We start from the raw sequence: 253,571 nt of genomic DNA, 5'->3' as shown, positions 1-253,571 counted from the left end.
AGTCTGGCCAAGCTGAGTGCTTTCCCCCACAGCAACCCACATTACAGTTCCAGGACAGGGGGCTAACTACTGCTGCCCCATGACATCTGACATCTGCTGAGGTGAACAAGAAAACCGCAGGTTTGGACTAGGACCACATTTCGGAATGTATAAATAGGTTATGTCTTAATAATCAGTCATTTCTAGAGCAGCTGAAGTGGTATAAGAACTTTCCATTATAAAAGTTGACACCATACCCAGATCCATTCACGTTATCTGCATGTGCCAAATACAGTAAATACCGCAAACATTTGAAAAGATAGCAGCGACGCCCCCAGTGCTGTGTAGTCATTTTGATACTGCAGCACACAAAAACAGTACCAGGAAGTGCAGACCTTTCTTCTCTGCTGGCTTCTGGGGAAAGATATTCTACCATTGTGAGATTCAGAAAAATCACTTCTCGGAGTTTCTACCGGGTGTGTCAAGAATGTCTGGACATGAGCAATTTGAGATCAGCATTGACACGCTCAGTGGGAAACTGTTCAGATGCCCACACATGCGTGACGTCACAGCAGACAGTGAGCCCCAGGCAACCACCACCTGCTCCAAAGTAGGGGTGACAGGAGCTCCCACTCCAAAGGTGCCTGCTCCTTCTGAGGTGACAGTGGATGTGGCAATGAACTCTACAGTCTGTAGCAGACAGTGGAGGTGCTGCTCCCAGGCCCCTCATCCCATTTTCCCATGAGGTACCAGGAAGCCTCTGGAGAAAACAATGGAGCTGCTCGGCAAGTGAGACATTTCAGTTATACGAGATGAATGAACTCTAGAATCTACCGTATATTATCCTCTAGTTAATACTGTATTATGCACTTGCCTTCTGACGAGAGCCCGTGTTAACTTTTCTGACCACAATAAAAAAAGTCAGTGGAGGAAACCTACAGATCTTGACTTAATATTGGTTAAAACTTCATAAAATGGGGCAACTGCATTTATACCAAAACAATATTGTACCTGTCTTTGCTAACGCAGGACGTAACCCTTGTGAAAGAAAGGCTCACGTGGCTATACTTTGGGAAAGGAGTGTCAAAACAAGGAAAGCCAAGAAATGACTCTTGATTCTTTGAACAATACGGGCCCAAGCCTTAACTTCTTTCTCCTGGTATTAGAACCCAGATGGCAAGATATAAACAACAAGGCAGTGGGCCAGGAAGAGCTCGTTTCAGTAGCATACACTTTGCAGTTTGCCTTCAAGCTGGACATGGCACAGACAACATCACACCCTCGCTGTCTAAGTCCGTTGTTATCTGACTGTCCTACTCCATCGCAGTGGAGTCCACAAGGATCTTGTTTGCTTTGCTATCCACAGGCCACCACATTGCTCCAAAAGATCAATGGCATTATTTGATTGGACCTGACGAACAGCAAGAAGCAAGCTCCCTAGATGACTTAGCAATACGTACAAATGCCAGAAGCTGGAGGTAACCACTTCCCAGTTCAGCTCTGCCACATCAGTGGACTCAGCAAATCAGAATGCTCCCTCTAAAGAGAGGGACAAGTTGCTGTACGTTGCACTCACCCACCAGAAAGCAGGTAGCCCAATTTGCGGTGCATCTTTTTACTTTGGAGACAGCACAGACCATGTATGGGTCATGCCTGAACTCACTTACCAGGTACTCCACAAGCTGCTCAGCTGAAGGGGAACGCAGAACGAGTCAACGCTACAGCAGGTGCAAGCTGCCCGGCCACTTGGGCATTATGACCCAGCCGACTCAAAGATGTGGGAAATGCCTACGGTGAGCAGATGCTATGTAGCGCCTCATACAATCCCAGTAAGAGACACTCACACTGCAGATACCTAGCGTACTGGGACAGGCCACACTCTATCCACCTGAATGACCTTCTGGATCACTGCTGGGCTCTGCAAGAGGCTGAAGCCTGACCATAGGACACTGCATGACCACAAGACTTGATGGATCAGATAAAACCCAGCTCATGGAGGACATCTCGGGTCACAAGCTTAGGCCAGCACCACAACGCTGCCCCCTAAGACAGAAATGATCATGAAAACCAACCACAGGTAACTCCAGAAGGTCCAGTGTGTGTTCACCCCAGAGTACCGTCTCCTATTGATTCGCCAGCTCTCTCAACCCACCTACTGTTTCTCAGGGTGTTTACAATTGATTGAAGAAATGTACAAACCGGGGTTACAGATGGGTCCACAGAGTGTGCCGGTGACATAGAGAAGTGACAGTCCCTGAATCATAGCCCCATTCAGTGGCGGGTCTGGAAGGGAGTGGGAGAAGGGAAGCTCCCCAGTGGGCTGACTTTCAGGCAGTTTATCCCACTTTGCATGAAGGGACAAGGAGGCTGACCATCCATCTATATTTCCGTGGGCAGTAACCAACAAGTTGGCTGGTAGGCAGAGCCATTAAACAAACAAGACTGAGGACACCAGCCAGGCTCTCCCTCCAGCATCCCCCATGCTTGCTCACGGAGGGGCCATGGAGACAGGTATGAAAGCTGTCACAGGATGGATTCCCTGGGATGCAGACTGAGACATATTCACACACAGGACAGTTACTAGGAAATGCTCTTGGGATTACCGCCTGTGGGAGGGAAGAAGCAGGATCGGACAAAGAGAGACACTGAGCTGTGATACAGTCTCATGGAGACCCAGCCAACCCCACAGGGCGTGCTACAGCTAGGATGGCCTGTCAAGGTCGACTCGAGTTAGGATAAGAAGGCCAGGCTGTAATACACATCCTTCCACACTGATCACGGACTGGATGTGGGTCAGGCGCAGTGCCTGAGGGGAGGCGAGGGGAGGGGACGGCATTCAAGGCAAGCACACTGGAGGGTTAATATCTGCCGCCTGTCTGCCAAGAGCCTTTCCAAAAAACGGAGGCAGCAAGTCCCCCACTGCTGCAGTGGGATCTGGGCAAAAACACACACACCACAGTGCCCCCCTCAAAGGCCCTGCGTGGGCCTCAGCGGCACGGGCTCCCCTCCATGCCCAGCTCTAAGGACCCCAGTTTCTTAATGTCACCTCGGGTCAGACCACATTAGCCAGCAAGAGGAAAGCTTTGTGCCTGGAGGGTGGCAAGCACCGGTAGAGAATTCCAGAGCTGCTTATGTAGACACCAAGGCTTCCTGTTATTGATGAATGGAAGACAAACACAGCAGCTTTGTGTTCTACTCGGGTCTCTAGCCGAGGTCTGTCCTGCCGGCCTCCTGCAGCAAATGCTCCTGAGCCTACCGCCTGTGGCTCCACGAAGCAATTTCATTTAAAAAAAAAAAAGGAATGTTCTTCCAATAAGAATGTTACTGGGGTAGTCATACTTATTACTGTGTGGCCTTTTGTATTCTTTCTAAAACATGTACTTCAACATCTGAGAAAACGGATTTTAATCCTACAGATCTATCTGCTCATGTGTGAGTGAGTCAATGGGGTAGGACCCCCAACCTAGAACCACAAGGCCCTAATCCCAACTGTACCCCCACTTAGTGAATAACTTGGCAGGGGGTCTGTAGTATTGCCCAGCTAAGGATAGGGGTAGCCTCTCACTCCAGGGAGGAGGCTCTGGAACGTTGGGGTGATGCCCCGTGTTACCTGAGAACAGCATTCTCAGACAGGGTCACTCACTGACCCCCTGCAGGACTGGTGACCAGGGCAGTATTGTGGTCCCACCTCCTGAAGCCTGAGGCTGTCCCAGAAGTCACAGCGGCTGGTACCTGAACTCAACATTCCCAATTACTAAAGTGTGGGTGCTGGAGTCAAAATTCAAAGGTTTGCCAAGGTCTTAGCACCACTTGTCCCATCTTTCCATGCAAAGAGGCCCTGATCTCACACTCGAAGACCTAGATTTGGGGTATGTATCAATCATCCACTGACCTCAAAGAATCCCAGGGTCTCCTCCATAATTATACACCATATATCTTTGATCTTGAAACTTATATATCCTGTAGGTCTATTCTAACATCTGATCTACGTTGACATAGAAGACAGACCTTCCTGGAAAATGGATCTCCAGATCTGTCATCTCATAGTACCATTTTCTTGGAAGCTACAGACTTTATTTCTTAAATGTCTTATGTTTGGAGTGAAAAGCCTGGTCTGTGGACCAGATCTGCACTGAGAGAGCAATGAGTCAGCATGCAAGCCTCGGACCTGGGCAAGCAGAATTACATAAATGATTAGTGAGAATGGAGGCCTTCACTGGTTCTTTGAAAGACGGGTCACACATATTTTCCCTCTTGATCATAGGCGCCATAAATACCCCTGTGCAGCTAAGAGCAAAACAAGTGCCCCGGGTAGCTTCTAGCCTTCCCAATGAAATGAAAATGGTAGGTATGCTTTATTTCTTCCATTATAGCCTTCTAAAATGCTTATTAAACAATAGATTAAAACCCATTGTATCTTGTGAATGTGGCCATCACGCCAAACCCATGGTCACTGCTGGCAGCACGATAGGGGCAGCACCATAGTGGAATAAGGACAAGCAGCCGGGAAAGGCATGGACCAACTGGCCCAGAAGACGCGAGCTCTAAGGTGCACGATGTTGTTCCTCCATCAAAGCCCAGATGGGATGTGGAGCCAATGACTCCATTAACCGGCTCTAAAGGATGTCATCCCTCATCCCAACATTTGCCATCATCCCTCTCTCCTCAGAAGTCCTTTCACATTAGTAGTCACGAATGAAAAAAAATGTGATCAAGTCGTAGCTTTTGCGCACTACATCTTTAACACTCAGGTGTAATTCACATCCTGTGACAGGACATCTAATGGTCTCTGACCACAGCCCCTTAGGGCTGCTCTGCTGCTTGTCTTCTCTTTACTCGAGTCTCTGTAGAACTGTCACTTCATTTCAACTAAGATCTTGACATTTTTTACTATTTCCGTTACAGATCTAATACAGAGATACAGCATTTGGCCCAACTGAAATGAAGACCAACAAGAAAAAAAACAAGAAATATAGTTATCCATGTAAGTGTTTATAAGGGTCTTATTTTTTTAAGACCTCAAGAAGAAGCCAACCTAAACATGTACCCAGGAGGCTCTGCTGAGCAAGGCCTGGTGTCTCTATCTGGAATTTACTGACCAGTGTAGACTCAAAGGGATGGCCAAGTAACTTTATCTAGGTAGCACTGGAAGTCAGAGTTACCTGCAGATACCTTTCTAGAAACTTTAGAATCAGACATGTAAAAGGTGTACAGTTATCCTAAACACTTCTGAAACTTGGTTAGAGCGGACAGATACTTGACAAAAATAATTAGATATATGTGGTCTTCTTCACATCACCCTCTTTTTACCATGACTTTTCCAGAAAGCAAAATGAAGTGCCAGTCCCCAGGAAAGGTGAGAGCTGAAGTTCCTTGGCAGGTTCGCCGATGCTCACAGAACCTCTTCCTGGTGAGAAAAGGAGCAAGCAGGCCCGTTAAAGGCCTTGCCCTCCCAGCAAGCCCTCATATAATGCACATCCAGTATAGGACAGCAGGGGTCTCAGAGTTCCTGAAGGTAGAGAAGGCAGGCCATTGACAACTAGAAGCTTCTCTTATGCAGATTTCATCCTGAGCCATCGAGAGTGCCTACAGGTAGAGAAACTCACCTGCATCCGCAGCCTCTCGCTTTGGGGGAACCTTGCAGGACTACATACCCATTTCATAATGACACCCTCTCCTTCTTAGAAGTTGCCTATAATTAATGCTCCCAAGTTAATTTGGTCAAGAAGGCCAGTGTCTCACAGCACTTTCTAGGAAGCCTTTCTGATCATGAGCATTTTCTTCAAAGACATGGCACAAAGTTCTAAGTAACTATCCCAGATCCTGAGGAATATAGACTTCCCATCAAAGGCTATCTCTCATAGAATACAATCTGCCCCTGATCATCTAATGATGGTCTTAGAACTTTCCCCTCTTCCAACATTGCAGGTAATGAAGATAATCCTTCTTTAGCTGTTCAAAAGCTCAGGAGCTTCTACTAGGTGAAATGGAAATAAAAATCCTCCTTGCCTTCTGTGCTCTTAGAGCAGACTGAACAGTGCTGGAATTTCAACAAGACAATGCTCGGAAGCTCACCAAGAAGTACCCAGCGTAAACAACAGGGTTATCCGCACAGATCCCATGGATTGGCCAGAAAGGGGAAATGGGAAAGCTGTTCTCATACTGTGTTTCCCTGAAAATAAGACCAACCAGGAAACGAGCCCTAGCAGATTTTTCAGGATGACATCCTCTAAACATAAGCCCTAATGTGTCTTTTGGAGCACAACTTAATATAAGACCCGGTCATATTTTTGGGGAAACACAGTAGCTGTGGACTCTACCATGGTTGAAAGCTCACCTAGAATGTCTTGGATACAAAAGAAACCCTTACAAGAAAGTGATAGGACGTAAACTAAAAGCTCCAACTTTCCCCATCTTTTGCCAAAGTGATCTAGTTCAAAACCAGTGAACCTTGATTATTCAAGACTGATTTTTTAAATATATAATTTAGATTCACTTTGGGAAGACTGGTTTCTCCCTTGGGGAGTCTGGATCTCAAGGACACCTCAGGATCATTGGATATTTAAGAGTCAAAGAGGTCTAGAAAACCAGGAGTGACTTCCTGAACTACAGAGTGAAATCACCACTAGTTGTGCTTAATTTGAATTCTGAAGCATCTAAATGGAGCTGATGTTGTCACCTTAGTAATGGGGTCTTTATTCCAGGGAGACCTCAGGGGGAAGTCTTTCAGATGAAACCACCTCAAAGAGGAGCCTATCTGCTCGGTCGGGAAAGAAGCAAATGAAGATAGGAAATTGCTTCCAGGAAAGTAGGCGGTGTGACTGAAATACCTGCTGATCTGGTGACTAAAGAACAGGACTTTTGCCCAACAGTGCTGCTCTCTCATTGTGCCCCAAAAGGAGTAAATTTTCCTGACAAGGACCTCCTTGGGCAAGACCTCAGCTGGTGATGGCTCAATCTGAGACAGAAGAGCCATCCACAGAGACAGACGTCCCTGACACCTGAGCTCTCAGCTTTCAGGCTCTTCTTCCTGCTCTATCCCATCTTCTCCTTTTGTCTGCGGTTAAGATGACAGGTGGCATGGGGAGAGAGCACAGGTGCCCATTGCTCATAACCAAAGGCCCCGTTGTTTTGTGAGGGAGAAGGGACTCTTGTGAGAGACGGAACTCTTATGCACCATATGGAAAAAGTGAACATGAGTTAATGTCAGCATCAGGCCAAACCTCAATAGATCTAGTCTTGGTGGCCATTTCACTTCTTTGGGAGCCCCATCATGTGTTGTCACCTGGTGGTGGCCTTAAGGCACACAAGTCTAGAGGCCGGAAGGCCTTGTAAACTGAGGAGAATCTGAAGTGTCATGTCCCAAACATGGTGGACTCTGTACCCTACGGCAATCGAGAGACCTCAATACACACTCTGGCAAATCCTAAGACGTCTTCAGAAGAATCTACCACTTAATTAAAAGTAGAATGAATGTTGGGTTTTGAGATGTTGAGAAAGTCACTCCTCTAGAAGAAGTGTGGCTATAGAGAAGCTATGTTTTAAGACAGTCTAGTACCGTAACAAGAAGCCCTTGACTGGTCACTCATGCTTACAGGAAATGCAACCGCGACAGACCCTTGGCTCTCAGGAAGATAGAAGTAGAGCTGTCTGGATTAAGTCCTCAGGGGCTCATGAAGCCTGGGAAGTGGCCTCACTTTACAGTGGAGGAAGATGTCGCAGAAATTGCCAACAGAAGTCATCGAAGCCTAGTAAGGCGGGTCAGATGGCTTTTGTCTAGTGTTTCTGACCTGAGAACATTATTTCTTCATACTCTATGATTAAAACAGTTGTGTTTTCCACAGTTTTAGAAAACTTAGCTTTTAAAGGAGCTAAGAGGAAGAGTAGCTGAAGACAATGGCAGCTACCTAAGTAGCTCTCTCACTATTTCCTTCAAAAGCAATACAGGAAAGAACAAAGGAGACCACACAAAAATCACGCCCTGGAAATAACTTCAGGTAAGAGTGCCCAAACTTAAGTTATTTAAAAAACACCAAATGTCAGAAAACTACCTGTATAGCCAGCCTGTACAGTAAGCAACAGCAGGCCCAGAGAAACAATGGAGGAGGAAGAGGACGTGGCAAAAGGGCCAAGGTTCATATAAAACCACCACCAGAAAGTAGAGGTCCACCCCCAGTGTGACCGTATTTAAGTGGCCTGGAAGATCAGAGCCGTCTACAGTACACAATTTGAAGAGTCAGTCTTCAAAGGTCTAGCTTATGGAGGAGAAGATGGGCAAAAGAAGAAAGGGGCAAATATCTTCTCCCATTCAGTAGAATCCCTTTTTGTTTTATTGATGGTTTCCTTTGCTATGAAAAAAACTTTTTAGTTTGATGTAATCCCACATGTTTATTTTTTCTCTTACTTCCCTTGCCCGAGGGGACTTCCTATCTTCTGGTGTGCATAGAGGATGTCCCCAAGGCAGGCATCTCCAAGAAAGTGAACCAAATTAGAAACTTCTGAAATGGAAACTTTCCAAAGATGGTGAGAGTCACAATAAAAACCATCATGCCCTTTGTAGTAAACTTTTGGAGCATGCTACTTTCTGTTGAAGTTTATGATCAAAGGAAAATGATACTGTTATTATAATATACGGTTCTCTGAAATGAAATGACCATGACAGACAGGACTTTAGAAATCACCCAGTCTTTCCGTGGTGCACAGAGAAAGTGAAGACCAGAGAGGAGAAGCAACGCAACATCCATCCTGGGAGGCCAGGCTCCACGCCTCCTCCCTCAGGGAGGTGGTGAGCCATCACTGTGGTTGTTTCTCACTCGTGTTCAGTCTCACATTTTACATGAGCTTTCTTTTGCTCAGAGAAAGAAACTCACGTTTATAAAAGAAACTCACTATTTGTTTTGACTATATCTAACTTTTCCTAAGTAAATGAGGCACGTAACGTTATCTTAAGGTGTGTACCTGTGTGAGTTTTGTTAAGAATTATTATGAAATTTTATTTCAAAATATAAATTCTAACCTAAAATTTAAAGAAGAGGAGGAAGAGGAGGAGGAAGAAGAAGAAGAGGAAGGAGAAGGAGAAGGAGAAGAGGAAAGGGGCACCATTTGGCCATTGATTAACTGTCTTCAATATCACTGAAAAACACACAGTTAAAAAGAGCCTCCAAATCTCCCATAGTCATGGCTATAATCCTCTGGCAACTGTAGAAGTTTGTTTTCTGGGCTATTTCTTGTCTCCTGCTCTCCTGAGGGGAGATCCAGCCCCAGGAAGGACTCCATCCTTCATTCATCAGGTTGCCCATGTTCCAAGGAGTCATCACACGCTCTGGACTTGGGGTCCTGATATCAATGCACATACAAAATATCAAGATTAACATAAGGTTTAGCCATCATGGCGTGTTCAACCCAAAAAGAGAGAAAGTTTCTAGAAAGCAACCTTTACCCAAACACTCCACAATAGTCCCCAATTGAGAGGTCCTTCCTCCAGAACAATTTGGCCGGAAGGAAGTGGGCGAACATTCACAGAGAAGCATCTGTCTTTGGCTGCATCACTGCTGGGAGGAGCTGTGTCAGCAGATTCAGTTATAAAAGCCAATTGTCGGCAGAGAAATTGGACTGGAATGAGATCAATAAGGGGTTCCCACAGAGAATGTAGTGTACAGAGGACAGCAATGGAGCAAATTTAGATGATGAGTGAGGTATCAGAGAAGCATCACTTCCATCCTCCCCTTTAAGGAAGAATGAGAGGTCCCCAGCTGCTGGCAGTGACAGCTGTCATCCCATTGAGGTATTACCTTTGCTGCAGAGCCATCTTGGCCAGTGTCAGTGCCTCTGGGGATGTCCCATGTCCAGTGACCTATCAATGGGTCTATGCGAGCCAGGCCACTTCAGCCTGATGTGGGACATTTACTCAGGCAACTTCAGCTCGTGAGCTCCTGTGGGATCATCTGAAGCTTGAGCCGTAGAAGCCAGGAGACCAGGGTATTAGGGTCATAGGTGGTTGTAGAAAAAAAAAATGCCAGGTAGGCACTAAAAATGCTCCAATGTGAAAACACACGTTCCTGAAACATGGCCAGGCCATCTGCAGCAGAGGATTCTTTTGTGGAACTCCTAGCCTGTGACTGGGTCCTGAGAAAGAGGAAATGCCCAATCATGGAGCATCCCGTGACCAGGAAGCCACAACTGCCCATCATTAGCTGGGTTCTGCCAGACCCACTAAGGCACAAGGTGGGATGAGTCCAGCAAAAATCCATCGTGCTTTGGAAGTAGTGCATATGGGACTGAGCATGAGAAGGACCACGGGACAAAAGCAATCTCATACCAGAGCAGGGAGAGCAGACCCCCACAGCTCTGCTATTGCACCAGCACCCCTCCCTCAGTTCACTCTTATGCCCAAATGTGAGCTCCATCATAAATAGCCAGAAAAGAAAAAGAAGCTGGATTTACAAACGAGTCAGCTCAGCAGGGGGGTACAAGCCATAAAGGGGGCCTGCTATTCCAGAGCCTCACTCATGGGTGGCCATGAAGGACCATGACAAGGAAAGTCATCCCAGTGGGCAGCACTTGCAGCAATGTACCTGGTCATCTCCCTTGTGTGGAAAGAGACGTGGCCCAAGGTTGTAATATACATGGACTCGTGGGCAGTGGCAAATGGTCTGGCCGGCTGGGCAAGGACGTGAAAGAATAATATGGGAAGAGTGGAGGCAATGAGGTCTGGGGTAGAGGAGGGGTAGATGGACACATGGGAGTGGGCACCGAGTGGGAAGATCTTCACATCACGCGTCAAGGCCCATCAAAGAACAACAACGGAAAAGACATTAAACGACCAACTAGACAAACTGACTCTGCTGATTGGTGTTGTCTAGCCTTGTTTGTGTGTCCATCATGCATCCACACTGTGGCCAAGGACACAATGGCCATAGCTGCAGAGAAAGTTGCTGTCTGTGGGAACAGCAGGGGGTTCCATTGGCCAGGTTGATCCAGCTACAACCTACCGCCTCTGAATAGCTAACTTGCCAGCAACCGTGATCAGTGCTGAGCCCCCAGATCAGCACATTCTTCATGACAGCAAACCAACTGCCTACTTGATGGCAAGTTGACTACAGTGGGCTCCTGTTATCTTAGAATGGCCACTGTTTGGTTCCAAAGGAAAAATAGACATGCCTGGTATGTGAATTTCCTGCCCACAGGCACTTAGCTAGCACCACTATCCATTCCACCTTGTGGTATCCCACGTATCACAGCAGACTAAGGCATCCATCTCACAGAGAAGATTCAGGTGTGAGCCATGACTATGGAATTCACCGATGGCATCACATACTACCCCACTAGTCAGCTGCTGGCTCAGAGAATTTGAATGATGCTTCAAATGTGCCTTTGGCAGGCATCTCAGAAGCAATGCTCTAAGGATGGGATGCCATCCTCCAGGATGAAGCTTCCATTTTAATTCAAGTATTTTTATATGGCGGTGTCACTAGTCAGAAGAATACCTGGAACCGAAGGGCAAAGGCAGGTGTAGCTTTTTGCTCTCACTCCCAACAACCCACTTGAGGAATGTGTGCTTTCCATTTGTGCAACTTCAGGGACCAGGAGCTCTATCCCTGCAAAGCCCAGAAGGTGAGTTATTTCTTTCAGGAGACATTTTGGGTTCCTCGTATCCCGGAACCAGTAAGCAAGAAGAGTCACCATCTTGTCACAGGTATTTGATTGAAAAGCAAGAAAATGTAAGGCTATTGACCCACAATTGGAGCAAGGGGGAATATGATTGGCACACAGGTGACCCACCTGGACACTTCTTGGAACTCTTTCCCAATTGTGAGAAGTGGACAAGAGCAGCATCTTACCCTAAGATGGACATGGTGACCAGGGACATGGAACATTCAGGAATGAGTAAATTATGCCACCAAGTGACTCACTCAGGTCAAGCTAATTGCAGGGGATGCAAATTGAGATAGGACGGTGGAGGAGGTAAATGATGAAGATGAGTTATCAGGAGATGGTGAATACTGGTGACAACCCTGAGACCAGCTAGGACAACAAAGAAGTTAACTCCACCAACCCTGCTTTTTTGAAGTTGCTCAGGAAGAGAGGCCCATCTGAGTCTTTGAGAAACTGTTTCTCAAATCATAGAAAGTAGATCTGATTTGGCAAAAGGATGGACTCTGTTAGCTACACAAAGCAGATTCCCTTTCAAGGAATGGCTTGGCCTGGTTTCTGGGAGTGTTGTCAGTCAGCAGGGACAGTCTCAGCTGCCGAGAGCCACCTCACCCCAGGTCATGCCCTGCCAGGAACCACCCAGACCCAACAACCAATTGAGATGGGATTATAAAGGTCCTGTTTGGCCTCCGTGACAACACTGACTACCTATTTCTCCTCCAGAGTGCCCCCCACAGGGTCAGCTGAGGCCTCAGATCCACTTAACTCACAGCTCCAGCCCTTGCATTCCTGCTTCCACCATGTCCCTTATGTAGGTGTGGGTCTCAAGGGCACTCCCTAGTGAACAATGAACACCCTGTGTGTTACACTGTTGTGTTGTTTCCTGGAGAACCTCAACAACAAAGCGCTGAGAACCGTATTGCATCCTTTGAAGACCAGGTAGTTCCAGACAACAGGTCTACCACATGGAATGGCTCTCCTAGAGAACTTTATCTTTGCCAAGTTATTGAATTTCTTTCTCTCCTTTATAGAGATTTCCCGGGAGATACTTAATATATAAGAGGACAGGTACATCAATATAATCAGAACAATGACAATCCTTGGGTAAACCCAAAACTATCCCAGAAAGAGACCTGCTTGTCTCAATTTACATTTACTTGATGTATCATTGTACTTGGCAGCCACTTTAGTGAAGAATGTATCTAAAATATCTGTGCAGAGGAAAACATAGGACATCCTTCATTAACCACCTAACTTGCAGATATTCCATGTTTAGTTTAATAGTAGTAATCCCATTATCCCTTAAAAATTACTTAAGGGACCAGATTGTTCCATTGAGAAAGAGCCACGTCACTCAGCACTGTCTGCCTCTTAACCATAGAAACTCAATCCCCCTTAGATCCTAGAATGTCTATGGTCAGGGAATAATCTGCTCACCATCCATCTCCATCGAGTCCACCTTGGCCAGACCCATCCCAAGTTTGAGGTATATTTCTGGTGTTAGCCATGACCTGTCCAGCCTACTGGGGAAATCTCTCCTTGGCCCCAGTTGCAATGAGTCTCTACCAGTTGCACCTAGAACCCCTTATGATCATCTCAATGTCCGATTGCTACAGAGCTGCCCTGGGCTTTACCTGCCCAGGACGAGACCTGGGTACTGACCAGCCTTCTGGGGCTTCTCAGATGAGACATAAGCATTGGCCCTCAATAGAACAAAGGGACTCAGACCTGAATGTGCTTTGAAACTCTTTGGAAGTGCTGGAGAAAGCATTCACAAGGTAGCACAGCCTGGTGGCGAGGGACAGTCCCCCTGATGGACAACTTGATATCCTGGGAACATTCAGTGAGATGTTGCCAGCTGTGACCCTACATAGGCCCCATGCTCCATTTTGGAGTGTCCCCCATGGGACACAGGCGGCAACTTCCTCATTCTTACTCCTGCTGTGCCACCATTATCGGTGGCACTCAAATTTGTTGACTGAAAAGGGAGATTAGAAGTTACATAGGGATACAGTTAACTTGCAGCTGGGCTGTGGTAGCTCAGCTTATTCCAGGAGGACCTAGAACTGTAACCCTGGCCTTGGCCAACAGAAGGACGCAGCTAGTGATTTAGAGTGTTTAAGGTCTGAAACCCTCCCTGGAAACACTCTTGACCAGCTTGCCTACAGCCTTTGTTGAGAATGGTGTATCTCATTACACGAGCTGATTTTGGCCACATGACCAGTGGGGTATAAGACACTGCTCTGTAAACTTGTAAGCTCTTGGTATCAGGGAAGCTGAGGCACATTACCTTAATGATTTGTTGCTTGTGCTTTGTTAGAAAAAAAGCACATCCTATGTGAGAGAGGGCCTAGGAGGCTATAACTGGATGGTGCTTTCCCAGCCTCTTTGCAGTCTGACCGTGAGGTCTCCTTATGACAGAAGCCATTCAACCATGAGCTGACAGGCTGAGTCCACTTTCCTCCCCACCTCTGGCCCACGCAGCATAGTTGGGCAGCTGGACCATTAGATGCAGCCACCCTTAAAGGGGTTATACCCTCTTGGCGGCTTATTGGGCAGCAAGAGGATGCAAGGGGCACGGCACTATGTGGACCAATGGGGCTATGGGAGCTTGCTTGAAGAATTAAAATGCCTGCCCCGACCATGCCTGGGAATAACACATTTTTTCACCTCGAGCTGGCAGATCAGCCAAAAGTGGGTTGGCGATGCTGACTTAATGCTGGTGAAGGTTTAGGAAAATGCTTCTGTTGCTCTTACACCCGGCCCTTCTGGAAAAAAAGGTGTGGATGGAGCAGGAGGGTGACTGGGATAGAATGCGAAGTTGTAGCTGCTGAAATGGGACACACCGATTCTGTGACAGTGGAAGAAAGACAAAAACCCGGGAACCTGGGAGAGAATCCCTTCAGACTCTGGGAGGGGCAGGGGAGGGGCAGCCATGTTCTTCCTCTTTCAGGGCAGCTTCTGGAACCTTTCTCCCCAAGGAATACACCCAGGGCAGCTATCCCAGACTGTGAGTACTATGAATGTAACTGACCACTGCCCTGTGAATGTGGGCAGAGAAAGTTCTGCCCACAAGACAGCAGGGGAGGTCCCGGCTGTTCAACCTCCTCTTAGAGAGATGCCACCCCCATCTCCAATCCCAGTCATTCCACGGAGTGGATGAATAAAGACTGAGTCAGTTGCCCAGACTGGGACCTTGGAGCTGAAGAGCTGGTGGGGGACCTCGTGGGGACAGGGCCATGCTGTGCTTTCTGACTAATGTATTTCCCTCCTGGGGGCAGGGAGCACACAACTAAACAATGATTATCTCCAGGAGCACCATGCATGTGCTCAGGGTTCTATTTCTTGTGTGAAAAGCAGATATTAGCCTGCTTCCCTCATCAAAACACTGGGTTACCCTAAGAAAGAAAAAAAGACATCGGCCCTTTCCGGAGGCCAGTGTCTCGATATCCTTTGAAGGAGAAGTATAGGGCTGTGTTTCAAATGCTGCCTGGCCTTAGCTCTGCAGTAGCTATCTATACCGTAACCACCTCCGAGGTAATGGCATTACACCTTCTGTGGGCTCTTCCTTGGTTAGCACCTGCTCTGAGTCCCACCTATGGGCACAGGAATGAGAATTCCTGAGGAAGACCAGGATGGGTGATTAGAAGTAACTGACTAGAGAAAATGTGGTGTTTGGGGGACAGTTGAAAAAAGCTGCTTGGCCCACGGGACCATCCCTGGAATGATGCATGTTCTTCCAGCTGGTTTAAGTGGTATATCGATCAAAGAGGAGAATGACCTTCCGTTACTCCTTTCTCCTTCCTGGCTGGAGCCTCAGCAGTCATCTTGGATCATGAAGTGAACTTGGGAATAGAATCCAGGGTGAAGCAACCAAAAAGAGGATGTTTGGGTCTTTTACTGTGAAATGCTGTACCAGCCTGATATCCAGATTTCTTGAATTAAAAAAAGATAAAATTCTATTTGCTTAAGAAGAAAAAACAGATGCCACTGTACAATCTCCGTTAGGATTGACAAAGTCTTTCCCATTCACCCTGAAGTTAGTTAGTAAGAAACGGGAAGATTTGTAGCCAGCACTGGGAGAAGGGTTTCATACTTCTAAAGGCAGAACAGATGATAACTTGAGTGGGTACAGTTTGATGCACAGGGGGAAGGGTAGGAGAGATGCCTTCCTCCTCTGCAAATATGAACCACCCAGGGCCCTGAATATGGACACTTTTGGGGAGAAATCTTATTTCTTGTGGCCAAATACTGGAACTAATCAAACTGGAAGCCACCACAATGGAGAGCTTGGTGCCTCAAGCTCAAGTGCATGCTACAAAGTGTCACCTCTGTGGTCTCTCCCAACATGGGTACAGAGCTTGGCATCTGCCATCTTCCTCACATCTCCGTATCTATAAGGCAAACAGATCGTGTCTTACAAATGCAAGACTTATTTCAAGGACATATTGAAATATAGCTGACATTCTCTGGCTACAGAATGGTCCCAGATCTAAGTCACAACCACCCAACAAAGGGCTCTTCCTGGACTTCCAGCAGGGACATGAATTTAACCCGTGGGACTTACGCTGGCTACCCACACTAAGATTTGGTTAGCTACCCACAAATCCTGCTGGGAGGTACAGAAATATACATTTGCTCTTGAAGTATTGTGGGCAAGCATCTGCTCGTGCACAGAGGAGGCTCAGGGCCTGGGCACTCAGGGCCTGGGTAGTTCCCAGAGCCCGGGGTCCTCATGGGGACTGGCAGAGACAAGGGACACGGTGGCTTTCAGGTTCATTCATCATCCCCTGGGGCCCAGGTTCGGTGTGTTTATGATGGGAGGCCATCTTGGAGCCTCTGACCTGGCACCCAGGACTTCAGTCCATGTCCCATAAAGACCAGATGGAAATAAAGCAGCTTCCTCCAAAACCGGTGGCTCAACCACCCAGATTGCCCCAAGAAGAACAGGGCCACATAGCAGCAGCAAATGACTCAGAATTTCATAGGGATCGGGGGGAAGGGAAGGAGCAAAGGGAGTCATTTTACAATGAGAATTCATTTTTGTCACTCCTTTGAAGGGCTTTGGGCAATATCAACATTCTCTATTGATGCTAGCTGTAAATGTATTTAGAAACTTGTCAAATGGAATTTCTCACAGGCGATTCCTACCAGCGCCCCCTTGTGGAGAAGAATTAGCAGGCATAGGAGTAGGAGCTAGCACCACAGGCTAGGATGGCACACTGCGCTTCCTTGAGATTCGCCAGGGACACCCAAGGAAAGAACCAGTGAGGTCTTCACCCACACAGAGAAAAAGGCATCAAACCAGCCTCTTAAGCTGGCCAGACCTCATCTTCCTCCCTTTCTGCAGAGCGGTACCCTCACATTTGGGACAAAAGTACATGCTGTGTTAGAAACAAGGCAACCCTTATTTCCTGAGCTGGAAGACATCATCTGTGAATGGATTGCTGACAGGAGAGCAAAGGCTTCAGTTGTGCGCAGGGCTGATATTCAAGCATTTGCCCTTGCAATGGCACCACAGTTCGAAATATCCCCAGAAGAATTCAAAGCATCACAGCACTGGCTGGATGGCTTCCTTCAGTGACATGAACTGTCTCTAAGAAGATAAACAACACTGTTCAAGCTGGAAGATACTGAAGTTATTAAACGTGCACTTGCATTCAAGTCCTTTGCTGATGGCATCAACTTTTCTAAATACCAGCTCTCCAACATGATTGCTATGGATGAAACTGCAGTGTTTATGGGCCAAGGATCTCAAATGACAATTGATCAGAGGGGGGCCTCGTCAATCTATATGCCCTCCACTGGTTATGAAAGTGCAGAAAGTGCACGTGTTACCTGTATTTTGGCAATTCGTCTAGGTGGAAAGAAAGCCCCACCTCTAATCATCACTAAGGGCAAGAAAGATAAGGTTGAACGTGTTTCAGGCATTTACATTCTTGAAACTGAAAAAGCCTGGTGCACACAAGCAGTTATAAGGCAATGGGTCAATTTAATGCTGCTACTTGATTTGCAAGGTAGCCAAAGAGGTCTGCTAGTCTGGGATTCAGCCAGCACTCACCGCACTAAAGACATGAAGAACTTCCTTGCAGAGAGAAGAACAGATCAAATAATGATTCCCGCAGGAATGACTGCCTATCTCCAGACTCTTGATATTGCAATAAACAAGCCATTCAAGGACCATTTGCACATGGAAATCAATGACTACATTGGAAATAGAATGGAGAGAAATCAGTGTGGAAACTTTGTGAAGCCTTACACCTGCAAGAGGTAGTGACTTGGGTGAAGAATTCATGGGATAAAATCACTGACAGCTATGTTACCAATGCACTGCGAACAGGCTACATGGACAAGAAGTGCTCATTTAAGGAAAGCTCTGTTGCTGGACATGAGAGATTGTGGCCAATGGTTCTACAGGAAATGGAGTCGCAAGAAATTCAAGCAGGAATTCGGGGTTTGGAAAATTATGATGAAGTTCCAGAAGAAGATGACATGACTGTCTGTATTTGAATAAAGGTAGATTTTTGTACATGAATAAATGAATAAATGTAGATTGCTGTACATGAATAAATGTAGATTGTTGTACATGAAAAAATAAGACATCCCTGAAAATAAGCTCTAATACATCTTTTGGAGCAAAAATTAATGTAAGACCCGGTTTTATTTTCGGGGAAATACGGTATCAGCTAATACCTGTTTCTACTTAAGACTCAAGCTGTACTATTAAAAAAAAAAATCCTTGTGCCCTTGTGCATACTATTTGTATGCACAAACCTGTGTTACACTTCCTAATATTCTGGAAGGGTTGTAACAAAAGGACAACGTGACCTTGGACATTCCTTTGAGTAGAGGAGCTAACGTCTACTTCCTACAGGCTCAGGATTTAGCAAAGGCAGCCAGACCCTAAGTGTTCAGTTCACAAAAACTTCCAGTCCCCCAAATTCAGCAGGCATGTGTGAAATTAAAGGATCAAGCAAGATATGCTGAGAATGCTTCAGGAAAATGTGGGAGAGACACCAGAGAAAACAGAAGAGACCACTTAAAGGTGCTGGGGAAGCAATGGCTGAGTCAGAAGCTTAATGACAGATTTACATAAAGAAGGCAGAGCCACCCTCTCTTCATCCCCTTTTATATTGAACTTGGAAATCTGGATGTGCCTGGGGGTTTAAGCCACACCTGGCCAGGCACAGCACCCTCCCAAATCTCTCAGCTCCACCATTCCCAGATCAGAAGACTGGGAAGACTTCCTTCTGGCCCTATGTTCTTTAGGGAAGAAGGGAATGAATTATGAGGTTCATTTTGTAGGTACTTCCATCAGATTCCTGAATCTTTCGGGAAAGGGTTCTATCGAGTCTCTGCTGCCTAGAACTACTCAGAGACTGATACCAAGTGACATGAACCAGGGTTGAACAACATTAAGTCCCGCAGTGACAGTCTGAGTGCAGCTGAGAAGACACAAAACGAAGTCTGGTATTGCAAGAGAAACTGCAAATTCAGAATCCAGTAGAGCCTAGATGCCCGTTTCCCACAACGCCCACACAGAAACAGGAAAAGCAGTGATGCCATCTCATAAACATCAGAATCCCAGTGGTAACAGAAGGCACAGTCATTATAGAGATGTCTCTACCTTCAAGATTTGGCAACTGCCCCAGCAGCAAAGATGTGATTCTCACAGGAAGCCAGACATAAGTTGTCAGACTCCAGACGTTTAGGTGACAGATGCCCCCCCAACAAAAGACAGTGCAGTGCAACATGCATGGTGGTCATAACAATATGACAAGAGTACAAGCAACTCCGATAAAGCCCCTGTTATCAAAGCCATACTGGTTACCTGACAAGACCATACAGAACGCAGGTGAGGTATATGCACAAAAGCTGTACAACATTAAGATAACCCACTTTCTAATGACCCTGGATGTATATTTAGTTCTCAGTATTCCGCCTACTTCTATGAAAAATTGATGACCATTCTAGGGTCTCACTCATCCTCTAACTAGTGGTCATATTCATCCTCCGGTCTCAGCTCCAAGCTCACTCACTGCTTGCCTTCAGAACAAGATGTCCTCTCAGGCATGTGGGCCCCGAAAATCCTCAGATGTCAATGAGCTACAACGCAGTAGGTGGCAATCCACTCCTCGGCTCAGATCGTCCTTGAGGTTTGAGTAACTGTCACCCACAAGCCTGGCTTCGGGGCCTAGCACATGAATCCTGGGAGAAAACCCTGTGCAGTCAGCCAATGGCATTTACCTGGTCCATGAACAGAACCTGACCTACCGTGTTTCTCGGAAAATAAGACTTACCATGAAAATAAGCCCCAGTTTAGATCGTCAGCCAGATGGACACATTTAGTATATTATGACAATGTTCCAGAAGATTATATGACTGTATTTGAATAAATGTAGATTGTTGTACATGAAAAAATAAGACATCCCCTGAAAATATGCCCTAATGCGTCTTTTGGAGCAAAAATTAACATAAGACCCTGTCTTATTTGGGGGCAAACATGGTAGGAAGAGGCCAGGAGAATCCAGACCTTCAGCAAAAAGCACAGCAAGGACTAACTAGTATTTAGGACAAATTCAACAGGACGTCCTCAGGCTGCCAGATGGGGCAAAGAAAACCAAGGAAAGGCCGATGGGAGGCAGGATGACCCAGGCCAGCAGATTTAATCCAGGAGAACTAGGAAAGGGAAGTGTTACTCTTTGATGCCTTCGGACTAACATGTCATGAGATCATTTTAGCACAAGTGCAAAAATCTCGCACAAGAAAAAATAGAGGTCATTAAGGGCTTAGAACTCATGTCTGAGATGAGTTCACAGGTTGTGTGTGGTCCTCAACAACTTGCCCTGCCTCCTGCCCCCAACTTGGGGGTTGTCCATGTAAGATGCATAAAGTGAAATTAAGCCACTCCTGGACCAACCCAATCACTTAGCTCCCGGCTTGTAGCACCAAGATTGCCCCAGGCAAGTTGAAAGACAAAATGTATGCTCCACTCTGGCCGTGCATACCTCCTGCATTACTACAAGGACGCTTCAGTCTAACAGGGATGCTCAGGGAATGTGCACCAAGTCCCAAACCTATCAAGGTGAACTGAAGCTTTGGAGAAATTCATCTACAACCAGAAGTTCAATATTGCAAAAGGAGGGTAACCGAGTAACTCAACCCAAACCCCCAAAGACTCTGGCTTTGAGGAATTCATGTTGAAGCCTGCAACCATCGCACCAGAGTGGCTCCGGCTGTCATCCGTTTATAGGTTTCTACAGGAAATTGTCCAAATGACTTAATTTCTATCACAGAGGGAGGAATGGGTGGGAGACATAGAGCATCATAATATTGATGACTATCCTGAGAAGTGTGGGTGAGTGAAGGTTCCCAGATAATAGGGTAATGAGTTCCCAGAGGCTCCTGCAGCATCCCTGACTCTGAAGCACTATTTGGGATGACATCAGGGCCCTGGTCACCTGGCAGGCACCTGGCAGGCACCAGTGGCAAAGCCACTTCAGAGAGGAAGACCCATTGTAGGCAAAACAGCACGAGTTCTCTCTCAGGACCCATTCTGAAACCCGGGTGGGTGAGCATCTCTGTCATCTCTGAGGTACCACTCCTACAGTCACACTGTGACAGAACTGCTACTGGGGACAGTTCAGATCTGCCCAGCGAGCTTCGTCCTGAGCTTCTGCAGATGCTGGGGGGGCTTGCGTGTGAGGGTCCTCCACCAGACCTCTATGCAGGCCTTTCTGTTCTCCCCTTTCTTCTGGCCCTGAACCCCTCCCTCACCCGGCACTCAGTACCCTGTCACACCTTCTTCTCAGGGTATGTCCCTCTCCCTCCCCTCAGAGGCACTGGGGATTTCAGGGACACACCCCCCACTCATGTAACTTCACGTTCACAGCTACTGACCTGACCCCATGCCTGGACCTCCATAAGGTGCTTTTCCCAAGGAGCTGAACGCCTAGGGTAGGTAGACATTGAGAGTAGGGAGGGCTAACTTGCCAGGAGAAGGGGGGACAGGCTCCGTGTCCTGGTCTTCAGCCCCTGTTGGATGGAATGATTCTCCCAGACTCCTCTTTGCCTGCACAGGGATCAAGGTCAAGGAAGTTTCTGCAAAGCTCTCAGTCAAGGAAACATTCGAGGCGAGACTCAGATGTTTATGGCTGCTCTGCTGTTTGCCCAGGCAGGCAAGTCTGGGAAACCCAGCGACTTCATTCAGGAAACACGTTTATTATTGGCAGGGGCTGACCAAGGACAAGGCCTAGTTAGGGAGGCAGGAGCGACGGGGTCGGCCCCGCTCACCCGCTGGGAGCTTCTAAACTCTGTCTCCAGGTCGGACACTGAGCACGTGTCAAACATAAGGACTTTATACCACAATGGAGGTCCTGTGGAGGACAATTCTCCACTAACGTGCAGTGACTCGAGCATCCTTCTCTTGTGCCAAGGAGCATAAGAAAAAATAAAAATCAAAGGGATGTTAATTTCCTGTAGGGGCTGCACACGTGGGGAAAAATCCCACAAGCTTGGCAAGGCTCTGATCTGCTACACAATCATCACAAGCGTAACAGGCGTCGTTCGCCATCATCCCTCACAGGAAGGGGCATCACAGTCAGTACCTCCCAAAGCTGGGCACACAGGTAGGCCTCTTACCTGCAGAGAGCAGGAACACAGCTCAGAGAGGCATTCCCGAAACCCCAGGAAACATGAGAACGTGGGTACCTCCTGCAGGGAGGAGACTAACATGCGAGTTATTCCTTAGGTTTAAAGCCACACTATTCAAGAGGCGACAGCCTCAAAGACGATTGAAGCTTGAAGACATTTAGAGAAAAGTTGCACCAACTTCCTTGGAAACTTGCTGAACTCCTCCCATCCCACTTTGCCCCTCTCCCAAGTCGCACTGGCTGAGTTTAGTGCCAAACGAAACCTCGCTGCGACACTGGACCATGAAGTTGCTACCTCGTTTTGGCCATGGGACACGTAGCCAATGATTCACCTGTCACATATGACCTACTCCGTCACCGACAAACTGGAGGCCACACCAAGGGTTGTCCCCTCCCCTCTGGTTCTGCAAACTGCCTGTGAAGCTCCAACTCCCATGAGTGGGCCCCTTGCCCAGTTTCCAACACCCCAGGTCTGCAGCACCCTTCACCCAGACACCCCCACTTCATTCTGTCCCCTGCGCGTGGTCTGGGACATTGTAGGAACTTGATCAGGCCACACCTAACAGCGTGTCTTTGAGGGCAGGAATCGCCCATGTGCAGCTGTCCCAAACCCTGTGGGTCCCCTTTTCCACCTGGTCCTTCCAGCAGGGGCAGGGGTTCCAGGGATCAGTATGAGTGCTTAGGGATTTCTAACTTCTGCCCTGAGAAAAACATCTGGTGGGTGGACGGTACCTGGATGTCTGAGGAGAATGGCTGGTTGCACAAACAGTGGCCAATGTTGGAAATCAGGAAAAAGTTTCTGTACCCCTAACTGCTTTTCTAAGACACCAACCAGGGACGGGGAAGTTAAGTCTCCACAGATTTCCTGAGGGTGTTCTATCAGCAATGAGGTGGCTTTCGTTAGGGACAGTCATTCGTGCCACCTCCAGGGTTACACGTCAGCGCCATCCAGGCCAGAGGTGTTCCTCATTTAGCATCTGCCCAGCCCAGCTAAGTGTGACTGGACAGCGTCTCATCTAAGTCTGAATCTGGCCTTGGTTTCCTTCCGGACTAACAGCTCACACTGGTCTATGCTACAGCCTGCAGCCTCAAGGGGGAAAAGTGATGTCCCAAAGTGAGAGAATAAACTGAGAATCATCAGAAGCCTTATGAACTAAGTTTAGGGAAACTGTGCAAAGAGGTAGAGAGCCCATTCTCTTGGGGACAAGACCACCCAAGCTCTCCCCACTTTCCGGAATCAATGGAACCTTCATTTCATCAGCATCCAACACTCCGCCCATTGTCTGACGGGTGGGGGAGCTGCTGCAGGACCCCCTCTTACTGTTCCTAGGAAAGACTTAGCTCAGTGATCCTCAGCTGGGGGCGATTGTGCTATCACTTTATTTTTCAATTACCCCACTGTAATGCAATGATACCAAAGACAAAAGAGGCAAAAAATAAGAGAGGTTCATGTTCCTTGAACAATACAGCCATTTACCGAGTCAGCCAGTCGTGTGTACAGCATATACATGCACGAGGAAACAAGACCACAGAGCACACTTACAGAAGCCAAAAAGTTCATTGTGTACATCCAAGGACAGAGTTAAATAAAAATAACACAGGGCTTTGAAATGTAAAATGACCCAGGGTGCGTGGAGATGCCTTCTCCCATGGAGTCCAAAGTACCGAGGAGGGTGTCCAGCAGAGGAATTTCCCTGCAAATATCCAGACGACTGACTTACCAGGTCTACGGATAAGCACTTTAGGAGGAAAGATGACCCTATACCCGACCCCATTGCCCAAGCAAGGTTCCAAAGGCTCCCGTGGACCATCAGATTGTACCCAGAGAGCAAAGTTCCAAATTTGCTTCAGCAACAGAACCAAAGGTCAAACTGGCTTCTCTGTCAACTGGCAAATGACTGAAATGTGACCCTGAGGTCAGCAGGCACTTGAGGCCCCCAGTGGAGCTTAAGCTCCCACTGCTGGGAGTTGCAACTCTCTGCTGGCTTCTTCCGCGGCCGTCAACTCCCCAGACAGAGTAGCAGAAGGAAAGAAGGCAGGGAGACGGAGGTACATGGAAGACAGACATTTCCGCTCTGTTTTGGCAGTTAGTTCCCTTGGTGGGAACACAAGCTTCTGGCTTCAGCATCAAGTCCCTCTAGGTGGCAGGCAGGCTGCCCGTGCCACAGTAGGCTCTGCCTGTCCACGTGAGAGGTCGGGCTGGCTGGCCAGCCTTGAGCAGCTCAACAAGTTGCCTTGCAGGAAAGCCTTGCCTCCAGCAAGACCAGAAGGGTTGACAAGTGACAGAGGGCCTTTAGCAGTATAAGGTCACCAGGCGAGAGTTCTCTTGCTGAGGGAGAACCTATATCGGGGACACTGCCACATACGGAGATGTTATTAGTTGACGTCATTTGCAGAAAGGTGCTGTGTCTACAAGAGGCCAAGGATATTGCTCAAAATTCCACAATGAGCAGCACAGCTCCCCCCCCCCCCACAAAGGATCATCCAGCCTAAAATGTCAATCGTGCCGAGGTTGAGAAATGCAGAACAAAGTGGGACTACTGCAAGAGACAATCCGAACTATTGGCCGCCTTTGGCGTCTGTTCAGCACAGGGAAAACCTTTAGGGATTTCGAAATACTCCTGACCTGAAGCAGCATACAAAGATATAAGCCCAACCCCCACGGTTGGAGCTTGTTGCCCAGAGCAGAGAGATAAGGCATCTCCCACCTACCTCCTCAAAGTTCCCCCAAAGATGCCTTCTGTGCCACACATCGCTGCTTTCGAAAGTGTGTGCAGAGACATTGCAGGGAACTTGGCTTAACCCCGTTTCCCTCTGGGGACACTGACAATACAGAGACCATTTGGTGACACCTAGGAAGTCATGACTAGGAGACATTACTCTTTCTGCTGGAAGCCACATCTGTTATGTTGGGTGCAGGACACAGAGCCCAGGACAGCAAGCTCTGTGGTCCTGCCCAGGTCCCTTTTCTGTGCTAAGCTCTGTGGTCACTCTGCATTCCTTCCTCAAACTAGGCAGCGTGGACAAGTGCCTCCCAGGTATGAATTCAGACTCTACCTCAAGGAGGTAGAGACAAGCTTCCATAGACCGGGGCACCCATGGAATATGCCTAAGTCTCCATGGCAACTGACAAACGAATTTTCCTCCTCTGTGCAGGGTAACTCCAGAAAGAGCAGAGTGGGAGCCATCCCGGTTGTGTCTGCACAGCTGCTGTCCTGAGAATCACAGAGGCAGGCTGCGTTCCGCAATCGGAAGTGCCCTGCGTGGAGCTCCACGGCTCAATGTGGGTGGAGGTTACAAGACCATTGCCTGAGGCAAATAACCACAAACTCAGGCTGAAAAGGTCCCCTCTGTGCCTGATAAGGTTCAAAGATTTTGCACCCCAATGAGCTGGCTGGACCTCCTTCAGGAGCTGTGTCTTACTTCTGCCCATCCAGCTGACTGCACCCCAGCTCATGTGCCAGCTGCCACCAGCGGAGGCCATGGAACTGTGTTGCAGCAGACACTGTACCTACTAGGAGACGGCCCCCAGCAGCCTCAAGTCCCGTCAAGCCCTTGACCCACAGTGGACAAGCGCAGGCCCCTGGAGCACGTCCCTCCAGGGAGAGCTTTGGGAACAAGATCCCTATTCTACTGGCTATGGACAGTCTGAAGGACAGACATGTGAACAGAGCTGGAGTCAATGGTTGTGAGGGCAATCACATCCTTTATTGTCAAAAAGACAGAAGTTCAAGCAAGGAATCAAGACCTCGAGTCCGGCACAGCTCCTTAGCTTGGGAAAGTAGGTGATTATAACCTTGTAACCTCAGTGAGAGGCTCACTGAGCCCAGGCCTTAGCTCCACAGATGGATTAGTTCATGTTACAAACTGTAAATGCACTTCTGCAATACTGAGTCCCTTAGAGGGGACCCTAAAATCCTCCCAAAGCGAAGTTCAATCAGTACGCTTAGCCATCTCTTCTACATGAAAGGAGAAGGGGTCGAAAATGGATATTCAGAATCATAGGCATTAGCCACTTGGGCTGGCTAGCCAGGGTCCTGGAAGCAACAAGCTGAGAAGAGTAGAGACAAGGAGGTCTGGGCAAGAGGCACAAAGCCTAAGGCTTTTGGTATCAGAAGCCAGTACCGACCGAAGCACCCATCACAGAATGCACTCAGGCAAGTGGCCAGGAGGACAGGGAGCCAGCGTCTGTGCTCAGACACCCAAGCACTTACAAAAAGGGCCTCCCCACTCCATGGGTCTGACAGCAGGGGCTGCCTCTCACCAAGACTGGCCTAGCCATGGCCACTGCTTTAAAGCAGACCTGTCAGTAGCAGAAACCAACGTTAAGCCCTCCATAGGGCACCGTCCCTGAAAGGGACCAGTCAGCGTCTCACTGGCAAGGTGACTGCAGCAGCCCTGTCTGCCCTAGAGAAGGAAGCACCCATCCCACTGTGGTTGTAACTATTCTGGATGCGGGTGTCTTTCATGGCCTAGCACCTGTGCTAGCACCACTAAGGGCTTTCACGGCATCTACTGCACAGCATCAACGCCCGTAGAAGTCGCCTAGAACCAGTGACCCATTTTACACTGAAAGAGTAAACAAGGGACACAATCACAGGGGACTTTTTTTTTTTTAATTTATTGGGGTGACAATTGTTAGTAAAATTACATAGATTTCAGGTGTATAATTCTGTATTACATCATCTATAAATCCCATTGTGTGTTCATCACCCAGAGTCAGTTCTCCGACAGGGGACGTTTTATTAGATATTATCTAGAATCTGTCAACCTGACATGATACTGGAGTGACCTCTTACATGCTCAGCTAAAGCACCAAGCTGAGGATAAACTGCAGAGATGGGGTGCTCTGGTAGACAGAGAAGCACCATCCCTCCCTCTTCTAGGAAGGACATGCCTCTTGGTAGGGAGAATCGTCAGCAGGTAGCCTCCAGAGGCAGCGTCCCTCGGGGCCTGACTGAGCCCGAAGAGTCATATCAGTGTGGTGTGGGACGTCTCTAACAGAAGATGTCTGCTGTGAGAGCCCCACCTGAGTCACCAGGGCTTTGCCAGTCTCCCATCCAGTCTGACGTCTGCCCAGTCTTCCTTCCTCACTTCCTCTGATAGGAATGCAGAAGAGAAGGTCTGGGTGTGAAATGTCTAAGTCAGCTCCCCAGAATCTGTCCCAGGAAACTCAATGGCACAACCACCCTGAAGCATCAGCAGCAGTGGTCCAAGGGATAGAAGGAATCATGTTTGTGACGCCCTCTTTCAGAGTCCACCCAAGTTCTCGAGCAGTTTCAAGACAGTTCAAGGTAGGAACGGCAACTTAACTGCTCTGTTGTTGCAGGTTGGGGTTCTCTGCTAGCCAACTATGAGCCATTTTATGACGCTGTGTCCCAGTAGTTACAATAGAGTTCTGGGAACAAAGGGATGGGATCAACTTTCTCCCTTATAACTCCCAATGAGCCAACCAGTCAAGTTGGTGGGGATGGAAAGCATAAGGTCAGAGGTCTAGAGGCCCCAAGTGCAGGTGCTTCCCTCAGGGGACTCAAGCAGTGCCTCCAGGTCACTTTGGGCTCCTTTTGCCAGTAGACCATCAGCATTTTCTGCTACATGAAAGAGAGGGAAGAATATGGAAGTTGTGGTTCCTTGTCCTGAGTACGTGTGTGTGCGCCTGTCCCCAAGCCCTTCTGTTCCTGAGTCTGAATCAGTAGGCTCCCCTTTCAGAGTTCAAACCTCAGACACAGTGAATCACGTCTCCCTAGTTGTACATGAAGGAACGAGAGAAAGAACGTTCAAGAGAAAAAACTCACCAGGTCAGAGAGGCAGCTACGATGAGTGTGGAAAGGGAGGAAGGTCCCAGGCTCAGAGATGAGGATGAATTAGCCACAAATGAACAGTTTTCAAACATCCTGTAAAGATGCTACTTGAACCTTTTTCTGCTTGTTTTTGTGTGACCTTTCCTTGTTCAGGACAATTCACCCTGTCTTCACTTCTGCTAATGCGCCATCTAGGATGCCCTCAGGCTGTCAGGAAACAGGAGCTTCAGGTTGTTGCTAAACTCTTAATGCTCTGCCGCTCAGATTTAGTGAGGCCTGGCCTATGGCATCTTGAGCTGGACACGTGGCTCTCGCTCCTGGTTCTAAGGTCAACAGAAACCCTCTTCCTAGCAGAAGCCAGCGACTGGCAAATTGGACCACGTGCTGAGCTTTAGCCCAGCAGTAGGGGAACTCTGGATAGAGAAACTGACAGATCGTCCTGTGAACCTAGCAACTGAAATGGAATCGTGGGCCATTGAGCACCACACCAGTGTTTTATGTATGTAAACGCTTTAGACTGTTAGGATCACTACAGGTCACTGTGGGTTATCCAAGCATTAGTCTTAAAGTCAGAATTTTATAGTTTTTCCCTATACCTTGACTGTTCAAAGGCTTCGAATCAAACTAAAAGTTGGTGACTGCAGCCTCAGGAATGCCTGAGATTTGTCATGTTAGGCTTTTCGCATTTGCCCAGAAGCCTACCTATTGGCATTCTCTCCATTATCGTGTGAGAGAATTTCACTTCTGCCTTGATCGGGGTAGATTTTAAAGTTGGGGTTCCCAAGGGAAGTTTCTGGTTTTATGTCAAATAAAAATTTCTTATTCAAGGCAAAAACGTGTACTGACGCCACGTGAGTCACATTGCATGATATTCACGAGCAACAGAAGTTTGTGAAGAAACAAGTTTACCAGCTTTAGTGCACAACCCCCAGCTTGGGGGGAGGAGGGGAGGAAGGCCTTGGAGGGAGGTGTTGGCCCTTAGAGGGAGGTGTCTGCTTATCATGAGGTCTCCCCCAGGCATGGAATCCCCTGATGTTTCAAGAGGTAGGTGAGCTTGGCATAGGAGATGGGGTGAGATGGTTCACACAGAATCAAGACTGCTCTGAGGGAAACAGCGCATGAGCAAAGATGGGCAGACACAGAATCGATTCCACCAAAGTCCTCAAAACCCATTCTCCAGCATCCCCAGAGAGCCCAGGACTTTCCCGTTTCTGGCCCAGCCGCTGGCTGAGGAGTCCTCTGGCACCACCTGGTGGCCTTGGGCTGCCACAACAGCCGGCTGTGCAACCTTAACATTCTGGTCTCACCCAGCCTGGGAGGTCCTGTGCATCCTGTGACCCTCAGACCTTAATCTTCACAAGTGACCTGATCTTCTAGGAAAGGGGGACACGGACATCACCCCATTAGAGGGAGAAAAGGGAAATGGAGTAGCGAGAATGAGACAGTACAGCCACACAGAAGTGGCAGAGGACGCAGGCTCTGCCTGGGCTTCGTGATGTCAAGGGTCACACTCCACACACCTGTCACATCTGAGGCTCCTCCGTCATGGACCAGAGACGAGGGCCCCTGACCAGTAAAGCGGATACAGAACTCAGAGTAGCTGTGCTGAACTAAAAGCCCTACATCAGCGAATGTCATCTGGGGAAAAGCGGGGCAAAGGAACGTCCGTGATGCTGGGCGTGAGAGGCCGAGCTGCCCTTCTCTGCAGCCCTCACAGTGGAGGCTTTTGTTGTTTGTACAGGGGGACTGTTCTTGTTACAGTTCTTGGAGTTTAATTAGACTCTTATATTTCATTTCATTCGGTTGAGGATTTCACTTGGGACCATGACAACCTGAGAGGAGCCAGGAGCCCACAGGCAACGCATTCGTTGTTTCTCACTGTCTCTCCCCCCCCTCCTTATTTATTGCACTTGCAATTCAATAGGCCCGACATCAAATCATATTTAGAGGGGGGACAGCGATAGACAGGCAAACAGACCTCGAGTAAAATGTTGAACCACCACCACACGGCCGAGCACTCCTGCTCTCATCCCACGCCCTCTTCTATCTTGACAAGCCTGAGTTTTCCCACGGACAGTGACCCCAGCAAGAGAAGGCTCAGCAAACACGTCATGGTCCTGGGGTCGGTACGTGAGAGCCAGCCGGGCACTTCTCTGGGCCACAAGGTCTGGTGCTAAGTCCTAACTCCCCTGGCTCCTCTCGAGTCTCTTCAGACTCCAGTAAAGAAACTGCTCAAATCCCGAGGTCTGCTTAGACAGAGGGTACAAACAAGTGTGCCTTAATGCATTAAGATAAACCCCTTTTTTGAAGCCCAGCTAGAGCCTTATGCCTGAGGACTCCAGCCAAAGCCATGCCGGACACTCCAGCTGTTACAAGAGCACACACAACATGCAGATGAAAGCCAGCTGTAGCCACCATAGGTGCTAACCTCAGCCAGCATGGGCACAGAGCCGCCTTCCTGCTTACGCAGCCCACCCCGGCCCAGAACGAGCATAGAACACCAGCAGCTCTGTGGCCTCACCAGGGAGGCATACTGGCCTCCAGCTTCAACTGCGTCTTTGAAGTAAGGGACTGGGTGAGGAGGTAGACGTCCCATATACGACTGGAGTCTGAGCTGAGTTCTGTCCATTGAGCTTCACGTTATAAAACGGATCCAACCATCTCCATTCATTAGGGGTTCCTTGAATGCACAGCCCTTCTAGAGACCTCAAGGGCACAGGGATACAAGATTGGACTTGAACATCAACACTCCACCCCAAAACAAGTGCAGGGAACTCTGACTAGGTGAGCTTACGTGAGAGGAAGAAAGGGCTTTTTCCCGTAACTCCCAATGCAAAATAGAGCCCCAAAGCCATTTCCACCAAAAAGTATTCTGAAATCAAGTGGTAGGCAGCAGCTGTCACTCATATGAACTCACTCAGATTTCTATTATAGATTACCCTCCTTCAGCCCCCCTCCCCAAATAACCCACCCACGTCCGCATGACAAAATCCTTGTCGGGGCAGTACCACTCCAACACCACACCTGAGCTGTCCCTAACACGGCCTAACAGCAGTCATGAGCGAGGATGTGGCAGAACCCTGCTTCATTTCAGAGTAATTTTGGTCATGTCAGGGATTTGATGGCCCATGGGAATAAAAATAAGTCTTTTTACAGCCAAGATACCCCCTTAAGCCTGGAGTTAATTTCTCGACACTCAAGTTTCTTATGTGCTATCCCAGCACTATTAGCTCAGCCAACCCCCCTGACACTAAGCACAACTGAGTTCATTATCGTCATTAAGGAGCCAGGCACAGAGGGAACTACTTGATTCGCTACCCAGATATAGTTTTAGGAGAAGTAACTTTGGGACTCCGAGTCATCTTCAATATTAAGTAAGTGTGGGGACAGAGCCAGGAGTGCAGTTTCTAGGCTCTCAGCCTCACATGGAAAGGTGCTCACTCAGGTAGTAAATGGCCATCAACTGTGGCTAGTTGGCCGTCAGCTGTAACCAGTGAGCCATTGGCCACTAATATAACTGCTGTGGCTACGCTAGCAAAAAAATGGGGGGCTACCAAGAAGATGGTGGCTGAGCTAGCAAGAGCGGATTGCAGAAAGGCGGATGCCGCCAGCGAGAATATTGTGGTATGACTCCCCCATCTATGGCTCCGTGGGTGTTCTTTTTTGGCCTCACCATATCCTGCGTTCTTATGTGGGGAGCAGGACCAGAGACTCTGTGTGACTCCCTGCCTGACAGTAGGTGTTGGGACGGAGTCCCAGAGAGCAGTTTCCAGGCTCTCGACCTCACATGGAAAGGTGCTAGCTCGGGTAGTAGATGGCCATCAGCTGTAACCAATTGGCCATTAGCCACTATTGTTTTGTATATAACTGCTGTGGCTATGCTAGCAAGCGCAGATTGCAAATTGTGGATTGTGTTGGTCCTACTTTCTGTGTCTCTCACAGCTGCCAGCGAGACTGGGGTGCAGGAAGACCCCTCATTGGGGTACTAGCGGATGTTTGCTTTTGTGTCTCGAACAGCCCCCATAGAGAATATAGTGGTATGGCTATCCATGGCTCCGTTGGTGTTCCTTTTCAGCCTCACCACATTCTGTGTCTACCCACCGAGAGCGGGACCAGAAACCCTGCATTACACTTGTCATAGTGAGCAGGGTTTCAACCAGCACAGGGAACAGGAAATGTGATCTGCCTGGGAAAAATATGACCCCTCGGTAAATTGGTGGTTCTCTGAAGCCTGCGGATGGCATAGCATCCTCTTGCCCATAGCAAGCGTCGCCTGCCTTTTGGTGGTCTGCTGCCATGGCTGCTCGAGTTGTGGACATCTTACACCAGGGCCACCAACCACTTGGACACCTGGTGCAGCAAGCAAGATTCCGGCCAGGTAAGAGTGATGTCTGACTCTGGGCAGGAGGACAGGTGGCCCACACACAGTGTGTGGTACCTGGTAGCCACTGGTCTCAGGAGTGGGAGCCCTGTGGAGAGGTGGGAGGACATGGATGGCTCTCTGGCCAGCATAGAAAGGGCCCTGCAGGTTTTAACTGAGCAGTTGCGAGAAGGAGAAAAGTGCAGCCAGCCGTGTGGGCTGGATGTTCCTCACTGCGTTGCATCGTAACACACAGGAAGCGCTTACTGAAGCAGCTCAGGTGCGGGGGACCTGCAGCCCCCGGGGGTGGTGCTGGAAGCTCGGGTCTGCCAGTTAGAGGAGCTCCATGGAGGAGACTGAGGCAGAGGCGGCCGACACAGTGGAAGCAATGTAGCTCCCCACCCCTACGCCCCAGCCCGTCGTGCAGCAGAAGGTGAAGCATGAGCAGCCTTCGGGCCCCTGGGGCATGGCTGCCCGGTAACCCAGCTGTGACTGAGTTCACAACCTACACCCCCTTACACTCCCACTGAGTTGCAGGAGCTGGGGAGGCGGTGCTGACAGTGCCCTGGAGAGCCCCTCCCAGCTTGGCTACTACCTTTATGGGGTGTGGGGGCAGACAGTATTCTCTGATCCCCAGGCGAGATGGAAAAGCTAGCCTTCGTGACAGTGCATCCGTCCCTGCGACAAAGGTTGCAGAATTGCCATAGGTTGGCCCATGACCAGGGCAACCATTCTCTAATGGCGTGGCTCACGGCTGCGGTATGCACAGTATGGGGACAGGCTGGCAAGCTGCCAGACACTGTGAGTCAATGGCAGTCATACACGGAACTTACGCGAATCATCCATGAAATGGGTATGAGACATGCTCTGTTCAACCCTAATATGCGGGGGCCGGATGACGAGCTTTTTACTGCCAGCATGAGAGATCTGGTTTTGGATACTGCACCTGCGAGTGCTTTTGGATCCCTGGTTGCCATTCTTACTCCCTATGTGGGGCAGCGGATCCGTGAAGTTACCACCGCCGTGGCCACCATGGGATATGGGGAAAGCCGGTGGCAAGGGAAGTTAAGACAGGAGGTCCAAGAAGACCTGGAAGCCCAAGTCAAAAGTAAAGGGGTGAGGTCACGGTCCTCAGAGTAACACACACGCAGGTGTGACATGATCTCGTGGCAGTGGGGTCTGATCAGGAAAAAATAGACCAACAACCCAATGCACTCTTGTTGGAACTTTGGAAACAGTTGCGTCCGGAACAACAATTCCGGAGAAACATAAAGGAGGAGTCTGGCAAAGCGCGACCCGTGTCCCTCCAGGACTTCATGCAGCCGCTTGAGGCCAACTCCTTGCAGCTTGATTAAGGGTGGGGCCAAGGTACCTGGTCAGAGGGGACGAGCAGGGACCGGAGGCCCCACGTGGGACCGTCCATACATTGGTCCCCTTCTAATGTGCAGAGGGTTTTGGCCCTAGTTGACACTGGTGCCGACTGCAGTCTTGTTTATGGGAACCCAGAACTGTTCCCCGGACCAGCAGTCTGCATTGATGGCTACGGGGGAAAAACTGTGACTGTGAAAGCCGTTTCCTTACCACTGGGTATAGGAAGGCTCCCTCCTCGTACCTACAAGGTTTATGTCTCCCCCGTTCCAGAGTATATTCTAGGGGTGGACGTGATACATGGCCTCAGCTTACAGACATCAGTAGGAGAGTTCCGTCTCCGGATCCGGGTGGTGAAAGCGGTGACACGCGGGCATGCTCACCACCCTCCTCGAGTGTTGCCACAGCCCTGGTGCGTGGCTACAGTGTGACAGTACCGCCTGCCAGAAGGACAGGAGGAGATTGGTTGTACAGTATTGGAATTGGAGAAGGCACATATTGTGAGGCCAATGCACAGTTTTTTGTTTTGGTTTGGTTTTTTTTTCCAGTTTAAGCACAAAAGGAATTTATTAGAGAACATTAGATTCATAGAATCTTCAGGGAGGCCAGAGAACCTGGATTGGAGTCTGTCAACAGAAGCAATGCCCATAGCAGATATTAGAATTGCTTCTGTGAAGACACCATTGCAAAGACCACTTTTGTAAGGCAATTCTTCAAGGCTTTGGCCTATCTTTTTCTATTGTATTATCTTTCTCTAAAGAAATTTTTGTAGAAGTTCTTTAAATAATATGGTAATTCTTTATTAATTTATGTGTAGTAAATATTTCCTCCCATATTATAGCTCTAGCTCTTTTCTATTTAAAAAATACAGACTATTTAAGCATACGTTACATTAAATCAAGTTAGGCAATTGTGTTTTCCAAATCTACATCCTTATTGACTTTTTTTTTTTGCCCATTTTACCAATTACTGAGGGAAGTATGTTAAATTATACCATTTACTATGATTGTGGATTTGTCCATTTCTCTTTGAACTTCTGTCAATTTTTTTCTCTAAATACTTTTGGGCCACATTAAGTATATACATATTTATAATTGTTCTGTCTTTCTGATGAATTGAACATTTTTATTATTCAGTGAATATCTTTACCTATAGTAATGCTTATTGCTTTTTGATATATTTTATCTGTGACCAACATACCAATCACTGCACTAATATTCTTTTGCTCAAAATTTGTCTGGCATATATTTTTCTGTGCTTTTATTTTCATGCTTCTTATTTCTTAAATTTTAACTGTGTCTCTCATAACAGCATTTGGTTGGATTTTTAAATTCCATTCAATCTTTGTCTTTTTTTTTAACTTTTTAATATTAGTTTCATGTGTACAAAACAATGTAATAGTTAGACATTTATCATTTATATCCCTCACACAGTGACAATCCCCCTCCACCATCCACTACCCCTCTGACATCACACACAGCCATTACATTTCCACTGTCTCTATTCCTAATGCTGTACTCCACTTTTTTTGTGTGTATGTACATACACACACACACACACACACACACACACACATTCTCTCTCTCTCTCTCTATATATATATATATATATGGCGAGAGAGAGAGAAAGTTGTAGTTGACATTATTGTTAAGCTTCAGGTGTACAGTGCAGTGATCAGGCATCTACATCATCCCTGAGGTGGTCTCCCTAATGAGACATGTGTCCATCAGATACCCTACAAAATCTTTACAACATTATTGATTACATTCCCCAAATTGACTTTTGTACCCTGTGGCAATCTTGTGGTTACTGATTGTGCTTCTAATCCCCTCACCTTCTCCCTTATCCCCGACCCCCATCTAGCAACCCTCAGTTTTTCCTCTGTGTCTGTGAGACTGTTTCTGATTGGTTCATTCATTTATTCTTTTCTTTCCATTCTACTACAGGCCCTTTAACTCCCCAGTATGGCCGGTCAAGAAGCGAGATGGGACCTGGCGAATGACTATGGACTGTGGGGAGTTAAATAAGGTGACGCCACCCTTGCACACTGCAGTGCCTTCAATTCACGATTTGATGGATCGTCTGACTGTCCGCCTGGGGACATATCACTATGTAGTGGGCTTGGCCAATGCTTTTTTCTCCATTGACATTGCACCCGAGTGTCAAGAGCAGTTTGATTTCACCTGGGACGGGCGGCAGTGGACTTTTCAAGTCCTTCCGCAAGGATACTTGCACAGCCCCACTATCTGCCACGGGCTTGTGGCCCAGGACTTGGCACAATGGGATCGCCCGTCCTCTGTGGTCCTGTTTCACTAGTTGATGTTTTACTAACATTTGATTCTCTTTCTGATTTAGAGCAAGCAGCTCCCTCTCTTCTCCACCACCTGAAGTCACATGGCTGGGCGGTGAATGAGGAAAAGGTCCAAGGCCCTGGCTTATCTGTCAAGTTTTGGGGTGTTGTGTGATCAAGTAAGACAAAGGTCATACCTGAGGTGGTTACTGATAAAATACAAGCCTTTCCCTGGCCGACCAAGGTGTCCCAACTGCAGACGTATTTGGATCTGCTGGGTATTGGCGGGCGTTTGCACCCCATTTAGCACAAATAGCAAGGCCCTTGTATTCCATGGTGAAGAAGGGGGCCTCATGGGATTGGACAGAGGCTATAGAGCAAGTTTTGTTGCCACAAAATGGGCAGTGCAGCAGCCACAGGCTCTGCAAGTAGTAGATCCTGGCTGCCGTTTGAACTTGATGTTCACGTAACCCAAGAGGGGTACGGTTGGGGCCTCTGGCAACGACAGGAGCATCTCCGGTTGCCAGTGGGATTTTGGTCCCAATTATGGAACGGAGCAGAGGTCTGCTACTCTCTAATAGAGAAAGAGTTGGCTGCTGTGTATGCAGCCCTAGTGGCCACAGAAGCCATCACAGGAAGGGCACGGGTGTTGGTTCGAACAACCTATCCTGTCCAGGGGTGGGTCCGTACGTGAACCCAGGGACCCGAAACGGGGGTGGCACAGACCACCACCCTCGCCAAGTGGGGTGTCTACTTGGAGCAACGTAGCACCCTTAGTTCAAGCCCTTTGAGCACAGAGCTACAACAGGTCCTGGGGCCTGTGGAGCTTGTAGGCCAGGCTGAGCCAAGCAATCTGCCTAGAGGGGAGGACTTGGAGCCCTTGCCCTACAGAGGACAGCCCCCAGTACCTGAGGATGCCTGGTTTACCGATGGTTCTAGCTGAGGGGCTGCAGCCGTTTGGACGGCTATTGGTGTGCGCCCAAAACAGACACCATTTGGTTTGACAATGGGACGGGCCAGAGTAGCCAGTGGGCTGAGCTATGGGCTGTGTGGATGATAATCAGCCACGAGCCAGGGCCCCTAGTTATTTGTACCGACAGCTGGGCGGTGTTCCGGGGCCTAACATTGTGGCTCCCTAAGTGGAAACACCAAAACTGGTTGGTAGGACACTGTCCACTGAGGGGTCAAGCCATGTGGCAGGACCTCTGGGACCTAGGGCAGAGAAAGGTAGTGACCCTAATGCATGTCACAGGTCACTCTCTCTTAGTGTCCCCAGGTAATGATAAAGTAGATGCCCTAGCAGGGGTCTGACGGTTAGAACAGGCTCCTCCCACTAATGTGGCCCATTGGCTGCATAGGAAATTGCAGCACGCTGGAAGCCGAACCATGTGGCAGGTGAGCAGACGCTGGGGTCTGCCTTTGAAATGGCAGGAGATAGTAGATGCCTGCTATAACTGTGCCGTCTGTGCCCAGGACAGCCCCCAACGGCAGAAGCTCCCCTGGGAGACACAGATTTTGCGAGGGAGGGAGCCCCTCACTCACTGGAAGGGGATTACGTTGGACCCCTGCCTAAGGCCCGCAATGCGATGTATGCGTTCACAGCAGTGGACACTGCCTCGGGGTTGATGTTTGCTTGGCCGTGTCTGGCTGCAGATCAGCGGCATACAGTGGTCGCTCTTACACGGCTGTGCGCCCTCTATGGGCACCCCCAAATCATTGAAAGTGACAGGGGTACCCATTTTACGGGGCAAGAAGTGCAGTGCTGGTCTGCCAGGATGGACGTGCAATGGTTGTTTCATACTCCGTACAATGCACAAGCAGCTGGCATGATTGAACGCTAAAATGGCCTTTTGAAGCAAGGCCTCCGGGTGTCAAAACACCCTCCCACGATGCATGACTGGGCCTCTCATCTGTGGGACGTCCTGAGAGTCCTGAGTGACAGACCATGAAAGGGAGGGCCTGCACCAGTAGAAGCTCCGCTACATCGAATGGCCACTGCCGTTCAGTTATATGTTACCACAAATGAGACTGTTAAAGCCAAGCTATGACAGAAATGGAAATATTTTGTTGCCAGCACCCACATTCTTGAAAGCAGGGGAACGGCAGCAATGGACTTGGCCCTGGCAGGTCAAAAGCCCCCACTGTCGGTGGTTGGGTCTGATAGCCCCATGGGGGGCTGGTTTGAGTCATGATTTGCAAGTGACGCCAGGGGTTGTGGCCGAGTGGCCACCGCAAATGACTGTGGTATACAGAGGTCGTGACGCAGGGACGATTTTGCGGGGAACCTATGTGCTCTCATTATGGCCTATTATGGGGTCCCCTGTTCTTTCTGTCCAGGTTGAGGGGGTTGCTACATGTTGAAACTACACAAGGGACCCCAAGCACTGCCATAAAATCTGCTACCACAAACCGGGAAAGGTGCTGGTAACAGCGACTCTCCTTTCCCAGGACAAAAAGCTAGCATGTAACCTCTCAAATGGAAGGGATTTGCCACTGTTGGTTCCTATGACTCCTGTTTCTTTCCATCCGTACATGCCTATGGAGCAATACGATAGTGGATTGGGCCCACACTTTTACTGATGTGGTGAATCAGTCATCTTGTCAGATCGGCATGCAACTGCCCGTTAGTTCAGCCCCAGGTTGCCGCGGAAAATTCACCACTCCAGGTGGCAACAGCTATGTAAGTAGACATCGGGGGACACCCCCCTGGGACATTATTTAAGCTGAACTAAAACTTTTTTCTCGTGGGCTGGGTTCCTTGCACAAGGCCCCTCACGAAGGACACTGGTTGCATGGAATGTGAGGTGAGACCCTGGAGCAGTGGAGTGTGGGGACGGAGTCCCAGACAGCACGTTCCAGGCTCTTGACCTCTAGTGTAAAGTTGCTGGCTCAGGTGTAGATGGCCGTCAGCTGTAACCAGGTAGCCATTAGCCACTATTGTTTTGTATATAACTGCCATGGCTACGCTAGCAAGTGCCGTTAGCAAGCGGATTACATTGTGGATCGTATGGATCCTACTCCCTGTATCTTGCCGGGCCACCAGGGAGGCTGGGGTGCAGGAAAACCCCTCGTTGGGTACTGGTAGATGTTTGCTTTCGTGTCTCAAACAGCCACCAGCGAGAATATAGTGGTACGACTCCCCTATCTGTGGCTGCATTGGAGTTCCTTTTTGGCCTCACCATGTCCTGCATTCTTGTGCAGGGACCAAGAGCTGAGTCCCTGCCTGACAGTAGGGTTCAAGACAGTTCTTTCTGTCCAGCTTGAGGGGGCTAGAGAGTCTGCTGTGCATTCTAAACCCCAGTGTTTGTATCAAGTAAGGACAATGCAAGACAGGACGGACTTGTAGAGAAGAGGCTGTTCCATAACGTGAGTGCAGCGGACACGGGCTAGAATGGAGATTGCTTACTACATCTGCCCGCTTAGCGTCTGATCGGAATCAGTGTTCACTCTGACAAATCAGCACCCCCTCCCCGGCCTCCCACTAAGTGCTGGTTCCTGGAACAGGCTGTTCTCCTGACCTGGCCAGCATGCCATTTCCTGTGCCTCGTACCACTCACGTACTGGTACCGATGATGAGTCCCTTTTACTCTATGTACTTCTTTGATGCCTGCCAAGCGGTGCTGGGCTTCATGTCACCTTGCAGCCACCCACGATGTAGCTCGTATGTAAGTTTCCCTTAAACTCTGTTAATTACCAGACTGGACTGGCCTGTCTCATTCTCGTCTTTCTCCGCCTTCTCCCTACAGAGGCAGATTTTCGGTCCCGGGACCTTTCCCTGGGTCTGTGTGTATGAACATTTGGCAAGCCAGAGAGAAGACTAAATGGGCCTTGGGATAGGCCTCTGCAGGGGACATCCCGGTTTGGCCATCCAATCTATGTGAGGAGGGGTGGTGTGTGTTGGAGACATGTGGGCTGCCACATGAGCACGGGGCAGGCACCCCTAGAGTGCCAACTGGCCTTAGCATTTGAGGAATTATGCATTGCACGCTGCAGCAAGAAAGGGAAGCACATGGCCACAGCTGCGGACTGGCCCCTCTTCTGGGCAGTTCAGCTGGCCACCAACGGCCTATTCAAGGCAGAAGCCGGGGTCAGAAAATCAGAAAAACTGAAATGAGAAAAAGATGTTGGAATGTCTACAGCTCTGCTGGCATCAGGATTTGATGGTTGAGCTGGGGAGCAAGACAGGCTGGAAATCATAAGTTTGTCACTTTGCCAAACTAGGAGGACACAAGCTGCCACAACCTAAGATCTGGGCACTTGTGACTAAGCCAGGCTGGAGTGTAAAGCAATGGAACCCACGGGAGAGTGAAGAGTGAGGAAGAAGAGATTAAAGCTATAGACAGTGAGTGGGATGACAACGCCCCACGCCCACCAACTTTTGATTCAGAAAAAAGCAAAAGTACGTCAGCAACAACCTCCCCAGGAAGGGAAGTGCGGCCTCTGACAGGAGACCTACATGGCCCAGGAGTGCTCGCCCGCTGAGCTAGCTGACATAGCTGCCACGTCTCAGCCCAAAGTTTATTTCTGTGTTGTCACACAGCACCCTAACCGTCTGTCCCTACCATCCTTTCCTCAAGGAAAGAGGGTTGCGGGGTTGTCCCTCTTAGGGGTTGAGTCTTATAGGTTTCCTCTCTTGGTCCCAGTATGCTGGGTCTGCGGTCAAAGACGAGTAAGTTTCCTCAAGGGAGGGACGACTTAAGCCAGACGGGACCCCAGGGACCCCCATGAGCTAATGTGAAACTAGGAGGGATGCCCCTCCTCCAATGCTTTCTGGAAGCTGCTGACGCATGCTTCTGATGTCCGCACCCTATTGTGCTAAGGAACGTTAACTGAGCGAACTTATCTCGCTTCCCGCTTAGCTCATGAGGTAATTGCTCTGAGAAACCTACTCCCCCAGGGGTTGTACACACCGCACCTTGATCATGTGGGGACTGCATGCACAGGCTGCTTTGGGACAATATGATTGGATATTGGGAACATGCTAATTGTATCAGTGGTGTGAGAGTCTTGCAGACCCTGCCCAGAATCATGTGATGCCTATTGTGAAAAAACAATAAATACCCACGACGACCCGACTCGGGGCTCCAGTCCCTTGAGGCTGTGAGTCCCTTGGTCCTCTGTGGTTTCTCTGCATTCAGTGTCTCTGGTCTCTTTATTTCTATAATAGAATTTAGCCCTTGCCGCCTCCCTCGCTTTCCCCACTGCTTGTGTTGTGCAGGACGCAACATTTCTGGACACAAATACTTCTATGCCATCACACACACCACACTTCCTTCAAGTTTCAATTTGAGTTGCAGGACATAACCCGACCTTCTTACAAAGTGAGGCAAACATGTCCCCCATCTCCATGGCAGCTCCAGCTCCTTGGCGTGGCACCTGGCCCGTGAGCTACTGCTCAGTCTTCACGGAAATTTGCTTCCCATACAACTGTCTTGGTAAGATTATGCTTCTTTCCTACCATGCACTCAATTTTAGAACAATAGAAGCCAGGCTGGATTTCCAGAATGCTTCAACACTCCGAGATCCTGAGTCACTTGGGAAAGGGGTTGGATCCACGATATTTTCCATGTGTCTATCCCGTCAATGTACAGGTCATGCCCGTACAAGTCATGCCCGCAATGGGTATGCACATAATCTTTTTTGTTTTTGTTTTTTGGATTTCAAACTTTATTTATTTTTTTAATTTTTTAATTTTTTTTATTGGGGAAGGGGAACAGGACTTTATTGGGGAACAGTGTGTACTTCCAAGATTTTTTCTAAGTCAAGTTGTTGTCCCCTCAATCTTAGTTGTGGAGGGCGCAGCTCAGCTCCAGGTGCAGTTTCTGTTGCTAGTTGCAGGGGGCGCAGCCCACCATCCCTTGAGGGAGTCAAAGAGGCAACCGTGTGGTTGAGAGCTTGCGCTCCAACCAACTGAGCCATCCGGGAGCTCAGTGGCAGCTCAGCTCAAGGTGCCGTGTTCAATCTTAGTTGCAGAGGGCAGAGCCCACTATCCTTTGTGGGATTCGAGGAGTTGAACCGGCAACCTTGTGGTTGAGAGCCCACTGGCCCATGTGGGAATCGAACCAGCAGCTTTCCATGTTAGGAGCACAGAGCTCCAACCGCCTGAGCCCCCAGGCCGGCCTGTGTACATAATCTTTTGTCATCTAATAGTTATCCTACCTAATATAATCCTATGAGGTGACAATCCACATAACTGAATATCCTGATATGTTGGCTTAATTTCTTCATGGTCAAGGATGATACTCAAAGTATTTGGTAGTAGACGGTGGGGTAGTTCAAGGAGACAGCCCAGAGGGTGGAAATAAGCTTTTTGTGAACCAATACTGAAGTACTGTAATACACAAACTAACATCCAACATCAGCTCTGGGTACAATCAAGCACGTGCCATTTCCAAACTTTGGATGTTACAAAGAACACCATTGAACATTGCTCATCTTGATTCCACCTCTTGGAATTAACCTTTTCCCGTGGGTTTCCAGTGCTGCCGTGATGGCAGCATCCCCCAGTTTTCAGGATCCCTTAATAGGACACAAATGTGCCAACTTCCTGCGAACAGCCACAGCTCAAAGACCTTTAGGGCTTCAGTGGGACAGACATGCCCAGATAAGACTGCGAACCTTGTTTCCAATTAAAACCAGATGCCAACTCTCCTCAAATGTATGTTAATGGTGCTGCCTGATCCATTACTTTTGACATGCGAGTTTGAGCTCATTCATCTCCAGCCCCCAGCTGCCATCTCCTGTGCACTATCAACTTGAAAGTAATCACATGCAACTCAAGCTGTCTGCATATAGAAGCCCTTACTATCCAGTCCCAACAGTGCCATTGGCAGGACACTAGAGCCCACCCAGCCAGGAGCAGGAGCCTGGGGCTTCTCCAGGCCCAGACTGAAGCTGGGGCATCAAGGCAGAGCCGCCCCTGGCAGTCTGCAGCCTCTGCCACCCTCCAGCTGAACTTGGACCAGCAGTATTTCATGCCAGTCGGGCTGAGAAATTGAGCTCCCATGGGCAGCACCAGAGCCAAGTAGACCCAAATATAACCAAAATGTTTCAGTGGTTTTTTTAATGACATTTATTGTTTTCCTTCCAATTTTATAAGCAATACATGTTCACTGCAGACAACTGGAAAATACATGAAAACAAAATAACAATCACCCATAATCCTCACACCCGCCCCACCCAGAGGTAACCATCAATTAGCATTGATGTATTTTCTCCCAGAATCTACATATTTTTATATACAATTGGCAGCAAGCAGTACTGCCAGTTTTTCACCCTACTTTATTTAGTTCGAACTATTTTGTGAGTATTTGCCATTCCCAGTTAATTTTTTTTTTTTTTTAAACTTGACCTATGACAAACAGCTGCATACATCCATTCTTAGGCTTTTTTTTTTCTTCATATTTATTTTTTTTTTTAACTTTTGTTAGTTTCAGGTGTACAAAACAATGTAATAGTTAGACGTTTATCATTTATATCCCTCACACAGTGATAACCCCCCATCTACTACCCCTCTGACATCATCCAGTGGCTATTTTAAAGGCTATTTATTCTAAGCTGCTGTATTTGAACATTTTAGAACAGAAGCCAAATCTTGGGGTACAACAGGGAGTAACTGTTATAGTCACTTCTTTGGTGACCCTTTGGTAGGACACCTTCTCATTTGGTACCCTGGTTGGGTGTTTTCCCAAGGGCAGTTACCCCAGAATGGGTGGCAAACCTACAGTCTGCAAACGGAAATGTTTTGTGCTGTTTCTCTCCAAGGGGCTCAGAGGCCATGGGTTGGGGCTCTGGCTGGGTGCATAACAGGGAGGTATGACAGGCAAGCCCTTTCTTACCTACTATTATGGGTTGAATTGTGTCCCCCACAATTATACATTCAAGTTCCAATGAACACTATCTCAGAATGGGACCTTATTAGAAACAGGGCCATTGCAGATGTAATTAGCTAAGATGAGGTTATCCTGGAGTAGGGCGGGCTCTAATCCAATATGGCTGGTGTCTTTCCAAAAAGGGGAATTTGGTTCACAGACACCCAGGGAGAACATCCTGTGAACTTGGGCCGAGATGGGGTGATGCTTCCCTCAGCCAGAGTGCCAACAAGCCCCCAGGAGCTGGGAGACGTGGAGCTAACGCCTCACAACCTGCAGGAACACACCAACCCTGCTGACACCTTGAGCTCAGACTTCCAACCTCCAGAGTGAGACCAAGTCTGTTGTTTAATCCACTCAGCTGTGGTCCTTAGTTACAGCAGCCCTAGCAAATACATCTTTCCAGCTGTCGCGTCATGCACGACAAAAGTTGTGGGGAGCAAGGAGGGCGGCGCAGGGTTAAGAAAGACAATAGCCAAGAATAGAGAGCTAGCAGGGCCAAGGGACTCCAGACTCAAGGGCTGAGCCCCAAATCTGGCCAACACAAAGCTTTTATTAGTTAGGTGAGGAGGTTAATGAGATACAGCTTGTCAATCTCAAGATCTGTGAATCCCATACATTATAATAGGAAACTGATTCAAGCCAATCACCCTTGCCTGCAGGCAGCAGAACCCTAAGTCTCAGGGTGTGTGTATTTCCCCAAGGGACAAAACCTTTATGCATATGAATAGATGGAGAGCACACCATTGAATCTCTTCCCCTGCAGGTTGTGGGAAGGAATGCAGCCGCAGAGGCAGAGGCTCTCCTTAGCCAGGGGAAGGTGGGGGCTGTGCTCACACCTACGAACCCCGAGAGTTCCCCAGAGGGTCCCCACATGGTTGTGTCTGGCTTGGGTTTTCCCTCCCCCGTGGGGAATCTTACTCGTCATTGGCTGACCAGCCATCTTTTGGGGCCAAACAGGGAGACATGAGGTGCAAGCACAAAGGTGAAGCACAGTCCCTGAAAGGATCAGTCTCACAGACTCTCCTTTCTTTAGGGGCAGGTACGAGGGGACAGACGGGTAGGCTGCAGCATGGCGACAGCCAGCCACGTGCAGGCCTGGGCACTTTGGGGTGGGGGTGTCTACATGGAAACATGCGACCAGTTGGAGGGAGCAGGGCACCTGTACTTGGCACGCAGGCAGACCCTGAGGGCCCAGCTATGCCCGGCCAGTTCCCTGGTCACGCCTCCCCCACGGAGAGGATGGGGAAACAGGGGTTCAGATCATCGTTGCCCCGCTCTCTCCATGGAAGCAAACAGGCCAGAGCCCTCAGCCAAATACACCTGCCTCATGTTTTCTGTGCTTGAGGCAGAGGAGCTGGGCCTCTGTTCCCATCTTAGGTAAGTGGGCTAGAGGAGCCCATTAGTCAGAAGAGGGCTTGGAAACAGGCAGCAGTGACTGAGGCGGAGGCAGTGGTCTGAGGTAGGTAGTGGTGGCAGAAGCCAGGCTGGATTTCCAGAATGCTTCCACACTCCCCGAGATCCTGAGTTACTCGGGAAAGGGATTGGAGCCAATTCCACAGAACTGGGACTTGAACACACCGTGGACTCAGGTGTGTGGAAATCCAGGTTTCTCCATGCCTGCAACAGCTGGGGCGAAGGACCCAATTGCGAACCAGACCAGAGAGCAAGGCAGGCCTGGGGTTGTCCTAGGAAGCTTTCTGCAGAAAACAGAGCACTCTTGACCCAAGGCTCCAGGTCATCAGCAAGGGCACCAGGTGACCCTCAGACCTGACCCCACTGGAGGGTGCCAGGGGATCACGTAACCGAGCAGGTGCTTCACGGTTGCGACCAGCCCAGGTCAGGGCTGAGCCCAGCAGAGACGCAGTGAGCCCGAGATGCCAGATCGTGTCCTGGGATGGAGTCAGGAGAAGGGCACGCGGGAGCACGATGATCCTGAATGTCCAAGGGACAGAGCTTTTCAACTGGAGTGACGAACAGCCCTGAGCTTGCCTGAAGAGCTACTGAATTCTACCACCATGTTTCCCCGAAAGGAAGACCTACCCCGACAATAAGCCCCACTTAAGATCGTCAGCCAGATGGACGCATTTAGGATGTCATGACAGTGTCCCAGGGAGATGACATGACTGTATTTGAATAAATGTAGGTTGTTGTACATGAAAAAATGAGACATCCCCTGAACAGACGCCCTAATGTCTTTTGAAGCAAAAATTAATATAAGACCTGGTCTTATTTTCGGGGAAACAGCATTTACTAGAACGAGAGTGTTCTCAGAAAGGCAGCTTACTCTACGACTTGCAAAGGTTCGGCCCTTCCTCACGTGTTCAGGACAGCAGCTCGGGCTCGGAAGGCAGATCCGAGCCTGAAGCCTGGCCGCACCCCGACTTGTGAACTTGAGCAAGTCATCATCTGACCCAAGGGAGAGCACGGAAGCCAATGCCTCTCACCAAGTTCTCCCAAGTGCAACAGCTGAAAGGTCTGCTGTTCTAGAGAGAACCTCTCTTCTCGGGGAGGCTGAGATGAAGGCCCCTTCCCGTCCTCAGGCTGCCACTTCACCAGCAGCTAGGAAAAGCAGGAGAAGCACTGCGTTCGTTTTATAGCTCACGGGAGGTTTTGAGACTTGAAAAATGTACTGAGGTAACACTGGTTAATAAAGTGTAAAATTATATAAAGTCTAGTTTCCTTCTGTTACCATGTATTTGACCCCTTTAACCCAACTAACTCTCCCTCCGCCTCCCTTTCCCTCTGCTAACCACTGTTGTCATCTATATATACAGGAGATAGTTTTCTTCTTCATTTGTTATTTGTAACAACATGGTTGGATCCTGAGGGTATTATGCTAAGTGGAGTAAGTCACATGGAAAAGGACAAAACCGTATGGTTTCCCTCACTGAAGTTTTGTGCAAAATGAAAAGGGCAGGAGACCGTTCTGTGGGGGGAGGAGTATCGCAGCCCCGCACACAGGCTTAGGGCCGGGTCTCAAAGCAGGTTTGCTGGCTCCAGCCAATTAACCGTCACCCGGACCTTCCAAGGCTCAGATAGTGCAGGTCTAGCTGCCTGTGATGCCACGGTTTAAACAAATAGGCCAGTAATTTGAGTAGATGTGTTCCCTGATCCAGATTACAACTGGCCTGAAGCTATGCAGAGCTACATAGTTTTCCTCTGGGCGGTTGTGGGGACAGAGCCCCAGAAAGCAGTTTCCAGGCTCTCGGCCTCACATAGAAAGGTATTGGCTCAGGTAGTAAATGGCCATCAACTGTGATTGGATGGCCATGAGCTGTGGCTAGTTGGCTGTCAGCTGTAACCAGTGAGCCATTGGCCACTAATATAACTGCTGTGGCTACGCTAGCAGAGAATGGGGGCTAGCAAGAAGATGGTGGCTGAGCCTGCAAGCGGCACAATGAGGGTTGAGAATTGTGTGGTTCCTGTTTCCTGTTTCTCCAACCCAGCCGCCAGCGAGAATATAATGGTATGACTCCCCTACTTATGGCTCCGTGGGTGTTCCTTTTTGGCCTCACCATGTCCTGCGTTCTTATGTGGGGAGCAGGACCAGAGACCCCGCATGACTCCCCATGACTCCCCGCATGACAGAGGTACATCTGCTGGAGAGAACCTCAAATGGGAAAGTAACTTATGCACACTGTCCCACAGCTTGCAAGGGTCTGAAAACGTCAAGCACTGGGTACAGGTGTTAGATATTCCCGTTTGCAAAGTGCAGGGCCCCATTGGCCCATTAAATACACCTGTTCTCAATTAAGCAGCCCATGGAGGGGCCCAGCAACAGCGTGCACTCGGAGGTGATTCACTTGCACTTGCCTTGGAAGAATTTACACAGCAGAGGTGAATACTTTGTATAGGGTAACAAAGGCAGGTCAGGGTTTTGCATTATCAATCCTCTTTGACAAAGGCACAAAGGACAAAAGCAGTAGAGAGCTTTGGGGGGATGGCCCAGACCTCAGTTCTCCCTTTAGTAGGAAAGCCCCCAGCCCCAGCCCAGATTTCCAGGGTCACCAGGCGGGTACCTGGTAGCTAAGTCTGCCCCATGCAACCTCCTCCCCACCCCCACTTCATAGGTGAACGGTGGATGACCCAACTGGGATAGATTCTCTGGGAATTTGGAAGTGGGAGGCTGCTCCTGGTGCAGATTGGAGGTGATGGTAGGAAGGCTGGCTCAAGGTAGTAGCGATGGAGGTGATCTATTCCAGGAACACTTTAAAGATGGTTCTTAATGTGGCTTAGCTGAACGTGTTTACAAGCTACAGGGAAGGGCCCAGAAAACAGACTAAGATTCCCAGAGGGGGCAGGGCCAGTGACAGGAAAGGTTCCCCACGGCAGACATCCAATCCAGGACATCGACTAATCCAACCGGGAGCTCCTAGAGACAGTGCCCACCTTGCTCCTGGCACAGAGCCCCTGGCAGGTGCCTGACACACTTGAACAAACAGGAAGGAGATCCCTTTCCTCTGAGCTTGGACATGAGGGTTACAAGTGAGCAAGTAGGTTTGTGGGCCTTGGGGAGAAGTTCACACCTCCTTGTCTTATCTTTCTCTGCTCAGCTGCTTCTCTGCTCCTCCCAGAAGCTCCTGAGAGCAGGAGCCTCACATACATTCCCGTTTATGGAAGATGAAACAAGGGCTGAGACTAAGCACACTCAGGGTGAGGTGGATTCCTATAGAGCCAGGTATCCTTAGCCCTCATCTCACTAGAAACCTTTTGGCAGAACTGACCTGAACCCCGGTCCCTCCTTCAAGGGGAAACCAGAAGGCCTGGTACACAGACCTAAAGCCAATCTAAGGGTTTGGCCCAAGTCACCCAACCCAAGTAACTGCAACCAGTTGACCCAAAGCCAGCCTAGGACTTTTCCTCAAGGAAGTTTTCTTTACGGCGTTGCGCTGAGCAGTATGTTTTTGAGAGACTGGTTTACGCTTGGGATTTCAATACCAATTCAGGTGATGCTGTCGTTACTCATTGCCTCTAGGACGCAGATCAGCAGCTTGATTTGTCTCACTTGGCGGGCATTTCGCTAAGTGTTGGGAAACCCCATTCCCATGATGCTTAGTTACCAAGGGGCGGGGGGAGGGGTGCAGACCTATTAATCCAGCAGGCTTAGGAGTGAATACGTAACAAACACTACTTCAGTATAGTTTGAGGATTCAGTTGAAGGGACTGGCCTTCAACATTCCCACAGAGGTGCCCAGGAGGCAGTTGGTTACAGAAGTGAGGTGCTAAGTGGCTGGGCTAGAGCAATGAGCCACTGGGGTAGAGAACTTACAGGGTCCCCACCAGAGACAGAAGGCACACTTAGATGAGGTTGTATTAAGGAAGGTATAGCTGGGGAATAGGAAAACCCAAGGAAAAGTTCTGGAACCACGCTAGGTACAGCTGGCCCCACTCAGGTGTTACTGAGCGCTTACAGCTGAGACAACCAAACACCGCTCACCCCACAAACAAATAGGAATAACGCCCTGGTACCCCTCTTCTTCCTTTCAACCCCAGCAACTGCCTGCCAAGTCATGTTGTCTGTAGACATACTTATGATTTTTATCACAAACAACATCCCCATCCCAAGCTTAAGGCCCCAGACCAACATATAACTTCCTCTTAAGCCAAGAGTAAGCTGCAGAGCCTGGCAGCCTGCCAGGAGTTTGGGGACGGTTTACCTAAGTTTGCATTGAATCCCACAAGACTATGCACATGCATACGCGTTACCAGCTTGCAAGAGCTTGAGGTTGGTGCCTTAGTTTTGCTTTCACATCAGTTTTTCCATCACATAAGTGCCCGAAGGGTGAACTTAAGTTGGCACAGCTGCTCTTAGCCCGTCCATTAAGGCCTGATCATTAAATCCTAGCTTCTCAGAATAGTTACAGTGCCCACTTGTAGACCACTGGTGTTTTGCATTTCTGCTTTAGGAATCGCCCCATTTTGCACAAAAACATTTCTAGGGTCCCCCAGTTCACAAAACTACTTTCATATCTATTGAATCTTGATTGAGACTGCATTTGGGGTGCTGGGGCAGCCATTTGAGCATCATCATGTGCCAGGGACACACTCTTATTAGATAGGTCAGGGAAGGGAGTATCAGAAGTATTTGCAAGGGCTGGAAAGTTGCAATTTAAAATAAGATAGTCAGGATAGGTGTCGCTCATCAAGAAATTGACACTTGGAACATTTTGGTACTTTTGGATATGACTAATTTCAGGTAGAAGACAGATGTCAGAGGCCTCCAGGTAGGAGCAACGAGGGTGCTTCCTGGAGCTTCAAGGTCAAAGTAAGGGAGGGGACAGTTGAGGGCAGAATAGTGTAGATGGAGTCTTGTGGAACCCATTTCAGGGACTTTAGCATTTACTTTGAGAGGCTTGGAGTTCCTATAGGTTTTAAGCTGAGGAACAGTGAGATTTGATTTTCAATCTACAAGAAACACAGGCTGCAGTATGGAAAATAGAGACGAAGGTGGGGCAGGTGAGGAGCACAAACCAAGAAGCCAGATAGGAAACACTTGCAATAACCCAAGTGAACCTTCTCGGCTCGGTTCTGCAAGAGGAATAGCCAAGGAGGCAAATTATTAACCTGGATACGTTTCGAGAAACAGAGCCAACAGAATTTCCTATTAGCTTAGAAAGTCAAGAAACACTCAAACGTTTGAAGGCCAAGCTAGAAAACCCTGACGTGCCCATAGGTGCTTTACGCATTCTCCCATTCACCGTTCCCCTGCCAAGTTAGAGAGAAAGATAGCGAGACCCCCACGGAAAGGTGAAACGCAAACTAACACTTTGGAGCCCGTTTTTCCCCTCTCTCTGAGCCCCTACCTCGGTATTACAAAAGTTCCCTTTTTCCTTCTGCTTTCTTGAGCAGGAAGTCAGCCCTGGTCTCAGGACCCACAGCTGCTGCCCTGGCTCTTCTTGGCCCCTTACTTTCTAACAGTTTTGAGAGCTCGAGCCCAGCAAGACACACCCGCAAAGTTCCCGCTGCCAGCAGTTGTGTCAGCGGAAAAGCGACTCCCACTTAGCGCTTTTCCAAAAGGCTTTTTCATGCTTTTACAAAAAGAAAGAGAAAGAGAAAGAAAAAGCACTTGTGTTTGCAAATCCCGAGCGGCCGCCTCGCAGCTCCTGCACACCCGGCGCCCACAAGGCCAGAAGCTATGGGCAGGGGACGCCCGCTACGCAAACACAGGCACGAAAAAGGCCTCCCCGCCACCCCCAGCACAGCGCGCTGGTGCTCGCTGCGCACCCGAAACTTCAGGAAGAGGCCGCTGGCGAGCCCACGCCGCTGCCACCCCGCCACGCTTATATGCCCCTCGCCCACCCGCCCCTGGGGCCACTCGCAGGCCAGGCACCGCCCACGCCGTCCTTTCACAGGGCCGCGTGGAGACGCCACTTCCGGAGGCGGGGCGCGCGGGCGGGACCCGCGTGGGGGAGGGGCGCGGCCAGGTCCGCGCAGGCTCGCCAGGGCCGCAGCGCCGAGCTGAGCGCTTGACTATATATGGTCAAAGCTGGGGGCGAGCCGCGCGCGGGGCCGCGCTTCCGGGTTCGGTGCGTCCGCAGCGGCAACGCGCAGGGCAGGGCGCGAGCGGACCTCGGAGCCCCAGCCTCGGACCGCCCCCTCCGCGCCCGGCACGCCCGGCGCCGCCTTTCGGTCCCTGTCCCCGGCTCGGTCTCGGCCCGTGTGGTTTGCGGCGCGGGCGGCCCCGGAGGGTCTCGGAGAGCGCGGCGCGGTAACAAGTGGGCGAGGATGCCGTACGAGATCAGTAAGTGCCGCGCCCCGGTGCCCCCGGGGTGGGCGCCCGCGCTGCTGGACCTTCGGCCATCGTCGGGGCGTGGGCGGCTCGCCGGAGTCTCGGGGCGCGGGGGCTGGGGGGCTACGGGCGCAGGTCGGTGAGCGCCCCGCCGCCCTCGGGGGCTACCGGCGGCGATCCAGCCCCGTGGAGGGAAGCAAAGTTGGCGTTTCGGGCCGGGCCCGGTGCAGCTTCTGCGTCCCCGAAGGGCCCGGCCGGGATCGTGGACCAGGAAGTCGTGCGGTCCCCTGCGCTCCTTCAGAGTGGCGGCCACCCTCCGGGTGGAGGCAACAGGTGACCGGCTGAGACCGGTCCTGGGCCTCTGCTCGCCTCCCTCCCCTCCTTCCTCAGCCCAGCCGGGGACCGAGGTGGGGGCCACCCTAACATGCCTCGTCGCGTTTGTGTCTCCGCAGAGAAGGTGTTCGCCAGCCTCCCCCAGGTGGAGAGGGGCGTCTCCAAAATCATCGGCGGCGACCCCAAGGGCAATAATTTTCTTTACACCAATGGAAAGTGCGTCATCCTAAGGAACATCGACGTGAGTATCCCCTTACCACCACGAGGCGCCGGTTCGGCCCCTGCGCATCTTAGGTTCATTCCCCTTCCCCCGGTTCATTTCTGACCCTGTGGCTTGGGGAGGGCGAGGACGCCACGCCCCCTCAGCCTGGGGAATCACACCTCAAAGCCCAGAAAGACTGTTTCAAGTTTATCTGAGCCCGACTCTTTTTCTTCATGGGGAAACTGAGGCTCAGATTGATTCAGTTCATAAGCGTAAAGGCTCTGGATTTGGGAGATCAGACAGGGGGTCAGCTGCAGCTTGACCTTGGGGCGGTGGGTGACTTGGGCCTCTGAGCCCTAGTTTCCTCATCTCTAAAATGGAGATGATGAGATGAGAGGCTCCCCCCACTTCCCCTGGCAGCCCTGCCCACTGAGTGAGATGATGCATCCCTCCAGCCTAGCGTGCCTGGCACACACCCAGCGCTTGGTAAATGGTGTTTATGTTTAATCATTAACCCAGGGTCTCCTAGTGTGGCTGAGCCCCGACTCAGACCCAGACCTCTACACTCCAGACTCACTTCCTCCTGCAGAGCTGCGCCCCATGCAAAACCAGGAACCAGTTAATTCCCATGAATCAGTGGCACAGGCCTCCTGTACCCAGGCTGAGAATGCTTCTAGAGCCAATTCCTTAGGAAATCCTTGCAAATTCCTGTTACTCTTTTGTGATTATTGAAGTGACACGGTCTGCTTGTCAGTCTCCCCCCTGCCAGGATCGCGTGCTGAAATCTTTCTTTTCCTTTCTCGACCTGAGTGATGGAATGGGGCATGGAAACTGGAGGTGCCAGTAGGACCATTGGGGTAGGGGGTTGCCTTGAACGGGGCTTGGGGTTTCACCTTATGCACAGTGTGTAGGTGGATGATTTTGCTTGGTGATGCTCCCCAAGGAAGTCCCCTTAAATTCACATCTGTTGTGACTAGCTTGGTGGTTGGGATTGTCATTGATCAGACGTGCTTGCCCTCAGGACCTTGCAACTCGCTGAGGGAATAAAGGGGCTGTGTGGGCCTCGGCTCCCGTGTCTGTAACAAGAGAGGCCTGTGCAGGGTCTGAGGTGCTGCTGGCTCTGCCTCCATCTCTCTGGTGCAGCCAGCCAGTGCTGTTGTTCCTGTGCTGGAAGATGGAGCTCGGGCAGTTTCTGCCCCGCCGAGGCTTGCGGGGCACCTCAGCTGAGGAAGTGGGTGGGTGTGAATGTGCTTTGAAGGTGCTAACAGCTGCTCTGCTAGTCTCACGGATCCCTAGAAAGCTGATTCGGCCTCACTAGGAGTGAGGGAAGCACCACCAAGGACTGAGACCGTAAAGATCCAGGGGTGTTGAGGGGGGGGCTTGAAAGTGGGAGAACAGTTGGGATGGCCCTAAGTAGGTACTCACTTGTAGTTGGGCACATAAAATGCACAGCGGCGTCTCAGGGATGCAGACTGGACCACTCGAAGGCAGGCACGTGTGGTGGCCGTTTACCTTCACTTCCAGATACAGCCCTCGTGAAGTACCTACTGTGTCTGGTTCTATGAAACACTACAGCCCATCCCTCTGAAGGGGCGTGAGGCTCAGTGAGGTGAAGGCAGCTAATAATGAGCTGGTTCCAGTGGAAAAGCTATTTGTGGCCGCTGACAAGCACCCCTCTGCAGGAGGCGGTCCCTGACTTGTGAAACCCATACTGCTCGTTCTTCTGAGGGCTTTATTCTTACCAGAACCCCAGAGTCTCCCATTCTCTTTTGAGAGCATGTCTGCTTCCCCTTCCCACCTATTTGTAAGTGTCTGCAGGGCCGGACAGCCTGCGGTGCTGCTGGAGCAACCCTCCCTGTTCTGATGCAAATCGGGCAGTGGGCTCCTGTTGGATTGCGGGGTTGTTGGGACTCCAGTAAAGGTGGTAGGGTTGATTTTAGGGCCGAGTACTCCAGTGACACAGACAAGGGTCCTCAACAGTCAGGGGCTAGGAAAGAAGATGGTGGGTTCGAGTACAGGCCCAGGGAGAGAGAAGCGGACAGGAAAGGGAGGTGGGACCCGGCCGTGGAATGTCCAGCAGATGTCTCGTTGGCATCTCACTTCACATGCCCAGTGCACATCGGGGTTTCCATGTGTCCCCCAACAACAGCAATGCAATATCTCCAGCTGTTCAGGCCCCAGACCTTGGACTTGTCTCCCTGCTTCTCTTCCATGCCATGTTTAATTCTTCACGGAATCTTGTTGACTCTACATTCAAAGTAACTTGAAAGTCTGACAAGTTTTCACTACTTCTCTGCTTCCACGCTCATTCAAGCTACCATCCTGGATTGTAAAAAACAAAAACAAAAAACCCAAGCAGACAGCCCACAGTGGTCTCCCTGCTTGCACCCTGGCTGCTCCAGTCTGTTCTTGGCACCACACTGGCCTGGTCACATGAAAACAGGAGCCCATTGCTCCTTTTCCTGTCCCTCACTGTGGCGGGTGGGCCTCGCCATCTGGCTCACACCTCACACTCAGCTCCAGGCAAAGTTTGTAAGAGCCTGTCCTGATGGTGCTTGCAGTCTAGCGGACAAAACCGCTCAGGAACCTGTCAGGACTGGCACAGAGGAAGCAGAGGTGCTGTGGGCACTCACCACAGGAGGCTCTGCGTGCCTGCAGGCTCGGGGAAGGGCCCTGGAGGGTCATTGGTGCCAGTCAGGTGAAGTGCGGGTGGCAAGAGGGTGCCGCAGAGTTTCAGGGGCTGGAGAGATGGTCGGGGCTGGAACACAGTGTGAGGGGGCCAGGCAGCACAGGTGTGCAGGGCTCGTAGGTGGTCAGGCAGCCCTACTGCAGATCCCAGGCCTGGTGCAGTGGGCACCAGCACCATTCAGAGGTGAGGCAGCCAATGATACCGTGTTTCCCCAAAAACAAGACCTAACCAGCCAATCAGCTCTAATGCATCTTTCGGAGCAAAAATTAATGGAAGACCCAGTCTTATATCTTACTATATAAGGCCCGGTCTTCTATTAATTTTTGCTCCAAAAGACGCATGAGAGCTGATTGTCCGGCTAGGTCTTGTTTTTGGGAAAAAGGTACGATCAAATCTATGGTAGACAGACAATTGTGCATCTTAGATTTGAGGCAGGATGACCAATTAGGAAGCTGCTCAGGGATCAGCGCATCATTCGGCAAGTGCTCGTGGGCAGGTACAACCCGTCCTGGCTTCTGGATGTTCTGCACACACATTCAGCCCCCGTCCTGCTGAGCTCTGCCTGTAGCCACAGTGACCAAGGTTGAAATCAGTGGTTCTCAGGGACAGGCAGTTTTGCCACCACTCTTGAGGCATACTTGGCAATGTCTGAGGACACTTTTGTGCTACTGCTGCCTAGTGTGCTGGTGCCAAACATCCTACAATGCACAGGACTGTCCTACAGCAGCAATCCACCCCAGAACGTCAGTAGCGATTGAAGAACCCTGATACGTAACATTCTAATGCACTTGGTTAAGCACTTGAATAGAAGAGTGTCCTGACTGAATTGGGAACAAGAGGGAAGAACCATCCCTGCCACCGAGTATCAGGGAAGGCTTCTGGCGCTAGGGCACATTTGCGTTGGGTTTTGGAGGATGAGTAAGAGTTCCCCCGGAAGAGGACTGAGACAGACAGCAGAGATGGGGAGAATCTAGACAGAACCGCGTGCACTGAGGTTGGAAGAAGTTTGACTTGTGTCCTCTGAGCACTGTTAATGGACTCCTGCAAGGTGGTTTTGGTACATTTCATACCTTGTTGATGGAGGTGTGGAGAGCTATCAAAGCCTTTGAGGTGAAAAAAAGGTTGCATCCTCATGCTTGAGGCCAGCAGAGAAGTGGTCATATTTCTGGATGGTTCGTGGAAGTTGGAATGGTTGGCGATGCCCACTGAGATCCCCGTCAGTCCTGAGCTTTGGAATGTGGGCTTATTACGGATGACTTGTAGACCTTGCAGTGGAAAGGGCCTCTTTACTTCTGCAGTCTCAGTGGTGGAATCTCCCAGCTTTGTGGTGATGTGGCCTTAGAATCACCTGGATCCCAAGCTTTGCTCGGCTGGCTTCTAGGTCTGCACAGGCCCTCCCTCTGCTTCCCGGGCGCTTAGCCAGAAAAGGCGAGTCCCCTACCATGGACTCGATCTGAACAGCCCATCGTGTGCACTCCAGGCCCGCCCCTGATCTTTGGGACCATTGGCTGGTTCCCGTCCTGCATGTGACTCTGAGCTGCTCCTCGCATCCCAGCTGGTCTCTGATGGGCACATTTTGGGCCAGCAGTGGCCGGGCTCTTGTCTTATTCAACTCAGTTCCCACATCTGTAAGAATAATGTTATCGTGGGGTCAGGGTGAGATTTAACTGAGTTAATTCACAAGTATCCCTATAGGGTTGCCTGGACTGTGACAAGTGCATGATCTGCCTTCGTCGTCACACCCTCCCTGTTGGGTGATACTACACTGTCTATTTAGAGACGAGAACACCGAAGTCCTGGGAGGTGCTGGGACGTGAACCGGGGAGCAGCAACACCCCCCCCCCCACCCCCGTCTTCTCTCTTGACTCGTCAGACGGCCCTGGGCAGGCAGAGGGAAAGTGGAAGACAGGAAGGGAGGTGGCAGCATCCAGTGGGCTACTGGTCTGCCCAGGGCCATGCAGGCAGCCCTCGAGGCGCCTGTGCCAAGGTGTGCTTTGCTTTATTGGGAAGGCACTGAGCTGACAGGAAAGAAAAGGCTTTCAGGGCTGGGAGAGATGATTGCCTGCTTGGAGCATCAGGGAGAGGGCTTCTTGGAGGAGGTGGCCTTTGCCTGGGTGTTAAGAGCTAATTCAATGTCACTGGGAATTGGGTAGGAGGGAAGACATTCCAGACCAAGTCAGATAAAGGGAAGAGTGTCACAACGTAGTGATTTGATGGAGGAGAGATGAGGACTTGGGATCCTAAGTTAGGGCTCCGTTCCTCTGGGTGGTGGTGGGGCGGGGTGGTTGGTGCTCACTGGTTCCTTCGTAGGCTGGGCACCATTTATGTAAAGTCCTTCATTTACTACTGGACCCAGGGCCAGCCCAGAGATGTGGGAGGTCTTTGGGGGAGTGAAGGGACCATACTGGGTGCAGTCTTGCTGTCTTTTGAGGCAGTGTGGCCCGGGGCTCAGACCCGCCAGTCTGAAAGCACAGGTTTGTGGAGCCGCTTCGGAGCTGGGTAGCTGGCCTTTCGTCGCCAATGGACAGAGGGCCCTGCAGATTTACAAATCGTTACTACACAGGTCCAGTTAGCAGTGAGTGCTTGCAGAACCAGGGATATTTAGAAAGCCAGGAAACAGTCCTGCAAGGTCATGCTCACTCTCCTTGGTCAGAGGACTCCCCAGGCGGTCTTAGGGCCCCAGCAGCTACCGAAGCGCAGAGGTCCCTGCAGTGCTGTCGCACAGCTTCCACGCTGGTTGGCTCTGGAGGCCTTCCCGCCTCCTCACGTGCCCATCGGGTCACGGTGGGCCAGGAACCGAGGAAAAAGCTGCCCTACCCTGTGACCTGGGCCATCACTGAACCTTCCCTATCAAATGGTGAGGTGGCGTCTGACCCCTCAGCACGGAGACTGAGGACAAAAGGAGTGTGAAAACCTTGGGGAGCGTAGGCGTGGCTCAGTTAGACCTGCCAGGGACACAGTGTTTAAGGAATTCCCCCTTCTGTGCTGCGGGCAGGTGCTGGGGAGTGTGGTTTGCTGGTCCTGAGGAGGGGCCTCAGCACGGGGGTGGGAGGCAGGCGTGGCCACGGCTCCTGCACTGCTGGGCCTTGAACCCACCCCCAACAGTGAGGCTGAAGCACGCTCACGTCTTCCCTGTCTGGGTGGCTCTCGGGCCTCCCAGGTGTGAGGGCAGCATTTTGGAGCTACTCCCAGAGTCTCAGAGCCCTGAGCTCTGCCCCTCCCTCAACTAAGTCACCCAGCGCCCCGCCAGGCCCTGTGCTGGGCCCTGAGCTCAGCAGGGAGCACCTTGTGGGACGTGGTATGGGGGCAGGTCCTGTTCTCACCATGAGGTGGGCCCTGGGAAGGAAGGGGCCTTGGCTGGGTCAACGGCCATGGGGGGTCTGGGAAGCAGGGAGGCAGAGGGGTCAGGTCCTGCATCTCCTGAGGGAAGGATTTCAAGGAAGTGATGGGTGATCAGAGCTGGGACCTAAGGACTGGTGGATTGATGGAAGGTAGAGAGCAATTGGGAAGAGATCATAACATCACGGCCCCAGGAGGCATAGGAAGAGCTGGATGGAATCTGGCCGAGGTGGGTTTGGGAGCTGTTGGGAAGGCAGGGCAGGGCAGGGCAGGGCAGGGCAGCCTGTGGTGGAGGGGGGGGGCAGGGCAGGGCAGCAGGCAAGGCCGCAGGAGGTTTCGTGGGCTCTGTTAGCCTCTGCCCACATGTGCCTGGTGCCCACAGGGCCGCCATTGCCAGGGCTGCTCCTGCCTGCAGTGTCTTGTCCTCTGTCTGCAAGAGCTAGTGTCGCCTGTGGCGTCACAGGAAGGACGTCCCAGAAGAGGGGCTCCCCAGACTGGGCGCCCCGTGGGACATCTGGAGCCCTGTTCTGAAGGTCCCCTGGGGCCCAAGGGAGGGGAGCCCCTGCCACAGCAGTAATGCTCCCAGAATTGGCTTCCTTCCCTCCCTGACTAGTTTCCCTGGTTCACAGCCCTTCCCCAAATCAGCTGCTACCCCCAAATCCTGCTTTCCTTCCCTGAGACAGGAGGCGGGGTGGGGAGATGTGCTGGCCCCCGCGAGACTTGGGAGTGGGCATCAGGTCAAGGCGTGGTGCCACCCAGGCCTGGCTGACGTGGAGTGCGCCGGCCCTGGGACAGGGAGGTGTCCTCTCTACCTCTAGTAGCAGCCTGGGGAGGGGCAGCCGCTGACTCAGGCACTGCTGTGCAGCCTCCTTGCCCCGCGGGCCCAGCTGTGTTTGGAAGACAGTCGAGAGGGATGATGTCTCCTCCAGCCCAGGACTCTGGTGCTGAGCCTGCTAGGGACAACCTTGGGGTTTCATATGGCCTGCCCTTGCAGATGCCCTGCCCATTTAGGGGAAGGAATTTTTAGGGCAGAATTTCCTCCCAGGGCCATTGCCTACTGTCTTCCATGCCTCCTCCAGGGCACCCGTGGAGCCCACCCTTTTCATGGCAGTGCAGGGTGGGGACAAGGTCACCTAGCTGTGAGTGCCAGTGTGGGTGGGTAATTGCCCTCTGGATGGCTTTCTCCTCTGTAAGTGGGTTGATGGGGCCCGCGGTGTGGGGGGTAAGACCCCTAGGTCAAGGGCCTTGATATGGTGGCTTGTGCACAGCCCGCTTTAGCCAGCTTTTTTGTGAGGGGACTTGTCACAGTCACAGCGTGAGACTCTGAAGGGCTAACCTGGGCAGGAGCGGTTTGGATTCGGCAGACATTTCGTGGATACCAGGCATCTGAGTTTATGGAGGTGGAATTAAGGTGTAAGAAAATCCCTTCCTTTGAAGTACATACAATTTTGAGATATATATAGTCCTGGAACCACCACCATAACCATAATCTAGAACATTCCAGACATTCCACTAAGCCCCCTCAGCCCCTTGCGATCAGTCGGCTCCACTCCCAGCCCCTAGTAATGACCCTTCTGCTTCCTGTCACTTGAGGGTTGCCTTTTCTAGAATTTCATACAAAAGGAGTCGTACATTGTGTTGGCTTTTTTACTTGGCGTAGTGCTTTTGGGAATCGCTGCTGCTGCTGTTGGGAGTAGCTGGGCCTCTTCATTGCTGACCCGGATCCCACTGGATGGACGCAGCAGTTTTCCATCTCCAGTCGGGACACCTCTGGGTGGTTTCCAGGTGGGGCTGTTACGGATAAAGCATCTCTGACCATGCACGTGACTTTCTGTGGACTTGTGCATTTACTTCTCTTGGGTAATTACCGAGGAGTTGAATTGCTAGGTTTTTGTATGGTATCTTTAATCAGAAATAACCAGCCTGACTGTCTAATGCCTGTTTTGGATTCCCACCAGCAATACCTGAACATTTCTGTGTGTGTGTGTGTGTGTGTGTCTGCCAACATTTGGTGGCATCAGTGTTTTAAGTTTAAGTTTACTGGTTCCAGTGGGTGTGAAGTGGTGTCTTGTTGCAGTTTTAATTTGCATTTCCCAAAGACTAATGACATTGAGCTCCTTTTCATTTGCTTATCTGACAGTCATAATATCTTTTTTCTCTTTTTTGGATACTTGCTATCTTTTTTATTTCATTAGCAAATGTTTATTCCGACATGGAGTTAATTTATGAACCACATATATTAATGTCACATAATAAATGTCAAGTCTTGGGGTGAAAGGTCTATGAAACTTTCTTTTCCCCAAAACAATTACTTATTGAGCACCTGTTATTTGCTAACTGCTGTGATGCCTGAAGAGATAAACATGCACATGAAGCAGGTCACAGAGAAGTTGGGGGAGGACTCGAGCTGAGGGACCCCAGTGCCTGACTGCTTCCGGGTGTGTGGAACGCTTGGAGCGCAGGGCAGGGGAAGACCGCCTGACACAGCCCTTCAGTTAGGCCTGATGCACAGAGGAGTGGGTGTTAGCAGGCAGGGAGCGGTGTTGCTGGCCGAGGGAACAGCATTTACGGACTAACAGGATTGGCAGAAGGTGGCTGGTATCTAGGGTGAGCTTGGTGGTGGCAGTCTGGTGGGACGGGGTGTGGCGCTCCTGTGGCGGGAGGCTGAGAAGAGCATAGGCTTTGACCTCTAAGGAGATGGGGGAGAGGCAACTACCAGGTGGCCGGAAGAGGTGGGGGTGCAGTTGGGGGTCAGTTTAGATGCACCTGCAGTGGCTGCTTCTGGAAAGCTGGGCGGCCTCGCTGGAACTTCGTTTGTGGGAAGCTGCCTCTTTTCAGAGAGCACGTGGTTCGCAGAAAGCGGACAGCGAGCGTCAGGGATTCCATGGCCGGTTCTCTCCCTCCTGAAAGCAGGCTCAGCTTGCAAATCCCGACAAACCAAGAGCAGCTCAGTGTGTTACAGGTGTGCCGAGGCCTGGTTTTGTGTGGGGGCCGGGCGGGAGGTGCCAGGATCTACTTTCAGGAAACCGAGTTAAAGTAAACCTTACTTCTGAGTAGTAAGGATGCTTCTAGTCCCACACGTGGGCCTCATTCTTACTGCGGAGTCCAGCCAACCTGGGATTGTGCGAGGAAAGGGAGTGGGGAATCCACATTTCCTAAACGAAGCTTTTGACAAGGACAGGCTCCCACCACACTGTTCTAGGGCCTCAAAGCCAGGGGCTCTGTTTGGGTCATCCCCCACGTGGCAGCCGGGACAGGGCTGTTTCTGAGCAGGGGAGACCAGCTCTGGAGGAGTTGGAAGACAGCTGATTTGAAGAAGTCTACAGCTGCAGCTGGCGAGTTCCACAAGCAGAAGAAAATTAGAGCCATAGATTTTCTTCTTTTAAGGAAATGTCTGTGTCATGTGCATATTTCACCAATACATGGGAAAGAACATCACCTCGGATTCGGCCCTCACAGACTAAAGAGAAAGAGTTGAAATATCCTAGCATTCTATCATCCAACGATAGGCAGGGAGTAGGTATATAGGCCGGTGGGTACACTTCCGGGGTTTTCTTTATGAAGGTTTTGCGTTAGTGTGTGTGTTGTTCCCCCCACATCCACCAGCTGGGAGGGCGGAAAGCAGTCTGACTGCGCCTGCGTCCCTTGTGCTTACTCGGGTCTCTTCCTGCAGAACCCAGCGCTCGCCGACATCTACACAGAGCATGCCCATCAGGTGGTGGTGGCCAAGTACGCGCCCAGCGGATTCTACGTCGCCTCTGGAGGTACCTGGGGGTGGAGGGCTGGGGGGTGGCAGGTGGATGCGGTGTCATTCGTTTCAGTTGGGGCTGACAAGGAAAGGATAAGCCACCCGATAGCCCCATCCCAGAAGTTGGTGGTTTGCAGCCTTCCAGCTGGTTCCAGCCTCAGGTCAGCAGAAGTGCTCTTGGGAGACTGGCCAGACAGACACCTTTGTGGGTGGCTGCCTCAGGATGCATCGGAGTGGGCACTTGCTGGTTTTCATGTTTAGACCTCTGACTCCATCTGTAAAACTTGCTCTTATTTATATCCTGTGATTTATTTTAGCCCTGTGAATTTTTTTTCATGGCCCTGCTTGCCAGCAAAATGCCTCTTCATTTAAAGCCCCACGATTTGGCCCTGGTGCCTTTTAAAACTATCTTCTCAGGAGAGAAATGTGTGGTGAGGGCCCCCACTGCCTGCTTGGCACAGCACACCTGCGCTGGTGCCACGAGCCGGGAGCCCGGCTGCTGAATCACGGGCAGGTCCAGGCCTGCCCTGTCCCATGTCCCCAGGCCAGGGTGATCACCCAGACAGAAATCAGTGCCTTTGGGTGCTCGTGCAGAATCGGTGAGGAAAGCTGGCGCAGACTTTTGCAAAGCACAGTGCACACAAGTAAAGGATTAATTTGACATTTTCTTAATTCGGTGGGGGAACCAAGGGCGTCTTGGGCTGCGCGAGTCCCAGTATTCTTGGGTAGAAGTCACAGTTTACATTTCTAGTGCTCTGATCCTTTGTACAGCGAAGACAGCAAAACAGTCACTGCAGAGGTGAGAGCCCTGCGCTAGACAGTGTGGTGGGGCGGGGATGTGCTCTCTGCCTCATGGGTACCTGGTACCTGGTGGGGCTGCGGTGGGGCTGGGGTCCCAGGACCTCGGGAAGCTCGCTTTTCGCTCCCCGGTGGGGTTCCAGCCCTCTGCTGGGTATTGAGGTCCCTGTAAGTCTGACTAGTCCACGTCTGCTGAACGACTGAACCTTCTAGAAGGCTTGTTGCGTGAGAAAGCCCATGCTGGGCCCTCGGCCCTGAACAGGAAAGTGCGGCTCTCCTTGGGGACCCACAGTGCCGTGTGGTGGTTCTCGGGGTGGGGTCCATTCCCCTTTTTCTGGTGGCAGCTTCCTCAGGTCATTGTGATGCTGGTGTCTGTGCCCCATGCTCAGTGCCCTGAGTGCCCAAGCAGGGTGACGTCCGGGTGCAGCGCCCCCGGCTGTGCAGAGGCAGGCTTTCCGGAGTTGGGGCCCCGCGCCCCGAGAGGGATGTGCGGGTTGCTCAGGTGAGGAGCGTGGAAGGGAGACCCGGCCACACTGCCGGTGTGAGCAGCAGCCTCTCCAGTCACTCTGTCCCCTTGCACTGTGGTGCTGTTCTTCCTGTGTCAACCGATGGGTGAGTGGATGTCTGTGTTTCTTGTCTGTCCCGTTGGAGACCTCAGGTAGGTGCCGTGCCCCCAGCTCCTAGCACGGGGCTTGGCACTTGTGGCACTCAGCATCTGGTCTGCCCTCTGCTCTGGCCTGGGCACCTCATCCAGCCCCGTGGTTTTTCGGGCCCCAGCTGCTTCTGCAAAGAACTTAGTGAGCAAGCGGGGCTCAGTGGAGGAGCCTGACGGTCTGTGGGCGGAGGCAGTGGGGAAACTGCTGTGCTGCCTGGCCGGGAACGGCGCCTGAGCTGACCGGAACGACAGGCGAGCCGCTTGCGGAGCCCCGGGAGGTGGGCAAGCTGGGCTCATCCTGTGAGAGGCTGGGGCGCCCTCGGTCATGTTTTCCATGACTCGGTGCAGCCCCCAGGGCTGGCCTGAGCACAGAGGACCCCGGCCTGGTGTTTGCTGGGTGTGCGCGCCCTTCCCCACACACGGCGCTCCTGTTCTGCCACTGCCGGCGTCTGTGCGTCCCTTCCTTTCCCCACTGGCCGGTTCAGCAAAGGCACTTAACGAGGTCCAGGTCGTCTTTGGACCTCCCCTCGGGTGACACGCCAGGCAGCTTTCCTGGACCTCGCCTGCAGAGGACCAGGGGCTCCCTGGGAGCCCCCAGTGCTGTTCACGTGGATGTTAGCATCTCGTCTTGTCTGTCCCACAGCTGAGCTGTGGGTGCCAGGTGTCTGCTCACTGACTAGTTAGGACCAACTCCTACGGGGTACTGAGGGCTGGGCTAAGACAGGCACCTACCTGTCAAGGCCTGACTGCATGACTCTGGCGGTTCAGCTGTAGGTGTTTGAGCCCCCGGAGCCCCCGGGCAGCATGTTTCTGGAGCCGGTGCAGCCTCTACCTCTCCCCTCGCTTGGCTCCACGTGAGCAGGACAAGAGCTGTTCTCAGAACCGCTGTAGAGTTTGTGTTGAGTGCTGACGTGGGCCGGGGGTCCTGGAAACACCGCACCAGCTAAGCTGCTGGGAGCAGCCTGCTCTGGGCCAGGGGTTTTAGCCTCAAGAGTTTATGTGAAGTGCTCCATTTTTCCTGCTAATGGGGAAATTCAGTGCTCGTGTGGGAAGGGGGGTGGGTGGGAGTTGGTGCTTGGAACTTGGTGACAGGGTGGTGGCAGGGAGGGAAAGGGGGTGTTACTTTATCACGAATCCGAGGCAGATGCTACAGGCCTGGCATCAAGTTCTGTCTGTAGTACAGTTCCTCCCAGTGCCCACCCACCTGTCTCCCAAAAGGCTCTTACTCACACCTCAGTCATGAGATGTGGGGTGTGCTGTGCTGTAATGAGGGGCTGCTGGTTGCCTGGGGCGCAGGCAGAGGACTGCAAGGCAGCGGGGTCTGCAGACCCCAGGTGGGGGCCACCACGCGCACACCTGCATGTACCTGCATGTACCGGGCTGCACAGCTTCACCTGGTTTCTGTTGGGACTACAGCACGCCCAGGGGCGATGGGAGTCACTAGTTACTGTCACTGTACAAATGAAGAGCTTCAGTTCCTGTGTGATAAGGAAGTGCCCAAGGCCCCTGTGCCATTTAGATCCCCTACAGGGAGAGAAACACTGTCATCAAGTGAGTCTGCAGCCTGATGTCTTGGGTTTGCAGGCCTTGTAATGTGGTGCTCACCTGTGAGGGCGCTGACCCAGCAGCGGTCCTCGTGGAGGCGGCGGGCTCTGATTAACAAGAGGCTAGATGCTTCCTGCCTGAATCAGGCCCCCCTCCCGGCTGCGGCCTCGGCCAACAGCAGCAGGCCTGTGGGCCCCACGTGGCCCGGGCCCAGGGGTGACCGTGGCTCTCACCACCCCCCTCCCATTGTGTCTGCAGATGTGTCTGGGAAGCTGAGGATCTGGGATACCACGCAGAAGGAACACCTCCTGAAGTACGAGTATCAGCCTTTCGCTGGGAAGATCAAGGACATTGCTTGGACAGAAGACAGTAAGAGGATCGCAGTGGTCGGGGAAGGAAGGGAGAAGTGAGTCTCTGGCCTCGGCCCCTCCCTGCCCATGTCCCCTGCTTTGCTTTCTTTCCGGGGTGCCCCTGGTGGGTTGGGGTGTGCAGTGACATCAGTGCTAGCTGGGACTAGTGTACGATGAGTCCCCAGAGGTGCAGAGCCCTCCAGCCTCCTTCACAAAGGTGTGACCAGCGGGAGCCACTGAGTGGGCTTTGGCATAACAACGGGTGAGCCCCTCAGGGGTGGTCTCGGGGCCCAGGCCCTCTTTCTCCGTCTCTAGAGTCCTAGAACTCCAGCCGTCGTGCCACATCCCGGGAGCAGTAAGCAGGAAAGGGAGACTGCAGGAGGTCCTTCCCAGCAGCTGCCACAGGGCCACGCCTAGCTGGGCACGTCACCCCAGCACCCTTACTCAGGAAGAAGGGGCAGCTGGACACTGGGTAGGCGGCCCTCGGTGGCTGTGGCACCCACGGGTCTAATGACCAGCGGGTCAGTGGTGCAAGCCAGGTTTTCTTATTCCAAATGCAGTGAGGTTTCCTCCATGCTGTCGTCCCGCCCTGGGCCGTGGCAGGCGCAGGTCTTTACCTCCCTTACCGGGAGGCTCCTTTTAACGCAGGTTCTGGTAGGTATCACTTCACATCATTCCCGTAGGTCTTAATTCCTTTTTCATTTGGTTGCAAATAGTAACCAAAACAATACGTTTGCACTGAACGCCAGTCTAGAGCAAGGCATCGTCTCCTTTCTAGGAGAGGATGGTAACTGGTGTGTTTCCTGGTCCCGCCCAGTAAAGACTATTAGCCCACTGATGATGCCCTATGGCCGGTCCTCTGTCAGGTGCTTTCTAAGGCGCCTTCCACGTGGGAGGCTGGTTGGCGCTCGGCCGTACAAACATGGACGCCCAGTCCTTCCCAAAGGCTCGTGCTCTCTGTGCTTTCGGCAAATGCTGTGTAGAGCCGAGAGCCCAAACAGACTTCAGTGTCAGTTCTCTGAACGAGCGTGTGTGGAGCTCGGTCACGAGCGGGGCTGCAGCGCCAGCGCCCAGTCCCTTCCTTTGAGCACTGGCCGCTCAGCTGCCCGAGTCCCGTCAGCCTCCCAGGACTGATGTCTCTCTCCTGTGACTCCTCTCGTTGGTAAAGGTTTGGCGCCGTCTTCCTGTGGGACAGTGGTTCTTCCGTGGGTGAGATCACGGGACACAACAAAGTCATCAACAGCGTGGACATCAAGCAGAGCCGGCCGTACCGGCTGGCGACCGGCAGCGACGACAACTGCGCCGCGTTCTTTGAGGGGCCACCTTTCAAGTTCAAGTTTACAATTGGCGTAAGTGGACTCTGTCTGTCAGATGGTTTGAGGGTTAACTTTGAGGTTTGCACGTGAAGCCGGAGGGTGTAGACCCGTTAGATGTTGGTGGCAGAGAGGTCGCGGGCACACACCATTAATGTGTAAGCAGAAAGCAGGGCTCGCGGGGGGGGGGACCCCCACACACAAGTGGAGGAGCACACCAGCCCTGGGGCCTCCAGTTAGGGTGGTGTGGGTGTCCCAGCAGGAGGGGCCTGCGCAGGCTTCCCTCTGGGAGCTGTGTACTCCGGTGTGGGGCAGGCAGCCTCTCCGAGCCCTGTGACCGGCAAGCATCCTCCTTAGAAGGTGCCTTGTTAGCAAAGGGGAGCCCAGGGCTGGCGTCAGCCTGCTCTCTGGGTGTGCCACCTTGAGACCTGCTGAGCCACCAAAGTCACAGAGGAGGTGAGCTTCCAGGGACATCCACATCTGTTCCCAGTGCCTTCCTGGGAGAGATGCCGGGGCAGGGGCACCTCTGTGAAGTGACAAGTGATGGAAAGAATTAGATGATTCGCCCGGAGATGCCTGGTCTCAGTGCCTGGTGGAAGGTCAGGGTTTTGTGGTCTCAGTTCCAGTTCTGCACATGCTCCTGACTGGCACAGGGCCTAACCCCTGACCCTCTCTAGGCCTCACTTTTCCCCTCTGCAATGTGGGTGTGAGGGACGTCGGCATCAGAGCGTTTTCACCGTGAATTTGACCAGCGCACAGGTCTAGAGCGGTTCCGTGTCCCACCTCATCGAGGACTAAATGAGAGAATGTCCTTGAAGAGGCTCACTGGGGACGCCTGTTAACTTTGTGACAGTGCAGTAGATCATCAGTAGCAGGCAGGGTGTTGCTGCAAAGGACGATGGCACTGCCTCCGCGGGTCCCCAGAGGGCAGGCCTTGCACGGTGGGCAGAATTTTCAGACACAGATCTTGGCTCAGGTCCAGTTAGTAATGAGACGGGCTTCATTTCGTCCTGGGGCCACTGAGCAGGGCCTGGCTGGTGCCCAAGTGGCATGTGCCACGTGGGACGTGCCCTCCTCCTCCGGGGCCTTGTCGATGGCTTTGCTGAAGCCTGTGGTTCGTGGTCGGTGTTCTCTGAGTCAGGACAGGGACCCAGCAATGCAGTGACTCAGGCTGAGTCAGACAGCTGCACCCAGCGGGGAGGGAGGAAGATGAGAGGTCCCAGGGCCACAGGAGGCCGTCCTGGTGAGCCATGCCCATTCCCCGAGCCCTCACACGTCTGTTTGGTTCCACTGTTCTGGGGGTGGGCGGGCTCCTCTCCCTGCCTGGAGGGATGAGTTCCTCTTTGCAGTTGTGGGTAAAAGCCCCAGGAGCCAGGATTGGAGCCCAAAGTCAGCTCCAGCCTGTGCCCTCAACGTCCTGCCAACCTGCTCCATGTGCTCACGTGGCTGCAATACTCTTTCTGTCTCTGTTCTCCTTTCTAACCTAAGAGCCACCCCCACCAGGCCCAGCCCAGGAGTGTTGGGTAGAAAAGCTTGCCCAGCCCGCACCTGTCTCCACGGTGGGCGCACAGTTTACCTCCAGGTCTTCCTGTGCAGCCCATTGTGCGTGCATCCTGTATAGAGATCAGAAGGGGCTGGGAACCAAGGGACATGAATGGCAGCCAGTGCTGCAGCCGGCCGGCTCTGTGGCCTTCAGGCTGGTCGTGCCTCTGGGTGTCCCCAGGAAACAGGGTGATGGCGGCCGCCCTCCGCTGGCCCCACAGACCCATGGGAAGGACGTGAGATGCTGGTGGGCAGCTGAGTGTCCGTGAGGAGTTCCTGGGTCTTCCACTGGCAAAGACTGACGGGCTCAGCTGGCCTAGTGTAGAAGGGACGGGACTGCACTCGGGTCCCCACAGCCTCCTGAAATGACTTCTTATGGTGTTGATGACTTTTGTGTGCGTGTGTGCCCGGGGCCCTCACAACCCCAGAGTCAAGCTGTGGCATGCAGGACCAGGCAGTGGGCTGCCTGCCCATCCAGGGTCCAGCTCCTGCCACCTTCCTCTTGACCATGTTCATTAAGGCCACAGGATAAAGACGTGTGAGGAGCACAGAGGGGTCGAGCTCAGGTTGCCGCTTTGAAAAGAGGCGGTGTTCTGCATTTCAGTCCACGCGAACCCAGCTGATGTTGTGCGACCCTGTGAGGAAGTGAAGGCAGTTTTTCCAGTGAAGCAGAGTGACCATAGTTACTCAAGTGGGGCCGCCTGCTGGCCTGAGTGGGGGCCGCGGCACGTTTCCTTTCTGTTCGGCGTCCCCTGGTTTGCACCAGCTGCTCCTGTGCGCAGACCGAGAGTGTAGACTCCTGGTTCCTCTGGAGCTGAGTCATGGCTCGACTTGAGCCAGACTGCTGGCTTCCGCTCGGGCCCTCGGGCCAGCCTCAGTCCTTGCTGGCCTAAACCTGAAAGGGGCTTTAAAGAGGCTTCAGGAACCTGGGGTGCACGAACCTTCCACCTGGAGTGGGCCCCAGCACCAGCCTGTCCCCAAACCTACCCACATTTCACATGTGGTGGGCGACTCGGGAGGGGACTTCCAGGATCATGGGAGACCAGCGTGGGACGGAGTTCTTTGGGCAGCACTGGCACTTGGGGGGGCGAAGGTTCCCCTTTCAGCACAAAAGGGAGGCACGTGGGACCTTGCCTACTCCTGCCTCTGCCTTGAGGATTTCTTCCCGCCGAGCATGTCCCTGTGACAGACGGTGTGTGCAATTGCAGCCCCACAGAGCGTCTTTGCCTGCCTGGTCTGCGCACCTGGCCCACTGTGGCCTTGGCCAACTGTCTGTGCCTCCCTAGCCCCCTGCTTCCTCCTGCCAGGGGAGCGAGCTGGCTGCCTTGTGGCATCTGTGAGAGCTGTGTCCCCAGCTCAGGCCCCAGGTCAGTGAGATAGTTTGTGGCAAGTGAAATAAAGGCTTAGTCCAGTGTCAGGGGCCTCGTTTGCCCCCCAGGCCTGCTTGTCCGGGCTGAGGCTGTGTGACCTGGGAGTGGGAATGTCCCGCCACATCTGCCTAAGTGTCCTTGAGCAGGTGGAGCACACCGGTGGTGGAGGTGGCCCTGCTGGTCTCTCCACTGAGGTGTGTGGCACCGGTGGCCAGCTGCTCCACGACAAGCTTTCACCTGCCACCTGTGTATGGCGTTTACACATCACAGCTGGCTCTAAATGGGGTGTCCCACTTCCAAACAGTTTGGGGTGAGTTACCCCAGAAACTTCAGTCTTGGCTGTTACTAGAAGTGTTGCTTTCTTAGACAGTCAGTAAATTTTGATCTCTAATACACAAGCTTTTCTGGTGGTGGTTTTTTCCATTTCCTTCTGCCCCGTGCACAGGGCAGAAAAAGCAGAAGTTTCAGTTTTTCGTGTTTATCACGTGCCCGTTTTGGACCTGGCACTGGGCTGGGCACACAGAATGCCCTGGCCTCATCGTTAACCATCCACCCTCCCTTTTGTGTTGCTGGTCTTGCTTTTCAAAGTCTTGCTTTATTGTGTGCAGTAGTGATGGTCACGCGGGCAGCAGGGTGGGGCCCTGCCTCCTGGTCTTGTCGCCTTCCCTGTCTCCTGAGCGAACTGAGGCTGAGGGCAGGTGAGTGACCTGGCCACGCTCCCATGGACAGCGAGTACAGTGAGTGGCCCAACGAGGATTAGAACAAGCCTTTTGTCCCTTCACCTGGCCCTCTTTCTCCAGGGGAAAGTGTGACGGGGCAGGTATGTCCAGGCTGCAGAAGAGGCCGGCGGAGAGCGTCTCTGTGCTTCTCGGCCATGCTGCCCCTCGAGGCACGTTCGTGGAAACTGCAGTGTGAGGAGGAAGCCAGGTGTGGGAGGCGGCACATTCCAGGTCAGGGTGCCAGCCCATTGCAGAGCCCGATGCCAGGGCCACGTGCTGTGCTCGGGGAGGAGGTGATGGTAGCACAGCCATCTCAGCCTGTTTCTCCCTCCACCGGCGCCTGACAAGGTAACGAGGAGCTGGGCACAGAGCGTTTCAGCACGAGGCTTAGAAGTGGCCCAGCTTAAGGGGCCAGTGGGACCAGGGAGGGCTCGGGACGCCTGAGCTGAGTGGCTGGTCCCCGTGAACCCTGGAGTCAGGCCCTGGAGCCTAGTGGTCTGTACCTGTCAGTGGTACGGACTCAGGCGTCACTTACTGCCTAATTGCTGCACGCCTCGGCTTTCTCAGTGGTGGGAGGGAGGTGATGGTAGAGGGGGAGGTAGTGGTGAGCGCGTCGTGACAGTGGGGCTTCTCGGGAGCTTCAGTGAGTGTTGGCTGTGACGGGAGGGCAGGCAGGAGTAGACCAGCCACCCAGGACCTTCCCCGTCGGGACAGCCTGAGAGCAGAGGGAGGATGTGCAGGACGGTGTGGCCCCGCTGGGATGGTTGGGGGGCTGGGAGCCCAGCCCAGTAGGCAGCAGCAGGGCTGGGGGTCCGAGGAAGCCCCGGAGTCTGAACCCCCGTGATGCTTCCCCAGACCCATTCCTTCTCTGTCCTCTGGCATCACCTCCCTGTGGAATGGGCTATTTTTAGCCCTCCGTCTTTTGGTTAATGGGCTGTTCATACTCCCTCCCTTTAACTGGGCTATTTCAGGAGCAGACATCAGTCTCCTGCTCATTTGAAGACTTGGCTCAGATTGCAGGAAAAGCTGACAGGCAGGAGTTTCCAAAGTCACTCAGTGCCCTGTACTTGGGGGCGTCTCTCTGTCTGTCCAGCCTCCACTAACCCCTGGCCAGCAGGGCCCCTCCCAGGAGCCTGCATTGTTCCAGGGCTGGCGGTGGCACCCTGGTGGGGAGACAGACCAGACACCTCAGCACATGCCACATGCCCTGTCCGTGTAACATCGGGGGTTGCTGAGGGCTGTGCTTGAGGAAACGGTCCCAGAGAGACAGGGCAGGCGCTGATAGGAGAGGTGGCGGCCATGGCAGGATGGGCGGGCGTGGGCCTGGGTGTGTGAGGCTGGCCTTTCAGGGGGGCGTCCTGCCTTCTGGGAGCCGGGCTTGTTTAGGAGGACGCTCCCCTTCTCTCAGGGAACCAGTGAAATTGCCGTTTATGCTGCGTTCAGTGTTTCTGTAGCTCACAGCGGGTTCCTGATGCCGTGCAGAGGGGTAGCAGCCCTGTCAGCCCCGCGATCTGCCTCACTGTGCTGAGCCCTTTCGGCACCCCATTTCTCAGGGAGCCCTTCCTCCCTGGGCTGCCTGGCACTTGGTCAGCCACAGGGTCCCCGGGGGAGCCGTAGCTCTGGGGCCGCATCTCTTCTGGCCGAGAGAACTGGCCACGTGGGGGTGGGGGGGACACTGTGCCTGCCCATGCTCCCCACAGGGTGGTTCTGAGGCTTGAGAGAGAAGTGTGGAGGGTGGCTGGCTCCTTCACAGCCCGAGTGGACAGCAGAGTGGTAGCAGGAGACCTGAGGAGTTAAGGATCTGACCTCTGGGTGACTCCCCGCCAGAAGTCCCCGGCCTGCCAGCCTCCTGCCTGGAGCCCAGAGCTGGCGCAGTCGAGAGCTCTGGACGAGAAACTAGAGGCCAGCTTCTCACGGCCCAGCCTCTCCGGGCCTGGTTGTCTCCTGCCACAGCCCCTCGGTGGTAGGACGGGGGGCATGTGGCCGTGGTAGAAGCTGAGCAGTTAGGGGCCCGAGAGCCCAGATGGAAAGCTGGCTCGTTTTCAGCTTGGTTCAGGTGGGTGGATCGCACCTGCTGGGAAGCTGTGTTCTCCAACTGTGCGTGCCTAGAACTGCTGGAAATGGCATGTCCACTGTACAACAGAAGGATGTCGGCCTTACCAACGGGGTGCAGACACAGGAAGCCAGAAGGCGCAACCCACTGCTGAGCGGGGACACAAGGGGCCGCAGGGGCGCCTCGTCAAGCCTCCATGCTGGGAGGCGGGGGGTGGCAAAGGGCTGGCCCCTGTCATGGGTGCCGGTGATGCCCGCATGGAAAACAAGCCAAGTCAGCAGTGGTCAGTCACGGTGGTCCTGTCCTTGGGGTTCTGAAGCTTTCGTCTTCTTCAGTGGGCTGGGGGGGGTCTCTGTGCCCCAGCTCCTGCTGTAGGGCCAGGTATTGGCCTGACCCCCCGTGGGTGGATGTGATCCCTTAGGAGGGGGCCTAGAGCAAGATGGAGCTGCAGCTGCCTCTGACCGTGTCAGTTGAGGGAAGTGGTTTAATTGGTGACAAGTGGGAAGCGCAGGCTTGCTTTGTACCTGAGCTCTGGGGTCGCATCTCTTCTGGCCAGAGAGGATTCAGTGTGAGGGTGCTGGGAGCACCTGGTCTGGGGTCTCCACAGGTCGGCGGCCTTGAGCCACCACCTAAACCATGTGCTTCTGTGGGGCGAGCACTGCCTACACCAAGGAACCCCGTTCCTGCTCACGGCATGTGTTTTGCTGACCCTCCCTTCCCGTTGGACTTTGCAGGGACATGGTTCCTCTGGTCCCTGCTCTGGGGCGCCCTGCAGAGGACCTCACACCCGACTTCTCTCCCGGCCTGGGCTTCCTCGTCAGTGTCACAGGCACCGTTCCCTTGTGCATCACAGACAGTGTCTGTTCCGTGTGCTGGTTCCCTAGGGCTGCCGGGGCAGCACTGCCAGCTGGGCAGTTTGCACAGCAGGAATCCATGCAGCGGAGGAGGCCGGGAGGCCGTGCTCTCTGAGCTTCCTGTCTGTCCATGTCCACATCTCTCTTCTTATAAGGTCGCCATTCATTGGAGTAGGGCCCACCCTAGTGACCTCATCTTAGCTTGATGACATCTGCAAAGACCCTGTTTGCAAATAAGGTCACATTTGTAGGTTTCAGGACTTCAGTCTTTTCGGGTCCCAGTTCAACCCATAACATTAAACAGACACGTGCAGGTCCTACCACACGAGCATCTCCCGTTTAACATTAAGTCAGTGCTTCCCACTGGAGGGGACTGTGGAGGCGGGGTGTGCACTGCGTCTGTTTGTCCTGAAGGTTAGTGCCCATACCCGTGGGGGCAGCTAACCCTCCACACTCCCATGTGTGCTTGCAGCTGGGGCGGGAGCCAGGCGTGCTGGCAGCTGTGCATGTGGGGTTTCTAGAGGACTGTTCTCTGGCACGAACCCTTCTTGATTGAGGGAACAGTGAGTTCGTTTATTTATTCAGGTGAGGGAATCACCTTTGGAGGTCATTTCTCACCTACTCAGATTCTTATTCCTCATGAAATTCATTTCCATTGCTTAATGTCTTTAAAACCTCAGTAGTTTGCCCACCTGCTGTGTGCTGGGCCTGGGCCTGGTCTGGGAACTCAGGGAGGGGGCCTCAGGGTCCTGGCAGGCAGGAAGCTTCAGGGTTCGGGGCTTGAGGCCCACTTAGCGGCCCAGAGGGAAGAGGGAGGTTCTGCCTGCACAGCTCGGGGAACACGTCACAGCAGAGGGAGGCTTAGCTGGAGGCCACAGGGCCTTCCAGGCAGAGAGATGGGCCTGGGCTGAGGCAGGCCGGCCACACCGGGCCTCCCCGCTGAGGCAGGAGCTACTGGGGACTTGGTTAAGCTCTGAGGTCTTCCTGTGGACGGCAGTTCACAGTCGTAGTAGTAGCTGTTCGCGACAGGTTGTATATCTCAGAGCACTTGCCTGAACCTCCTGTCGTCAGGTGGGTGACTGTCCACTTTCCCACAGGACCACAGCCGCTTCGTCAACTGTGTGCGATTCTCTCCCGATGGAAACAGATTTGCCACGGCCAGCGCTGACGGCCAGGTGAGGGCTGGGGCTGGGCTGGGGGTCCCTGAGGTGGGGGCTCCTCCGATTGTCCCCTGTGACTGCTCAGAACAGACAGACTAGCTGTGCCAGTCTCAGTGTGTGGAACTTAGGAAACTCCCTCCTTCCCACCTCCTGGAACGAGGCCCGGTCATGGGGCTGTCACCAAAGCACAGGACACACGGCTCTCTGTCTCCTCTTAAATGGAGCTTGGAACTCAGTCTGGCAGCACCTTTTTAGATTCATCCCCTTTTTTGAGTCACAGTGGGAACTCTGACAGCAGTGACCGATAAGAAAGGGCTCATTTAGCGTGCTAGCTGCTGAGAGCATTCACACATGCGCAGGTAATCCACGTGCATTTTTATCTTCTGAAAGATATACGTCTATGATGGGAAGACGGGCGAGAAAGTGTGTGCACTGGGAGGAAGCAAGGCCCACGACGGAGGCATTTATGCTGTGAGTATGGCTTTGTGCTTCATAACTTGTCTCTGGCTGTGGTCGGGCCATATCTGCGTTTGCAGTCATCTGAACACATTTTGCAATTAGAAGCTTTAAAGCAGGGGAGGTGGTACAGAGCCGCAGGGTCACGTAGAAAAGGTGACGTGGCCTGGACATTGGTCCCACTCTTGCCCTGGCGTGCTCCAACGCCTCCTGGTTTCCCCCGGCTCAGACATGGGGCTGTGGACAGGCTGCTTTCTGAGGCCCCTTCCCACTGAAGTTCTCTGACATGGGTCACACTGTTTCTTTTGAGTAGATTAGTTGGAGTCCTGATAGCACCCATTTGCTTTCTGCTTCCGGAGACAAAACCTCTAAAATTTGGGACGTCAACGTGAACTCGGTCGTCAGCACGTTTACCATGGGCTCCAACGTCCTGGACCAGCAGCTGGGCTGCCTGTGGCAGAAGGACCACCTTCTCAGCGTCTCCCTGTCTGGGTACATCAATTACCTGGACAAAAACAACCCCAGCAAACCCCTGCGGGTGATCAAGGTAAGGCCGCACCAGGGATGGACGGCCCTACCTTCAGGGGCGGCTGGGAGAAGGGAGGGCTGACGGCTGGGCCTGCAGGGTGTGGCACAGCGGCAGGACGCTCGTTGCTTTTTGGGGGTGAGTTTAGCAGAGACTTGAGATCAGCGGTGGTTCCATCCTGAGGGGATTGGCCTCCCTCAGTTACCAGCTCACAGGCTATGACACACTGAGCTCCAAGACGGTCAATAGAGCGTCACGGCAGATGGGGGGTGGGGGGGCAGCGAAAGCCCGAGGAGGAAGACCGGCGGCCTTGGAGCTGGACCTGGACCTCGTGTGGGATTTGAACATGGGAGTGAGTGTGAGGAGACATTCGGGGTCTGTGTGGTTAGAGCAGGGAAGGCATGAAGGATAGGGCGTGGAGGGAAAGGAACTTAGAGAAGTGATGGCGCCTGAGGTATGGGGGCCTCCAGTGCTGGGCCAGGAGTCTGGGCAGGGAGCGCTGGGGGCATGGGAAGACCCGCCACCGGAGTGCTTCCTCGGGCCATCTGGTCACCGGGGTCTGACCCAGTGTTCCCTCTGGCTGGGCGTCATGCCTGTCCCTCTGTCAGCCCTGGTGATTTTGTCATCACAGGAAACGTGGCCACACCAGGAGCTCCTGCGTCCTGGGGCCGCCCACTGCAGACCCTGCCTCTGCCGGGGGGTCGGGGGTGTCATCATCTAATGTGGGAGCGCAGGGTGGGCCTGTTCTTGGATGACCCTCTCTAGGACCCAGAACCACAATTTCCGGGGGGGGGGGGTCAAAACCGGGCTCCATGTGTCCCCCCTCCTGGCAGCTAAGCCCCCAGGGTCATTTTTAGCCACTGCAGGTGGCAGGCCATAGTGTTTCTTGCCCAGCTGCTCTCAGCTGTGTGACTGGCTCCCGAGGTCCAGCTAGGTGGATGCTCACTGCATCCCCTCCAGGTGGGGGCGTTGGTGACAGGAAGGGCTGACCCAGTGCAACAGCCCCATGGGGCCTTCCTGCCACCCTGTGCCATCTGCTCACGAGGGGTGCTTAACTAGGCCCTGAGGGCATTAGGACCTCAACAGGTTCTCAGCCCAGTGTGATGAGGATGAAATGGAGGATAAAATGAAAGTGTGACAGCCTGACACAGCTGGGGGGAGGGGGCAATCACATCGCTGGGCCTCCAGGTGTGACAGCAATTGCTTGAGAGATGCAGGCATTGCTGTCAGTCCATTTCCTCTGCCCAGAAGAGCAGCTTCTCATGAGCTGTTCACCCCCACAGTGGGCCCCAGGTGGCTGTCCCACGTGTTGTCTTGTGTCTGTTGGCACCCTGGGCCTGACTGCTCCTGCTGCTGTCACTGCCACGGATGGCACAGGCACTGAGGGCAGGGTTCCTGTTCCTTCCCCAAGTCTGCTGGGGGAAGCTCGTGGGCTTTTGTAGTTGTCAGGAAAGAAACTCCCGCGCCACACACGTGGCTCCCCAGGCTGTTTGTGCCAAGTATGAGCTGCGTGTGAGCCAGGAGGGGGAGTCAGAAAGCGGCTCTCAGCCCGTGCTCGGGAGTCACCTGGGAGCTTCCACTCGGGCGATGCCTGGCTGGCCGCGAGCGCTTCGGTCAGATGGCTTTGAGCTGTCGTCACTCTCAGGACGGTCCCAGGTGGTCCTGCTCATTGAGCTGGAAGGTGCACCAGAATCTCCTGGTGGCCGGCTTGTTAGACACGGTATCTGGGCTGCATCCCCCGCACTCAGAAGGGGCATCTCGCATGTCTCACAAGGTCCCAGGGGAGGCCGCAGCCGTGGCGTCGCGTTGAGCGCAGGATCTAAGTCCCGGGCTGCGCAGAGTGAGACCCAGAGAGGCCAGCGCTCTAAGGAACAGGGCTGGCACATCACTGTCCCGGAAGGAGACGTGCGGTGGCCATGACCCACTATGCACATTCACTGCCTCTTCAGTCCTGAGAACTGGGTGACCCTTTCTCTGAAGATACAGACCACATCATGGCAACAAATGGAACTCCACGGAACACTGCAGTTCCTGGAAGGAAGCCCTGTGTGGGAATCATGCCCGCGGGCCGTGGAGCACTGCTGATAAAGAACAGGGCGTGCCACCTGCCTTGGGGGGGGGGGGGCGCTGGTTAGACCAGCCCAGGAGCAGTAACAAGAGAAGCTCTGTGCCCACCAGCCCCTCCCCACCCACCATACCACTGTCAGTTGGGGAGGCTTTGGGTGTCTGTGGGGGCCAGAGCCCTCGGACAGCTCGGGTAGGGAGCAAGGTTGGGAGAGGAGAAGCCTCAGCCTGGGGCTGAAGCTGGAGTGGTGAGGAGTGATTCTGGGTGAGAAGCATGTGGGTCTGTGTGGGTCCCCAGGTGGCCTGGAGGTCCCCTGGCACGTTTGTGAGACTGATGCTGTTTCTGCTGCTTCCTCTCCTTTGAGGCTCAGCCCCAGGAGGGGGCTGGTCCTCGTTCATGTTGAGTGTGAGCAGTGATTGGGGTGGGGGGGGGGTGCCTGGGTCAGGCTGCACAGATGGGGTGCTCAGCTGCTGGGGTTCCAATTAGACCCATGTCCTTGGCCTGGTGGGCGTCAGGTGCCTTGACGGGAGTTGCTGTATGAGGAGGGATTGCCCAGATGGTCAGTGGGAAAAGCTGACGAGGGCTGGTGAAGGAGATTCAGACCCACCAGGCTGCAGGGTCTCCGCACACATCAGCTGTGCCTCTTCCTCACGCCCGGCATAGTTAGCAGAGCAGTTGGCAAGTCACAGAGGCGGGCTGGCTTGTCCTCAGCTCACCCTGCCCTGTCTGTCTCCTCCACAGGGTCACAGCAAATCAATCCAGTGCCTGACAGTGCATAGAAACGGCGGCAAGTCCTACATCTACTCTGGGAGCCACGATGGACACATTAATATCCTTTGACTCAGAGCTGGCTCTGGAGCCACGGGCAGGAGAGGTGGGAGTTTCCTGTTCCCACAAGAGGAGGCCAGCCAGCTGGCAGTAGCCAGTCCGAGCAGCCGCGGCCACTGACATGTGCCTGGGTCCATGCTCTGGCCACGCTCTTGACCTGATGGGTCACTTCTTGCTATGCAGCCTTGAGTGGCTGCTGGCCTTCTCTGCCCCAGAGCTGCTGCTTCTCCCTGTAGTGACACTGCTGGCCTTGTCCCTTCACAAGCAGTACAATTATTGAGTCTTAGATTCAGAAAGACTTGGAACCTTTTAGTAGAACCCCCTCTTGTTTGAAAAATGGGGAACCAGCTCAGATGGCTCAAGTGCCTTCCCCAGGGTCACAGGGACCGGACCCCAAATCTCCTTTCTCCTGGTTGGGTCCTTTGCAGCCCCTCTGAGACAGTCCCTGGAGGCGTGTGTGGCAGCCCTTAACCCCGCGCCCCACCCCACACCCCCGTGTGTGTCCCGGGGCTAGTAACCCCACCTCCCAGGGCATCTTAAACATTGGGGCAGGCATCTAGGATGCCCGGGCACCAGGCCTGGCTCCCAGCGGGAGCATCATCGAGCTGCCTTTGTGTGAATCGTTTCCTGGTCTCCGTGCTGCTGAACCTTCTGGAAGGATGTATCCAAGAACTCCCTGTTTCTCACGCCCCTCCCAACCTGCCTCGTCTCTACAGGGCTTCTCAGTTTTCACGAGGTCCAGTGTGGGAGGTCTCCCCACAGTCCTGGGAGGGGAGGGCAGTACGTCACCCTCTGCCCTGTGAAGTGTAAGGAGATGGAGGATATAGTCAGAGAGAAGGCGCTGGAATCTACTTCTGTCTTGGAGTCGTGGTCAGGCCTGCTCTGCTGCACCGTCTCACACCAGCTGGCCCCACGCCGCTCTCCTCCCTGCTCGTCCCCGCCCCGTGTCAGTGCACCTGGACACTGGCCTCCGACATGTCATTTCCTTCCGTGGCCGCCTGGGGTTGCCATCATAGAAGTCGTCAGTGGAATGCACAGTGGTTTCCTCAAGGGCACAGTAACCTTCACTGGAAATGAGATTCTTATTTGTTGATGTAAATGGAAAATCTCATACCTTAAAACACACCTCACACCCAAGCACCTGGAGCTCACAGTTCACAAAACGGCCCTGCAGAGGTGGGTCAGCTGGGCGTTGCCTTGTGGCACCTGGGCAGCCCCGGGCTTGGCAGTGGGGCAGAGCCAGCGTCCTGCTGAGGGTCATGGACTCAACAGCAGGTTCCAGAAAGCAGATGGCGCGTTGGCTCAGTTACACAGCGACTTCCTCCTGAAGCCTCTGGGAGGCCCGGGTGCATCACAACCACAACTGGCTCTCCACGTTGGGTTGTGATGTGTGCACACCCTCCGTGCTGCGATCTGCTCAGCTGGGCGGTGTGACTGGGCAGGTTGGGGTATACACGACCCGCTAACCCGGGTGGGCACAGGGAGTTCTCCTCAGGCCCGGTGCTCGCTGGCCTGTCCCTCGTGCTGCCTGGGACAAGGGACTGGCCCTGGCTCCCCGGGGGACACACACCACATCCTGGAGGGTCCGGCTCTTCCTTAACTGGGCCCCACATTATTGGGATTCCGAGACGGGGGAGAACGACTCCTTCGCTGGGAAGGGCCACACGAACCAGGTGTCCAGGATGACCGTGGACGAGGCCGGGCAGCTGGTGAGCTGCAGCATGGACGACACGGTGCGGTACACGGACCTCACGCTGCGGGACTACAGGTGCGTGCGTGGGGGACGGGGCCAGGGGCGCCTCAGCCGCTACCACTTGCGACAGGTTTTCTCTGCTCTGGTCACTTCCATCCCTGAGCCCTCACTGTCCTCACCGAGCCCTCAGCCAGGAGCTGAACTAGTGCAGAGACATCAGGTTTAGACTGGGAAGCTGGGCGGCACCCCCACCTCGGCTGGCCTCATCAGTAAGGGAAGGTGACCGAGGAACCAGTGGCCCTGAGAGGCAGCTGGCACATGGCAGCTGCTCCACAAGGACAGATAGGCACCCAGGAGATGGGAGCGAAAGGCGGTATCAAATTTGTTTTGCTCTGCTGCCACTGACTGACAGTCACTGGAGCCGGGGTGGTTGCTTTAACAATTAATCTGCAGCTTTCAGGTGAGGGGAAGGAGAGGGCAGGTCCACGTACCTGCCTATGAAAGGACAGGCTCGGCCTCCAGTGCCCACACCCCCAGGGGGCCCTCCCCGGCCTCACTCTCTGTACTTACGTAGACCCACTGTCCTGCGGAGATGGCAGCCTGGTGGTGACCCTCACACCAGGCATGACCCCTAACCGCAGGGAACACGTGCTGTGTGGGCCTCACCGGCCGGCCTGCCTGGGCGTGTGAGGTAGCTCAGCCTCAGGGTAAGTGCAGCAGCCGCCCCAGAACTCAGTGTGCAGGCCCCGGCCCTCTTTCTGCTGCCCCGTGGTGGCTCCGGCATTGTCTTCCCGCTGGGGGCCTGCTGCCTCCCTGAGCCTGAGCCGAAGGGCAGAGCCATGGCCTGGTCACCTTGTCGCAGGTGCCTGTCTGTCCACTGAGCCTTTGGGACTCCACCCTGGGCCCACTTAAGTGGAATTTTCCTCAGTTTGCTATTTTCAACAAGTTTTTGTGTGCAAATATTTCTAGGGTGTGTTTCGTAGTATTAGCCAAAAGTAAACATAACATGATTTTCACCTATTAACAGTAACAGATTAGTTATGACTGGGCGTGGGGGGGGAGCAGAGCTCAGTGCTGCCGGCACCCAGGCAATGCCAGGGTCTTCGGCTAACAGAAGTGGGGACAGCAGTGGTGACGGGATGCCATCTAGGGTGGCGGGTACTTACCAGAAATAAGTAGCAACAGCATCGACTCCCTTTGCTTCTTCTTGCCACCCCCTTCTGACGCCCCAGCACCCATCGCGATTTCCAATCTTCTCCCAGAGTCTCTGAGTCGTCTTTCACCCCCTCCCATGTTCAGCAAACTGCTCCTTCTATGTAGGTGGCAGTAGAATTTCCTTCTAAACCACCTGAGTGGTTGGGGGTTTGCACTCTGTGTGTAATACCTACACTGAACCCCTGAGAGAGAGAAGTAACGTGTTTTCCCTTTTCGCTGACAGTGGACAGGGAGTCGTGAAACTGGACGTGCAACCCAAGTGTGTGGCTGTGGGCCCTGGAGGATACGCGGTGGTGGTGTGCATCGGCCAGGTACGGGCCCTGCCGCAGTTCGCGGGCTGCGGGTAGCTGTGCGCTGTGCCGCCTTGTTCCACTCCGGTGCTGACAGACATTTTTATCAAGCACTGTTTGTGCTATGCTGAGGACGTCACACGTGCTCACTCACTTCCTAGCAGTCCTGTCAGTTACGTGCGGCGTCATCCCCTTCTCACAGGCGAGGAAACAGGCACAGAGGGGCAAGTTGTTGGCAAAGGGCAGAGCTGGGATTTGAACCCGGGCAGCCAGGTCAGAGCCTGCACTCGCGCGTCAGGCCACCCTGTGTATCCATCGGCCCTGAGTCCGGCGGGAGGCACAGCAGGGGTGGCTCTGTCTTCACTAGTGTTCGTGTCCTAGCCCTGCAGCGTTGGAGCTGTGTGACTTCTCACCCTCTCTGAGCTTCTGTTTTCTCATCCCTAGCAGCTCACAAGGGAGGATTATAAGAAAGGACGGTCAGGCTCCTTTCACCTTAGGAAATTGCTTTCATTAACACGGAGGCTAAAGCGTAGAGTGATCTGGTGACTTCCCCAAGGCCACACGATGGCAGGGGCACCCGGCCACAGTGGCCTTGGCTGTTCCAACTCCATAGCCTTGTTCTCATTCAAGACAGTGAGGTCTCTACATGCCTTCTCTTCAGGAATTTCTGGAACGAAGCGCCCTTGACTGAGACCCAAGCCTGACCCACTTTATACAGACGGCTCTGTAGCAGACGCCGTCTGTCAGCAGACCTGGGCATCCCAATGCGTGAATCAGAGAAGGCAGGTGTGACCGAGCCCCTGTTGGCACGAGTGACAAATTCTGCAGAAAGCTGCCGTTCAGGACCCATAGCCCCTCCTCCATTCTGTGAACTTAATTGCTTCAGGGAGAATGGATTCCCTGTGTCCTAGATAACACGAACTGTCTGCCAGGCAACTACTGCAGACAGCCTGGGTGGTCAGTGGGGGTCCAGAGGAATAAGTGTCTTGGAGGCCTGAGTGAAGCTGGGGGAGAGACCGGAAGCGTCCTCTAGGAGGACCAGCTGGCGGTGCTTCTCCGAGGAGGGGGCTCTTCCCGGCCTGTGTCAGAACACCTGGCCTTTGCAGGTGAGAATGGGAGCAGGCTTGGGGCCCAGGTGTGAGCTCTGGCTCTGCTCCGAGCTGCGGGGCTCTGGGCATGTGGCAGGCGCTGTCTGTACCCCGTTACCTCCTCTGCACAATGAGGAGGTGATCTGCCGTCTCCTAGGGATGTAGCTCATCAACATTCTCAGCAAAGGGTGTGGCTCGCGCTCCGTGGACATCAGGGCTGGTTCAGAGCCTTGTCACTTGTGTCCTCTTGAACCCCACGAGAACTCTGTTCAACACAGTGCAGTTATGGTGCCCGATGTGCAGCTGGAGGAGCTGAAGTTCAGGCATCAAGTGGCTTCCCAAGGAGTCAGTACTAGTAGTGGTGAGAGCAGTGAGCACACACAGTGATGACGTGATGAGAGTAAGAGCAGTGTGGACTGCCATCCTGTGACGGGACTGTCACTGTCCCCACTGACTGACAGGGAGGAACACAACCCGGGGTCCTGGGGCTGAGGCGGGGGCACCGGCCCACCCGCCCCCGACAAGGTCAGGATGGAGCCCAGAGCTGGGCTAAGTGACGTGCCCAGGTCTCCCGTCTAACGCTGCCTGTGTGTGTGTCCCCAGATTGTCTTGCTGAAGGGTCAGAAGAAGTGCTGCAGCATCGACAACCCCGGCTATGAGCCCGAAGTGGTGGCAGTGCACCCCGGTGGCGACATGGTGGCTGTGGGGGGCTCGGTAAGGCCCGCCCCCAACGCCCTTGCCCGGGGATGTCGAGGCAGTTTGGGGGTGACACGTGCTGTGTGAGGGCAGGGCTGCCGGGCAGGCTGGTCCTGGGTTTGTCTCCTGTGGTGGCCACAGGCAGGTGCAGGGGCACCACCTGCCCCGGGTGACTCCCTTCCCTTCTCGGTCCATCCCATTGCTCCCCGTCACCACCCTCACCGATCCACCCCAGCAAGTGTGACAGTTCTCAGGGTCAGGCCCAAGCTGCTCCCTGCCCTTCCAGCGAGGTGCCTGACGTGCATCCACCCAGTCAGGCCGCCGGAGCACAGGAGGAACCACCCACATAGATGCCCGGCTGAGGAGAGCTGGGCAGACGTTGGCCATGGGCCTCCCTGACTCTAGGAACTGGGGCTTGGGGACAGCCTATGGCTGAGTTGCATGAGCCTGCAGAAAGAGCAGGTGTGCCTTCCCTGAGAAGGGGCTCCTGGGCCAGCTCACAGATGGGGAGTTCACCAGACGGAGGTTTCACCAGAGGGAGCCAGGTGTCTGAAGGAGCCTGCTGGGTCCTGGGGACGGGGGACAGTTCAGGGGGCAGGTGCCAGGGAGGTGTTTCCCAGAGATTGGGCCTGTCAGTACCTGCACTGGAACTTTCTGGAGTATTTGTAACATATGCAGACTCCTGAGCACCCAGACACACAAGTCAGAGTGGGGGACGCCCGGGACCCCGCACTGCCCCCCGAGAGAGAGAGGGTGGCTCACTGCCCGGTCCCTGCAGGACGGGAATGTCCGCTTGTACTCCATCCTGGGCACCACGCTGAAGGACGAGGACAAGCTCCTGGAGGCCAAGGGCCCGGTGACGGACTTGGCGTATTCCCATGACGGTGCTTTCCTCGCGGTGTGCGACGCCAGCAAGGTGGTCACGGTCTTCAGCGTGGCCGACGGCTACTCGGTGAGTGGGCAGTCTGTCGGTCTCCGTCCCCAGACTGGGCAGGGCAGGGCAGGTGGCAAGTGGGGGCCGGGGCTTTTCTCTCCTGTCATCGCTGACCAGGTGGGTGCACAAGACCAGGCGGCATCATTGCTTTTAGAGTGTGAGTGACGTGGGACAAGGCACTGCCACCCAGGAGCCTGTGGTCTTGTTGGGGAGATAGATCACAGTGGCCAGAAAGTCGGACCTGGGCAGGTGGCATCGGGGCCGGCTGTGGAGATGGGCTGGCTGGTTCAGCTGGAGGCCTGCTTACATGCATTACTGGCCTCCAGCGCTCTTTCCTGTGTGTGGAGGGGCTGATGTGGGGTTTTTCTTCTCTCGTTGCCATTTGAGGTCAAGTGCAGACCATCCCGACACTGCCTTGCACTCGGGCAATGGGAGGGGCTGGTGAGGGGCTCGTTCTGCTCCATGCAGATGGGACGGAGGGCGAGAGTTCACGTTCCGTCACCAGAGCTGAGCCCTAGACAGCTCCCGGCGGTTCACAAACGAGACTGCTTTGCGGGGTTCAGGCCCTTGCTTGGTGTGACCGCTGGTGTGACCGCAGCAGGCAGCACAGGTCCTGGAGTCCTGTCCTTGGGCCCACCCCCACCCCCAACACCTGCGGCAGGTTTCAGATCTACAGGGAGTTGAAATAATTTGCCAGCTACACTCCCATTAACATTTTACTATGTCACATTATCACCCATTCAGTAAACTAGTTTTTGGTGCATTTAATGTACATTATGGGCCATCTGCACATTTTCCCCTAAATACTTCGGCTTATTATTAACTAGAGTTCATCTATTGCTGTAAAATGTACATATGACGGAAGGCAGAGGTGAATGAAAGTACAAATTCGCATGCATTCACCTGTAACCCCAACCTCCATCAACACAAAGTGCCCCCCCAGGTGCCGTTCTGCTGGCACCACATTGATCCCACTTCAAGTGATTTCAATCGCATGTAACAGGCCTCCTTTAAGATACTGAGTAATCCGTAAGAGTGGAATCAGCCACAAAGGCTGGAGTGGGCAAACTTGAGAAAGAAAATCATGGTTAAGTTGACTGTTTTTAGGACTAAGAACTAGGTGGGACGCTTTGAAGAAAACGCATTCCCAAAGTGTTAGAAACCCCTAGTGACACAGGGCTTCAAGGCTGAGACTCACTGTAGAAGTAGCCCGCTCAAAGCCTGTGGCCGCCCAGGCCACCCTTGGCCCCGGGGCAGAGGGCGGAGTGGCCACCTCCATCTCCACATTCCTCATGGGCATTTCTGTCTCCTCCCTGGGCTGGGAGCTCCAGGGTGAGTGGGAGACGCGCTGTGATTGACGGCTTGCAGGGGCCTCGGGGCGGGACAGTGGCTGCCTCGATGCTGGGCTTCACTTCTGAGTAGCAGGCACCTCGTGTTCTTACGAGGAGGCCGTCACTTAGGACGCGTCGTCACTGTCACCATGAGGGTTAGGTGAGATGATGCCCTCGCCTGGCCCCTGACCTACCACCTCTATTTTCAACTTGCAACTAGGAGAACAACGTTTTCTATGGACACCATGCGAAGATCGTCTGCCTCGCCTGGTCACCAGACAACGAGCATTTTGCCTCTGGTGGCATGGACATGATGGTCTACGTCTGGACCCTGAGTGACCCCGAGACCAGGGTCAAGATCCAAGGTGACTCCCGCACCCGCCTGAGCTCCCCCAGTGCCATTCCCAGCCGCTGGTCCCAGGGCTCCAGTGTCCTCCTGGGCTTCTGGGGAGGCCACCCAGAAGGGCAGGTAGAGCCGTGCCTGTCACTCTTCTCCGTCAGAGCCCGGGGACAGCAGGTGGTCTCCGTATGCCGGACACGTGCAGTTGCAGGGCCACTCTTGCCATCTCTTTCTGTCTCAGTCTGTCGAGGCTGCTTTAACGGAATCCCAAGGCTGGTGGCTCAAAAGCAGCAGATTTGACTTGCTTCCAGTTCTGGAGGCTGGAACCCGAGGTCGGGTTACGGGGAGGGCCCTATCAGGAGGCCGGCTTCTCGCGGGGTCCCCACATGGTGGGAGGGCTGAGGAGCGCTAGTCTCTGAGCGCTGCTCCCAGTCATGACCTAAGCTTCCCGTCGCATCCCCTGGGACTAACAGGTTTTCACCTCAGTGCCCAGGAGAAGCATAATGGAGCCTCAATGCACTGTATGTTTTTCTAGCAGCCACGTTTAAAAAAGAAACATAATCTAACATACTACGTCCACGTGTGACAGTAGCTCACGTCACAGGCTCTACCATCCCTTGTGGCTCGTGGCCCCAGGTGTGACCGCCGGCGAGGGCAGTGCCCCAGTGTTGTGTGGCGTTGAGGGCGCCTGCTCCGACCTCTGTCACTCCAGACTGTGGTCCTGAGAGAGTGCGGGTCCTCGGGGGCCCTGTTGGATTTTGACACGGGTGGTCATGTCTTCCTTGTGTGAGGTGTATGGAGGCACAGAGACGCGGCCTTGGCCTTCAAAGTGTTCTTTTTTCTTAGATGCTCACCGGCTCCACCATGTCAGCAGCCTGGCTTGGCTGGACGAGCACACGCTGGTCACGACCTCCCACGACGCCTCTGTCAAAGAGTGGACAATCACCTACTGAGGACCCCCCCCTTCGGATGGACCGAATCAGGGACTAGCGTCTAACCGCCGCAGAACGTCATTTCTCTAAATAGCTCTGTAATGCCCCCGCGCCCCCGCCCCACTCAGGAGGGAGGCGCCCCAACTCCCAAGCCCGCATCTCTGCAGGGTATTCGTATCTGTACACGTCCTTCTGAAAGCTTTAGACAGTGACAGTTTGCACATAAAAACAAGGTGAGCACTTAAACTGTGGAGCATAACTCACACCCCCGCCCAGTGCAGCCTGCGCGCGGAACATTCCAGAGGCAGAGCCTCGAAAGCACACAGACCCGCTCCCGTGCCTCCTGCCGTCCATCAGGAGACTGTCCCACCCCCACCTGCAGACCGAGGCTGCGCTGGGAGGAGGGCGCGCCGTGCGTTCAGCGGAGTTCTGTGTGCACAGGTGTCACCTGGTCCCGGAGTGTGTGCCACGCCGCGTGGTCACCTCCAGAAAGCCCTTCGGCAGACAGGCACACACGTGACCTTGTATTTCACTGTCAGTTTTTGTGCTTCATTTTAAGAATGGACTCGTGAGGCTTTGTTTTTTTTTGTTTCTTTTTTTAAAACGTGTCCTAACTGTTGCCTGTCATTGTTTACAAGCGCGTGGTTCGAGGGCGCCGTCTCCAGGATTCCAGAGCCCTCGACTGAGGTGTGTCTTGGCACCATTTCACTGTCAGGCTTTGATGTTTTCCCGTCTTTCTTTTCCCCCTCCTGCCCCCAAAAGCAAAGATTAATTTAAAGGTAAAGATGAAGTCACTGTAACCTGTCATCCTTTTCACCTGCCGTTTCTTTTTCAGTGCAGAAATTAAAAGTAAGTATAAAGCACGGTGATTTGGAGTTTCTTTGCGTGTGTCGGAATCACTGGTAAATGTTGGCTGAGAGCAATCCCTCCCTCCCTGCACTTGTGAAAACACTTTGAGCGCTTTACGAGAGTAGACCGAGAGATAATTAAATATCTTTTCTCTTCATTGTGGATCGCTGACTCTGTGTGGTGGGGGCACGTGGGGTGGGGGCACACGGCCCCTCGTGGCTCTGGGTGTCTCACCTGCAGTGTCAGGGAGACGGCTGGGGAACCGAGAGTGTTGGGTCACCTGTTGGTGAGAGAGAGGCTCTTGGATGCATTCCCATCCCCACCACCAAATCCCTGCGACCTGGATCACCTCACCTGCCTTCTCTGGGCCTAAATTTCTTTGTAAATGAAAGCGTTGGACCCTTATTCCATCAGTCCACTAAGGTTTCATTATCAACACAGCAGAGCTTGTCTGTCCTAAGCTGACTTACAGAAAGAAAGGATGGGATACATATTGGGGCTGTGAGCAGTGTCTCCCCGAGTGCATCAGTTTCCACGTGTAAAACGGGGGTGATGAGGTGCACCTCGGGTGTGTGCATGCGAGGCTCCAGGTAAACTCTAAGCCCGTGCTTGGCCCACAGCAGACGCAGTGTCAGATGGACCATCGATATGATGAAAGAAGGCAGTTAGCGAGCAGTGGGGGATGGACACATAGTCAGCCGGACAGCCACCCAGCTAATGATAACAGACAACAGACAGTGCCCTGTGCCCCGGTAGGAGGCCAGATGCACAGGAGGAAAATTGGGGCAGGTGGTTGGTCCCTCAAGGTTGGGGAGGGCGTGCTCAGAGCCAAACAGGACTCAGGATGTGATGTGGAAAAGCCCCGAGGCAGGATTTGGTGTCATTGTGCTTGCCTCGACTCCTTCCTTCTGGGGAAAGGGTAAACTCACATTCTGTAATGGAAAAACCCTATTAAAGCCCGTAGTTCTGAGTTGGCCCCTCCCGGCCTCAGCACTGGTGAGCAGTGTGGACAGGACAGTTCTTCGTTGTGGCAGGTTCTGCAGGACGTTTGTCAGTGCTCGTGGCCTCCACGCATTACATGCCAGTAACACCCGCTGCCCCAGTTGTAGCAACGAAAAGTATCTCAGGCATCGCCAATTCAGACAAGAGAGTCCGTTTTCATTTTGAAAGAGCTAGACTTCTGTTAGGTAGAAGAGCTTTGCAACTCCATGATCCTACAGCATAATTCTCTTAAAAAGAACATAAATATAAATGGTCGTTTGGCTTCCTCACTTTACTCATTTCGACTCAACGCAGTCATTTTACACACACGTTCATGTGTGAAATACTGATGATCTGCTATGAACCAGACGCCACAGTCAGCTTTGGGGACACTCAGCTCTAAGATGAGACGCACTTTCACGGTGTTTGTCGAGTACTAAGGATTAAAACGAGTGATTCCAGCATAGCGTTAGGGCAGAGGACACTCAGAGCTGTGGGGCCTGAAGGGGACGTGAGACCAGCCTGGGGGGTGGGGGTCGGGGGGTTAGAGCCCCCCTTCCAGGGTTCATGAGATCCTGGGTGTGATACCCGCCTCCCACTCCTGCCTGCCCCCGTGGAAGCCCTTCTCCTGTGAAGTGGTTGCTGAAGGCTCTGGTTGTAGTGCTCAGCTGAGAACAGCAGAGAGCAGCTTGTGATCACAGCTGAGCCAAGGCCGAGCCCGCCTGCCAGAAGCACTTGCATCGGGAAGGATCAGTGGCTCCTGGCAGAGGGGCCACAGGAGCCCAGTGTGGCCAGCACACCAGGCAGGCCTCCTTCCCAGCCTCCATCTGGCGGATGACACCGTTTCCTGGCCTGGCCTCAGAGAAGCTGGCTGCTGAAGACGACAGTTTCCTCAGTAACTGGCCTTTGTTGTCAACCTTGCTGGGCCCAGCAGGGGAATGGTCCCTTCTGTCTCCTGCAAGCCACCCTCTATTAAGAGCGTGGGCAAACTGCTTTGCAATTAGCTGGTTTAAGATGAGTGGAAGGGACAGTCACTCTCCATGGGGATATCAGGCATATCCCTTTATACCAGCATGTGGCAAATATCACTTGACATTATTCTACCTGGACATTATTCTGGCCTGAGGCTTGGTTGGTGGCAACTCTGACCTGGTTTCTCACTTTCCCGCCCCCATCCAAGCTTCCCTGTTCTCAGCTTCTTTGGGGCAGAGGAAGTAAATTGCAAGGATTTGTCCCAAAGATGTGCTAATGGATAGTATTGGTTGGATGTGTCATCTCGTCTCCCACAAATCACCTCTCTGGTATCAATGTAAGCAAGTCTCTCTTTGTAGCCCAAGCAAGGACCAACTAAAGGGAATGGGTTTCCTCACCTAATGGGGCTTTTAGCTCAGTAGTGTTTCTGAAAGTGTGTTCTGAGGCCCCCCGCAGCGGAAACTCCTCGTAAAAATACGGATTTCCACTGTGTTTCTGTCTCGTAGAATTAAGCACACGTCTGCCCTGCAGCCCGTCAACCCCTCTCCTACATACAAACAAGAGAACGAGGTGTGTACGAGGTCTTACAATTAAGTTTACGAACTTGTTGCAACGATGTTGCTCATCTTTTTTGATATCAGAGGGATTATTCATCATGAATTTGTACCAACTGGACAAACAGTTAACCAAGTTTACTATGTGGAACTGCTGAAAACGCTGCGTGAAAAAGTTAGACGACCTGAACTTTTCACCAACAATTCATGGCTCTTGCATCACGACAATGCACCAGCTCACACAGCACTGTCTGTGAGGGAATTTTTAGCCAGTAAACAAATAACTGTATTGGAGCACCGTCCCTACTCACGATCTGGCCCCCAGTGACTTTTCTTTACTGAAGATAAAGGAAATATTGAAAGGAAGACATTTTGGTGACATTCAGGATATTAAGGGTAATAACTACGCCAGTTCTGATGGCCATTCCAGAAAAAGAGTTCCAAAATTGCTTTGAAGGGCGGACGAGGCGCTGGCATTGGTGCATAGGTTCCCAAGGGGAGTCCTTGGAAGGTGACCACAGTGACATTCAGCTATGAGGTAGGGAGCACTTTTTCTAGGGTGAGTTCATGAACATAATCATCTGACCTCGTACTGAAAAGGTCAGGGAGCTTCAGTGACGTTCTTAAGAGACCAGGAGTTAGGACCAGGAGTCCAACTGGTGGAAACTTAGCGGGTGTGACGTGTGGCTTGAATTACGCTCCTCACAAGGGCAGTTCTGGCACCAAGTCAGCGAGACCAGAGATCGTGAGTCGCTGTCTTGTGTTTTGTGTCTGAAGCTGTGTTTTAACTACGGGGAGCAGCGTGATAAACTCTCCGGGGTCTCGGTGGGGAGAACTAGCATGAGCCAGAGTTCTGGTTCTCTCTCTGGCAAGGATGATCTTTTATACTATTGGTGGGGATGTGGGTGTGGGGCCTGACCCCATCGGAGGTGGGATGTGGCTGGGGGAACATTCTGGTGCGAACTTTCTCAAATTATGGACACTTGTTATCTAAGACCCACTAATTCTGCTCCTGGGCACATGAACACGCTCTCACACAGGCCCAGGACAGGACACAGAGGACCTTCCTGCTGTGATGGCGGATTGCTGAAAACTGTCTGGGTCTCCATCCTTGCCTAATGCTCTATATAGGTTGTCAGACTTAATTTCCTATCAGTCCAGTGCAGCTGGCACTAGTTTCCCCATTTTACAGATGAATAAACTGAGGCTCATGAGCGTAAATAAGTTGGTGAAGGTCATACTGCTTATAAATGGCAAGGCTGATAGTCAAATACCAGTTCTGCCAGACCTCTCCCTCAGTATATTTATCCACTAAACCACCCGCTTCATAATGAGAAATGAGAGGGGACTGGAGAAAATCCCCTCACCATTGATGTTCCTTCCATCTTATATTCTTCCCTTCTTATTTTCTAGATGAAAGCAAGAGAAGAGATAGGCATTACAGAAAAAAAGAGGTCTGGTGCGAGTGGGGGTAAAGGTGTCAGTTTGACCTCTTAGAATTCTGACTTCGTGATGCTTCGTGTAACAAAAATTCTTTAAAAAAGATAAGAAAAGTAACAACTGACCCATGTTAAGCCCATGTGCCAGGCATTGTTCTAAGGACTTGACATGTCGGTGTCAATTAATGCTCATGGCAACCCTGTGGAGCAGGTCGGATGCAAGATGAACAAATAGACAACCAGAGAGGTTAAGTAACTTGCCCAAGGTCACACAGCTGAATTATAAACCCAGGCTAAATCTGGCTCCACAGTTCTAGTTCTCAGCCCGTGCAGTGAGGTAGAGCTGCTAGCTTGTTCCACTCCTGCCCTGCTCAGCACATTTTGGATGGACCATTGACCTGCTCTTGGCCTCAGTTTTCTCCTCGTAAAGTGTGGATAAAAATAGTGTTCCCCACCTGGGGCTGTTCTGAGGTATAACACCTGCAAAGTAATCAGTAAGTTATTGTCATTAAAGTTTTACCATCTCTGAATCACACATCTGCTCACTGTAGGGATCGGTGCTAAATGCCCCAGAACAAACCTGGGACACGGTTTGCGCCTGGGCCTTTTGGGAAGCCCCAGGATCCCCAAGAAGTGGATGTTGGCCGGGGACTGGGGGGGGGGGGACTGCATTTTAAGAGGAAAGAGGAGGGTGAGCTGAGACCCTGGGCCCCCACACGGGGACAAGGTGAGCTGAACTGACTGACAAGGGGCCTGGAAAATCCAGCCAGGGGGTCTTCACAGGCAGAGCAAATGTGAGGGTCTGGGTACTTGCGTGGGAGAAAGAAAGACACGGGGAGAGCCCCCAAACTTTGGCACCAAACGGGTCCGAGTTCAAATCTCAGCTCATCTCCGGCCTTGCACGCGCACATCCCCTCAAGCTTTCCTTGCTTAGACGTGGGCTTTCAGTTCCCTTGCACAGCAGCTGGGGACTCTGCAAGATGAGCTCCGGCGCACACTTTGCAGGGTGGCCAGCATGTAGCCGTCACTCCAGAAGCCCCGACCTTCCCTCACGTTAGGGCCAGGAACACATGAGTGTGAGTTCAGCTGGCCGGGAACCAGCTCTTCCCTTGTGACCACAGACAATGGGTCCCATTCATCTGCCACGGTGATACTTCTTCTTTACAAAGACAGAAAGGAAAACTGGTGATGTTTGCTTGGCAAAAGCTTCCATTCAGATTTCAGTCTATGCAGCTATTTTTTTAAATAATAAAGCATATTCTTTTTGAACTTGACTTTCATAAGGTCAAAATAGGCTTCTTAATGAAATGTTAAAAATCAGATTCAGAAGAAACTACCACCAGATGACAAGGTAAAGACACTACTATTTTACTTGTTTGTTTCTCTGTTTCTTATACCTTCCGCCGATATGTAGCAAGGACCAACATCGTGACAGGGAGAACTTTTACCTGACCTTATACATAGAACCGTGGTTCCCTGGGGCCTTTGCGACCTGTTCTCCCCAAGAGGTAGCTAATCTTCCCATTTCACACGTGACTGTTTAAATGGGGAAAGAAAAAGGGAAGAAGAGAGAAGGAAAAGGGGTGATCCGAAGCACTGTGGGAGGAAAGGTCCCTGGGACAGGGCCACATCTTCAATGAAAGGCTGTCGGACGTTAGCCAGATGAGCTGATGGGCGAGGCCCCCTGACATCCTCCCTGGGGTTCAGAGTGGACAGTTTGCACGAGGAAATCAGGACAATCTCCTGGCTGAGGGCCTGGACTCTGCTCTCAGTACTGCTCCAATTTCCAGGACAAAAACGCCTGTCAGTGATTTCCAGCTGGCACCTTCGAGCTGACCCTTGCAAAAAGGTCATCTCAGCAGGGCTCCTCACGGGACGGATTGCCACTCCTTCCTCTGCCCTCTGGCATTGCAATCATGATGGTGTGTTTAACTTCATCAAATGATGTCTCAGAAACATGGGGGAAGTGCCTCACTCCCGCGGCCCCGGCTGGTGCTGTCCACATCTGAGTGCTGCCCCAGAACCCGCTCCGGGGATGATGGGTCAGCCAGTCTGCAGTGCCGCCTTCAGTACTAATGCACCGAGCTTCTCCTGAGCACTTCCTGTGAGCCAAACACCATGCGGGCTGCTGGGGGTACACAAGACTGACAGTCCCTGCTTGGGGAAGACAGCAAACACCCCGTCAACAGACTGATTGTGAGGAGTGACAAGTACTCAGAAGGATGCAATCCAGGGGCTGGATGGGAACGAAGGGAAATGCAGAGCATCCTCTGAGTGCAGCGGGAAGCCATCCAGTGACATCGGTCCTACCACAGAGGTGCTGAGATCCCAGGTGACAGCCAGTGAGAGAAGAGAGGCAGGTGAGACACAGTTTGAATCTAGACCCAGTCAGTGCCGCTGGTGCATCGATGAGGTTGAAAGGGAAGCAGAAGGAGCCCAGGCTGCTGTTGACGTTTCTAACTAACGGAGGAAGCTGGCGGGGCCACTGGCTGAGACACTGCGGCAGTCATGGGACGGGGGTGGGGGAGAAACGCAAGAGTCTGTGAGCCAGCAGGTGATAACATCAGGTGCATGGTCGCATGTGGGGGAGGATTCTGGCTCGATTGATACGTTTTGGAGCTGCCAGCCTACAGATGCCTCGGCGTGCAAGGCACACGTGACCTGGCAGGGAACAGTGTTTGCAATAAACCGTGGTGTTGCTTGACAGAGCTAAGGTTGATACCAGGTACGAAACACCGGGAGAGCAGAGGGAGACCCACCTATTCTGTAAGGGGTGGGCCATGTGAAGAAAGGACATTTGAATTGAGTCTTAAAGGGTGGGTTAACGTTCTCCAGTGAGAGAAAGCTTCTCGGCAGAGGGATACTTGGGGGAAGACTCGTAATATTCAGAGAAACGAGTGTGTAACAGGAAACGCGACGCTAGAGTGAGGCCAGGGCCAGCTTGTGAGGAGTCTCCATCTCAGGCCAGAAGTGGGTGACCAGACGCACCACCCAGAGGGCTTCCTCCAACCCCTCTGCTTCAGGCCACGCCTGAGTGGGCCGCACATCAGCAGCAGACTGTTTGGGGCTGAAACCACACCAAGCGGATGCATCCGTGAACCAAGCCCAGCTTGCATTCCCCCCCCCCTCCGTCTGTGTCCCCAAATACTTGCACATTGAAGCCCTAACGTCCAATGTCACTGCATGTGGACATAGGGCCTTCATGGAAATAACTAAGGTTAAATAAGGTCCTAAGAGCCCTGATCTGATAGGATGCCTCAGGGTTGCCATTGCAAAACACCGCAAACAACAGAAATTTACTCTCTCACATTCTGGAGGCTGGAGTCAGATCAAAGTGCTGGCAGGGCCGGGCTCCCCCTCAATAGAGACTTTGGGTAGAAACGCTCCTTGCTCCTTCGGGCTAGCGGTACCTGTGGAGCTGCAGCATCCATTGGCTTGTATCACGCCACTCTCTGTCTCTATTGTCACGTGGCTTCTCCCTGTGTGTGTCTGTCTCTTTATAGGGACACCTGTCGTATGGGATTAGAGCCCACACTAGTGACCTCATCTGAACTTAATTGCATCTGTAAAGACCTTTCTAAGTAAGGCCACATTCACAGGACCTGGGATTAGGACTTTTCTAGGGGGACACAATTCAACTCGTAACAGCATAAATCCTGAACTTCGTAGCTCACCATGTTGCTATGAAAATTATATACAATGATGTATGAAAAAACACTGTTCGAATTAAAAAAGCATGCAGTTGTTGTCCCCTACCCCGGACGGGTGACTTGCTGGCTTTGGGATGGTGGGTCCCTCAGATGGAGGTCCCAAGGCAGGTTCTAGGTGGGACCACTTTGAGCCGGAAGATGCTGACATAGCACCATTTCCCTATTTGAAATAGTTCAAAGACAAATGATTATGGAAGCCATGAACTCAAGAGTCCTCCGAGCCACAAATGAAACACAAGTCTGAGAGCCAGCAGCGGGACGGTTTTCATCATTACTGAGATGCCATCACAGTGCTGGCCAGGAGCTTCCTTCACTCAACCCCCTCCCCCCCCCCCCGCCGGACTTGGTGATACATTCCCGCCCAAAGACGGAGTTGCAGTTTCTTTTTATATAACTGTCTCATAAAAAGGTGTGTCCATTTTAAAATAAAATGTTTTATTATTTAGAACTGAATTATTTACATAAACATTTAAAACTGTATATTAACAAAGCATATCTGAACATGTGACACCAAATTAAACTCTCCGTGGGGTTTCTAAACAGTTGTCGGATGAATAGAGTACAAGCTACTTCACAGAGAATTGGAAGGCGCTTTGAAAGCTACAAATCACTGTAAGCACTTTATTTTACAGTAACGTTTAGTTTGCACTTTATTATATTGTCAGGATTAGAAAAACGAAAAAAGTTAGGAATGTAGAAGGAAACAAAACCAAAACACATTCCTGGAAACGACCAGGAAAGGTTTTTATCCATATTTCCTTTCTGACATTTTACTGTCTGGTTTATCATCATTGGTTTATTTGCCAAGCCCTTCAGCTGGATCCTCTGAGAAACGTGGACACGCCTATTCCAAACCCTAGTGCCTGTTTAACACAGTCATTTCCCTGCAGATATTTATGAAGGGAAGGGGGGGCTCTGTTCTTGGCCTAAAAGAAACTGGCATGCTGCTAGTGGTTTTGATTCCAATTCTGCAGACATCTATAAATTCTACAGGCCTCCCTCCCCCGTCGGCCTACGTTGGCTGAGTTTCCTTGCATTCCCCTCTTTCTCCTTTTTGGCTACCTTGGCAGCCAAGCAAAGAGAAGGCCTGTATTTGGAACAAATTAGTTTGGGTTTTAGTTCTAATAAAAAGCCCCATCCAGTGTGTCCCCAAATTCCGGGGCTGGAAGCACTGGGGTTGACATTTGCCGCTGTGTAAGGAGGTCACCAATAGTCATCCCAGAGGGAGGGCTCGTGGGCAGCGCTGCAAGGCTCCAGCTCACAAAGTGTCTGGCTTGAAAACCTAAGTCCCAGGAGACACCATGGAGTCCAGATTTCCTTCCGTAAGTCCTGCCTTGGAGGAGGGACTTCCGCTAGGGGCCTGGGAAGTGAACAAGAGTGAGGACAGAGCCGCCCCTGCTGTCCCCTGCAGGCCTCACGGCCGATGGACACACAGGGTGGCCTGACGCGCGAGTGCAGGCTCTGACCAGGCTGTCCAGGTTCAAATCCCAGCTCTGCCCTTTGCCAGCAACTTGCCCTTCTGTGCCTCCGTTTCCTCGCCTGTGAGAAGGGGATGACACCACACGTAACTGACAGGACTGCTGGGGAGTGAGTGAGTATGTGTGACGTCCTCAGCACAATTTGTGAGCAGTGGGACCCCAAATTTGCTAGCTTTTCTCTCCATACTCATGAATGTTATGCTGTTTTTCTTTTCTTTATTACAAAAATTGTGAAAAGGGAAAGGATTGGCTTCATGGTGAGGTCTGGCTTAAGAGCAACAGTTAACATTCATCCAGAGTTGCCTCAGTAGACTGCACGAGGCAGTCATGCAGCTGAGCCTTTCCAGGGACCCTGGGATTCCCCCCCAGCGGCCCATGAGGTAGAGTTTACCGCTTTTATTCCCATTTCACAGATGAAGATGCTGAGGTTCAGAAAGGAGCAATAACAACTCAGAACCCAGCAACCAGGCATGAAGGGGCTGGGACACCTGTGGACAGACGGACCCAGGGCTGTGCTGCTGACAGCTCAGCTTCCCCAGAAGAAGAGTGGGCACGGGGCCAAGGCAGGGCAGGGGGGCAGCAGATGTGGGAAGGAGGACTTCGTCTGCCGGAGTTGAGTCACTGGAGGGAGTTGGTGCCTGGCCCGAGGGCTCAAAGACCAGGTGTCTTGGTGGCACGACAGAAAGAGCCCAGCCCGGACGCCCAGGACGCTGCTCAGCAGGTCACCTATCTGTGCTGCCAGCCCTTGGACCTCAGAAATCCACCTGCCAGCAGAGTTCTACCGAGGGTGAGGCCCAGATGATAAAAATAAGACGATAAAAAGTGGTGCCAAGATGATAAAAAGCAGGCAAAAGGGCCTGGCCTGGATACTAAGAATTTTAAACTTAGTTTCTCCATTTTTAAAACAGAATACTGTATCCAGACGATTTCTGGGTAGATATTGAAGGTTTCTTGGAAAAAGTGACGCTCGGGTTGATTTTGAGAGATGAGTGTGACCCAGACCAGCAGAAGTGGAGGGTGTTCTGGATACACACAGAGTATGAGGTGGAGGGGTGCCTTCCCTAGCTAGGTGGGCAGGACTCCGGGGCAGGTGGGCCGGTCTCCGGGGCAGGTGGGCCGGTCTCCGGGGCAGGTGGGCGGGCTGCAGGCAGAGCCAGGACAGTGTCTGACAGCAGGGCTGGTGGACAGGGTGGGATGATGGAACGAAGCGTCTAGCTTACTTATCCCATCTATTCCAAGACAACCTTAGTTCTTTCCAGTAATGTCATGCAGCATAACAGACTCAAGTCAGTTATAATAAGCCACTAAGAGCAGAAATTTGATTTTCATGGAGCACAGGACAAAAGGAGGAAATTGAGTTAGCCATTCAGAAGCTCTTTGGCACTTGGAGAAAATGGAGAGAGGCAAAGGTGCTACCAAAAAGGATTGGGGGACGTTTCCTGAACTCCGCCACAGTGCCTGACTCTACACGCATCTTATTTCATTGGAGCACTCCACCTGCAAAGAGATTCAAATTCCCTTTCCAAAAAGAAATCGTGGCTCAGCATGGTTACATAACTTGCCCAGGGTCACACAGCTAAGTCACCAGAACTATACTATCTATACCATCTTCCACTCCACTCCACTATCGTCCCTCAAGAGACCTACTGGGGAGTTGAAGGAAGATTAAAATGGTTGCTTCTCCAGCATGGTCTGAGGGTGGGACGGTCTAAATAGTGACAGCAGCTGAGCCAGGTCTCCTGTTCCCCAAGCGCCAGGCTGTGTGTACAGGACTTTGTGCTGCTGTCACCTGAGGTCCTGAGAACCACCTTATGAGAAGTCCACTGTTCCCAGCTTCCTCCTGGCCTAAGCCTCCACCCTCTCTGGTGTGGACCAGATGGGTCTTCCTGCTTCTGTGTTGTCCCATCCTCCCGTCTCCCCAGGTGCTAACAACCCAGCTCCACCTGGCTGCCCAAGAGGCCTCTGTAAAGAGCTAACATCACCCCCCTCAACTCCCTGCCAAATTTAGAAACCTCCAATACCTCCCAGGGCTCTTAGCAGTCACCCCACATCCCGAACCTTGTTCTCAACCCGTGGCCGCAGGCTTCAGCCACACTGGTTTCTCAGACCCTCACACACAAGCTCCTTCCCACTCCTTCCGCCTGGACTCTCATGCCACTCCTACCCCACAGCCACATATCAGGTTAATTCTCACTCTTCAGTGTAGGTCAGAATCTCTTGATACTGCCTCTCGTTCTGCCTTACACCACTTTCTAGAGCTTTCCATAATTGCACCTAAACATCCATTCAAGTGCATGGGTGTTGAACATCTGGTTTGCCCTCGAGCATTCTACTGAGCCCATTAAGACGATGCTTTGTAACCCCCCCGGAGAGCGAGCCTGTAGATTCTGAGCTGTCTTGGGCTTCCTGGGAGTGGAGGGGCCTTCTGTCTCGCTTCAGAGAACACACAGTGCCGCGCGTTGCTCTTTACTGGGTCGAGAAATTTGAAACTAATTAGATGGGATCGGTAAACAATGCTGCCAGTTTCCAAACCGCACATGGCTTTCATGAAATTAGGCTTGGCCGGGAGCTCAAGGTCATGGGCCAGTCTATTAGCCACACAAATGACTGAATAATGACAAATCTGATGGCTATGATGCTGATTAAAGCTTAGCTTCTCTGATAGTAGTGGAACATTATTCCTTTTTTCTAATCTTAGAAGAAACCAGAGGGAGTTAATGACGGGTGAGCATGGTAAAATCAGGGTGGGCCAACTACCCTTGTCCCCTACCCCAGGCCTTTGCAAAGCCTCTCCTTAGAGGATGTTACAAACTGGTAACCCCTCCACCCAACCCCACTGGAAGGAGGGCTGCTCACTTCTCTGCCCCTGACGTGGGGCAGAGCTGAGGAGCTAGAGTTGAATTCTCTGCAAGTAGCTTCCTAATTCTAGAACAGTCAGCTTTTGGGAGGCTCTAAGCCTCAGTTTCCAAATCTGTAAAACAGGCCTGATGATGACCTCCTGCCTCGGGTTGCTATGGGGTGGGGGGGTTGATGAGGTCGCATGTGCAGTGGCCTGGTCGTGTCTAGTACATATGACAGAGTCAATGAGAGGAATTCTGTCTCCTGGATGTGGACCCAAAAGACTGGGAGGGTCTTCCCATCTGGCACAGAGTGTGTCAAAGCATGGAACCCAGGATGTTTTTCGGTTGTTTGTGGAAGAACGTGCTTACTTCAGTTTTTGTGCATATATTTTAATGTCTATTCGACTTCACGTACATCATTGCTTAAGCCTGTGGTTCTCACCCAGGGCCACACCTTCCAATTGTCCAGGGAGCTTATTAATATGCTCCAGGCCAGAGAGGGGCCTGGCTTTGGGGTTTTATACAACACTCTCTAAGGGGCATTAACTAACAGCCAGGCTGAGACCCAATGGCTTAGGGCAAAGCGGGGTAAAAAATATAAAAACTCTAAAAGTACCGTATCATCCAGGTGGCAAGCTAAGGCTGAAGTTTGAGAAACACTGATAAGCCTGAAGCTTTGCTTGCAGGCTGCGCTCAGGATCAAGGGTGTGGTGGGGTTGGTGAGTGTTACATTTCAGATGTCCTGCCCCATCCCAGCTCATTACATCAGAATCCCAAGGTGTGGACCTGGCAAATTCCTGTTCTCATCAGCCTACCTGGCCCTGGTCTTCTGGAGGACACTGACAAGCCACTCGTTTTATGAAGGTCAAGGCCATGATCAAGAGGAAGGGAGACACGCCGCCCGACCGGTGGAGACAGGCAGGGTGCTGGCCAGCGCATGTCAGTCAGTTGCACTGGGAGCCAGCGTTCACCCAGGGCAGCGAGGGGCCCAGAGGCTGCAGTTCTGGGGGATCTGGGGGTTTGGGGGGAAGCCCTCTGTTCAGTGCAGAAGGTAAGTCTTCTCTGAACGTATCCAGCCTGGTTCTCTAGGACAGGAAGGAGACAGGAAGGCAAGGCAAATGCCCAGTACAGGAACACGGTTCAAGAGTGCATTCGGCAGGAGTAGTTCCTGGGCAGTAACTTGCAGGACAGATTGCGAGACAGTAACTCCTCTATTTGCTGTCCAGAAGGCACAGCTGTGAACATCTGGAGAATCCCATACCTACTTAGCCCCCGCTGTGCCCACAGCCTGGTTGAGGTACGTGTTTAGTGACTGCAGAGAATTTGAAGGGTGAAGGGACCATCTGCACCCCCAGGGACAGCCCTGGCAAAAGTCTACACATAAATGCAGAAGAATGATGTGGCAGCAGGCAGACCACTTACCCTCTCTGAGTCTGAGTCTCAGTATATTCCCCTCACAAACGGATTCCTGCAGGGTGATTAGGTGGATGAAATGCAAGGTTTATTTGAGGGTCTAGCACAGGACAGGCTCGTAATAATAACAGTTGCTTATTAGAGGACACACTTGATATACTAGGTTCATGCAAAAGTAATTGTGGTTTTTGCAATTATTTTTAACCTTTTAAACCGCAATACCTAACGTATTAACTTCCTTCTTTGCTTCTGTACCAGACTGCCGCGTAGCTACAGAACCCAGCTAATTCATTTCAGTGGCTCTCTTCAGTGCCTTTAAAATGATCCTTTTGATTCAATTCATCCAATGTGTTCTGGCTTGAGAATTCTCCAGGAAGTGGTGGTCTTTCTTAGCTGGAAGGAAGCCATGTGAGAGGGGAGGTTGAAGTCTGTGATGGGGGGTCAAGGTGGGACCTCTGCTCCTTCTGGCATCCCTTCTCGGGGTCCCATCCAGGAGAACCCCACTTGGCTGGGATGGTGGTGGTTCTTGACTGTTTCCAGCCTTCCAGCCTTGGAGGTGATACTTACCAAGGTTGTTGTTGGAAAAAGATGAGATAATGTAAATTAAGTAGTAACAAGGATGAATGATATTTTTAATTAAATATAGCCATTTACTTACTTAAATACTGATGGATGGATGGATGGATGGATGGATGGATGGATGGATGGATGGATTGTCTGATAGTGATGACTGAAAACTGGGATGGGAAGAACCTCATTGTGGAGGGAAAAGTGCTGGAAAGAGTCCTGGACTAGAACCAGGAACCCTGGCTTAGCTGTGACTGACTCATTTACAGCTCCCTGTGTGACCTTGGGCTGTCTCTCTGCCCTTCAGTCTTATTGCCAGAATGAAGTAGAACTCAGTCCACCTCCCAAAATTCTTGGGAGGATTGTCTTTGATACTGAATGTGAAGGCGCTTTGTAACTTGCAAAGTCCGCAAGAATGTTACTTGTTCCAGTTATTATTGAATTTGCATCACGCATGGGTTTTCAACACTAACCTGTGAAAGCGTGTTCAGGACTAACATCTCCATGCCCCGGAGGCCCAGAAGACACACTCCCACATCACTAACTCTTGCTTTGCTTGCAGGGGTCCTTTCCGGGCCCCACAGCCACATTCTTGTAAAGAAAACTCCAAGTGTGAGAAGGTGCCGTGGGGGTAGGGAGCCCAGACACGGAGTGAAACCAAGTCCTCAGTGGCTGCAAAATGCCTCTAACCAAAGCGTCTGTTACACTTATACCCCCTCCTCCATTTTGTGGTTCCTACTCATGATTTATTCAGTATTTCTTCTCCTATTAGTCCTGTTTTATCTGTTTTATGTTAGAGTCAGTGCCTTCAAGTCTTGCCGGAAGTAGGTGGACCCTAACAATTAATGTGTCAGCGGGAGTCACAGACAAGCCTGGGATGGTGTTGTGGGGTGAGTTGTGTCTCCCTAAAAGATATGTTGAAACCCTAACCCTCACGATCTCAGAACGTGACTTTATTTGGAAATAGGGTCATTGCAAATGTAATTAGTTAAGATAAAGTCACACTGGATGGGGTGTGCCCTAATCCAGTGTGACTGCTGCCTTCAGAAGAAGCGGATACATAGGCAGAAGATCATGTGAGAACCGGAACGGAGATGGGAGGTATGCAGCTGCAAGCTGAGGAGTACCAAGGATTGCCAGCAAATCACGAGAAGCTAAGAGAAAGGCCTGGAACAGATTCTCTCCTGGGGGGCCTTTGAGAGAGCATGGCCCTGCCAATTGATACCTTGGGCTCAGACTTCCAGCCTCTAGAACTGTGAGAAAATACACTTCTGTCGTGTTAAGCCCCCCAGTTTGTGGTGCTTCGTTATGCAGCCCGAGGGGGAAATGAATGCATCTGGGGAAACACAGGCTGCGGGTTCCAGCCCTGCTTTGACTACACGCTGCCTGGGCCTCCTTGGGCACTCTTCTGGACCTCACGTTTCCTGTCTGCAAAGGGAGGGCATTGTGTTGGATCAGGCAGCATTTGCCAATTTTGCTGATAAACAGAATCACCTGGAATACATTCAAATTATAACTTATTAAACCTTTCCTCCGGATTTTCAGAATCGCTGGGTCTGGGTGGGGTCCAGAAATCTTCTTAGGAAACTCTCCAGGTGGTGGCAATGACCAGCAGCTCTGACGGTCTAGGTTTCTCCAGGATCAAGTTTTGCCCCATCACCCCACACGCTGTATGCAAGCCTACCCTGCTTTGTGGGTGTTCGTATCTGTGCCCCACATCCAGATTCCAAACCCAAGAGGACAGAACCGTGTCTGTATCTCTGGCACGTTGCTTGGAAGATGGCCAGTGCTTAGGAATCAGGCATCGAACAAAGCAATACATCGTCTTTACATATAAACGTCCTGCTCTGAGATATGTGACCAGGGTACTTGCAAGGTCTCAATCTCGAGCTCTCAAATGCACCTCCCTGCTGCCAGTCTGGCTCAGCCCCCCACTCCAGTTCACCTCCACCCTCCACGCTCTTTCGGAGGATATAAAACGCAGATGCAGTCTTAAGTCACTTGATCCTGTGAGGTGGGTTCCGGGATTTTTCCCTCTTTACAGAGAGGGAGGAAACTGAGATCCAGAAAGGTTAAGTGAGTTGTTCAAGGTTACAGAGCCAGCAGGGGAGCTGGGGTTTGAACCTAGGAGGCTAGTGTCAGCATCTTAACCTCTCCATCATTTCACCATCCGACCACTCAACAGGATCCAGTCCAATCATCTTCTTGTCCCAGCTTATGGGACAAGGCTGGGCCCATCTTCTTGTCCCACTTACCTCTCTGGAAAGATCACATGTCACTCTCCTCACCTAGTCACTCTGCACTTCAGTAGCTCCTCACCCTGTTGGCCCTTCTCTCTTCACTGTCCTGCTGGAAATCTACTGTTCCTTTCCCTCCAGGCTGCCGAGGCTCCCACAGCCTCACGTCTTTGCGACTGGAACCACAGCCCCGTTGTCTACACGACTCGGCCTCATCCACCCTTCCAATCTTTGCTCACATGTCACTTTTCTAGTGAGACCTTCTAGGATCATCTTTTTAAAATGTGCAATTTCTCCACTTCCACCACCACTGTCTCCTTTCTTATGTTTTCTCCATGGTACCTATCACATTCTAACACACCGTATCATTTACTTAATGTGTTTTATTTTGTGATCTGTCTCCCTCCTTTTGACTGGCCAAATAATTCTCCAGATAATCCGCCAAAAGAAAACGGTTTATTCGGGAAAAGAAAAAGAAACAGAACCAAGGAGTGTGTGCACCCTCGCCGGCCTGCTCACCACCACCCACATGGGAAAAAGCGGGCAGAGCCCAACAGGGCTTCCCCCTTTATTCGCATCCCTCCCCCGGAAGTGACCATCGGCCCAGCTCCACCTATAGGCCTCCCCAGCAATATGGTTAAGCATCTTAAGATGCCAGTTCTCTTTTAACACTCCCTAGGATGTAAGCTCCATGAGGACAGGCATTTTTCCTGGGTCTTCTCATTGCTCCACCCCGGGTGCCTAGAACCATACCTTGGCACCAGTCAATGTGTGTTGAGTGATTAAAGGACTGCGTTCCCGCTGTTACCATTCTCTGTTGTGCGTCTATGTCCCTCCTATGAGTGCGAGCTCCTTCCAGGATGGACTCGATCTGATTCATTTCTGTATCTCCAGCAACTAACAAAGGGCTTGCTTCTTATTAATTCTCCAGGAAGCCTTTGTTGAATAAGTAAATGAATAAGCGAATGAATGAATGCATGAATGAATGAATTTCCTGACAAGAGCTTGCTTGGCAAAATGCAGCAAATAGGTGTCCCTGAGTGGCCTCACCTGTGGCTGTTTCTCAGGTTGGAATGAGCCCCCAACACATCCAGCCGCTGGGATGTTTATAGCCCCAGGGACTCATTCAAGGCTGTAAAAGTTGAATAAGGTCATTAAGTTCAGCAGCCTTGGGAGAAACAGTGACATTGGGGGTGGTGGGTGTCAGTCTTGACTCTGTCCCTCCCTTGCTCTGCTTCTTTATCCCTCACCTGGAGGGAGAATTGCCTTCCCCCTACCTCCTCAGAGAAACTGCCCTTCTCACCCCAGTCCCACAGAGGAAATCCCCCGTCCCCCCAGCAGCTGCTTCTCAGGAAACTGAGAGGAAAGAGGAAGCTGCTCCTAGCGACTTCTTAGGCCAGCAGCACTTGAATTTGCTGTTTTGTTTTTTTCCTCCCTGTCCCCTTGCCCTGGCCCAAGCTTTGGCAGACCCAGAAAGTAACTGCCCACCTTGGAAGGTGAAGGTGCTTGTGGGTCTCCCCTCCAAGTCAATTGCTGGTTCTCCCCACTTAGAAGGGTTGTCACAGGAATGACTGCTTGCTGGCTGGAAGTGGGACGAATCAGGGAGTCCTGAAGGGCAGTTGCTTTTATCCAGGGCTCCTGTTTAGGAGGAAAGTCCCGCTTTGTTGGAGAGGTCACTTGGTATTCCCTCCCCAGGGGTGTGAGTCCTGGAGATTTTCCTGGAGCAGAGTAAGGGCCTTTGCTGCCTCAGAGCAGAAGGTAAGCCTGAATTCTCCAGGCACAACCTCAGCAGGGAAGGTGGGGCCGGCAGCTGAGGCTCCAAGGTTAAGGGCATCTCAGAAACTTCACTTATCTGGCTGGAAGGAATGTCCTGTTATCTTAACCCTCAAGCAAAGAGCCAGTAGAGGAGACAGATTTAGAACTCTATTGAACACACAATTCAAAGGGACCCTTGGATTCTGTTCACATTTTTTTTTTCCATTTATGCTTCCATGAAAGTGTAGGTGGCAGTGGTGGTGGTAGTGGCGGTGGCAGTGATGGTAGTGGAGGTGGTGGCAGTGGTGGTGACGATGGTGATGGTGGCAGCGGTGATGGCAGTAGTGATGGTGGAGATGGTGGCAGCGGTGGTGCCGGTGGTGATGGTGGCAGCGGTGATGGCAGTAGTGATGGTGGAGATGGTGGCAGCGGTGGTGGCAGCGGTGATGGCAGTGGTTATAGTGGTGGTGGCAATGGCGATCGTGGCAATGGTGGTGGTGGTAGTGGCGGCGGCGGTGGAGTGGGAAGCCAGGGCAAGGAGAAGAGGCAAGAGGCCATGGCAGCAGCTCTGACTGGGGTGGAAGAGCTGGTTTTGATGAAATGTGTCAGATTCTGGACAGATCTCAGGGACAGGGTAGGGTGTGGCTAGCAGGTAGAGTGGTGATGCCACTTACCTAGGAGGGAAAGACTGTAGAGGAGATGGTTTGGTGGGGGATCAAGGGGGTGTCTAATAACATGGGAGTCAACATGCAGATGGGATCAGAGCCGCTGTGGAGAGAGTGCAGAGAGAAGATGATGAGGGGACAGGGAGGAGGCCCCAAAGAAGAATGTGGAAAGAGGCCGGTGAGAAAGGAGAGAACCAAGTAGGAGCTTAGCAAAGTAGCTCAGATGAGCCTTTCCAGGTCTAAGGAAGGTCAGGGCTGACCAGCATCTACCCCGCCTTTCCTTCAACATCTAAAGCATGTGCTGAGTCTCCCCGGGAATCACAAGGTCATTAAGACCCGCTCAGGGCCGGCAAAGGCTCCTATGTGCTTGTTAGTCAACTCTGGCCAAGCAGGAGAAGGAACTGGGAGAAACTCTGAATGAGCAGCTAAGTACAATATAAATATTTATGTTGGACTCTTTCAATTTCATGAATGATTGACTTATAGATGTTAAAAATAGGTACAATTCCCGAGTCTCTGCTAGGTGTTGGGTGTTAATGTCCACACATTATCATTAACGCACACGCAGGGACATGTTGTCATGCTGCTGACACAGGTAAGGAAGCTGAGCTGAGATAGGTTTGACAGAGTTGCTGAAGGTCACACAGCTGGTTGGCGGCAATGTCAGGGATTGAAGCTGGGTCACTGTGGTGGCCAAACCCTGCTCTTCCTGCTGAAACCAAACTGATGAGTGAGGAGGAGGGTCTGAACCTTAGGACAGTTCACTCCACTTTTTCTTTTTTAAACAGTTGAATTTTTAAATTTATTTCAAAATGATAACTCAACCAAGGCATAGGTCTGCCCATGAACTACTGTGGAGTGAGAGCAACAGTCCCATGAGGGCTCCAGTCAGACCCCACATGGTGCCAACCAAACTTGAAATTGGCAGAGATAGCCTCTTTAATCTTTGCAGACTTTTAAAAGTTCTCCATCCGAATTTCTAAATATCACACAAAGCACTTTTATCATGTTTTCTTTGGAAAATGTTTTTAGCAGCCAAAGAGGATGTCTTGTTTTTCTTACTTCATTTTGATGAGTGTAGTAGTTATATGTTCACTTACTTAAAATTAGAGAGGGGGAAACAGAACCCCCCTGGTGAGGCGCGCGTCTCATTACGGAAGGCTCCCACGACCAGAAACTCATTCGACTTTTCTACTTTTTAAATGACTGAAATTCTGAGGGAGTCTTCAGTGCTGCATTTGAGTTTATTGACTTTTGTCATCAAAAAGGATTCTTTTTTTATTGTGTTTCCACCCACGTTGTGGAGCCTACATCAGGACAGACCCTAGGCAAAATTGTCTGGTCCGTGGGCTTCCTGGTCGACCTTCCAGATAAGGGACCTGAGTATGAAGAGGCCTAAATGCAGCAGCCAGGAGGAGCCGAATGCACTAGTTGAATTCCTGGTTATGAACAACTCAAACCCACCCTGATGGACTTGGGTAGAATAGGAGTTTAATGGGCAGATAGTGGAAGCTCATGATTGAACCAACAGAGAAACTATGGATCCAGGTTCTGAAAACATGCAGGAAACATGGGAAGCAAACAAGAGAACAGCCTGCTCAGGAGGTCCCTGACCCACCACTGCTGGACAATTGGTGCATCGTCACCGGCCTCTCTCTAGGCTGACACCTCTGCAGAGAGAGAGAGCGCTTCCTCAGTGGGCCCTGCCTCTCTGTGTCAGATTCAGCGTCCAATGTCGGCAGGACCCCCCACCTTGTCAGCAAGGACCTTCACAACCTGCTTATGTCACACAACTGGTTGGCAGCGGAGCCAGAATTTGAACCCACGTTGGGGGTGCCAAAGCCTTTCTTTTCTTACCTCATGTGAACGAGCAAGGAGGGCCTGAATCTGGGCCGAGGGAACGGCAATCTGGGATTTGATTTTAGGAAAGCCACTGGAAGCTTTAAGCAGGGTGGGTCACCTGGTCTAGTTTTTGCCATAGGAAGCCACTCTAGATGTCACTGTATGGAACCATCTGGGGAGTGGGGGATAAGCCGAGACAGCTGTCAGGAGGCTGTCTCCCAGGTGAGACGTGATGTCATCTACTGCAGATAGAATGAGAGCAGGGTTGATGAGAGTTTCCATGATTTGGACAGGCACTGGGAAGGAATCTAGGGGAAGGAAGGCGTCTGCTATTTGGGGCTGGGAAACAGGGGGGTTGGGAACTGGAACAGGGATAGCGGAAGTTCAGTTTGGGACCTGCTATGTTTGAGAAGCTTCTAAGCCAAGTGAGGGCACTGACTGGGCAGGGGAACAGGTGAGTCTGGATCTTGGGGGAGAGGTCTGAGCTGGAGGGATAGATTCGGGAGTCAGCAGCATGTTGATGGTTTCAAGGCTATGAGCCTGGATGAGGTCACTCGTGGAAAGAGTGAGGGGCTTTGGGCTGAGTCCTGGGATGCTCCACTACTGGACATCTGGTAAGTGACAGGGAGCAGCTGAATGGACTAGGAAGGAATAACCAGGGAGGCTGAGGGAAAACCAGGCCAGTATGTTGGCTGGAAAGGAAGTTTCTAGAAGGACCCAGAAGGAAGAGGAGTAGTCAACTGCATCAAAGCTGATGGCAGGTTATAGGGAATTGACTGTTGACTTTGGATCATTCATGTCCTCAAAAGAGCAACTTGAGTGGAGTGGTGGGTCAGAAACCCTGTGGGCAGGAGCTGAGGAGAAAATGGAAGGTGCAAAGTGGACACAGTGAATTCTCTTTGGGAGAGTTTTACCATCCCGCACAGCATGGGAAATGGGGTGACACCAGGGGATCAAAATAAGTATTTTGTTCTTTTTAAGTTGAGGTGAAATCACTTAACATAAAATGAACCACTTAATTTTATTTTTTAAATTAACCATTTTAAAGTAAACAATTTAGTGGCGTTTAGGACATTCACAGTGTTGTGCACCCACCATCTCTATCTGGTTACGAAGCATTCTTATCATCCCAAAGCAAACCCGTACCCATCAAATAGTTGTTCCCCACTTGCACCCTCCCCCAGCCCCTGGCAACCACTAATCTGCTTTCCACCTCAATAGTTTGACCTATTCTGAATGTTCCATTTAAAAGGAATCATAAAACAGGTGACCTTTTGTATCAGGCTTTTTTCACTTAGATAATGGTTTCAAGGTTCTCTCATTGTAACATGTATCAGGACTTCATTCCTTTATGTGGCTGAATAATAGTCCATTGCATGGAGAGACCACAGTTGTTTATCCTTTTATTAGTTGGTGGACATTTTGACTGTTATCACCCTCTGGCACTGCTATGAGCATTCGTGTTTAAGGTTTTGTTTGAACACCTGTTTTCAATTCTCCTGGGTCTACGCCTAGAACTGGAATTATAGAAGTATACTGGGTCATATGGCAATTCTGTGTTTAATTTTTAAGAAATCAGTAAACTCTTTTCCGCAGGGGCTGAACCAGTTTACATCCCCACTAGCAATGTACAAGAGCTTGCATTCCTCCACATCCTTGCCTACACTTTGTGGTTTTTTGTGTGTTTTTTTAATTGGTGATATGAAGACATTTTTGTACGTAGGCTGGGATGACCCGATAAGGAGGGAGACATTGATGATGCTGAAGAGAAATGGGGTAGTTGCTGCAGGGAAATCCTTGAAAAGGTGAGAGGGACGTGCCCACACGACCCACAAATGGGAGGTGTTTCTAAGTGGGAAGTCTGGATGCCGAGCTGCCAAAACAAAGAGAGAAATGTCTCTGACATCAAAGCCCTGAGGCTGGCTCAAGGTGCGTGTTCTCTCTGGGGAGGAGCTTCCCCAAAGAGCAGCAGGCAGTGGGTGGTCTTACTTCAAACCTCAATTCTCATTCACAAGTCCTGGTGTTTGGGGCAAGTGGGGTGACCTCTAGAATCCCAGTAGGCTCAGCCATAGAATGGAGATAGCAAAACTTCAGTGGCTGCTTTCAGGATTAAGTGAGGCTATATATCATCAGTGCCTGGCACATAGTAGGTGCTTACTGCGTGTAGGTGCCTGGCACATAGTAGGTGCTTACTGCATGTAGGTCCCTTCTATTGGCTCATCCTTCTGAGTAGATTCTAAATTAGCCAGTAGGAGTAACAGGTCCACCCTTTTCAGTATTTAGCACTATGTTGACCACATAGTAGGTGCTCCACAAACAGTTGAAAGAGAATCAATAAAGACACAAGAATAAAAATAATGATCAATAAAGAGATTTCCTGGTAATAATAATAGTAAATATTTCCTGGGTGCTTGCTATATGACAGGCAATTCCAAGGGCAGTATCTAATCTGATCTCCCCAACATGACCTTGAGATGCGTATTTCCTTGCCACTTTGCCGAGCGGCCTTGTCCAGTGTGACATGGCTGGGGAGCAGGAGGCTGGGAGTTGAGGTCTGAAATCAAATCCCAGGCTCTCAGTCATCATCATCTACTGTCTACATGCTGCGAAACCAGTGGTTGGATAATCAGAGGGTGGTTTATTGCGGCTGAAAATGAAACCATACTACTCACTGCATGACGGCCAATAAGCCGAGTGACAAGGTGTTGGGATCAGGAAGGAAAGGACTTTATTCAGAAAGCCAGCAATGCAAGATGGCAGACCAGCATCTAAAGAACCACCTTAAGAAAGTCCAGAATTCAGGTTTCCTTTACGTCAAGGGGAGGCGGAAACAGGAGGGGCTGAGGTCAGGAGGTGACTGACAACTGTAGCCATCTAGGTGCCAGAAGGGTCCAAGGAGGTGAACTTCTTTGTTCTTGGTCAAGAATTCCAGTTGCTGTGGTTTTGGTCATTGTTCCTACAAACCTTTGACAAACACTCATTATTTTGGTACATACTTCCTTATCTCCTCAGGGGAGGCAGTTTTAGTAAGGAGCTGTTTTTTTGTTTTCTTTTTCCCCTACTGATTATTATATCTACGTGCAAGACTAAGCAGCTACGCAGAAGCTAGTATGCGTAACTTAAAGGTTTGGAAACAAGGCAGGCTTGAATGAGATGCAGTCGGAGAGCCCAGGCAATGCACTCTGTTACGAAAAAAAACATCAAGAGAGACGTTGGGTGACTGCTTGGGGAAAGGGAGGGTGGGCACCAGCTGGATAATTGTGGAAGATTAGAAAAGACTGGAAAGCAGTGCCATTGCTCAGAGGCAATCTCCATCTTGGTGGGTTTGCATTTCCTTAAGCACAACTGAAATCACCTGGGCACAGAAATGTTATTTTTCTGGTGTATAGGTTGTGTCGGACATTGGAAGTTGATTGATAAAGACACTTTGGGCAGCTGTCTCCGAAGGATCAGGTGATTTCTTCCTGTTTACCAAGCCATCCCTTTGTCAACATCAAGGCACTGGGGAAACACAATTAGCCATGAGAAGGTTGCCCAGTTGCTCTCAATTGATGCCCAGGGAATCAGATGGGCTTTTCCAGGTCCCCAACCCATCCCTGTGACCCAGAGCCTGAGTACGTGCAGGAGCCAGGCACAGCATGGCTTTCCCATGGTGGGTGGGACTCCTGGGCAGCCATCTTTCAGTGCTGCACCCCAGAACCATCCTTCACTTCCCATGCCCTCATCTCTCTCTGTGAACTGGTCAGGAGGAAGCTTTTGGTGCCCTTGGCTGAGCTTGGGCTTGCCCCGGCTGCCCAGGCACAATCTTGGATCCCTTATTTCTTTCTGCCACTCCAGCCCTGTTTACCTCAGGGTCCTGAAGGGAGAGTAGGCTTAGCACAGGGTTCATCAATTTAGAGCTAAAGTAAGAGGTCAGGAGGTCAACGAGGTTTCCAGCAAGTAACAATGGCACAGACCATGGGGGCAGCATGTCCCAGCTGATGGCTCTCAGGAGAGGGGGGTGGGGGACTGTCCCGGGGCTGATTTTACTCCTGTGTCAATAATCTAACAAGAGTTAACCCCTCATCCCGCTCCTTTGGGTTTAGGACTTGATCCACCTGCATTCACGCGTGATCTGCTTTCCAAGTCCAGCAGCTCATCTCACCTGACCCTCAGCACAGCCCACGCAGGTTGCTCCTGCACCAGTCACACCATCATGTTAACGAGAAGGGATTTGACACACAGGAAGGTCAACCGTTAGTTAGCAGTGGCTTCGCCAGGACACCTCTGCCTCCGACTCCTGGCCCAGAACTTGTTCACCTACACCTGGGCATGTTTTTAATAAGCCGAGCTGACCATCAATCATTGCTGTTAATCATTTATCACTTGTCAAGATAGATATCACAGAATGTTTACAGTGACAGCTGCCCTGAGCTGTGAATGGATGTCATGTAATCATTAACACTGTTTTCTTTCCTAATTTCCCAGGTTTACAGCTGATTTCACTGGGAGCGGATCTATCCGTGAAGCGTATTCTGTTCGCTCTTTAGACCGGAGCAGGCGAGGGAAGCCCCAGGAGACAGGTAAGTTGTGCTCACAGACTTGGGTCAGCTTTGGCGATGTTTTTGAGAATGACTGGGTAGAGACCAGAGTAGAGACAGAGTAGCTGGAACAAGGGATTTGAAAATCTACGTGGTGATGATTAAGTGGAAAAATAGACAGAAAGTGCATTGGTCTGACAAATGTTAATATAAAAATGAAATTGAGTACGAGCCATTATGACGATAGTTACTACTATGGCTGGTAATCTGGTTCTCTCTCTCTCTCTCTCTCTCTCTCTCTCTCTCTCTCTCTCTCTCTCTCCTGCTGTTTTCCACATTCCTTATCAATATGTTGTTTTAGGATTAGCTTTAGGTCCATGCCAAAGTTAACAGAGAATTAATCCTGAAAATTAAGAAGAGACTCACAGCCCAGCGTTAATCAGAGAAGCTGGGGACCAGGGTGTGTGTAGCATTTCTTGCTCAGAGCTGTCACCCAGCGGCTGGCTGGAACCACTGGGCTTTGCTGAGCAGGGTAGACAGTGTTCAAGGCGCTGGCTCCAGGCACTTCGGGGATGGTGGGCCCCAGCTTGCACCAGCCAGTTGGGACAACAAGCCCACCTTGGCTGGCTGCCGACTTTTGCGGTGTATTGGTGTGAGTCATTGCGTTTTTGTTTTTGTCCTTCCACCCCGCGCAGGCTTCTGAGGGTCTGACTTGAAGTGGTCAAGGCTCAAACCCGACCTCTGGGATGGGTGGGGTGGGGAAAAGTACTTCTCTGAGGCTTGCTTGCTTTATTTCCAACATGGCAGCCCACAGCGTCTTATGCATGGTGCCTGCCAGGATTTTATTATCAGGAGAGGAGCTACAGTAGCAGCAGAGGTGATTTTCTAAGTACTTAACCCCAGCTACCACCTATGTAGGTAGGGGCCAATTAAATTGCCAGGAGCAGTGGCCTGCTCTCTGCAGCTGCTGGCTTGTGGCAGGTGGGCATTCGGGGGCATTCTTGAGCTGTGGGTATTCACCAGTGGGCCTGGCAGCGTTTTGACATTTTAAGAACTGGCACGGCCACGCTGGTGGGCACTAGCAGTGTATTAGATATGGATAGCAGCCATATTACTGCAGACCAAAAGGGCAGGGAGCTAGCATTTTTAGAACCTCATGCCCAGAGCTTGTATTTATTTTGTTATGTTATTTATTATTCCATTTAAACCTTAGAGCACTCTTTTGAGGCAGTTGAGGGTTCTTCAGTCAAACACCAAATTATTATCCCCCCTCCTTTTTTCTTGACTAGTTCTAAGACCCCATCCATTCCACGAGGCCCTTGCAAAGAAGAAACACCTTATCTGGGCTCCGCAGAGGCCAATTGCGGGGAGTTTGGAGATGACAGTAGTTTGTTCTCCTTTATATTTACCTCGTGCTTTGCATACATTCACTCAGTTAACCCTCACAGCAGCCCTGTGCTGAGATCCTGTTATTATTGCCCACTTGACATAAAGAAACGGAGGTACAGAGAAGTTAAGTACCTTTCCCCAACTCACACCGCTAGTGAGCTGTTGAGCTGGGATTTGAACCCCTGGCTCCATGCTGCCTGGGTGCAAGCTCTCTGCATTTGGTCCTGCACTGCACAGGCGGGCAGCTTTGCACCTGTGACGTGACATCTCAGGATTGATGAGGTCATTCTCAGCTCTGTGGTGGGCTCTGTGGGGTGGGTGGGGGGTGCGTGCAGGCTCTGCTGCGTCCAGTTCCCCTGGGCGGCAGCTCTTTATTGACCAGCAACCCTCCTCCATTTCCCTGCTGGCTGGAGAGTGGAAGATGGGAGCTGGCTATGACCCAGAGGAAGCACAACTCCCCACCCACATGTCCTCCTGGTGCCAGCAACATCCCCATTCAGAACATGTTCTCTGGGAAGAAGGCACAAGTCTCCGTGTGCTGGTCCAGGGCACCTCACCTATTTCAACACAGAGGGTTTATTCAGCCTCTGGATTTGGGTCTGCCGAGCACACGGTTAAGCCCCGCGCCCGTGCCCACGTTCCCTGCCTTAATGACATCCCACGGAAACATTTAACACACACCACAATTTGGTGATGTCCATCACTGCCTTCTTGTCTCTTTCCTCCACATTCACAATTGTCCTCTGCTCTGACCTGGATTTTAGGAGGTTCCAGCTTTGGGCGGACAGTGTACATCCCAACCAGCTCTGACCACAGCTCGAATCATGTCTTCTCTCAGTTGTTCTCCAGCCTAAAGCCCCACTGAAGCTTCACGAGCTCCCTCACGTGCCCATCACCCCTGTCACTCACCCTCTATCCTCCCCTCCCTCATGAACACCCCACGCTGGTGGGACCCACTGGCTTCCTTCTTAGTACTGAGCCGGGAATGGCCTTCCACACCATCCTGCTCTCCGACCAGGCTGCTCCCCAGATGTCCCTGGTCACTATTTCACAGCTTCGCGAATCTGCCACTTGCCACCTCCTTCAGGTCATTTCTTGGCCTTGTGCTTCACTGAGACTATAGACGCCATCTGACAGAAGTCCCCCATTTCCCGGCTTACTCACCTGCAGCCCTAACCCCTCAGGCCATCCTGACTCCTCACCCCCTGCCTGCCCACTTCTCTGCTCCGCCCCACGCCTATTGTTCCAGGAAGACTTGTCTACACCGGGCTCAATGGTTCACCACAGATGGGCACCTACGTCCTCTAACCGTTCTTGTCTGGCCATTTATTTACTTATTCTTATTTTTAAAAAATTTTCAATTACAGTTGACATTCACTATTATATTAGTTTCAGGTGTATAGCATAGCGGTTAGATGTTTATATAATTTACCAAATGATCACCCAGATAAGTACAGCACCCACCTGGCACCATGCACAGTTATCACCATATTATCCACTATGTTCCCTGTGCTGTACTTTACATCCCCGTGACTATTTTGTAACTGCCAATTTGTACTTCTTAATCCTTTCATCTTTTCACCCAGCCCCCAACTGCCTTCCCACCTGGCAGCCTTCAGTTTATTCTCTGTACCTGTGAGTCTGTTTCTGCTTTGCTTGTTTGTTTATTCTGTTCTTTAGATTCCACATATGAGTGAGATCATATGGTATTTGTCTCACTCTGACTTATTTCACTGAGCATAATATCTTCTAGATCCATCCATGTTGTCACAAATGGTAAGATTTCATTCTTTTTTGTGGCCGAGTAATACTCCATTGCATAAATGTACCACATCTTTATCTAATCACCTATTGATGGGCACTTAGGTTGCTTCCATATCTTGGCTATTATAAGTAATGCTGCAATGAACATAGGGTACATGTAGTTTTTCAAATTAATGTTTTGCATTTCTTCAGATAAATACCCAGAAGTGGAATTGCTAGGTCATAATGTAGTTCTATTTTTGATTTTTTGAGGAGCTTCCATACTGTTTTCCACAGTGGCTGCACCAATCTGCAATCCCCCCAACAGTGCATGAGGGTTCCCTTTTCTCCACATCCTCACCAACACTTGTTGTTTGTTGATTTATTGATGATGTCATTCTGATGTGGGTGAGGTGGTATCTCATTGTGGTTTTGATTTGCATTTCTCTGATGATTAGTGATATTGAGCATCTTTTCATATGTCTATTGGCATCTGTGTGTCCTGTTTGAAGAAATGTCTGTTCAGGTCCTCTGTCCATTTTTCAGTAGGATTGTTTGTTTATTTTGGTGTTAAGTTGTATGAGTTCTTTATACCGGGGGTGCCAAAAAATGTATACAAATGGACACTTTGGTCAATGTTGCTTAAGCAGTAGTTCGCCGTAATCAGAAGTGTCTGGACGCTGATGGTCACCACTTTGAGCACCTCTTGTCATTGCAGAAGTCACACGTGACTTGTATTCATCTTTTGTTATCGGTATATACTGAGTATTACAATTTTAATACAGTTTTCCTTTCTTAAAATGTGTATAATTTTTTTGGTACCCTCTGTATATTTTGGATGTTATTGTCTTGCCATTTCCAGCACCTCACTCTCCCTGTTCCCTCCAGCACAGTCTCCTTTTCCGTTTTCCCTCCCCCATCTGCTCTTTCCAGCTTAGAGTTCCTTAGGGCTCTTGTTTCTGCTCTCCTGCCCTGGGTGACCTTACCGGATTCAGAGGTGGTAATCACCATGTGAGTTCCCTCCAGCCAGGCCACTTCTCAAGCACTACGCTTGTTTCCAACTGCCCCAGTGATATGTGCACTTGGGTGCCACACACACATCTCAAGCTCACTTCCTGAGCAGAACCCCTCATTTCCTCCCACCCCCAGATCTGTTCCTTTCTGAGTCTTCTCCAGCTGGATGAATGACAATTACCATGAATGAGAGACCAAGGATTTGCCAGGCACTTCCCAAGTCCCTTAACTACATTATCCCTCATCTAACCATCATGATAGAGAGACTGATAATGGTCTCCAATTGACTGATAAGGAAACAGACCCAGAGGTTAAGCGGTTTGTCTTGGGTCATAGTGGCAGAACCGGTGTTGGGACCCAGATTCCTGACTCCAATATCCCTGCTCTTCCCCCTCCCCTCCTCATGCCTTTTCAAATCCTGGCTCTCACCTGATCGCTTGGAGGCTGTCTTCATCCACAGGTACCTGAAGGGCCAGCACATGGCATAACTCTAGGGGCATATTTATGGTGTCATCTGTGTGAATAGCACTCCACAGAATTATATGGTGACACTCACATAGGCTGGAGTGGGAACACAGCCCCTGGAGGTGGACAGGGGTTGGCCGTGAACACCTTCGTTCCGGCTTCCTTTGTCCCATCCGTCCCCATCTGACCCCACGCTGAGTCCTCTCTTCCCCTGTTTTCCACCTCCCCCCCCCCACCTGTTCTGTGAACCAGGCACCTCTCGGCCAGGCTCTGTCAGACTCAGTGGACACAGATGGGTCAGCTGTGGTCCCCGAGTGTGAGGAGTGTGTAGGTCAGGGTTCTCCAGAGGAACTGAACCCATAGGATGTGTATCTATGTATTAGATGTAGTGATATATATGGAGATAGAGATGGGGGGAGAGATAGAGAGAGATTGTTTTAAGAAACTGGCTCACGAAATTGTGGGGGCTGGCAAGCCCTACGCCCATACGGCAAGCCCAGGCTAGACATTCCAGCAAGAGTTGACTGATGTTCCAGTTTGGTTCTGAAGTCTGGAAGTACAGGCAGAATTTCTGTGTTATCTTGATGCCAGAGTCCTTCCTCTTTAGGGCACCTTTGCGTTTGCTCGTAAGACCTTCAGCTGATTGGGTGAGGCTCACCCCCATTAGGGAGGGTCATCTGCGTTCCTTCAAGGCAGCAGGTGGTGTTGATCATCTCCAAAACGCACCTGCTACATCTTGCCTGTTCTCTAGATGTCCAACCACACGCCTGGGCCCCATGGCCTAGCTGCGTTGACACAGACGATGAACCATCAGGAAGAAGTCATGGTCGCTGATGAGAACATCTGCAGGACAGCAGTCGGCCGGCGCCATTTGATTCCTGCTAGGCACGTGCTGGGGGATGCACAGGAGGGAGGGTTCAGACTTTCCAGGAGGAACAGATACACGAGCAGAGGAAGTGAACCTTGAAAGTGAAACAGGAAAAGGAGGAAAGACATACTAAGCGAACGGGGCAGCCCAAGAAACACCAGAGAGGCCTGAACATGGAGGCACTGTGGGCTGGAATGTCCCGGGGTGCTGGCATGAGGCAGTTGGGGTCCCTCCGTGGAGTGCCTCAAATATGACACTCAAGTGTTGGTTCCAGCCTCTCACCAACCAACACGCACGTCAGGCCAGCTCACATGACTTCTGGACCTCAGAACCTACCATCGTATATCAACCATATTCTTCCAAAATTTTACTTTGTATGTCTCTTGGCTACTTGAGACCATAGGGCTTAATTCTTTTAAAAAAGTGGTTTTTTAAAAAATTTGTTTTTATAGTTGTAGAAGTGGGCTTACCCCCCCTCCCTCCCCAGGATACAAAGTTAGGAAACTATAGAAAAAGAAGAGGAACATTGGCTAAATACCACAGCCAAATGGTTGTTTTGCTGTTTGGCTGTTTCTAGGCAGCCTATTCTCTATGCACATAAATACGCGCTCTATCCTGTGCTTATCATGTCTGCAGCCCAGTCTCCTGCAGCGTCACAGCCTGTGCTGGGACAGGCCACTCACCTTCCGTATACCCCATGTGCAGTCTGTACTTTCTTGTTAAATTGTCTTTTCCTAGAATGTAAGCTCCATGAGGGCAAGCCAAGTTCTGTCTTGCTCAAGGTGGTATCCCCATAACCTAGATATCAGGGGCTTGAAGAATATTTGCTGAGTAAATAATTGAATGTATAAATACTTCGCTTTAAATTTAAATGAAAAAAAAATACATGGATACAGTTTAAGTACATATATTTCTTGAATATGATTCTATTAATAAGTACATCTAGTTTTATTGTTGACCACTGTATATTCTGTTTTGTACCTTCCTCTTTTTGTCAAGTAAGAATATATATCATGAGCATTTTCTCATTACATTAAATGTTTTTTAACGTAAGGTTGTAAGTGCTATGTGTGTTGTCATCAGATCAATGTTACCCATCTGTGATAGCAAATGTCTCATGGCTTCTTCCCTTTTCCTTATTTCTCAGGAAAAAGTCCAGTCCCAAATCTGAACAAGCAACCATGAAACTCAGTGAAAAGGACCCAGCAGATAACAAAGAAAGTGATTTGGTGAAAAAGAAATTGGTCAGTCCTGGTTTCCTTACCGCCTCTCTCTTATATGAGTATCCTGGTGACTCTGGGGCAGTCCTTCCTGAAGGTGAGGTCAGGCCGAGAAGCGAGAGCAGGGCTTGGAAGCAGAGGTAGGAAGGAGCCATGGGAATCTATAGAAAAAGTGAGGCACAGGCCACCGATGGCTTGCACTTTAGTTAATCATACCGTCTGCTGGAGACCTTCTGAGTTTGGGGTGTGTGTGGTGTGTCTCCACTCCAGAGGCCATTTCTCAACAAGGGGATATTAATGTTGAAAGTGACATGTCATGATCCTTAAGGATATGCCCAAACCCATCCTGCAGCTCCACCAGAAGGACCAGTGCACCTGCCCCCTCCTCCAGGAAGTCCATAACACTTAGAAAGCCTCTCTCCCTCACTGGGACTCCATGGGCCCTCTCTTTAAACCAGATGCAAAAACCAACAGCCAGACAGCACAGGCTCTGTGCTGGACCTGTAAACGGCTCTCGTTCGGCTCTCTCGGCCACACTAGAGTCAAGGCATCTCCACCCACATTTTATAGGTGAGGAATTGAGGCTCAGAGGGGGTTGAAGCCACTTGCCCAAGGCCATGTAGCTAGTTCAAGGTGGAGCTGGCCTCAAACCTTGACCCGCTCTCCTTGTCTTTTGTGATGGGTGTGGAAGGCAACAGGACTCAGAAGGGAATATGTCCATATTGGTAATACACCTTTATTTAGCAGGACAAAGATCAACACAAGTGCATTTGCCAAACTGCCCAAGAAGTGTGAAATTCGCAGGTTCAGCATCATTATCCCCACCTCACAGGTGTGAAAGGGGAGGTCCAGAGAGGACAAGCCACCGCCTCAGGTCATGCAGGGACATGGCAGAGTCATGTTAAACAGACCTTTCCTCCAGGTCGGTGCTCACATCCGGTTGAGTCAAGGCTCCACTGTCCAGGCCTTTGGTGTGACGGGGCTGGCCTCCTCCTCCACTGCCCCTTGCACACTTTAGGCCCCGCCCACACGCGACTATTTCACTTCCCCAGTAGCCCAGGGCGACCGTGCCTGCAGGCCCGGCCTCAGTGTCCTCCCGCCCCACTCTGCCCTTCTCTGTCTGCATACTCTGCAGGCTTAGTCATCCAGCAGCCAACTCTTCCAGAAAGTCTTCCGTGATCCAACCCCAGGTTGGCTCAGTGCCTTCTCCGGGTTTTCCCAGGGAATCCTTAGCTATTGTATGTCATGTTGCAACCGAGAGTTTCCATGTCAGAATCCTGCTCTGGACCATAGGTCTGAGAAAGGGAATAGGATGGCTGGCTGAAAATCAATTCCGGAAAGAGCCGATTCTCCCAGTTTCCTGCATGATTAATGTGCAGAATGGTCTTTGCACTGAGGGCTTCATGTTTTGCACTTGTAAACATGGTGGCTCAGAGAAGCAAAGCGACTTGCCTAAGGACACAGTACAAAAAGTAGTGATTGGCAGTGTATTACATATATGCTAATTGAAAACATGAAAAGGAAAAAAAAAAACGAGCAGCAAAGTCAGGGTTGGAACCCTACCAGGCTTCTACTGCAAAGGCAGCGAACTTTCCCTTCAGTGCCAAACCTTAAAGGGACACGCCCTGTGTTTATGCCGGTCCCTCCCTTCCCTGCAGCTGCTGGCCTTGTTAAGAGGGAAAATAAAAAGTTTCTAAAAGAAGAATCCATACCCTGGAGTGACTCCTGCTCCTGAGAAGACATGTTTCCCGTCTAGGATTTTCCAGTTGCTGTTAGGACTTGGGAACGAGGGAAATAAAAACGTTGCCCATTTCCTGTTCAGACAAGAGAAAATTGCCACACTTCCTGTGCTGGCGTCCCGCCCCCTTCCGTGGACTCTGCCTCTTCACTCACGGAGATGCCTTGGCAGAGCTCAGGCCCTGAGCCGCCTCGGAAACAAGCATGGACTCCCAGGAGCTCAGCTCAGCTCACCTCATACAGGGCCCCAGCCCTCCAGGGCCCCCCAGTGGAGCCTGCCCTGGGAGCAGGACACCGGGTGGGAGGAAAAAACAGGTAAACAGGGAAACTGGCCTCTGTACTCCCCATGGAGGGCTTGGAGTCCCACTGTGGGTGGCCGGCCACAGGACTTTGGTCAGGGAGGCCTGCCTTTGCGTCCTGGTGTCCTGGTCCCTGTGACTTTGGCCGTGGGGCTCCAACATTCCAGCCGTGGTTTCCTGGGGCGGACAGCACCTTCTGGCAGTGTGTTTGTGCTCATGTAATGAGACCACGCTGGGTGGTGTCCCTTCCCTGCCTCCACAGCAGTCACCCTCTGCCCCTAAGACCGTTGGTTAGAGGTGGTGGGCACAGGCAGGCCACGCGGGGGCAGGGGAACCTGGAATATGGCTCCCACCTGTCCTTCTCCACCCTCTGATGGGTGCCGACAAGGGAAGATTGATGAGGTGGGGAGCCAGGGGGGCCCAGGGGATCAGGAGAGGTGGCATCGGATCTGAGACCCAGAGGATGAGTTTCAGGACAACGGGATGGGGAATGGGCGTCTTGTCCAAAATGTGATTCTGTTTTGTCAGTGAATCCCATTCAGTTCAAGCTGCTCTGACTGCAGAAAAATGCAGTTGTCCCTCGGTATCCATGGGGGATTTGTGTCAGGACCCTCCCCCCCCACCTCCCACCCCCGCAAATACCAAAGTCCATGGATGCTCAATTCCCTTATGTTACAGGGCATAGTGTTTACATGTAACTTACATAATCCTCCTATGTATTTTAAATCATCTTTAGATTACCTGTAATACCTAATGCAGTGCAAACGCTATGGAAGTAGTTGTTATACAGTATTGTTTAGGGAATAATGACAAGAGAAAAAGTCTGTACGTGTTCAGCACAGATGAATTGCCCATCGTAGGCTTAACACATAGCACACGTCAGCAATCACGTGACTTTTGTTTCCGAATATTTTCGATCAGTGGTTGAATCCACACGTGTGAAACCCGTGGGTTTGGGGGGCTAACTGGATTCCATTCCCCTGGCCTATAAATCCTCCCTCTTGCCTTGGGGGACCATCCAGTCACCAGCTCCCTGTCTGCAGCAGGCTCAGTCCCTAGAAGCAGAGAGCAAGAAGCAAGACCTCTACCCTTAAAAGTATGACCCCCGCCCACTGTGCAGCCTCTGCTGCTGACCCTCATGGGCACCCAACTCAGGACAGGTGAGAGACCCTTACGTGCTGTAACTCCTTTCTTCTGCATAATATCCTAGGAAGTGTGTCTAATATCCCCATTTACAGAGGCGGACGCTAAGTCACAGCAGCGATGTGACTGATCTAAGGCTACACAGCGGTCAGAGGCAAAGGGGTCGGGGTTCAGGTGGAGTAGAATTCAGAGATCAGTGTAAACAGTAGGCGGAGCTTTCAGGGAGCAGACCTTGGTAATGGCTCTCAGATATGTCGTCTCCAGAAGTGACGATTTCAGATGGATGTCGCCACACAGGCCAGGCCAGGAGAGACCCTGGCATGTCACGCGGGGAGCGGCCATGCTGTATGGCTGGGAGTGCAGAGGGAAAACAGAGTAAACACCCTTTCTGAACGCTCACTGCATGCACACAGCACTCTGAGGGGCCTTGTCCAGCAACACATTGACCCCTCAACCATCTATGCAGCCAATGCTGTTGTTTAGGTCCATTTTACAGCTGGGCAAGCTGAGCCCCAGAAAGACCAAGAAACTTGCTCAGGTCCCACAGTTGAGGGGAGGAGGTGTCTGGCGTGGAGCAGATGCCAGAGGCGGCTACCCAGGTAGGCAGAACAGGGAATTGGCTATTGGGGTCCTGTTGCCCCTTCCAAAGAGAATTTGACTGACAGTTCCCTGAGCTGTGGACCACATCTGTCCTGTTTACTGTGTCCCCAGAGCTTTGTCAGGGCCGGGCACCTAGGACACACACACACACACACACACACACACACACACACACACACACATTGAATGATGACAAAGAAACTGCCTTCCAAGAGCACCTGGGTCCCTTCCAACCGCTGAGCGGCCCATATGCCCCCGGCCAGCCAAGGATGGCAGCCTCTCCTGCCTCCAGCTCCTGCCAGTGGGCCAGCCTTTGCCAAGGGGCCCAGATGATTCTGCTGCATGGTTCTGCTGTGGCTGTGGCAATCCTTGGATAGGGCCGCAGGGCAGGATGACATGGAGGCCAATGCCTGCATCTCCGGGCCAAGTCCTGTAATTCTGTCTGCAGGGCCTTGTCCCAAGGTGGTCATACTGGCTTGTGGATTCACCACTCTGCCTGGAGCAGGGCGTGCGTAGGTGTGTGTCTGTGTGGCCGTCAGGAGCCTCAGGGAGCCCTACACTCTGCTCCCAGATGAAGAGGCAGCAAGGGAGAGGCAGTGTGGTGCCGTGGGTGATGACGTGGGGGGTGGCTCCAGACCACGTGGCTCCAGTCCCCATCCCGACAGGGAGAGCTCTGTGCCAGTTTCATCACCTATAATACCAGGAAAATAATACTGATCTGTGGATCCCACGAACTAATAACCAGAAAGTGCTTAGCACAATGCCTGGCTCATGGCTCTTCATAATTGCCAGCTGCTACTGCTGGCAACTTCGTCTGGCCTTTGCTTTTTGCTCCTACGTTATGTGGGTCGAAACTGGCGCAGTTCAGCTAAAATAGCAGTGTGTCGTCGAGTGCCAAGGTCTGACGTGCTGTCCTCTCCTTTCCCAGGACTGGTCCTGCTCGCTCATCGTGGCCTCTCTCGTGGGCGCTTTGGGTTCCTCCTTCCTGTACGGTTACAACCTCTCGGTGGTGAACGCCCCCACTCCGGTGAGTGGCCCGCGGCCGCGCGACGCGTCCGGTAGGGGGCGCTGCGGAGACACGGAAAAGTGGGTGCTCCCGTGGTGCTGGGTGGTACCGAGCCTGCAGGTTCTGAGCCAGACTCTTGCTGGACACTGGGGGAGGGGAGTATAGACAGAAAGAGACCAGGCCCTGCCTTCGAGTGGGAGGTGGGAGATACAGAAACAGGCTAAGGTAACAATAGGCGGGTCAGTTCCTTGAGGCCGGAGCGTGGGTGTCCTGGGAGTGTAGGGAGAGGTGGGGGGCTACGGAGGTCCCAAGGGCAGATCTTGAGGGTCTTATTCCAGGGCAAGGAGGTGACACGGTGTCTGAGGAGTCACGAGGAGCCTTAGGCATGGAAACCTTTTCCTGGTCTATACTCTTTGCACTCATAGATTTTAATCAGAACTAGAGGTCACTTGAGAATCTGGTAGTTAAGATCCATAGGTGGCTTTTGTTTTCTCTGGGATTGAGTCCTTAATGCAGCTCTCCCAGAGCCCTGAACACTGCCCAGCTGGTCTGCTGTTCTCACCTGCCTAGGCTGTTAGGTCTAGGTGTTGCCACCTGCTAGAGGTGCTGGCTCCTGCTGGACCCACCTCCACCCTGGGGTAGAGTGGATGGGGGCGGGGGTGGGGTGAGGGAAGACTTCCTGCAGGAGGTGATGGAAATCTGTGTCTTGACCATGGAGCGAAGGCACAGAGGCCGAGCTATGAAACATTTGCAGAAATGCAGGTATGATGTGTGTGGGGCACAGGATGTGTTTTGGACGCAGAGGACAGGAGCTGAAGAGGCAGGCAGGAGCCAGGCTGTGGACATCCCTGGGGATCCCTGCTTTTCAGGCTTTTCCCTGCTTGGAGGCCCAGCATCCCCTCCAGGGAGGCTGGACGTGCGTCTCAAAGGCGTCCCAGAAGCCGTGGATGTGCAGAGGTGCCTCAGGGATCCAGACCCCATTAACTCCTACATTTGGGGGCTCTCTGTAAGTTCCTTTGAAAACCTGATTCTGATGCTATAAACAGTTTGAAAACCAGGGGGTCAGGGTGGTTTCTCCAAACACTTGCAGCTATCACGGCTTTGATTTTGTCCTTATGGTATCACCCCAAGGTAGAAATCTGATTTGTCCGCATTTGTCTTTAAAAGGGGATTGGGAATTTGCCCTCCTGCTTCATCTTGAAAGTTCACCAGAAACTCCAGCAGAAAGTGGAGGACCTTTGCTCTCACGGCTTGAGGGGCAGACATGCAAAATTTGAACCTGGAATAGAATGATATGGGTGGAAAAATAATGATCCAAGCAATGACTGTGGGAACATGAGCAAGGGACAATTCTGTCAGTGTTTCCAAAAAAAAATTTAATTAATAAACTTTTTTTAGAGCAGTTTTAGGTTCACAGCAAAACTGACCAGGAAGCACAGAGATTTCCCATATACCCCTTGGTCCCCCCCACACGCACACACAGCGTCCCCCACTGTCAACTTCCCCACCAGAATGGTACACTTGTTAAAATCGATTAACCTACCTTGACATATCAAAGTCTATTGTTAACTTGAGGGTTCCTGCTTGGTGTTGTTACATTGAATGGGTTTTGACAAATGTATAATGACACGTACTCACCATTGTGGTATCTTACAAAATATTTTTCTATTTTTTTTCACTTCTAAGGCTTTGTCTAAATCTACTTTTTCCCAAAGATTGTTCATATATGCTGTCTTACATCCTTTTTAGGCTTAATATTTATATTGTAAGCATTTTTCCATGTTACTGAAAATTCTCCATCCCCAGGATTTCTAGGAGCTGTGTATTGCTGTGTCGTGTGGATATTATACCTTCCTGATGTGACCTCTTAGGTTGTTCTCAATTTTTCTCTAGTGTAACATACTGCTGCATTGTTTAAATTGGGGCCTGTGGTTTGGTTGGGTTTGGTTTGAATCAGAGCTGGCAGAGCTGCCGGCTCACAGGAGGAGGGGGCTCTTTCTAGGCCTGGGCTGTTGGTGTCTGGGTGATCCAGACTATGGGTGCCACCCCTGTCTGTTCCAGCCCCTGGGCTCCCCAGCTTATTGGAGCTGGGGAGCCTGCATCTTTGATTCAGAATTTCATTTCCTCATTTTCTAAAATTCTGGGAAAAATGCCTTTGCTGAACATAATGGGACAAGGAACAGGGTGCCCTCAGGGCTGGCTAAGGTATGCTTAGAGGGGTGGGGGCAATGGGGGCCGCAGTCAGACACAGGGATCAGAGGGTCGCCCAGCCTAGCCCACTTGGAGGGAACACGCGGGAGTGGCACTGCTGGTGTGAACAAACTCAGACAAACAAAAGTAGAACATCCTTTTTCTGACCCACAGGAGAAAGACACTGAGTTTTATTGAGCACCTACTATATACATCATGCTAGGGACCACATACCCTTCCAGCAGCCTTATCTGCAAGCTAAGGGCATCACTCCTGTTCTACAAATAAGTCGTTTTAGAATTGATGCTGGAAACCATCACCCTGAACGTGGGTTGGATGAGATGCCGTTTGAAAGCCCCTGCTGCCTCAAGGCTGATTTTTTTTTTTTTTAAAGATTTTATTGGGGAAGGGGAACAGGACTTTATTGGGGAACAGTGTGTACTTCCAGAACTTTTTTTCCAAGTCAAGTTGTTGTCCTTTCAATCTTAGTTGTGGAGGGCGCAGCTCAGCTCCAGGTCCAGTTGCTGTTGCTAGTTGCAGGGGGTGCAGCCCACCATCCCTTGCGGGACTTGAGGAGTTGAACTGGCAAACTTGTGGTTGAGAGCCCACTGGCCCATGTGGGAATCGAACCAGCAGCCTTCGGAGTTAGGAGCACAGAGCGCCAACCGACTGAGCCACTGGGCCAGCCCATTAAGGCTGATTTTGAGCAGCCACAAGTAATTTGAACAGTAATGAAAACACTCGCCCTTTGCATTCCAGCCAATCAGAGGCCATGCAAGGAGTGGGAAATGTTATCTCAGGGTGAATAGCAGGTCTGCAGAACTGTGCTGTCCCACTGTAAACACGGCGATGCAATCTCTCAGCAGAATGTTCCAGCAGGAGAGAGGCTCAGGATTAATTTTTTTTTTTTTTTTAATAAGAAGGATATTTGGGAGTACACATTTCTCTCTGCTCCTGCCTAAGGCCAAATAGGAAATGAAACTTTCTTTGTTCACGTTCTACATAATTAAACCCAAGCATCAGACCAGTCCCGCTCAGTGCAAAGGTGGTGGAGGGGGGAACCCAGAAAGCTCTGACAGTCTTACTCTCCTGACTGTCCCTGGCAATTGAGGCGTCCTCTTTCCTCGTGTTTAGTTTTCATGCTAAAAGACGGCTGTGGGAGCCAGGTATTCTCGGGTGTCTAGAAGTCTAGAGGTTTCTTTCCCACCCAGGTAGCTAAAGTTCCCCGGGGAACCACACAGTGGGGGGGACATAAAGCACCACCAATGTGCAAACTGGATATGAAGTGAAGTCGAACGGGAGCTGGACAGATTCCTGAGGACCTGGGAGGGGTCCCCGAGACCACCCCACGTGCGATGACTCACTGGGAGGACTCACAGGACTCTGGACATAGGCGTAGTTGGGACTGTGATTTATTACGGTGAAAGGATGCGAAGCGAAATCAGCAAAGGGAAGAGGCACCTGGGGCAAAGGTCACAGGAAACCAGGTGCAGCCTTCCCGAGTCCTCTCCCAGCCGAGGCAAGCAGGACACACTTGATTTCCCCAGCAATGAGCTGTGACAACACCCGTGAAGTGTCCACCAGGGAAGCTCCTCAGAGACTCGGAGTTCAGGGTTTTTATTAGGGGCGCGTCACATAGGCACCCCGTGCTTGGCAGGCACACACTTCCCGTCCCTTGCAGAAGGAAAGCGGGTGTTCAGCAGACACCATGCTGTTTGCACCGTTCAGGCCCCATGAGCCGCTCTTACAGGTTCTGGCAGTGGTGGGAACCCTCCCGATGCCCAGTGCCCAATGCCCGAAGCAGGCCAGGGCCAACCTTGCAAGCAGGCCTTTCAGAGGAGCGCAGCCTCAGGCCAGATGTGTTAACTGTTTCTGCACAGGAGGCCTTCGCTCTGCCACTCAGGTGACATTAGGTGGCACTGCTGGGTTTGTGGAATTTTGTCCTCGCGTGGTCTTTCCTTCAAAGACTGTGGTCTGGTGGCAGGCGCATTGTTAAGGACTTCTGGACTCTTCTCCTGGCTGTGCCGATGTGGTCGGTGGTGCACTGTCTTTACAACTCCCTCAGGTGTTATGCCACGCTCTTAAGCAATGGTGGGTGTGCTCTGGCCCGTCCACACACGTGTTCTGTGTATGTGTATTTTTAAAGCACCCCGAGAATAATTTTAGATGGATTCATGGCAGACTCTGCGTGACTCAGTAGGGAACATGAATGTCATAAAACAGGCCACAAGGTAATTTACCTGCCATTGTCTGCCAATTTCCTGTCATCACCTGGAGGTGTGCTAAGCCAGTCTTCCCGGCTGCAAATTGCATAGTTCAATGTGTTGCCAGAAGCTCAGCTCCTGAGTTACTGTCTGGGAGATAGCGGTAAATCTTTCATGAATTTATAGGTCTGAGAAATAAACAAGTCTAGGACCCTTATTTTACAGACATAGAAATCCTGGTGTCAATCCCACTGCCAGCCACCCCAACTTCTGATTCTTGCTGTGAGCTTCTTGTGGATGCAGTACTGTGCTTTCTATCCTCGCATTAAATCCTCGCATTAAATCCTCAGTAGCGCTTTGAGGAGGGAGAGGATTTCACAGATGAGGCACGGAGAGGTTAAGTAACTTACTTAGGCTCACCCAGCAGAGCAGTGGTAGAGCTGAGAGCTGACTAAAGTGGATCCCAGGGCCCTTACCCGTGGAGAACCCTGCCCTCAGAGGCACAGCGACTTGCTGGAGGTCACAGAAGGACTCAGTGGTACAAGCAAGTCTTGGACCCAAGACTCTCGACTCTTTGCTCGGTCTCCGTTCCTTTAACCAGGTAGCCTCTTATTTGTTTCTTTGTGATTTGGGCTCTAGTCAGCACTAATAATATAAATGCTCCCTGATAAATTCATTACAAAATTCTATGAGACTCATCATCTCTTACCAATTGCACAAGCCTCCTGACTGGTCTGCGTGTCTCCAGTCTGAACTTTCTGAAATGGCCTCCACACTGCACCCACAATGTCCTAAAACGCAAATCAGAACTCTTGATTCCATATTCAAATTCTCCAATCACCGCCCCCTCCCCCCGCCAGTACCCCCAGGATGTAGTGTGCACTCCTTAGGCTGGCTTTCCAGGTCAGTTATGACCAGCCCCTGCCTGCTCTCCAACCTTCTTCCAGCTGCTGGGCCACCCTCCAACCCCGCTGGATCATCATGGTTCCTCTGTGTCAGCACATGGCTGCCGGCTTCTCTGCCTTTGAGAATTCTGACTACTGCCGTCCAACCTGAGCCCACCCCACCTGCCCTTCTTGCTTACCTGATCCGGGTTTCCACAGCCCTTCTCAGCTTCCTGCTGCGACAGCACTTTCACCCCATGTTATAATTGCATGTTTACCCTGATGTTGTCTCTACTAGATATCAAGCTTCTAGAAGGCACGGGCTGTAGAATTTGTATCTGGAAGGCAGGATGGGAACCTGGGCCCCTGAGGGTAAAGAGGCTGGTATGCAGAGCCAGGTAGAAAGACACAAGAACGGGTCTCTTGGAGGTAGGCCCAATGGAAAAGTAAAAGACGGAGTCCATGAATGAGACGGCCCAAAGCACACCTAGAGTTGAGCTGGCACAGGGGCCTTAACGCTATAGCAGGTCGTTTCGTTCAACGTCATTTCATTACAACGTTGATGAGATGCTGTAGAAACTTAACTCTTGTTTAGATCAGTCTGTGGGCAAACTGGTTTCCTTACATGTTGTTCAGCTAAAGTGGCAGAACCTATTGATGAAGCTAAATGAGGATGTCATGTATAAAAAAGATGCAGGGGTCACCTATTTTTATTATTATATGGTTCCCAACCACAGTAGAAACTCAATTTAAAACACAAACACTCGCTGAAGCACCTGTTCTGTACTACGCAGTACCAGGCAGTGTCCAGAAGTCTCACACTCAGTGAATATCCGTGCAAATATTACCTGAATAACCTCCATTGCCTGGCTTCTGCTATCACCTAAGCCTCCAGCTGCCTTTTCTCTAGGCCTTTGCTGGAGTCACACTTGGAGAAGACAGACATTTAATTGCTAAAGGCATCATTTTGGAACCGGCTTTTGGGGAACATTCAAGAATGTGATCCCACCGGGGGCACAGGTGAGGCTACTCCACTGTCTGCAGAGATCCCCACAGCAGCGCCTAGCAGTGACAGACATGGAAGCCGCCCCTTTTCCCACAGGCTCCTGAATGCCTGGAAAGAACAGGCATTTCCTTCCAAACAGCATCCTTTTATTTTCTGCACATGAAGTCCAGGAAACTGGTCACTGCTGCCAGTGTGGTAGTAAGAGGCTCCAGAGTAGGGCTCAGCAGGTCTCCTGCAAGGCTGCTGCAGATGTGTGAATGGGGGTGGGATTGCTCTAGCGACCGGGTCACACCCATGAGTGGCCTTCGATGTGTAACTGAGTCCAAGCTTGTACTGCTTATCACACAGCAGCCAATGAGTCGAGTGACAAGGTGATGGGGCAAGGAAAGCGACTTCATTCAGAAAGCCAGCAGTGCGAGAAGATGGCAGAGTCGCGTCCTGAAGAACCATCTTAAAGTACAGAATTCAGCCTTCTTTTATGTCAAGGGAACGGGGAAATGGGAAGGCTCGATGACCGGAGATACCTGGGCACCAGCAAGGTCCAAGGAAGATTGCTTTGTTCTGAAGCAATACAGACTTCTCTCACCTCCTCAGAGAGGCACTGTCTGATAAGGGGCCGTTTGGAAAACTCAAGGAGCAAGCAGAGTTCCTGTAACGATTAGCACGTCTGCACGCAAGACCAAGCAGAAGCTATTAACCAAGAGGCTGTGGGAACAAAGCAGTCTTGAGCAAGATGGAGCCAGAGAGGCCAAGCATTTCACCCCATTCCACATGCTTGGGGGTCTCCTGTTTATTGGGCAGCAGGAGGGGTGTCTGTGAAGTCCTGGGTACTCATTCCTTACCCCTGCTTCTCTGAAGGGTCTTGACCCTGTAAATACTTGCCATAGCCCTTGGGACCTCCTGTACCCCCACCTTCCAGTGGCCCCTGCATCCCTTTGGCTTAGCAATTACACACTATTCTCCTGCTAAACTCTGTGCGCCTTGGCGGTTGTTGACTTTGCATTCACCAGGGCCTGACCAAGTGTCTAGCCGATAACAAAGCCTTAACTGAGACTTTAAATCAATAGACGTACCATTGTACTTAGCCACTTAACTTTCGTACCGTAATTGTGACATTAAGAGTCCACTCGTGGATCGTGTGTTCGGGCTCTGAAGCCAGGCAGCTCTCCCACTTGCATCACACATCAGCATGTGACTGTGGCAAGTTACGTGGCTTCCTGGTTCCTCTATCAATGAAGGTTTCCACCGCTAGCGTTGCCGTGAAGATAAAAGGGGATCATTTACATGGTTTGGCAGAGTTTCAGTAGCTGTAAACGACAACAACTTTGTCAAATTGAAGCTGAAAAAGAAGCTGAAAAAATAGTGAGCAGCTCGTAGGTCAGTGAGAGGGCTGGCCAGGCACAGGGGCTCTGCAGCCTAGGATAACAGCCGGAGCAGGGCAGGAGCTGGGCCTGTGGGGGTCCCTGCAGCCACCCCCGCCATCTGCTACACCTGGCAGAGGGCACTCAGCTCCTGCTGGGGCCGCTGCTGCCCCCAAACCCAGTCCTGCCAGGGAGCTCCCTCTGCTGCCCGACCCTTGTCGGCCACATTTTTTAGCCTCAGGTGCCTCAGGTGAAGTCCAGGCCTCTGATTGTCTGAGCCTTAGTCACATGTTCATGTCATAGCTGCAGGGGATGCTGGGAGAGCAGGTGTCTGATATTTTCAATCTCTGCAGTGAGGAGTGGGCTGTTTCCCACACGGCTCATCTGGCAGGAAGTCCTCCCAAACGGGAGAGGGCTTCTGACACTGTAGCCAGAAGGATGACAGATGATGACTGGAGTGCATGAACCCTAAGCGTCACTGTTCACGTGTGGCCTCTGACAGAGAGCACAGTCCCCACTCTGAGGCTGCACAGAGCACCTCGCTGAGTCAGAAGACTGACTTGTGGTTTATGGTGGCCCCAGGGAGGGGACGGTTATGTGCAGTGTTACCATGCACATTTGTGTAGGTGTGTCCAGGGCAGGTGGGAAAGAGATTTTTTAGAGGAATTTCCTAGAAATGGATTTTATGGGTGATAGGTTAGGGGCATCTTCAACTTTATGAGGTGATGCCAAACCATTTTTCAAGAAAGCCGGACAAATGAAACTCCCACCGTAAGTGCGGGAGAGTACACACTGCTGACGGGTCACTGCTTGGTCTTACCAGCCTTGTTACCAGACTGGGGGGTGGGAGTTGTGAGCTCTGCCCAAGTCCTGGGCACTGTTCCCTGCTCTTGTCTGACCCTCCCAACAGCCCTGACACGTCAGTTGTCATCAGTCCCCTTTTGCAGATGAGGAAACCTAGATTCATCTAGTTTACATCATTAGCAAGTCACAATGCTGGGGCTCGAGCCCAGATCTGTGCCAACCTGAACCTGTGATTTTTCCACAAGGTCATGTGCAGGCTGTGGAGAGCTCTGTGGGCCTCTCCTGGGTAGCAGTGGGGAACTCTGAGCATCTTGGAGATGGAACCCTCTTGGAGAGGAGCGTGCCGTGACCTCAGTCTTTGGGTCACACTGGAATCACCGGGTCCCCAGCCCAAACCCACTGCCTCAGAATCGCCAGTGACGGAGATCTGTGAAGGGGGGGGAAGTGGTTTCTCATTGTGGCTTTGATCGGCATTTCCCTGTTGACTGGTGACATTCAACATCATGTCGTTAGCTTACTGGCCACTGAATTTTTTTTGGAGTCTCTTCAAGTCTTTTGCTCATTTTCGATTGGGTTGTTTGTCTTCTTACTGACTTGTTAGAGTTCTTTATATATTGTGGATATCTGTCCTTTGTAATATGGATGGTACAAACATGCTATCTCAATCTGTGGCTTATCTTGTCATTTTTACCTTCTGAAGAACAGAACAGTTTAATTTTGATCAAATCCAAGTGAGCATTTTGTTTTTCTTTTATGGTTATTTGTGTGTGTGTGTGTGTCTTGTTAGTTTTGCCTCCCCCAGTGGCAGAGATTTTCTCTGATGTGAGGTATGTGCATTTTTAACACATTTCCCAGGTGGTTCTGCTGTGCACCAGAGTTGGAGCACCCCGGGTATAACTAGGCTTCTAGGTCACTCTAGGTTTGAAGTCAGATCTGATTTTGACTCCCAGGTTTGCCACGTACTGAGCAAGTCACATTGTCGCTCAGAGCCTCAGTTTCTCTATCTGTAAAATGAGGTAAAAATAGGGTTTGACGAAGTAAAGCTCAAATAGAACTTAGCAAAGCCCTAGCATGAAAAATGTGTTCCGTAAGAGCTGTTTTATCTGTATACGCCTGGCTTCAAGCAGCAGGAATGGACAGAAAAAATAACATGGGTTCTTCTTTGTTTTCAGTACATCAAGGCCTTTTACAATGAGACGTGGGAAAGAAAGCATGGACATCCAATCGACACAAACACTCTGACTCTTCTCTGGTCGGTGACCGTGTCCATATTCGCCATCGGTGGACTCGTGGGGACATTATTGGTGAAGCTGATTGGCAAGTTTCTTGGGAGGTCAGTGGGGGCTGCCTTTGTTTGGGTATCCCCTCCGTAATGTTAATGATATGTCCGCGTCGTAGTCAGGATTCCAACAGGCAACTGGAGAGATTTTTACGTCAGAAGGGGAAGGGGTAGGAATAGGGCACCAGAGGCCAAGGAGAAGTGAAGCCACGACAACGGGCTGACTGGGCTATGTCAGCACTCTGCTGTCCCAACAGGGAGGGAGCTGGGAAGAAACACCCTGGCTTCTCTCTCCTCCCCCAGCCCACTCTGCTACTGGTGCCTCTCATTGGTCAAAACCAAGTAGAAGCTAGAAAAACTAGGAGGACCCGGTCCCAGACAGAGCAGGGCTGGAGGGAGGGGATGGAGCTGGGTGTGGGAGCAAGTGGAAAACAGCCAACACAGTGTCTTAGAGCTTGGCCCATCTAAGAACACACAGCTCTGCTTTTAAAGCGTCAGGTGCTTAGACAGTCTCTCATTATATGACTGGATGACGATTTATTGAACCAGTTCCCTTTAGATAGACATTCAGGGTATTTTGTATCTTTTACCTTACAAATACGGTTTGTAAGTTGAATATTAAAACTTCATGTTGAGATTTCCTATCCCGGCCCTCTCCAGTCAGATCCACTTTACCTCGGGAGCTTCATTTCCTCACTAATTTTTGTCTAAAGGCTTCTCTCAGATCAGATCGATTTATCAATACATCCCCCAAATATTTTATTTGTATCCTTGCTCATAACTTCGTGGGAGCTTTGGAGGTGTTACTGGAAAAAGTAGAGTCTCTGGAGCATTCGTGTCTGAACTTGAATCATGAGTCTTCCACTTACTAGCTGTGTGCCCTTGGCCAAGTCATTTACTACATTTGAACCTCAGTTTCTTTATCTATAAAATGGAGATAATTATTCCTACTTTGTAGGGAACGTTATAAGGGCTGAAGAAAATAATGGAGGGAGAATGGCAGGAGCTCAGTAAATAAAAGCTATTATTATTTACCATGTTATTTACTATCATCCTCATCGTCACCTTGACAACCATACATAGTAGGTGCTCAACAAATCTCCATATTGCATTGACCTGAGTTGGAGAGGAGATTCATCAAACTCCAAGGAATCACTCCAGATCTTGGGGCTACAGAAACACTGTTAGGAAAGGTGCCACCCATTCTTTTACACCCAGCATCACATCCCCAACAAGGAGCACATTAGAACTACACGGGTTCAGAGCAGGCTTTCCAGAGCCTGGGGCAGGAAGCCATCCTGAAAACATCTACAAGGTGCTCCAAACGTCTGCTGCCCCAATGCTGCCTTTGTGACATTTTCCCTGTCCCCAAAGCCACTTCCAGGGCAGTAACTAATGGGAACTTGGTAGAAGGGAAGTATGACTGTTGCATAGTGAAAGCACCATTTTCCGTTTCCAGCCACTCACACACACTCTCTTGTTTAATTCTTTCTACTCTTTGGGTCTGTAGAAGGGGCCTGGAAGTTGGCACCTGAGCTCAGGATGGAACCCACACATGACAGCCACAGTACCATAGTCTTTCCTTGGTGCTAAGCAGGTCTTAATTAGGGTCCTGCTGGCAAAGGTACTATGAAATCCATGACTGTTGGACAACAGGTAATTGGCTGGCTGGCCCCCAGATTGGCACCACTGGCCAGGGTCCCTTAGGCACTGTGCTGAGCCTTTGGCTCCAGCGAGACTCTGACCCCAGTCTTCTTGCCTGTCCCAGTTAGATGGTCACCCCTGTCCCCAGGCTCCATGGCCTGTGACATATACCTTGTGTCTGGCTGTGGGCGCTTTTACCCCAAGGCTGCCCATAAGAAGGCTCTGAACCCAAGCAGATGGCACAGGGAAAGGAGCACTGGGATTAGTATCCGGATGCTGTGGCCCAGCAAATCCTGACTTCCCAACTCGCCAGGTGTGTGACGTGGGACTTTGCCACCTCACCTCTCAGCCAGCACGCTTCCCACCTGTACAGTGAAGGCAATGAACATGGCTTTGCAACCCTCAGCAGCATGACAGCAACAAAAGTAAAAGGAAAGCAAAACAGGAAACCTATTTGAGAAATACTAACTTTCTAAGTGAAGGAGAAAGGATGTCAAGAGATTAGATCAGAGGGTATTGGTTGTTGTGCCCCAAGCAGCTGCCAATTCCTTTTTTCATCATTCCGGGAGTAAAGGTTGAATTGGGATGAAGTCTCAGCTTGAGTAGTAAGTCCATTGGGAGGAAAGGGAGCAGTAATGGACGGTGGCTGCCATTTATTCACCTCCTGCTACATACCTGTGCTTGACATGTCGCATGTCACTTATTTCTTACAGCTAGCTATTGTCCCTGTTCAACAAGTGATGAGTCTGAGGCCCTGAGAGGCCCAGCAATGTGCCCAGGGTTGCAAAGAATGCAGTTGACCTGAAATTCAGATCTGGGTCTCTTTGACCTCAAGCCTGCATTCCTTTTATTATATTGTGACGATTGCAATGGCTTCTTGATGCATTATTCCTCTCCCATGGGGGCTGTTGGGGAGGAAGAGGAGGCTGAGCTCAGCGAGCAAGGCTGGGGTCAGGGCCAATGGAAGGGGCTTGAATGTGTGAGTGGGAAAGAAGTTCAGTGGGAGCGGGGTGGCATGGGCGTCAGGTGGGCGTGGTCACCCTGGGTGGGGCCCTGGGTGGGCGTGGTCACCAGCGGGTGGGGCCCTGGGTGGGCGTGGTCACCGGTGGGTGGGGCCCTGGGGCACATCCTGGCTCCAGCATGCTGAACTTGCCTGTGGTTTGGGAGAGGGATGAGAACAGGGGAGCACCAGGGGCCAGAACTGTCTCTGGAGCTGAGCCGTCCCACTGTCTATCCTCAGAGATGCAGGTTCAGAGACAATGCTGTGGTAGAAGGAGGATCAGAAGAATTTTTGTGTGTTTCCTTATCAGATGGGAGCTACAATAGCATGTTAACACGTTGCGTACGGATCACGAGAATCTTCGTTTTTTTCTGAGCCATGCATTAAGGACGGATAACGAGAATTCTCGTTTTTATTGTTGACTCTTTACTTTGCACATTTTATTGAATTATTTGTAGAATAATTATTTATAGAATAATTTATTTGTAGAATCTATTATTTATAGAAAAATAATAAATGACATAGAAGCATTTACACTTTAAAGAGAAGAGTGCATTTTAAAGTAGTTTCTTTTAAAAACCTGCCGGAACAGAGGGGTATGAGGGATTTAAACCCCGCCGTACGCAACGTGTTAATGAGATGTTCCAGCAGAGAGGGAAAAAATGATAGTCAGGAGCACGAAGTGAAACTTGTTGAAGCGATATCCTTGAATAGGCGAGGGGGGTGGGGACTAGTAGGTCACTGGAGGGATTGGCCTCAGGTACGAGTGGGGCCAGTCTGTCCATAGAAACATGAGCGAAGATGGCGGGCACAGATGCAGGCCGGGCGATACAGGCAGAGGAGACCAGTAAGGGTCTCTTGGATTGCTTCTGCTTTCTAGGTGGAATAGAAAGCAAGGTCATCCACTGAGAAAGGGGACAAGTGGTTTTGAACAGAGAGAAGATGTATGAAATCGTCATCTAGGAGAGCGGGACACTGAATAAACCAAGAAACTGGGGAATGCTTAGGAGGGAGCGCTAAGACCACTTGAGACTGGTGGTCATGAGTTGCAAGTGAGGCCAGTCAACACAGCTGTGCGTTTTTCTCCCGCCAAGCCGAGCTTTGTGGTATGTGTGTGAGGTAGGCCAAGGTCTAACAGGGTACGGTTTCGCTAGGCACGGGGAAGGAAGGGGGTTGGGTCAGGGACTTGAGGGTGTGTGAATGTCTAAAAAGCAGACCTTGGAATTCGAGCAGGATAAGCAGGAATAGACAGACACGTGGAGGGTGACAGATGGTGGGAGCAAGGTACCATCTTGGCTTATAGGCCTGGTCAGGTTAAAGACTCGTTAGAAGGGTAGGTGGTGGGAGCCAGTATCTCCAGACGTTTCCTATTTCACTAGGCTTAGTGAAAAGTCCTTGCTAAATCCATACTGAAATAGTGTCCCCCTGTACGTATCTTCCACCATTCATCCTGGTCCTGTGGATCCAGTGAAAGCGTGACATAGTGGAAGCAGCTTTCACACTTACCTGAGCAGCCTCTTCTCCAGGTTAAATATCCCCAGTCCCTTTGGCCATTTGTCAAGGGACTCTCCTCTCCTCATCATCCATCACTCCTCCTTGTATTCAGAACCCTCCTGCTGAAAGCTCATGATCTTCTGGGTTGCACAGGGAAGATTCTACGCCACTGGAGAAGCGCAAAACAGTGAATCAGGTGTCTGGGGTGGAGTTCCAAGGAGGTGCTGGCATTTTCTCAGAACTGGGAGGGTGTGGATCCCCCTTATTTCTGTTGCTGTGTTTATCTCGGGAAAAAAATGGAAACACAACGATTAAAAGCCCCATCTCTGAACCCCAATGAGTCATCTTTGCAGATTATTTGCAAATAAGGTCTCCATCCTCACTGGGACACTGCCGTGCTAGAGGTTATGTTGGGAAGGAATATATTAATATGATGAACTTGCTTCAAGGGTGTGCAGCCCTATTTGCGAATGTTTCAAGCCAGACTCCAATGTGATTTTAACATTCCTCGCGTAGCACAAAACACACCATCGCGTCCAATGCCAGAGCTCAGGCCAGAGCCCTTGGCGGCACCGTTGGCTCCTCTCTTTCTTTCCACCTCTGTCTGGTCCACCTGTAAATCCCATCAGCTCTGTCTTCAAAACACGCCCGGGTCTCAGCTCTCCTCGCTCCCTCGACTGCTGTCATCTGGGCCCAAATCACTGTCAGCACTTGCCCGATGTTTTGTAAGAGCTTCCTCATTGGTCACTCTGTTTCCACACTTACCCAGGGTCAGCACAGAAGACTGAGTGGTCTTGTTAAATTGAGTCAGCCATACCAGTCCTCGCATTAGACTCTTCCAGTGGCTGCCCGCTCACTCAGGCTGGAAGCCCAAGTTATCGTGGTGGCATAGAAGACCCTTTATGAGCGTCCCTGCCACTCCCCCTACCTTCCCCTTCTACAGCTTCTTCTCTGGCCCTCCACTGCCTGCAGCCACACTGGCCTTGCCGGTGTTCCTGAAATAGCCCGCATCTGGCTCTTTGTACCTGTCTGCCGGCATGGCTGCCCTCCAATGCCACGTGGCTCATCCAATCTCCTTTTCCAAGTCTGTGCACAGATGTCTCCTTGTTGGGGAGGCCCTCCCTGTCCAGCCCGTGTAAAATTACACCCCCTTCTGCTTTAGCTTTCTCTCAGCATTTATCACCAGATGCTACATCTGTTTTATTTTTACTTGTGTATTGAGAAGAGCATATGAGCCGACACTTTGTCACGCGCATGGCAATATGCCAGAACCTAGAATGTTTAGCACCCAGTTTATACTCATGTGTGTATTGAGTGAAGGAATGCCAGATGAATGAATGACTGATAAAAAAATAAATGGTATGAGTAAGTCTGGCAACCACCATTTCGCATTCGTGGTTATGAGAATGCCAAATCTCTCCTTGAATAGCATGTGACCTGACCAGGTCGTAGCTTTTTACATCTGTTTCCTCAGGTGGGATATGGGGTAACAAAATCCTCTAACTCACAGGGTATCCAGCGAGTATAGAGCACTTACAACAGTGCATGGCATGTAGTAAGCACAGTGATCGTTAACTATCACCATGGGTTTTATTTTACTTCTCTTTTAATTTCTTGAGGCTCCAAATAAGTCCCCGGTGTCGTCCTAAGCACATTACATCAATCATCTAGTTCTCACGCAACACACCAGTGAGTGTCAGGGTGGCGTGTGAATTGAGACTTCAGTGAGATGAGACTCATGTGATGAGCAGAGGGTCTCCCAGGACAAGGGTCATGAGTCGGGGACCAGCCTGGCGTAGCTGAGGGACGGCAAAGGCCGTCTCATGCCGGGGTGTGTAGGCCCTGGTGCAGAGCTTGCTCTAAGTGCAGTGGAAAGCACCTTGAGTGTTTTAAGTAAGGGGACGTGTGCCAGTGTTTGCTTTGAGACACTGGCTGCTCTGTGGATCATGAACTAAGCAGCAGGGTAAGTGTGGAACCCAAGGCTATTGCAGTCGTACGAGTGTGAGGTGGTGGTGGTCTGGACCGCTGCCCTACTGTGGGACCGGCAGTGGAAGAAGTGGTTTGACTTGGGATATACTTGGAGGCAGTGTAGATAGGACTCCATGATGGCTTGTATATGGGTTGTAAAGAAAATAAGAGATACAGGTATCATTCTCAGATTTTTGGCCTAAGCCATTAGGCAGGTAGAGGTTTCATTTACTCAGCTGAGGAAGGCCGGGGAAAGAGGGGTTAGCAATGCATTTGTTGTGGAGGAGTTGGGTTAGGGGTGGGAATTCAGTAGCTCTGCCCTGAACGTACTTGGCTTGAGATGCCTACTAGACACGCACATGAAAATGTACATAAGTCTAAATTTGAGAGGCGTCTGGGCCAGAGGCATAGTTGGGAATTGTCATCAATTAAGGTAGGGGGACTGGATGGAATCACCCCGGGAGGGTGTGTGGAGGTGAGAATAGGAGAGAAATGAGTGAGAGCTCTGGGACACCCCGAAGCTAAGGGGTCAGGGAAATGCGGACAGACGATCCTAGAGATGACAGGTGAGGCTAGAAGGAGAAAACAGGAGAGGGTAAGAGTCCAGATGTCTGGAGAAGATTCTGTTTCAAGAAGGAGTGTGTGGTCAGCCGTATCAAATGGTGCTGAAAGGCTGTACCAGGGGACAACAGAGAATTGGCAGCTGCGTTTGTGAAGGTGGGTGTCCTCAACGAGTGTCAGAGGGACGGTTTCCAGGGTGTGGGAGAAATAAACTCATCAGAGTGGAGCGAGGAAGAAGGGAAGGTGAGCGGACAATATTCATTAAGGAGTTTCACACTGAAAGGCAGCTCAGACAAGGAACAGTGGCTGCAGAGGGATGAGGACAAAGAGACAGTACTTAGATGTGCCGTGTGGGAGTGCTGGAGAGAGAAGGCACGGATTCTTTACTGGGGATGCCCAGGGCACAAAGGCCACCAGTGTTACAGCTTTTTGTGTATCTTTTCCAAGGTTCGTGCCTGTCTACACACACACACACACACACACACACACACACACACACACACACACACACACTTTTTACCACACATTTTGTTGCCTATTCCACACAAAGCTCTGTTACCTTGCTCTTTGCACTTAACAATGTATCTTGGAGATCTCTCCATAGCAGAATATAGAAAGTTACCTCTGTTTTAATGTTTGCATAATGCGTCACTTGATAGCTGTATCCTAATTTATTGAAACAGTCCCTTGTTCATGGACACTTGGGTTGTTTCAGTCATTGCCAGTATAGAAGATGTTGCAACGAGCAGACTTTGAACCATTATCACAGAGTTGCAAAAATCATTAACTTTGGGACTCCCTAAGAAAGGGGGAAATTTAATGGAAAGTTTGAGCTAAATCAGAAATAGTGGAAAGAGCTCTGGCCTGGAGAGATCTAACTCCTAAAAGTAATAATGAAGTCCCCTTTCAAATCCCCAGCTTCTTACACTGTATAAAACAATTTAATACCTGTTCACTCTTTGAGTCTTCAGGGAAAAAAAAATATCCTGCGAGACACTAAGATGTTTCCCTAGCTCTTTGACTCACTAGTTGTATGACCTCAAACAAGTTTCTCCTTTGTCTGTGCCCTGGTTAACTTCTCTATAAGAGGTTTAATAATATCACCTCCCTTCTAGGGTTGTTTTGAGCAGTAGATGAGCCACTCATGTGAAGAGTTTGTAATGAGGTCTGTCATATAGCAAGAGGTCAATACACGTGAATGATTATGGTCATTTTGCAGGTGAGGAAAGGAAAACACAGAGCTGACAAAGTACAAAGTCACGTAGCTCATAAAAGAAAGAGCTGGTGCAGGGACCAGGACCCCAGGCCTCCAAACGCATCATGCTTCTCAACCGTGAGGTCTTAGGGACGTGTTCCTAAAACAGCGGTGGTGGTCCTCGCACAGAGCAGTTAACAGTAATGGTAATCCACGCCAGGGAGGAACCTAGAGGCAGGAAGTGCCTTGTTCAGGATCACACAGCCAGAGGCGGCAGTGGGCGCCTGTGGGGACCCGGCCCCCGGGATGGACAGGCGAATGACAGCGTCACGGTCGGGCCCCCTCATCAAAGCCCTCCTTTTCTTCTAGGAAGTACACTTTGCTGGTCAACAACGGGTTTGCGATTTCCGCTGCGTTGCTGATGGCCTGTTCTCTCCCAGCAGGAACCTTGGAAATGCTCATCGTGGGCCGTTTCATCATGGGTGTGGACGGAGGTGAGGCTCACGGGGGGGGTGGGGGGGGCAGCAACCTATTCTCGGGGGCTGCTGTTATTTTACATATGAGGACACGGGCTCAGAGGTGTGCGTGTGACTAAAGCACTCAAGGGTGAGGGCGATGGCTTCAGGCTGCCTGGGTTCTGCCACTTTCCTAGGTGAATTTCATTACCTTGTCTGTATCCGTTAGGTTTTGCTGCATAAGAATGCACAAAAACAACCCAAGACATACTGGCTTAAAGCAATAAGCATGTCCCTGAGCTTGCAATTCCGTGGGTTGGCTGGGCAGTTCTGATCTGGGCCAGCTCTGCTGACTCCTGTGGGGCTCTCGCGCATGCCCGTGGTCGGCTGCAGGCCAGTCAGCGGCTGCGTGACTTCACATGGTCTCGCTCCTGTGTTTGGTGGTTGGCAGGTGGGTTAGTGTCAGGGGGTCCCAGCTCATCTCTGATCTCTGTGGTCTCTCAGGCTCTGATAGGGTGGCCTGGGCTTCTGCACGTAGACTTCTCAGGATCCCAGTGAGTGACAAGAGGGGCAAGTCCCATCGAACAAGCTCTTGTCAAGTCTCCACTTGCAACACCTTTGCTAATGTCTCATTGACCAAAGCAAGTCCACGGCCAGGTGTAGTCAGTGTCAGAGGGACCTAACTACCCAACGATGTGGACTTGGGGACCGTGAACATACTGGGGGCCATCCCAACAGGCTGCCTCACTATCTTAGCCTCTTTCTCTCATCTCACAAAGGGACCTAATCACAAGCCTTCACTTGTTGGGGTAGATCAGTAAAAACTAACTGATATCCTATGTGAGTAAAACACTGAGTACGTTCCAGGCCCTTAGCAACTTCCCCCAATGCCAAGAATGGCAGTGGTATCATTGCTGTTCTTGTTGTTGCTATTTCTATTTTCAGTTAACAAGGTACTGATCCAGGATTTGGTCAGAAGGAAAGGAAAATTGCTGATCACAAGAGGAATCCATTGTCCTGCTCAAAATAAATAATTTAAAGCCAAATGATAAGCCTGGGGCGTTTTCAGAAGGCTGTGCTACTCAGACTGGGTTCTTCTGGGGTATTTGGAGCCATAGTAGAAGCATCGGACACCTTCATGAAATGTCCTTTTTCTAGAAGGCTTGGAGAAAAGAATAAACACCTTAGTTTTCCATTGAAACAAATGTGATGCAGTCTGTTGCTGGAGGCAAAAGCACATGCACATTGTAAAATCAAAATAGAGGATTGCAAGGGTGTTTTGTGTTTGTGGGAGACTGAGTGGGACGTGTCCCCGTCACAGCCTTCCAGTCCCTAATGCACATTTGCTGCATTAGACGATCTCCAGTGGACAAGTGATGCATATAAGTAACCCGGGGGACAAAAAGAAATCACAATGGAAATTTTAAAACAGTTTGAATTAAATGATAATGAAAATACTACATAAGACATAGCAGAATTTGTAGGATACAACTAAGGCCGTGCTTAGACTAAAATTTATAACCTCAAATGCATGAAGTCTAAAATAGGAAAGGCTGAAAGTCAATGATCTAAGCTTCCAGCTCGAGAAGTTAGAAAAGGAATTTTTATCAGAGAGTGTCAGCAAAGCCAAGTGGATTCGAGAAAAGATTACTAAAGTTGATAAACCCCTTTAAGACTGTTTATAAAAAGAAAGAGAAGGAATTAATAACTAATGTTAGGAATTAAATGGATATTCTGAAGCATTCAAAGATAAGAATGTATCATGAACATATTTATGCAATATATTTGAAAATTTTAGGTGAAATGTACAAATGTCTAGAAAGCAAAAACTTACCAATACTGACATAAGAAAAATTAGAATATCTGAATATTCCTAGTCTATTGAGTAAGTTGAACATATAATTTAAAATCTTTAAACAAAGGAAATTCAAGGCCCATATGGGTTCTTTAAGAAAGAATAGTACCAACACCATATGAACATTTCCAGAGGGGCTACTTCCCGACTCATAAGATAAGCGTGTCCTTGATATCATATCTTAATAAGAACTTTACAAGAAAGGAAAATTACAGGCCAATATCATTAAGTAACATAGGTATAAAAATCCTATACAACAAATCAGCAAGCAATTGGTTGGAACAAAATAAACATAACATAAAACATAAAAAGATACATCAGGACCTCTCTGGGTTATTCCGCAGCAGAAATTGGCTTAACATTTGAAAAACTGATCAAGGTAATTTACCATTATTTACAGAGTACATTTTAAGAAAAAATCATATTGTTTTGATATATGCCGAAAAGTCATTTGATACTATTCAATATCCATTTATATGATAAGAAAAAAAATTCTTTTTTAAACAACTCTTAGCCAATTGGGAATAGCTGGAAATTTCCTTAAACTGGTGAAGATTATCTACAGAAACGTTGTACTCAATACTAAGATAGTAACAGGCTTTTCTCTGAGTCCAGGAGCAGGAGAGATGCACACTTCTCACCCTTCTGAGTCAATATTGTCCTACAGGTCCCAGCCGATGCAATAAAGCAAACAAAAAAATTTAACGTAAGATTATAAAGATTGGAAAAGAGGAACTACAGCTGTCATCTTTCACAGATGACATGGAGGTATAAAACATCTAAAAGAATCTATAAATAAAGTTCAGAATGAATAAATGAATCTGGCTAGCAGGGTCTCTGGATGCATACTTGTATACTTGTAATACTCAGTGCAATTTTATTTCGCTGTGATAAGATCCATACACTAAAAGGAATTGTGTTCCTACATAGAAAATGAAATTTATAAACTATTCCATTTAAAATATTATAAAAACCCAGTAAATACCCAGCAATAAGTCTAACAAGAAATGTGCAATCCTTCTACACAAAAATGTATGAAATATTATGAAGAGAAATTAAAGAAGACAAATAAATGGAGAGGTATTTCGTGTTCATAGTTGGGAGACCCAATATTATAAAGATGCTAATTCTCTCTATATTGATCTACAGATGCAGTACAAACCCAGTCAAATCCAAGCAGGTTTTATAAAATGAAAATTGAAGGCAGTTTCTAAAATTTATATGGAAATGAGAATTCAGGAGATAATCTTACAGAAGAAGAAAAATGGGAGAACTTAATCTACTGGATATCAGCACTTATTATAAATTTACAGTAATTTAGACAGTGTAGGTTGATGCAAAGGTAGAAAAACAGATCAGTGGAATAGAGAGACGTCTGAAGCTGACCCATACATATGTGGATACTTTCTCTATGGCGAAGATGCAGCTGGAGAGGTGAAGAGAAAGAGTGTATTTTCAGTAAATGATGTCAAGTCAGGCAGAGTCACCAGTGGCTGGGCGTTCCTGATCCCAGCAGGCTGGCGCTCGGCTGTAACTGTGGTCTGTGGGAACAGCCTGGCGAGTCTAATGGGGGCCACAGACTCCAAGCGTCGAGCAGAATGTCAATATGCACCTTTGCTTTTGTGCTTGGAAAATTGTATGTGAAGTTTGTTTCAAATGGAATATATTTCTATGTGCTATATCTTTCTGGAAGCATGGATTCTGGTGGCAATTAGGAAGGAAATAATAACATCAGCAACCATAAATGAACCCCCTTTTTGCTTATATATGGTCATGAGAAATTTCTACAGTTACAGCTTAGGTTATTATTTCTACAACTTAGCTGTTTTCTGTGAAACAGTAGCTTGTTTTCAGGGGTTGGTATCTGTGTTTTTCTGCTGCCCCTTTTCTTTGGGGAATTGTCTTAGGGATGAAATGCAGAAAGCACAGTCTAGGGTGACAAATGCTGTGTTTGTATTGACACTCTGACATATTAATTCCATTAAAAATGAAATCTGAACACTGCTTTACCCCATGTACAAAATGAAGCCCAGGTGGATTGTATTAGGTTGGTGCAAAAGTAATTGAGGTTTTTGCAAATTATTTTTAATCGTTTAAAGTGCAATTACTTTTGCATCAACCTAATAGCTTTAAATATGATGTATAAAACAATAAGCACTCTAGAAGATAACATAGAACGCTATTTTCACCATCTTAAAATAGGGAAAGATTTCTTAAACATGATAGAAAAAACACTAGTTTAAAGTAAAAGATTTGATAAATTGGACTACATTAAAATTAAGGACTTCTATTCCTAAAAAGAATAGAAAGAAAACCATAGAGAGCAAAAAAATGTTTGCAATGAATGAATGAAATTGACGAAGAGCTCCCCAGAATACATTAAGAACTCTTACAAATCAATCAGAAAAACAGAAAACCTATTACAAAAATGACTAAGAGATTGAATAGGCATCTACATAAAATGGCCAATAAATAAATAAAATTGCATTAGCAATGAAAGAAATGCAAATTAAAACCACAATGGCTAAAATTAAAAAGACTGAGAATGTCAAATATTGTCAAATATGTGGAGCAATGAGTATTTCATAATCTCTTATTAAGGTGTAAATTGGTACGATAAGTTGGGGAAATTGTCTTCACTAAAACTAAACATGCATACGTTATGACTGCCATATGTATACATATACACATATAAATATATAAAACTTCCTTACATGTGCACCAAAAGACTTGTACAAGAATGTTTATGGGGCACTATTAGTATTCACTGCAAACTGGAAAGCATTGAAATGTCCACCCGTAGTAGGGTAGGTAAACTGTGGTATACTTACACATTGGAATACTACACAGCAATGAAAACAAACAAATTAGAACTACATGCCAAAACATGGATGTGTTTCACATCTGTGTGAAACAGAAAAGAGATGAGACACAAAAGAAAATACATATCCTCTGATTCCTTATGCCATTGTTAGATGACAGCAGTCAGGCTGGTGGTGACCTCTGGGGAGGAGGGAGAGGACAGTGATGGTGAGGAAACACGGGTGGGGGTCTTCTGGGGTACTGATATTGTAGGTTGATTCTTGACTTGGGTGGGGATTGCACAAGTGAATAGTTTCTGTGATCAGACATCAAACTGCACACGTATTATTTATGTAATTTAAAAATGTATGTCATGCTATAGTTTTCAAAAGCTAAGTCTATATTCAGTGAAATGCTTAGCTTTGCACTGGACTCAGATTGTTCTGCACCCCAATAGAAAAATGCAGGTTTCCCGTTGTCTCTGGAGTATTTCTTTCAGCATCTCTGATGGTCCCTAGAGAATATTTTCCTCAGTCCCTTCTGCTTTTCATGAGCTGCAAGCTGCTGCTGAAATTGGGCTCTAGGCGGAATCTGGAAGTTAGGCTAGCTTTCTGTGAGGGCGTGGACCCCCAACTGTTCCTCCTGTGCCGTCAGACCATGTACCCTGAGAAAGGGGAAGGGTGCAAGTAGTTCCAGACGTGCTCGGGAGATGGAATGTTGACGTTTCAGATGAGAGTCAAAGGCACTCTGCCCCCTGCTCGGATCTTGCTGTCTGCAGCCCCCGTCAGACTAGCCGTGGGGACTGTTCCCAGAGACCACAGTTATAACTCAGTGCCAGCCTGCAGGGCTCTGCAATTCCCAACCACTGGTGACCCCACCAACCTCACCCTCTCTGTTGCCTTGGTTAAATTACAGTAGAGTGACAGTGCCTTGGGGACCCATCCGTACCTGTTGATGGAGCACCTGTCCTGGGCCTGGCATGGTGTTCTCATGGAACCCCATTATGGCTGGAGGTGGGGACACAGACAATAAAGGAAGAGCCACACGAGATACTTTCAGAAAGTGCTAAGTGCACCGAGGAACACAGGACCGGATGGAGAGAGAAAGCGTGATGGGAAGGGGCTGATTTCGACAGGTGGTCAGTGAGGAGATGTGGTAGTTCTTTGTGGTTGCTGCAACAAAGCACCACAAACTGGGGGGCTTCAAACAATAGCAATTATACTCTCAGAGTTCTGGAGGCCAGAAGTCCAAACTCGAGGTGTCAGCAGGGCGGGTTTCTCCTGGAGGCTCCGAGGGAGAGTCTGCTGCCTGCCTCTCCCCAGCGTCCGGGGGCCGCCGGCAATCCTTGGCAGCCCCTGGCTGTGGCAGCGTCACTGCACTTTCTCCTCCATCTCCACACGACCTTCGCCTTCTGTGTCTTCACAGGAACACCAGTCAGTGGACTTAGGGCCCACCCTACTTCAGTCTGACCCCACCTGAACTTGATTACGTCTGCAAGGACTTCCAAACTAGGTCACCTGGGAGGAGTGAGACTGAGCTGGGCCAGGAAGGACAGGAGGGAGTCAGCTTATGGACCTGTGAGGGCAGAGGGTTCCAGAGAAACAGAACAGCAAGGGCCGATCTCCCACAATCAGAAGGAGCCTGGAGAGTTCAGTAACACTAGGGCTGGGGCACCTGGAGAGGGGGAACTGCTGGGGATGGGGACCTAGGTCGAGAGAGGCCACTCGGGTGTGGGGGGTGCTTGGTGCAGCACCACAGGCCTAGGACGACCAATGGATCTTGTTTGCCTGGGACTCGGGGGGTTCCCAAGGCACCCCCTTCCAGTGCTAAAACCAGGATGGTCCCTGGAAAACTAGATTGAGTTGGTCACCCTATGGCCAGCTTTCATGTAGACCATCTGCTCATTACCACTAGTTTAGCCACCAGGGTCCCATTTTCCCAGGTCATTTCACAACATGCAAGTGAGGAGAGTCACCATGTATTGACAGATTACGCTGGGCACTCGGCTAAGCGTGTATTCAACAGCACATGTATGAAGGAGGTATTATTACCATGCCCAGCAGCTCCAAGCCCTTCACCACTCCACGCCTCCTCTTTCCTGCCACGTCATTTCCATATTAGTTTTTTGTGAGATGATAATAGTTAGCCCCCGTGGGTAGGTGGAGCATCAGGGCAAGCAAACTGACAGTTTTAAGTGTCTATCAAGTGACCACACGTGAGAGAGGAGACTTACATGTAGTAATTTCATTCCCACCACAATAGGAATAGACAGCAATTATTACCCTTATTTTACAGATGAGGAAACTGAGGCAAGGAGTAGCTAATTAGCTTGACCAGGGTCACTGGTGAGAACAGTAGGGCACTGGGACTTGAATCTTGTGCGTTTCAACCTCTATTGCACTGGTCCCTAAACCACAGCACAGGAAATCGATTTGTGGCCAGCCAGTTTGTCCACGAGGCCAGATGTTCCCAATATCTGTATTTTAGATAAAGATTCAAATATCATCTGGTTTATGTTGTGACTTTTCAGATTATTACTGTCTCTTTGCACCTTATGCGTGTTTGCCTTTCTGGTAAACCAGTAAAAGCTGTCCTGAGCCGAGATGCAATAAATGAATGAGATCCTCTGCTTATAAATTGGGCCATGCACCCCCTTCACTAATTTTTTTTTTTTTTTAGGAATGGCCTCCTGAATGCTAGCAACTGGAGTAAATTCAGCTTAGCTTGAACTACACTGATTTATACCTAAAATGTGTTGGGAACTGGGCTAGAGACATGGGGAGGCCAAGTCAGGAAAGACATTTTTGAGGCCCTCACAATCTGGTGAAAAATTAGACAATAATAGTAAGTGCTAATAATACTAATTGGTACAGCACTTTACAGGGAGTGAAGCACTGAGCATATCTTATTTAACTCTCACAGAGATTATATGAAGTTAGACTCAGTGCTTATCCCCATCTTGTGGACTGACAAACCGAGGCTGAGGGAAGCTAACACCACCCTCCCAAGGCCTCACAGCTTATAAATTGCAGGATTAAACTGGGAGTCAGTGCGACTCTGGAGGGTGTGGTCTATGCGCTAAACAAGCCATGAATCTGCCGGGGAAAATGCATTTGCAGACATTTATAGGGCTATCATGGACCTGAAGAATAACCCTACCCAGATACGGGTGGAAACAAGGTTTCTTAAAACTGACGAGGCCTCATGTTATTTCTACTAATAGACCCTCTGTGTATGCAGTGTAGTGTATCTTGCAAAATATTTTTATAACTTTTATTATTTGAAACATCAGTCATAAGCTTCTGAACATGTAAATTTATCCCAAAGGTTATGAGGTCATATGTGGGTGACTTAGTATATAAAATTCTGTAAAATGAGTACATGTAACAGAATCTGCCATGATTTCCTTAAATAGGTTTTGTAAGCTGGTGGGAAAAGTTCAAGTTCTAAAATCAGAGACCTGATCTATTGGGCAAATAATCTCTTTGGTCACCTCTGAATGTTACTTGGTGATTTCAAAAGTTATACAACCTCTCTGTGCCTCAGTTTTCTTCATATTTAGAATGAGGTTAATAATAGTACATATAACTCTCTGAACTACCACCATCCCCATCACCACCACCACCATGGCTGCCATCATCATCACCACCATCCTCATCATCACCACCACCATCACCACCATCACCACCATCACCACCACCACCACCATCACCACCACCACCACCACCACCATCACCACCATCACCACCACCACCACCACCACCACCACCATCACCACCACCACCATCACCACCACCACCACCACCATTACCACCATCACCACCATCACCACCACCACCACCACCATCACCACCACCACCACCACCGCCACCATCACCATCACCATCACCACCACCACCACCACCGCCACCGCCACCGCCACCATCACCATCACCACCATCACCATCACCATCACCATCACCATCACCACCACCATCATCACCACCACATCATTACTACCACTAGTATCACCATCACCAGCTATTTCCTCTTCTATGAAGTCCACCTTCGCACCATACCTTATGGATTAAATGATACAGTGCATGTTAAAGCGTTGGTAGTTTGTGCAGAGTTCTGGGAATGGTGCTGTGGCTACAGTGCTATTTTGGTCAGGGTGAAGCAGAGGGAGGTGCCGTGACCAGAGTCTTCCTCCCTCAGAGGAGACAACTCTCTCACAGCCGCCATGCTTCCTTCACAGGCATCGCCCTCAGTGCACTTCCCATGTACCTGAGTGAGATCTCACCCAAGGAGATCCGTGGTTCTCTGGGACAGGTGACTGCCATCTTCATCTGTATTGGTGTGTTCACGGGGCAGCTGCTGGGCCTGCCTGAGCTGCTAGGAAAGGTAAGTGTGGCTTCTCGGCCAACCATGTTTGTTCTCATTCTGTGTTTCCATCTCAGCTCCCCATGTCCCTTGCAGGACAAAGGTAGTCAGAGGTGAGCCCTTCCTTCAAAAGCTTGACCCTATGTCTTGGAATTCCTGAGCATTCAAGCCCTTTCACTTATTGGAGAAAAGTTGTTGCTGAGTTCTTTTGATTAGGTTTGATTTGGGGAAGGAAGGAACATAAAAAATACATAACAGATTCTAACCTTACAGAACGTTCAAATCTACCTATTTCATAGCTATTGTTAACACCTCAATTAGTGTTTAAGTTTTTGTTCCACAACTTGCTGTTTTCATGTAATATATTTAGGGCATCTTTCTAAGATGTTTTGCTTAGTTCTTCCTCACTCTGAGTCTTTCCTACATAAATATGTGATTGCACATTCTTAAGTTTTTGGCTCTCTGTGTTGGAAGCAGAAAGGCCTGACTTTGAATCCCAGTTTAACAATTTACTTGCTGCATGGCCTTGGCAAGGAAGAAGATCTCACCCAGGTTGGGGTGGGGTGGGGTGTGATCAAGGAAGGCTTTCCAGAAGAGGTGGCTTCTAAATTGAGCCCTGAAGGGTGAGCAGGAGTTAGGCAGCTAATGATGGGGTTTGGAGGGAACACATTGCAGAAAAAGGGAGTAACTAGAGAAAAACCCTGCAATGGGGAACTGCCCTGTGAAGGAATTGAGAATGGCTTGGGGCTGAGGGAAGAGCACGCGTGGGGAGCATTAGACCAGGCACCTGCTCACTGAGCCGACATTGTCCTGGGGAAATAGGGATCCCTGGGTGGCACTAGAGCAGAGGAATGACGTGGCCAGATGTCAGTTAAAAAGTGGGTATGCTTTAGGGTTGGAAGGGTGAGGAGGGAGGAGAGAGACCTGGAAGGAGACTGCTGCTATTGGTGCTTGTGGTGCGGGGAGGGTGAGTGGCGGGGGCTGAGGCGGTGCCCTGGGGATAGAGAGGAGGGGTGACCTGAGCCCACAAGACTGGCTGCCTGTACCCCACAAGGATGAGGGAAAGAGAAAGGCTAGGATGCCTCCTAGGGCCGCAGAGACATTCCCTTCCCACTTACACAAGAAGGCCAGGATGGAGGGAGGAGGTTAAAGCGGGAGTGATGGTCAAATGTCTGTCCAATGCCCTGGAACATTGCACAACTGACAAAGCCCTGCTTTGTGGGAGGACTCCGGGCAGGAGGAGGCAGGGGGTGGCTGCAGCGGAAATAAACGAAACCTGGCAGATGTGCACATCACGCCGAGCTTACGTAGAATATGTATTCGTTATGCCGTTGAAATCCTCACAGCTCCTTCGTGAGCATCTCATACTGACAGCCACGGAAATGGGAGCAGAGAGAGCTGAGGTACAGAACTAGCTAGGATAACGATATTGGAGCTGAAACCAGAACCTGGTCGTCTGCTTTCAGACCTGCCTCTGGGGCGCGTCTGACTCAGCCAAGAATGGGACATGCTGGCTTCTCTGGGAATGTGAGGAGGAATCGGACCCCAGTTCTGATGTGTGGGTTCCTTCCTCACATCAAGCAATGCTCCAACACCAGCTGGGCGTCTTACAGTTCAGCTCAGTTCTGACAGTAGCTGGACATAGTGTTAGGTCCTACAGGTTAAGGGCTCAGTCCCACAAGACTGTCCCCATTTCACATGCCGATAGCAAGTCCAGGCTGTCACTGGGCCGTCTGCCCAACTGGCTATTATTCAGAGGTTCCTATGACCTCCTCCTTGGGGTCCATTAATTTGCTAGAATAGCTCACAGAACTCAAGAGACCAGTTTACTTATTAGATTACTGGTTTATACCTCTCCAGGAGAACCACTTTCCAGCACCTCCACATGTTCACCAGCCCAGAAACTCTCCAAACCCCATCCTTTTAGGTTTTTATAGCGGTGTCATTATTGGCGTGGTTGATTAAATTATGGCAATTGGCGATTAAGTCGACCTCCAACCCCTCTCCTGTCTTGAACTTCGGGGAGGTTCAGCCCTCTAATCACCTGGCTGGTTCCCTTAGCATCCAGCCCCCATCCTTAGGTGTGGTCCACAAGTCACCTCATTAACGAAACTCAGGTGTGGTTGAAAGGGGTTTGTTATATTAATAACTATCAAGACACCTTATCACTTAGGAAATTCTAAGGGATTTAGGCGCTCTTCCAGAAATGGAAGGAAGAACAAATATATATTTCTTGTTATAAATCACAATATCACCATAAGGGGGATTCAGGGTCCCATCGTGCCTGAGCCTTACTAACCCTAGAGCCACCTCCTGCCTCGTTCAGGGATGGGTTGATAAGCTGAGGAATCAAACATGGTGGCCACATGATGATAGGATAATTGGAGCTGGTTGGCATTTATCCTTTAAAAATTATTTTGGAATATTTTGCTGGTTTTTTAAAAAAGATTTTATTGGGGAAGGGGAACAGGACTTTATTGGGGAACAGTGTGTACTTCCAGGGCTTTTTTCCAAGTCAAATTGTTGTCCTTTCAATCTTAGTTGTGGAGGGTACCATTCAGCTTCAAGCTGTTGTCCTTTCAGTCTTAGTTGTGGAGGGCGCAGCTCAGCTCCAGGTCCAGTTGCTGTTTCTAATTGCAAGGGCACAGCCCACCATCCCTTGTGAGAGTCGAACCGGCAACCTTGTGGTAGAGAGGACGCACTCCAACCAACAGAGCCATCCGGGAGCTCAGCAGCAGCTCAGCTCAAGGTGCCGTGCTCAATTTTAGTTGCAGGGGACGCTGCCCACGATCCCTTGTGGGACTTGAGGAATTGAACTGGCATCCTTGTGGTTGAGAGCCCACTGGCCCATGTGGGAATCGAACCAGCAGCCTTCGGAGTTAGGAGCACAGAGCTCTTAACCGCCTGAGCCACCGGGCCGGCCCTATTTTGCTGTTTTTATTGGGGCAAATTATACATAACACAAGGTTTACCATTTTAATCATTTTAGAGTGTATAATTCTCCAGCATGAGGTATGACTTCTCCTATTTCAGCTGATCCAGGTCGCCTCACAGGCACCTGCTTCTGATCTTTTATTATCAACCTCTTGAGGTTATTACAACTGCAATTTGTTTTTCTCTTTTGCAAAAACAACTCGCACGTTACCTTTGCAGTTGTCCCATGCATGACAATTTCTATAATTAATGCGAGCGTCTTAGAAATGTCTTTTTGCCAAAGTAAGGTTCCACACTAAAGAGATTCTTTTGCCTTTTGTTTTTAAACATATTTTAAAATTCCAAAAGTAAACATTATGTATGTGACAATAAAACCAATATAACAACTACAACCTTAGCTCTTTAAACATAAAATGTATATTTTAAAGTCAATGAACAATACTGTTGTTATCCATCAGAGTAAAAAGTAAATAAACGTCTGCCTCAACAGAGGCTAAGCTTTTTCTTTTTTGAGATAGTTTCCAATTGCTCATCACTCATCAACGTCCTCTTGTGTAAATCAGTATCAGGCCAATTCTGCTACTTGGGTCCTGTCTTTGTGCATTCAGCCTGCTGTAACAAATACCACAGACTAGGTGGTTTGTAAACAACAGAAATTTGTTCCTCCCAGTTCTGGAGGCTGGAAGTCAGAGAGCAGGTGCCAGCACAGTCAGGTCTTTGTGAGGACCCTCTTCCTGCCTCGTAGATGGTCATCTTCTCGCTGTGTTCTCACGAAGGGGAGAGAGATCATCTCTCCCTTCTCTTCTCATAAGGGCACTGATCCCATTCATGAGGGCCCCACCCTCATGACCTAATGACCTCCCAAAGGCCACACCTCCTAATTCTATAACCTTGAGGGTTAGGATTTTAACATATGAACTGGGGAGGGGGGGAACAAAGACATTCAGTCCATAACAGGTCCCAGGTCTTTCTTGATCCTCTGTCTTCTCTCTTCGTTCACTCATCCATTCAGCACCCTTGCTGATCAGTGAGTCGGAGGCTGGAGCCGCAGCTGTGAGCTATGGAGAAAGGAATGGAGGCCAGCCAAGGCCGGGGAGATGGCGCTTGTCCAGTGGAGGGAAGCTAAGAGCTTGGACTAGGGTGATGGCTGTGGGCACGGAGACAGGTGGATAAGATTGAGTGATGGGAAGCGGTGTCTGAGGGAGGAGGAGCCAAGGATAACTCCTGCTGTCGGCACATCAGCCAGGTAGAATGGGGTACCAGATGCTAAGATAGCCCTGGAGGAGAAGCAGCTTTGCAGCAGACAAGATGACGAGGTCACTGAGATAACTGCCCAAGTCACAGAGTGGCTTGCAGGTAGAGCTGATTCAAGGACTGTCTCCCTGCAACCGTGGGGCTCATAAGCACGATGCTGACCAAGGGGCACAGTGCCCTTGCCCACCCTCTGATCGGAGCCAGCTCGGAAGGAGTACATTGGTCCCTGGAGTCTGTCTCTGTCCCTTAGATGGATTTTCCCAGATAGTCTGGGAGCCGGTTGGGAGGATACGTGAGTAACTCAGTCAATGTCTGGTTTTCACATCCAAACTCCAGGGCACTGGGCTTCCGGTCCAGGAAAGAACATCAGTGGGACATTTTCATGTACCCCTGGGGATTTGCGATGTACTGGCCAAATGAGATCCCTAGTTAGTTCACTAAGTGTCAGAATTTTATTTTCTCCATATTAATCTTTTTTCTCATTGACCTTCAAAGACAGAGACAACTGAGCTTGTAAAAAGATTAAAGAGAAAAACTGTGCTTCAGTGCAGGTAATAGCTTTGAAATGCAGAGGCTGCAGGAAGTAGTGAGAAGGCTTTAGAGGAAGCCGCCAGAAGGCTTTAGAAGGAAATAAATGTAGGAATTAATGCTGGTGCTGTGAGTTTAATCAAAGCCACACTGTAAACATTGTGGAGGTTGAACGCCTACGGGACATCTTATGCTTCCAAAGGATATTTTTAAAAGCTTATTAATTAGCTCTTTCTCCTGCAATGATAAAGAAGAAAGGAACTTAGATGAAAATTGTAGGCAGAAGTGTGGGGACACATGGGAACAACTTGGCGGCATGAATGAATGATTTCATGTGCCTGGAAGAACATCCGGTCTGGAGGAGGTATCAGGCCAAGGACAGAAGTGGGAGCTGAGTTCATCATTGTTCTAATGGTAGCACACTTCCCATACGACTTAGGTCCATTTTGTCCCTTTATTTATTTGTCACTAAATATAGAAATATTTAGTGCTCAGCTTAGAACATTTGGGAAATACGTAAAGGAAGTAAAGCCACTTGAAATTCTGCCGTATTTTTTTGGGGTGGGGGAGCAGGCACTTATAATATTTTGGTCTGTTTCTTTCTGTTTCTATGTATCTCTTATGCAATAGAAATAATACTGGCTTAGCTTTGTGTCTTGCTTTAAAGAAATCACCATCATATCAAAATCAGTTCTCTATATCACTTTGTAAACACATGCTTTTAAAATAGTATCAGCATCATAGTCCATCACAAAGGTGCACTGTAAGCACTGTCCATTATTGAATGCCTTTCTGAATTTCCGCTGACATGAATAATATTGAAACAAATATCTCCTTTGTAAACCCCTGAACTCCTTTCTGTTTACTTGTTGGATTTTTGTGATTATGATGCATCCATTGTGCACCCATTATACACAATATGAGAGAATTTGTGAAATAAAAACATTAAAACTTCTGCATCTCACCATTTCTGGATAAACATTTTCACAATTTAAAAAAAATTTTTCCATTATTTTTTGTAACTTATGCATGCACACACACACACAAATGCAGGATTTGGTTCATTCCATTTATAACTTTGTATGCTGATTATTTTGCAAAATTATGTTGTGAACAAGTCATTAAAATTATTTGCGATGATACTTTTAATAATTGTACAATATTCTATTTTATGAATTACCATAACTTGTTTCATTGTTTTTTCAGTTGCTGGACATTTGAATTGTTTCCAGTGTTTATTATTGAAACACTGCAGATTCCAAACTTGGGATGAACCATCTCCTACCTAAATCATTATTCAAATCTCAATTTGTGTCATTTAGTGTCCAAGAAATGGAAACAATGGGTCCAAGAATATCTATTTATTTAAGACTTTTATGCATATTATCAAATTTTTCTCCCGAAAGGCTGCCTAAATTTACTTTCCTACCAGCAGTGTTCCAGAGTATCTGTCACGCTATACTTTTGTCTTCCATAAGCATTTAAATAGCTCTTTGATATTAGATATTAGGAAAAAGTGGTAAGAGAGTTGGGGAAAAGATAAATTTAAATGCTTTATGCTGTATTCTAAAATAAAAGATATTAAGAATTAAATGTAAAAACTGATACCATAAAAAACCCACAAATAAATACAAGTAACAACTAGTGTAGTATTGCATTATGATATTTTAAAAATTTCTTTGCTTATTAGTGAGAGTGGATATTGTATAAGTACATAAGTTTCCTGTTGGTGCTGTTAACAGATTCCCACAACAGAGACTAAAATTTATCCTCTCACATTCCTGGGGGCCAGAAGTTCAAAACCAGCTTTACTGGGACAAAGTGAAGGTGTCAGAAGGGCTGTGCTCCCTCCTGGGGCCCACGAGGAGAACGTGCCCTCGAGCTCTTCTGGCTGCTGGGGGCTGCCGGCACTCCTTGGCTTATGGCCACATCGTTCCATTCTCTGCCCTGGTGGTCACACTGCTTCCTCCTCTTCTCTCTGTGGTCAAATTTCCCTTTGTCTCCCTCTTAAAAGAATACCTGTGATTGCATTTAGGGCCCATCCGTATAATCCACGGTGATCTTCCCATCGGGAAATCCTCAAATGCAAAATCTTTTCTTTCTTTATTTTTTATTTTTTTATTGTTTTACTGCCAGGACTTTTTTCCAAGTCAAGTTGTTGTCCTTTCAATCTTAGTTGTGGAGGGCGCAGCTCAGCTCCAGGTCCAGTTGCCACTGTTGCAGCAATCCTTGTGGGAGTCGAACCGGCAACCTAGTGGTAGAGAGGATGCTCTTCAACCAACTGAGCCATCTCAGCTCAGCTCAAGGTGCTGTGTTCAATCTTAGTTGCAGGGGGCACAGCCCACCATCCCTTGCAGGAGTCGAGGAATCGAACCGAACCGGCAGCCTTGTGGTTGAGAGCCCACTGGTCCATGTGGGAATCCAACCGGCAGCCTTCAGAGTTAGAAGCACGGAGCTCCAACTGCCTGAGCCACCGGGCCGTCCTCTTTGGGGAACATCTTAAAGACACTCTGTATCTAGTTTGTGATCCACTTTTATAAATATTGCAGTTTGCCTACGGACAGTAGCTCCCTCTTTAGCACATTATGACAAAGACCTGGCATTACCAAATGCTCATCATTACATCACAATAATTATTGTTAATCTACAAAATACAAAGGATCTCACACCAGAGAAATTCCCCATGAGATTAAAAAAGGTTAAGAGAATGTGACTGTCTAATAGAAGAATGAACTCCAAAGGGGAGCGCACAAAGCCAGCCCTGCTGTGTAGTGTGGTCTGGCGGGCGTGTGGGTTCCGGGCCAGACTGTCTGGTCTGCATCTCAGGGCCACCCCCCACATGCTGTGGGACTTTTTCTCTCACAGTGGCACCTATTCCATGGGGCTTTTATAAAACTTGAAGAAGGAAATATATGTCAAGCACTTGGAACGGTGCCTGGAGCTGGTGCTAAATTGAAGTCCTCCAGTATCTCATTTAATTCAGGTAGCCGTACTCGGAAATAAGTATTAGGAACTTCCATTTTATAAATTAATTAAGAGCTCATTTTGGGAGAGGTGTAATAATTACCACCATGACCACAGCAAGAAGGCAATGGGGCCTGAGCTTCCTGGCTTCAGAGCCCGTGACCTCTTTGCAGGAGGACCAAAGTCCTGACCTGTTGATGGGGAACAGAGGGAGGCAGCCCCACAGCTTCCAGGCCTTGGACAGGAAGTCAGGCGAGGCACTCCTTTCAGTCTCATCTTTTTCTCATGTGGACCCAGCCCCGGAGTGAGTGAAAGCACTTATTTTCTGTGAGCTTTCGATCTAGAACTTTCTGGACTTCATTCAAGCTCAGGAAGAAAAGAACTCTTGAATTTTCTAAGAATATAAGAAGAAACTTATTTATCCATGTTAAGATGATTTCAAACCCCAGACAGCCGAACAACATTCTCACCGGCTGAGAACCGTCTTTATTCTCCAGCTGCTTGGAAACCACACCTGTCCTCTTTGAAATGAAGGATCCCATTTGGGGGCATGGCCCAGATGTTTTCTACAGCCACAGAAAATGTTCAGATGGGTCGGGAGCACATACCCAATGAATTTGCTTTGAAGGGAAATGGGGGGGGGGGGGAAATTAGAGACTGTCACCTCCGCATTCTGTCTGCCACTTCAGAATTCGTCTCAGGTTGATGTCCAAACTCCTTCCCATGACCTTCAGAGCTCTGAATCTTCTCTTTTAGGTAATTCAGGCTTTTCACATGGGGCAGTAAGGGTCCTGGTAGCTTCCTGGGTCAGTGATGATCACAGTTCCTCTCTAGCAGCAGGAAAAAGAGTTACTTTCTGTGTGGGAAGGGCTCTGCTGCTTGTGAAGCACTGGAGCTAGTGTCTGAAAACTGTGGTTACTGGGTTTCATTTAGTGACCACTCACAGCTGTAGTCAGAAGGCTGTGGTGCCCGGATGGCCAGTGTGCTCCCTGCCCTGCCCAGTCCCTAGGGTCCTGAAACTCTGGGGTGTGGCTCAGCAATCTGTGTCTTCACCCCCCGCCCCCCCAGGTGAGTCTGATGCTGAGAACTCCTGGGAGAGTGATTCAAAGACAGGACCTGGGGCCAATACCTGGGCTTGGGTCCCGGCTCTCCTACTCACTAGCTCTGTGACCGTGGGTATCTTAGGAAAATGATGATAAGTGTGCACAGCTCACTGCGTTCTTGTGAGGATTAGACGAAGTGACCCCTGTACAGTCCCTAGGACAGTGCTGCACACGTTGGAATCACGCCTGCAATCTTAGCTCTGTTTAGCTTTGCACTGTGCAAAGTGTGTGCTGCGCACGTTACGTGCACGACCTCTATGCCCTGAGCCCCTGGAGGTCGTGGCTGCCACCTCAGTCTCCCTGCAACAATACTTCTCTCCTAGAGGCTTCCTTTGTTCTCTTTCGGAGTCAAGTGGTCATTCTCCTGCTGGTCTTTCCAGGGGACTGAGGTCAGAGGTTTTGTCGTCGTGTCATCATAGATCCGACCGTGGGGTCGGTGACCTTGACATACTCCCTGCTGCTTCTCTGCCTCTGAGAACAGACCCCAGTGCTCCCCTGCTGTGAAGTGTGTGGTGTGGGCAAGACTCAGGCCACCAAATACTCAGAGTGCTGTGACATTGGGTGCGTCACCTCTCCTGACCTTGCATCAACGTCGCTCCAAGGCTCCTATCTGCTTGGGCTTCTGGTTTGATGGCTAATGCTGTGTGGTGATGCCTGCCCCCGGGCGGGGAGGGGCACTTCAGCCCCTTGCTCAGCTCAGCTGGTGTGTTGGTCTGTAAGCAAGGAAGTCTGCAGCGATACAAAGATAAACTTAATAGTTCTTGAAGTCTTGTCATCTGGAACTTCTAGAGGAAGTCTTTGAAGCTTGCCTGAACTTTACTATTCTGTCTTCAAGACAACCTCAGGGGAAAATGATTAGTTCAGCTGCCCTCTGAGTAGGCGGCCTGAGTAGGCGAGGGTGTTCAAAGGGAGCGAGGACTTCCTGAGCCCCATGGAGGGAAAGATGGGTGTCTCTGGAGGTGGCCTGTTCAGGAGGCTCCTGCCCTGACCGTGGCCTTGGCAGCCAGTCTGCTATTACCTTGGAGCAAAGCCTGGAAGGCAGAATCACTTTGCAAAGGTCAGGCAGAGAAAAGGTCATGCATCCTCAAACCTGGGCCCAAGCTCCAACAGTTCACATTTGCTGTGGGCCAGACTCCAATCGAAGCCTGTTCCATATGTCAGCTCAACATGGCATTCATGCAACCACCCTGTGAATGAGGTACTACTGATACTATCCCCATTTCACAATGAGGACACTGAGGCACAGAGAGATTAACAAATGTGCTGAAGGTCCCATAGGCCGTAATTGTTGTTATTATACGCATTTTTCAGATGAGCAAACTGCGTCTCATAGGAGGTTGGAGAACTTGCCCAAGGCCACACACTAGTAGGGGCCCCGCCAGGATTCAGCCGAGGCAGCCTGACCCAGACGCTCGCTCTTATCACGCTGTCTGTCTATAACCAAAACGGTCTGTCCCAGGACTCCCACTTTATGGGGAGCAGCTGCCCAAGGCCCAGGGCACAGAGTTTGGGGTCCTGGGGGGCACTGTGCCCAGATCCAGCCTGAGATCGGGCGCCCTCTAGTGTCCTCAGCGGGCAGGAGTCCAAGCCTCCATTCGGACTAGTTTGTTTGTGCCTGGCCCTGGTCTAGGCTCTGTCCAGCAGTGACCAAAGCAGACAAGGGTCCCTGCCCTCATGAACCTTGCATCTTAGCAGAGGCCACGGATCAGAGACATAAATACATGAAGTCAGGTTGTGATAAATGCGGTGAAGCAGAGCAAAGCAGGAAGGAGGAGTGGGTCGGGGGCGCCTGTTCTCTACAGCGCGGCCTGGGGAGGAGGCGTCTGGGGCTGAGACGGCACGAAGCGCGGAGTGGCCAGGGCAGACCCCGGAAGGATGTCCTAGCCCTCCCCACAGACGCCTCTGCTGGTAACCCTTCTCTAACCCGAACTCCCCCCCCCCCCCCCCCCCCCCCGTGTCCTCTCGTCCTCTCAGGCAGCTCCTCTCTCCCCCCCCCCCCCCGCCAGCGCCCGTAACCCAGGGCCTCCTCGCCTCACCTCTGGACACCGCAGAGGCCTCGAGCCATAATGTCTGCTCCTAGAGCCATATAATTCCAATCAATGCATTTTTCTCAAATCAACCAGCATTTATTGAGTGTCCACAATGTACCAGATCCCACAGACATGAACAGACCAAGTCCCTGCCTGCAGGGCACTCGCTGCGAGAGGGGCAGATGGAAGGGACACCAGACTGGGGTAGCCGCCTAGGAAGCCCAGGGTGGAGGGAGCATGGAGCAGCCCTAATGCATCAGGGGAGGGCCTGGGAAGCCTTTCTGTCCTCCTTGAGGGCTGGGAACAGTTAGGTAGCCAGGTGGGAGGGAAGGGAAACACCGTTCCAGGCAGAGTGAACAGCCTGTGCAAAAATAGGAAGAAGACTGAGAGAAGACTGGGATGGCTCAATAAGAGGACCAGGGAGGCAACGACAAGAGATGAACAAGACAGGCCAGCGGGGGCCACACCCCCATTCGCCCTGCCCCTCCATGTACCTGGTGATTCATTCCTATGGTGGGGCTTTGGCTGCGTCTCGCCAGCCCCTCAGGGGAGCAAACATGGCAGGCTGGAAAACGCTCCGACTTGGAAGTCAGAAAGTTGTAGATTTCCTCCGTCTGCTGCTTTCTAGCCACGTCGTTTCACAAGTTACTGCCATTCTGAGTCTCAGTTTCTCCATCTGTAAAATGGGCACAAGAATGCATGTTCCCTGGGGTGAATGTTATCATTAAAGCATATACTATAAGGAAAGGGCCTATCACTGTGTATATTCTATAAAGAGTTGCTGTCATGCTACACAGTGGATCCTGTGTCCACCAAATGAAGCCAAACTCCTCAAGTCTGGCAGTCACAGCCCCTGAATTTGGGCCCAGTCTCTAATTCAAACCCATTTTAACCTCTAGCGCCAGTCAGCCACCCATGCTTTTCTGAATACCTCTCTGTTCTCCCATAATCCTCCTGCAGTCCCTTGGCCTGGGACGATTTACTCTCTTTATCTCAATCCACATCCCTCAGCTGTCAAGAAAGATCCAAGTCAAACAAATCTAAACGCCTGAGAAGGAATGTAGTTTAACAGCCCTTCTGAAATGAGAACAAAGCTAAACACCACTTGAGCTTGTCCCGACAGAGAGCTCCTGGCCAAAGCTTTGGCTGGATCTGCTGGGTTCTCGTAATCAAGGCTCCCAGGCCTGATGGGAGAACATGGAGACGTGCCTTTTTCCGGGCTCCCTCCCACTTCCCCCTGCCTGTAGCCCACAGATTCACCCTTCTCTCCCCTCGCTGCCTGGTGTCAGCAGATGGCACTGGTGGTGTTGATCAGCCAGGAAGCTTTTCATCGAGGAGTTCAGCAGCCTCTTGTATTAGCTTCATTGGATAGAGGGCCCTGTCCGGGCCCGTGAAGGCCCAGCTTGTTCTGCAGGCGGAAGGCCCTCTCTTGTTTGCTCAGTGCCAAGCTGTGCGGTTAGTGGAGCCTGGGAGCCCTGGGGAGATGCAAACCTACTGTGTTTTCCTAACAGGAGGAGGCAGCTGTTGCTTCTGGCGGATTTCAAGTCCTAATGTTTGTACAAGGAGCCCCTCTCACTTGTGTGTGACATGGCCCCTGAGCTTCCCAAACAACACCTACTGAAAACAAATAATTTCTTTCCAAGCTTTGAACACGGTGGGGAGAATATAATAGCACCCAGTTACCCTGGGTCCCTGCCCAGGAGGGCTTGGTGTGAAAATGACAGTGATTGGAAAGAATCCCCCCCTACTCATCCGGCACACACATACACCCATCTCGCTGTCAGTCAGACCAGGCACGACTCGGGCCCTCCCCAAGAGCCAGAATATTTGGGTTTCTCAGGCCAGGCCCGGTCAGGCTAAGTGGCTGAGTCACAGTAAAAGGAGCTGGGTGTGTACACCAGGAACTCGCTACCGGGAATCTCAAAGGGGTACGTGACACTCCAGAAAAATGCCCCGAATTAACATTATTCATATTGCTGCTTCATATTTTATTTAAATTTGAATCACACACAGCCTGGAAAGAGGGACGCCTCTGCTGAGTAGCCAGTAAATGGTCCTCGGTTTGAAATCTCGGCACTTTCTTTGGCTTCAGTCCCCTGCTGACATTTCAAAGATGAGGAGAAGAGCTGAGGTTCTGAAAAAGAGCTTTCTTCATGAAAAGCAATAATATTGCATGGAGCCTCCACTCCAGGTGCCTGGCAGACTGGGACATGCTGAGCCCGCGTTATGAAAAGGGGGCACGTCATCAGAGGCAGGAAAGCTGATGGCATTGGTTTGTTAGGAAAAACTAAAACAAGGCACAGGGCTCCATGCCAAGCCTTCTTTCTGCTGCTCTGCTCCTGCCGTTACCATCCTCACGCCTGCCCTGTCCTTCCAGAAATGCCCACCAATGAAATGAATGACAACGTGAATGAGTTAAGGAAACAAGAGGTTAGGTTGCTTTGAAAATCAAGCCTCACACACTGTGCCAAGCATCAAGTGCAGTCAGTGGTGGAGGCGATGGGAGCAGGCACCTGGGTGTGACCTGGCATCTTGCAAATGAGGAGACAGCACCCCGCGAGGGAGGGTGTCATACTTGCTCTTGGTGGGTTCAGCAGAGACCACCAGAGGTGTCCATGTCCAGCTGGACAGAGACCCCAAGGGGAGGAGGGGCAGTGGCTGATGAAATTAGACAGGGCTCTGAGAGTGGGTATGCCGGCTCTGCAACCCCTAGACTTCCCACTCGGGTGCAAGATGTGAGTTGCAGACACTCAACCCATCATCAAGTCACAGGCTCGGGGGTGGCAGGTCTCACCTCAGACCCCTCTTCCATTAGGAAGGGCCACCTATGTGGGCTCAGAACCATGCAAAGGGGGAAAAACACCAACATCTACTGGCTCCCAACCAGCCCTGGGCCAGACCCAGGCTAGGTGTCACCTCTATCACCCTCGCAGAAACCCTGCAAAGCACGTGTTAACCACTGTTCTTCTTTTCTAGCTGAGACAGCGGTGAGTCCAGAAAGAATTTGCTCATGGCCGCACAGCTAGTAAGCAGGAGGACCAGAATTTAATCTCGGGTCTAACTTCAAAGATGAGTGGGGCTATGAAAGGCAGAGACTGACATCCAATGTCACAGAGGTCGTTGGTATCCAGGGTTGGTCCCTGCCTGTTGAAAATCCAGCCTTGCACCTTACATCTCCCCGGAATCAGGTCACCAGTGGCGAAGTCCAGATCTCGTGGGCGTTCTGTGCTCGTACGAGAACAAACCACACTTCTCTGTCTTGTTTCTGGCATTCCATTTGGAGGCCACTGATCTGATGGCAGATGATCCATGAGAGAGGGAGAAGGACGTGGCTGACGAAGCCATGGTCTGAGTGGGTCTGAACGAGGAGACCCAGACACCAGGGTGACTCAGCTGGGACACAGAAGGCTGGCAAGGGGATTAATAATGGGCATCAAGTCCAGGGACTTATGGAGAAAAGAAATGGCGTTTACCTGATTCCCCAGCAAGGAGAAGGGCACGCTCTATAAATAGATAGTCAGGGAGGTTGGGTCTGACTGACTGGTCTGTCCGTGAGGACAGCACAGGGGTTGAAAGAGCAGCATTGGGTACCACGCTGCCTGGGCTCGGTCCCAGCTCTGCCACTGATGAGATGATTGATGTGAATGCATTTTTGTTTTTATTCCAGGATCTCTTTTCAAAATTGAGATATAATTCATGTGCCATAGAACACATCTTTCTAGGTCGTTTTTAATATGTTCACAAAGTTGTGCGACCATCACTCCTTTCTCCTCCCAGCACATTATCATCACCCCAAAAACGCAACCCCACAGCAATTAGCAGCCACTGCCCACTCTCCCCCCTGTCCCCTGGCAACCACGGCTCTGCCTTCTGTCCCCAGGCCTGGTCCCTTACGTAGAGCTCTCCACATAACTGAAAAGCTGGCATTGGCCTGACCAGGGCCTCCCAGCACGACGGAAGAACAGTGCTGGCTGCTGAAACCAGCACTGTTTTGTGAATGTAGATTGTTACTAAGTGCAGAAAGGGGCGTAGAGTCCCAAGTACCTTGAAATTTAGCACCTGGATGAGTAGACACTGGCTGGGGCCCTTTGCCCTGCTCCGTGCTTCCAGGATCTCTGCCTGCTCTACCCTCGTGGGATCCTGGAACTTATGTGTCTGGGCCTGTGTCCTCAGGGGTCCCAGCAGGGCCAAGCCGGAACAGCACAGGGGATTCTGCCTCTGACAAAGCAGCTGTAGGAGACACTGGGGGGTGGGGAGGCTGACGTGGGCGTCCTGCCAGTTCGGCCACTCAAGGGTTCTAGGGGCACATCCCCCCAAGTCACCACCTAACACCAGCAGGAATGTCACCCGCTGTGCGCATTCGTTCGTGTGACTTTATCTTCTTTTCTCCTTGACTGTCTCCTTTGACTTTCTTAGAAAATAAAACATGTCAAGACTTTGGCACCGAGCGTTTTGCTTTTCATCTTTATCTGATCAGAACTGCCTCACATGGACCTTCTCTGCTTTCAGAAGCCCAGGGAATGCTTAGGCGTAAACCTGGGTTAAAAAAGAAATCGGGAAGGGTGCTGCCTCCCTCATAATAACAGGGCTCCGTGCTGCAGTTAAGCTGCATTGCAGGTGAGGGCGCTGCTTCCAGTGATTCAAAATGCCTGTGTAGGGCCTGTGTGACTTTCACAGACGCTGCTGGAAAGTGAAGAGCTCCGTCCCTAAGGGGTGAGCTGTGCCCCCCTCCCCGCCCCAGCACCGTCACTTCTGTTCACTGACAAGAGCAAGAGGGGTCAGTCATTGGAGGCATCCACGTGGCAGCAACGATAGTTTGCTGTGTGCACCGCTGCGCCCCAGGGCCCACAGTCAAGCGTGATGGGCTCCCACTCTCACGACAGCCTGAGCGCTGGCTGCGCTGTCCCCACTGCACAGGTGACGAGATACCGGGGGCCTGGGAGTGGTTTCCAAGGCCACACCCCCAAGAAAGAGCCGAGCCCCTTCAGGCTCACGGGGTCAGTCAGCCCTTGGCCCCCCTGGACCCCTCCTTCTCAGAGCTGCTTTGCAGGTCACCACCTCACAGGATTCACTGAGCTCGTGGAGAATGCCAGACACGTGGGGCTGGGGCCAAACCGAGTCCATCCCTCCCTCAGCCTTTGTTGGTGGGATCACTCTGCAGAAAGCCAGAACGCTCGGCCCAGCCCCAGCGTAACGTCTGAAGGCCCCGTCCATTCATCGGCCCCTCTTCTCCCCTCAGGAGAGCACCTGGCCATACCTGTTTGGAGTGATTGCTCTCCCCGCCTTGGTCCAGCTGGTGAGCCTGCCCTTCCTCCCTGAGAGCCCACGCTACCTGCTCTTCGAGAAGCATGACCAGGCAGGAGCTGAGAAAGGTAGGGCCCTTTGTTTTTCCCACGCGGCTCCAGCATCTTTGCAGGGTCAGCACAGGAGGGTCATTACATTTCTAAGGAGGCCTCGTGCCTTAGGGGTTACCATAATGCCCTGCTCCTCGGGTGCTCTGGCCGGGGTGGGTTGACGGGCTGCTCCACAGCCCAGACATGGCCAGAAACATCCCGGAGGCAAGGTCTCCTGCGAGGTGGACAGAAGTGGGTCTCAACAATGGTCCTCACTGGAGACAACTAACTGCTTCTCGTTTGCATTAGGGGCTAGAGTTTGTTACCTTGGTTACCAGGGATCTAGTTTTTAGGAAGGCAAGAAGAAAGTATATTCAAGTGAATTCCTGCCAGAGGTCAGTTAAAAATACAAGCTTTTTTCAAACCATTGCAACGCTTACCCTCAAGAAGAGCATGGATTCCCTTGGGAGGCTAGGTCTGAGGTCCAGGCCATTGGACCTGCCTGGACCCTCCATGTGGTGGCAGGAATAGACGAAGACCCAGGGGCAGCAGGAACTAGGGGGCTCAGGTCTCTGCCCTGAAGATTTCACCATGATATGAGCATCCCCCATTCTTTCAGCTGCTCCCCCACCCTCCCCAACTCTCGTGGTGCCGGAGGTGCAGCCAGAAGCAGAGTCTTCCTTCCTCTTACCTAAAGTCCCACCTCAGTGCCTCTCATGGCTGGGATCTAACAGGAATCAGCCCGCATGGGAGGCTGGGAAATGGGGTTTGTAGGCTTCTAGCCCAGGTGACACAGGAGCGATTCTAAAAGGGTGATTTCTGACTGAGTCCCAGTGGAATGGGAGAAAATATTTGCAAACTGTATTTCTGATAAGGGGTTAGTCTCCAAAATATACAAGGAACTCCTGCAAAAAAAAAAACAAAACAAACAAAAAAACACAAAACCACTAATAACCTTTAAAAAGGAGCAAAGGACTTGAATAGACATTTCTCCAAAGAAGACATAGAAACGGCCAACAGGTATATGAAAAAAATGTTCAGCATCACTAATCATCTAGGTTACGCAAACCCAAACCAAAATGAGACATCACCTCACACCTGTCAGTATGGCTATTACCAAAAACACAAAAGATAAGCGTTGGCAAGGGTGTGGAGAAATTGCAACCCTTGCACAGTGTTGGTGGCAATGCAAAATGGTGCAGTCACTACAGAAAACAGTACAGAGATTCCTCAAAAAATGAAAAATAGAACTACTACATGATTTGTCAATCCCTCTTGTGGGTATTTATCCAAAATAATTGAAACCAAAACCTTGAAGAGATTTTAGCACTCCTCTGTTCACTGCAGCACTATTCCAAGATGTGGAAACATGAAACGTTTGTCAATGGATGAATGGATGAAAAAAAAAATGTGGTCTGTAAGACAATGGAATATTATTTAGCCTTGAAAAAGAAGGAAATCTTGCAATGTGACCACATAGATGGACCTGGAGGACGTTACACTAAGTGAAATAAGCCAGTCACAGAAGGGCAAATACTGCATGACCTCACTTATATGAGGAATCTAAAATATTCAAACTCACAGAATCACACTGGATTAGTGGGTGCCAGGGGCTAAGGGGAGGGGGTCATGACAAGTTGCTATAAAGTTTCAGGTTTGCAAGTTGAGTAAGCCCTAGAGGGCTCACATCATGCCTATACGTGGCAATACTGTATTGTGCATTTAAAAATTTGCTAAGAGGAGGGATCTCACGTTAAGTTTCTTACCACAGTAGAATATATTTTTTTTTAATTTTGCGGTAGTAAATTATTCATTTACTAATGGGAAAAAATAAGCCACAGCTATGGAGCTCACTCCTGACCATATTAACACGGGTGCCAGTTCCATTGCCTGCAAAAGCAATCGTTGCAAAGACAGCATGCCCACAGGCCTCTAAGGAGCACTGCTGGGAAAGAGAACTTTCAGTTTGTCTTAAGGCGACCTACACTCTCAGACAGGGGGTGCACGATGCAAGGAGATCGGTTGTCTGTGACCACCTGCTGTCACTGTCATCCTCTGAACCAGGCCAGCATGACCCCTGTGGACACACAGCAGTGCAGGAGTGGAAATGCCAGGTCTGCAGTGGGACTTGGGCATGTCACTTCATCCCTCTGTGCCTCAGTTTCCCCATCTGTTAAATGGCAGGAAGAGCACTGCCCTTGCAGGGGTTCATGAGCGGCCTGCAGGCCCAGCATCCAGCACCGTCCACCTAGAGCGGCAGAGAGCTGTGCTCTGCCTCCCCGTGGAGAGAAGCCCTTCTGCGTAGAAACCATGCCTGTGTCTCTCTTAATACCAGTCTTAGCACCCCTACCCCCCGCCCCCATGTCCCCCGGCAAGTTCTCAGGAGCTGCAGGTTGATTGAAATGAACGGAATTTGGTTTTATTCGCTTCTCAGCACTGGTTTCTTTTCATGATTCTTTGAGGGTGTGGAAAGGAAGATCAGCCAGATGGAGGTGGGAACATTGGCTCCCTCTCTTTCTACCTGGGATCTCCGGCACGTTTCCCAGCTTCCCTGAGGCTCAGTGGGTGAACAACGCTAGGAATCGTCATAAAGTCTGTAAGACACCTAGCCCAAGGCTGGCACATAGTAGGTGCACAATAAATGGTAGCCTCTTTTCCCCCTTGAGTAAAGGTGAGCCTTTAACTGGTACAAGACCTGGTTACATAACAGCTCCCTTTTCCAGCCTGGGAGTTGACCGTGCCACCGAGAGGATTCTCCTTCTAGTTGGAAAGTGCAAATTCTCCTTCCTTTTTCAAGTTCTTTGCAGTTTGTGATGAGAACATGGCCGGGAATGTGAGTGAGCTGTGAGCCACGGAAGCTTCTTACTTCCAAGTGCAAGGGTGAGGGAGGGAACTTGATCTAGGAGGAGAGGGCCTGGGGTAGATCGAATGAACTGTTTAAATGACTTGGAGATGAAAGAGAAGAGACTCCTCTGGGAGGGTTATTTTCCATAGCAAATGTCGTTTTGAAATGGGCTCATTGACTATAAGTATGTAAGGCCATTTGGCTCTCTCCAAGCAGCACTAGTTACAATTATATGCGTCTGACTCGTCCCCTCCCCACCCCAAAGATGCCATCATCTCATCCTCTCCCAGTCTTTCATTGAAGCTGCGCGTTTCTGGGTCCTGCGCTTGCTTTAGAGACCTCGTGGTCCAGGGTTCCTCCCGCAACATTTCCAACAGGTGCTCATCAAGCCTCTCCTTGCACACCTCCAGGGATGGGGGGCTCACTGCTCATGAAACCACCCAATCTGCCCTTGAATATATCAGTCAGACAGTCCTTCCTTGTGGTGAGCTGACCTCTGACGCCTCCCAGCTGCTGACCTTGGTCCTGGTTTTGACCTCAGGACCAAGGAGAACAACCCCGCGTACATCCAGGCTTCTCCTCCCAGAGGATTCCCTTCTCCAGACGAAACATCAGTAAATGTGAGGAGGGTCCAGTGACGTTCACCCAACATGGTCTGAGCACCTGCCGTGTGCCAGGCTCTGAATAAGACACAAGCCTTACACCACCATGAGCACCTTCCCTGTGCTGGCAGGACCACAGTTGTGACAGGAGAAGCAGTGGTGGCCATTTACGGGCTGCAGGACACCCCGACACTGCCCCATGCACTTCGTTCCCTCTGCACAGTTCCCTGCCCCTCTATGATGGGGCTTCCACTCCAGGTCCCAGCCTCCACCTAAAGACTGGAGGGAAGGGAATGTGGTTACTCCTGGGCTCTGGCTGGAAACAAAGGCAAGTCCGGCATCACCTGGGCTTCAGAGTTGAGGCAGATGCCCACGGAGCTAAGAGCTGGACGCCGTCAGCTCCACGCTGCTCACAGCCAAGCAGGGAGTCCTTTCCTGAAGGGGACTGAGTGGCATATCTCCACATTTGCCATCTAGTCACACGAGATACTATGCCTCACCCAGTCACAGGAATCTTCTAAGAAGGGGTGTGGGGCAAGTAGAACACACTCTCTGTATGAACACATATACAGGAGGACATTGAATTGATGTGTTAAAGAGGAAGACATCATAACTTTTAAGAGGAAGAAGAGAGATTTTTGTCACAGGAAAGTTTGTTAAGAGCTGAGTGTTTATTTTAGCTGAGAGCTTCCTGACAGCCAAGGTGAAAAGGGGAAAAATAGGTTACAGTTTCCTTATTATATATGGAAAGCGAGTATGTCAGGGAAGAGAGAAATATTTTCCTGCCCTATAACTCTAGGATGACTTTATCACATGAACATTGTATTTTAAACTTTGCAGAAGTATGAGAAATACTGTGGTTTAGTGCATGACGCGGAAACATTACACATTCAGCTACTTCTCCCATGCATCTTAATAAATGCTACGAAAACTATGAAATCATAGCTTATAAAAGAAACATCCTGAGGCAGCTTTCAGTACACTTCTGGAAATAGCACCCCAGAGCCTTCGTGGGTTGCTTCTTGGAGAATCTGGAGCAAGCTTAACGACTTTTATTTTCCTGCTACTTAAGTGGAGCAATCACACATGCCCTGCGGTTCAGAGCCGTGTTTTTAAGGATGACGCCACCTGTGTCGAATGAACTATCCACAGGAGCTGTCACAATAGCCACCTTTCCCTGAAGGAGGACAAATATCACAGTGCTGAATATTTAAACCTGCTCTCAAAGGGTCTCCTGTGATCTGATTATTATGATCTCAGGGGTCTAATCAGTCAGCCCACCTTACCACAGATTCCCACGGAGGTTTACACAATTAAGGTCTTCGTGAAAAATCACAAGTTCACTGAGGCTGGAAATTTGCAGCAGTCAGCCTGGAAAAGGCATATGTCACATGGGTGAGTTTGAACCCTGGGAAGATTAGCTCTTTGAGACTATTTCCCAAAGTTTCTGTATTTCAGGGGGTCATGGGGAAAAGGCCCTGGATGTCACGTGGGTCAATCCTCGTTCCAATGATACAATGGACTCCCGGGCCTCCTGGCCGAGTGGTGGTCTGACCTCCACTGGACACTCCCAGTGAGGACGGACGCACAGGGCCGGCAAACAGGAGACGCTCAATAATATCCATCGGAAGACACACCTCCTGTGTGTGAAGCTCTGAGCCAGGGTTCAGCGTGTATGATATTGTCCAGTTATGACAGCACAATACCGAAAGCAGCAACGTGCGGAAGGCCCGATCACAAACATTCACCGACCCATGGTAGAGATGGGACTCAAACCCTGGGCACGCTCTGCTTTGCTGTGGGGCAACCAGGAGAATCCTGGTTCTCTCCCGGCTGACCAGGTGGCCTTGGGCAAGTCACTGCATCTCTCTGGGCTTCTGTTCTCCGATTTTCAATCAAGGGCTTCTGTGTCTGGGTGGTGGGACCGACCGTGTGGGGCCCAGCATTAGGCATAGCAAATATCCTGACCTCTGCTGAAAGTCCCTGCTTGTCCCTTTGCGCAGCCTTCCGGACGTTCCTGGGCAAAGAGGACGTGTCCCGAGAGCTGGAGGAGGTGCTGGCTGAGGGCCGCGTGCAGAGGCACATCCAGCTGGTGTCCGTGCTGGAGCTGCTGCGGACGCCCTCTGCCCGCTGGCAGCTCATCACTGTGGTTGTCACCATGGGCTGTTACCAGCTCTGCGGCCTCAACGCGGTGAGTGTCCCTGCACAATCAGAGGGACGGGAGGGAGGGGCGGCGGGGGTGGGGGGAGCCCAGGCACCAAGCCCAGCTCTGTGCCATCAGGCAGCCATGTAATCTGATCCTCAGTGTTCTCATCTGTAAAATGGGACAGCATAACAGTGAAAGAAATAATCCATGCAAAGTTTCAGGGCAGCAGCTAGCACAGTTCTCCCTTAATAAGTGCTACCTGTCTTTATAGTCATTCATCCCTAGAAATATTTAAAAGTCATCTTTCTTAATAAAATGGGTATTAGGGAGTCATATGTAAGGGACATTGAGATGATTTAAATAAAAGTACTCACGACTGGGCTGGCTTCAATGGGTGACTTTGGCCTGAGAAAATCTCAAGCCTTTAAAAAAAGCTTTTGGGGGGCTAAGCTGACGTGGGCAGGAGAGTGGGAGGACCAGGTCTCCCTGAGAAGTTCCCCAAACCCTGTGATGGACACAGTGCCCCTTCTCGCTCGGGGCTGCAGGAAGTAGAAGTTGGGACTTTGAGGAGTAGGGAGCCCACTTGGGATCACTGTCATTACTGCTGCTTCTGGAGAATAGTGGGTTGCCTCCAGAGGTGGTGAGTTCCCCATTCACGAAGGTGTGCGAGCCAGCCGGCCAACCACGTGGCAGGGACATGTGGAAGAGATTTTGCACTGAAACGTCCAGTGCCCTCCGTCCCTTATGTAGCTCAGGGGAAGTGTGGCTGGGCCCAGAGGGAGGGAGAAGGGATTTTCCACAGAGTCCAGATAAAAGAGCTCATCTGCCTTTAGATGGATGAGGCTGGCCTCCCCGCTACAAGCCAGCAGGGAGGGGGTTAGCGCGTGTTGGGGGAGGTGACATGAAAAGGGGAAAAATGACAGCCTAGAAAGTTAAAACCGTCAGGGTCTGCCTCATGTCAACAGCTCTTGATGGAAATGAGACCATCTTGCCACGTACTTGTTTTTACCTGCTCCTTGCTCTGGTGAAAGTCAGCAGAATGAGGCAGGGCCTGGGTCGGCAGTGTGGCCTGTTCTGAGAAGCAGACAGGGAGGATGTATTCATTTCCCGAAGCTCACGCTTGCTGTTGTAAAAGCCACATACAGAATCAGTATTTACTGAGGCATTTAGGTTGGAGACCATGACACTTCTAAGCAGAACTCTCTCCTCCACTGGGACGTCATTTTCTGATTTGCAGCCCTATATAACTTTATCAGTTCCGCGGGCTGTATCTGTAAACCCCACAGCGTGGGCACGTGGTGGGGAAAAAATCCCGTCCTCTCCCAAAGCCAGCAGCAGTGAGAGCTCCGCTCCAGACTTCTGCCCTCCTCGTACTGACTGCGTTTCATGTATTTTTTTTTATTGTTGTGAGGACATTTAACGTGAGATCTACCCTCTTAGCAAATGTCTACGTGTCCAGTGCAGTGTCGTTAAGGACAAGTGCAGTGATCACAGCAGCTCTCTAGGACTTACTCATCTTCCGCAACTGAAACTCGACCTGTTGAACAGCAACTCCCCTGTTCCCCCTCCTCCCTCCTGGGCAGTCACCATGCTTCTCTCTGCTCCTGTGATGGGAGTATTTGAGATTCCTCATACTCGTGTAAGTGAGGTCGTGCAGTATTTGTCCTTCTGTGACTGGCTTATTTCCCTTAGGGTAACTCCCTCCAGGTCCATCCATGTTCTCACATTTCAGAAGTTCCTTCTTTTTTAAGGCTGAATAATATTCCACTGTGTGTATAGACCTCGTTTTCTTTATCCATTCATCCATGAAGGAACATTTAGGTTATTCCCACCTCTTGGCTATTGTTAATAGTGCTTTATTTAACATAGGAGTGCTAATATCTCTTTGAGATCCTGCTTTCAACTCTTTTGGATAAATACCCAGGAGTGGGATTGCTGGGTCATATAGTGGTTCTATTTTTCATTTTTTGAGGAGCCTTCATACTGTTTTCCATAGTGGCTGCACCAATTTACGTTCCCAACGACAGTGTGTGAGGGTTCCAAGTTCTCCACATCTTCACCAACATTTGTTTGTCTTTTTTTTTTTTTTTCAAATAATAGCCATCGTAACAGGTGGGAGGTGCTACCTCATTGTGGTTTTGATTTGCACTTCCCTGATAATTAGTTATGCTGAGTATCTTTTCATATAACTGTTGGCCATTTGTATGTCTTCTTTGGAGAAATGTCTATTGAAACCTTTTGTCTATTTTTCAATTGGGTTATTTGGGGTTGTTCTGTTTTGTTGTTTTTGCTCTTGAGTTGTAGGAGATCCTTATATATTTTGTATATTGACCCCCTTATCAGATGCAGGGTTTGCTAATATCTTGTTTCATTCTGTAGGTTGCCTTTGTACTCTGTTGATTGTTTCCTTTGTTGTGCAGAAGCTTTTTAGTTTGGTGTGGTCCCACTTGTTTATTTTTGCTTTTGGGGCCGTATGTTTTTTCTAGGAGTTTAACAGTTTTAGCTCTTATGGTTAAGTCTCTAATCCATTTTGAATGAAGATAAAGTTCCAATTTCATTGTTTTGTATGTGGATATTGAGTTTCCCACCACCATTTGTCAAAAAGACTATTCTTTTCCCAGTGAATATTCCTGGCTCCCTTGTCAAACATCAGTTGACCATAAATGCATGGGCTCATTTCTGGGCTCTCTATTCTGTTCCATTAGTCGGTATGTATATTTTTATGCCAGCACCATACTGCTTTGATTACTGTAGCTTTGTAACGCATTTTGAAATCAGGAAGTATGAGGCCTACAGTTTTATTCTTTCTCAAGATTGTTTTGACTATTTCTTGTCTTTTGTGGTTCTTTATGAATGTTAGGATTTTTTTTCTATTTCTGTAACTATGCCATTGGGATTATTATAGGGATGACATTGAATCTGTAGATCGCTTTGGCTAGTATAGACCTTTTGACATTATTAAGTCTTCTAGTCCGTGAATGTGGAATATTTTTCCATTTATTTGTATCTTCTTTCATGTCTCTCATCAGTGTTTTGTAGTTTTCAAATGTAAAAGTCTTTTACCTCCTTCGTTAACTTTATTCCCAAGTATTTTATTCTTTTTGATGCTATTGTAATTGGGATTTTTACAAATTTTGTTTTTGGATAGTTTATTGTTAACGTATAGAAACGCAACTGATTTTTGTATGTTGATTTTGTATCCTGCAACTTTACTAAATGCGTTTAGTGTTTCTAACAGTGTGTGTGTGTGTGGCATCTTTGGGATTTTTCTACATATAAGATCATGTCATTTGCAAACAGTGATAATTTTGCTCTTTTCTTTCTGATATGGATGCCTTTTTCTTTTATTTTTCTTGCCTGATTGCTACAGCTAGGACTTCCAGTACTATGTGGAATAAAAATCATGAGAGTGGCCATCCTTGTCTTGTTCCTGATCTTAGAGGAAAAGCTTTCAGCTTTTCATCATTGAGTATGATGTTAGCTCTGGGCTTATAATATATGGCCTTTATTATGTTGAGATAATTTCCTTCTACTCTTAGTTTGCTGAGGATTATTTTAAATCTCTAAGTCAGGACCAATACTCCCAGCTTGGCCTGCTTAACTCAACACAAAGAAAAGAGCTCTGGACCAAGATCCAGACGCCTGGCTTTCTGTCTCAGTGAGACCACAAATCTGCAGTGGGGGACCTGGGCCATTGCTTTCCCTCACCCAGCCTCTGTCTGCTCTGCTGTAATAATAATTAAACACACACTTGTTTAGCATTTAACATGAGCCAGACGCTGATCCCTTGACAGCCCTGTGAGTTAGGCACACAGACACTGAGAGACTTTCCCTAAGTCACACAGCGTGGAATGGTAAAAAGAGATTTGAACACTATCCATTTGGCCACAAGATCTAGGTGCTTAAGCCCCGAGCAGGGAAGGTCCCCAGTGTTCTTGAGAGCTTCCCCACTGAGTCATTGAGCTGTGTCCCCAGGTCATCCACAGGCCGCGAATGGGACAAGCCTACTTCTGTTTTACATACAAAGGGACAAACACAGGTTAGCCACAAATCACAGCCCAACTAGCCTGCGCCTCAGTCAGGGCTCTCTTCCTGCACCTGCTGCCTTTTAATCCAAATAATTCATGAGACCAAGGAAGAGAGTTGTCTAACACAGATGAAAAACTTTAAATGCCCTTTAAAACTTGCTTTGTTCCCTTGATTTTCCCAGAAATTCTTTGGGGGGACATGGTCTGTAGTTTAAGGCAGTTGTAAATACTGCTAGGTATCAACCCATTGATCAGTTTCTTCCAGCCCCAAATGTCTACAGGGTAGGGGGTGCTCTCCCCGGATTCTAGATGAAGAAACTGAGGCTTACAGAGGGCCAAGGTGTAGGGACGAAGTCTCAGAGAACAGTTTCTAGGCTCTCGGCCTCACGTGGAAAGGTGCTGGCTCAGGTAGTAGATGGCCGTCAGCTGTAATCAGTTAGCCAATTAGCCGCTGATATATCTGCTGTGGCTGCGTTGGTTGGTTGTTTGGTTGGTTGGTTGGTTGGTTGGTTGGTTGGTTGGTTGGCTGGTTGGTTGGTTGGCTGGTTGGTTGGTTGGCAGGAAAGCGGATGGAGGATTGTGCATCATGTGGCTACTACTTCCTGTGTGTGTCTCACCTGGCTGCCAGCGAGACTAGGGTGCAGGAAGACCATTTGTTGGGGTACTAGTGGAAGTTTCTTCCCTGTGTCTCCGACCCAGCCTCCAGCAAGAATATAGTGGTAACCCCCCTATCTATGGCTCCGTTGTTGTTCCTTTCTGGCCTCACCATATCTTGTGTTCTTGTGTGGGGAGTGGGAGCTGAGACCCCCCATGACACCCTGCGTGACACAAGGACTTGCCCACCGTCACTGCAGGTGGTGCCTGTGCTGTGAAATGCACAATCCTGGCAACAGCTGCCCTACCCAGGTGTGGCCAGCCCGTCTCTAAGACTCAGGTATCTTGTGCTCAGCCGGCACCTCTCAGCCTCAGCACTACGCACATTTGGGGCTGGGAAATTCATGGTCACAAAGGGCTGTCCTGTGCACTGCAGGATGTTTGGCAGTGTCCCTGACAGGATGACAGTAGCCTACCCCACCAGTGCTGACAACCAAAGATGCCTCCAGACATTGCCAAACGAACGTCCTCTCAGGTCAAAATTGCCCCTGGTTGAGAACCACTGTATTAAACAAACATTCCATATTGTTCAGTACATTTTTGCTAAAGAGTTGATGAATGGTATTCTCATATTTTAGAAATCAAATGAGACTTGGATTTTACATTTAGTTGTTTTTCAATTCCTTTTCAGTGCTTGATTGTTTTTCTGTCTTCTTCTCACACTAACTTTCAAGTTCCCGTCTCTAAAATTAGATCAGTCATTCAAAATTATTTCATGCAGCTGCCTTCCTTCTGAGCAGTTTGTCCTTTGCGTGAAAACCAGAGTTGTATGCGAACGTGCAGCCTCTCCCGGCACGTGGGAGCCTCTCGTTGCTGAGCCCACCTACTTACCTGGGGCAACATCGATGGCTCCTGCCCCTCCAGTGCCACTCCCCTCACCATGACCATCCTCGAGGGTGGAGGCCATGCCTCATGGTCCTTGTGTCCCCAACACCTGGAGCTGCCATGACCCATGGGAGGCCCCTAAATGTTTGGGCAAGAAAGGAATAGGAGGTGAGACAAACAAGGGGGCAGGGAAGCCACTGTTTCTACCAAGTCCTGAGGCTGAAAATCAGACTAATGCCAGTTGTCAAAGCTGGTACAGGGAAGCCATAGTTTTCTTGAACCTTCCTGAATCTTCTGGAATGCCAAGTACTTATGGACCTCGGGCTGCCCTTCCTCCCTCTGGATCCCTGCCTCTTGAAGTGAGGAAGCCAATCACAGACCTCACTGAGCCTCTGTTTCCTGTTATGGAAAATGGGGATGCTAATACTCGGTTTGCGTAGATGCCGTGAGGATTATGTGAAATTAGGTATGTAGACTATCCCTCACATGGTAACTGCTCAGCTTATATTAGATCACCTTCCTGTTAGCAGCAAGACTGTCCCTGTCAATGTTTTCTTCTCTTCCGAAGCCACGCATTTTCAAACTTCTGATATGCAGTCTCGGTTGGGAAACAAGACACCCAAGCTTGTCAGAAATAGATGTCAAGCAAGAGTAGAAAGGCTCAGAGTACAGGCTGTGAACAAGCCATATGTGCCTGGTGACCCATTCTCGAAGCTCAGAGGCCTTTTACCACTGCCAGAGTTTGCGCATGTGGTGGCTGCCTGAGTATTACAGCGTGCCGGGGTAGCTGGTGTATCCCTCAAGCCCTTTACCTGGGTAATTCCGTGTTTCCCCGAACATAAGACCGTGTCTTACATTAATTTCTGCTCCAAAAGACACAGTAGGGCTTATGTTCAGGGGATTTCATCCTGAAAAATCATGCTAGGGCTTATTTACCGGTTAGGTCTTATTTTCGGGGAAACACGGTTGTTGCATAACGCCTCCCTTCCCTGCTAGACTAGGTCTGTGGGGAGGAGGATGTGCGTTGCCCCCCACTGTCACCCCAGTGCCTAGCAGAGCGCCAGGCATCCTGTACCTTCTATAAAGAATTGAATAGAAGGGAGATGAGGCTGGGAGAAGGGAGGGAGAGCGGGAAACAAGGAAAACTCAGACAGGTTGGTAGTGAAGCATGATACCTGCCCCCATTGCTGGCCTGGAACCATATGAAGGACCATCCCATTTGTCAAAGCATCATTCGGAATTCGGGAACCCCAATCATGTTTTGCATAAAACTACTCATCACAAGTTCAGAAGTATTAGCAATAGCTTTTGTGTTCAAGTTTCTCCCCAAATCGTTTTCTAACTCAAGTTAGGAAAGCTAAAAGTGTTCCATTGCCCTAATAACTGAGACCATCTCACTAAAAGGATTTACGGTGTCCCCGTGGATGGAGAGATCGCTCTGTGGAGACCCTCCGTGGGGCTCTGTGCTCAGCAGCACAAGTCCTGGAGTCAAGTGTGTTCAACTCCTAGCGTTGAACTAGAGAGTTATGGGATGAGTTGCCATAACTGCTCCGGGCCTCAGTTTCTCCAGCTGTAAAGTGGTACCCACCTCAGGTGATGGTTGTGAAGAGAGATGAAAAGATGCACATAAAGCCGCCGGCGTAGGGCCAGCCACATCGGTGGTGCTCAATGATGAAAGACTCCTGTCCTGAGGCCTGGGTGGCCTGGGTTCCTACCCACATCCTCCACCCTCCTGGGGGACACTTAACCCCTCTGACCTCAGTCACTGAGATGCAAAATGGGGACGTGACTCAAAGGAGACGAGAAAGGTGCTGGCTCAGGTGAGGCTATATTTTTACCGGTACGAGCAGGAACAAGACTCTTAGAAAAGCTGGGATTTCTGGCCACTCAGTATTTGGGTGCTTACTTTGTCTATTTGTGGATTTTCATGAAGAAAAGGAGTGAGGGGCAGAGGAGGGAGCCGCCCCTCACTGAGCCCAGAGTCGGGCACTCCGAGTACATCATCCGGTTTAATTCTCTCATGCACTTTAAGGACGCGAATCGAGGCCGGTGGTAGAGACCCGGGTCCAAAGCCTCACCGCTGGCAGTGAGTGATACGTGTCACACCTGTTCCGTCCACTCACAGCCTCCGTCTTTCCAAAGGACAGCTGTCCATGAAGAGGGGACTTTAGACTTTAAGTTGATGTGACCTGGGGGCTGAGGTACAAGCCCAGAGCCCTGGAGAGGACCCTGGAGGGGTTTGTGGGTCTTGTCTTACAATGGGTGAGGCAGCTAGGGCTCAGCTGGTCCCACCAGAGAGGCTGAGAAAGTCAGCTCAGCCTCCCCCTCCATTGTCAGGTGGAAGTAAGGCCTGAGGAGAATGAGGGTGACACTTGGCTGGGGCTTTGGACGAAGCAGCCCTGCCAAGGAGGAGGGTCTAGGCTTTCCAGCATTGTCAGAAGAGCCACGCCTCTTCCTTGGGCAGAAGGCCTTGCTTTTCTTTGTGGCAAGCATGCATTATCTTTTCCTATGATGCACTCTGTTCCTTCCCACCTCTCAGATTGATGCCACCTGATTTAACATCCATCTCATTCCATCTCAGGAGGGGAATCAGATGCTTTCTCACCCAGGGGCTGCAGAGGGCAGCGGAAGGGGTTGGAATGACCTGAGCTGACATCCCAGCTCTGCCACTGGGTAGCTAGGCACCCTCACCTGGCCGAGCCTCAGTTTCTTCATCTGTTAAATGGGGGCAGTGATATCTACCTCAGTGGGTTGTGGTGAGGATGAAATTAAGTGATGTAGGGGACAGGTTTGGGGGTGGGTACAAAATATAAGCTCCTTTCTTCCCCTCTGAAATTCAGAACAGGTCAGAGAGACTGGCACAGAAATCAGATAGGTGAAGATCAAAATGTCAGTTCTGCACCAAGTGCAGCTGGATGCGGGAGTGCAGCTTCAGCAGCTGTGGTTAATTCTGCACCCCCAGATTTAAGGCGCAGACCCAGTGGTAACAGAAGGAAGCAACCCAGGCCCTTGTCCACGGGTCTGGAGAGCAGAGGGGACTCAAGCTCCCTGCAGGAGGCGCCCGTGAGCACACACGGTCCTTTCTTCCAAGGGCACCCACCTGCCTTATCCCTCGTCCCTTGTGTGGCACCTTGTCCCTTGGGCTGACAGGGAGGCCTGTTCCCCAAATGGAAACAGGGAACAAAGACATTGGCACAGTTCCTGGGATGTAATGTTTACTAAATGACAAGGTCTCCTGTCTCTATACTGCAAAATAGAGCCTGTGCACCATTATTTGGGGCGCTCAGCCCTGTGTTTCTCTCTCTCTCTGTCTCAATCTGACCTCTGCTTCCATCTTTCCATGTCCTCTCTGACGTCTGACCATCCTCCCTCCCTCCTAGGACACATTTCCAGCTCACCTAGATAACCCAAGAGCACCCTGCCCCCCATCTCAAGACCCTCAACTGACCCACATCTTCAAAGTCCCTTTTGCCATGTGACGCAGCGTAGTCACAGGTTCCCTGGATCAGGACGTGGCCATCTGTGGGAGCCAGTGTTCTGCTGGCCACGTCTGAAGCGTATATTAAGTCCACACTCCCTCTCATACCGTCTTGTTTTGGACCAAGGTACATCAGGGGTTCTGTTGCTCCTGCAGGTTAGCCGGAGAGATAGATTAGAACACGCCTCTCAGTCAAAGACCCACTGTGATCAAGGCCATGGGTAGACATGGGAGTGGGGGTAACCGGCGGGTAGAAGAGGAATCTTGGCAGTAAGCGGGGCTCAAAGCCCCACGCTGCCCGCAGTGAAAGAACCGCGGGGCAGGAGGCAGACCAGCCTGGCTCTCCTCCACGCCTGGTTCTTGGCTGTGTGTGGTCTCTCTGCTCCTTAGGCAACGTGGGGTTATGCTTTGTCTCTAAAACACTGTCGTGAGTTAAGAATGAGGGCTTTAGGGCGACGGGACAGGGGAGTCGAGAAGGTGCAAAGCCTCCGCTGTGCCCCCTGCAAAGTCCCTCCAAGGCCCCGCCCACAGGAGGAGACGGGGCTAAGAAGCAGACTCAGGGGCTTCCTCCCCGTGGCTTCCCCACAACTGTGTGGTGTTTTCCTTGACTGAGGAGCAATCGCATCTCAGCAGAGATGGAATCTTCTAGAATAACACCTACCATTTGTTATGCACCAATTATATACAACATACTTCATCACTTAAAAATTTTTTATGACAATCCTGAAAGACGGGGTTTTGTTACCTTCTTTCCGAGGGAGAAGATTCAGAGACAGGCAATCACTTGCTCACAGATCCTCAGTTTGAAAGTGGCAGCGCTGGGGCTGGAGTGGGGTTCGCAGGCCTGCGGACCTGTACCCCTCCCCTACCTCACCATCTGTCTCGGTGGGAGGAGCCTCGGGCAACCTGAGGGAGAGCCATTGGGTCCTGGGCAGGCGGGGTCCATGCAAAGCACACACTCCATTTCCTGGTGCTCCCATGTGATCCACACCTTCAAACTGCCGGATCCAACCAGCCTCGGTGGGAGCAGAGGCTGGGGCAGTTCCCGCTGTGCGATGATCCAGCGAGAGAAATGGCCCAGAGGAGCCAGCAGAATGAGACTGGCAGTTTGTGATGTGCAGGCCTACTCCCTGGGTACAGGACCGTCTTGCGGGCCTGGACTGGGAGAGAGGGTCTGAAAGGCCGACTGCCGCCTACCGATGCATAGACACTTTTATGTATGAGCTGGTTCTAGTGCCGCCTTTATAACTGTCCCTGGATGAGCGTGTAATTTTAGGCACCTCGACTCCCTTGCTAACGTTTAAAGTCTTTGCGGATGCCTGACGCCGTGTGGCTGCAGGGAGAAGTGGAAACAGGGAAAGAGGGGCCCGGGGCAGTGTGAGGAGCCTGGAGGGCACCCCTGGGGGAGGCCAGAGCTTGGCTTCCACAGGAGGAGCCGTCTGGGGACCACGAGCGGGTCAAGGCGTGGGGTTCAGAACCCAGGCCGGCCGTAGCACAAGTGTCAGATCCACCTGTGCACGGGAGGCAGCAGGCCACCTGAGGGGTGAGAGGGCCCACAGAGACCTTTCATTTCTCCAGAAACAAAGTGAGAACCGAGTGCGCCCAGCTACAGTCCAGCCTGACAGAGACAAGCACCAAACACAGATGTTGCCGTTTCATCACCATCAGTTTCCTAGGCCCTTCCAGCAGCAGGCCCCCCATCCGCTTTCGTATATCAGGACAGCGCAGTTTTCTCTCATTCAGTAAACTCTTGTTCTTTAAGGAAATGGCTGGGACGGGGAGAACACATAAATCACCATGTCCAGTGATTTATGTCCCTGAATTTAGGTACCATGTGCTGGAATTTAACGTACGAAATAGATGCCCCTTCACTGACCCTGCTTCGTTTTCTTTCCCGTGTTACAGATTTGGTTCTATACCAACAGCATCTTTGGGAAAGCCGGCATCCCTCCAGAAAAGATCCCGTACATCACCTTGAGCACGGGTGGCATCGAGACTGTGGCTGCCGTCGTCTCTGTAAGTAAACTGAGGGTTATTCCCGAGAACATCGCAGGGTCAGCAGGGACGCCCAAGCAGAAAACGGGCTTGCCTGTAAAGGAGCATGCGCTTTGCCCTACACAGGTGTCTGAATTTTAAGAGTTTATCATGCAGTTGACCGCTCACATTTCACCCATTTAAAGAGAGAAGATTCTTATCTATATTTTGCTTCCCTGTTGTCTTCCTTTAAAAAAAAAACAGTTCCCTTCTTTGAACTCCCACCTGGTCACTGAGGATACAGTCTAATGCGCCCCTCTGAGAAGGACCACATCTGCCTGGCAACCCAGGGCCGAGCACTGTGAGCTCAGGTCTATGGCCAGGACTTCAAACATACTTCACAGCCATAAGCTGTCATCTCATCACCCCAGATATGCAGGCGTTTGCAAGGCAAAGAAAACGAGAAAGGCCATGCCCCATCCCTCGGTGTACTAGAAAGCGTGGCTTTAATAATGAGCCGCAATCTCCCAAAAAAGAGAAACACAATGCTCATCACTCTTTCTCAATCTCCAACATGCAAAATGAACATTTGGGCGGTGCGGGGAGTTGGAGACTTCAGAATCTAGCAGGAACTGCACAGGTTTTGGAATCAGACTGAACCAGATTAGAATCCTGGATCTGGAACTTCTTGGCTGTGTGATATTGCACAATGCACTCAACCTCTCTGAGCTTCCGTTTCTCCTTTCGTGCGCTGTTCATGTCCCTTCTATGGTGTAGATGTGTGGGCTGAGCCTCACCCTTCAGGCACCCAGTACACGATGGGGTTCACTTCCAGGGGAAAGAGAAGAGGGTTACAATCAGAGTGACACTGTGTGACCTTGATGGAGTAGCTTATTTATTTCCGTTCTTGTTCCCCATTTGTGCTGACAGGACAGATGCCAGTGCAAACAAGCAGAGGCTCCCAATTGCCTTTTTGACTCGTTTTCAGCAGAACACTTTATTTTGCTCCTTGTTCTTAATAGGACATTTTAACAAGATGCTTTTAAAAATGGATGCCATCAAAAGTGTTGACACTGGTGTCTGCTCTCCCTCTCCTTCCATTCACGGGCTTTTTATTAGAGGGTATATACTTTAATGTTTCACGATCTGGAAGTTTCATAAAATTCTTGTCTCGAGTTCCAGACTCTAGCCAGTGGTTATAGATTTGTCATAGGTTTACTTTGATCAGCAGAAAAGCACAGTCTGGAATGAAAATGATGGGGAAATGACAGGGTTTGTTTTGGGGTTTGTTTGTTTGTTTTATTTTGGTAAAGTATTTTGTTGTTATAAGAAATCGACATAAGCTCATTAGGGTAAATTTGTAAACATCAGAAAAATAGAAAGAAACAAAGAAGAAATCACCTACGATCATACTACCAGAGGAAGTTTGGGGAAATCCCTCGTTGTCTTTTCTACACATAGACGTGTTTTATTCCTACGCAGCAGTGACCCTATTCGATCCACTCTCTTTAATCCTGCTTTTGTTCACATGACCTAAGTCAAAGTGATTTTCTATGCTGTTACTTCTCATTTGAGTATGTTTTATTAAAGTGCGACGTACATGCAGAAAAGCATGCAAATCATCGGCCCTCCGAATCAGCACTAGTGTGACAGCTCTATCCTGCATAGATTGGCTATGAATTTCCTTCACTGTTGTCTGCGGGGCGGGGGGGGGGTGCGTTGTGATGGGGGCTCCGCTCAGAGCCCGGCCGGCAGAAACCCACTGCCTGGATTCTGATCCCAGCTCTGACTCTTTGGAGCTATGTGACCCTGGGCAAGTGATTCAACAGTTTTGTGACTCGATTTCTCCATTTCTATAAGAAGGACACCGCCCCAGCCTCCTAGGGGTGGGGTGAGGACTAAAAAAGGGAATACACATTAAATGACGTACGCAGCGCTAGGCAAATGATGAGCCGTGTTCACTAGTCTTGTTCTGTATGGTAGGTTCCCATTATTTGTCGTTTTCAATGAGGCTGTGATGAACATCCTAGCAGAGGGCAGGGTTTCACAGGGATTCTGGGTCTTTTGATAGTTGAGGAAACCAAGTCTCACAGCAATGCCTTACCCAGGATCAGGCAGACAGCCAATAGGTCAGAACCTGAGGGTCCGGGGGAGCTAAGACCTAGGGCCCCTCCTGCTCCCCAATCCCCTGAGTGTATTACGTGGAATCTCATGAAGGCTCACATCACTCCTGCAAGTCCAGTTTTCACCCCCATTTGAAAGAGGAGCAAACAGAGGGAGTGCTGATGCTTTCAACCTCAGTCCCCCTGACCCTGCCTTCTGGTCCCCACCCTCTGGCTGGCAGATGATCGTCCACAAAGGTGACAATATTTGATGAAGTAGTTCTTGGAAGTACTATCCCAAGAAGGAGGTAAATGACTTCACCCTCCTGGGAGAGAAAGAGAGGACTTTTCCAAAATCAGAACTGGGCACCACAGCCTCTGAAGGTCTGCCTGCTGTTGCCGTCCAGTGTGGATCATGGGCATTCAGACCGTGTGTGTTCTAGAGGTGCGGGAACCTCCGTGTGGCCCAGAGTGGGGAGTGACAGCTTCACAGCTCTGATGGGAGAGTCACTCATTCCTGCGTTCACTCATTTATTCCACAGCGCTGCTTGGCCCCTGCTCTGTGGCGGGAGCAGGTCTAGGTGTGTGAGGTGCGTCCGTGGACAAAAGAGACAAAGGCCTTGCCCAGGAAAAGATGAGCTCCCGGTGGCGGTGGGGACAAATAATGAACAAAATGAGTCACCTGTGTGGGAGCTTAGGTGGAGAAGGATGCCATCAGGAGCAGTGGCACATTGAAACGGGGGTAGAGAGGTGGGTTAGGTGACTGTCTTACATATTGCCATCATGCCCACGAATGGGGGAGTTGTCACCCAGATATGTGGTGAAGAACGTTCCAGGCAGAGGGAGCGGCTAGAAGAAAAGCCTGCATCAGCCAGACCCCAGCAGGAAAGAGATGGCACAGTGAACACGATGGTTGCAGGGCAGATGAACTCGGGGGTGGGTGGGTCTGTAGGGTGGGCAGGCTACCCCTCAGGAGCAGTGACCTTGAGTGGAGGGACACAGCCAGCTACAAGGGAGCCGGGGCCAACACCCTGGCCTCACTCCCTGCCTTCCTTCTGCTTTCTTCCTGGTGCCCCATTTGCTGATACCACCTGGAGGCAGAGGGCAAGGGATCTGATCCTGTGGGTCCTTCTCCAGGACACAGAGCAGGGTGCAGGTGATTTGGAGGGGTGCCCAGGGGACGTCCAGGGCAGGCCCTGCTCAGGAGCACAGCTGTGTCTGCCAGGGGGAAGGAGGCAGGGAGGCCAGCAGGCCTGGAGGGGCGTGGCGAGGGTATTGACAGCTGAGTGCCTTGTGTTTTATTTTTATTTATTTTTCTTATTAAATTTATTGGGGTGACATTGGTTAGTAAAGTTACATAGGTTTCAGGTGTACAATTCTATAATTCATCATCTATATGTGGCATGTGTGTTCACCACCCAGAGTCAGTTCTCCTTCCATCACCATGTATTTGAGCCCCTTACCCTCTTCTACCACCCCTCCCCCTTACCCTCTGGTAACCACTAAACTGTTGTCTGTGTCTACGAATTTTTGTTTATCTTGATTATTTGTTGCTTTCCGTTCCATATCCCACATATGAGTGAACTCGTGTGGTTCTCAACTTTTTCTGTCAGACTTATTTCACTTAGCATGATAATCTCGAGATCCATCCATGTTGTCGCAAACGGCAGTATTTCATCTTTTCTTATGGCAGAGTAGTATTCCATTGTGTATATATACCACAACTTCTTTATCCATTCATCTATCGAGGACATTTTGGTTGTTTCCATGTCTTGGCCACCATAAATAAAGCTGCAACAAACATCGGAGCACATATATCTTTACGGATACATGTTTTCAGATTTTGGGGGTAGATACCAAGAGAGGGATTGCTGGGTCATATGGTAATTCTATTCTTAATTTTTTGAGGAACCAAAAAATTAGTGGCTGTACCAATTTGCATTCCCACCAGCAGTGTATGAGGGTTCCTTTTTCTCCACCACCACTCCAACACTTATTATTTGTCTTGTTGATGATAGCTGTTCTAACAGGTGTGAAGTGTGGTATTTCATTGTGGTTTGGATTTGCATTTCCCTAATAGCTAGTGACGTTGAGCATTTTTTCATATATCTGTTGGCCATTTGTATATCTCCCTGCAGAAGTGTCTGTTCAGGTCTTCTGCCCTTTTTTTAACTGGATTGTTTGCTTTTTTGTTGTTGTTGTTGAGTTGTATGAGTTCTTCCTAAATTTTGGATATTAGCCCCTTATCAGAGGTGTTGTTTGCAAATATCTTCTCCCATTCTAGCAGAAAAACAGACGCATAGGCTAATGGGACGGAATTGAGAACCCAGAAATAAACCCACATATGTAAGAGCAATTAATTTTCGGCAATGGAACCAAAAACAAAGGATGGAGAAAAGAAAGCCTTTTCAGTAAATGGTGGTGGGAAAATTGGAAGGCCACATGCAAAAAAATGAAACTGGACTGCTACCTGTCACCGTGTACCAAAATTAACTCAGAATGGATGAGAGCTAAACATAAGACCTGAAACAACAAATTGCATAGCAGAAAACATAGGTACTAAACTTATGGATCTTGGTCTTAGGATTTTATGAATTTGATCTCAAAGGCAAGGGAAGTAAAAGCAAAAATAAATGAATGAGACTATATCAAACTAAAAAGCTTCTGCACAGCAAAACAAACAAACAAAAAACCATCAACAAAACAAAGAGGCAGTCTTGTCCTGTTTGAAAAGGACCCCTCTGGCCACTGTAAAGAAAACAGGTGTGGGTGGGGTGGTGAGGGTAGCGCAGGGGGTGTGAGGAGGCTGGAAAACAGGCTGATTTTCCTGTGAATCATCAGACTGCATGTTGTCTAAAACTGGTATCAAAAGGACTGAGTTCAGCTCATCCTTCTCTACGTGCAAGTGTTCCACTGACAAATGATTCTGCTGCGTTCCTATGCAGAGGAGCAGGAAGAAACAACCCCCACCTCCACTAAAATATTAGATTAAATCCCCAGCTTATCTAACAAAACTTATAGGAACTTGGCAGAAGGGAGGGAGCTACATCAGCAAAATCAGAAACAGACTCCCCCTTTGGCCCTCAAACTCCCTGGGCGCGGAGAGTGAGGGCACAAGTGGCTCCCAGGGGCTCCATCCAAGCCATGAGCACCTACCAGAGCTGAGAAATTAAAATTCAGGATAAGCGGCTTTTCCTATTCGCTGCATTTGAACATGAAATGCGTGTACACCATTTGAGAAGTACGTATGTAATCTGTTGCCTTGGTAGGAAACATGCGTATAGACATGGGGACTCTTCTGGCTCTGAGGCATATCCTTACGGGGGTGCGGGGTACACAGAGTCAGGCCCAGCCTCCCCAAGTGGACAGGTGGTTTTGTGCCGGAAGCCCATTTCCTGCAGTGCCTGCCCTCACCCAGCCCCAACTCTGAGCATACCTTTCCATCAGGTGGTTCTATTTCTGGGTTTACACAAGGACATGCCCACAAGTCCGCTCCCCGCAGCCCACCCTGTACTCCTGATGCCTTGTTTCCCACCAGATGTCTTCTGATTTCCTCCCCATCTCTGGTAGCTTCCTTTGGTCCCCTGTGCGACAGGGCCGGGCCCCACCAGTGTCCCCATCAGAGGGAAGGTGAGGATATGATCAGGGCTCAGGTGGAGATGGCAGTTAGCTCAAGTGCCAGCTGCTGCCCCCCTCCCCAACCCCCCAGGCTCCAGGCTCCTTGCTCCTCATGTGAGTGCACTGACTCGTAAGTCCCCGGCCACCCAGGAGCTCTTCTCAACTCCGTTTCTTTAAAAGCTAAACATTTTCCCACTTGCCCAAAGTTGAGAACAGTTGAAATTTATGATCATAAATCTCTTAAAAACCATCATTTCCTTTCTAGGGGGGGAGGAGTAGGGGATATGGTCCCCTTACAAGCTGCAGAAGCTATGGCTGCGACCCAAGGAAAAATTTTTCCCAGCACTTGAGAACTTGCAGAAGCCTGGTCTACGGCCAGCCTTTCCTGCGTGTGCACTTTGCTCCGAAACATGTCTGATTTTGCACTTCGCTTGAAATGTCTCAAGACCATTTTAGTTTATTATTCTTAGGGTTCGTGGGCCACCCTGGAAGGATGCGCAATTAAAAAGTAACTTTTTCGTTTCTCGTACCTTTGGCCCAATCAGATATACGGCTCTCACATACATTCCTCTTTTAAACAGAAATTTTTGGATAAAGTTCGTTCCAATGAATTATTTTTAATTTCTAATTTAGAGAGAGCCTGTTCCAAATAGAAAATTATTTCTGAGCCCCTGTCTTCTGAACACAGACTTTACAACTCAATTAACTTGAGAATACCCACAGCTTTCCAAGGTGTTGGCTTCTTTTCAGGCAGAGATTAGTGAAAGCAAAGATTAACATGCATATTGGAAACAGAACTGCTAGCAGTTAAAAGTAATATAGAAACTTGGCTGTTTCCTCTCATGCAGTCTGCCTTTGCTTTCTCGTCTCTGCTGAGAGCTGAGTCAGCGGTAATCAAACCATTCCCCCTTCCTTTCTCCCATGTTTCCATAGCTAAAGCTTCGGCACTAACCCAATTTCTGCCTGGAGAGTCACTAATTGGTGGTGTGGCAAGGCCCCTCAGGGACCCCACCATCCCCACAGTGTCAAGGTCAAGGACAGCCATTTGGGATACTTGAGCACTGGCCCCAAGCTGGGCGGCATCCTATTGCTGCAGTATTCAGAGAGAGAGAGAGAGAGAGAGAGAGAGAGTGTGTGTGTGTGTGCGCGTGCACGTGTGTGCACGCATGTGCATGCATGCATGCATCTTACATGTATATGTCACTCAGTAGGTTTAAAGAAGTGGTGATGGTTGTTTTACAGGGCTCTGTAGTCCCTGAGATACAGGAATTCTGCCATCACTGAGTACTTCACACACTGCATAGATATAAACATAGAACACAATGCAGACAGAGATTGACCTATAAAATTCATGTAAAGTAACATATGTAATGCTACATTCTATAAAGACACATTAAGTCACATTTGGAAGCTTTGGTTGGATCACATTTGAAATAAATGAAATTGTAGGCCACTTTTCCTTCCCTCCATCCCCCCGTTCTTTCTTCATCCATTTCATCACGTACCACACCACTGCCGAGCCCGGCTCTCCATCAAACATGAGCTCCTGTGTTCATTTGCTAGGGCTGGGTAACAAAGCATCACATACTGGTGGCACAGAAATGTGTTACCTCACTGTACGACGTCAGGGGTGAAGGTGTCAGAAGGCAGGTCCTTCTGAGGCTGGGAGGGAGCATCTGCCAGGCCCCTTCCTGAGCGTCTGGGGCTTTGCTGGCATCTTTGGTGTTAGAATCTTGAGCTTGTAGAAGCATCTCCGAGACCTTTGCCTTCATCTTCAAGTGGCGTTCTCTCTGTGTTTGTGTCTGTGGCAAAATTTCCTTTTTTTACGAGGACATCAGTCATACTGGATGAGGGCCCACCCTAATAACCTCATTGGATTATCTCTGTTAAGACCCTATTTTCAAACAAAGTCACATTTCAAGGTCTAGGCTTCAAGATAAATTTTGGGGGGGAGGATACAGTTTAACCTATAACATTCCCCAAGGGCGAGGACTCCTGTCTCTTCCTTCTCTGTGCTCCAGTGCCAGGCCTCACACAAATGAAGAGAGGAAAGCTTCCTTTGATAAATCTGTGTGTGCATTTGTCTCACTGAGAGTAGGAAGAGGCAGCGTAGCTAGCACAGGGGGTAAGAGCAAGACTCTGGGACCAGACTGCCTAGACTTAGATGTTGGCTCTGCCGCTGTGTCCCCTTGGGCAGGTGGCTAAACCTTTCTGAGTCTCCATTTCTGGCTATAACAGGGGTGCTGATAGCATGTACCCCACAGAGATGTTATGAGGATTAAATTATTACTGTCTGTAAAGCATCTGGAACCATGCCTGGTACTTAGTAAGTACTATGGCAATGTTTACTATACAGTAATCAAGACAGCATAATGTTGGCATAAGGACAGCCATACAGATCCATGGAACAGAACAGAGACCAGAAATACAAAAGGTACCAAAGTAATTCAATGCGGAAAGGTGGTCTTTATAATAAGTGGTGCCATAAAAACTAGATATTCACGTGGGAAAAAAATGGAAGACAACCCTTACCTCATGGCATACACAAAAATTAGTTCAAAATGGACCATGTACTGAACCATAGAAGCTTCAGGACCATGTACTGAACCATAGAAAATTATAAAACTTCTAGAAGGAAACAGGAGGAAGTCTTTGCAACCTTGGGGTAAGCAAAGTTTCCTTAGGACACAGAAAAGCATGAACCATTTTTTAAAAAGTGATCAATTGCATTTGATCACAATGGAAAGCTGTGCCTCTTTAAAAGACATTGCCAAGGAAATGGGAAGGCAAGTCAGACTGGGAAATATTCACAAAGAACATGTCTCACAGGGGACGTGTATCCAAAACATATAAACTAGAACACAAAATAAGAAGCCCCAGAACCTGCTTGAAACTAAGCAAAAGCCTTGAACAGATGCTTTACAAAAGAAGATACCAAAAACATCCATCAGCAGATGAAAAAATGCTCAACACCCTTAGTCATCAGGGAAATTAAAACCAAAACCCACAATGAGATACCAGCATTCACTCGGAGGATGGTTACAATGGCCAATAATACCAAGTGCTGGAGCTCTGGAGCGACTAGAACGTTTTTGCACAGCTGGTGGGAATTTGGAAGGATACAACCCTTTGGAAAGCACTTCGGCGGTTTCTTGTAACAGTTTTACTCACGCAACCCAGCCACCCGTCTCATAAGCATTTACCCAAGAGAAACCAGAGCACGCGTGTACACAGACACATGAACACCGATGTCTGTAACAGCTTTATTCCGAAGAGCCCACCTTGGAAACGGTCCAAATGTCCATCAATGGATGAACGCAGAAACAAACTGTGGTGTAGCCATTCGAAGGCTGCCACTGAGCATGAAAAAGGAACGAGCTATTGATCCATGCACGAGGGATGAATCTCAAAGCCTAGTGAGCGTCAGTATGGAACTCTAATCTGTAGTGACGCAAAGCCTGTCTATGGCTGCTCATGGCTAGGGAGAGGGGCTCAAGGGAACTTTGCAGTGATGGGACTTCTGCGTCTTGACGGGGTCATGGTTTTATGGGTGTATACATTTGTCCAAATACGCCAAACTGTACAACTAAAAGGGTACGTGTTATTGAATCTAACTACACATCAATAACGTTGAATTTTAAATCCTCACGGAAAAAAATTGTTTTACCATGATTATTCCACCAGATGTCCTAGCACTGTGGGTGGACAGGAGGTGCCAGGTACGTGGCTGCTGAACGGATGAGACCGTGTGGCTCTGGCGTCCCCAGAGGGGCTTTCTCAGGAGCATCAGGAGGCTGACGGTCCATCCCCTGCTGGCGTCAGTAACCTTCAGAGGCCGCTGCTCATCTTGAGTTAATGTCTTCACGACTGATTTTAATGTTGCGTGGAAATACTATGTTTACTCTCACCCCTTTGGACAGGTTGGGACTTAAAGGGCATCTTACTGGGGCATCCAGGAGGCAAGGAGGCTGCAGGATTCTGTGTCCCGCTAGGATGGAGAGGGTTGTTTTCAGTTCTTCTTTCTCTTTCCAGCTGCTTCCTTGGTGTCTTGCTAGGCCATCTTGAGAGACTGTTTCCAAATCAGGGAGACCATTTCCAGCTTGACATTGGCTCAGCTTCCTGGTTCAGCCAGAGACTTTAGGAAAACAAGGCAAGCATCCAGATTCTGCCCCCCACCCCAAACTCTTGAATATCACCACCATGGTGTAAGCCAGTGCTTCTCAGCTGGTTTGTGTTTGGGACACACTTGCTGACTCTGAAATGGTTGGTGGTGCCTTTGAAGAAACTAAACAAAAAACTCGAAGCACTGCCGTCAGTGGCAAGTACACATGAATCTCAGTGTGGCCCCCTCCATGTGTCCCCACGACTACGATGCCTGTCGTGGTCATTTCTCCAGTAGTGCCAGCGCTGTCACCGGGCCCTCTAACTGAACTCCCCTAACATACTTCTGAGACAAAGCTCAGATATGTTTCATGACGAGCAGACTCCGTCGTCAGTGCCAGTTTAACTGTGGGCTCTGTCCTGTTAACCATACGAATGGCTGTGGCACCCTTAGACTACAGCAGAACACATGTACATGGTGATAAAAATTTGCCAGGCTGGGGATTGGAAATCATTGGAGATGGAGAAAGCGTGAAGATCTGTGACTCCGGGCGTAGAGATTTGCAGCTCCACGCCTTTAGCTAAGTCCATCTTTTAGTCTTTTTTTGGTTTTTTAAGGTTAAAAGGCTCACTGTAGAAAATTTGAAAAAGGCTGAAAAGTAACAAGTAAAATGATAGCCGTATATCACCCCAACTGGAGTTAGCCATTATAAACTATCCTCAGTGTTCTCTTTCTGTGAAATGGGCTGGAGAGAAAAGAGGAGAGGAAAGCAGCTGCCATGATCAGAAGACCTAGTGTGTGTGTTGAATGCAGTGTCTTATTTAAGCCACATGCCCCGTCCAGACAGCTTTGCTGGAGGGTGTTTCCGTCCTCCTTTCACAGACAAAGGCCTGGGAACTCCGGGAAGGGAAGTCACGTGCCAGGTTTATACACTGGAAAGTGGTGGACCCAGGATATAAGCCCGAGGCTACCTGTCTCTGAAACTTAACAACAATAGCTATTCTTCAGGGTCATTGGCATTTGAAGGAACTCCATGAAGGGTCCTGCCCTTCCCCAACTGAGAAGCAGGCACAGGGCCAGCCGGATGGAGGTCAATGACAGTCCTACAGCTGCGGGAAGCTGGGTGGGGGGCCCAGCTTCAGGGGCTGCAGTCATGTGGGCTTCCTGGTATCACGTCCCAGAATGAAACTGACCCACCCAGGCACAGGGACAGAGTGCAAAACGACAGAACCTTTTGTGCCCACGCCCACCCCTGGGTTCCTGCTTTGGGAGTGTGCCCATATAAAATCTACGACGTGGGAGCATAGAGGAATGCGAGAGCTCGCCTTCCCTGGCAGCCGGGCTCCCAGCAGGGAAAGGCTGCGGCAACCCCGTCCATTCGGTTCATTTCCCAGCCTCCCTCGCGGATAAACCCATCTGCCCCCAAAGAGGAAGATGAGCAGGAAAGGTGAATGCAGGACACAGCACAGCCGGTGCTCACGACGGTCACTTCCTTCTTCCTCTCTGTCTTCCTCTCTAATAACAACTGTTGCCTCTCAAGGTGTGGCTGGGGAGGAAGTCACCGGCCTGTCTGGGGTCCAGGCCGTCCTTTAGCCACGATCCCAGCACTGGTTCCCGGCACCACACTCCCCTTCTCCGACTGCTGCAGCTGCAGGAGTAACCATCTGTCTTTGACCCTGACCTAGGGCTTGGTCATCGAGCGCCTGGGACGGAGACCGCTGCTCATTGGTGGCTTTGGGCTGATGACACTTTTCTTCGGGATCCTCACGGTGACGCTGACGCTGCAGGTGAGAGGATGTGCCCGCCGCACCCGGGGGGCGCTCAGCGTGGAGCCGCTTCCAGCTTCACTGCTCCAGGCCTGTGCCTTGGAAGTCGGCACTGCCCGCAGACCCCTCGTGATGTGGTTTCCCAGGGGCATCTGGCTCGGAAGCTGCTGGGGAGGAGGGTTTAGTGACGGGTCCTTGGATGGGAGAGGAGACACGTGACTTCCGGTCCTGTTGCTGCTAATGAGCTCTGTGATCTTGGGCAAGATACATGCCCTCTCTGAGCCTCGGTTTACCCATCTATGGAATAGAAGAGACTGCACTAGGTGACTGCTGAGATACCTGGCACTGCCATCTGAGGCACTTGCACAGTTGTCACCTCATTGGCTGGTAGGGGCACTGGAGCCTCACCTCCTGGGTGAGATCCTGGCTTTCCCCCTTACTCGCCATGAAACTTTGGGCCAATCACTTAAGCTCTCCACTGCTTGCAGCTGTAAAATAGGCAGCGGGACTGGCTTAGGGGTCATCATTATCCCCATTTTATGGATGCTGAAATGGGCACAGACATGTAAAGTGACCTATTGAAGGTCATGCAGATGGATGGAGATGGAGGAGGAGCTGGGGTGGGAACCCGGGTCTTCAACCTGCCTCCTCACCTGCCCGCCGCTGCTCTCTCGCAGGACCACGCCCCCTGGATCCCTTACCTGAGCATCGTGTGCATTCTGGCCATCATCGCCTCCTTCTGCAGCGGTCCAGGTAAGGCGCCCTCCTTCTGCACCCCATGTGTACACCTGGGGCTCACTGTACAGATGGGGAGTCTGCTGCCCAGCGAGGGGCGGGGCCTGACTGGGAGTGGAGGGGGCAGAGAGCGCTCCCCACCCATTAAGTGCAGGACTGCCTTCATTTCCATCCCACAGATGGTGAGTCATGTGCTCACCCAAAGCTGCGTTAATGACCACGTACAACCACACAGAGCGACTAAAAACTGTGAGGGCCACGAGCCAGACACACTAGTTTGCAATGAATTGAAGACACTCAGGTTACGGTCTGTGCCCACACAGTAGTTACAGTTTAGTGTGGAAGATATGATGACGATGGTGGTGGTGGTGGTGATGGTGGTGGTGATGGTGGTGATGGTGGTAATGTCTAAAATGTATTGATCACTGAGTATGTGCTGCACTTGGCCAAGCACTTGATTGCATTAACTCATTTAAGGCTCGTGACAGCTCTAGAGAAGGTGGAGATGGAAGGCACCTGGCGTAGAGTGAGCAGTGATAGAATTGCCTGACTCCCAGGCCCCTAACCACCACCTGCACCACCTGCAAGAGTGTGGAGTGTTCTGAGCCTCTGTTTACCCAGGACTCACTTCCCTAGTGGAAAAGGCCTCTCCTCTCCTTGGGCCTCAGCTTCCCCATCTGTGAAATGGCCAGAGTGGATGAGACTGAGGGCCCTGCCATTCCCTGGCTCTGCATCTGTGTCCCTCAGGACCCCCCCATCAGAGGCCATGGCAGGACTGAGAAGGTGGTTCAAGTTGACAGTTGTACAGATTTCTCCAGGAGGCATTGCTGTGGTTCTTCTTTGTTTGGGTTTCCATGTTGATACAAACGACACTACGTCTCTGTCAGAACAAATAGAACTGAAATTCTGTTTCCCCTTTGCATTGCTGATTTTCCATCATGTTCCATGTCCTATCACATCTGTGGCTGTGGATGAAAAGCATCTGTCCCCATCTGGGACATTGGGATGTTATAATGAGATGTGGGGATGGGCCATGGCGTGATGGGGAGGGCAGCAGCACACACCCGTGTGCGTGCACACACACACATGCATATATACACACACATGCACGCATACGTTCTCTAGCATATCATCCTGGTTTACTTCCTCCCTAGCACCTTTCACTGGCTCATCTTTCCTGTGTTTAATTTAATTTGGTTATTGCAGAGATTGCAAACCTTTGCAGTAAAGTACCCGACAGTAAATATAAATACTGCTCACTCACGTAACCAACCATCCCTCGCTGGTGTCCCTGGTGGGTGGGCAGCTTGGACCTGTGTGTGGCTCCACCAGCCCCTGGGGCCTCGTCACTGCATCCAATAGGATCCAGCAGGCAGGAGGGACAGCGAGCATCTGAGGAGCCTTGACCAGTGTGACACCATCTCATCACTCGTATCCCAGTGACGAGAACGACACATGGCCCGACCTACACGCAGGGTGGGCTGGGAAATGGAGCCCTGGTGGGTAGCCACCGACCGGCACCCGCTCTGTCCACTGGAAGATGGATCACAGATGCCGGTGGGCCGCTAGCCCTCTCCCCATGAGCAGACGCTGTGCTTGAAACGCCAGTTCCCTGCAAAGTGCTCAGCACTGGCCTGAGACCCAGAAGGCTTTCAGCGGGGACTTGAGGATGGTTTAATTACAACCAGAGAACTCAGACTGAAGGGGGCGCGACAGGCACTGTCAAAGCTAGAGCTCTCCCGAGAGCGTGACACAGGAAGGCCCCCGAAAGCGATCTGGGTAAACCCAGGGAAGTGGCTTCGACCTTCCCTGGCCCCACCCTGCTCTTTGCCCAGTCCATGCCACACGCGTGATGGCATTCGGGCCTTACCCTTTCTTTTTCACCGCATCTTATACACAAGGACGCTTTTATCTCTCTGCTGGTAAATACCATTTTGAGGTTGGATTAGCAGGTTTACAAGCAAAGTGAGCCAGATCATTTTTTTTTCTATTTCCCTTTCCCTGTCCCAGACAACAGAAGATAAGTCACAGTTCTGCTGCTAAACGTTTACTTCCCAAACTAATTTGATTCCCATTTTATAGGTGAAAACAAAGAACAGATTGATTAAGTAATTTTCCCCAAGTCACACAGCGAAGAGGCAAGTGCTGGATTTGAATCCACACCGTCTTGTTCTAGGACCTGCAATCCTAACTCGTATCTGTGTACATAGACAACGCTCATTGTCTGCTTGCTAAAAGTTAAGTGGAATTAGGAATTGACTTTGCAAGGCTGACACTGAGAATTTGGGGTAAGAGGGGAAGTGTCTTTTTCTTTCCAGGATAAGTCTACTGTGGATCATCGTAAATCAGTCCTGTTTGTGTCTATGTGGAAAGATAGGATTTTGCCATTCGCATCTAGTCCGTTTTCCTTGGCTGAAGGTGAATTCAGAGCATGTTGACTTTCGTGTTTTCCAACTGTTGCTGCTTCAGATATTCTCTGCACACAGAAGTCAGGAGTGGTCTTCGTCTTTGCCTCTTAATATCACAGACGCCTAAATCACAGGACTTAGTGTTGAAACGAAGGCTATGCTGACATGCGGAGCTTCCCAATGAGCTGAGGCACAACAGAACAGGGGAACGATTTCAGAGCTGGAGGGGAACTCAGAGGTCATTTGGCAGATTGGAAAATGTGCCTGTGAGGGGGAATGAATTAGTACTAAGGATTTTCAACTTAGTAAAAGAACATAAAATTTATTCATTGGAATTTTAAGTCCCATCTATAGTTTCCCTGCCAGAAATCCCTCCAACCATGACTTGATTACTTCCACTGATGGGCAACTCACTACATAAAACAGACAATTCTCTAGTCTAGGGGTCACCTAAATATAGCCTGTGGGCCAAATCTGGCCAATGGCCTATTTCATACGACCCACAAGCAAAGAATGGGTTTTACACTTTAAAGAGAAGGAAAGAAGAATGTATAACACATGGGCTAAAAAGCCTAATACTCGTATATTTCCTATCTGACCTTTCACAGAGTTTGCCGGCCCCTGCTATAGCCCCTCAACTCTGACATTTTAAAGAAAGGGGAATGAGCTAGTTTATGAAGTAGGGATTTCCATGCAGCAGGAGCAGCCAGCAAAAATACAAATATAAAAAGAGGAATTGCATATAAACCACTAGAGCCAGCACAGCCATCCTCAAACACTGCAAAATCACCTTGGAAACTTTTTTAAATGCTGATGCCCAGGCTGCCTCCAAGGCCAACCAAGGCGTAATCTTGGGGTGGCACCAGGCTCCATATTTTCTAACACTCCTGCGTGGTTCCCACATGCAGCCAAATCAACGTGCAGCCAAATTTGAGAACCCCTGGGCTGCAGCCATGGTTTTCAACCCTGGCCGAAGACAGTACAATCTCCTGGAGATGCAGGCCACGGGGGATGAGGGCGTTCCATTATCTAACACGTAATACCGAACAGATGGGGGGCAGGCTGCCCGCCAAGCTTATGGTGCGCATTCTGCTTGCTCAGGAAGACCAAAGGGCCTTTAAGAATGAAGAGTATCGTCTTCCTTAAGCTGAGCACCTGCTTAGCGCTAGGCACTTTGCCACACTCCCCTGACCTTCACAGCAGGCGTCCCCGGAGGAGACAGCCTACCCACATGAGGACCCCTGTGCTCTAGGGACCCCCCTCTGCCCACATCACAGGGCACGTAGTTGGCCCCAACAGGATTTGAACCCACATCTACCCGATTCTGAAGTCTCATCTTTCCTGCTATCCTCCCTCATGGTTTTCCAAACGCTTCATTTTTCCTCCTTATCTCTTACCCACAGCCTAAGGCAGAGTTTATTAGTGAGCTTATCTCCTGAGACGAGACTATGAAAATATGGTAGTATTCTTTACGATTTTCTGCCAAGTCCTCTCCGGAAAGGACCGTGCCTCCAAAGCAATCCCAACAAATGCTGGTCTGAGGAAGAAGTGGAGCCCTGCAAGGTTTCAGTGCAGAAGCCGGGGTTTTCAACAGACATGTGGGGAGGTTTGAAATCTCTAGTTCTGCAGCCGCTGGAGTCTGTGGCCAGCACCTGGCTTCTAGGGTGTTCCTGTGCCCTCCACCGGCTCTGTCTCCCTCATACCCACGCCTCGGGCCATCCCCAGGAGCCTGGCGGGGGAATTCATTGCTTAACTGTTCCCTGCAACCTCTGAGAAGGCGAGAGTGTGATTTTCAGGGGGCTTCAAACAGCAGAAATGGATTCTCTCACTGTACCGGAGGCCGGAAGTGGGAGGTCAAGGTGTGGGCAGGGCCGGGCTCCCCCCGAGGCTCCCGGCCAGAAGCTGTCCCATGCCTCTCTCCTAGCTTGGGCAGCTGCTGGCGTTCCTTGACTTGTAGCCACATCACTCCAATCTCTGCCCCATCTTCACATTGACTTCTCTTCGACAAGTCTGTCCCCAAAGTGCCTCTGCCTCTTTTTTATAAGGATGCATGTGACGGCATCTAGGACCCACGTGACAATCTAGCATAAGCGCCTCCCTCAAGAGCCTTACCTCAGTCACATCTTTTACCTTCTGTATCACTTATACAAAGTGATATGCCCACACTCCAGCTCTGAGGAGACGGGGTGAGTGGAGTACCCCACCCCTCTCCTGAGGGAGGAGCTCACTACTTAGCAAGAGCCCCCCACAGCCCCCCACCCCCGCCTCTCCACACAAATCCTCCCTCTCTCTCTACTTTCTCACCCATTTCTGGTCTCACAGTGGGTGCGGTGCTCCAGGGCTGTGAGCCAGTCCTTGCTGGCCTTTCTCATACATACAGCACGCGGTGACCTGACATTCCCGCCTCTGCTGTTTCTTGGCTCCAAGTCCAAATGCAGCTTCTATTTTAACATCCTAGTCCCGGGGCGATGTCCGCGTTAACTAGACGCCATGGGTGTGCAAGGCAAGGAGCAGTCACCTCTGCTGAGGAGGGCCGGGCAGGCGTCAAAAAGAGCACATGCAGTCTGCATCTTGGGGGGTCAATGGGAAGCACTTCTCAGGAGCCAGTCGGGGTGGGCGGGGCCGTGTTCGTTTCCTGTGGCTGCTGTCACAGATGACCTCTAACTCGGCAGCTCAGAGCCACATGAGTGTGTGTTCCTGCGGTCCTGGAGCTCACAAGTCTGCAGTCAGTTTCACGGGGCCGGAGTCGAGGTGTTGGCAGGGCTGGAGCCTTGTGGCTGCAGGGGGGCTGTGTCCTTGCCTTTTCCCGCTTCTGTGGCTCATGGCCCCCTCCTCAGTCCTGAAAGCCAGCGGCGTCTCAGCGTCTGTCTTCTCTGACCTCCCTTTTCTAAGGGCCCCGTGGTTACCCTGGACCCGCCTGGACTGGACAGGTAATCCAGAATAATCTCGCCATCTCAGCATCCTTAACTTGGTCACATTTGCAAAGTCTGTTTCGTCATATAAGGTCCCTCATTCAAGGTTCTGGGGAGTCAGATGTGGCGATCTTGGGTGGGGAGGTATCCCAGGTAAAAGCAGCATTTCCTAAGGCTGACTCATGCGGTAGCGGATATACTTGGGAAATGGCCAGTGAGTAGTCCAGGTGGCTGGCAGTGTCATGGGGGAGCTGTGGCTGTGAGCAGAGGGGACTAAGAGGCAGGCAGGACCAGCACACACCCTGCCCTGAGCCCTCAATTTGTGTAGTGATTGTAGCGGTTTGCTCAGGCCGCCATAACAAAGTACCACAGACGGGCGGGCGGCTTAAACTACAGGCATTTATTCTCTCCCTGTTCTGGAGGCTGAAAGTCCAAGATCAAGGTGCCAGAGGGTTGGTTTCTCCTGAGGCCTCTCTCCCTGGCGTGTACACGGCTGTCTTCTCCCTGTGTCCTCACATGGTCGTCCCTCTGTGTGTGTCTGTGTCCTGGTCTCCTCTTCTTGTAAGGACCCCAGTCAGACTGCCTTAGGACACACCCCTATGCCCTCATTTTACCTTAATCACCTCTTTAAAGATCCAATCTCCACATATAGTCCCATTCTGAAGTCCTGGGGGTTAGGACTTCAACATATGACTTTGTTGGTGGGGGGTGGGGCCCAGTCAGCCCATAACAGTGATTAAAGGAAAGGTCCTGGAACAAGAAGGCTCCCAGCTTCCACCACCGCTGAGGACAGGGAAGGGACAAAATAATTTAGCCCTTTTTCTTTTTTCTTTGAAGATTTTTATCTGTTTTGTTCATTTCTATATTTCTAGCATCTGTAAGTGAGGGCCTACTCTGTGCCCAGCTGTGTTCCAGATGTTGAGTTGAGCACCTAGAACAGCTCCCACAGAGCTTGTGCTTCTGGGTAGGGAGTCAGGCCCAGCCACACAGTGTATACACGTAATGCTGGGTCGTCATAAGTGCCATGAGGAAGAGGGGAGCAAGATGCGGAAATGAAGCGTGGCCGATGGAACAGTAGGGGGCGCACTGTAACCAAAGTTGTAGGAAAGGCCTGTCTGGGCAGGCGGTGTTGTAGGCAAGTTCTACACACAGTCGGGAACCTCTCCCAGGCAGACGGAGTAGCTGAGGCAGGAACCTGTGCGGCGTGTGCTAGAACGGTGCTGCCTATTAGAAATATAATTCAAGGCACATAGGTAATTGTAGATTTTCTAGTAGCCACATTAAAAGAGTACAAGAGAAACAGGCAATGTTACTTTTAATAATGTGTTGTATTCAGCCCCATATATTTCCAACAGTGTCATTTCCACATGCAGTCAGTATATGTGTTCGTGGGTAGTTCACGTTTCTTGGTCTCATAGTAAGTCTTTGAGATCGTTGTGGAGTTTAAGCTCAGAGAACATCTCGGCTCAGACTGGCTGCAGTTCAGGAGCTCAGTAACCACTTGGCGAGGGCCCCCCAGGTGGTTCCAGGAAGAGCAAGGAGGCCTGTGGCTGGATTGAGATAAACAGCAGTAGGAGCTGAATGAGATCGGGGTGCGGGGAGGAGCCAAACCCCAGAGCCTCGGCCAGTTTAGGGGTGACTCCCAGTGAAGTGGGAAACCACTGGAGGGTTTTAGTCAGAGGGCTGTCCTAGTCTGACTTCTGTTCCAAATGGTCACTTCGGCTGCCATGTGGGTAACCGACTGGAGGAGGTGTGTCCCACAGTCCTCAGAGAGCTGCTCTGAGGTGAGTCATTCAGTAATAATAATAATAATGGTCGCACTAGTAGTAATAATACAACAGTAATAAGCAGTCACTTTCACATCCATCACCCATTGGATCAGGGCGCCCCTTTCACAGATAGGGAGACTGGGGCTCAGAGGATAAGTGATTGGCCCCACACATCACAGCTAATATCAGAACAAGGACCGGGGCCTGTGCCCTGTGCCAAAGTCTCTCCCCACCCGCCTAAAATTGCTGGCTGGAGGCAGAAGTGTCCCAGGCGAGGCACTTGGCCCCACGTTCCATATGGGAGCCATGTGCTTTGAAATGCTCTGTTTGCCAAGAGGGCAAAGCATGGGTTCTGCAAACCAGCGTCACTATAGGGATCTTGGGCTGGCTCATCAGTCCAGTGGTGAGAGGGCTTCAAAGACCATCAAACGTGCAACCATCTCCCACTCATTTCCTTCTTTTTGTTCTGGAAAGGGAGTGGGGAACTTGCCCCTGCCTATGGCACCGCAGGAGAGAGGCATGGGCTTGGGTCAGCTCCGGCGACCACTCCTGTCACTCGTGACACCCAGGGAAAGTCACTTCACTTTCCTAAGCTGCTGAGACTAACAGCCTCCTCCTTATACTATGATAAGGACTGTTTAGTGACATGCACCGTGCTTGGTACACTGACGGTGCTCGGTGAGTTTCAGCTTCTTCCCCTGCCTCCCTCCCTTTATTACAGCAGACTTAAATACATTACGTGCCTTGTGGGAGAAAATTCTAGACCAGGGTTTCTTAACCTCAGCACTACTGGCATTTGGAGATGGGTAATCCTTTGTGGTGGGGGCCGTCCTGTACATTGAGCAGCACCCCAGACCCCCACCCACTAGCTGCCAGCAGTTCAGTTTCATAGTCAGAGCTGCAAGGCTCCCAGCGGTGTCCAGCAAGTGGGTGTGTGACAAACTCTTTCTGACAATGTGCTCCACAGACCTAACGGCTGAGTTTAGCACATTTCAATGTGTAACCATTGTTCTCTCATGTTTTGATGGATACTTTTAAGATATAGAGTCCACTTTCTTTGTAGTAAACAGCACATCAAATCTTTTCAAAATCCAATTTTGCGTGTTTAATTCAATAAGAAATACTGATCGAGTATCTACGCTCTGTCAAAGATGCCAGGTAAATGGACACGCTGCCCGCCCCGGGGGCTGAGGCATTGTCCCTTCTGAGTTACTTTTGATGTGTTGGAGCCCACTGCTTGCTGGCAGCAGAGTGGGGCGATATCGGTGAAAGCTCTGGAGAGACACCGACTTGAGTTGGCCCTGCCTCTCTGACCTTGGGTTGCTTGGTTGAACTTGAAAGTGGTTATTTGCATTGCTCACGCTGATAGCTTTGCCTCCATGGGGTGGAGAGTGTCTGAATCCGGCCCCTTCCTTGGATCCCCACTGCCACCATCTGAGTCCCCACGACAACCACTGACTCTGTCCTGCACCACCACCACCCGGTGGCCTCCTGCATCCTGTCCCACCCTCTCCAGTCCTTTCTCCAAACAGCAGGAATCTCTGTGAAATTGGAAGTGATCACATCAGCCCCAGCTCAAAACCCCTCATTGGTTTTCTTCCATAGCAGACCTCTCTCCTTGACCTACCAGAGGCTGCTGAGTTGGCCCTGCTCCCCTTGCCACCTCATCCCCTTCCTCTCTGCCTTCCCTCAGGAACCAGACTGGCCTCTGTTCTAGACCTTGACCGATTCCTTTCACCCGCCAGAACCTGTGCCCACCCATCCCTCCACCTGGCAGGGCCTTCCTCACATCTGCACAAGCTGTTTCCTCCTTCAGGCCACATCTCAGCCATCACCTCCCCAGAGCCCTCCATGACCGCTGTTAACACAGACTCCACCCCCTGACACACACACACACACACACACACACACACACTGCCCTGAGCATGTCCTCCAGGGTGCTTATCACATGTTGTAACTATTGATTTACTCACTTCCTCTTCAGTAAATAGGTCACCTTCCCTCCTCCGCCAGAACACGGAGTCCCACAGAGGCAGGGACATTGTCACTCTCAGCCACCACTGTGGGACCAGCCCCAGCATAGTCAGTAATCCTTGGATGTCGGTGGAATGAGTGACCCCAGCCGAGTGGCTTCCAAGCTGAGATTGGTAACGGTCCCTCAGGCTCTCCACCACCACCTGCCCCATCTTGTTTGTGGGCACCGAGGTGTAGGTCTGATTGACAGAGTGGGGACTCCAGCTGGGGAGGGGAGGGTGCAAACCGGTCCCCAGCAATGTGGGTCTGGGCACAGGACCCCCATCCTGAGTTTCACTGTGTGGGACGTGGGGGAGGGAAAGGGGCAGACCTCAGAGATTCTGAGCCCCCCTGAGGATGTTTAGCAACATGTGGAAGCAGTTTGGGTTGCCGCAGTTACTGAGGGTACCCTGGCACAGGAGGCGAGGGGTAGTAAACATCCCATTATGCAATTGCACCGGACAGTCTCTTAAAATAAAGGATTATGTCACCCCAATGACCATGATGTTTCCACTGAGTAACACTCCACCGCCAGGGTGACTCAGGGACTGCGGCCTGCCACGCATCCAATCCAGGGGTGATAAGGAGGGCAAAAGGGCAGCCTGTTGGGCAGGGCCCTCCATCCTCTCTCAAGCAAGAATTAGCAGGAAAAGCTGAGGTTTGGAGGCCAGAGTCCCAAGCCTGAGTTCTGGCTCCGCTGCTCAGGAGCTGGGTAACATTGGGTAAGTCAGGCAACCTCTCTGGGCTTCAGTTTCCTCTCCAAAGGAATATGGTAGCCAGTACCTGCCTCAGTTATTCTGAAGATTAAATTACAAATGTTCTTGACACAATATAGTCAGTCAGTGTCAGTGGCCTTGTGAGTGAAACTGACACGTATAGTACTCAGTTGTGGCAGGTCACAGCTTGATTCAGGGGGCATTTGGATGGGCCAGGTCAGAGAAGCGGTTTTTATACCTTTAGGACTTCCGTGCTGGGCCTCCAGCAGTCACTCCGGAAGCCGTCACTCACACAAGGCAGAGCCGGCTCTCCCCGAGAGGGCAACTCCCTGTCATGGGGAGACGGGTGCTGGCGGCGTGGCCTTCCAGGGGTGACTGATTCCGTGCCTGACTGTGATTGCAGGTGGCATCCCGTTCATTCTGACCGGCGAGTTCTTCCAGCAATCCCAGAGGCCTGCGGCCTTCATCGTCGCGGGCACCGTCAACTGGCTTTCTAACTTCGCGGTGGGGCTCCTCTTCCCGTTCATCCAGGTATGACTAGCCAGGGGTCTCTTGCTCCTGGGGTGCCCTCTGATTCGGCAGCCCTCTGAGTGAGGGGTGATCTGTAGAGCAGAGGCTGATTCTCTCTCAACTGCCTATTGGCCTAAAGAAAGGAGAAATGTACTTTGCCCCAAACCCTTAACCGTCTTCCTCCCTTCTGCACCTTCCGGGAGCTTCCTCTAAATGCTCAGGGCTGCTTCAGAGGGAGTGGGCTTCCCGTCACTGGAGGTATGCAAGGAAACCTAGATTAGAATCTGAGAACTGCAGCCTCATCATTTTTGTGATGTGCTCGTCACTGTGTAAGACAAATTCCATGTATCATGCACCGCATAAAAACGTTGTCAAGTCAGCTTCATTCCAGCCGGCTCACTTCCAGCAGGGCGCCCAGTCCTCTGGAAGCCCCAGGAGTCCCGTGAGGAATGTGGGCAGGTGGTGTGGAAAAGCCAGGAGGAATTCCCAACTCACAGCGCTCTCTGCAGGAACTCCTTGGTCAGGGCGGCACGCTGGTGAGAAGCTGGTGGGGCTGTGTGAGACACAAGGGGCTGTGAGAAGGAGAAATTGAGGACCTGGCAGGTCTGAGTGGAGGAAGGGAAACCCCCATCAATGTGTGCGTCCCCTTACTGCATCTCTGCCAAGTGGTCATCAAGCCTGCCTTTGGAGTGCTCTGGAAACAGGTCTCCGGGCTCCTAAAGGAGGGCGATTCCATCATTATAAATCCAGTCTTTAGAGAGCGCTCCCATGTACAGGTCAAAATGGTGGCTCCATGAGCATGAACTTTGTGTCTGTCTCCAGAACAAGCAGCCAGAGCCTGCAGGCTGGGCACTACGTGTCCAGACTAGTGGCACAAGGCCTGGCCATGACCGAATGAGTGGCTGGGTGAGAGCAAACATCTGTCGAGGACCCACAATGGGACACAGGACACACTTGATTGCATTGTATGAGAAATAAGAGTCTCATGACTGGGCCAGGATCACGCTGCTATGGGAGAGTAGACCAACATTCAAACCCCCAAACCAATTAGATTTCAAAGTGCACACATCCATCCATCCATCCCATAAACCTTCGCTGAGTAAGTATCTACAGCAGGTGCTGGGAACACACTGATGACCAGATCCACACACCCGTGGGTGGTGATGGGCTGTGGGAGGGGGCAGATATGAACCCCAGGGGTGGTCCTCCCACACAGAGCATGAGAAGCCCTACAACCCACTGTGTGTAACATTGCGGCAGCTCCCACAGAGGGAGCGGTTATTCCACGGCAGCGCTCGGCCCAGGAGGCACGGAGCTCAGCTTTGAAGCCCGAGTGGAACTCTGCTCCATGCGGGGGGAGAAAGCATTCCGGGCAGTGGTCCCAAGAAGCAGCCCCGAGCTCTGCTTGGACACGTGCCTGTGTGTCTCAGTCTCCTAGGGCGGCCATAACGAAGTACCACAAGCTTTGTGGTTTCGAACAATAGAAATGTATTCTCTCCCAGTTCTGGAGGTTAGAAGTATCAAATGAAGATGTTGGCAGGGTCAGGTCCTCCTCACAGCTGAAGGCAGGACCGGTGCCGTGCCCTTCTCTTAGCTGGTGTGGTTTGCTGCATTCCTCGGCTTGTGGCGGCATCACTCTAATCTCTGCCTCCATCATCACGTGGGCTTCCCCCTGGGTATATTTGTCCATGTCCTCTGTGTAAGGATTTAAGGCCCACCATAGTCCACAGATGATCACATCTGCGAACGCTATTTCCAAACAATACCACATTCACGGGCACTGGGGGCTAGAACTTCAGCACATCTCTTGGGGAGCACAGTTCAGCCAACAGCACCTTCCCTGGCCAGGATGACCAACTTGTCCCCGTTTGCCCACGACTATGGGCATACTTCCCACATCTTAGGAAACCTCTTGGTGCCCTGCAACCCAGACAGTTGGTCCCCCTCTCCCCATTTCAACCCCTCCCTCACCAATGTTCCGTGGGTCTCTTCCAAAGAAGCTACTTGCACTGACACCCACATCAGGCTCTGTGTCTGGGGCTCCCAGCCTGGGGCAGCCCCGGTACCACCGGCCCTGTCTCCAGTACAGAGCAGCTTGGAAAATGGCAGCTGCCATGGTTGTTTGTTGCCCTTATTGTCCTTATTTGCCAGGTCTGATGTTTGATACAAATGAGACACAGGAGAAACCACACAGACCTGGGGGTCAGACCGCCTGACCTGGAATCCTAGCTGTGCCACTCAGTGCTTAGGTGAAGGGCAGGCTGGTCAAATTTGTCTGACTTTGCTGGCTCCCCGCCTTGGAATTTTCCTGTCTAGGAAACAAGAGGATCGCCCCCCTTTTGCAGCAGGGCTCTCAAAGGAATTAGGGATGAAGTAGAGACCTGAGCCAGCATCTGCCCACGGACACTCAGGAATAGTTGGTTCCATGACCGTTATCAGCCCCGTAAAGCTTGTTTCCTGCCGTGGGATCCCAGGTCACTCAGGAAGAGGCACGACAGAAAGAGCAATTCATGCTAAGTGCTGAAAAGACACCGCCCCCAACTAGCTGGCTGGCGATCCAAGACAAACTGTTCTCAAAGGGTGCCTTTTCCCCTTGTCCTCCCTTCTCTCCCACCCACACTGCCCCATTCCTGCAAGATGCCCTAGATGGCGTGGGGTGGGGTGGGCTGCCTTGAGCCCAGGGGAGACTGGTATCACTGTCTCTGTCCTCAGCCACAGGCCGCCTTTTCCTCTGGGCCTCTGCTGTGGCCATTGTCAGGGTATCCCTTGTGTCTGGGTCGTTCGTTGTAAAAGCCTGCAGACCATTTGGCCTCTGACACCAGCACCAATATTGTCGGGTTCAGAGGAAATTACATGCCAACGTATGCCTGCTTGTTTCCACTGGAGTTAGAAAATTGCGTCTGAGTTCAATGAAATCTGGAAGGGAGGAAATGATTCTTTGGAAGTTGAAAAAGAATGGGTCACATCCCAGTTGCCTTTGCCAAGGGAGGGGGAAAGCTGATGCAGTTCTAGGATGCTGGGCTCTAAAAGCAAACAAAACTGCCCCCTGGCCTGTCCGGATGCTGCACATGATACTCCTCGGGCCTGAAGGGAGGGCAAGAACGGCTTCACGCACTGGTCTGTGCCTGCGGGCGTCCGCGTCGTGCTGGGTCCTGGAGGCAGGGCCGTGCACATTCGGGCCTGGTCCTGCCCTGGCTGCAGGAAAGAACAGACATAACCCTCTTGGGGACAGGTGGCACTTGTGCTTCACAGGAGGAGGTAGACTGGGGGCCGAGATGGGCTGAGCGGTGCAGGGACCTTTCAAGCCGAGACCGAGGGAGTAAGTATGTGTGGCACGAGGGCGATGGTGCCTGGTGGGGAGGAAAGATGCGATGAAGCCCTAGCAGGCACAGAGCAGGGGTCTGAGGGTCAGAGAGGCTGCACGTAATTCTGAGGGAGGACAGGGAGGCCAACTCCTCCACAGCACCAAGCGCACAAGAGCGGTTGGAGTTTATCCCGAGGATCCAAGAAACCACTGCATGATGTTAAGACATGCTTTGTTTTGTGCTTTTAAAAGAATTCCGGCCGCCTGGTGGGAGCTAGATTCAAACAGGGGCAGGAGACATGGATGCAAAGGTGATGGAAACCAGAACAGCAGTTAATTCTGTGTGTGTTGGGGGCTGCGGCGGGGCAGGTGTGGGGCGGGGAAAGGAGTCATTGTCTAGAAAATGGCACAAGGAACTTTCTAGAGTGGTGGAAAGGTTCTACATCTTGATATAGGAGTTAGTTACTCATTGAACTGGGCGTTTAAGATCTGTGCAAGTTACTTACTATACGTAAAATTCTATCTTGATTTAAAAATTGTATATTTTTTAAAAAAGAAAAGAGATATTTCAGGATAAAGTCATCAGAACTTAGCAGAACAGGCAGAGAGGGAAGGAGTCATGAGCAGTGACGTCGGGTGTCCGTCGGGGGCGGGTGGGAGGTTGGCAGCACCATTTCTGAGCGCAGGTGGAGGAAGGGCAGGCTTGCCAGGGAGAGGGGGAGGCTGTGAGTGGGAGGTGCTGGCAGGGCTGTTAGTGGGGCGTCCTGCAGAGCATGATGGGTTGAGATGCCAGCAGGCAGCCCCAGGGCTGTGTCTACTGCAGAGGTTCCTGGGCAGCTCCAACAAGGTCTCAGGTGTGCAGTGACAGTGGGGGGACCACACACACCAGTGGTGTCAGCCATCACCAAGCTCCCTGTTGCCTTCCAGACACATCCCACTCTGCTCAGAAAGTACAGCCGCCTCGCCTTTGAAAGCTCTTCTCAGAATCACAATTCCAAGTGTGAGGCGCCTGACTTCCTGTCAATTCTTAAGTGGTGGTCCGTGCACTGACTCACTCGAGAGCCCGGTGTGACTCACTAGTGAGCCAGCGTCCCAGTTCTGTGGGTGGCAGTGGAAACGACGCAGGAGAATTATATTTTTGTCACATCGTGAAACTAACTTGGACCACCTTTCTTCATACGCTTCATGCGTTTCCGTAAACGTCCTGTGATTTAAATCATTTACCCAGCATCCATTCAGCATAGTTTTATTTAGAAAATGCCACAGTGAGCCAGGTCCTGTCTTGGCCTGGGGTTTGTTGATATTTACAGAGAGAGAATCATCGGAAGGTATTTCTCTGTGCCTTGTTCTTCGACTCAGCAGGTGTTGCTGAGTCCAGCCGTGGTGACATGCGTAGTATGGGTCATTGTTTCTCACTGCTCTATAGAACTGCCTTGTCTGGATGGATCCCCACTTACCCTCCCTGCCCCCTTCCAGAGCACCTGAGTCTTTCCTGTTTCCTGCTCTATGAATAGCGTTACCACAAACATGCCCAGGGGGTTCTGAGCTGATGGCAGTGTAGGCCGTCTGCTCTGCAACGCGGAAGCCACTAGCCATGTGGGACCCTCGAGCACTTGAAGTGCGGCTCGTGGGCTAGTACGACTGAGGAACTGAACTTAACCATTTGCAATTCAAAGAGCAGCGCAGGAGTGGGGCTGCGGGATCCGAGAATGCTGACAGCGCCCCCTGGAGTCGCTGTCGTGCACAGCACGAGTAGCGCTCGCAGCCTCACCCCCACTGTGAAAATCCGGCCTGCTCAGCACTTGGCATTGTCCTGTCAGACCTGCTCCGTTTTTACCAGTCTGACAGGTGTGAAATGGTGTGACATGACGGTTTTAGCTTCTGCTATCCCGAATGCCTTTTTCGTGTGCTTATTGGCCACCGGTGTTTGCTCTTCTGTGGAACGCTTGTCCGGACATCCTGCCCTTTTTCTATGTAGCTGTCTTTTTCTTACTGACTCATAAGAGTTGGGTTGTGTTTTTAATTTGACTGCTAATTCTTTGTTCGTTGCGTATCACAGTACCTCTTCCTGGTGTGTGACCCTTGTACTCTGTGGGGCCTTTGGATGAACAGACGCTCTTCATTTTAAAGCAGCCAGATTGATCGATGTTTTTCATTTATGGACAAAGTTTTATGAATATGAACCTTGAGTGCAGTTACATTCATTTTACTAATGGGGGACATAAGGCCAGATAGGGTGTGGGCACTGCCCAGGGTCACGTGACAAGCTGAGTGTTTGATGGAGGCAGAACTGCTAATTCTCAGGCGGGGTCCTTCCCACGACACACGTGCTGCCGAAAAACTCCTTGCTCGGGGGACACTGGGCAGCCCTCCAACACCAGCCATAACTTAGGCTTGAATAACTTCTCAGGGGCAGACAGTAGATTACTGAGCTGTTTGGAAGTAAAAGAGGAGACAGGTAAAAAGTGACACGTACATCCTCTGTGCCACTCGCTTTGTAGGACCGGGACTGACTGCACTGAATGAATTTGCCCAAGAGAGGCAGGTATCGAAGTGAATCGATGGCCTCCAGGTCAGGCTGACATGAGTTCAAATCCAGGGGCAGCTCTTACCAGCTGTGTGACCACAGGCAAGTCACTCGGCCTTTCTTAGCTCCATTTTCTCACCTGTAAAAGGAGGTTAAGAAGCCCTGCTTCCCATCTGCTATTGGGGAACACTGTAGGATCCCAGTAAGCTTTCCTCGCCGCCACTCAGTAGTGAGTCATGGTAAACAATGGAGAGCAAGAGCTCCCATCAGGCCCACTCCAGCGGGGCCCTGACTCCCGTTTACCGCTGCATAGACTTGGACATGTTCCAGGAAATCTCTACTCCTCGATTTCATCTTTAGTAAAATGGAAATAAAAATGGCTCTGTCGCCATGTGGGCTGTGGGGCTCAGATGAGGTAAAGGCTAGAATACTGCTGGCACCCAGTAGGGACTTAATCAGAGCGTGTCTCTTCCCAGATTAAACATAAGCACACGCTCACAGTAATGCCAGGTTGTCGCATGATTGCCGACAGGAAATTATTTCAGGCAGATACCAGTAAATGTCCTGCGGCTGCCAGGAGCAGGGAGAATGCCAGCTCCTAACCATTTGGCTCCTTCCATCATGCACTCCTCTCAGCCCTTCTCCAGAGCAGGCCCTGACTTTCTGTTTGAACTTCTGGGCTTGGAGTGGCCCGAGGGTTTTTTCTTTCCCAATGACTGTTGGCCAGGTCCCTCCCTGTCTTCTCTCCTGTCCCAACTTTCTAAGCCGGGAAGAACATGGGCTCGGGGATCTGACTGCCAGATTTGCCTCTAAGCCCCTAAACCCTGGACGGAGAACGTCACCACTCTCAGTTTTCCCATCTGTGAAATAATACCTACACCACTAGTTGGTGCAAACGTTAAATCAGTCAACATTAGTTAAACAGTGCTACTGGTAGCCTTAGGCTTGCCACGTCCTAGCAGCTTCACCCTGGGCAAGAAGTATGACCTCCCTGTGCCCTGATTTCCTTCCTCGTCTGTAAAGAGGGACCAAGTAGGCCTATCTCCCCATGTCAGCAAATGAGCATGCGTGTGACAGCTCCCTGACTGGCAGGAAAGGGGCTTACTTCATGGAGTTCCTTCTTTCCTCTCACTTCTGAAGCCAGCCTTGCAGCCTCCTCCCAATGCCCTTATTCAGGAGCAGGTGTCTGCTGTCTGCAGAGCCAGCTCTAGGGTTATGGAGTTCTGTGTGCACAGATGAGAGACTGCGGGTGAGCATGTGTCTGCTGCAGGCTCCAGCCCTCCACAAGGACAGTCACCACAGGGGGAGACAGAGCAGCAGGACTTTGCATCTGGAGGCTGAGGAGGCGGAGCCTGTGCCCAGGAGGTGGGTCCCCTCACCTGGCCTTCCCATAACTTGGCCCCTGAGACTCCTGAGTGGGGCAAGTGTCCTTTCCCAGGGTGGCTACAATACCCGCAGGGTTCTTGACTCAATTTTGTGAAACTGTGAGGAAAAGCCTAGTGACACCCATCGTGTCTCTTGGGAAAAGAAGCCAAACAGATGGCAGATATGCAGGTGGCGGAGAGATCCCAGATGGCTCCCGGTGTGGCCTGGGTAGGGACGGAGACTCTCTGAGCCTCAGTGCCTTCCTACATTCAATAAACACTTGTTGGGCATCCACTGTGTGCCAACCAGTCTTCGGGTGCTGGGAATACAAGAAGAAAAACAGCAGCTCCGGTCTTGGGTCGCCTACCTCCTGCTGGGGGAGAGCGTTAATAAACAAGTAGGCATATGCTGTAATGTTGGGTCCTGGTGAGTGGTTTGGGGAACAACACAGGGCAAGTGGAGAGCGGAGGAGGCGTCCTTTAGAAATGGCGTCAACGTTTCTGAGAAAGTGGCCTGTAAGCTGTGATAAAAGGGAATGGGAAAGCAGGATGTGCACATGTCTAGACGAAGATTCTTCCAGGAAGAGAGAACAGCATGTGCCAAGATCCTGAGGCGGATGTTGGAGGAATATCATGAAGGCAGTATAGCTGGGGTACAGGACGTGAGAGGAAGGGTGAGGTCAGAGAAGTCAGGTGGCCACATGGGCAGTGGCCTTAGAGGACTTGGTAAGGACTGGGCTTTGCTCAGTGCGACTTAGGAGGTCGGAGTGAGCTTTGAGCAGAGGAGTGACAGCTCTGTCCTTTGTTTCACAGGACGGCTCTGGCTTCTTTCTTGAGAATAATCTTAAGGGGGACACAGCGAGAAGCAGGGAAATCAGTTGAGAAGGTTTTGGAACAATCCACACAAGAGAGGATGGTGGCGTGGACCAAAATGGTAGCAGTAGAAGTGCTGTCCAATGCGCAGATTCGAAATGTATTTCAAGGCAGAGCCAACCTGACCTCCTGATGGAGCAGGTGTGGATTTGATAAAGAGGGCCCAGGCCTCTAAGTGTTTGGGTGGCCTAAGCAAATGGAAGGACAGAGGTGCCATCCACTGAGATGGGGATGACCAGAGCGGGAGCAGGTCTGGACGCTCCGCTCCGCTTTGGACTTGATAACGCCAGAAACCCATCCAACATGAAAGTGGAGCTATTCAATGCCAAGTCAGATGTATCTCATTTCATATTCAAAACAATATGTGGTGTATGTCACCATGTCAGGAATGCGGAAAGTTCAACCAGTAGATTGACGTCCTGTCTTAAATGGCACATCTTACGTGTTGGCACAACATGTAAATAATGGAGCCAGGACGTGAACCCTGCCCAGTTGACCTCAGAACCCAGACTCTCCTTCTCTGTACTGCTCATGGAATCTTCGTGGACATGTGGAAGACACGTACCTTCAGAGCTAAGCTCTCCCAGGTGTGGCACATTTCCTCCACCCAGGAATGCTCTATGTGCTTTAGAGAATATCTCACGTAATCCTTACAACCATTATCATCCTCGTTTTACAACTACGGAAACTGAGGCACAAAAGACTCATGTTCAGTAAAGGGTGAATCTGGGACATGATCCGGAGATCAAGCTCTTCGGCCTATATGTCATACTCCAAAAATAAATGTCAAATCAAAGAATAGCATGGGATTGACTAAAATCAAGATATTGCTTCTTGTGAAATATTGTTTGAAGACAGTGTCACCTTATCTTTGGATAATCATTTGCTGCATGAAAAGGTCACAGCCCTGAGAGCTGGAAGCTATAGTCTTTTACTTAACAAGCATTTATTGAGAAGCGACATGACCAGGCATTGTATAAGGCACAGGAGCTACAGAAGTGACTGAGCCACTGAGAAGCGCAAGGTCTAGTGCAGTTGGCAGAATCATTCTAGGCCAGGCATCAGCTGTTATAATCAGGATACCTACAACAGAGTGATTGCATTCAACAGTTCTCTTTTTTCTAGTCTCTCTTAGTTGTCCATGGCTATATCAGAGTATTGAGCAGTGGGTTACATCTTTTGCATGTTATAAAAAAAGGGTGTATTCTTGGCCTAGTCTAGGCTCTATATTTTTCTTATGAGCTGGGGAATTTCACTTCCCTTTGACATCATAGTTTTCTCATGTGCATATGGGGGGAGGGAAGGTGAATGTGGTTAATGGTAAATATGAATGTAAGATAACATTCAGTAATATTACGTTTTGCTTTTACGATGATTAATTTTTATATGCCTTGTTTAAAAAAAAAAAGAAAAGACTACCACTTCCTCATCTTTACTGGGGTTTGAAGCCGTGGGACAGAGTCCCAGCGAGCAGTTTCCAGGCTCTCAGCTCGCGTGGGGGGATGCTGGCTCGGGTGGTGGTTGGCCATTGGCTGTAGTCGGTTGGCCAATTGGCTGATGATGTAACTGCCGTGACTGCGTTGGTTGGTTGGCTGGCTGACAGGCAGAAAAGGGGACAACGGATTGCAGGTCGCGTGGATCCTACTTCATGTCTCGCCCTGCCGCCAGCGAGAATATAGTAGTATGATTCCCCTATCTATGGCTCCGTGGGTGTTCCTTTTTGGCCTCACCATGTCCTGCGTTCTTATGTGGGGAGCGGGAGCAGAGACCCTGCATGACACCCTGCATGACAGAAACTGGTTTATTCGTGCCTCCTCTGAGAGGTCTCATGTGGACATTTATAAGGCACGTTTGCTCGTAGAGCCAGCTTTACACTCCTCACACAGCAGAGTTTTATCCAGGAGTGCTCCTGGTTTATGAATGGGGAGCTATAAAAATGTCTGTTCAGAGATGGCTACACAGCCTTTTGAGTCATGGTCTCTTTCATGTTTTTTGTCTCTGCTTTCCACAGAAAAGTCTGGACACCTACTGCTTCCTGGTCTTTGCTGCAATCTGCTTCGCAGGTGCTGTCTATTTATATTTTGTCTTGCCTGAGACCAAAAACAGAACCTATGCAGAAATCAGCCAGGCATTTGCCAAAAGGAACAAGGCACACCCATCAGAGGAGAAAATGGACTCAGCTGTAACTGACGATAAGACAAACGGGAGGCCTGAAACAGACTCTTCCTCCACACTGGACAATTATGTCAAAAACAGGATTGTCTAAATGCCCGGTCTCACCATTTCAGGCAACCCAAGATTCTCCTACACACTTAATGTTATTAATTATTTAAAAATAAACCTTTGCCAGTCTAACATTGCAACCACGTGGCCTTCATTCATAGCTGCATCCTCCAAACTCTTCTGGAAGCTGGAAGGAATCGCCCTACATTTCAGTAAACCAAACATTCTTCTACACTAATGAATGGACTGCCTTCTTCGTGACTGAGCCCATGGTTTCAAAATGAAATTGGGGAAACGCTTTGAAAACGATATAATCTGACAAAAGGACTGAATGGATTGGAAATGCCAGGCTGAGGTTCTAGTCCCAGCTCTACCATAAGTAGCCTTGAGCTGCCCTCAGCCCGGTTCCTGGACCCTCAGTGGCCCCTTGGCTTTGGTCCTAGGTACAGGTGTCCAGAATTCAGTGGAAAGACTCTTTGTACCTCCCAATAAATGCCTGTTTCCAATCTTGGGCTGTGCTTTGTGGCTCTCAGGCTCAGGCAAACCTGATACCAGCCCCGCACCCTCCAGGTTCTTCTGCCTTTCCCAGGCAATGTCGCGTGGGGCTCAAGACCTCCAGCCCTGAAACATCTTCCCCTCAGAGTGTCAGATGTGTCACAGAGGGCAGAAAGAGGATCGACGTGGGGGAGACGTAGAGAGGCGAATGGAAGAAGGAGCTTTCCGGGACGTGGGGCAGGCACTACCAATCGAGCTCTGTTCAACTGAAAAAAAACTAAGTGAAGAATGATTCTGAAGCTAAACCTAAGCTTGGTGGGAAAAAACAATGTGGTTGATTAGTGATGTCTGCCCCAGGGGCAGCAGTGAGTGTCACATATGTGCCTCCTGTTTGCCAATCATAGAAGAGATTTCTCTGAAAGGAAGGCCATGTATTAGGGTTCTCCAGGGCAACAGTATACAGACATACCTTGAAGCTATTGCAGATTTGGTTCCAGATCACCACAATAAAGCAAGTATTGCAGCAAAGTGTGTCACATGAATTTTTTGGTTTCCCACTGCATATAAAAGTTATATTTACACTCTAGTGTCATCTATTAAGTGTGCAATAGCAGTATGTCTAAAAAAAAAGCAATGTGCATACTTTACATGAAAAGCACTTTATTGATAAATAATGCTACCCATCATCTGAGCCTTCACTGAGTTGGTCTTTTTGCTGGTGGAGGGTCTCGCCTCCGTGTTGACAGCTGCTGACTGATCAGGCTGGGGCTGCTGAAGGCTGGGGCGGCAATTTCTTAAAATAAGACAATAATGACGAGATGCCACACTCTTCCTTTCATGAACGATTTCTCTACAGCACGCAGTGCTGTTTGACAACATTTTACCCACAGTAGAACTTCTTTCAAAACTGGAGTCACTCCTCTCAAACCCTGCCTCTGCTTTATCAACGAAGTTTGTATAATATTCTAAATCCTTTGTTGTCATTTCAACAGTCTTCGCAGCATCTTCACGCAGAAAAATGGTACCGAGAGACTTGCTCTGATGCAGCGTTGCCACCAACCTTCAGTGTGTAGAAGTCTCAATATTTCTGAAGCGCTACAAAACGAGGTATGCCTACACAGGACTCAAACTCTGTCCCAGCCGGACTACCCTTTACGTGCATTCACCGTCCTGGCTGCTGCTCCGCACAGACATAGTGAAGAACTTCTCTCTTCCTCCTTTCCTCAGAATCCCGAGAGCTTTTAATCTCACACACGTAACACCTTTCAGCCTCTTTCTACTACATACGAGACACCAGCAAAGCTGGCTTTATTGGAGGGAAGAGCAAATGAAAGGACACAGGTGCAGTGACAGGAGCACTGGCCACGTGCCTTAGACCATGAATTTGAAGGCCACAGCCTACGGGTGCACGGCAGTGGCAGCAAGTGTCCTGGGTCTGGACTTCCCAGAGGAGAGCTGCCATAACTGCCCAGCAATGGCCTTTGCGAATGAGAGTCAAACGTCTGTCTTGTTTAAGCTCCTCCTACTAGGGGTTTCTCTTACTCACGACTGGACCTAAACTCAATTCATACAGGTCGTGACAGGAAAGAGCCCAAGGCAAAGGAGAATATATGAAGCAAATCCAGGTCTTTGCATACCCAGCAAGTTGTTTCTGGGGCACAGGCGCCTCCTAAGGTTGCATATAATTCATGTGCTTGGATGACCTGGTTCCAGCAGCTTTGCCGTGGCCTTGGTGCTGTCTGTGGTTCTGACCCGGGTCTCCTGCCTAACAAGACTAATTTCTCTTCAAGTTTGTGAAATACTTTCACATTCTTGCCTTTGATGCTGGAGAAAAGCCTGTGAAGTAAATATTATTGCATTTGTTTCATTGGGTCTAAACCCTGTTCTTCCAGCTCCAAGTCCAGGCACGTGTAATACTTATTTCTGCACGACACGACTTCAGAAATTCGGCCCCAGCCCCTTGTCTGCAGAGCAACCACTGACATGTATCCCTACCTGTGTGTACCACACCCCCTACATTGATCCCTTCCACTGCAACAACCTGACACCCACGGACCTGTGATGATTGCAGCATTAATGGCCCTGGGGAAACACGCCTCCTGGCCCTTGTGTCATCCCCTACCGCCTTGAGTCTGAACGTGGCCAGGCAACTTTCTTTGGCCACTGAGACATCAGAAAATGTGACACAAGCAGAAGCTTGATAAGCACTCGTGCTCTAGGGCTTTTGCTCTTAGAACGCTGATGTCATTGTGTGAGGAAGCCCAACCTCGCCTCCTGGAAGATGAGAGACCACATCAGGGAGAGGCCCGGCTGTCTTCACTGTCCCGCCCAAGCTCAGATCCAGGTGACCCTTCAGCTGAAGGCAGCGGTGTGAGTGAGTGCAGAAGAAAATAGCAGAAGAACCACACAACCAATTCATGGAATAATCCCAAGAAATAATAAGTTATTGGTGCTTTAAACCGACAAGTTTGGGCGTGGTTTGTATAGATAGTTGATGCAGACCCATTATGCTTGGTTACATTTTCCCATTATTCACTGAGTTACGTACGCTGCTTAGAGCCCATACCTGAAACAAGCACAATTCACGTTCTCTGGAGTGGAGTGTACTTCATTGAACCCACAGACATTTGTTGAGCACCTACTATACCCCTAGGTAATGGGGACACAAACATGGATGAAACCAGTCTCTTCTTCAAGAGATTGAGAAGGTGTTTGGAAAGACAAACCAGTGCTAACCACAACTCGGGGGGTCCCGTGGTATAGAATGTCCTCTCCTTCTCTCCACCTGGACAACTTCTGTTCCTCGTTAAAGGCTATGCTGAAGCACTCCTGCATCTAGAACTCTTTCTGTGATCCCCCAGTCTTGGCTGGGGTCTTACTTTTTGACCCCCACAGAAGCCTATGGTCAGTTTTACTGAAGATTTGTCCCTGCATTAGAACTGTGGTGCTCTTGTGTTACGTTTACTTGAACGTCTGCCCTGCTGGATGCTGAGCTCTTAGGAGAAGTGGCTGCTTCATCTCAGGACCCCACGTTCCTGGTAAGAAAGCTCATCACGTATTTACCGAGCAAATAAATGTCATGATAAAGATGGTAGGAAGAGGATGTGATGGGACGGATGTCTGAGGAGAGAATTAACTGGGGAGATTACGATGGATGTTTCTGAGTGGGAGCGTGGGAGCTGCTCCCCCAGTGGGGATTAGGATGTTATCAGACTGAAAAGGGGAGGAGGAAGAATTGGAGACGAAAGGGTCAATGGCATGGGAAGGGCAAGTTCAGGGAACAGCAAGGTCTTGGTCTGGATCTGAGGGTAATAGTGGGACATCAGGCAGGTCGGGGGTTTTGTAAGGACTGTGGGAAACCATGAGCGTGGCACCAATGCCACTTCCTAAATATTCCAGGGACCAAGCCTGCCCGCACTTTCCATCTATGGCTGCACGTAAGTCTGTGCAGAAAACATCCCGCTCCTTGCTTGAATAAAGGCTGGGACTCTGGGAGGTCAGATCATGATAATCAGGCTGCTTCCCATTTTGCTTCCCCTGAGCATTCGTGAGCTGGTTGTGAACCCCAAAGGATGGAGGCTGCGTTGAGTGACAGAGACCCGGCAGCTGCTCACAGTTTCAAACATTGGCTGTGGTTTACACTAAGCTGTGGGTGTAATTGCCCTCATCAGAATCACTTCCCCTGGCACATTTGTACATTAAGTCAAGTAAATTTCCTCTCATTAAATCACAACATTTGGAGACTGCAGTCTTGGAAGTAATAAAAGCAAAGGGAAGAAAGAACGTGGGTTCTCCGCAGGAAGTGTGGGTGGTGAAGACAGAAGCCGTATTTCAGAGTGTTGGAAGCCCAAACCGCCAGCAGTTCCATGACTCTGTACCTCTTGAATTTAGAGCAGACGCCTCTCAGCTACGTGCTACCTCACATTTTGGCGAATTGAAAATGTTGTATTCCACGTGAGATGTAGAATCAGCAAAGAACACGTAAAAGAAGGTATTTCCAGCGATGGGAGCAGATACTTCAGAAATGGGCTTTTTATAGTTTTCTCCCATGAGTGGAAATAAAAATAAATACTTTTGTGCTTAGACTGGTAGTGTTTTCATAACATATGATCCCATTTGGTTCTCACAACAAGACTGTAAAGTGGGTTGTGCACACTCTTATAACGTCCATTTATTTTTCTTCTAGGAATTTAACACAATTCTGATTAAATAGCCTGGATTGGAGATTGGGGACACTGGATATGTCACATTACTGCTAATTCTCCATCAGTTACCACAGTTCGCTGCACATAGCACATACTAAATAGAAGCTGCTACATGAATAAATTAATTGTGAATAAGACAATTTTTTGAAACCAGAGAATTTTGGCAGATATAAGAACTAAGTTTAAAGACACTAGAAATCAGCAGACCAGTAAAACTTGGCTGAAACCTAATAGCACAGGGCATACCCAGAAAATGAATCTGTATCAGTTACGTATTCTTTCCATTGCAGGTGACGAAATTCTAACCCATGCTAGCTTAAAATTTCAAAAAGGAAGTTTTCCATTTGCTTAACTAGGAAGTCTAATAATGCACCCTGCTGAAGTCTTGGCTGGGTTCAGGGGCTCAAATGATATGATTCGTGGTTCTCGCTCTGTCTCTGACGTCTCTCGGTTCTGCAGGTCTCTGCTTGGCTTTCTCTGCTTGAGTTTCTCACTATGGCAATCTCCAGTAGCGTCAGCTTGTACCTTCTCAGCTTGGCGACGCAATGGGGGGAGAAAATCTCTCTCCCAATGTATTTGTTTTCTATTGCTGTGGAACAAAACACCCCAAAATGTAGTGGCTTAAAAGAACAGTCATTTTTCTGCTCACAGTCCTATGGGTGAGCAAACTGGGGAATTCTTTGGATCCACATGGTGTCCTTTGGATTCAATCAGGCATTTGTGGTCAGGTGGTGTCAGCTGGAGGCTGGTTGACCTCAAATGGCCTCATTCACACATCAGGGGCCTCAACTGGGGTGGCTAGAGCAGCTGGGATGATCTCTCTCTGCATGAAGTGTTTCAGACTCCAGGAGGGTCCAGCCTGGCTTACTCACAGAGCAGCAGGGTTGTAAGACAGTGAGAACAGAATCTGTAAGGCCTCTAGAGGCTGAGGCTTGGAACTCACGTGGCATCTCTTCAACTAATCAGACCAGCCCAGATTCAAGGGGAGGCGAAATAATTCCATCTCTTGATGGGAGGCACCTAAAGTCACATCACAAAGGGGTGTGTGGGATGCGAGGGGTTATTGTGGCCAGCTTTGCAGACAGTCGACCACCCACAATGTTTAAATAGCAACCTCGCAAAGATTCTGACTTCCCCACCCAGGTCGCATGTATATCCCGGGTCCATCATGGTGCTCAGGGAGGATAAGTCGCTCACGTGCCCAACCCAGAAGTAAGGGGCAGGGAGAGGGCTGGGGGTAGCGTGTGTGTTATAACGACCGCTCTTCCAGAGCCACCTGGAGTCAGGGAGGGAGTCCCCCGCAAACCAGAAGAGGATGAAAAGTGTGTTCAGAAGACAAAATTAAAACTAGAAGAGTCCAAGGCAGGCTCTGTTCATCATAAGGGGATACTGATGAGCTAGGAAAGCCTAAACATAAAGCTCAAGTGTCAAAGGGCAGAGCCCATTGGCTCCTCAAGGACAAAGATGCCCTGACCCACAGATTCAACCTGTCCAGTTGCTCCTGATTTTGGAAATGAATGCACAACTCTCAAAGCCAGATGCCAGAAATGACAAATATTCACATCAATTAACTCCTGCCCCTTTTTCTCATTCCTCAATGCCCCGCAGCTTTCTCATTATAATTTGGCTTCCAGCAAATTGGTCAAACCAATTCAAACCCTGACTTTTCTTAATAATGCTACTTTTCATAGCAAAAATTAGTAAATTATCATGCCTGGCTTATATATCAGTCCCTTGTGAGAATAGTAGGAATGTCATTCCCACAGTTCAACGAATTCTCAGGTACTACCATGTTCCCCCAAAAATAAGACCTAGCCAGACCATCAGCTCTAATGCGTCTTTTGGAGCAAAAATTAATATAAGACCCGGTATTGTATTATATTATTATATTATATTATATTATATTATATTATATTATATTAATTATATTATATTAGACCCGGTCTTATATAATACATGGTGATGTTCCAGGAAGTGTCTGGGTTGTGACTTTAGATTAGGTGGCTAGAGAATAATAATGTAAGAAACGACTCAAACCATTACCCATGGATCTCAAATGTCCACCTACAAATTGGTGGACTGGATAAAATTATCTCTAGAGTGTCATCATGCAGATGACACTAGCATGGAGAGACTTGGTTTAGCAACAGATGACGTAAATAAAAGACGTTGTTGGGTGGGTAGGTTAGGGTTGTACCGGTCGCGATCAGTTAAAACCATGAATACTAACGCAATAGCTAGAACTTGCTGAGCTGTGCAGGGTGCCTAAGATGAATTATCTCTAATCCTCATGACGACCCTGCCAGTGCAGGTATTAGTGTCACCCTTTAACCAATGAGGAAATCGTTCTCTGAGGTTGAATAACTCATCCCAAGAGAGGCTGGGAGAGGATAGGTGGTAGGCCAGGCAGGTCATTCCAAAGGGTTGTTTGGAATTTCCTGTGCTGCCTGCTTCCTCTCTCCAGCCTTTCCCCAATTCTTCCTCCTCTACCCAAGCCCTACGCCCTTCTCTCTGCCACAAGATGGACAAGAGCTCCAAGCCCTGCCTCCCTGGACTGTCTCCTCCCACTGGTCAGCAGACAGCTTCTGTTTGCATGGGAAAGGCATCTGGCTACCCACCACCAACCCCCTTCCCTCCAACCCCCACTAACCAGGTGCTCCCCAAACCTCTGAACCTAGCCCCAGTGCCCCCATGGATCAGCAACCAGGACACCTGAGCCTGGGGAGGGCCCGGGGACAGCAGGATGTGATGCTCAGGGACTGCCAACCCACCCAGCTGCCCCACCAAGAATTTTCAAGGTAAAGGTCATCTGCCCATTAATACTATTTATGTAAGTTAGAAAATTCATCTGAAGTCTGGGACCTGCCCAAGATTTCCTATTGATGAATGATAGTTTATACAGAGGGTGCCAAAAAAAATGTATACACATTTTAAGAAAGGAAAACTGCATTAAAATTGTAATACTCAATATATACCGATAACAAAAGGTGAATACAAGTCACGTTTGACTTCTGCAATTACAAGAGGTGCTCAAAGTGGTTCCCATCAGCGTCCAGACACTTCTGATCACAGCGAACTACTGCTTGAGCAACGCTGACCAAAGTGTCCACTTAGATACATTTTTTGGCACCCCCGTGTTTGAGCCAAACTGCTCCATGAACTCATATATAATCCTCAAACAACGCATTATGAATCCCACTTTATAGATGAGAAAACATAAAGAATTGGACAGATTGAAACCTACAGAGGCTAAGAGGCTTGCCCAGATCCAACAGCAAGGTCGGCCCAGGCTCCAAACCTCCTGATTCCAGGCCAACCCTCCTTCTACCATATCCACCAAGGAAATTTCGTCTCCTCTGGGACTACATACCTGTCTCGGAAATGGATTTGTGGCTGATGCCTGCAGTCTACCAAGCATTCCTGGGGAATTTAATCGGGGTCTGGCGAGTTAAAAGTTCTTGCACTTTTCGGAAATCTGAGTTAGGCAAGATTAGAGGGCCCTCCTTACTGCCCATCTTTTGGGGAGATGGATATGCCAATAAGCATCACAACTGCCCCAGGAAGAGAATGTTCTGGGCTACCTTCCACACACGCGCCTCCCACGGGGCCCTCCTCTCCAAAGCGTGGTGCTGGCTGTGCCCTGAGCACCCTGGGAAGTGTTGCTGGGGTCGGCCCTCCAGCCCAGCATTGCGTTTTCCATGGTCTGTATTCACAGACCAACACTATTTGAAATTAATTTCCTCTCATTTTGGATTCTAGTGTGTTTTGTTGTTGTTGTTGTTAAGCCTGTGCAGGAAATACTTCTCCCCAAACTTTTACTCTGTGAATTCCCTATCTCTAATCAAATATATATATACACATCCTTATTCCTTCACTGGAATGGCCACTTAAAAGATCTGGTCCCTGAGTCAATAAGCCCAGCTGATAAGCACTTGTCTCTTGCTGAGAAACCCATCATTGCAGAAGCAGGATCACGGCCACACTTAGCCAAGCAGGCCGCCTCCTCCAGTGAGCAGTTTGAGTGGAACGAAGAGCTCCCCAGCCAGACCGCAGAGTCCGTGCTTGCTCCTCCTCTGCTTGAAACGTGGACCATGAAAGGGATCCCGATTTGGATGAAGAGTTACCATTACGGGGCGTTGTACTCAGCAGTTCATATAGCACCCTCAAATCCATCCTCTTGAGGCAGGCACCCCACCTCGGAGCCCCTCCTGTCATCACACTGACCATACGGTAACAGGTTCCCCATCTGCAGTAGACGCCATCTGCGCTCACCCCACATCCTCGGCCCACCTCCGACTTCAGAAGCTGCCAGGCTGGACAGCTCCCGAGCACGCGGAAGGCTTCTCATCTCAAGGGCTGTCTGGTCTCTCAACTCGTCTACCTCTGAAGGCATGGAAGCTGGCCCAGCCCCATCGGCCAGGAGTTCAGGAGAGCTAATGCCATGGGAACAGCTCTCAACAAAGGTGGATGAGAATCGTCCCTCAGAGTTACAGCGCTGACATGAAGTCTACACAGCTTCCTGCAGTGTCTCTGGTTGGGATTGGACTCACAGTGGTAACTAACTCAGTAACACACCCTGAACTGCCTTTTTCTCTCTTAGGGTAGAGCTGCCCTTGATTAGCTATAGCTATAGCTATGAGAAACCACTCCAAAGGCTTATTTAGCTCCTGAGTGCACCACCCAGTGGGAGGTTCTTTTGAGCTGATGCAGGCTGGACTTGCTAATGCGTCTGCAGTCAGATGGTGGGTTGGCTAAGAGGTGAGCGTAGGATGGCCTCACTCACATGCCAGGCGCTTCGCTGGCTATCAGCTGGAGCGATCAGAGTAACTGAGCCATGTGTCTTATTTATGTGGCAGACGCTGGGTTTCCAAAAGCAGCAAGCAGGCACAGCCTAGTTAGCAAGTGCCTTCCGAGCCTCTGTCTGTGTCATGTGGGCTGTTGTAGAATGAGCCATGAGAATGAGCCTTGCAGACCTCTAACTACAGAAACTGTAACTGACTGGATTAGTTTGTTAGGGCTGCTGTAACAAAATACCATAGACTGGGCAGCGTAAACAACAGAAATCCGTTGCCTGACAGTTCTGGAGGCTGGAAGTCTAAGAGCAAGGTGTTGGCAGTCTGGGTTCCTTCTGAAGCCTCCCTCCTTGGCTTGTGGATGGCTGTCTTCTCCCTGTGTCTTCACTCTGTTTGTGTCTGTCTCCAGATTTCCCCTTTTCATAAGGACTCCAGTCGTATTGGAGCCTCCTAATGACCTCATTTTAATTTTATCACCACTGTAAAGATCCTATCTCTAAATGATGTCATATTTGGATGTACTGGGGGTTAGGATCCAATTTAGGAATTTAGGGGAGGAACACAATGCAAACCTTAGAGGCAGCAGTCTCTGCAGGAGGGAGCACTGAAGCTGCATTTATGGAGCAAATCTACCTAAGACTGAGAACATGTGAAAGAGGGGATGTCATGGTGTAAAGACAAGTGGGGAAAAGGAGGAGGAGGGACACATGCGAGAATGGGGCTAATGAATTTATTTAGCAATGTTTAATCAATTTATTTAGCAATACCCAATGGAAAAAGACAAAGGCAATTAATAGAATGTGCTAATGTCAGAAAGTAAAGGTGGTTAAGACTAAACTATACACATTGATACCAATGTCATGTCAAAGGAGCACACGTAAGTTTAAGAGATCCCAACATATGTTTACTATTGATCAAGAATCACTTGGCTAAATACACAAATAACATCAGTAAGGAGTATCCAAAAGCAGTAATAAACTCTGTAGGATGTAACTATTACAGGAGATGTAAAAGCTCACCAAACTGGGGGAGAACAGCACTGGGAAAGTCACAAATCAAAAGCTTGCCAGGTCTGTAGCTGAGAGACACTCAGACGTCTCCCTCACCACTGCTTGCAAGTTCCCAAGAATGTTGGTCTTGTGGTCTTTGTTGTTAGAAGTCAAGGCGTCTTCTGACATTGTAAGCTACAAGCTGCATGTAAGTTTTCAAGGTGTTAACAATCTGAAGAACGTTGCTGCTGTTGTCGTTGTTGTTGTTAGAAGTTAGGACGTCTTCCGATGCTATAAGCTGCAAGCTGCATGTAAGTTTTCTAGACACTAACAAGTTCTCAAGAAGGCTAACCGTGGGGAACAGCACTGGAGAGGCCGGGAACCAGCCAGCCCTCCCCAGGTTCGCGGCTGGAAGTCAGGACGTCCCCTGGTGTTGTAAGCTGTGTTGCTGGGAGTCTTCAAAATGTTAGAATGAGGAGAACTCACCAATGACAAATGACCAAGTGATGAAACAATAATTATTATAACACTGCCAACTGAGGTCTGTCTTATGTATTTTCTCAGATGTACCTCAGAGCCAAGTTTCTTGTTCCCGCCTCCGCCTCCGGGAATGGCCAGTTCCGGGAGGGTCCGGCAGTTACTCATGTGAATGTTGCCCATCCGGCCGAAGGGCCAATTCATCCAGATAAGCAACATCTACTGTTCTAGTTTGGGGCCTTCAGCCCAAGGTCTTCCAAGGCCTGGCGACGTGCCTGTCACGCCGTCCTGATATAACTTAGCTATTTCTTCACTTCACCTGCTGATGTGGGCGAAACAGACAGAACAAAGAGGGAATTCTCTCAACCCCTGATCAAGAATTTCTTTAACCCTAAGCTAACCATCACCTTATAACACGGACAGAACAACAAACATCATCTGCTATCCCCCCTGCTTGGGAGAATCAGACCAAAGGGGGAATTTACTCAACCCCTGATCACAGCACAGAAATCACCTCACACACAGGAGCAGATAAAAGCTAATAGACAAAAGCTCACACCAACCAATGAAGGCAAATTCTCCTCAACATCTACCCTACACATGGAGATCGTGGGGTGAGTTATCTCTTTCCCTCAACTCTACCTCACCCGCTTCTGCTGGCATTTTCTGTCTGTCTAGAGGAACAAGAACTCCCCCGTAATCCTGCGTATTCCATACCCATGAAAAGTGACAATGAGTCACACTGAGCCAGGGAACGGAAGTCTGTTGTACAACAGCTTTAAGCTTGTTGATGAAACGCGGATGATGGGGAGAGGACAGTAATTCTGACACACTCTTCTGCTGTGGCATCATTGTAGCCTTTACCAGAGGCCAGCTACTTACACACTTTACCTCTAATCATCACAGACAATAGGTATTCGTCTCCCCACTATGCAGATAGGACAATTCAGGCCCCCAAACACTAGTAACTAGCCCCAAATCACACATCTTATAAGGGATTATGCCTGAATTAGCGCTGGGCACTCAAGTTTCCAAGTCCTGGCCCTTCTCATAACTATCTGACTTCAACAATTAATTTAACTTCTTGATGCGTAAGGTTTCCGTCTGTGACATGGGATGGTTAGACTACACGGCATCCTTGATCTCTGGGTTCTTTGCATCTTAGGATAAGAGTAACAAGACTCCTGGTCTTTAGCACTTTCCAATCCACACGCCCGTCCGTTAAGTCTGATTACTGCAGCCAGAGCTTTGCATAAGATGGGGAGATTGACAACTCTGAGAGAGGCTGAGGAACAGTCCTTTCACATAATGATCCCCACCATGGCTTGGTTATAACAACCCACGAAGAAAATAGGCTTCTCAGCAGGCCCTGACTGTAGTGGGTGTTGGGATACGTGGCCGTGAGAGTTCGTGACCTGCAAATGATCTAGGCTTATTGGGAAATTGCCACTTCAGTTTGTCTGGGCTGGGTTCTTTGCATCAGTGGAGTATTTGGGCTAATGGCTAAAGCCAGCAGCTAGAACACAGGAACCACCTAGGTTACTTCTCAGAAGATAAAAGACAAGGGCCTCTCCCGGCCGGTTTACTGAGATACCCAAGGCAGCTCCAATGACTCCCCACTGTGCCTGCAGCCCAGACAGACTCTGGCGCTTGAGTGCACACCCATCCTGGCTAAAGTCCTCCCAAAGGACCAGAGAAGGGATGGGGACCGAAGTACATCTCAGCTGCTCTCCTTCCTGTGGACTCAGCAGCCTCTAGTGATCCGGCCTTTCATTCATTCCTCACACTTTTATTGGGTCCCTGCTCCTTGCTGGAACTCTGGGGACTGTGGGTACAAATTGAAAACACGGGTTTCCTGTGAGCAAGATAGATAGAAGATGACAGATAGATAGATAGATAGATAGATAGATAGATAGATAATAGTAAGAAGACAGGTAAGTAGCTTATAGATAGAATAGATTGATAGGTAAATTCATAATACATTGATGATAGCTAGATATATTTTATATATAAACCTTTATATATATGGATATCTTCTCATCTTGCTTACAGAATATATATATACATATATACATATATACATATATACATATATACATATATACATATATATATATATATATATATATTTATATATATATACACACACACATATGTATCTTCTTTTCATATATATAGGCACATATATATATATGAAAAGAAATTTGTTATAAAAAACGGGTTCATGTGACTGTGGAGGCTGAAAAGTCCCCAAATCTGAGGTCAGCAAGCTGGAGACAGGCAGGAGACCCAGGAAGAGCCTTTGTTTCAGTTCAAGTCCAAAGGCTGAAGAAAACCGATGCTTCAGCTTAACAGTCTGGCAGGAGAGGTTCCCTCTTACTCGGTCTTTTTGTTCTGCTCAGGTCTTCAGGTGGACGAGGCCCACGCACACTGGGGAGGGCCATCTGTTTTACTCAGTCCCGTGTTCATCTCATCCACAAACGTCCTCACAGACACACCCAGAATCAGGTTTGACCAAACTTCTGGACACCCTGGCCCAGTCAACTGGACACATAAGATTGACCATCATAGAAACCAAGAGAAAAGAAAACTTACAAGAATTCTCGTAGCAATTTTACTCGTAAGAGCTCCAAAATGAAAACAACTCAACTGTCTATGAACACAAAAATGAAAAACAAACTGGTTATTCACACTGTTGAATACTACTCAGCATTAAAAAGGAACAAACTTCTGATACGTGGATAAATCTAAAAACCACTAAATGATTGCATTCATATGAAATTCCAGAAATACAAAAACTATTCTGGGAAGAAAACCAGTGGTTGCCTCTGGGGTGTGGTATGGGGATTGTCTCAGAAGATACAAATGTGAGACTTCTGACGTGATGATGATATTCCAAGTATATGTTTATTACACACACACACACACACACACACACACATTTCACTGCATATAAATTTTCCATCAAAAGAAAAATTGTAAAAAATACTGAACTCTCATTAATAATAAGCTTACCAAAGAATTTAGATGGACATGTGCTGAGACCTGAGCAGAACAATTTAAAATGCATCAAAAAGTAGATGGCTTAATGGGTGGATAGAGGGATGGATAAATGGATAGATAGATACATAGTGGAATAAGAATAGGAAAATGTTAATAGAAAATCAAGGTCAGGGTATCAGGCGTTCACTAACATTTTCTCAACTTTGTAAGGGGACACGAATTAAGCAGAAAATGGGTGCCCATTAAATATTTGTTGAATGAATAAATTAGTAAGTAACTTGAAAACAAAATTCATCTAAACAACAGGAACTGTTTATGATGTTTTAAGTAAAAGGGGAAAAAACTACCAGAGTGTAAGTACAAAATTCTAGTTTTGGTGTAAGAGAAAAGTTTCAAAATGTGCGTGTGTGTGTATAAGTAAACATACATAGAAGTATAAGACTAAAATCATACACAACAAAATGTCAATTACACTTAATTTTGAAGGGTGAAAGTATGAATCACTTTTGTTTTGGAGGCTTTCTGTATTTTTCAATTGTGTCATTGAACACGCGTTCTTTATGTAATCTGGAAAAAACAACAAATGTTATATGGAATTGTAATGGAAGACTATTTAATGGCCTGCTTTTTTATTGTGCTCAAATATACATGACATGAAATTTGCCATCTTAGCTATGGGTAAGTCTTCAGTTCCGTGGCATTAAATACATTCATGGTTGTGCAGCCAGCACCACCATCCATCTCCAGACTTTTTCGTCTTCCCAAAATGATACTCTTTACATCCCCTATTACACAATAACTCCCCACCCCCCTCTTCCCTTAGATCCTGGCAAGCACCATTCTATTTTCTGTCTCTATGCGGTTGACGGCTCCAAGGACCTCATATGAGTGGAAGCATATATATAATACTCGTCTTTCTGTGACTGGCTTATCTCACTGAGCATAATGTTCTCCACGTTCGTCCATGTTGTAGAATGTGTCAGAATTTTCTTCCTTTCAAAGTCTGAATAATAGTCCCTTGCATGTATAGACCACATTTTGTGTATCCATCCATCCATCGGTGGACACTTTTGATAGCCTGCCTTTTTAACATAAAATGTGTGTGACCGTTTTTCCACGTTGCATGTGAACTAGTGGGAGACGGGCCTGGGATCTTGAAAGATCTGGACGAGTCTCTCACCAGGTCGCTGATCCACATTGTCTGGCAGGATTGAAAGGAGAAGAAGGACGTGAGGCAGAGCGAGGCAGACCAGTTAAGGTGCATGTGTATATCATTTAAAAGAAAGGTCATTCAAAGGAAAGCTGGTGTAGATAGATTTTTTAATTGCTGCTACTCTGGCTAAAAATACTTTGACACAATGCGGGGAGGTGGTGAGGGAGGCGTGAGGGAGGCACAGTGCAGGCTGGAAGCCGATGTGAACTTGGATTCGCTGAGCTGGGCTCAAGGCACGAAACATCTCTCCAAAGAAGTGTGCAAATTGGAGTGAACCAACCTGCAAGGGCCACACTCATCTAAGTGATTTATTATGATTTCTTTCTGAGGTCTCATATGTATTATTATTTGGTTTATAACACTAGACTCTGAAGTGCTCAGGCAAAGCAAAGCTTGAGAATAGATCTATAAGGACCAGAGAAGTAACCCTCCAGCCAAACCACGGGCAAGGCTGTGCCAGTCACACGAAAGGGTCAGCGTGCAGCTCAGAAAGAAGCACAGTACAGGGTGTCAGGAGTTAGCCAGCAGATGCTAGCTCAGCCTTGGCGATGACATTGGGCCCATCTGGATACTTTGGGAGAAGTTCCCTATCTCAGGATCCTTCACTGAATCACATGTTTGCCATTAAGGGGATGTTCACCCTTTTGCCATATAAGGTAACCTTCACAGGCTCTGGGACTCGGGATGGGAACCTCCTCAGAGCCCATTACTCAGCCTGCCACAGTAACCAGGGCTTGTGTCTGCAGCCATGCCCTCCGTACCACCTCTCCTTTCTGTGTTCTCCATCCTAAAACTCAGTCGCCTGTGCTTCGTGACCTCCCTTCACAAAATAAAACTGGCTAGTGGGACAGTCTCCCATCGCCATAATCCTGACTCTTCTGTTCCGTCCCCTACACACCCTGCTCGACTTGTCTGCCTACAGTAGAATGCTGATGGCACCCGCAGTGGCGCCCCCAGACCCACTACAGAACACAGCCCAGACCACTCGAGCTGGCATTCGGAGCCCACTAGCTCCAGCTTCCACCGCCGCCCTACACTTGGCTTCATTCAGGTGCCTCACATTCCAGCCAGACTGGCTTCCTTGCTGTCTCTGTGCCTGCAGGGCCACAGACAACCAGACCCAGAGGTCAGAGTTTCCGAACCAGAGGGAAACCATCGACTCAGGTCAAGAGACAAGGAGTGGAGCTGCAGGATGAAGCTGGGGTCAGTTACCCGGACCTCCAATGGGGTGCCCTAGGGGACGAAAGATGATGGAGGAGGAAGAGAGGAAGAGGAGAGAGAGACAGAAGGAGTGAAAGGAGACATCTTTGAGCCGCTAGATTCGGTCATACCCTGGTCTTTGCAGTTACAAAAGCCAATAAGTCACGCTTATGCTAACACACGTCTGAGGTGAGTTTTGGTTGACACCCGAAGCTGAAAAAGCCCTGCCTGGCACAAGGAATAAACAAGATGTATTAGTCAGGTGGTGGCATGAGAACAAGGAATGGACTGGCCGTCTGGGTGGGCAGCTTGGGGAAGGGCTTCACAGAAGAGAGAACACTCAAGCTGGAAGTAAAACGGAGTCCACCAGCTTTCTGGGTGGAAGAGCATGCCTGACAGAGGGAACAGCATGTGCAAAGGCTCAGAGGCACACAGTTTCCTGTGTGAAAGGATAGCGCTTCAGAACTCTAAGGCTTCGATGTGACAAGAAAGGGATTTGAGCTTGGGGTTGTAAATGGTGAAAATGGTAACAAGACTTGTTCATACAGCCTTCCCAGCCCCAAATTCAGTCTCTGGTGATAAGGGTATCTCTCTTCCTCGTAGCATAGGGAGGAGACCTTTCACATGGGACATTTATCTCCTGCTTTCAGGGGAGAAGGGTTGGGGGAGGTCAGAGTGACCTTAACTACTTCTGCTATTTTCCCAACGTCCTTCCGCTTAAGATAGGCAATATGCCAACGCCCCATATTTTGGGGTAGTGTGTTCTAGACCTCATCAAAAGGATAGATTTTCAGAGAATGGAGGAGAAAGAGGAGGAAGGAAGGAAGATTTACATTTCCATAGTGCTTACTCTGCAACTAGGTAATTCATTCCTAAAAGACTCAGTCTATGTTACACGTACTAAGTGCCAAGAGCTGTGCTAGAGTCCCATGAGATAGATATTATCTCCATGTTTCAGATATAAAAGCAAAGGGTCAGAGATCAAAGAGACTTGCCCAGGGGGACGTAGCTAGTGAGTAGCGGAGGCAAAATTCAAACGTCAGTCTTCTGCTTCTATCCACTCTATGACACCATCTACCTGGATTAAAAGAACTCTTAGTCATGACAAGGAAATCGGGAGTGTTTGGTTCTGGGCTGCTAGGAAGACCCAAGCATTCTTCTGCCCACTGGTGTCAGATGCCCCGGGCAGTGTGAGTCCCCTAGACACGCATTGTGCTGTCCTCTCTGCAGACCCTTGAGCCTAAAAAAAGCCCACATTTTTTGACCTCACCGCCTTGACCGTGAGTGTTTCATTCCCATTGTTTTGGCCCCAGTGTTTCTCTTTGCTCCAGCCAGAGTACACACAAGGAGCACACAACACTCAGCCTGACGGGTGGTGTCTGAAAGAACCGACCTAGTGGGCCAACGGCTCACCTGGGACCATACACCGAGCCTGAGATAGCTGAGGAGCTTGGCTCACAAATTTCTCACGGCTCCGCTCAATGAAACATCCAAATTATCAGTTTTTACTCTGATCATAATGTTGATCACTGATAAAAATCATCAATAAAAAATAAAACTGGCCATCACAAATTTCAATGGGACCTGGCTAAAAATAATTCACTCCCCCCCAAAACAGAAAACACAGTGGCAGAAGACGTTGATGAAATAATAATCAATGCATTTAATTGGCTCAGTCCATTTTACTCTAGAAAATACTTGCTAGGGAAAAATCTATTGATGTTGTTATATTATGGTTAAAATGTTTCCAGAGTCAAAGCATCTTCAGTTTCAAATGGAAGGACAAAGTACCTGTCACCTGTGCTCATTTGCTCATGCTGTTCCTTTTGCCCCCTCTTTGCCCCTCCCCTCTTCACCTGTTCTCATACCACAGAGCTTTTTTCTTTTTTTTACAATTTTTTTAGTTTCAGGTGTACAAAACAATGTAATAGACATTTATCATTTATATCCCTCACACAGTGACAACTCCCCTCCCCCATCCACTACCCCTCTGACATCGCACACAGCCATTACATTTCCACTGTCTCTATTTCTAATGCTGTACTCCACTTCTTGTGTGTGTATATATATATATATTTCAGCCTCAGCTTCAGGTGTACAGTGCAGTGATCAGGCATCTACATCATCCCTGAGGTGGTCTCCCTAATAAGACCTGTGTCCATCGGATACCCCACAAAATCTTTACAACATCATTTATTACATCCCCCAAATTGACTTTTGTATCCCCGTGGCCATCTTGTGGTTACTGATTGTGCTTCTAATCCCCTCACCTTCCTCCTTATCCCCATTGCAGCCACTATGGAAAACAGTGTGGAGGTATCTCAAAAAACTGAAAATGGAACTACCTTATGACCCAGCAATTCCACTCCTCGGTAACTATCCAGAGAAATCCAAAACTCTAATTTGAAAACATGTATGCAGCCCGATGTTTATCACAGAGCGTTACACGGCCACCTTAGCTTCGCAGTAGTTCCTGGTGCCCCAGGCAGACAGGAACTCACCCTGTCTGAACTCCCTCTACACTATCTCGCACCTCTCTGCTGGCACCCAGGGCTTCCAACTTTGTGTTACTGGAGTCAGCCAGTCCCCCTCCCCCCACTCTGGGCAGCCTGTATCCTGCTACCCCTGCCAGCCTGGCACCCAGAGCTGGTCAACACATCGCAGAGGGAGGGTCGGGTGGGTGCCAGTGCTGCCTGGTCGCATGCACACCACGTGGATGGAAGTCCACATGCCTCTTTCCTAGAGGGGTCTGCTTCCCATTGTTGCCCCATTCGTGCAATTCCTTTTCACTTCCTGCCTCCAAGTGAACTGGGCACCCTGTGTTCATGAGAACCACGGGCCAAGCCCAGCTGTGGAGATGGGAATGGTCTGAGCAACAGCTACAGATGACAGTGTTATTAAGGTCAGAAAATGCTCTTAGTGACCTCAAAGGATTGCTGTGAGGGCTGAGCAAAGAAGAAAAGAAAAGAGGAAAGCAGAGAGGAGGGGAGGGGAGGGGGAGAGAGGGAGGGGAGAGGGAGGGGGTAGGAAAAAAAGAAGAGAAGGGAAGGGAAAAGACGAGAAGAGACAGGGACTGTTGTACCAGGATGGGCTATGTGAGGGTCGGCCCTTGGCCCCCAGGACTCAGGCCTAAGGGAGTGGGTGTGAACAGAGTTTGCCACCCCAAATACACCTTTGTGGAATATTGATTATTTTAAGCTGGTACTTGTTAAGGCCTAGAACTCTCAAGAAGAACCTTTGCCCTCTCTCTAACTGCCTAAAAGAATATAAGATAGAACGTCTGTTCCAGGAAGGAGCTGTAGTTTAATCTGAACCAGGCGTGGCCGACAGGGAGGAACATGGCAAGGCCCATTTGACCAAAGTTCCCTGTGACTCATGGTGGCTAAATGGCCGGCAAACATTTCTTTTTCACTAAACATTAACTCTTTTCAGCTCCCGTGAATTGCCTTCCTTCCTTCTCCTTCGCCCAGAATGACACATGCACCTCATTTTACTTTTGGAAAATATACACCTCATTTTACCTTTGTAATTCTCCATGCTTATGCAAATTGCCTGTGCATACGCATTAAATTGGAATTTTTTCCTAGTGATCTGCCTTCTGTTAACTATTTGACCAGCCGTAGCAACCAAGAGGAGAAGGGGGGGTTTCCCCTCCCCCACAGGAGCACGGGCCCCATAAGCACAGCAGCAGGTGTGCAGTGGGGAGAGTGGGCTTCGGAGTCTTCCTACGTGGGTCTGAATCTCACATCTGCCACGCTCGCTGTGTGACCTTGGGCAAGTCACTGAACCTCTCCATTCCTCAATCTTGTTGTTTGCAAATGACTGGATTTCCTGTGAACATTAAATGAGTTCATGTTTAGAAAACATTTAGCACGGAGCCCATGCGTGTAGCAAGCCCCCAATAAATCACTGCCATCATGACTCCTGCTCAGGGTGCTGCCCCTCCTGGTGCCCCTGAGGCCCTTTGTGGCCAGAGAGCATGAACGCGGCCTTGACTTGTATAGGGAAACAGGACGGGAGCTAGGAGGCCTGTGCTGGGACCAGGTCAGTGCACCCCTTAACATTTCCGGGGGCAAATCCTTTCCTGCTGCCTTTCTGATCAGGAATGAAGGCTTTAGTCCCTCCGAATGGCATGCAAAGGTATTTTTCTGAGGGTCCCCCAACCCAACCATCACAAAAATGCTTTCAGGCTCCATAGGAGAAAATTTCTGACACACACTGAGTCCAGAAGAACTCAAATGAAACAAACCAAAGGCGCCAGGGAGCTCTTAAGAGACTGAAAGTGATTCCAAACAGAAGAGACATTGGCACTTGAGCTAGATTGAGCTGTGAATCGTTAGCAGCTATGTCACAGTATCATTGTAAGATTGAACAGGCTGATACCCGGAAGCCCTTTGGCTCAATGTCTGTCACAAATGAAGCAATCGGTGTTGGCCATTATCTTTGATGGTGGTGATCCCAGATCTAGACCTCTGTTCTGGTCCTCACCCCATACACCTACCTGGATGGCCCATATGCACCTTAAACTTGAGTCCAAAGCTAAACCAAGAGCATCAACCCCCCACCCCGTCCCACCACCACCAGACTCCCTTTCCTCCAAGACCTCTGAGAGGTCCAGAGAATATATCAGGTCCATGGAAGCAGAGACCATGATGCTAGTCCATCTTTAATTCTGGGTTCCTAGCACAGGGGCACAGAGTAGGCCATCGATACATCTTTGGAACTTGTGGGTTAGGTTTGGTTTGCTTTTGCTATCATCACATTCTTACCGTGTGGGATAGTGTCAAGTCAGACAGGCTTGGGTTTGAATTCCCATCTCATCACTTCTTAGCTGTGTTACCTGAGCAAGGAGCACAACCTCTCTGAACCTCAGCATCATCAGCTGTACAACGGGGACAAACAGACCTACTCGTAGGGCTGTGTCTTAGTCCATTTGAGCGGCTACAACAAAATACCATAGGGGAGGTGGCTTATAAACAAGAGAAATTTATTTCTCACAGCTCTGGAGGCTGGGAAGTCCAAGATCAAGGTGCTGGTGATTTGGTGTCTGGCGATTCAGCGTGTCCAAGGCAGCCATCTTTTTGCTGTAGCTGTAACCTCACGTGGCAAAGGGATAGGAACTCTCTCGGATCTCTTGGGGGTGAGGATTTCAACATATAAAGTTTAAGGGGACACAAACATTTAGACCACAGCAAGCTGCTATTAAGGATTATGGGAGAGGAAGAAACTTTCTTTTACTCCTCTAGGTTCTTTCAGCTGGTCTCATAAGACAGATTAACAAGAGAAAATAACCAAATTTAGTTACGTACGGTGGGGACAGAGCCAGGAGTGCACTTTCCAGGCTCTCGGCCTCACATGGAGAGGTGCTGGCTCAGGTAGTAAATGGCCATCAATTGTGATTGGATGGCCATCAGCTGTGACTAGTTGGCCGTCAGCTGTAACCAGTGAGCCATTGGCCACTAATATAACTGCCGTGGCTACGCTAGCAGAAAATGGGGCTAGCAAGAAGATGGTGGGTGAGACTGCAAGCGTGGATTGCAGTTAGCAAGTGGGGTTGGTTGGCAGAAAAGTGGACAGTGGGTTGCAGGTCATGTTGATCCTGTTTCCTGTGAAACTATAATGGTATGGCTCCCCTATCTATGGCTCCGTGGGTGTTCCTTTTTGGCCTCACCATGTCCTGCGTTCTCTTGTGGGGAGCGGGACCAGAGACCCCACATGGTACCGTGCATGACACATACATACTTATGGGAACCCCACATACATGAGAGTTTCAGAGACAGAAAGGGACAATGCGGCATGTATGACATTCTGAACTAAGGATGAGGCACCCTGGGGCTTCAGAGGGGAGGAAGGTCATTCTCAGGTGATAAGAAGAACAGGTGTTCAGTAATTCCTAGTTTGCCCTGCTGTAGAGTTAGGTCAAAAAAAGGTTATCTCTGATCATCTTTATTATGGGCAAGTCCCATAATTCAAGTTCTTCTGGGTAGTTAAGGGGTTGGTGAGGATGACAGAAGTGTCTTGTGAGCCCACAGGGTCTCTGTTGCCTTAGCCCACAATAATCCACATGCCACAGAGGCACCTCTTGGGGTGACTCATTCTGAACCCCTACATGATCAATGAGACCCCTTGGCACAAGTCCAAGTGTGCCATCTGGTATGGGGTAAATTCTAGGAAATAAGTATTTTTTTACATTAATAATAATCTTGTAATGTAATCATGATGGTTTTTATTATTAGAGGTGAGGGACTCTCACTCAGAGATGTTGAATCATTTATTTAAAATCACATAACTGGGACTCGAACCCAAATTTCTTGCTTCCTGATCTGATGCTCTTTCTGTGTTGCCCGAAATGTCCAAATCATTTTGCCAGAAGTTGCTTAAATTATTGATTTTTGTTTAACAGCCTCTCTCCCTAAAGGAGGAGCTTGCAGTAATGGAGTCCCAGAGCCTCTGAGTTTGTTTTCAACTCATTTTTGAAGTCCTCTCTGCCCCATCAGCTCTTCTTTGAAAATGGCTTCCTGCCACGTTGCACAGAAAGGACTGCTCTTTCATGAACTACCAAAAAACAAATAAAACACAGGCCTTTGAAATGTTGTTTTGCCCCGCAAAGAGCTAACAGTTGTCAGTTGTAAATTACCATTCTCCACACTTCCTTCAATCAGATTTAATCAGGGTCCTAAAAATTCCTGATCATCTATATTTAAAACAAAAACCACTAAACAATCTCCCAGGAGATATGGTGGGGAAAGCATAAACGCCATCTACGTCTTTTACATGAAAAAAAACACATGACTTTTTTGCACTCATGATCTCCTTTGGAAATGGGTGTCCAACAACATGCATCCTCCCCCCGACCCGCCCTCCAACAAAAGATGCACCGTGCTTCCCCTCCTTTTCTTCTATATTAATTATCTATCACTCAGTAACAAATTAGCTGAACCCTTAGCAGCTGAAAACAGCAAGTCTTTATTACTTTACTGTTTCTGTGGGTCAGGAGCCCAGGCAGTGCTTCCCTGGGTCTTCTGGCTCCAGGTCTCTCACAGGCTGCAGGCAGAGGTCGGCCTGGGCTGCAGCCTCATGGGAAGGCTCAACCAAGGGAGGCTCCACTTCCCAGTTCATTCACGCGGCCTCGGGTCCTTGCTGCCTGTTGGCCAGAGGCCTCGCTCGGTTTCTTTAGCCCTGTCCACAGGCCAGCTCACAGCCTTGCAGCTGGCTTCCATCAGAACCAGAGAGAGGGCAAGATCGAAATAACGGTCCTTTTGTCCCCTAATCTCAGAGGTGGCATCCATCACTTTGGCCATATTCTGTTCATTAGAAGCAAACCATTTGTTTTAGCCCACACTCAAGTGGAGGCCATTACACAGGGGTGACTACCAGTCGGCGACGGTCATCGGAGGCCATCGTAGAGGCTGCCGGCCAGTCTGCCTTCTGACCCCAATGATTCATAACCCTCCTACATGCAAAGTACACTTGTCTCTCCTCTCACTTCCATATCAGCTCAAGTCCAGAGTCTCATCAAATCAGACCCAGGGTTGGAGGAAACTCCTTGGGAACAATTTTTTGCACAGAGCTCCCAGAGCATTTTCTCTCCATGCATGGATCTGTGAGACCAAAGAGACAGGTCATCTGCCCCATACACCTGACACACAGTGGTGTGGCAAAGGACAACTGCTACCCCTTTCCCTCTTTCCCTAGATGGTTAACACAAGTATTTTGATTTTGTATTCCACTGATTCATTCATTCAACAAACACTCATTAGGCACTATGTACGCCTCATTTTCCGCATTCCATTTTATCAATGAGGAATCTGAGAATCAGAGTCAAAATATTACAGCTTGGCCCACTCGATCACTTTCCCTTCAGTAAAAAGACCCCCTGGGTTCCCGATCAATGAGAACTTTCCAGCGGCACCTGCAGTAAGGTTTGAGTTTGCTTAAATATTTAGATCATCTTCCACAAAGACTAGCCATTCAAATTCATTTATGTGGCAGAATGTCGAAGAAAGATGCAAGCTAATAAGAGGTCTAGAGTACTGTTAGCTATAACCATTGCTGATACACTGTTGGTCAAAATGGCGGCGTGAGGTGAGCCTCTGTAAAGCTCCCCGGGAATTTACAACTAATCGAACAACAATAACTCCAAAAAGGACTCCCTGCACCATCAACAGGGACAATTTGTGGCAACCAAAACATAAAAAGGGGGAGAGTAAAGGCCTGAACCGGAATATGGGAATGGAGAAAGTAAGCATGCTGAAGAAAATGGAATACTCTAAATATCAAACTTTCTTTTACACAAACTTAAGGGTAACCACTCAAAAAAAATCCAGAACTGAAATATATACTGTAATAAAAGAAGAAACAGAGGGAAACATCATAGAATACCACCACACAGAAATAATAGACAACAACAAAAAGGCAAAGAAACAATGGAGACACAGCCTTACCAGAAAACTAAAGATAGAATGACAGGAAATCATCACATATCAATAATCACCCTAAATGTAAATGGACTGAACTCACCAATAAAAAGGCACAGAGTAGCAGATTGGATCAAAAAACTAAACCCAACCATATGCTGTCTCCAAGAGACACATCTCAGCTACAAGGACAAGAATAGACTCAAAGTGAAAAGGTGGAAATTGACACTCCAAGCAAATAGAACCATTGCTAAGAAGAGCTCACTGACTATTGTAGTAAAAGCATAACTTTAGGAATCAGAGCAGATCAATTTGACACATGCCGCTAATGATAGTGCAGCTCAGTGGTGTTTCTCAGTTGTGGCTACACATTCAAAGATGTTTAAAATTTTTTTAAATATCAAAGCTTAGGCCTTATCCCTCAGAAATTCTGATTCACCTAGTTTGGAGTGAGTCTCAGACATTCATAGTTTAATCCTCAAGTGGTGCTACAAGGTAGAAAGAATGGAGGACTGCTGGCAGACGCAGAACGGGAAACGCTTAGAACTTCTCTCACGTCCTCCACCGCCCGAGCCCATGGTGGACATCATTCACCAGTCAGGCCCCTCATTTCCGTTGGCTGGGATGCAGCTTCAGTCTTTCTCATCACAGGCCTTTGGCTTGCCACTAGCGGTGAATCCAAGTTGACACATGAACTGGGACGTATTTTCTATCCCTGACAAGCCAGATGAGACATGCTTTCCCAGCTCTGGAAGTTATCAGGGGTATGGAAAGATAGGGTCCCCTCTGTGCTGAGTGGACCCCAACCCATGTAGACAACTGAGGTACAATGGCCCCTTGTTAAAGGGCATTGGAAGAGCACAGAAGAGGGGCCAAAATTGGGAGAGAATTTACAACCAGACCTGATGAGAAGTGGTTTCAGACCCCAAGATGTTTAGCTCAGAGGAGACCCATGGGGCAAAATATATAAAGGGGTGACCCTCTGTGTGAATCCTCCAAAGAGTTGTGGAAGGCCCCAAAGGGGGACTCCTCGGGAGGTACACTCTGCCTCAGTCTGTGGGAGGCCTTCTCCGGGCACAGCCCTGTCGGCAAACCCCACCTCTGTCACTTACACAAATCATTAAACCTCTCTGAGCTTCCCTTTTCCTCGTCTTTCAAATGAAGATAATGGTGCCTATTTCCCAAGAGTGTTGCAATGATGGCGTGAGGAGACGAATAAAGGGCATCTGGCCCAAAGTGTGGGGTCGACGAATGATGCTGGCTGTCACCTTGCTTCTGTGGAAGACACTGCAGAGTGCCAGCTCCCCCAGTACCGTGAGAGCTTTGAGAGCAGGGACGGTCTTAGAAGAGAATAGAAAACAATGTTGTAAATGCATGCCCTGTGCCCAGCATTGTGTGAGTATCCAACCAGTGGGACACATGTATGCCCAGGCCGCACACTGGGGTGTCAGATGGCACCCCACTAACAGCGTCAAAGCAAAAAGTCCAACGGCTCTGTCCCCACTTGTGAGTGTGTGTGGGGGGGTACTCATGTTCCCTTATGTCCTCCTCAAATTGGTCTAGAGTTCCAGAAGGTTCCACATGACCTCAAGAACATTCTCTCTTACCTTCCCCTGCTCCCAACCTTTTATCTCTTTATCAAGCTTGACATCTTGTCCTGTTTCTTCCTGTTCCAGGTGTGGCCAAGTCTGGTTTGCTGTTGATTCATTCCGCCTCTTCCTGGATCATGGCCCCTGAGCTCTTGGTGCCTGTGCTACAGGGATACAGAGAAGTCCTGCCCTGTGCTCTTGGGTCTTAGAGACACGATCGCAGAGCTGATCGTTTTCAAACCCTCACTGTGTGCATGACCCTACACATTCCGCGTGCGTCATATCTACCAATAAACTGCCAAAAAACGACACATCTGCCAATAAACTACAAGGTAAGTATAGTTATTACTCCCATTTTAACATGGGGGAAAAAAACTTGGCAAGTAACTTAATTCCATTTCACTTCCGGGTCTCATGAACTAAAAAATTAAGGGAATCGGGATTTGAACCAGGTGTAATTATTTTAAAATATGTCCATACAGTATCAGAATGAACCCATGGGACTTAATATATGTACAACATTAGGCATAGACATAGATGTATTTGCTTATGGCTATGTGCATATGCCCATGTGAAGAATATATTTGTCTACACTTGTACATAGATCTCTTTTCCCTCTGTCCTTTCTGAGGGGCTGGAAACAATATCACCTCAGTAGCAATAACACCCTATTGCCCAGATCCAGATTTCTACATGCCATTCTCTACTAAAAGGAATCAGCATTCCTTGGGAAAGTGTCTGGTTCCAGGGCTTAGGCAGGGAATATCCAGGATGAGTCTTATGCAAAGAATACCCCAGCAAACTGCTCAAAGAAAAATGAGAGAATACCAAAAGGACACAGGAGCCCATGTGAAAGGACTCCCACTGGCCAAATCTGGCACAATTTAGACATCATAATAAATATGGGGAGTAAAGGATTATTAACCGATTGAAAAATTAGGAATCTAAGAGTCTGCACCGCTGTGAATAAATAAATACCCTTCCTCAGTAAAAAAACCAACAATAAAAAGATGACAAAATTTTTGTTTTCTTTTTTAAAAACACCATTTGGCCACCACAATAATAATTGATTCGGAGAACAATCATCAATAGATGTTAAAACCCGTGGGAGAACGTCTGAGGAATAATAGGATATTTTCATAGCCTCAATGTATCTCTCCAAAGGACTCTTATTAATTACACAGAGTAAAATCGTAACTTTCTGGTGGACACTCCCATGATCAAAATGAGCATTGCTAGGAATGGGTTCCTTGCCAGCCCGCGCCCCCTGGTACAACGCTCTCAAAGGAAGTCAGCATCACATGTGTGGTATCCCTGCCTGAAGGGCATGTCAGCATCTCCTCAGGAGGAAGCACCGGACAAACCCAGGTTAAGGGACATGGTGCCTGGTGCCTGGCTGGGTGTCCTTCACAAAAGTCAACGTCATGAGAGACGGGGAGGAACTATTGCAGAATAAAGACGGTCTAAAGCGATATAACCACCAAATGCGACACATGGTCAGGGATTATTTTGTTATAAAGGACATCATCATGAAATTTGACTACGGTCTGTAGATTAGATAAGAAAATTTCTTGCTTTAGGAACGTGCTCTGAAGTATTCAGGGGTAACGGAGCATCATGTCTTAAATGGTCCAAATGGTTCGGAAAAGAGGTGGGGAGGGAACAAAGCAAGTAACATCGTAAAATAATGTGTGGGGGACCGGGATCAAGGGTATTTAGGAATTCTTTTGTAATATTTTGCAGCTTTTCTGTAAGTCTGAAATTGTCAGGATAATTTTTTTTTAAATAAAATATAAAATGTAAAACAGCTCTTCTGCAAATTCCTTGACACTCTTCTCATCAAGAGGTAAAGTCTAATGTCCTTTCCTTGAACAAGGTCTAGCCTCAGGGACTCGCTTCTGTGGTTACTGGAAGCCAGGTCACTGAGGAGGTCCAGCGTCCGCCTGGCCCTCTCCATCCCACGACACACAACTGCGAGCTCCGAGCCACTGTGTAGGAAGCCCACCCACCCTGAAGCCAGCGCGCTGGAGAGGCCGCGTACAAGACCTCAGAGAGGTAGACATGCCTGCAGAGCCCCAGCTGTTCCCTCGAGACAAAGGGTGTTTTTGTCAGTTTCCATGTCCTGTCTTACCACCCAGGCCACTGAAGTTCCGCAACGTTGGGGACAGGTCACTCCTGTTATCACACAGAGCCACCAGGAATAGGGTGAGAAGAGTGAGATGCAAAGTTAAAGGACGTGCTCTCTGCTCACCTGTTGTCACACGTTCCTTCTGTGCCCAGTATGGTGGACAAGGCACAGGAATGAAGGTCACTGTCAAATTCAGTGCGAGTTCTCTGGCCAGGTGATCTTGAGTGAGTCTCTGGACCTCTCCCCAGGTCACCTGTCTCTTCTCTTTAACAGGGAGGCTGGGAGGACCTCACCAGGTGTTTGTGAGCTCTGGGGGGGGGGGGGCATTGTGGACCCACTTCACGGGTTATAAAAGAACATTCAAGCTGCATTCAGGTGTGTTGTGTGATGATCACACTTCCGGCTGAGCTTGCAGCCCTGCAGGCCTTTGATCAGCCTAAAATGTGAGGACCACCCCCACCATGGGACTCGCTGTGTAAACACCTAGTTACTCACTCAATTGCAGCACCCAAGACTGGGGTGTGTGTGTGTGTGTGTGTGTGTGTGTGTGTGTGTGTGTGTGTGTGTGTGTGTGTAGGACATCGAGGTGGAGAGACACGTTGACATTTAGTGAGCACCTACTCTGTGCCGGACACTGCTCTAGGCTGAGAAGACAGTGGGGGCAAAACAGACCGAGTCTCAGCTCCCACGGCTGTTAGCTTCTAGGATGATGAACTTCTACCCAAGCTAGGGACCTCAAAGTCTTAAATGTATCCAGCCATAGAGTTCTTTTAAAAATGAGAAAAGAAGAAGAGGAGAGGAGAGAAGGGGAGGGGAGGGGAGGCAAGGAGACAGGAGAGGAGAGGGGAGAGGAGGAGAGGAATGGAGGGGAGGGGAGGGGAGGCGAGAGAAAAGAAAAAAGAAAAGAAAAGAAAAGAGAAAAAAAAGAAAAGAAGAGAAGAGAATGACACAAAAATAACCTCAGTGCTATACACACTCATTTAACTGTCATCCAAAAACCTGTGGGGTTGATGTACCCATTTCTCAAATACAGAAGCTGAAGCTAGGACAGGTGCCCCAAATCACACAACTAATATACGGGGACAGCTAAAATGTGAACTCCGGGCTGTGGAGTTTCAAAGTGTGTGCAGTGTGGCTTTGTGGACGGGCAGCTGGGATGTGGAGTCCATCCGCCTAGGTCAGGGTCTCTCAGGAGAGATAATCCATTGTGTGGGGCCGTCCTCTGCCTTGTAGGATGTTTGACAGCCTCCCTGGCCACCCCCCACTAACTGGCTGGAGCATCCCACACCCTGTTGTGACAACCAAAAACGTCTCCAGACATGGCCAAATATTGCCCCAATTGAGAACCACTGGCCTAGGGGTAAACCCTGGCTCCACCACTTACTAGTCATATGACCATGGAGAAGCCACTTAACCTCTCTGTGCCTCAGTGTCCTCATCTGTAAAATGGGAAAATAATAGTATGTGAGATTAGTGTGAGGGTCAAACAGGAATCAGGAAAGCACTTGGCCATCCATGAAAGAGCTCAGGATATGGCCTTTCTTTTGTCTACTGCCCTCTGCTATTTACCCTACAAGCACAAAGGGGTACTCAGAGCAGGTGCACAGTGAGGGTGGGCTTACGAATGGATAGAGGAATGCTGCAGTTCATTAAAAAATGAACGAGGAATATTCTGGTGCAAGCCTTATGCATTTGCTGACTGGGGACGCCCTGGCAGCGCCTCTCACCACCACAGGGCAGTTTAGATTAAAGACTCCATGGCCAGGCTGCCCAGGTTCAAGTGCAGCTCGGCCCCTCGTGAGCTATGTGGCCCTGGGCTAGTTATTTAGCCTCCTCATGCCTTAAAAGTGCATTACCTGAGGTGGCATGTGAGTAGCACCCTGCACAGGACAGGTCTCTGGAGTGCCTGCTGTTACCACTGTTAGTTAACATGGACCCTTCATAGCCCTGCAGCTGCACGGGCCACCTCCTCTCCTCCCACGGTGTCCAGCACAGTCCCATTTCCTGGCCTTGGCAGTTGTCATTCCCTCCGCCCGGAGCACTCTTCCTCCTGGACACCACCAGCGCTCCGACCCTTCCTTCTTCATCTGGGTCTCTCTTCTTCGTGCCTCTTCAGAGAGGCCTCCTGGCCCACCTTAAATAAACAGCAGCATCACTCCCTTCACTGTGTTTTCCTTTGCATCACATCAATACCCACTGCCTGATACGACAAATCGGAGTCTGTAGAGCACAACGCACTGCAGTACAGTGTGGTATAGGAGGGTCCGTCTGCTTGTCTCCCTCCCATTAAAATAGAAGTTTCAAGACTTCAGAGCATTTGATTGGCAACTATATTTCTAGGACAGTGCCTAGTACATGATAGGTGTAAATAATTAAAATGAAACATATTTTGCAGAAGGGGTTTCCAAAGTCCTCACATAACCCATGTTTTCCTGACACAGAAATTATTTGATCTGGGGCCTAGAATAACATTTGCCAGGAAAGATTCTGCTTCTAACAACTTGTCCTGTAGAATAGAACAGCTGCACGTTAGAGACTTCCAGATCAATTGGAGTTTCTCAAACTGTGTTCCCTGCCACTGTAGTCTCCAGAGATCCAGTAAGAAGCAATTCCACCAAACAAGGATTCACAAGGTCAAAGACATTGGAAAACAATGCAGAATTCTCTCCTGCTTGGGGATTCACCATGTTTAAGAAAAGTTCTAAGAAGTCCTGTAGAAAAAATAGACACTGTGTCTGGGTTTGCTGAACTCACTTCACTCTAGACCCCACCCATCAACATCTGCATCATGGAGCACAATTTGGAAAACTGCTCTAGTGCAAGTCTTTCAATTTACAGATGCAGACAAAAGGTGAAGCCCAGAGAGGTTAATTGACTCATTCAAGGTCACACAGCCAGCCATCTCCTGAAACAGGGCAGGGAGCTCTTCACTGACGTTCCCTAATAGTCCACTTAGCTATCAGTTCACAAGAGGTCAAAAACTGAACACAGACCTCAGATTCCAACATTGGTTGGTCTAAATCATAAATGAAAATGAATGTACCAGATAGGATTTGCTTTCAATCTCACTCTTCCAGAAATAGTCATTCATTCAACAAATATTTGTTAAGCATTATGTGCCAGGTACTGCACCTTCTGCAGTGAATGACACATGGCTGTTCAGTAGACTGACAATAAAATTATCCCAATAGAGGCCAACATTGATTGAAGTGTCCTTGATAAGCCTGCTTCAAAGTAGGAACTGACTGTGAGAAATTACATATTCACATTTAATTTGCTTCCATTAATAATGTTCCCGTTTAGATCTAATGGTAAGAATCCGCTCTAGCTGGAATTGGTCTGAAATAAAAGTCTCCCCTTCACACCTTCCAAACTGCAGAAGACAAGCAAACAGATTGGGATTCGTTGGACTTTTTTGTGGAGCATCTCAGTCAACAGATTTTCCAATTTCAAGTTCATTCAAATTTCATCTCTGGCTCCTACAGCTTAGTTAAAATGCATTCTTTCATTTCCTACTGTCTGCAAATTAAAATGCCTATGTAAAAGTGGGATTTGTTTTTTACAGCATATCAACTCACGCCTTTCAAAGCCCTTCAGAAAGTTTGCTTGATCAAAAGTTACATAACTTGAAAACACTATAGATTTGAAGTTGAGAAAGATCTAGCTATTCTTCTGTATGATCTTCTCACTGAACTGATAGGCTTCTGTCTAGGAATCGGGAGAATTGTTTTATGTTATGTTATTTTAACAAGAAGATTCTAAATCAGAAAAAAATAAATCAGAATTCCAGGCTTGACCTTCATGTATGATGTCATGGCATTAAAAGCTAGCTTTCAGCACAGACTCAAGATAGATGTATCTCATTTTTTTAAAATCTGAGAAATTGGAGGCTCTTCACTGTCCCTTGCCCTGTGTGCATCTTTAAGGCCAAATGGTCTGTAAAGAAAATAAACGTGTGCTTCTCCAGCGAAAATCTTCCCTGTTTTGAAAAGATGCTTCCATGGTTTCTCCAGGAGCCCTCCTCAAAACCAATCCGGCAAAGCAAAGATAATCACCCCGTAACACTCATAATTTGAGTTTATTAGACATCAGAACGAGTCAGGAAGAAGTCCTCAACTGTAGGAAAGACACAAAGAGAGCAAAAGCTGCATGAACACGAGGCCACAGGGAGCAAGATACAGGAGACCACATGGTCCCATCAGCACTACACACACACACTGAACCTGTCATTTAAAAATCAACCCAAGCTCAAGTCACTGAGCAATCTATTTGCTTAAAATGGGAGGGGAGAGGATATTTTTTAAAGACCAAATGCCACTTTTTTTAAAGGACCAAACACCACCTCCTTCCTCTTCTCTAAAAGGACCATTGGTCCACCTCTGCCAGACTAGGGTATATCTGACCGGGTTTGTTCCAACCTCCTCTGCCCATTCTTTCAACAACAAACCAGTCAGGAAAGGGTTCTAAGTACAATGGCTACTACACAGAGACAGAGGAAAAGTGATAAACTGAGCAGCACTGAAAATGTGTGCATGTGTGTGGAAGCATGTGAGTGTGTGTGCATGTGTGCGTGTGTGCATGTGTGCGCGCGTGTGCATGCATGTGTGCATGCATGTGTGCATGTGTGTGCATGTGTGCATGCATGTGTGCATGCATGTGTGCATGCATGTGTGCATGTGTGTGCATACACGTGTGTGCACATGTATGTGTGTGTATGCGTGTGTGCACGTGTGTATGTGAGTGTGTGTGCATGTGTGCATGTGTGCGCGTGTGCATGCATGTGTGCATGCGTGTGTGTGGGTGTGCATGTGTGTGCATGCACGTGTGTGCGCATGTATGCGTGTGTGCGCGTCTGTGTGCGTGTGTGTGCGCGTGTGTGTGCGTGTGTGTGCACGTGTGTGTGTGTGTGTGCTTGTCAATGTCTGTGATGTTATATAGATCCAGGAGGAGCATTTCTTATGCAGTTTAATGGAACCCACTTGGGGTGAAAGGCATGCCTTTGCCTAATAAAATCTCCCCCTCACAGTCCAGCTCCCAGAGAGACTCGGCAGCATGGTCACCATCTGGGGACGTCTGAGAGATCTGGGACGTAGGATCTAAAGGGTCCCCATCCTCTTCGTGCACCTCCCTGTCCCCCAGGGTCACGGTGCTGGGGATCTCGTGGATGTAGGTCGCCGCCATCTCCTTGTGGAAGACGGTGTCCTGATTGTACGAGATGAGCTCATTGCTGATGTTCACTGCTTCCACCGGGGTGCGGGAGCAGAGGTGGCTGCACCCCAGCAGCTGGGCAAACACCTTCCGGAAGTCCGCATTGAAGGCGTAGATGACGGGGTTGAGAGAGGAGTTGGCCCAGCCGAACCAGACGAAGACGTCGAAGGTGGTCTCGCTGATGCAAGGGAAGCCCACCCTCGGGCCCTCGGGGTGTCTGCTGCAAAAGGGGACCATGCAGTTCAGGATGAAGAAGGGCAGCCAGCAGCACACGAAGACCCCCATGATCACCGACAGGGTCTTGAGGACCTTGGTCTCTTTCTTGATGGACGCTCGCAGGCTGGTGTCTGGTGCGCAGGCCGCGCGGTTCCAGCGCTCCACGGCCCTCTCCAGGGAGGAAATCCTGCGGACCTGCATCTGGGCGATGCGGTAGATGCGCGTGTAGGTCACGATCATGATGGCCACGGGGATGTAGAAGCTGATGAGCGAAGAGGAGATGGCGTAAGTTCGGTTCAGGCTGGAGTCACAGTTGTCTGCCCTCACCTCTGGCTCTCCCGATTCATCCCAAGGCGTCCCGTTGGCCAGGTTGGATGGTGGGTCCACCCCGCCCCAGGAGCCTGCCTTGTCCCTGTGCCAGTGGAGCTGGACTGGGATGAAAGAGATGAGGATGGACAGGGTCCAGGTCAAGCCGACCATAACCAAGGCCACGCGCTGGGTCATCTTGCGCTGGTAGCAGAAAGGCCTAGAGATGGCCCAGTAGCGGTCCACGCTGATGACGCACAGGTTCAGGATGGATGCCGTGGAGCACATGATGTCGAAGGCCACCCAGACGTCGCAGAAGGCCCCAAAAGGCCAGTAACCGGCCACCTCAGCGACCGCCTTCCAGGGCATGACCAGCAGTGCCACGAAGAGATCGGACACCGCCAGAGACACGATGAAAACGTTGGTCATTCTGGCGCGCAAGTGGCGGTTTCGCACGATGGCCGCGCACACCAGCACGTTGCCCAGCAGGGTCCACACGATGAGCAGCGTCAGGAGGCCGGCGGTGACCACCTGCGCCGGCCCCAGCGGCGCTGCCCCCTCCGAGCCCCCCATGGCGCCTCCATGAGCAAGCTGCTGCTGCCCGAACCGCGCCCGGTACGCGGTGCCATTGCGCCCGGGCGGCAGCATGTCGGGCTTGGAGCCAGGGGCGGTCTGCGTGTGCTCCCAACTTCAGCCCTGCACCCCCCGGGCGGCCCCATCGGGCACCCGGGATGGGGTGGCACGCTGGGACCCGCGGCTAAGGGATCCCCAAGCCCCGGGGGGCGCTCACCGTGCGCTGCGCCGGGGCCCCGGGGCCCCTTTCGCCTCGAGTGGCTTTGGGTCGGTAGCCGCGTTGCGTCCCTGTAGTGCTGGCGCTGGGGACAGGAAGCGACCGGGGCCCACGGGGCTGTTCCCGGGAGCCTGCAGCGCGCCAGGAGGCGGCGGAGGCTGTGTCTGGTTCGCAGCCGGAGAAGCAAACAGCGAGCCACCACCGAGGGGCGGGGGCCGGGAGCGGCCAGCGCCTGGCGAGCGCTGCCGCGCTGCTCTGTCCGGGGCTGCTCTCGGGGCCCGCGCTCACGCCCCCGCGCCTCCGCGCTCTGCTTTCTCGCTCACCCACCCTACTAGTGCGGGAGCGCACTCTCTCTCCGGCGCACTGGCCTCACCTGTGCTTTAGCGCCTTCTCCGCGCCCCGCCCGCCGGAGTCTGGGGGAGAACCTGCAGTGGGAGAGGCGCCTCAGGGCCAGACTCTCGCCCAGTGCTGGAAAGAACGCTCCCCAGGAAGACGAAGAGGTGCCTGGCCCAGCCTGGATGCCCAGGCCTTAGCCACGTTTGGGGAACAGGAAGGTGGGGTAAGGATGGGGGTGGGGGGCACTGGCTCCGAGTCTGGGAAGGAGAGCTTGCAGGGTAAAGAGAGTGACTTGGGATGGCTCACAGACCTGAGTCCCAATCCCGACTCTGTTCCTGGCTGTGTGATCCCAGCGCGCTACTTGACTTCTCTGGGACTTGGTTTCCTCATCCACAAATGGGGGTAATGATTCCTTCTCTGCCGGGTGGGGTAAGGGTTCAGGGAAGCCACTTAGGGAAGACGTGCAGGAAGTGGTGTCTCCTAGAAACAATTTGTCGTCATCGTCCACCCTCCTCTGCCCCCCCCACACACACACAAGCACTCTCCTAAGATTGGGGCTTCACCTGACATCTGGGAGAGTGCTCTTCCCCTCCCACCCCAAACCTGGGGAGATTTGCACTTGGGGGAATAATTTTGGATGAACCCAAAAGATCAGGAGGAGGAAGGGAACCCCCAGCAGTTGGGAGCCTCCTCCCTGCAGGACACTGTCACACTTTCTCTTTTTTAGCCTTGAGAGGGATGGATTAATATCTCAGTGCTTAACAGAAGAGGAAACTGAGGCTTGAATGGGTGGTCAAAGTCCAAAAATTAAAAAAAAAAGAGGAGGAGGAGGGAGGAGAATGGTGGGGAAGCACTGGGGAGGGAGAGCAGCGTTCCAGGACCTCACCACGCCTCCCACGCCTCCCCAGCGGACAAGTTCCGTTTGTGAACCGCCAAGACTGCGAGTGTTAACCTCAGCTGGAGAGAGATGAACGAGGCGTTAAGGTGCTTCCGTCTGAGACCTGCTGTGAAGTCTAGAAACGGGCTGGACCCTCAACCCCCTCCTTGTCTCTCCACTCAGGCCCACCTACCCCCTTCACTCTGGCCCCACCTGTACCCTGGATAACACCTAAGTGTCCCTGCTTCTCACACTCAGTCAGCTCAGCCTTAAACAGCCCTTCCCCCTCAAACTTTCTCCCCGTGCTGCGCTTTGTGGAGACGACAAGACCATCTGTGCAGGTGCCTGTGCCTAAAACTGGAGAGTCACACATACCAGCTGTGTCTCCCCATCTCCTAGCAGCTGGACCACTGCTCTCCACAAGTGATGTCCCTGTCCAGGACTTGTGTCTTCCCCAGCCTGTTTTATGGAGACACTGTCCTAGGTTACTGCACTCCAGGTTCAGCTGTGACCCTCTGTGCACCCTCCACTCCACGGCAGGCAGAGTGAT

At 50.1% G+C, this 253,571-nt stretch overlaps 3 protein-coding genes and 2 long non-coding RNA genes across 8 annotated transcripts; 2 read left to right on the top strand and 3 right to left on the bottom strand.

Annotated features, from left to right (window-relative positions):
* The first annotated feature begins 51,458 nt into the window (after window positions 1-51,458).
* On the top strand, window positions 51,459-87,775 carry WDR1 (WD repeat domain 1). The gene is made up of 15 exons (XM_074321372.1): window positions 51,459-51,717; window positions 52,158-52,279; window positions 61,942-62,032; window positions 65,273-65,420; window positions 66,533-66,713; window positions 74,313-74,390; window positions 74,766-74,846; window positions 75,145-75,378; window positions 78,164-78,253; window positions 79,864-80,018; window positions 81,382-81,469; window positions 83,140-83,250; window positions 84,011-84,184; window positions 85,718-85,862; window positions 86,684-87,775. The coding sequence occupies exons 1-15, from the start codon at window positions 51,702-51,704 to the stop codon at window positions 86,788-86,790; spliced, it is 1,821 nt and encodes a 606-aa protein (XP_074177473.1). The 5' UTR covers window positions 51,459-51,701; the 3' UTR covers window positions 86,791-87,775.
* An 8,866-nt stretch (window positions 87,776-96,641) lies between these two features.
* Window positions 96,642-244,849, top strand: SLC2A9 (solute carrier family 2 member 9). Of its 4 annotated transcripts, XM_019716591.2 has the most exons (14): window positions 96,642-96,865; window positions 112,539-112,633; window positions 119,218-119,314; window positions 123,998-124,096; window positions 133,697-133,857; window positions 142,035-142,159; window positions 151,015-151,160; window positions 167,192-167,324; window positions 172,736-172,923; window positions 183,769-183,879; window positions 195,345-195,446; window positions 196,103-196,178; window positions 206,382-206,509; window positions 216,568-217,285. In XM_019716591.2, the coding sequence occupies exons 3-14, from the start codon at window positions 119,252-119,254 to the stop codon at window positions 216,820-216,822; spliced, it is 1,587 nt and encodes a 528-aa protein (XP_019572150.1). In that variant the 5' UTR covers window positions 96,642-96,865; window positions 112,539-112,633; window positions 119,218-119,251; the 3' UTR covers window positions 216,823-217,285. The 4 variants fall into 4 exon arrangements, with proteins under 4 accessions (XP_019572150.1, XP_074177457.1, XP_074177462.1 ...); XM_074321356.1 differs by lacking the exons at window positions 96,642-96,865; window positions 112,539-112,633; window positions 119,218-119,314; window positions 216,568-217,285 and adding exons at window positions 121,150-121,342; window positions 218,267-221,307; XM_074321361.1 differs by lacking the exons at window positions 96,642-96,865; window positions 112,539-112,633; window positions 119,218-119,314; window positions 216,568-217,285 and adding exons at window positions 121,151-121,342; window positions 243,248-244,849.
* On the bottom strand, window positions 120,007-121,124 carry LOC109437388 (uncharacterized). Its single transcript, XR_002136245.2, has 2 exons — window positions 121,003-121,124; window positions 120,007-120,742 (listed from the first exon to the last, which is right to left on the bottom strand). It is a non-coding gene; the product is annotated as an uncharacterized LOC109437388 (long non-coding RNA).
* Window positions 158,987-163,371, bottom strand: LOC141569162 (uncharacterized). The gene is made up of 3 exons (XR_012492595.1): window positions 163,213-163,371; window positions 162,447-162,628; window positions 158,987-159,649 (listed from the first exon to the last, which is right to left on the bottom strand). It is a non-coding gene; the product is annotated as an uncharacterized LOC141569162 (long non-coding RNA).
* Window positions 244,850-249,971: 5,122 nt separating the features above from the next.
* DRD5 (dopamine receptor D5) lies at window positions 249,972-252,574 on the bottom strand. The gene is made up of 2 exons (XM_019716569.2): window positions 252,455-252,574; window positions 249,972-252,233 (listed from the first exon to the last, which is right to left on the bottom strand). The coding sequence occupies exon 2, from the start codon at window positions 251,664-251,666 to the stop codon at window positions 250,254-250,256; it is 1,413 nt and encodes a 470-aa protein (XP_019572128.2). The 5' UTR covers window positions 251,667-252,233; window positions 252,455-252,574; the 3' UTR covers window positions 249,972-250,253.
* Window positions 252,575-253,571: the final 997 nt, after the last annotated feature.

The sequence above is a fragment of the Rhinolophus sinicus genome, linkage group LG02 (assembly GCF_036562045.2).
Source record: "Rhinolophus sinicus isolate RSC01 linkage group LG02, ASM3656204v1, whole genome shotgun sequence".
Lineage (NCBI taxonomy): Eukaryota > Metazoa > Chordata > Mammalia > Chiroptera > Rhinolophidae > Rhinolophus > Rhinolophus sinicus.
This window is presented reverse-complemented; position numbering and strand designations above follow the sequence as displayed.

Excerpts from the sequence above, each read along its gene's own strand:
- WDR1 (XM_074321372.1), top strand. Across the intron at positions 65,421-66,532 it reads GTCGGGGAAGGAAGGGAGAA|GTTTGGCGCCGTCTTCCTGT; the intron begins GTGAGTCTCTGG and ends TCGTTGGTAAAG. Across the intron at positions 85,863-86,683 it reads GACCAGGGTCAAGATCCAAG|ATGCTCACCGGCTCCACCAT; the intron begins GTGACTCCCGCA and ends CTTTTTTCTTAG.
- SLC2A9 (XM_019716590.2), top strand. The coding sequence starts at position 121,232 with ATGGACTCCCAGGAGCTCAGCTCAGCTCACCTCATACAGGGCCCCAGC. Across the intron at positions 133,858-142,034 it reads ATTGGCAAGTTTCTTGGGAG|GAAGTACACTTTGCTGGTCA; the intron begins GTCAGTGGGGGC and ends CTTTTCTTCTAG. Across the intron at positions 195,447-196,102 it reads CGGTGACGCTGACGCTGCAG|GACCACGCCCCCTGGATCCC; the intron begins GTGAGAGGATGT and ends GCTCTCTCGCAG.
- DRD5 (XM_019716569.2), bottom strand. The coding sequence starts at position 251,666 with ATGCTGCCGCCCGGGCGCAATGGCACCGCGTACCGGGCGCGGTTCGGG.